Source organism: Copidosoma floridanum, unplaced genomic scaffold, assembly GCF_036245765.1.
Source record: "Copidosoma floridanum isolate Cflo_tuat_1 unplaced genomic scaffold, Cflo_Japanese_pri ptg000004l, whole genome shotgun sequence".
NCBI classification, from domain to species: Eukaryota; Metazoa; Arthropoda; class Insecta; order Hymenoptera; family Encyrtidae; genus Copidosoma; species Copidosoma floridanum.
The window spans coordinates 17,756,138-17,999,930 of record NW_028321881.1 but is presented as its reverse complement, the minus strand read 5'-3'; the positions used below and the strand labels follow the sequence as shown (position 1 = coordinate 17,999,930).

Below are 243,793 nucleotides of genomic sequence, written 5' to 3'. Positions count from 1 at the left end.
TTAATTTGGTTGATAGGGCGATCTTACTTGCCAGTACATTTTTCCACGGTGTGAATATTGCTAGGGTGAAAAACCTATTGATAAAAAACAATTCCCCTTTTAACTTTATTAATAAAAACATAAAGGTCAGATTAAAAAGACACAAATATAGTAATCATAACAGAGGCACTACAAACACCTACCCTCTCTGCAAAATTGGCATACCATATATTGACGATAATTTTGAAAAAATTTCAACCATGTTAAAACCCTACAATATTCACACTTACCCTCTTATCAACAATAAACTGCAGCATATCGTCCGCTTAGGAAAAGATACAACGGATAAACATAAACAGATAAATGTAGTATATAAGTTTTATTGTAAAAATTGTCCTGCGTCATATGTGGGTGAAACAAAGCGAGCAGCGGAGGTCCGCATCAGTGAACATATGAAAAGTAAAAACTCCGATTCCGTTGTTTGTGCACACCAAATCAATTTTGACCATGAATTCGATTGGGATAACTTTAAAATCTTTGACAAAGAATCCAATAATAAAAAAAGAATTATTTCCGAAATGCTTTATATAAAACTCGACAAACACAACATCAATAGAAAGGAGGATGTGCTTTCCTTTAATAGAGCATACCTTCCTTTACTACGAAAGTTTAAATGTCCTGATCGAGTTCATCGCCCTTTACCGTCTACCTTTGTGGCTCCGCCTCTATAAGCGCTGGCTTGTTGTTGTAATTTATTGTCAGTCGACAGCACGACAGGTGACGAGTAAGTCAACCAAACTTACGAATTCTCGCGTACCTGCGGTAACAATTTACATAAAAATTTATTGTATTTTTGTGTTTTAGCCTTCCAGATCCATAGTGCGACTTTTTCGGGCAAGTACCTCTGTGATTTTCACATGTGCTTTTTCACCACGCAATGCTCCTCGAGGAGGGTTTTAGGCAACCTTCTCGCAACAAAAATTGCCTAATTTCCCCCTACCCCCCTCCCAGTAATGTGAGGCCTCCCATCCCTCTTCCTTTCCTTCTCCCAAGTGCTAAGTGCCCATAGTAGTGCCCTTATTAAAGGAGCCGGACGTAGAGCACTATAATATAAAAAAAAAAAAACAACATTACTAAATAATAAAATTAGGTATACATTGGTAGATTGATGAGCTGTGTGTCGTGCGGGTCTCTCGGTTGCTCGTAACGAACTCACTGCTGCTACTCAGATGAGGCTAGGTAAGCCACGGTCGATGTGCGCCGACACTACTCTTTAAAACCATAGACACAACAGTTATTAAATATTTATTTAAATAAATAAAGCATTTTTTTCCAACATATTTCTACAAACTGTTAATTTTTTGTGACTAAATCATCTATTTGTTGTTTTCTATTAAAAATTTTTTTGTAATTCAACAAACATTTTCAAAACTTAAATATGGGGCACTTCATAATGCATGTCCCAGCGTGGCACGCGAACGCCAAATCACTCACTTTTCAGCTCACGATTGCAACCTCATAATGCATTGTAAAAAAATAATGAATATACATAATTGACGTGCTTTTTTTCAGTTTTCCGATAATTTTGTTGGTTCTGCCAAAATATGGCTGCTCAACCTAAAAAAAAAAAACACAAAACCTCTTATATCTCAAAAAAAATATTTTAAAGATTTTTTTTAATAGTTCCAATCGAAAGATGAGGTTTTTTTACGTCGAATATGATGTTTTTTACGGTGTGATAGAGAAATAGTTTAGGAGATATAAAGTGACGAACAAGCGGTGTGCGGCCTAACGAGGTGCTGCGGGGCACCGTACGTTACGCCTCGTTCGCTGGTGGAGCACACCTACTGTTTGACTTCATTGGGCATTTAAAATAAATAATACTAAACGTCAAAACTATTTTCCTACAATAAATTACAACTTTATCACTTATATACATTTATTGTACACAGTTTTCTCCCTTTAACTTTTTTTTCGTAATTATTTTTTTCTTTGGTATTTAAGAAGTAGATGACTGTTTCCTCTGACAAACGTTTCTGCCTTTTTTATTTTCCGTCTCTATATCCAAATTCTTTATTTTGGAAAAAATGTTAGTCTGTGTCGAAAGGGAAAATTATTTTATCAAAAGTCTACCTTCAAGATTGGGTATGAAAGCATCACACTGTTAAGTACCTGGAATTAGCATAGCTTTTGAAAACTTCTCTTTTAATTCTTCTGCAGTTGTATTGTAATTAGATTTAGGGCTTAAAATCACTAACGTTTTTTTGCTGAATTCGTTTGCCCAATTGTACATATCTTCAGCAGTTAGTATTCGAAAATTGTATATTTGCAGGCTTGCGTGCCTTGCTCCTCGTTTTAAATTGACCCTAACTCCATCGCAAGCTTCTTTGCCATGTGTTGCAGCATGGGATTGCTACTCTACAGGAATTTTAAAGTCTTCATAATGATGGAGAAGATGTTTTTGATATTCGTAAATAGCGGCTGTATCGTGAACTAAATTATCCAACATAATTGCTAAGCTCTTATGCTTCAGTTCATTTTTCTCTCTGTAATAAATCACAACTGTAAATACTGTGGCCTGATTGTTGTTCCAATGAAATGATTGCGCTGCATTTTGAACGACAAAAGCATAGTTTTCAGCGAAATCAAAACAAACTAAATATTATTGATCTACAAGAGTTTCTTTCAGGTTTTTTATAAAAGCTGCTTGCTTAGAGGCAATAAAATCGTGGGTTTTTAATTTAATTACTTTATCAGCTAATATTACTCATGAGTGTTCATAGTTCGACTAGCTATTGCACATCGCTCAGCTTGCATCCATGTGTCAAATTTGACCTCATGAATGTTGTTATAATCAAGTGTTTCAAGTGAAAACTCCCTTAGCGGCCTTGTATTTAGACAATCCAAACAATCGCCTAAAAAACACAAATCTGTTGCCGTAGCACAAACAATCAAACGAACACAGTCATGATAATTTTTTAACGGCAAACGTGAATCTTTTGTTAATATTTTAATGTCGATTCCATGCAACATTAATTCTAAATTTTTCTGATAAACACACACGCAAACCACGTGTGTATCGCTACTTTTGGCCAAGACACAACAATATGGTCGTAGCTGAGTAAATTTTGTCAAACCGATTTTGATAGCCTTATTTTCAGATTTAAATATAGCATAACATTTGTTCAAATTACATAACAAAAGTCTCTTCTGCATGTGAACTCGCTTACCATCAATTTGTTTCACAGATAAAAAATCTTTTGTTCCGGGCATCATTCGACTAATATCCTCACGCTTATAAAAATTTGTTACTAATAATTGAGTTTTTACTGACAAAGCATTAAGTGAAGATTTTTTTGGAAATGTGAAAATCCCATTTTCCAAAGCAAATTCCTTAGCTTCTCTTGCTTTACTTTCAGTGCAAGAAAATTCTTTCATTAGTTGTCAATGGCTCCAGTAAGTAGGTGCTAGTGTGAGCAAGCAGATTCTGTCCTGTTTCGAAGTCGATTCATTAAATTTATTTATTATCTGCTTGAGAACCGTGGCCCCTGCCTTTTCAAAATCATTGTCAATCGCAAGATCTTGGCTTTTTTTATATAGATCTGATCCACACGGCTCGCAAATCTTGACATCATGGGGCACTGATGGATATTTTTTTCGAAAAACTGCAGGAAACAACTTCAGGTTTTACCTTATTATGTCGGTTTCTTTTCCTAATGGATTCACACAAGCAACTGTCCATGCTTTTTGCATGGTGTAAACAATGAAATTTTACTTAACCTGTAAAAAAAGGTCTTATGTCTATTTTAATGAAATAATAACGGATGATATCTCATGTTGAATATACTTACGGTATCTCACAAATTGCGTACGAATATCTTAGCCACAAATAAACAGGAATTTTAGCTCACGTAAGTACAAAGTAAAAAATAAAAATATATACTCAAGTTGTTTTTGCGATATCAACACTCGCCTTAGGGTGACTGTACATGGACGTCTTGAAGTCTCAAGACTGCCAGCCAAACTTTGGGCAGGGGATTCAATTCAAACTGACGTTAAACAGATACTGATATAATTTTTTTTAAAAAGAAGAATAGACACTTTATTTGTAATTAAACTTAATGTGTAATTGCAATTTAGCATTCAAAACTGATTCATGAATCAAAATAAACATAATTTATAACTTTCGTTTGGACTAGATTTTTGGTAACAACCTCTCTTTTTGTCGACTAATCATTCACAAAAAAATTTTCACCGTTTGTAGCTGAATTCGTTTTGTATATCAAAATTTGTTTACGCAATGCAGGTTTGTAGCAAATTGAGAGTCTACTTCCCGTCTAAAAGTAAACTATATCAGTATCAGTTAATCGTTAGTATGAATTGAATCGCCTGCCCAAAATTTGGCTGCCAGCTCCAGAGTTCAAGACGTCCATGTAAAAGCATCCTTATGTATGTGTTTCGCGCGGTGCCACGTGCCGCTTGTTCGTCACCTTATATCTCGTAAACTATTGCTCCACCACACTAAGAAAAACATCACATCCGACGTAAAAAAACCTGATCTTTCGATTGGGACTATTGAAAAGAATATTCAAAATACCCTTTTTGAGATATAAGACGATTTGTGTTTTCTTAGGTTAAGCAGCCATGTTTTTGTAAAACCAATAATATGATTGAAAGGCTGAGAAAAAAGCTCGTCGATTAAATATTTACATTATTTTTTTACAATGCATTATGAGGTTGCAATCGTGAGCTGAAAAGTGAGTGTTTTGGCGCTCGCGCGCCACGTTGGGACATCTATCATGAAATGCCCCATACGTAAGTGACATAACTAATTGATTCACACGTTTAAATAAATATCTCATTTAAAAAAGTAACGTTTTACTTGACTAAGCGTTTTGTCAAGTTTTCCAATGAGATTAATCATTATTCTATAATTATTAACTACACAGAACACTAATAAAATGAGGTCTTGGTTCGAAGCTTGTCGTCAAAGGCACTCAAAAAGTATTTCAAATTTTTTATTTTACTAATCCGATTCCGTTTACATTAAACCTGTGTCACATAACTTATTGTAAACAGCCTTTTCATCAAACATAACACTGGTGGAAAGCACTACTTTATTTTGAGAGCACCCCTGTTCTTACCATAAGAAGAAATTATTCTTCGAGCAAAGTTCTTGATAATACCACATTTAGAATAGAGAAATTAGTCAACTTACAGGAGCTCAAGAAACAAACAGTTTAAGAATGTCACCTTAGTAGATTTTCTAAGAATCTTTACTGAGTTTAAAACATGTACACAATGTATTACATATATTCCCTACCAAAAAACTATTTAAAAACAGTGTAGTTAATCTAAATATAATCAGTCATACTGTAACTAAAAAAATCAATGGTAGATATAAATTTTTTAGGAAAATCAAAGGAACTTTTGTCTACAACTTAGATTTTACAATAATCAAAGCTATGTGTTTTGCTAATATTGAACTTCATTTTTTTTATGTTATTGTGTGTCCATTTATTCGTGTTTTAAGAATTACAAGGTTTTCCGTATTCATTACTTGTCATGGTCTGGCTACTAATGATTTTGTTAACTGTCTATAGGATCATAGCTTATATAAACTTTTTTTTAAAATTATTTAGTTTTTCTTGTTGATGTTATAGAAAACTTAGAGTAGCCACTTACAGAAAAAAACCGTTTGATACAAAGTCCGAATTTTTTCAATACAAATTATGATAAAAGAAGTTTTTTGGGAATAGTCTACGTGTCGCATAAGTCATTAATCTTTTTACCAGAAGCTGGGCTTCTTCATGCTGATTTAGTTTGCAAGATATAATAAGTTAATTTATGCCGCATAAGAAAACTGCAGTTGGCAGTCCACTATTATTTATATATTTTCCAGTGAATTGTGGACGCTCATTATTACTATTTAAAGTTAATTATCAACCTTTGGCTTTGCTAATAATCATTAACATATAATCAATTTATAAGCTTTAAAAAAAAGTCAGAGTTGAGTTTTTTTAACGCCATTTTTTAAATTTATTCTTACACTTTTGTCAGTGATGTTTTTGTTACAATGTACCTGATAATTTGTGTTTTTACTGAGACTATTTAAACTTTTACACATCTGTTTTTAATCTAAAATGTATTTTTTAGTATTCAGGTTTAATTGAATCTTGTTTAAGCTTGTATGGTTTTAATCATAGTTTTTTTTATTAGATGCTTGATCTACAGATCTTTTGTAATATTTTTGTACTAATAATTCAGTTTTTAAATCGTTATTGCTGTATACTAAATGTACTATTTCTCTTTGACACAGTTTACGTGTTAGTTTTCTTACTTTGCTTTTAAAATTTGCTTGCTTGACTTTAAATAGTCTACCTTTAGGTTGGTTTCTATCCTTTTAATTTTCACTTTTTTAAGAATTTCCAATATCTACGTATTTCTAGCTCTAAGTGTCTCTCTTCACCCTCCGAATTATACAATAATTTAAGTCTCAATTTTTTTTTGAGTTTTAATACGTATTATTCCACTACATCATAGTTTTTGTATTATTTCCTCTCTCTACACATTATTTAGTTTATTACTTGGTGTCGCAGACATGGTATTAGTTTCTAAAAGCTTGTTGTTATGGCTGCGCTTGAAATCCTCTTTGTATCTACATCATTGTTTCAGCTTTTTTTTGTGCTTCTATAATAGGACAGGAGTACTAGATATTTTGTGGAAATTTTTAACTAATACTGCAAATTTTACTGATAATTATTTATTTCAAGTTATTCTAGCCAAGCTTTGTAAAGGTAAGATATTTTTTTCAAATTAATACGTTTTTTACGGTCTAGCATCATAAAAGTAAATGTTAGCCAAGATATTTTCTGATCCATAATGCGATTCTATAATCATAATTTTTTATTTGCAGGAGCTGTTTTTCACTTTTTAAAGTATTAATAAAAACACAAAACTACTTTTAAGTTCGTCAATAAATACTTTTATAAATGAAAAACAGCTCCTGCAAGGTAAAAAATTATGATTATAGAATTTTTTCATCTTGAATCATGTTTCTGCTTGTGTTACAAGGGTAAGAATTATAATGATGCAAGTATGTTTATTCTGAGGCTTGTTTATTACTGACCATGTTGATAATGCTAAAACTGCGAATTTTTATTGAGGTATCAAAGACATATAGTCTGGATTACATAAAAATATATGCATAAGCATGCATAAAAATTACCTAAAGAAAGAAAAAATTCACTAAGTAACTTAATGTTGTTCAAGATTAACAGTTTCTAAAAGATAGACTACTAAAAACATTAATAGAATAAAATTCGATTAATTAGCTTGAGAGCGCGCCATCATGGAAATTTTCTGAGCTTTTTGCACTATATCTGGGCATCTATGACGGCGGACGAGTCTGCAATCTTGAAAAAATCCTTCATTTCGTGGAAACCCATGAGAACCATCAGTATACGTTATTAAACCTAGAGTCAAATGACAAAGTTACTATTTGTATAAGAAAGTATATTTATGAATAAAATATTGCATTCCTATTTCTGTTACACATTTCTAACAACTAATTTTAGCACACCATAGAGTTAATATTTGCAGACTGTGAGTATAAAACTATTTTCTACAACAACTTTTTTTTGCATAGAACACATAACTTACAAAGGCTTTTTTATATTCCATTCCATGTAAGAGATCTTTACTAAACATTATTAATATTTCAATAATTGATAATATCATTATTTCGTTTACTATTAAATTATTAGTAATAAAACAATTTTTTAGCTTAAATATCAAGCTAAAACTAACACTACTTTTTCAGTTTTGAAAAAGCTGTGGCTACAAGCTAGCCATTTTGCCTTTGGATACAAGTATGTTTTCAGAATTGTTAAATTGGTAAGGAAACTTACGTAGTTCTTAAGTTTTTCAGGATCCCTTCTGATCGTTTTTTCTGATAAAAGGAGTGAATAGACCTCCATGGGATATAGAATAAGAGAACAAGCATATTTTTATAATATTGATAAAAACCTCAGCCTGAAGGTGATACGCATGAGCTCAAAATAATAATAAAAAATATGATCTTATACACCAAAAATAACGTGTCATACTTTTTACTACTGTTGGAAGATGTGCTTAAGACATACTTAAAGATTTTTTTTTACATTGAGCAGTAAAAGAAAATGATTTTGCATAAAAATCTAACTTTAGATATTTTATATATTTGGAAGCGTAAAATAGGCTCATAATTAATGAAAAATGTTAATAACAGTTTTAAAAAGAAGAAATTACTATAGTTTTCATTTTTGAGTATAAAATACGTCATTTTTAGAAGAATTACTACTCTTATAACAAACATTAACTTCAAAGTATTTACAACATTGGTGTAACGTATCTTTGGGCCTAAGCTTGTGCTTAAAAGCCCAGGATCTGCAAAGTCATAAGTAGAGTTGGAGGCACTATGTTCACAAGGGGTTTGCAGTTTGGTGACCTCTAATAAATTTGCATGAATAGTCATTATCCTCACTGCTCCAAGTAAGCGTACACTTTTCACTTTTACGTAGTAGGATAGGACTTAAAACGTCACATTCTTGATGTTATCTGTGCCATGCTGAGCAGCGATAAACTATCTAGGGTTTTTAAAGGAAGGATTCATGGTTACATTTATACCAACGTGGTCTTAGATGCTGCTGTTGTCATATTAAGCAGTGATAGCAGCTCTCTAAGTATAACATAGGATAAATATTTATTTTTGCTCACCTGATTTATATCTTTATATTACCAGAGCGATGGTACGTAAAAAAAAAAAAATCAGAAAATAAGGAAAAATAAAGTGTAATTCACTTACTTTTATTTACAATTCTAGAAAAGAAACCGTGAAACCAGCAAGTTTGCACACATGTTAACGGTTGGGTATCAAAGGGCATACTCTATAGCCTAGAGAAATTACACCGTAAAACTACTGTGCTGGTCGTGACCATGATGTGGCAGGATTGGAATATGTTTATAAGGTCTACTATTTGAGACACAACTGCCTTTTTTGGGAGCTTCAAGTTCCCATTATCATAAGTTGCAGACCTTGACCATACACTGGCTTAAAACGACGTAGAAAAGTTTGTCAAGAAAAAATCTGGAGGAAGAGACAATAATGATTCAATTGGCTAGAGCTACTCTAGTTGAGCCTATCAAAAATTGACACTTCCCACATTTGGTTTTCTCTCCGACGTACATCAAGAGAAGAGAAAGTGATTAATTTATTTATGTTTTTTCGTATTATTCACACCATCCTTTTGATAAAACTAAGCGTCCTGTGCATCGTGTCAGTATAGAGAAAAAATGAAGGTTCATTGACTTTAATGAATAACATTGTACAGAACAGTAGACCTCATTAACAGACTCCATTTCTGGTCATATCATGGTCACGACCAGTACAATAGTTTTACGGTGTAATTTCTCTAGGCTATAGAGTATATCCTTTGATACCCAACCGTTAACATGTGTGCAAACTTTCTGGTTTGATGGTTTCATATCATTGATAAAGCGATCATCAGGGGCGATTTTTGGTAATAGTGGCAGGGGGGAGGGGGGGCACGGAATCCTCATGTTCAATAAAATGCTTGTCAAGCTTAATCAATGAGACTGAAAGCTGACAAGGATGGTCGTTTCTTCCATTGATGCCCAAAGATCTGACAGTTCTCCAGGTTTCAGCAGAGGATGTACACTCGAGGAACTTGCTACGATGGTAATTTTGAGGGGCACCTTAATGAAAATCTTGACTTTGTTACGTAACAGTTCATACGTTGTGTAATACTCCTCAGTTCTGTGGCATGAGTCCTCGAATCTTAGAAGTAAGCCAAGGAGCAGGTTTTTTACTTTTTATTTTAATTGCACGAAAGGATGCATGGCTATTGAACACATAAGTCAAAGTTTGTGTGAGGATATTTGTATCAGACTTAGATGCACTGACTTCTATGGAGTTCTAGCTGGCATCTTTTTTTTATCAGAAACAGAAGCAACTCATTGCTTATAAATCAAGATTGTAGACTTTATTTGTAATTTAGTTTATGAATTTTTCGTGGAGTTCGATCAGTAAGAGTTTACTAAGGATATCAGCCATTTGTTTTTTAGTATTCAGCCATCTAACATTAACCACACCACAAGCCATACGTTCCTTAACATAGTGCTTGTTGATATCTATCATATGCCTTAATTTTTTCATGCCACTTGTCTTTGAATTTAATTTCGCTACTTTATTGTCACAGAACAAATTAACTAGACCAAAGGTTTTGCTTTGTATGATTTCGAGAAAATAATTAACTGCTGTTAATTCTCTACATGCATCACTTGAAGCTATATATATAGCCTGAAATATTAACAAAGACACGTAGGTCTGTCTGTGAGTTCTTTAGACTACATATCTCCAAAGAGTTTAATTACACAGCCACTTGTTGTCAGAGAGCCTTTACAGTCACCAAAACTAGCATCAGACAAGATTTCTATGTTACACTGCAGTTTAAAATATTTGGGACAGACAGACTAAGTTCCTGCCAGATATCAGAATAATCGTTTAATTATATTCCAATCTTCATCAGTTGGACTTATTTGATGTCGACTCAGGAAGTTAACTGCATACCTGCTGTCAGGATTTCCGGTGTTGGCAACGTACAATAAACTGCCTTCAGCCTCATGGTAAGGAACATTTTCTGTTGATTTTGACTCTTTCAAGTCATTCTGTCATTCTTAATCCAAATTTTACCAGGATTTTATCTATATGATAAGTCTGAATTAATGTTAGAACTTGCTTCTCTTCTTCTGTTCTGACGTCGATATCAAGAAAAGATCCTACTTCACTAAGATCAGGTCATTTCAAATTCATGCTGTAGACATTCTTTAACAAACTTTTATCAACGAGGATTATTACTTGCAAGAATCATATCATAGGCATATAAAATTAAAACGAAAATTTTATCTTTCTCGTGATAAGTAAACAAGGATAAGGTTGTGATTCTAGGACATGTGATCTCACACCTATTTTGAGATGCTGCTTTTAAGAACCTTTCAAAAAGTTTTTTAGAAATAACTTTTCGATCATATAAAGCTTTTTGCACCTTGAAGATTTTGTTTTTACGTTCTTGGACGGTACAATCCAAACCTTCTAGTAGATCTATATAAATTTCGTCATCAAAAGTATCACTTAAAAAAGCTGTTTTTTTGTTAAGCTGATAAATTTATAAATTGAATTTATTGTCCAGAGCTAGAATTGCTTGTATCAGAGTCTCGAGTAAAGCCGTGACGGAGGGCCACTAGTTATTTATGTGTATAAAAATCATATGTTCGTACATAAATATTGTATATGTATTCAAATATTTTGTTATTCCTAAGATCTTCTATGGTACACATCAAGAATTAAAAAAAAAATTTTCTGAAGGAATTAAACAAAATAAAATGAGGTATAACGAAAAATTTTCTTTTAACGAAGACAACTAAATCTATTGTGGGGTACAACCACATAGATGTGGTACCTCGTATACGCAGGGCCGCCTAATCAAGAGAGAAATTTCAGGTCGCATGGAAGGAGGAATTGTGTGGTTGGAGAAATGTGCCATGAAAGGGCATTGCAAGGGGGAGATGTATATTGAAAACCTAAAAGGTTTTAGTTTTTCCTTTGATAATCGTGGTGAGACGATCGTCGGTCAAGAAAATCATGCTCAATCTGTTGCCACGTAGCGCAATTTCAAATCCAGGAAGCAGAGTCAGAGCGGCATCTTTTTTTTTCTCTCCCTCTTCAGGTTTTCCATTTGGTCGTAAGTAATACAAAGTCGTCGCATTTTGGACTTGAGATTTTGGCTCGTAGACTGCTTGAAAAAATAGTTCCTTGTCACCGAGGTAGTTAAATCCTTGTGGTGGTCTCAATGACGTGACTTCACCTAAATGATGATGTCTCGCTTTGTTTTTTGTTTGAATACTTTAATATCTTTATTCGCCCCTCACGAATTTTGTGGTCGCCGTACTTCTAAGCACATACGTTATGATTTCTGTTAATACGGCAGCGTTTGCCACCCAGCTCTTTCTCGATTTGAATGCATCAGGGGAGCCATTTTCTTTGTACTCGAAAATTTGCATATCAAGCGTTGCTCAGTTAAGCGAGTAGTCATTATTTTAAGCGATTGTGCATAAAACGTGACATATCTTGATTTTATTTTATTTTATTATTTGTTGAGTATCTAATGAGAAAGATTGTGGTATAGAAAGAATTGTTAAGGAAAAAAGGATCCATTCCTTATTTTTTTTTGCGTACTTGCCTTATGTTGTATTTGAGTAAGAGTCCATGCGAATTCTCAAGATCTTGATAGATCTAAGTTTTCTAATTGACTTATCCTATCAATAATTTTCAATATCAGTTTTAATCTTTTGTTATTTCAGTTTAATGTTATTAACAAACCGTTCATCTCGAATACTAAATAGTGTCATAAAATGAGTAATTAAATCATTCTTCTTTGTTATTTTTGAAGTGTCTGTATATGCGAAATGGATATTGAATTTTCTTTACTTAGTAGTATTTTATGAGATAATAACACAATAGTTTTCGCCTAGTCATAAATGATATTAAGTTATTTATATGTTCAAATTCACGCATAATATAAATTATAATTATACAATGAGTTCGCTTAAAATAGGAAAGGCGAACAATATTTTTGTTGTTTCAGTTATTAAAAGTAAGATGGATCTTCTTTAATCACTTTTGTTACGTTTAATGACTGCTGTATTATTTTTCAATTTATCTGAAGAATACAGACACCTTATCTTATCTTTATTTTCATCATTTGAGGACGTACACCTCCCCCTAAATTTCCACGCAACCTTGCACTATAAAAAAATAGTAGTGAGACCTTTTTAAAATGTATTTAGATTCTGCACATGCAGATAAAACATCATATAAAAATAAATAAGAAGAAAGAAGACAAAATAAATATTATGACATGAAAAAAATTATTCAATCATAAAAAAAATTAGTAAATGAAAATTACAATGTAGATGATGCTGATATGACAGTAGCTAAAGTGCTAATATCTCGTTTCAACATGCAATTAATTCTATTCCTATAGTTCATGAGAAAAATATTTCGCTCAAGGATTAAATTCAAGATATGAAAGAATCTGCTACCCTAGCAAATGCCTTTGATTTTAAGCATTGAGATTAAAGAGTTGAATGAAAGCATTTATAATCTCAGGTATTTGATATCAAGGACTATCTTGCACTGATTTTCATCATTATAATCATCAAGATGGGTATAATAATCGACCATTTCATCATCATAAAATAAAACAAATGAAAAGTCCATGAATAGATAACTCTAATTACAATCATAATTCTAATAGACAGTTTGATTATAATCCAAATTTTTGAGAAAGTTTAAGAAACAATGAAAAAAGTTAATATTATGAAAATCAACAAAACAGTAATAATAATGAGCAATATAATTTTAATCAGTATAACAATAAGAATTCTAATAGTTATCATGCCCAATGAAATTGAAATTTTAATTTAAAAATAACCAGTCCTTACTAGGCAGGACAAGTAATTGTAATAGATGCCCACAAAATAACTATAGTGATTATAATTAATAAAATTTCAGTCGTAAGAATCAAAGACAAAATTTTAAAAATTATCCACAGATAAGAGATCATTATTCACCACGTCATTCAAACTTGCAGGTGCCTTACCCCCAACGTTGCTTGGAGGTAAGCCACCAGGTTTTTAATCAGAACCAAAGCTGAGTACTACAGCTCAAGTGATAAATATTCCAATGAAATTGAAACTGTTTCCATCGGTACATGTCAATGTCTTGGAGTAGATGGTGAGCCAAAAGTATAAAGTTACGCACCCGCGAAAAAAATAATAAGTACATAACTTTGGTATTTGATAATGAAGCCGTGACAAACTTAGTAAAAATAAATCTACTAGATCGGCAACTTCTAGTAGAGTTAAATAATATAGTTACTTTGATGGGCATAATACTCCACTCTGCTGTAGGAGGATTACTCGGGTGAAAATTTGAAAGACCGACAGGACACATTATCATACTATCACAATGCTATTGTGTTAGATGATGGTACAATAAATCCTATTCTTTTTTAAAGGCACCTGAGAAAATAATTTTATTATATAATATTATAAAAAACAAGCTCAAGAAAACCAAATTTTACCCGCTGTATTTGATTTAAATGAAGCGTTTGACAATTGTAAAAATAAATAAAGAAATTCTTATAAGGAATCTATAGCATAGCCACCAGAAAAGTTAGATGTACCAAGATACAAAAAATTTATACCGGTGGAGCTACAGTTCTAAGATAAGTATAATAGATTAGACGGTTATTTTTCGGATATCAAAAGTAATAAAAACAATCAGTGTAAATATAGTAGCTTACTTGACAATAAGTCTCAATGTGAATTTTAAGATAACATATCCTACAGGGATTACAACATAAAACGATACGATTCTAACTTAGAGCAGAAAAAAAAGAAGAAGTCAGTTAAATGTAGTATCAAAGCCCACACACATTAAATTACACAAATTAGCTTGAAAATCACCCAATGAACTGAAGATTACACAGCCCCACAAAAAAAGTTGCAGTACTTTTTAATAGACACTCATCTTCCTATGGATGTTGAGCCACTGATTCTAAATTTAAAGTCAAAACAGCACCATCTTGGATCAGTTATTGAGATAAGTTCAAAAAACCTAATTTTTGAGTATGTGATAGAAATACGTGGTTTTATTTGGATTTTGCACTGCTGGAATAAAAAATAAAGTCACATTTTCAGAAATACTGATAACTTAGCAACATAACTTTTAAAGAAAAGTATCAACTCTTGTTTGTAATTGTTTGAGCACTGTACACTTTTAGATTTTGTGGCGTGAAACCTGGAATGTTCAGACCAAAAAAATGTAAAGTAAAGTTAATTAAGCTTATGTTTTTTTACGTATTCAGAGTCACTGAGTTTGAAACTTAAGAAAAAAATTTTGTTTGTTATGACTAGCTTTTGACATAACCTCAAAAAAATTCATTATTGAATGTGTGATGAATAAGCATGTATTATGAGAATTGCCAGCTACTTAATTGAAAATCTACCTCAGTAAAGTTATATTGGTGAAAATTTAGAGAAAACTGTCAAAAAATTTCTTGACAGTGATTTGTAAAGCAGCATCGTCATTTCGTACATGTATTCCAAATTTCGCAACCTTATTTTTAAGTCAGATCAATATAACAACAAATGAATTCCTGTAGATTCTATAAAATATTTACACTCTTCTCTTAGTATTTTTGTTAAAAACCCTTCTTGTTAATACATTTTACTGAATAAAATTTTCTATTTCCCTTTATAACAGAAGCATGACTTTAAGTTTTGAGCTACGAGTTTCGCACGATTAGCAGGAGCAAGAAATGTCGGCTTTTCAGTGTATTCGATTTACTCGGAAACTTAATCCACGTAACTACTACTGTAGTTGGTAGTAGGGATAATGACAACTGCCCCGAAAGGGGATGTGTAGAATGATTTATCCACCAACCCAGTCAGTAACGAAGCCAGCGAAGTCACGCTGTCCTGCAGGGGGCATTAGGGTGTAAGAATGGAGCTGTAGTGTGTCCTAAGTTGACATTGTCCTCATCAAAGCTAGAAAGCCCTTATATTTAGCCTTGGGGAGGTGTGAGGGTTATCACCCCCAGGATGGTGGACTCGCCTGTGATCGGGCCAGTATCCTTGATGTGCGGAAATTATAACTACCATGGCTTTAAAAATAAAACACATTAAAAAAAAAAAAAAAAAACACACTTGTGCAAGCGATCTAGATCAATTTTGTTTCATTTGTACAAAATATGAAACACCGAAGTATTGGAAAGAAAGAAACGAAATAATTTGGAACATGTATACGAAACACTTTGAAGTCAAATTTGAAGAGCGCAATGAAATCTGGATTCCACATATCATTTGCGCCACTTTTTATGTAATGTTGTATAAATGTGAGGAGAAAGGTAACAATGATAAATTGAAATTCAATGTACCAGCAATTTGGAAAGAACCCCGAGATGAAAAAGATTGTTATTTCTGCATGAACAACGCAAAAAAACAAGGAATTTTTAGCAAAAAACTGAATTCGTATATAAAAGTGTCTTTGGTAGTTCTATCACATATGAAAAAAAATTTCAGATTTTAGTAAACACCTGGCCCCTCTTGTTCAGAAAAAAAGGTCCAAGCGATAGTAAACATTCCAGTACTAAATAGAAAGAAACTGATGATAAATACACTTCATATAACGAAAAAACAAAACGTTCGGGAACGTGGACTCAAGATAAATTAAACGATTTGATTCGAGACTTGGGATTACCTCACGATGGTGCTGAATACCTTGCTGTGAAATTGAAAAAAAGTCAGTTTAGCAAAAGAAACGAGGTCTAGTTTTTATCGGAACAGAGAAGAATGTTTTTCGAAAATACTTACATCTTGATCAAGAACTGTCTCTAGTCTATTGCACGGATGTAATTGAACTGATGGATGAGTTTAAGCCAGGAATTTACAAAGCGCATTAATGAAGGTTGTTCATAGATTCTTCTAAACGTAGCCTGAAAGCGGTCCTATTGCACAAGACGAACGTTTATGCATCAGTCCCAATAACTCATTCAACAAAACTTAAAGAAGATCACAAAAATATAAAAACTATCCTGGAAAAAATAAAGTACGAACAACATCAATGGTAAATTTGCGGAGATTTCAAAGTTCTCACAATGCTTCTGAGGCAGCAATCAGGAAATACGTAGTTCCCATGTTTTTTGTGCTTATAAGGTAGCCGAGATCGTGTAAATCATTATAAGAAAAAAATTTGGCCAAAAAGATTGTTACGGGAACCAGGATCTGAAAACGTCATCAATGACCCATTAAAAAAGCCATCAAAAGTTTTCTTTCCACCTTTTCATATCGAGCTAGGTTTAATGAAACAATTCGCAAAAGCATTAGATAAAGAGGGACAATATTTAAAGTATATAGCGTATCAGTTTCCTCAAGTGTCTGGTGCAAAATTGATGAAAGGTATATTTAATGGTCCTAAAATTTGGCAGCTATTGAATGACAGTATTTTTGTGACTAAAATGACAACTCGTGAGGAAAAAGCATAGCTTGACTTTCAAAATGTTGTTGAACAGTTACTGGGTAATGTGAAAGGTCCGAAATGAAAAAAAAATGTATCGAGAATGGTTGACAGTTTAAAAAAGCTGAATTGTTTGATAAGTTTGAAGTTACATTTCCTTGATTCTTACGTAGAATATTTTCCTGAAAATCTTGGAGACTATAGTGAAGAACTGGGTGAAAGATTCCACCAAGATATCAAAGTGATGGAGCAACGATATCAAGGACGATGGGACGAAAATATGATGGCAGATTACTGTTGGGCATTAAAAAGAGATGTACCTAAGATAAAAAGTGGAAAACGAAGAAATCCACTACTAAGGTCTTTTGAATACAAGAAAGCACGTTATGATAAGAAAAAGTAATTGCTTTATTGAATAGCTGTGAGGTATTAACTCTGATTTAAACTAAGTATTGGATTTATTGTGGCATTTAAAAATTGCTTATCTTTGATTTGATTTGAAATCTTGTACCAAATTTCTCACTCAATGTCTAACCTGGCACTTTTCTCAGTCCCGTACTTTTAAAAACATTTTAAAATTATGCTGTAATATCAGGAACTCAAGCACTTGAACACAAGATTTTTTAAGGTAATGTCTACTAATAATGGTAAAAAATGATATAATTTCTAAGATATTTAAATTTAGTGACTCTAAATACATGAAAAAACCTATGTCCAATTAGGTATACTTTTTTTTGGGTGTAAGAATTTCAGGTTCCACGCCTCAAAATCTATGAGTGTACGGTGCTCAAACAATGACAAACAAAAGTTGATATTTCCCTTTAAAGGTTATGCTTCTAAGTTATCAGTATTTCTGATATTGTAACTTTATTTTTTAATTCGGCAGTGCAAAATCCAAATAAAAACTAGATATTTTCATCACATACTCAAAAATTAGGTTTTTTGAGGTTATCTCAAAAACTGATACTGAAAGGTGCTGTTTTGACTTTAAATTCGAAATTAGCGGCTCAAAATTCATAGGAGGACATGTGTCTTTTAAAAAGTACCGCAATTTTTTTTGTGAGGCTGTCTTATTTACCATGAATAGATAGAGGAAATAAAAAATATATATATCTAGGTAAAGAAACTGTGCAAAACAAGAACAACTAATGTAGAAAGTGAAAATCAAAGTAATGCACCTGACTTTATGCTACTATCTAACTTCTACCCTTTTTAACCAATAAACTGGTACAAAATACAACATGTAAAAGTGCACGTAAGTTTTAGCAATAGTAGCTACAATACTAATGATTTTTAAAGTAGCTGGAAGTTAATACACAACGTGATCACTACAAGACATTGTCTCATGTATAAAAGATAATCATCAAGTACATTTTATTAATAAGGACTGCCAGCTAGCCACGTCTGTCGCAAGGCTTTTGAGAGTGATAAGTGCTCTAGAACTTAACTATTTAAATTGAAAAAAAAGTTAAATTAGTCTTAATACTAGTGATCCCCGTTCAAAGTATACAATATATTATTAATAGTTATTATTGAAACCTCTACTGATCTATGTACAACAGAAAATCTTTGAAAAGCTTTTAAATCTCTTAAGAAGTTAGTAATGACACGAAACTAAAAACGTTTCGTATTTCATGAAGAAAAGACTTCACAGATAAATTAAAATCCGGACAATAAACTGAGACTGCATTCACAACATTTGACAAGTCACTTATGCGAATTACTGTCTCTTACGGTTAGGTTAATTTTCCTAAAATTCAAGAATGTAATAAAATAATAACAATGCTACATAACAGCTCTATTGGAGGACATAAGGGAATTTACCAAACTTATTAAAAAATAAGAAAACGATTTTATAAGCTTCAAATGAGAAATGATGATTTCGAGCATATTCGTAAATTCAGAAAATGTCAAGAGAAAAAAATTGAACGAATAAGAATAAGAGAACCCCTGGTACTTACTGCCACACATTAAGAAGCCTTGGATAAAACTTTCATTGACACCATTTGTAAATTGAGAATGACACTGAATGAAAGTTGCCACTTGCTAATATAGTGTAATTTGACTTAGTACATTGTATTAGTCCCTATTTTAGATTTAGAATGAAGTTCATCAATGCCCTCGTTCAAAATCTATTATTAGTTTAAGGTGCACCTAGATCAATTCTATCAGATGAAATGTTTATACAGCAACAATTTTACGCCCTATTACCTAGTAATTCGAAGAGTAGTTAGACTACCTTTGAAAATACATAAAGATGAAAGATTACGAACTTACCCATCATATTTTAAAGATCTTATTCATTGACTTCAAGCAACGTAAATTGCCTTAGAAAACCAATAACTGAAAACAAAAATGCGAGCAAAAAGAAAATTTGATACAAAAATAAAGCTTTTGAATGTTAAGCAAGGAAGTTGCATGTGTTTGAAAAAGAAAGTGCGTACTTATATTTTTTATCACTGCTAAAATAAAATCCTAAAAGTAAAAACAATTTTAGAAGAAAATTATGTATAACTCAAGATAAACGATGGTCAAAGCATGCAAAAACACGTAAATTAATTTGAAGTAGTTCCTTAATAATGTCCGTTTAGTAATAATATTCTACATTTTTTCTAGAAAAGAAACAGTTATGTTAATGATAATAGAGCCTAAAGATTGTACAGATTTAAACTGTGCCAATCATAAAATTATAATCTCAAACCACTAAAATTGAACCCCGGAATATAATACGAACAGCTCAGTATTACAAAAATTTTAAGATCTGACTGAAAGATAGTTATCTGGCTGGCCATTAGTGAATTAATATTAAAACACATGCCCCCTCAAAGAATAAATTAAACCCGTCGACCTTGTATGGTGAAATTTGGTTATCCTGATTCTGCCATTCTACGGGAAAAGACTGTTAAGTGCAGTCTGAGTAAATCAAAGGCCATAGCAAAAAACTTAAATTATAAAAAAATCATGGTTTTAATATTTTTTAATCAAAAAATATTTATTATAAGGTGATTGTGAAGTGATATTATGAGGTAATTAAGTAATGATCAATTTGTTTTTATGAAAAAAAAATTCAATTTTACAATAAAAACCCCAAATACTGCTCTTATAGTTCTTATTTTGCAAACCTTACAAGCAAAAAGATCGTAATGGGCATTGATCAGTCTTTTGGCTTGTGTAAGTACTTATATCAAGACATAAACTGCTGTTCCAGAGAAAAAGATCATAAAGTGCAGTCCGTGGTAGAAAAAAAAATTATAAAGACCATTCAATTATTCAAAAACTAACAAAAAGACGTACTTTTCCGATCGGAAATGTACGCTTGGCTATCAAGCTCGCAAGATTCAGCTAAGGTAGGCTGCCACGGTCGGACCAACATTAAATTTTTGGAATATGAAACGCGGTGTGAGGTTGGCGCCAGCTAAGGAGCCAAGTTATGTATGTTTTGTCTCACTTTCTCTTATACGTATATACATACATATACTCAAGGCACTTTATATCTGTCGGAATAATATGTCTACACACGTACAATGATGTCCTGTTACCTATAATATAACAAAGACTTACTGTCACTTTACAGGTATCATTTTTCATTGTTCTGACAAATATAGTGACTTAAGTGTACAATCATGATCTTACGAAATAGACGTGTGCATGTATTGGAGCAGTTTGAGTTTGGAGTAGCGTATTTTATAAAACGATATAACCTAATTATGGAAAGTTGTTAAACTTGTAAAAATGGTTTTGTCTGTTTGTAGAACTGTCTTTCTACGTTCCAAGGAGTGGGACGGAAGAAAAGCGGCTAAAGATAGTAACGAACATTTTACTGTACCTGAAATAATTAATTATTTAATAAACTTACAATATTTAATACAATTAAATATTATAATCTGCCCACTATTTAAGTCAAAAAAAGAAAAATTACTTGAGTTTAGCAGTACCATAATTGCGTACTTTTTCACGTATTTACATTTCCTGCACTAATTTCTCTACGTTGGCTTCCAACCTAGATCCGATATAGCCTCGAGTTTCATCGATACATAAGCTCATATTTCCGATCGGGTTACTGAGCCATTCTTTCTAATTAAAACGTCTTTTATTGATTCTTGATTTATTAAGTCGAGGAAGCAAGAGAATGAAAGATTTACAATCACGATAAATATTATTTTTATTCGTTTGATGTGACCGGACTTGTTTAAAGTATGGTCTTAAACGTTTTATTTAAGTGTCATTCATGGGTCTCTCAAGATTCAGCTCGTGAGCTTTATTTGTTTTTTTCAATTTAATAATAATCTTTATTTAAATAATGTGAATAATTTTAATTATAATGTTTCTCTATTAAAGCAATTTATTATAAATTTGTTCTTTTAAATACAATTTACTCAGGTCACTTTAACAAGGTTCGACGTTCATTATATTACTGATAAATAACTTACATCTATCACGAATTGTTGTTACTACTGCTTCGGAGTTCTCTAATGCTTCGTGCGGTAACCTTCAGTATTTCCTTAAACTATACAAATGAGTTCGTGGCCAGTAGGATGTTTCGATTTCTACTTTCTCTGCTATCGCCGAAACCACTTTTTGCATGCCTCCTTTGCTGTACCTCGCTTCTTAGCGTAGTCCGATACTATTGATGTTCTCAATATGCACTCGAGTTGCTTCAGCCAACACGTTATGCCTTACGTGTATAAGGTACTCACGAGTCAAGAGAGTCAAGAGTTAACTAAAACCTTAGAAGACAGGTGACAGACGCAAAAAAAATGATTTTTCATCTTGATGGTGAGTTTTTATAGCGTCAGAGCGAGTAAAAGAGGCCTTTGGTTGAATTAGGTCAACCAATGGCGATGTTCTCGCAGATTGCATTGACAGCGAAACAGTAGGCTTGCACGATGATGTTACATGTTATGATTTCATATATTAGGAAATAACAATACATCAATACCAATTGCATTTTTCTGACAAGTGCGATTGAGTTTTTTGGGTCAGTGATGATGAAAGCTTGCATCAGCAATATAAGAACGTCAAATACAAGTTCAAGTGTGACAATAAGCTCATAAATTTCGAAATTAATCCTTCTGGGGATTTTACAATCAATTTTGAATATAGAGAAATAGTATGTTCATGACAAATTTTAAAACCAGTGTTATTAGAAGTGGACAATCAATGCAAAAGTAAATTATTCATTCATACATAGAATACGATTAATTCATTCATACATATAATACGATTTCAATACATACGTGCATTCGTAAAAAGAGGCTGGCTGTTCCATATGTCAGCTTATTATTGAACATTCACCTTAAGGCTATTACACACACGCATACAAATGACGTGTGAGCTCCTCTCGTCACATGAGCTTGCTTTATATCCACATGACGTCTTGACGAATACTTAGATTCTAGTTATAATATAATTTCGTATTAAGTCGGGATGTAACACCCCCCTTCTTAGATTGTTACTGCCCTTGGCAACTACTGATCGATAATTAATTTACGCGATTTGATGAGAGGAATTATAACAATATTGTTGTCGATGTAAATTCCCCCTTTAAGTTAATTTTATTTTTTTGTAATTCTTAAATTCAACTAATTCTTTTACACTCTTGCTTTTATCCTAAAGCAGTGTTGGTAGTAAGTTGTTAAATAAACATACGTTCGTTAGGTATTAATTATGCTGTTTGTTTTCCCTAATATTTTTGTTTTGTTAGTTTAATGATTGAAGTATTATATTGATGGTGTAGGTAGAATGTTTTTCAATGACATGCAGTGAATATAGTGGTGATAACATTTGCTAATACTGTAGGATTGCGGTTTAGCTCTACCAAAGAGAAGGTAAAGGAAGAGAAGAGGAGCAGTGTAATTAAGCTACCTTTTGCTGGTTTAATTTAGACTTGCTTGGCTTGAGATGAAAGCTTATTTAAAGTAGTTCATGAAATCAAATATAATATTCGTATATTGTAACTATTAAATACATTAGTAAAATATTTTATTATTATAAATTTGTATATGTATACATTTTTTTTTTGGAGATATTTTTATACCGTTTTATTAGTCAGATCTTTAATAAATTGATAGTGACCTTATATTGGCAAGTAATCATATGCTGTTCTGTTGGAAATTGGAGGTGTTGGATTTTTTTTACAATTTTTCGTACTCTTTTTAGAGTATTATGTTGCGTTATACAAATTTAAGGCTCATTTGATCCACTCGATGAAGCTCTGTGTACAAATTGTGGTAAATTAGTGGATTTTTTAAAATATAAGATGCGTCTTAATGAAATTGAAGCAATGACTATTGTAACAATTAAATTTACTATTAGGCTTCCAAAAGTTATTGCTGTATTTCGATAGTTTACTTGTCTTTTTATTGCTATATCTGCTAAGGTTTCCTCCATTCTAGTTAACGCTGTTGCCTCGTTTGATTCTGCCCATTTATTCATATCGATTATTTCTTTCTCTTGCAGATCAAGAATGAAGTTATTAGTGCCAATTTTGATTATTTTAATATTAGTGAGATTTAATAAATTTGCTAAACTGTAGAGAAGCTCTGATCTATAGTAGTAAGTCTCTGTTAATTCTTGTGTTGTGACTCCATACAGGGTATAGCTGGGAGCATGAGCAATACAGTTACTGTTGATCGTTAGTATTTCCGAACCTTGTATTTAAATTTCAGTTGGTTGTGTAATTAAAGGATTATTTCAACACAATACTTGTATTGTGGTAGTATTTTGTGCAGAATATTACCATTGTTTAGTGGTTTTTAGTCTTATCCAACAAATTTCAGTTGACTTATATAATGCTACTTGACAAGTTCTTGATGCTTCTGTGGATAAGTTTATAAGTAAAGGGAATTCGCGAGGACTATTTATATTATCTCCATGAATAGGCATATCTGGTCGGTAATATAAAATATTCTTATCTTTAATGCAATTATTTAAAATTTTTTTGGTGGTAAGGAGAAAATTTTGAAGCTTATTGCTAACGATCAGGTTACTATGTCGGGGCTCAATGCTGACATATCCTTTTAAATCTGAGTGTAAATTCATAGTAACTGAAATCAAGTGCATGGCATTATAACTGAATTGTTCTTTAACTTTTAACGGGAAACTAAGTTTAACTGCTAATCTACTTTTTATTATTACTGCGTTTGTTGTGGACAGTGCGTACAGTTGTTGAAGTGTTACAGTTAAATCGTCCCATGGTAGCGTATGTTTTTTTTTGTATGGATTAATTTCATTACAAATATTTGATAGTTGTTTGTTTCGTATCATTAGCAAATGTAGGTGTCCTTCTGACGTGATTTCCACTGCACTGATAAGCGTTTTGTAAGAACTTAGTATGAAAAATAGGAATTTCATGAAAGAGTAAGTCCGTTCTAATACTTCTATTTTATACTTAATTTTTCTATCTAATCAGTCTGCTTCTTCCATTAAACTTTCAAAATTTTTTATAACTTTCTCATTATGTCTTCCATTTTTCTCTTATTCTATATAAATTTTTTGAAGATTTGAGCGTACAATCTGAGTTTATTTTGCTTCTAAATATGATACTGTTTGTTTAGAGTTGTAAAGATTATTTATATCCGTATTCAATACATCTTGATCATCCACATCCATAGTTTTAAACAATTTTTTCGAAATCCACCCCACAAATTCAGTGGCGCTTGTTCAATTATCATGTGGCTAGGGATAACTTTCACTATACTGTTGGAGTTTCTTTCTTTACTATGTATTTGTATTTCAGGTGCAGAAAATAGTTTTAAATCTTCCTATGTTGATTTTGTTAAATGAATTATATTATTTAACGTGTCACTGGGTATCAGATTTTTGCATTCTTGATTTTCAAGCACTCTAGTATACTATTCAAATACAAAATCTAGCTGTTTATGGTATACTTCAGTTTGGTCTTGAATGCTACGGAAATCTAACGTAATAGAAACGTGCCATCCGGTACGAATTAGTCTGACTTTGTTAGTGTATTCATAATATAAACCTGGATTATTATTATTGTCGTGAGGTTTTACAGGTATATCTTCCTTTCTTTTCATTATAGGAGGCCTCAGTGTTAACAGAAGCAGAAAGGCAATGTTTTTACTCAACATATTGATCGGATCAATCTGCAACAATGAAATGATTAAATTTTTTTTATTTTTCTTACTTTTTTTTTACATAGGTAGCAACGTTTTACTTTGTTGATATGTTTGTTAATTGTTTTTCCATTTCCTGATTCTAATATGACATCATGATTACTGTGTATTTCTTTAATTTTTAAAATTTCATTATAAAATTGAATTAACTTTCTTTTTTAGTGTTCTTTGAGCACATAGACAGTCATTTCAACTTCCAAGTTCTGTGGCTTTAACTTATTATCATAACGTGTTTTTGTATTTTATTTTGATATTTGAAGTCTGTCACGAGCTATTTCTTGTATTATACGTACCCAGCGGGCAAGGTCCCTACCATATGAACTGTATGTTTCTAGTTTGAATTCGTCTGAAATTGGATTTAGAGAACGTGACTGTCTACCAAAGACAAGTTCAAAACGTTTAAAGCCTGTTGCTGAATGAACAGAAGCATTATACTCATGCATTACAAAAGAAACCATTTTATCACAATCATTTTTGTCTTGAACGTTGGTTCTCAAGAAATCGTTTAACATGCCGTGGCTTCTCTCTAAAGAACCATTTGATTGTGGGTGATATGCACTAGAGAGACCTAAACAAAATTCATAAGTTTTTAATACTTCTGTCAATACTTAATAAATAAAACTTTTTGATCTATCACTGAAAATAATTCTAGGAATGTCGAAAGTTTAAATAAAATATCTTGATAACACATCGACAATAGTTATTGCTTGTATATAAGGAACAGGAACTGCAATAAAAAATTTTGTACGTAAGCATTGCATTGTTACAATGTGCTTATTTCCAGATGTTCTTTGTGAAAAAGGGCCTACTGTATCTATTGCGATAGGTTATCTGGTTTTTGTGTGGACTAATTTTTGTTCCTGGTAAATTTTACATTTTTGGATGTATTTGGCAATGTCGTTTCGCATTTCTTTCCAATAATATTTTTTTCTTATTTGTCTATAAGTTTTTACTATTTCTCTGTGGCTTCCTAATAAGCTAGTGTCACATTTAAATAATTTTTCCTTTCTATCTTCTAGGGTTGGATAAGAACGTGCGCCAAAACAAATTTTTATTGTAAGGGGAAAGTGACGTAATTTTTTGTAAAAAATTGATAGCATTTCTTCTCTAGGGAGATTATTGATGAGTTTGCCTTTCCTAGAAATACAAGCGGTGCTAACTTCCTCTACTTATATTGCATATGCAAGATTTTTAAAGCAGGTATGTAAAATGCTAGGTTTAATTTCATCAGTAAAGTTCTTATCTGATAGTAGTTTTTTGTTTACTGATTTTAAATCTACAGTCTCAGAAATGAAATGGATGTAATTATTTTTGGTATAAGTTAAATTTTCACGAATTTTTAAAAATGTTAATTTATTTGTTTTATAAGTTATATTAGATGGATTTCCAACGGGACTTCTTGTTACTTTTTTGCTACGAGCCAAGTTACAATTTTGCTGTATGGGTTCAAACACTCCTGTATGGCTTGCTTGCAGAAAGATATTTTGATTGCAAGTTTTCTTGGTACCGTAATCAGTTTTATTTTCTATGTTTTCCGATTGAGAAGAGTTGTCGTCTCTTTCTTCATTACTATTTTGTTCTATCGGTGATAAACTTCTTCTGTACAGTTCATCATTAGAGTTTTGTAATTTATTTTTGGTACGACTATTTCTGTGGTATTCGATTGGAGATTTTGCTCTTATGAGATTTTTGTTCGCAACAAATGTGTTTATCGATTTATTCGTTTACTATTGTAGGAGAGATTGAACTTTGAGGTGACGATGAAAGTGAATTTATTTGTTCTTGATTTAAGTAACTGCCGTCATGACGTTCTTCAGTAGGGGATGTAGGTAAAGATTGTATTCCTCAAAGAATGTTGGTACTTGGTATTTCATTTTTCTTATCGTAACCATCCCACCATAATGAGTTTTGATTCTATTCTTTAAAAAATCTTTCTTTGTCACAATCTTTATTACTGTAAGTATTATTTTTTGAATCTGAAAACTGCTTTTTATTTTTATCTTTATAATTTACCTGATCTTGTACAGAGCGTCGAAAAGTAGATTGAAATTTTGGTTTTATTGTAGTTAAATTGAAAGTTTCTTTATCAGAACAAGTAGAGTCTTCATCTTGTTAAAATGTTACAGACTTTGGATTAACGTCATTGGCTCGGAATGTACTGGGTTTAATTGGAATATTAGTTTGTCTTGTTGAAAAACCTACATTTTTTAAAATTATTTCTTCAATTTCACTGATTTCCGAATTTTCGTCACTTGATTTTTTCGTTATATTCTGAGGGGTCTCTTCTGCAAGTGAATATATTAAGCTTGGCATAAATGATCGTTTTTTTAATGGTATTGGCACGTCTGATGTGGGTTACTAAACTGTGAAGTCGACGTGGTTTCGGGTTCAGATGACGAGTCTTGTATTTGGGCTCTTAGTGTTTCTTTTCTTCGTCTTACTTTTAATCTTTCCGCTATTGTAGGTGCATTTAATTCACCTTGTCCGCCGTTCTATACCCCAAGGTACTTTTAATAGTGTATCTCTGGGTTTATTTTTTCTTACTTTAGGTTCTGATTGTATGCTTTCAATGGTATCGGGATGAGATTGATGTATTTTTGACATATTTTGGCGAGCTATCGAAGTTTTAGTTTGTTCAGGTTTTTTAGGTAGCAAACAAACTTTTAATGATATTTCTTCATCCGAAAAATTATCCTTATCACTTATGTCTTTATTCTATTCTATTGGATTTCTCGATAAAGCGTCCGCGTTTGTTTTTAGTCTACCTGGTTTGTACTTATAAATATAGCTATAACCTCGAAGTCTTGCTCTCCATCTATTTAGTTTACTTAAAGGATCTTTGATAGACTCAATCCAAGATAGTGGTTCATGATCTTTATAAACTGTAAATTTTCTGCCGTATAAGTAATGTCGAAAATATTGGACTGCTAGAACTACTGCTAAGCACTTTTTTTATGTTGTAGAATAATTTCTTTCAGCTTTATTTAGAGTTTTAGACATATACGCAATTCGGCGGTCTTTTACTGTTTCTTCTTGGCCTAATACTGTCCCAATAGTCATATTAGATGCGTCTGTTGTTAATATGAATGGCTTATTTAAACTGACGCAAGCTAACACAGGTGCTTTGCATAATATTCTTTTTAACTCTTCAAAGCTTGTTTGCTGAGTATCTGTCCACTTAACTTTCTTTCCTTTCCTTAGCAAGGACGTTAAAGGCTCCACAATTTCTGAAAAATTTCTGACAAAATGACGGTAATAGTTTGCTAATTATAAAAATTATCTAACATTCATTTGATATTTTGATTTTGGAAATTTTTCAGCAGCTTCTAATTTTTTTGAATCTGGTTTTACTCCGTAGCTTCTTATATCGTATGCTAAATAAGTGACTGCGGGCATTAATAATTCACATTGGTAAAGTTGTGATTTTAATTTTGATATCAAAAGTTTTCCAAATAAATGAGTAATTTTTGTCACATGATCTTTTAAAGTTTTCAAACATACAATTCTGTCATCAAGCAATATAAATAACTCAATGCCTTGTAGTCCTGATAAAACTATGTCCATTAGTCGTTGAAATGTTGCAGGTGCATTGCATAGTCCAAATGGCATTCCTACATATTCATAATAACCGTTAGGTGTGCTAAAAGTAGTTTTATGTCTATCTGCAGGGTCAACTTCTATTTGATAGTAAAACTTTATTTTGTTATGTGATCGATTTTTTGTTCGAGGGATAATGAAACAATAGGCTTAACAATTTAAGGAAATTACACAATTCTTAAAAATTATAATTAAATTACTACGTATATATAGGTAGAACTACGAATGACAATAACAATAGCATGTATAAGATCGAAACTTTTGTTAAACTCTTGATAATAATTGAATAAGTAAATATAGTCGCATGAGACGTCTAGGCAAATAATTAAATTAATAGATAATTAACTGAATATTAAATCTCATGTCGTAAAGTATATATACCTTTAAGAAACTTAATTAACTTATTTTTTAATTATTTGAACAAATCTAAGTTTATTAATTGATCGCTTATTTCGCGTTTGATATCTTTTAATCAACAATTATACCGAAAATTATATGTGCAACTAAAGACAGATAAACCAACGTAATATCTCTCCCAAACTCACTTAATTAATCAACGTCTCATAAACGAAACGATTAGACATTTCCATCTTAATCATGACCTCAGTAACCCTTATTTATCGCAAAACATTATTAAATTAACAGCAAGATTTTTACATAGATCTAGTCAATATCTATGTAATTAATCACTAATGTGAACAGTAAAAGCGAATTACAAAGAAAAACATTTAAGCGAATAAAAATCAAGCAACTTATAGTTGTATTTAAATAATAAATCAAAATAGACGATCGTAGTTACCGAACACCACTGGAGAGCGAGAGAGACAGACGTCCACGGAGACAGGATACTGCTTCACCGCACACGTAGCGAGACACACAATTTCAAATTTCTTTTCCTTAAGTTTTAAATTTTTTATACATTTTTATATATATACAACAGACGAAAACCCTTCGTTTGAGTCTCGCGAGTTCCAAGTCGCCTTCGGGGGCAATCAATTAAGCCGCCCAAGGACATTATACCTGGATCTATACAGTTGTGATTAACTGCCGCCTGACGTTTTCTTTTTGGGTTTTACCTCTGTTCTCCTCTATACGTATCGAAAGACTACTACTTTGTCGCGACTTTTCGATTCTCCTCATTATTTCTCCCTTCCCATTTTATTACCCCCAACGGTGTGAAAACTGCGCGGCTTCGTTGCGTTGAAAATTAAACACGAAACTGCCCATACGACGTCTTTGTTCTTTCATTCTCTCCCTCTCGCTACCCATAAAAGCAAAGTTATATATATATATATATATATATATATATATCCATCAGACCGTTGCAATAGAATCTACTGGCTAGATCAAAACCGAAGAAATAATTTGAGCCTTCAATTTGCTCTAACATTTCGGTAATGTTTGGTAGTGGATAAGCATCAGGGATGGTTTTGTCGTTTAGTTTACGGTAATCTATTACTAATCTGTATCTTTTTGTTCCATCAGGTCCTCATTTCTTGGGTACTATCCAGAGAGGACTACTGTAAGGGCTGCTTGATTTTATGATTGTACCGTCTGCTAATAATTTTTCTATTTGAGTTTTAATTTCTTAGTGTAACGATAAGGGGTAGTGGTATTGTTCGATATATACAGGACGGTCGTCTGTCATAGGTATTTTATGTGTTATAATAGAAGTACGAGCAGCTGGGTTACCTGGAATGTAAAATAAGTGAGCGTAATTTTCTACAATTTTTCTTATTTCTGATAGACTAACTTTTAAGCGATGAGGTCTTTTTATCTTATCCATTATAAATTCAATGCGATCTTTTACATCGTTCAAATCGTTTTCTTCGAAGTCAGTGTTGGAAAAGTCTTCAGATTCCATGACATCAAAAGGCTCAAGTTCTTATGCGGGTATTTATATTTTTGTTGACTTATCTCTTGTGTTTATAGATATTGTATAACCGTGACCTTCTTTGCAATCTACAACCGCCTTGCCTATCTACACTCCGGGAATGGTAGTAATTCTACGAAGGTAAGTATGGCCGGTGATCTTGTTTCTGGTAGGTAATTAATAGCTGCTCTCGTTCTGGCTAGTGAATTATAACTTCTGTTTTTATTTACTTTAAATCCTTGGGAATAATAATAAATAGTATCGCATGTGGGTGTAGGTATTTTATCTTCATCGTGAAATGGAACAATAACTTTTTCAAAAGTTGATTCAAAATTTTTTTTGGTTTTTAATCTTAAGGGTTTTTCTTGTTCTTTAATGAATTTAATAGAGTTATAATTTAATAGAGTGTTCATTCACTGTGAAGCTATTCCTTTCAATTCAATTGTATTATCACAATTAATTTCTGTGCCGTTCTTTAATGCGTTATAACTGATGACATTTACTTTTGCGCCTGAATCTGATATAACAATTTCCGAATCTTTCCGAAATATTTCGCAACGTAGCTTAACTGCTGACAAATGTCCTATTGATCTTACCCAGAAGGTTCTGTAGATTTCAGTGCCATTATTGATTTTGGACGCATAATCGGATTGGAACTCGCAGTCGCGTCTAACCGGCGAGTCTCCTAGTCCTTTTTTAGAGGGTTAGGGCGAGAGTCTCGGTATCGTTTTTGATTATGAATTTGACATTGTTTTTGGTTATAGTATTGCAATAGAGTTTGTTTATGGTAAGTTTAGCCTTGAGTATGAGGATAGGAATAATACATTTGTGGGTAGTAAGGTGGGTAAAAGAGTGGTGGTTAAAAATATGGAAATTCTTGGAAATTTGGATGGTAATAATAGTGATGAGGCCTCCTTTGCTGTACCTCGCTCCTTAGCGTAGTCCGATACTATTGATGTTCTCGATACGCACTCGAGTTGCATCAGCCAACACGTTGTGCCGTACGTGTATAAGGTACTCACGAGTCGTGAGAGTCAAGAGTTGACTCAAACCTCAGAGGACAGGTGACAGACGTAAAGAGAGCGGTTTTTCCTCTTAATGGTAAGTTTTTATAGCGTCAGAGCGAGTAAAACAGGCCTTTGGTTGAATTAGGTCAACCAATGAGCGATGTTCTTGCAGATTGCGTTGACAGCAAAACAGTAGGCTTGCACGATGATGTTACATGTTATGATTTCATATATTAGGAAATAACAATACAACAGTACCAATCGAATTTTTCTCACAAGTGCAATTGAGATTTTTTGGGTCAGTGATGATGAAAGCTCGCATCAGCAATATAAGAACGCCAAAAACAAGTTCAAGTATGACAGTAAGCTTACAAATTTGGAAATTAATCTTTCAGAAGATTTTACAATTAATTTTGAATATAATAAACTAATGTGTTAGTTACTAATTTTAAAATCAGTGTTATTAGAAGTGGTCAATCACTGCGCAAGTAAATTATTAATTAATACATACAATACGATTTATTTATTCATACATATAATACGACTTTAATTTATACTTGCATTCTCACAAAGAGGTTGGCTGTACCGTATGTCAGCATATTATTGAACATTCACCTTAAGGCTATTACACACACGCATACAAAGGACGTATGAGCTCCTCTCGTCATATGAGCTTGCTTTATATCCACAATACGTCTTGATGGACAGATAGCTTTTAGTTACAACATAATACGTATGAACTCGAGATGTTACAGTTAATCGGTTAATTAATTGGAAACATCAAAAAAGTTATTATTAGTTATGGAATCATCATTCATCGTTTTTTCCAAAAAAATTTGTTTATTAATGCGGAAAACTTCTTTTTATTAAAATATAGAAATTAAAAATAGAATGCAATATAGCATGTCGAGTTCTGTTGTAAAATTCTGTTTTAAATTAAAAAAGTTTTGTTTGTCACATACCTTAAAATGTGTTTAATTCATGGCATGAAGTTCTGGTCAAAAGCAAGCAACCTCTTCGTTCAATCAATCTCTTACCTAGGCATCCTTGGCAGCATAACTTTCTGTCAATCTGAAGAAAAATAATTAATACGATGAAGAACAACATAAAGTATTATGTTTTTTCACACTTAGCTCGTGCCATTATATAGCGAGGATTGCGATCTTCCCATTTTAAACGAATTTCCCATTCTGAATTTAATTTTCCTTTTGTATGATCTGAATTGGATTATCAAAATGACTCCATAGAACTGCCCAATACCATTCATATAAAATTTTTTTGTCATGATATTCCTTTTTGAAATTAGCATGAATTTTCTTTCTTACACTTTTGCTTGGAAAATATCTCTGATTTGAAGCATATGCCAGCCGGTTGTATGATACGCAAGAATTATATTTTTCGATATAATTTTTAATTTTCTCTGAGACACCTCCACTTTTCGGTAAAACTTTTTTCCTTATTTTTCTGGTAGTGATTTTAATGTTATTAAATTTACAGTCCTTATTGCATAATGCAGAGCAGTATCATTTCTTAGTTTATAGCCTAAAGTTGCCGTAAAAATTGTTTTGCAGACTTTGCTTACACCTTTTTTCCCTCGCAAATAATATGTATAATATTTTCTTTGCTTGGCCGTTTCAATTTTTTTACGTTTTTTTTTTTTTTTTTTTTTTTTTGGTGCATTTTCACTAACGCTAGCAATATATCTTGCTAGCAGGTCATCTTTTAAACGGAAACGGTGCTTGCTGCCCCGATGCAGTGGCGAGCGAAGATCTGAATCAGCGTCTACTTATGAAATAATTTGTGCAATCGCCCGAGTATTTGTTGCAGAAAACATTGGCAACACACCAACATTAAGACTTAAAATTTCACAACTAAATAAAAGTGAAGACGCTTTCATCATCGATACAGGAGCTGTCGTCAATGCTATAACATTACTACCAAATATTATTATAAATACTGATACAAAAATTGCTCTTATTGGATTAACTTTTTAAAAAATCTTAAAATTAGGAACGGTAATATTAAACATATTTAATAAAATTCACGTTTTTCACGTCTTATCACAAGAACCACCCCTCGGTGAAATAGGACTATTAGGAAATTTATTTTAAGCTGAAGGAAGGGTCAGGCTTCGTTATAACATAAGAGTCTTGATACTAAAAAGAAGACCTATAAGTTCCATTCCATTTATAGAGAGAATTACAACAGTAAGCGATGGAGAACGTGGGTTGCTTGATACAACGAGTAAATTATAAATAAAGAAAATAATTCTCACGAAATTATAGATAATATTAGAATAAATAAAGAAAACTTGGAATCTCTGCCAACTTCCCAACATTTTAAACTTACAGGAGTAACCTTTGGTCGAAATCGTGAAAAAAAAATACCAGCCAGAATGAAAGTTTGAATAGAAATTTCTGTAACGCAAACTAACAGCCACGGCCAAGCATACCTGCGCTTGATAAAAACCACTACTGGTATATTCATAGATGAAGCAGCCGTAACATACGATAAGGGCCACTGTTTCACTATGGCTGTAAACACTAGAGAAGAGCCAGTATAAATCGAGATCCCTCCGCAAAAACTCATACCTTTTGATTTAGATGATGGAGAAAATTTTCTTGACTTAGATTTTAGTGATGTTGTTCCCAACATAACAACAGACGAAAGAATTAAATATATAACAAAAAACCTTTGCCAGCATCATCATGATAAGACAAGTTATCAAAAACTGCTCAAATTTTCAAAGAGTATTCACATATATTTTATATCAAAAGTGAAGCTGCTCCATGTACATCATCTGTAAAACATAATATACCAACAACTGAGAATAAACCTGTTTTTACTAAACAATACTGATATCCTCCTGCTCTACACAAGAAAGTGAGAGATCAGATCTAAAAATAATTACAAGAAGGAATCATTAGCTACTCTTCTAGCCCATACAATAGTCTTCTGTGGATTGTTCCTAAAAAGCAAGATCCCAACAGATATAAAAGGCACCATCTTGTTATAGATTACAGAAAATTGAACGCTAAAACTATCCCTGATGCTTGCCCATTGCCTAATATAACAGAGATATTAGAGCGAATTGGTGGGTCAAAATTTTTTTCAATATTCGATCTAGCTAACGGATTTCATCAAATTCAAGTATCGCCAGAGAGTTGCCATAAAACAGCTTTCAGTACTCCGTACAAACATTACGAGTATACAGGTATGCCATTTGGATTATGTAATGCACCAGCTACATTCTAAAGACTTATGGATTTTGTATTCTTGGGATAGCAAGGAAAATAACTGTTTATAGTTTTAAATGATATTATAAAACATCTTAAAACTTTAAAAGAACGTGAAATAAAAGTTAGAAAATTATTTGATAGACTGTCAGATGCTAGTTCAAAATTACAGCTAGATGGATGCAAATTTGTAACTCCTGAAGTGATATATTTAGGACATAATATATACGGTTACTAAATAAAATCCAATCCCAAGAATTTTGAAGCAGTTAAAAATTTTCCAATACCAACAAATTATTCGAAAATTCGAGAATTTTTAGGACTCACAGGATATTATAGACTAATTATAAAAGATTATGCTGAAATTGCAGAATTTTTTACCGTATTCTGACGGAAAAGTCAGAAATTCGATTGGACTAAGACACAGAAAGAGAGCTTCAAAAAATTAAAATTAGCCCTGTGTGAGGCCCCAAAGCAAAGTAACTTAATACCGTCTAGTCGTCCTAAAGCCACATTCCAAACGTTAGGAGAGCAATCAAATGTTGAAAGTGATGATCGAGTCACTCGTAAAGAAGGCCATATAATTATACTTTTAATAAGAGGCATGGATTACCTCAAAATATTAAGCACACGAGAATGTTTAACATATACAAAAGACAACAGTGCAACCTTTATTTTGGCCAACTTGACACTTAGTTCTACTAATAATAAATTATTATTAGATTCAAATTATATTTTAAAATACGAATTGAATAAGACGTAACCTTAATACGTAATAACAAACATTTATAAAAATAAATTAGTATTCTGCTTGGTTGTTAAAGAAAGAGAAAAAGATGAAATATTACTTTAAGATCTTCACTCATGTTTAGCGGGCTTAGCAAAAGCAATAGAAAAGAAAAATATAGAAACATTAAGAGTATCTAGAAGGGGCGGAATTATCAACAATTTTCCCAGAGAAACATTGCCCAAAGCAATTCATAAAGAACTCAGTCGTGTGAGCATTAAAATAACTGTATGTTTCGGCGAATGTGCTTATTTATCAAACGAAATGAGACAGCAATAATTAATAGAATGCCACATCAGTCTTTTTGGTTGGAATAAAGGCATTAATAAAATAATACGAGAATTGTATTACTGGGATGAAATGAAAAAAGATATTGAAAATTTAGTACGAAAATGCAAAACTCGCCAAGAACAAAAACTAACAGTTATAAAACAAAAAAACCTATGATAATAACTGCTTCTCCAGCTGAAGTTTTTTCAAAAATAACCATTGATACTGTAGGACCGTTAACAATAACAACGTCTGAAAATAAACATATATTAACAACACAATGTTTATTTTCAAAATACTGTGTAGTAGTAGCTATACCTGACATCCTAGCTACTACAGTTTCAGATGCTCTGGCAAGACACTTTATGGCGTTGTATGGAGTGCCAAAAATAGTACTCAGCTATAATGGAAAAAGTTTTCGAAATAATATACCTACAAATTTAGCCCTAATTTTCGATTTCAACCTTAAAACCACACATCTTACCATCCCCAATTCAACGGTTTATTTGGAACATAGCCATGCCATGCTTGCAAGCTTCTTAAGAACAAAAGCTACAACTAAATAGGACTGGGACAAAATTTTACATTTTGCTACACATAGATATAATGCATCACTGCTTACATCTAACAGGTTTATGCTGTATGAATTAGCATACGACAGAAAAGCACGCTAACCAAATCCATTTCCAACCGAAACTCAAATACAGTCTTACAATAATTATCTAATTGATTTGATCAGTCGTTTGAGAGATATGCATGAAAAAGCTCAGAATGAGCTCATCAAATGTAAACATAATAGTAAACAAAATTATGATAAACATGCTTGATCTCAGAATTTAGAAGTTGTTATGAAAGTTTACGCAATAAAAGAACCTCAGAGAGGAAAATTAGATAAAAATTACCACGGAATTTTCGAAATCACTAATGTAAAATAATATAATAACAACTTATCACCTAAAGCAGAGAATGGAAAAATAATCATCATACATTTAGATAAAGTAAAGTGCTGTTACGAATAAGACTTCCTTAACTAGATTTACCTCAATTCGAGTACGCATGAGGCATAAAAAAAAAAAAATTCTTCCTTTTTACTTTTGCAATTCACAATATAATATAGAATTATTTTCATATAATTGTATTCAATCAACCGCCAAGTCTTGCCAAAACAATTAACAAGCAATTATTACTACAATGTGATCTCCGTTACAAATGTTTGTTTGTTCATAAGTTCATAATACATGACCAATTAGAAATTAAATCAATAATAAGATAAAATCATGTCAATTTTGCATAGGAATAATTTCAGTAGTAAAAATATACATGAATAAATTTCAATTAATCGGCTTCCAAAACTGAAATTCTTTCCACAATAGTAAAATGTTAGAAATGTCCAAAGTTAATTATCAATGATATCAAAATTTTTAATCCCTATTCAAAAAAACAGAAAGGAAAAGAGTTTTTGTAATCAAATACAATTTCACAAAACTTTTTTTCACAAGTTTACGTATACTACTTGTTAAAATTTAATGTACAATGTACCACTTATAAATATAAAATAAATTATACGTTCGTGCGAAACCATCAATGAAAGATTTCACGTTTTGAAGATGTATTTCCAACCACTGACTTTCAACAATGTTCAGTTTAATACTAGTGCAGTGCAAAGTTTTGACGAAAACCTACAGTCAATGTAATGTCTAATGGTTCGCAAAAAGCTTTTCAAACATGTTAAACATCAAAGATAATAAACCTCATACTGTTATAACTCAATTATACGTGGGATCTGCAACGATATAATAAAAGAGTGATAGCAATACTCAGTACCTTCTCTCCCTTCATTTCAATGAAGTATAACGGATCCCGCAAAAATGTTGCATAAAATATCAATGCCATTACGATACTTTGTGAAACGCAAATCATCCACACCTACTGCACAATACTACCAATTAAAACTACAATCAAGGGGTAAAGTAACCTACAACTCTTTAATGACTTTAATCAACATCCCCAGCAACCAATTCATCGCAATTTGCTGCAGATAACAGATATACGTCAATCTTATCATATACTCCAGTTGCAGTATAGGCAAACCGCTATACCATGTAATCTCTTAAGCAAAAAGAAGGAAAAAAAAACTGACCATTAACTTTACATCACTTTATTCATAAATCATGATACAGTAAAGCGTGAACATCATTTCTACCGAACTCAGTAAAAATCGTGACCATCAAGCTGCCATTTACAAATTGTGAAACATTCTACAATCGTTACTGTAGCACAACATCAGCTACAATTAATTTAACACAAAAGACTTGCAACAGCAACACCTTAAAAAATAATAATTCATAATTCAAATTGTATTGATTTATATGTAACTGTAATTTTTATGTCTTATTCTTTTAGCTTAATACTATACATCACTAGGAATATACATAATATAAATATGTTGTATTTCAAGTACTTGATATGGGTTCAGCTGCTTTCGCTCTTATGATTGCCAAAGGCAGCAGTCAGCTAAGAAGGGACATGTGACATCCCATTTCATTTACTTAATATTTTATACTTTGAAACAAAGAGTTTTGTTTTTAAATTATAAAAAGCGAAAGCTCAGCGATCTCGATCCATCGAGCGGTACACTTGCTTCTACAATCGCAAGACATAGAACTTACTTCTTTTGAAACAAGCTACCGCCACAAAACTTAAACTACGCGTGCAACCTCCAACAATCTTATAAAGCACTCATTTTACAACATCAATTTGCAATTATTCATCCAAGACTATGAATGATCAACAGTATCAATATTCTTTACTGCGTATGTCCACAAGAAATATCATACACAATTTCCTTGCACATAACAATTTTTGCCTTTTCTCTTTCATCAAGTGCTCCAAAGTCACTATAGAGGTTGGAAAGTAAGTTCTGTTGCGTCTTTTAAGCGGATGTAAGACTTAGTTCGGTGATTAAGCTACGTGTCAGAAGCGTGCATTTCAAGCAAATGTAAGACTTAGTTTGGTGACTAAGCTGTGTGAGAAAAGCTTGAGCAAACCAGCCCACTGTAAACTTGCCTCAAAAGTGAGTCAAGGAGGAACAAGAAAAAAAGGACCGTTGACTTAGGTTTCGACGTTACAAGCAGCAGCCTAATTATTGTCATCACCACGAGTACTCTTGTGTAGGATTAGGTTCATCATTGTGGTTAACCTAGAAAGATCTTGTGACTACGTGCATGCAAGCAGCGTCTAACCAACGATTATAGAAGTAATTTAAGTTAAGAAAGCTTCAAATTGCATAATCATTGTAAATGCGAGTCTTAATTTTATAATTTATGTTATTTGTAAAATTAACCTTTTTCCAGCTTTTCCAAATTTATTAAATTATCAGATAAGACATAACTTGGTTGTTGATTAAATTTCTTTTCTTAATTCAAATATATTCCAATTATTAAATTATATGAAACACTTCAAGATCCAATATTTCAATTGATTGGCATATAATTTTCCCTTGATTAATACAATGTATTTCAAGGAAAAATTAAATAGGCAACGTATGACAGAGATCTTTACAAGGACGTGAGATAAAAAGACGAATGAGTTACGCTACTCCTGCATTACATAAAATATAAATTCAAGCAGTAGGTCAACACCAGCTTACGTACGACACACTTACACCACTTTATACATATCACTCAGCAAAATCCAGCATCACAACGCTGAGTCAACGATTAAAAAAGAAAAGTATATTGTAAGTAAAAGTAAATAAGGCTTTTGGGCCAATGGCTGGTTCCAGACGAACAAAAATTAGATTGATTTGTTCGTAGAACGAATTTACAAGTTCCGGCCTTCACTTATAGAAGCTTAGACCTAACATTAGTATCATGTCTCTCAGATAAACAAAGTTCACTTGATGAACCGTAAAAGCCATTACTATGTGCATCGGTCCAGATCCTGGTCACTGACTATGAAAGAAATCCTGACATTGGCTGCTCTGGTCAGTTGTAGCTAGTATCGTGTCATTTGGATGACCAATGCTCACTGGAAGAACGGTGAAAGACAGCAGCAGCTTATTTGGTATAGATTCTGGGCACCGAGGATGAGAAAAATTTTGACATGGTTGCTCTGGCCAGCTGTAGCTTTCTTAACTCTCAGATGAGCAATGCTCGCTTGAAGAACCATGTAACAATGCACTGGGTGGATTGAGCCTAATCTTAGGTACCAATGAGTAAGATCATAGCGTTAGCTACTCTGGTAATTCCTAATGGGAAAAAAATTAACATATTCTAATCAAAGCGTTTTGTCAATTTACAAGAATAGCTGATCTTAAGTTACATGTATTGAACAATGATACGACTTTTGTTTTTTAGATGTTTAAAGATATAGTTTTCAAGTCAGAAATTCTGTATGACAGAATTAAAAAACTTTCATTTCGTGCACATGCTACTTACTCCTTGTTTACGAGAGCTGGAAACTTCATGATCAAATGAGCACCAAAAAAATACACACACACTTTGACGAAGTCTGCTTATCGACATCATGATAAGTTGAATATACTGCTTAAGTATCCTAATAGCAGTGATTACAGAAAACAGCCCACATGTCACTAAAGAAATTTTTAATTTCTTTCACTTTTGTTTTTACTCTGGTGAATCAGTTGCTACTAAGTTAATTCATTGACTTTTTCCAAAATTGTCAAGTTATAAGAATTACAAATTTATGAGTCAAACATTCGAAGAAAAATGTAAAAAAATAAGGTTCATTTATATTTGCATATTAAATTCCGAGAGTACCCATGCTTTTTAATTACGATTAACCAGCAAACCAGCAAATATATTATTAAAAATGTAACTATTATAGTTTGATATAACATATTGTATTCGCTTGATATGGTGATACTGTGCGTCAATAATGCAGATAACGGTTTTTTTTTCTGTGGAACGGTAAAATCAACAGAGACGCAACGTGACAATGAGATAATATTGTTGAAACGCAACTTGACATTAGCCATAAATCTAAACGTACACCATTTCTATCAGGTTGTTTTAACCAGAGTCAGTATACATCCACTGACTATTAGTGTGTTGCTTACGTAAGAAAAACGTTGCAACTGGATGTTAGAGTCTTTTGAGATTAGTAAGGTTAATATAAAAAGTTCAACAGTGGATACTGGCAAAGCATAAGATAACAAATATAAAGTAAAATAACATGAATAATCCATGAAAGTTGATTGAATAACAAAATTTGGCATTTGCAGTAAGAAAAATGTATTATTTCTTATGCAATAACTTCTGCAAGACAGAGACAAAGAAACTATGTAAGGTAAAGTTTTTATTCTTTACATCATGCATTTAAATTGTTGAGGCCTTAATGCCGTACAAAGCGCCTGTTTGGAAAAGTTTAATAACTACTTAAATCCATAGTTCCGCAGGTACAAACACTGTCTCAGGTAAAAAACTTTTTTCACATTTGACGTAGATGCGTGAATAGTTGGGTTCATATAATTTTTTAACAATTAATTTAAGGAGTTTGGCTTGTCATATTTGGAGTTTCTTAAAAAAAAGACTCTTATTATTTATTACGACAGCAGGAAAACAATTTTTGCCTTGTAGAAAATAGCATTTAGTTCTCGTAGTAATGTTTACTGCTATGACAGCCCTAACGGATATTATACGAATAATATTATAATAAAAAATTCAATATGTCAAGCAGAAGTGTCTTAGATCCATCACACATAAATAATGAAATCTAGAATTTACCAGGTTTGTGAGAAAACTGGTGCATGGAGTGATCAGAATTGCACAGTTAATTTGTGTAGAAGTTTAAAGAAAATTAAATCATCTGAAACTTTTTAAAATATGCAAACATAAAATTAGTGGTTTTGTAGGAGACAATACCAATAAGTGTATGTCCAAGCTATGGATCGATACTACATTACAGAAAACATGTTTAAAGATATCTTACTTTTTTAGGCTGTAAAAGAAAAGCGATAGGCATAACCATACAAGAATTAAAATTCCTTATTACTTACATAGTACTCACAACAACTTAAAAAACAAACAAAGCCATCTTGACGAAAACATCATGTTGATTTTGAACCCTCAAATATGAATTCCAAAAATGTGCTTGATGACGCTCAGTAATTCATGTCCTCAGCAAGTCGTCAGTTAATTAAAAGCTTAAATAACACAATGTGTAGCAAGATTTTATAGTATTTTACAAGCGCTTATAGTATGTCAAGCGTTTACAGTATTTTACATTAAAGCTGCCGGCTACAGGTTTGCTTCCTTGGTTGCTTAAAAGAATTGTGGCCTGAAGCACGTTCAGCAGGCAAGAGTAAGTTACACTTAAGTAGTGCATTTATTTCTGTGAATTAATTCTATGAACTAAACAAACATATTTTTTAAAACAGAAGGAAATGCCAGAAAATATTATGTAAACTAAAACAACGACTACGATTTTAAGCAAGAAGTAATAATTTAAAAAACAAAAGAGAAGTTAATAAGTCGCGTGTACATACTATGTATGTATGTAATAGTATCAACATATCCCTATTGTTGCGGTCCAATAAAAACCAATAAAAAATTCATTGATTTTACCATAGGATTTTTCTATTGGTTTGTTATCGGTATTTGCACCCGTAAATCCAAATAAAATCCAAAATGGTCAAAAATAGATTTTCTATATCATTTATTATAACTAGGACATGATTGAACAAAAATAAATTGACAAATTTATGTCATACTATCCGGATAATAACACCAAAACGGGGGGACTAAAGTATTTTTTAAAAAATTCTAATAAAAATTAATAACTAACTTTTCTTTCAATTTACATATAAAATACTCTAATCTCCCCGTTTTGATGTTACCATCTGGATGATATGACATAAATTTGTCAATTTATGTTTGTTCAATCATGTCCTAGTAATAATAAATGATATAGAAAATCTATTTTTAACCATTTCGGATTTTATTTGGATTTACGGGTGCAAATACCGATAAGAAACTAATAGAAAAATCCCATTGTAAAGTTTTATTGGTTTTTATTGGACCGCAACAACAGGGATCCTTACTTCAACATTTTAAAATTTTATTGAAAGGATCAGAAGTTCTGAGTATCAATACTAGTGCAATAGCCTACTGTGAATTTAGTGTATGCCCCTTTTTCAATATTAAAACTGCAAGTGGCATTTCAAAATCTTTTAAAAACCTTTTAAAAAGATATCCTTGTTATACTCTGCTGTAAATTTGATGCTACATGTTTAGTCTTAGATATAAAAGACACATGCCTTTTAAAAAAGATTAAAGAAGTTGTCGTAGGATGTATAGACAAACTATTTTTAATTCATAATAATTTTTCTAATCAATCAGGTTAATATGCATTGTAAACTTAAGCTACACAAATCATGTTTTTTTGTGCCAATTCACCTTACTGTACTCTCTTTCATATAATTTTATTTAAAAAGCTGACAATTTATTAAATAAAAGTAGAAAATAAATAGGGTACTGAAAAAAGTCTGTTGACGTAGCAATTCGAAAAATAGAAGAGACAGTAAATACAAAGAAGTTTGGAAAATTATTTTACTTTAGGAAAATAATGGCTTGTAAAAAGTAAAAAAGGTATGCTAAGAAAATTTTTTCTTTTATGTCAGTTACAAACCAGCAGTTAACAATAATAAGGAAGAGAATGAAGACGGAGAACTCAATTTTTCTTACAGGTTGTATGACCAATAAAAATACAAAAAATCACAAATAGTTATGTAAAAAATTTTTACAATCGTCAATTCTTAGAACAATTGCAAAGATATTTATAAATTCCTATTGTAAGTCGTGACGAAAAGTCGTAAAACATTGAGAACATTGGCCAATGTAAAGACAATGTTGGCCGTTGTGTGTATGCAAGTAAGTGTAAAATAATGTTGTAGCTCTCGACGGAGAATGTTCTTGATGTGCATAGATCTCGCGATATAGTAGTGCTAGTCCTTGAATGCTCACTTTTTTTAGTATTATGTTAATTAATTAAATAAAGACATAACTTATTAATTTTTGTTTTTATAAATTACGAGTTAATAGACTACCAAAGTACTTTTGTGCAGAAGATAAAGTTAAACACAAAAAACGTTCATGTACTGTGGGAAATTTTAGTACGTCCATTAAACGTCTTAAAAATAAGTAAATTTTATAATTTTTTCACATTATTTTATGGTACCTTTATTTAAGATGCTAAGTCACTATTAGTTCTGCTTATACAGTGAAAAAGTAAGTACAGTTTTTAATGTCATGGCAAGAACAGAAATTTAAATTATCCTGTAAAATAAGTTCATAACTATTTTTTATTTAAATTGGAGCTTCTAGTAAAAATGTAGGAAAGATATAAACACATTTTTTGGTTATAAATGAGAAAACAAAATTATCTGGTGCACAACTGTCATATTGCATGATAAATGATTAAAAATTATTTGGTTTTGTTTACTGTGTCTTTAAACTTATGATTTATTTAGACCTGTGTATAAATTAAAAATTAAAAGTAAACTCACTGAATATGTTACTTTAAAAATATAGCATCAAAAATAATCTACTGGAGCAGGGCCAAGTAGACATCTTTATTTATTGTTAAGTATTTATCAAAGTAAATTCTCTGCTAGTTTTTATTTTTTCAGAGATGAACGGTTGAAATGTTAGGTGTTTTTCTGTTAAGCATATTAAAATAGTAATATATAATATTTTAAACAGTTTAAATGATAAATGCACATATACGCTCAATGTTAGTCACTAGTTAAAAAATTAAGACTACAAGCATATGACCATGTTTGAAGTTTTACTTCTATATATGAGTATTCTGTGCTACAAAGTGGGCGAATGACTTCAGACTCATGATTTTGAGTGAATATGTAACGTAAGTGAATTTTTCACTTCCTTCTTGTGCCATCATGCCCTGCCCTATCTTTTCCACACTACCACACCGAACTTATAAAACTACTACACTAAACTATTTCGCATCGCGCCAACAACGTCCGTATCTCAAGAAGGTAAACTTTGATTTTTATTGAAACTTATTTACTCATTATTTATTCGATTCTCATGAAAAAAATCCTTTCTACATGAATTAGGCTAGCGATCATCAGCACACAAACTGAGTCCTTACTCACTCTTCCACTCGTGATCCCGATAAATTTCTTGTTTTTCATCATACCGTTGTATATACCTTCCTTCTTATGTAAATGTTTATTTACTATTCATTTATTCAACAAGTATAATTATTTGTTATAAATGATACTAAATTAATTATTAAATAAAATGTATTTTTTAATATTACAAACCTTTTTCATAGTACTAGCTATTCTTCAAATAGATTAATGTGTATGTAATGTTTTTTATGATAAGGGATTTCTTCAATAAGTAAGGTAATTAAAGTACCCAGTAGTTGGACACTTTTGACAGTCGAAATTTTCTTTGCTGATTTATAAAAAACTAACAAAAAATGATGTTCAAAAAAACGTTGCATTAATTATTTAAAATTTTTTTTTATTTATTAGATAAAAAGAAATCAAGTTAATAAACAAAGAAGAAATCAATATCAAAGAAAAATCATCAAGCCCAGTATCTGGACACCAGTGTCCAGGTACTAGGACACACATGAGACTTGGGACCAGTAGTTGCATACCCTATATTAGTTTAATGGATAGGAGGTTAGGGTGGACCTAACTTCAAAATGCTTTCTCACATCTCTCAACTACTCAATGATTGTAATATTTTTCACTACATGGTATAGTTTCTGGTCATCATTCAACTTTATTTTAGTTTTTAACAGTAAAATTAACGTGTTATATTCAGTAATAATCAATAATTTTAGTTTTTTTTACTCTCCAAGTACCAGGTATAGGAAGAATCTTATGTTATCGAATGAAAGCTATTCTTGGACGGAGTTATTTAAATTTTTTGATGTGTTTAAGTCTGATAAACTCAATAAAAATTATAATCATATATATTTCCAAGGTAACTTTGGTGAGAAAATAACTTGAACGTTCCACGTCCAACTATAAATTATAATTTTTAGCGATTTTTTCCGTGTCCAAGTACTGAGTATAGAAACACTCCTATGTTATTAAAGGGATCTATTTTTGGACATCAATCTTACATGCTTCACATTTAAAACATAATTTTTTTACGTAAAAATAAAAAAGAGTTTTAAATATGAGTTTTTTCATCAGAATTTATAATGTATTGATGGATTATAAATAAATTTTTTTTCCTATTCGAAAACGTCTTCTATTTGAAAATGTTAATTATGTTGGACTGTCCAACTACTGGTGCTATTTTTATTTCTATTGAATTACTGGGTACTTTACCTTAGTTGCTTATTTAATAATTTCTGAAATTTTTTAAAGTTTTTATCTTTTTTTTATTAGTTTATTCATAAAAGATTTTACTGATACACTATTACATCTCCATTACATCTTGTTCTTTAAAAATTTTTTTCATTCATGTCAAATAGTAGCGTGCGATACTAGTGAACGGGGAAGATGATGGACGCACGCGTTTCAATTCGCATACGAGCGCCAGCGGGTGTGTGAAGTCACGCGTGTGTCAGTCACATAACCTCTCGGACGTGTGGTGTACATCTTTTTGACACAGCGTGCGCAGGGAAAAAGATTATGAGCCATCTAATGCGGCTTTGCAAAGACATTGAAGTACACACGCACTCGTACGAGTGCGTAGCACGAGCTGTGAGTAGCGTGTGTAAATCGATGTCTTTAGAGCCACAACAGATGGCTCATAATCGAGTCCCCACGTACGGCGTATTGAAAAGTAATTTTTAAGCTTCATTCACTGGCATGTTATACTATTCTATTAAAGATAAAGCAGTACTCACAGATGTTAATTATTCTCGATTGGAATCAAAGGCTAATGTTTCTTACTTCAGTAATATTATAAACCAGAGATAAGTGGAGAGATTGCTAACGCCAATGCTACGATGCAAGACGACTTTTTGGCATTGAACGGGGCGTCCTGCTGCGGCCAGCCATCGAACCAGTCACACATTTTTCGTGAGTGCGTGACTTGTATCGAATAGCGTGCCTCTATGAGAAGAAGAGCGGATTTACGTAGAAATGAGCATATAGGCGAACATTTTGAAAACATGTGGAAGGCATATACCGAATGTGTGTCTATGAGGAGAGGAGTGGAAATGTTGACTATAGCTATACAGCTGAGCGCACAGCCAAAGCAAACAACGATACAAGTTTTTCTCTTTTAACTGTTTTGAATCTCCAATCAGGTATATAACTTAGTTCTAATTTCAGACAGCAAAAAGAATAATAAAACAGAATTTCGATCAATAATTAAATAAAATTATTTGGCAAGTTACCAATGCATAAGGATTAAAAAAAAAATCTTATTAATTTGTAAGTACAAAAAGAAAACTATAACTCACTAAAGTAATGCAGAATAAAGAAATTTTTAAAATAAGGCGTATAAAGTATATTAAAAGATTTGAATGCATATCTCGAAAAAATATTTATAATCCGAAGATTATGGTTATTGTAAAGTCAAGTAAAAATATTATGGAATTGGAACAGCTTAGTTATTTCTTCAAAAAACACACTGTAAATTGATGAAAAATACGTTTCAGCTTGACACTTTTGTTTTTTTTTTAATTCATACTGTAAGTTACAAGTAGTTGTAACTGCAAGGTGTACGATATAAGGAACATAAATACAATTATTTAATAGAATTAGTATTAAAAATAAATTTATTTCGACGTACTTATAGAGCTAAATATAACATGAATGAGATAATGTATGGATAATTTACTGTAACCTAAGTTTTAAAAAAATTAACCCAGAATGATGAATCGCATAAAAAAAAGAAAAAAAAAGTATGCCAACAGTTGGAATCGATCCATAGTTAGCAAAACAATACGAGCAATGGGATAAACCTTAACCATCTTGGCTATTGAAACTTTGGGTGAGAGGGATCTTGAAGTTACACATGTTCATTGACAATCTCCAGAGCTTGTCCTACAATTCATAACAATTATCATATCAAAACCAGGTTTCCAACATTTTCTAAACTATTTTTAGATAACCATTCCAGGTATTTTATGCTCCATTAATTGTAAGAATGAGTGTGTCAGCCTATATTATAGATGCAAGCAAGATGCTAGAGATATTATCAGATTACGTAGTTGTTTTACAATAATCGTAAAATATAATGAAAGCGGGTATTCTCATGCTGGCCACGTTGGGTCATGGCTATACTCTGTACTCTACTTACCTTAGTTTAGTTATTCATGTATTTTTTGTAATTGTTTATTAATTAAGTGTAAAAATATTCATTATCATCACATCTAGTGAACGTCATATACTCATTTTAACTACAATTTTACAACCATCGTACACAATATCGTTTCATAGAAGATATATTTGTTTTTATGTATTGTCTGACATCGAATGCCATGGAAGTATAACTTCATATTTGGGCACCTAAGCCTGTCCACTAGCTTACTCAAGTTAGGCCACAGATTTTTATCCACGTCATCTTTCTCTCTTCAATTTTAGACATATTTCTACTGGTTTGTTGTCGCATACTGTCATTTAATACTACTGCCATGAATACTTGTATTAATATATACTACGGTTTTCTAAACGTTTTGTAAGAAATAACTATCACATTTACTAATACTAATAACTTGAGAATCTAGTTATAATTGTATAACACACAAGTCTCACTTCTTAATGTTTCTCACCGAGTAGTGCTATTGATTGTACTAATTCTTTTTTTTCAAGGTTGTAAAAAAATAACGTTAGAGTCACACTCGTACAATTGACTTTTTTCTTCATATATTATGCCAATTTTTTTAAATCTTTTTTTTCCTAACGATTTAATTACTCTGCATTGATACGTTTCTCCAAACATTACATTAAATTTTATCAAAATTAAGTTTAAGCTTTAGTCTTGTGAGTTGTAACAACAAACATGTATTTGTCTGATGTTAATTAAGAATCTTTATTTTTGGTTGTATTTTTTTCAACTTCCATGGTGCTTCATAATTTCTTTATCTTTTGTATTTTATTTTTGCCTTGTCTCCACAGAATCACTGACTCCAAATTTTGACACTACTAACAATGAAGAATGTAATGTTGAGACGTATAACGAGAATTAGTAAAAACATGAATGATGGAAGTAAGAATGTTTAGTCATGCTTTTGTATAAATATTTACCTACTATATTCTATTGTAATACTGTTTTATATTTCATAATTACACACATATTATATACATCGATTACTGCAAGAAGTGAGTGAATTTCTTGTACATATCTTTCTTTACGATACATTCCAATAGTGACAAGATAAGAAAGGACCTATGTAGAAACGTGTATGTAAATGTAGAATTCTAGAAGTGCAATAGAAGTAGATGGGCAGTAAGACTGGAAGAGTGGTAGTGAAAAAAGTTACAGTGGATCAAACCAACGATAAAATAAGAAAATATTTGAAATCAGACGACTTAAACGAATAATAAGACTCAGAAAAAAGTGTCAGACAGTGTAAGAAATCAACTAACGGTAAAGAGGATAATTAAGGGACTTATGCATTCTCGCAAAAGGAATTAAGATGAATTAAAAAAAAATATCAGCACTGAGGATGCACCGCACAAACGTACAAACAGATAAGGAAAAACAAGCAATTAAAGAAAAAAAATTGATCTCGTTTTGTTTTAAACTATGAGCCGAACTGACAAGTACATCATCCTTGCATGTTTCTATGACTTCGACTGATATATTTTTTTTCGATGACTTCTCCAAAAACACTGTATCAATCGTGCAGATGCATAATTAGTGCACTATACTGATGAGTTAAGGTAGTAGATCAAAACAAAATGAGTTGGATTTCCTCCTTTTTTTTCTAATCTTTCAATTTATCTGCACGATAATATTTCTTAGGATTGATCAACAATTCAATTTCTGCTTTTCCGATTTTTAGTACGAAATTCTTGATGTTGCGTGCTTGGGGGGCTGGAGATTTAAAAACGACAGATTTTCATAAAACGGAAGTCGTTTGCTTGAAGTCTCCTCCTCCTAAAAAAAAAAAAAAAAAAAAAAAAAAAAAAGACACCAGGATATGAACACACGACCTTTTGATGAATAGCCAAGCGTTTTAACCGCAGGGGGAACGAGGTATTACGACTACTGTAATTCTTGATGTATACATTATGTTTGCTACGGGAAACACAATTTTAATTTATTAAATTATTTAATTGACCTTACAAATAATAAATATATTTTCTTAATAATAAATTTTGAAAAAAAAATTTAATTAGCATACATATGGTTATTTAGATAAAACCGGACAAAGCAGGTTATTACACATTAACTATTAGTATTTTATGCATTTGATCCATAAAATACCGACCGATCTTTTTTTTAACCAAAGCTTTTGTTTGCAATAAAATAAGGTTAGTCATTACTGTTATAAATGAATAATTTTATAATAAAAAAAATTATTAAAATAAACATATACAATAGAGTTGCAGAACGTATCAATAGTTTTTGAGGGTGCTTACTTCGAATTGGGTACACAAATTATTTTGAAATATCACATAATTTTATAAGTATGTAATTTATTAAAGTAATTAAAAATAAATTATGTCAGATCCTTATACATGTATGTATCAAGTTACATATCGTTTAAATGGTTTTTAAGGCCGCTTATTTTGAATTTGGTAAAAAAATTATGTCAAAATGTTAAATAATTATATAATCAACTTATTAAATAAATCAATACATTATGAAGGGTCAATATATTTACATTATGTGACATATGATTTTAATGGTTTTTCAGGCTGCTTATTTCAAATTTGATAAGCAAGTCATGGCAAAATTTCATTCAAAAATTATATAAATAACTAATTTATCTACATATTGAATATCTATCAAACATGAGATAAGTTCTGAAAAATAGTTAAACATGAGATGTATGTCAAAAATCGTCATAAAATAAAGAAATATAATTTCTTAGGAGGGGGGGGTTGTGAGACCCATAGAAAAAACGAAGCTCCAATAGAATAAGAACTACATTTATGTAGTTTAGTAAAAAAAAAAAAAAAAAAAAAATTAGTTCAGTACTCACCATGGTTGAACTTTGTGAGTACTGTATTTATGCACGACGTTCTTACAAAGTTTAACCATCGTGAGTACTGAACTAATCTTTTTTTTAAATTTTTTTTATTCGTTTTTCAAGTTTTGGTTTTACTATTACTTGTTTATTAGTTTATTTGGTTATTGGCTTATTTACTATTATTTGGTTTTATTAGGGATACCAAAAATATGGTTTTACTATTACTTGATACAACTTTAGTCCAAATGTAATCAAGAAGTTGAGCAACTTATCTTTTCTTTGGAAAGCATTGACGCTTGACCAACCATAGCTATTATTAATATTTTTTTACCGTGTTAAATAAAATGGTATATTATTTGAATAAACAAATCAATGTTTCTCTATCCTCCAGGAAATCTAAAAAATGGACTGTAATGTTTTTTTTCAGTATTATTAATAGTTACATTATGAGATTAAGATTATATTTAAATATTTATTTAATTTATTTTCTGATGGTGAAGTTTAGTTTATATGTTAGAGACTAAAATTATCCTTATTATTACTATTTAAATCTTCTATAAGCATTTAAACTGTTTACTTCCTATTTATGAACATCACAGTAGATGTTTTTTAAAATAAATAAGTCACGTACAAAATAGTTCGAATTGACAAAGAAGCAAAACAGCCATTGAGTCCGGAAAAAAATCATTGATACATGAATAATTTTCGATGACGATCATTGTAATTGTAGTATTTTGACATGAGGAAGCCCAAAATTCATAATTTTTTTTATGATCTTCCCATGAGCAAACCTTAATTTTTAACGTTAAATGAAAAACATTGTCATAAAAATTTAGTTCCTACGATGAAAAATTTTTTAATAGCAAAATATTTTAAGTATTCATAGTCATCCATAAAAGAAATTTTCTGACTTAAAAATCCATTTTTTACAACTCTATTTTAACATACAAACTAGAACTTTACGTAAGGCTGGTCTTTGAAGTAATCAATAAGGTATGTTTCTAAGGAATTAATATCATACATTTTTTAATGGATATTTGAATTATTAGTTACAATTATTCAATCACAAAATATAAACGTTTAGAGCTGCAAGAACAATATTATAATGAACAAGTCCTGAGTCAATTTAACCTTTGTTATCAAATGTTGTATTATAAATTGGCCTTGAAGTAATTAAAGATTTGATTAGACAAGTCTTTACTAGGAAAAATTAATTTGCATCAAAATTTTTTGTAGTGGACGCATTGTCAGTTGTCAGACTAAAAGTAATGTTAATGAACTTCAATAAATATTGAAAGTTTACATCATTATTTGCATGAATTGTTATAGAGTTAATCAAAAGTCATTTTACCATTTGTTATTTTTCTTGAATTTATTTAATAACCATCAATTTCTTCATGACTTGAAAACTAAAGAGATATTAAAACTGAGCAATATCTGGTTTCATCCCAGAATTCACTCTCGTTGGAGATAGTAAAAGTTCAATTTAAATCTTATTTTTCCCTTAATGACAGAAATACTCGCACCAAGGCAATAAATTTATCTAATTAAGAAAGAATTTTTAAGTAGTCCGTTAAACATTTTTATTGAAGAGTTTTTTAATGCTAGCTTTGCACAGTTGTTTTAATTGTAAAGTTATTAGTTTCATCAAGCTTTTGTTTTAAAATTACAGCATGCCATCGTTAGGTACCTTAAAACACATATTATTTTAACTACATTGATAATACTTATTACGTCATAATGTCGAAGACCTACATTTGATGTCGCTATTATTTTTTTTTCTCCAAAATTTTCCCACATCAATTTGGAAAACGTTAGAAATATTGTCGCTACTACGTTGATCAACTGATAACTTCATAAAAACTTCTTTATACAAAAACATAGATAATTTTTCTAAATCAGACATCTCCGCACTTTGATTAGTAGCGAATCGTATATAATTACTGATTATAGACCCAGGAAGCTTTCTCATTACATCTCTTGACGAATCAGCGCTAAAAAGATAACTTTTGTCATTAAGTTTTTTCATTGCTTGAACTGAATTTCTCAGATTACTCGCAAATTCAATGAAATTGGGCCTGTGAAGTTCAATACGTGGTAATTCCTTAATTTGGCTGATAATTTTTTGCAATATAATCCGCGAACTTCCAAAACGCACTTCTAAAGTATCCATTATCTCTTTAGCGCTGCATGTCACACTATATATATAATATATACAGGTATCGAAATTCATTACCTTTTTTATGGTGTGACATGATTGCTTAACGTTTCACAAATTCTCCTAAATAAAGAATGAGCACCAAGGGTCTCTTACGTAGTTATATCTCTCTCACATGACCTGCTATCTTACGTACAGTCTTAGTTAAGAGCCTCAGTACAACTGCATATAAAGAAGCGACAGGCCTTGAGTTAAGTTAAATGAGACTAAAATCGAGTACCACTACGTGAGCAGAGAAGTATTGAGACTCACAGCACGTTGGCTCTCACCAACATATTCAAATTACGCTTAAGCTCGTTCATTTTGCCTACACTCATTACACGCGTTCTTGTATTTGTCTCTAGATTATCATTCTGTCCCTCCCTTTAAAATTGACATTTCGATCCATTTCGCTTACTTTCAGCATTGCTCACGTCCTGAGGCCTGACTGACATCCAAGGTGAATAACACGTTCACTACCTGGCACGCATCATTAAAAAGGGGAGGGGGGGTTTTGAGGGAGAAAGTGAAGTAACTACTCCTGGAAAAGTTGGGTGGGCCTCACTCAGTCTAATACTTGCCTCTGTACAGAGTGGTTTCCAGTTGTTCTGAGAAATCGTGTAATTAGCTTGTCTTGTTTCTATCTTGTTATATGTTTTTAAAAGTTTTTGTTGTGCCACTGCGCATTAACGTATTTTTGCTTAAATTTTTCTTTTTATTTGTTCGAATCATTAAATGAAAGCCACTTGCTACATCGACGTTTACGTGCTGTGAGTAACGACAGCGATACTTACTCTTGCACTTATACACCTACACATGCGCACCAATTTGAAAAGGTCGTTATTTTTCTTTTACATTTATTCAATCTGTATTGGTCGTTTTTTCTATTAGGGGGGTTTCTTGCAAGAATTTTCCCCTTTAAGCCACGAATTTCATTTTCATAAGTGGCCCATAAATTGGTCATTCTTCTATCTTTTTTTATTAACCCTGGCCCATCCTATTTTTCATTATTTATGGTAAAGTTATCCAAGATCTTCAATCGTTTATTCATAGAAAATGAGTTTCATATTAAGCTGCTAGAGTGTTGTATTGAGACTTAGACTTTGTTTTTTCACGCATTATTGTGTTATTTTTCCTGCGGTTATTTGTATTTACATTGTGGTTCCCTTCATTTATCAGTATTTAATAAATTAGTCGACTTTATCAAGTAGACGCACTCATAAGGGTGAAAAAAGACTCCTGTTGTCTTGCGCTTATTGTTGTATATTAGTTTTAGACCGAAAATTATTTGTCATCTCTAAGTGAATTATTGAGATTAAAAAGCAAAACGTGCTTATTTAATAAATTGAGGGACAGAAGTTTTTTTTAAAGGAAAGGGTGTTAATGTAAAGGAGAGGCATAAGGCCAAGCGTGTAGTGATACGTAGGGTACAAAAAATTTTATTCACATGAGATCAGGCACTGACCTTTGTTAAAATCGATAAAGAATAAATGATTAACATCTTTTGACCTTTTTTTGGATGAGTATGATCTTTTGCGAGAGGGTTGGATATTTGAAAATGCAAAGTTCTCTTTCGATCAAAAACAACAAGTTCGACATGTAGTGCGAAAATGCATGGAGTGCGTGTGAAATCGATCGATACTAATATTTGTGTGCATGGCATCAAAGGCAATACCTATTAATTTTGACTTCCAGGTGCATCGTACACCACACGGCCCACTTAGGTTCATAAGCAGACACATCGTTGTACGTTGGCCTCATCTCCCCTACCGTTAGCCAGTAGGCTAATATACCTAAACTAAAGCAGTTCCCATAGGATCTGCAGAAAGTACATTCCACTCAAAATACACACGCACACACTATCAACAGATCTAGGTAGGTAAGAGGACGTGTGCACTGTCCTCCTTTTTGCCTTCGTACTATGGTTCCCGAAGTGTAGATATTCACCACAAGTACTCACACCACGTAAACATTGACGTAGGATGTGTCTTGATTTGATAATCCGAACAAATAGGAAGAGAAATTTATTAAAAAACACGTGAATGCGTAGTAAGATAACAAAAATTTCTAAAAACTTGAAACAAGTAAGAAACAAAACAAGCTAAGTACACGATTTCTTAGAAAAACTGAAGACCACTTTGTGCAGAGGCAACTATTAAACTGGACGATGCCCACCAAATTTTTCCAGTAACAGTACCTTTACTCTCTAATTCATCTACAGATAAATATAGAAACACGCATGACAGTTATGTATACAATAAAATAATTTTAAGCATGATTTGAATGAGTTGTAGAAAGCAAACGCACTATGAGCCTCAATCCTTGTCAGCTAACTTGGCAGTACTTAATTATAATCGTGTTTGACTTACCATGTCCCTGCCGTTGTGACCATAGTAAGCAAAAATGTGAGTCGGAAGCATAAGGTACTTGATAGTGCAAAAGATCTACCACCTTTGATTAAAACGACTTTATGTTAATACGTGTACATATATTTAAATGTATAATACATGTACCACTCCTTTTTACTACCATCGCTCTGATAAAAATGCGATCGATATTTAAGTTTTTTGCGATGTAGAAATCGTCAGTGGGCATAACTACCTAATTGTTTGCTTCAAATTTCCTTGAGCTCCCTCGCAGAATGAATCCAGTGATGCCATGGGTGCTTAGGTGGATCTTGACGACAGCCTCCAACCACCAGCATATGCATGGTTAACTTCTATTGATGAAAAGAACAACGGAATCAATACCGATATAGTTATTAGACTGATACCGTTTATGTCAACATTGGAGCTCGTGAAATTATTTAAGGTACCACTACTTCCTAAGATTCTGATATGCTCTGTTAATTGTATAATATGGAAGGTTCTGCTCACCTGGCTATAAGCAGCAGGACATAATACATCGGTAACGAGAAAAAGAAGTGTTTATAAATTAGATCGACTCTTAGACTGACAAGTCCATTTGATAGGTGGAACCCAATTCAACAGCCTGATAAGATATCTGGGATCCAACTTGGCAGTCTAATAAAATGTCTGCGATCCTATTGAGAATTTTTTTATCTTGGAACCCAACTTGGCATCAGCCATTTGTATCAGCTGCCCCAAGAGACTGCTTGCTAGTTCAAGGTGCCGGGTGTCTTGAGGCACGACACATTGATGGTGATGTTTTCTTTCGTAGTGCGATGGTCTGCATGCGCCCTGACCATCGAAATTTCAGTCATGAGAATTTCATGGTAGAGCTCACAGGTCTTTACTGGTCTAGGGTTTTTTGATCTCGTGCCGTGGATAAAAAGGCTGAGAATTTCAACTCATACATTGCTGCAGCATACGATGCCACTGCATCGCTAATAGAGTTTTAGACAAAAGGAAAACGAAGCCCTTAGCTCACTCGTGGGATGAAATTGGCGACGAGGGAGCGTAACAAGGCGTATAGACGATGGAAGACGGCGGGCAGAGACAGCGACTGGGATCGGTATCAGATACTAGGAAATAGCATCAAGTGCATGGTCAGAGATGCTCGCTTTGATTACTTTCGTATGAGAATCAGAGAATGTCGCGGCGACCCTAGAGCGCTATTGGGGGGGGGGGCTATCGGAGCAATGGAAACTCGTGTGGAGGCCCCATTAGTCGATAGTCTGCTGATTTTTGTTGATGACCTCGACAGATTTTTTGCAAGAGCCCCGATAACATTTATACCACCTGAGATGAATCAGTCACCTTCAGACTCAGACAAATGCTTTCATTTTTCACATATAAAATGGGAGGAACTTATGCGTGTGGTAGCCTAATCGTGCTCATGCACTGCGAGATGGGACGGCATACCGGCGTCTAATATGAGAGTACATGCGATTAGTGGAGTCGGTTTTGTTGTACATTTTTGATGAGTCACTCTAAAGAGGTATTTTTCCGGAGGTCTGAAAGTGCACTTTAGTCCAGCCCCAGCCTAAAGTAAGATCCCCGTCCTCTCCATTTGATTTTCGCCCGATAAATATCCTCTCTGCTACGGTGAAAATGTTTAAGTTTATTGTGCATAAACAGCTTGTATCGTTCCTCAATGAGTGACAATCACTGAACAATTTTTGTCGGGCTTCAGGCGTGGAGTTCTGAAACGTTGCTACTAAAAATTACAGATGATATTAGGATAAGTATAGACGGGGATAGGGTCACACTAATGATCTCGGTGGACGTCAGCGATGCTTTTGGGAGTGTGAATCTTTGCAGGCTCGTGGAGGATCTCAGGCAACTTGGGTGCTCCAAATCACTTTGTGGTTGGTTTTCAGAGTACCTCGGCAACATGGCACAATGTATCGTGAGGCTGAGGGTGGAACGGTTGGGCCGGTGCCCTAGAAATAGTAAAGTGCCTCAGAAGTTGATCTTAGGCCCATTGATCTCCTCGCTCTACATTGTCTGTCCGTCTGAGTGCCTCCAGCACAGTCAGTACCATGTATATATGGATGTCCTTGTCATTTACATGCATTGTAGTTCTTATGCAATGCTTGATGCAAGTAGATTAATTAATAAAGATTTAGAGCAGCAGTGAACTTCTACTTAGAATGTTTTAACAAATTTTGTTGGTCTTATATTATGATTAATATATCCCACTATATTATGTTTACTATTCCATGCTAACACTCAGGAAATCGTGGCCTCACTTCTTCTAATGTCACATAAACTTAATAGTAGTTGGAACGTTCAACCAAACCTCTGATGCATGAAAAGTTATTTGTCAGTTTATTCTTTTACAAGCGCAATCGTAAGACAATTAAGTACACAATTTTATTAGTAAAATTAAATAAGTCAACTTTAATTAGAAAAGCTTAGTCAACTGATAAAACGTTAGCTATAATGTTTCAGAGTTGAAAAGACCGTGATTAAAATGACGTTATGTTTTTGTATTAATTTTCAAAGATGTTGCGTGAAAATATTCTTTATGAATAACCTTATATGTTCGTTTCTAGATATACGAAATCCTGTACCATAAGCAATTAAACTTCTAACATTAAAAAAAGAATTATCATTATTATAATATTATCTTATACTATTAACACCTCAAGAATTTAAGATAGCCCGCTCATATATAACTACAAAGCCTCTAGTGGTAGGCATATTTAACATTTAGACACGCCTGCATGTGTCAACTTTCTGAAAGAAGCGCACTTATATCTACCCACGACACCTCTTTAAACGACATATCTAACACTCAGATACTCTAACGCTCATTGATGTTCTTGAGACCTTCCTGCAGTGCCAGCTCTAGCAAACTTCTGTTAGACTTAAGAAACATAAACATATTTATCGACGTTTTTGTGGTGGTACACTTATATTTCAGTAAGTCTAGGAACAGTGTGGTGGATAGCTGTCCTATTAAGGCTATTTTACTGATGTATAGCTATAGTGTTTTTGCGTAAAATTAAAGCAATTTATACCACGTACGAAAAAAAATACTTCTGCATACATATACAGTATGCAACATACTTTGCCACAAGTTCACAATGCATAAATTTTTTTGTTTTGGTAGTTCTTATTAAAGCGATTCTAACAATTTTTTCCTTAGAATGAAGGCATAATAATAATTTACTTAATATTGGCTATTCCACATTAGGGTATTTATTAAAACGTTACAGATGGGTACCTTTACCTTCTTCAATACATCTGTGTGAGTGTTTGCCAAAGAATTTTTTGATTTGAGATGAATATATTATTTTTTTGTTTTTTATTACAAAACATTCTGTTAATTTCAATAATGTTTTCGGTTGTTTTGAAGCACATCAACTTTGTTTGACAGTTCAGTATTAGTTAAACTGTATATTATATTTAAAAATACATGTTAATTGGAATTTAAAAACTCATGTCACGTTTCTCTTACTTGTAATGTAAATTATTTTTTTTCAGTGGAATAGTTACGGTTATAATGATGTTTAGCGCTAAGAATAGTTTATTAATGCCTATTATTTTATGCCTTTATGTTACTCCCATGCCCCCATGATTAACTAGAAGAAATCTAATTCAGTCACTGAAAATTTGGCACTTTCCACTTCTGGCTTGCTTTTTTGTTTATTATTAGAAGAAGGAAAGGAGATTTAATCAACAACAACCTCACTTTCCCTGATCCATTTCAGAATTTACAAATATTTGTAATAACCTAATATCTACGTATATATATACAGTTATAAATGCTCAACTTACCAAGCTTACTGCAAAAAAAGCGAAAAAAATCGAGTGGTTCACACTGAAAAAACTGGTACCTAGGAGACAAAAAACACAAAGAACTTACTAATAGGCTCCGATAGCTGCCAAGTGAGAAAATAAGTCAAAATCTCCAAATGCTGTAGGTGCCTGGGATATAGACACATAGCTCAAAGTTGCAATAAGGAGGACCAATCAAAGCTATGCTTTCGATACGGCAGCTGTAAACACCGCAACAAAGATTGCAAGGAGGATGCCGTATGTGTCGTTTCTGGAAAAAGAGGAGCTGCAAGGGTGCATGTTTCAGAATAAATTAATTTTTTATTTAAAATTCAGATTTAATTTATTTAGTTAAAAATGCAATTATTACTGCTAAATTTTACTTTATGCGCTAGTCTGCCAGCGCTCAATGGCACAGAGACATCCACTTAAACTAAAGTTTCATATTAGCAGCAGAGAAGAAAAGAACACGGGCGCTGTCTGCGTATCCTCCTACTTGTTTGGTCTTTTTGACATTCTAGTTATACCTTAATCTGACTTACTAGAGTCTGCTTATATACACACACGTCTAAATTTACTTCACGAAACAATTTTGCTTGATTTTTTGTCTATTGATTAAATAAATGTACAAGTGATTGCTGGATAACACCTTTTATTAGAAAGTTAGAATAAACAAATAAGAACGTTATTGTGAAATAAATAAATGAATATTTATTTTCCTGGAGGGAAAAATTTATCAAGGAAAGATTTGATGTTTGATCAATTAAAAACTTATATTATTCCTCAAAAAAAAGATTAAAATGCTCAAAGGCAAGAGGAGCAACAAACTGCAGCCGTTTATAGCCAAACCGTGGAGAAACCAGATCAGTTACGTTCAAGTTATGGCAACAAAGATGACAAGTGAGAAGATTGTACCAGGAGGAAAGCTGTGTACTACACGTGCAGACGATATGAGAGCCATCTGGCAGCTTTCTGACCATCCACAGATGCCGAGCTAGAATCAATGAAAGTTTAAAAAAGGTACGAAACTAACAAGTCTACTAATTATAATAGGAGTAGTTACAGGGGAGGCATAAAAAGGCCAGGTTTAAGTTCAAGGCATGGGCCACGGTAAAAACATGCACAACCAAGATCAAGAAAAACTGACCAATGAAAAGCAAACTAATGAATCAGGTAATAAAGGTGAGTCGATGACCCTTTTCACAAGTAATACGCAGCTTGACTCATGTGCTCAAGATAAAAATACAGAATTAATGAGATTCATAGCCAACCCTGTTGTGACAGAACATATGACTTATAACAGACTGATTTTCAGAACGTTTTCAGAAGAATAGATCAGACAAAAACCTTTGATATCAGGTATGCAAATAATAATAATAATGATGAGGCAAAGATAAAATTGGAGGAAGTAAGTAATGGTTATGGATACACGCTAAAAGAGAAAATGTTAATGTCAAAGTATGTAATATTTAGAGCCACTAGCTGAAAATTCACTATCACTATGAGAAAGTTCGTTGATAGGGCTTCAGCATTTACTTGGACAAAGAAACGTAAAATCTCGGATCTAGCATCAAATTAACTTTTTTTGTCCGGACTATATGAATCCTCGTGTAAGACTGTAGTTATAAACAAAAGAGCTAAAAAACAAAATAGTAAGTCATCAGATAAATAAAATTATTCAAGGGATTTGGATAATAAAGACAGTAAATAAAAACTCAATGCCATAAATTTAAATTCGTTTTTCTATGATACTAAAACAATGCTTTACCTTTGATTGGGATATGCATACTTAGAATATTCAGTGACCGATTAGTTTAATGACCGATTTTCCACGATAAAAGCCTTTTAAGATGCAAAATTAATTAGCTCTTTTCTAAAATTTAGAGTTTGCTTTGTCTCAAAGTTCGATAAACGATTTTTAAATAAGTTGGACACAGAACAGTTAGACCACTCCACATAGTTTATCTGGACCTGGTTGGCCCCATCAGTCCATCAAGCAACTTCAAAGGTTATAAGTTCATCTTAGTGTTCTTAGATAATTTCTTAAGTGTAGATACTACTTGTCTAATGAAGAGTTAAACTAAAACGAGTCACTTTTTGGAGTCTTTTGTAAAAAGCGTTAGAAATCTAATAAAGAGAGAAGAGAAAGTCTGCTTTTGAAGTTGTGATCAGGGCACAAAATTCAGAGAAGGACATGCACTAGAAGTATTAAAAAAGTTAGGAGCAGAACTACAGCTAGGAAATCTCAACACACCAGAGCACAATGACATTGCCAAAAGATGGAATCAAAGTATTTAAAAAAAAATAAGATCACTAACATATGACACCCAACTAATACATAAACATACATTTAAATTTTCTCAATTAAATTTGACGTTCTTAAATTAGTTTTCTTACAAGCGTAAAAAAAATTAATTTTGGATTAGTTTAAGCACGTGGAAAAAAATACGTTTCATGAATGATTTCAAAACTTTATTTGTAAGCAAATTTTTCCATGGTCCAATACTAAAGTTTAACGGGCACTTGACTGGAATGCGTACGAAGCTGCAAACAATATGAGTCGTAGTGAATATGAACTCAGGTTATACAGCTACGTAAAAGTATTAACGGCACCACCAGGTGTCAGGCAGAAGCTGTTAGAAAGTTTGCAAATCATTTTAATAAAGTTATTTAACAATTTATAACTTTTTGGGGAATTAGCAAAAATGACGATCTTGTTAAGCTTTCACACTCTATGGATATGGTGGGAGCATTTAATAGTTGTATAACTATTAAAGAAAATTTACCTGTAACATACGGGAGACTGAAAAATCATAGCTCCACTTGAAATTATAATAACTATCTATCGTTTATAAACACTAAACTCACAAAGTATTAACTAGCATAACCACGGAAACAATACTATTCATCATAAAACAACCAGTCACTCAACTTATCACTCAAACTTAGGACAAAATAAGGACACCGATCCTTCAAATCGACTGTATGTAGAAAAGCCGCAAAATAATGTATTCAATTATGGTAGTCATGATTTCCCTCAAACAAATCAAGTAAGCCTCATCGAAGAACTTACCAACTTAAGAAACGAACAAACATTGTATCACAATACCTATTCCCTTCCAGAAATTCTACGAATAAAAATTTACGAAATACAACGACATATCAATGGGACAAGAAATACGTTACGTTTATAGATGCAGCAGTAACGAAAAGACATCCTAAGAAGAACAAATTATCGTTTAGTATTTAATATCTAAATTGATAAATTCTTTAGCTATATTTGTTAAGGAACTTATTGAATTCTTCTCAGTAACTACCAAATTCCAAAGTAAACCGGCAGAAATTATTGAGAATAAAATAACATTTATTTTGAAATCAGTTGTTCTTCAACATAGTAAAAACATAAATAAATACGGGTTTTGTAGAATAACTAAATACATTACTCCATGTTAAATCAACTACTAAATAAGAAACTGTTATTATTAATATGACACTTTAATATCCCATTTCTGATATGAAAATCGAAGCTGTTCAAATTAAGGGTGTAATGGATATTAGGAGTAAATTAACATGTATCTCAGAACTGTTAGAAATAATATAAAAATAAATAAATTGACATGGATAAAATTTCTCACTTTGTCCATCGTGGTTTTACAAGCATGCTTATTTACGGGTAAAAAATTGTCTAGGGTAGAACAACAATTTAAAGTAAATGGAAGAATTAAAAACTGAAAAGTAGGGATCGATTTTTTCATCATACCAAAACAGAGCATATCAGAATTTTTGGAAGTAGTAGCACCTAAAATAATTTTATAAGCTCCAATGTTGACAAAAATGGTCTTAGTCTAATAACTATATCAGTATCGATTTGATTGTTCTTTTTATCAATAGAAATCAACCATGCATATGCTGGTGGTTGGAAGTTGTCGTCAAGATCCACCTAAGCACTATGGCATCACTGGATGTTACACTTTTTTCATGCTTTAGACTTGCAGTATAGAAAAACATACTTTTTGTAAATTGTTTTTTTAAATTTCGTCATAAATTGTAAAAATGTTCTTTTAACACCCGTCATGAATTGCTTTTTTATTTGCTGTTGTGATACAGGTAAATATTTTTTTTAAAGGCATATTGAAGATGAAAATCGTGCTCAAAGAGGCAGGCGAATCGGGTGTAATATAGTTCTCTAGTACGTAATCATAGAATTCTTTCACTTGTTTATTCTTGGAAATATTTTTCTTTATCAATTTCACTAACACAAAACTTAAGCATCGTATTGTTCCATTTTATTGCAAGCAAAGTGCCAGGACCAAGTCTATGACTGACAAGAAAGTTACAAAACTGACAATATATTTAAGTAGCGAACCTTCGTACTTTAAATTTTACGAAATCTCCTCTCGTGATTAAGATAAAATGACGTCTAGATGAAGAGCTCAAATGCCAATATCTGAGGTGTTAATAAAGTATATTTGTAGTGTTCATAAACTAGCTTAATCAGAAACTAATGAGTCAGACGTCCATTTAAGACGGGGAACCAAATCGGCAGTCTGATAAAATGCTAGGGACCTAATTTGGCTATAGAATCACATCACCAATTTTTCAGAACCCAACTTGGCTACTCCCATACAAATAAAAATTAGTCGTGGTCACAGAATTAAACGTGTTATGTATAGGGCCAAGTGGCACAATAATTAGGTCAAAAGTAAACAGCGAGTCTCGAAGAGTGCATCATGAAGATGAGCTTTCCGCCCAGTTGATATTTAAATCACCCATTCACACAATTCCGTCATAGCTTTCACTGCAGTTCAGTAAGGCATCGTCAACTTCCGAGCAGTATCCCGCTTTTGGTGCGTTATAGACCACAATAAACAATAGTCTAGCAGCATTACATAAGATCTTGACACTCATAAGCTCTGGCCTCTTAACGTAAGCAGAGCTGCAATATGATGCAAATACAACACGCGCACAGATGTATGATTCTACGTTCAGTGTAACCTTACTGCCTTGTTTACATATGTTATTTCTATATAGAGAGTACCCTGTTATTAAAAATCGAGCGCTCGGTGAGAGAAAGAGAGAGAGAGAGAGAGATATGAAATCTTGGAAACGTGGAGAGAGAGAGAGCATTCACTTTATTATATTTAAGATAAAAGATTAAAATGATTAAGATATAATTACCTTATTTACAGCTGCTGCTAATTATAATATGTCATAATACAGTTGGGGCATATCCAGCCACTTATACTCTTATGCAATTGCCACTTAAGGTTCTTACAGTTGGCTTTTTTACAATAAACTACACCACAAAGTTTGCACTAATTATGCAGCCAGACTTTCCTTATAACCACTTTATTAATTGAAAGAACCAGAGCGCTATCTCTTGACAGACATAGATGGCAGAGTCGTGGCTGCTGCTATGAACCACAGTTCTCAAAAGTTTATCGTTCTCGTCAATAGAAAAATCTATGAATTTTTTACAATCACAATCATTAACACTATAATCGTTAAAATAATTTACTACAGAGATGTCACTATTTATGTCCCTGTTTTTACTGCTGTGTTTAAGATTCGTCGCATAAATGTCACTACGATCACTTGACACATTATTGATATATTTAACGTAGTGAAAATCACTATTCACATTATTATTTTTCACATAATTGTTTATGAAACTAGTTTCGTACATAATAGATTTATTCTTTTAACCTTGACAGCTACGCGTTGAAAAAACACTTAACTTCTTAAATGGTAAGCTTTTTTCGCTGACAGATCGAATTACTATCAGCTGTCTTTCATCTGCTGGTATGAGTTGCAGTTCTTCGGAAGCGTTAGTTATGTCCGAATATGTCACGTAAAGTTTTATGTTTTTAAATGGTAATAAGTACTGTACGTCACTAGTCATTTTGAAATCAACAACAAATTTTTAAGTGTCTTCAAAAAAAAATAAAAAATAAATACATGATATTTTTTACCACTGTTATATATAACTAAGGTTTGATACCCACTACCCAGGGTGACAGTGACACATACATTCTTCATCTCTGTCCTAATCTTCCTCATCATAATTGTTGATAAAACGCATTTCACTTTAAAACACGAGTCGTCATCGTAGTCGAAGTCATAGTTGTCCTCTTTCATTATCATTACAATATACACTGATACACGAAAAAATTCACCATGAGTACACTTCTATTTTTTCTTAGAGACGAGCAGCTAGATTCCGATTTAAAAATGATGCTTTATGGATACGTCTGTCGCGCTCAATAGCATCGCAAAAACTGAATGTACACATGAATATTAAATTGTAACACAAAGTTATATTTCCAAGATGGAATGCTGTGAGAAATTTCCTTCACTATCTCTTGTTATTATTTGAAACATAAATTCTTTACGGTAGTTATAACAAAGAAAACTTAAGATCTTATACTAGACCACTTATCAGCGTAAAATAAAAAATCTAGAAATACTGCATAATTGTTTCTTTCTCAACAACCTACATCTTATCTTCATTCGTAAGTAATCTGATATACACGGTGTTCTTCTCATGTTACATATGACTGAATTGGACTGCAGTCATACAATCATATCAAGTCACATTCAGTGACGTTACTCTGATATCAAGCATGTAATCAAAGTATTTTTTTTCCTAATGCCTACTGTTATAACAATGTGTTAATATGTTTGTTACCTAGACTCTTTTCTCTCTTGTGTCTTGGGTTTCAATTTCATGAGATCGGCCCACTGCCTCTACCCCAACCAATATTATCTTTTCTCTTTTGCTGACCGTATTTTTTCTCAACATTCTTAGAAATTTTCAATGTAGTAACCCCTCATCACTTGCTTCTTTATCTTACTAAGTATAAATTACTCATAGAAAAACACTAGGTTGTTGCAGCATGACTATTTATTAAGCAAAAACTTTTATAAATTATTATTTCGCCATTCCGCAGATGGCCTCTTCAGGATAATAAATATAATAATTATATGTATTGTTTACAATTTGCACATGGTGTTTTGATGACTGTTTTAATACCGTTTGCACATGGTGGTCTGAGACGGTGGTTTAAAAAGATTTTCGTACTGTTGTTTTCATATAGTTTTTAAAAATAAAGTCTTAATACTACTTTATATTTTAAAATTTATTTAAAATGTATAAACTATAGGAAATAAATTAACTGTCAGATCAACGTGCTATCCTAGCACCTACATGATATTGGTTATCTTAAAGGGGCCATCTGCGGAATGGCGAAATATTAATTTATAAAAATTTTTGCTTCATAAATAGTCATGCCTAAACAACCTAGTGTTTTTCTGTGAGTAATTTATATTCTTAGAAATTGTTGTAAAATTCTTACGTGTAATAAAATAGTCACAACTATCGTCGTATTACCTTACAATATGAAAACTGTTTTTTTCTCGTCTCTTTTATTTTTAACGTGTAAATTGTACGAGAGTGTCCTAAGGGAATTTTAATTTTTTTTTGCTGACAAAATCTCTGTCCATCATTCTCAGAAATTGGAAACAAAATATTATTACAAAAATTTTTGCGTCTACTTAAATAATCACAACAATCATTAAATTAGATTATCTTATAACTTGAAAATTCTTTTCGCTGATTAATACTGCTGTAATGTTTTGTCAAAACTTCTGCCTAATTTGTCATCACAATCTCTACTACAAAATGTAGGGTAAAAAATTGACCCATCACAACATCTTGCAAAAATGTTATATTAAAAGCACGAGAAAAACGTTTACCCCGAAATATCGTTTCAACATTAACAATGAAATTGTTATGTTGCCATCTATGCATATGCACCTCTTGATACAAATGTTTTAGATGAATCAACATTCGCTTGTATACTATTGGTCGTATTAATTTTTAATTTACCGACAAGCATAAGAGTCACATAACAGTTATATCAAGCTAAGGTAAAAGACAGCTCTAAAAATTAAGAATGAAAAACTTGTCTAAACTTACGGTGCGAGTGTATGTACAGCTCTTCGATAGCTCAAGTGGTAGAGCAACTGTCTAGTAAACAGGAGGTTGTGTATTCGATCCGCACCCGGGGAGGATATTTTTCTTATTCTCATTTATTTCTTAAGAAATTTTCTTGAAAAAGAAACTATGTGGTTTAGTATTATGAGTCTTAAGTATATTGGATATTGAGAATAGGGCATGAATAGAGGATATAGAGTATTTGTATTGAAAGTGCTGCCATCTATGCATATGCACCTCTTGATACAATGATTTGGATGTGTAAACATTCGCTTGTATACTGCTGGTCGTATTAATTTCCAATTAACAATGAAACTTATTACGAAAGCTCATTTGATAAGCGTGCTTAGATGTTTGCTACACGTTGCAGTAGTTCGTGAACCACACATTTGTACTACCCTAACGGAAAAAGTTAGTGTGAAAAAACGTAGCAAACCATAACTTTCTGTGATGTAATGTACAGTTTGATTGGATTTCGGGCCACAGTTACAGTTTGTTACGTTTTGTTACGTTTGATTATAGTCAACTACAACCCAACACATTGTCTTACGATTCGTTACATTTTATTATAATTCTAAAAAGACCCTTGAATCTCGTGAAAAAGCAACTGTAGTAAACTCTAATAAACTGTAAGGAAGTGTTGTCATCTGTAATGTTTTATAACAGCTTACAGTTTTTTGCAGTTTATTACACTTTTTCATATTTTATTATCATTGACAACTTTTAGACATATTTCCTTACATTTTTGAATAAAATTTGCCTTCAATGAAAAAAACTTTAGTAACTATTATGAAAAAGTATAAGTGTAACAGCATGTGGTAAAGCATATTAAAATGTAAGAAAATGTAAAAAAATGTAACACAACATAATAAAGTGTAAGAAACGTCCAAAATCCATGAGACTATTACAGTTCCTTCCATTTTCTTACATTTTCTTGCGGGTTATGGCATATTATTAAACATGTTCACTTTTTCTAACATTTTGTTACGTTTTCAAATTTCCGCTGGGGTATGTGCGGTAGCACCTTGAGTAGTAATTTTTAATTATTATCGATCAATACACTACTCAAAAAATTGTATTATCTTGTTTCACATTTTAAAGAAAAGACCGTGAGTGATATGTTGAAACACGGCCTTTTTAAGAGTACAGTCGTTCATGAAACCGTTGTAAAAGCTGTTCAAAAATTTGTTTTGCGTTGTAACCATAAGTATACCTTGGTCATTATTATTTTTTGTTTACTTTTAATTTTGTTATACCTAATGATAAGGCAAATGCATGATGATAATTTTGGGAACGAATGACTTTTCGATGCTAATACAACTATGGAATGTACACTGACTACTATACGTGGTAAGCAGATTGTATCACTACATTTATTAACAAGGTATAATTTTTACATTTTTACTTGCAAAGTAAAATCCATAACTATGGACTAGTAGTAACAATAGATTGATATACAAAGATGTTACTGTAGATGATGAAAAACATTCGGATACGGAAGAAGCAAGCGGAAAAGAAAATTGTAATAACGTAAAATATACGAGTAGTAGCAGTAGCAGTAGCAGTATGAGGAACAGAAGCAGTAGCAGTATCAGGAACAGAAACAGTAGCAGTAGCAGTAGAAATTGTAGTAGCAGTAGCAGTAATAGAAGCAGTAGCAGAAGTAGTAGCAGTAGTGGTAGCAGCCGCAGCACTAGCAGTTTTTTTTTGTGGGTGGAAAAATGCACTAAGGCACACTACAGGAACAGTGGTAGTGTGGAATTCAGTAGATTTTGTTTAATAGTCAGCTAGCTTGTCATCATTGCTAGAGGTGTTGATTTTCTCGAGTCCTGAGTAAGACCTTAGGTCCCTGAGGATCAGCACCCATGTGTAGCACTCCATTGTAGGCGATGTTCTTATAAGCACCACTTAATACTTAATGCTTTGTCTAGCTGATAAGTAAGTGTACTAAGCGCAACGTGGGTCTACATTATCTCACACTCCTTTAGAGAAAAAAATTGCCGGCCTTTTTACTTTTGCACCACTTGGGCTTTCCTTCTGCCTTCTTCTAATGCTTGTATAAGGACTGGACAGCTTTCACTGCCAGCTTTGTGTTTCGTGTCCCCTGCCTTGCATTGGAAATACCATGCTGTGCTACTGCACTTTTTTTCTGCGTACAGTTGCAGCTTCCGCATTTAAAGCACAGCTTTCATTGATGATTCTGTTTACAGTCGTGGGAAATGTGACCATACCCTAGACATTAAAAATACTTGATTACATCCAGCCTTTTCTTAACACGGTAGGAAACGAAACCAACCTTGACCTGGTTTGCCTGTTCAACTTCCTTGACGACTGTTTTATCAAGGATAACAAGCTCCATTATTTGTCCCTTAGCGTTTGCTTTGAGAAGGTAAACCCTTACGTCTTGTCTATAATTTTTGATAATCTTCCCAATGGATTCCTTGATTTCTCCTTCTTTGACGATACTATTCAAATCTCAAATCAAGCGTCACTATTCGTGATGAGGAAGCCTCTTTTCTTGGTGGCGAAAGCACTCCATACAACTGCTCTTGTCCTTTTAGGGTTGAAGCCTGTCTTCATTATCTTCAGTACCCGGCACAGGTTTGTCCTTCTCCAACCCTTACCAGAACTTTTGTCATCGCGTCATGGCCTTTTATTTGGCCCTTCCTTTATAAAAGAGACCTCTTTTCTCTAGTCATCGCTAATTTTCTTCTCTTTTGTGGACACTGCTCTTTCCCATTTTTCAGGGCTTTCTGAGAAAATTGTTTTTCGCTTTGTTTGTGCTATGTACTTAAAAGCAGTGTTTAGAGATCTTTTCTGCACCTGCTTACGCAAATCATCTCTTCTCTTTTCCTTGTACCTCAGAATTAAAAAACTCTCTTTCCACTGTGTACTGTAGTACTCTTTTTTAACACTTAGTTGTTCTCTTAAAGCAACGGCTGATTATAGATGCTTTAGAATATTTTTAAGGTCATTCTTGACAATGTTTGCTGTGTTCCCATACTTTTCTTGTAATGCTTCGAGTGTCTATTTAATTTCTCTTGTTGCAGATCAAACTTGCTAGATCTCTTGGTTTTACCTTGCTCTTAGATCTATAATATCCTTTTACATACAGTCAAGCTCTTCTTCTGCTTAATTGCTGAAGACAGCAATGTTGAATTTTTCACTTACGTCACTGCCAATAATTGAGAGACTTGTTCGTCGTCTCTTATCCAATGAAGTCCATGGGACATCTAACAATCCTTGCTGGCCAGAAATAGAATCGTTGTGCTCCCCCTTCCCCCAGAGTTCGTATAGCCTGCGATAGTCACCCAGGTTTCCACCAGATCAGAACTCCCTGAGAACTTTTCCTAAGAGGTGATCGCCTAGGGTACTTATTTTTTCTTGAAGTTCTTTATTTTGGCATCTTTTCTTATGACAAAATGGCTAATAAAGGCCACCATTACCCTTTTCTCTTAGAATAAATATTTGGAGAGGGTAACAATCAAGGCAGCAGCCCTCTCTGTGTTCAGAGAAAAGTACAACTTGCTTGGGCAGGCTGGAAGTCACCACTCTTCCTCACTCCCATTCATCAAGACAGCCCTGGCGTTGAGTAGAAAGCATGGGAGCAGTGAGTGTGTGTAGTAAATGTTTATGTGGACAAAACAACAAGTGCCCCAGCGCAACGAGTAACAAGCATACAATCTCACTACAGGAGCAAAGAACCCACCAAAACGGTTTAGCACTAACAATGCACTACAAGTGCTGCCATGTAGCCTCCTCAGTGGTAGTAAGCCTAGATAAGTTAGCCCACCACGTCTTTTTTGTAAACAAAGCGTGCAGCTAGTGCAGCAGCAGGAGTAAAAGTAGCAGTAGCAGAAGCAGTAGTAATAGCAGTAGCAGTAGCAGTAGCAGTTGAAGTAGTAGTAATAGTAGGAGTAGTAGTAGTCTTTTTTTTCTTATTGTGGAGGAAGGGGAAATGCATTAAGGCACAATCCATGGACAGCGGTAGTGTGGGACTCGGTGGATATTTTTTATTAAACCACACATATCAATTGAGCCCCCCCCCCAATGCCAGGTGACGTTTGTTCCACCCTGGAGCTGCGTTAGCATTACTTCAGGGTGGAGCGACCAGGAAGACCATCGCTTCTCACAGCATTAACGAGAAAGCTCGCAACCAATTGCTTAAGATATCAATCCTCTCGAGTCCTGAAAAGGACTCAGGATCCCTGAGGACCTGCACCCTGTCTAGCGCTCCACAGTAGGCTACTAACTGAGCAAGCACCACTATAAGCTTGATGCTTACCATTGCTGATAGGTACAAGTACTTAGAGCAGCGTGGGTCCACATTAGCCTTCCTTCTAACTCAAGGCCTTCTAGTCTAATTTGAGTCCTGTTTGGGCCTTTTCCTTTGCTTCTTCTAGCGCTCTTCTAAATAGAGGTCAGCTCCCACTGCTAGCTGCGTGGGTGTTGTCCGACGTTGGAAAGAGAAAACACCGTGCTGGGCCTGAACACTTTTTCTTCCGGTAGTTGCAGCTTCTACACCGGAAGCAAAGCTTAAACCTATTTTCTTCTTCACAGCTGCCTGAGACATGTCCATATCTTAGGCATTGGTAATATCTTGTTACTTCAACTCTTTGTCAGATTTGGCAGCTTTCGAAGCCAACTCTTAACCTATTTTTACTTTCTGCTTATCTAGTAGTTCCTCCGGCCACCGTCATGAACGCCAGCCTCTGTCCTCTAGTGTTTGGTTTTTATAGGGCTACTTCAGGCTCCTGGCTCCTTAGTCCTAAAATCTTGAAAAAAGCCTCTTTAAGCTCGTCTTCCTTAACAATAGCGTCTAGGTCTTGGAGCTCAAGCATCACTTTTTTCGTGCTCATTTTGACAGTTCCTCTACACCTTTGGCTTTTATCAGTATGTCTCCTTTTCTTGTGGTTACAACACTTTTAACTGCGGCTTTGGTTTTGTCAGAGTTAAAATTTGCCTTCATTGTCTTCAGCACATTAGCAAAGGTCTGCCCTTGTGCCATCTTTGCCAGTACTGTTGTCGTCGGGTATACTCTTTTTTTTCCTGAATTTTTTTGTCGTTCAGGAGAACCTCTTTTCATTGATCTTTGCCTGTTTTTCTTTTTTCAGAAGACATAGCTTGTTGGCATTTTTCAGGACTGTATGATGGACTCCTGTAACTTTTAACACGTTCTATTTTTTTAAGGGCAATAATTAGGGTTTTTTTTCTGAATATGCCATCGAAAATTTTCTTGCCTTTGTTCCAGGTACTTAAAAGATTCAAAGGACTTCTTCCAACTGTTTGTTAACATTTTTTTTTAGAACCATCAGCCTTGTCTAATCAACTATGCTTTTTCAAGGTGTTTAAGTGTATTCTTAAGACCATTTTTGACAGCGTTAGCCATGTTCCCATACTTATTATTAATTGCTTTCAGCGTCTCTTGAATCACTTTTATTTGCCGAATGAACTCGCTTAATTTGCTGCCGTCACTTTACTCTAAGCTCAGCACCAATGTTTTCCAAAAAGGTGACGTCCTTCTGGGTCCAACTGCTGAAAACTGTCATGTTGCTGCCCTCACTGACACTTTTGCCTATGTTCGAAAGGCTTCCTATTCGTCCTCTATCTGTAAGAACAGGCCATGGAATATTCAACAGTCCTGGTTGGCTGTAATACACATCTTTATACCCCCTACCCCCCCAGAATCCGCAGGTCCAGCGGCAGTCACCCAGGCTTGCACTGGATTGGAACTGCTGGCAGATTCCTTTTAAGAGGTTGTCACCTCTGGTACTAGTTTAATATTAACGTTCTTCATTTTTTGCTTTTCTTATGATCGTATTGACCAGTGAAAGTCAACACTCCTATTTTTTCCAAAAATTAACATCTGGAAAGGGTGAAAACCAGCGCAGCAGCCAATTTCATTGCCAAAGATAGGCGATACTTTCCCGGGCCAGCCAGGAGTTGCCACTGTTCCTTAGTCTCACCCCGCGAAGACGGCCCTGGCGTTATGTAGAAAGTGTGGAAGTAGTGATTATGTTTAGTGTATCTATATGTTGGTCCACTACCGTCATCCCAGCGAAGCAGGTGGCAGGCATACAATCCCATAACTAGCACAGAGAATCCGACAAAATAAGCTGGGGTATAAAGACACAAGTGCTGCTATGTAGCTTCCTCAGTGGTAGTAAGCCTAGGTTAGTCAGCCCACCACGTATTTTTTGATAATGAGGCGTGCAGCCGTATCAGATGCGGTTACCTAGACTTACCTAGGCGTTATCACGTGGCTTCATTCACTGCCAGGCCCCCCCCCGCCAGCAAAAGAGAGACCCTGCAGCACGCAAACCGAAACAACCAGTGAGAAAACCTGTGTTTGCTTAGTGAGGATCCGATGCATGTATCTGAGAAGAGTTTTATACCCACCGTTTACTTTTATACACGACGGGGTGCTAGTTTTTGTAGGCCCGCATTAAGCATTAAGGTATCACCCACGGTAGCAGCAGAAAGCAAAAAGCAAAAAGCCCAAGCAACGCCGGCCCATGCATCCACATTAATGAAGACAGAGAGCAAAAGGCTCATAGCAACAAAAATACAGATACACACGCCAACGCCGCCCACGTTCACTAATTAACGCCCCCCACTGCCACTGCAAATAACCGCCCCAACTACCCTCGTCGTCACCTAAGATCGTAAGAGCATGCCCCTATCCACCACCTGGGAAAGCGCCCAGTGTATAGAAACTAGCAAAACCCCTACCGTAAGTAGTAATAGTAATAGTAGAAGTAGTAGTAGTAATAGTTTTTTTTTTTTTTTTTTTTTTTTTTTTTGTGGAGAGAGGGGAAATGCATTAAGGCACACCACAGGGACAGCGGTCCACTGCCCTCCATCTCTCTTCAGTGCGAAGCATCTCAGAGATGATGTTCTCAGGAGTGGGTGTCACGCCGAGCTTGTTCACTAGTTGCTGGCGCTCACGGTGCCATCTCTCACACACGAAAAACGTGTGTTCGACTGTATCAACCACCGCGGGGCAGTAAGCACATCTGGGGGATGCTTTTACCACCACGCGATGGAGATAGGCATCGAACTGATCATGCCCAGAGAGAAACTGAGTGAGGTTATAATTCACCTCTCTGCGCCCTCTCTCTACCCATGGTCGCAAGTTCGGGATCAGCCGGTACATCTATCTACCCACACTAGCCTGGTCCCACTCGTGTGGCCACGTCGTCAACGTTTCCGACCGACTATCGCCATCACTTTCGTCACCAGAGCCCAGAAATTTTCTTCGCTGCTTCAGCGCAAGCAACATGACAGGAATCGTTCGTGCTTTCACCATAACAGCAGCAGAGGAAACCATGTGGTAGGAGGAAGCGATCCTTAGAGATCCGATGCGCTGCACCAAAATGAGGCGCTCTTGGACGTCCCGTCTTGCAACCACATCTGCCCATACCTCCACGCCGTACAGCAGTATCGAGTTAAAAACCAACGCCAGAAGCCATCTTTTGGCTTCTCGCGGGCCCCTACCGTTCAGCATTAACCGTGATAGCGCTCCCGCAACCTTAGCGGCTTTGTCAGCTGCTCTATTAATGTGTTCCCAGAAGGTGAGCCGTGAGTCAACCCACACCCCCAGGTAGCACACAACTGGGCTTGCGTAGATTTCCTCACCCGCAACGTTCAGGCAGAAGTCCCCCCCGAACCACCGTTGCCTGGTGAGGACGACCATCTCCGTCTTGTCGATGGCAAGTTAAAAACCGTGATCCCGCAGCCACGCCGACACTATAGTGGTCGCCCACCGAATGTTGCGCTCGGCCTTCTCTCGGGATCTCGTTGTGACGTAAAGTGCTATGTTATCAGCAAAACCCATCAGCTTAACTCCCGGAGTCATTCCGAGGCGCAAACGTTCATCGTAGACCAGGTTCCATAAGTCAGGGCCAAGGGCAGAGCCCTGTATGACTCCCAATGTCAGGTGCATCTCTCTTGGAGTAGCAGTAGTAGTAGTAGTTTTTTTTTTTTTTTTTTTTTTGTGGAGGGAGGGGAAATGCATTGAGGCACACCACAGGGACAGTGGTAGTGTGGGACTCAGTGGATTTTTTTTATTAGACCACCCATACCCACTAAACCCCCTCCATGCCGCGTAGCTTTTGATCCACCCCGGAACCGCGTTAGCATTACTTCAGGGTGGAGCCACCAGGGAGAACATCGCGTCTCACAGCATTAGCGAGCAAGCTCACCACCAGTTGCTAGAGGTGCCAGTCCTCTCAAGTCCTGAAAAGGACTCGGGGTCCCTGAGGACCAGCACCCGTCTTCTAGCGCTTCAATGATGCTTCAACCTGCTGATGAGTATAAATACTCATCGCAGCCTGAGTCCACATCCTTTACTCAGGGGCCCCCGCTACCTGCACGGCGGCTCCCTCCTCTTCTTTCTTCTGCCGGAGGACTGACCCGACGAAGCCATCCACTGCCGTCCACCCCTCCTCGCTGCCGAGCATCTCAGGGATGATGGCTCTTCACCATGCCCTCTCTCCACCCATGGCCGCAGGTCCGGAATCAGGCGGTGCGTCCATCTACCCACTACAGCCCGATCCCACTCCTGTTGCCACATCGTCAACGTTTCCTCCCGCCTGTCGCTATCGCTTTCGTCGCTGGAGCCCACGAATTTCCTTCACCGCTCCCGCGCAAGCAACACGACGGGTATCGTTCGTGCTATCACCATAGCGGCAGCGGAGGAGACCGTGCGGTAGGCACACGCGATTCTTAAGGATCCGATGCGCTACACCGAAGTTAGGCGCTCTTGGAGATCCTCCCTCGCGAGTGCGTTCGCCTACACCTCCACACCGTACAGTAGGATCGAGTTGGAGACCGATGCAAGGAGCCATCTTCTGGCTTCCCGTGGGCCCCCAACATTCTGGTACATTCTGGCGCTTCAGGGCCCTCATTATGTTAGACCATTTCGCCGAGTTAAAGGCATTCTTCACATCAAGAGTCGCCAGGTTTGCCCTTGTCCAGAAGAACGAGCCTTTGGATCTTCCAACGCCCGCTGAACAGTCCAACGCGCAGGCACGCATTGAACATGTCCAACAAAACGTGTGGATTTTCCGCAGCTATTATCTTGAGGACTTCGGACAGCACCCCGTCCGAACCAGGGGCCTTTCGCCCCGGCGTCTCCGATGCCACCGACCTCAATTCCTCGAGAGTAAAGAGAGGTACCCGTCCTACACTTATGTCCTCCCCCCTTCTAGCGGGATGCTCCGAAAAGAGGCAAGAGACACTCTCTCCAAAAAGGAAATTTCCATCGGCAACGCCGGGTCCGAACCGCAAAGTCTTTTTAACACGATCCTGTGTCGCGAGTTCTGTGTCGCTGTGCAAGACGCCGTAGATGCTGCGCCTCTCTGCGCAAGTCAGCAATGTCCTGGATCCACCAGTAGCACGAACGTCGACCCCTCCTGGTAGACCTTTTGGGTAGTAGTAGTAGTAGTAGTAGTAGTAGTAGTAGTAGTAGTTTTTTTTTTTTTTTTTTTTGTGGAGGGAGGGGAAATGCATTGAGGCACACCGCAGGGACAGCGGTAGTGTGGGACTCGGTGAATTTTTTTTTATTAGACCACCCATACCCACTAAAACCCCCCCCATGCCGCGTGGCTTTTGATCCACCCCGGAACCGCGTTAGCATTACTTCGGGGTGGAGCCACCAGGGAGACCATCGCGTCTCACAGCATTAACGAGCTAACTCGCCACCATTTGCTAGAGGTGCTGATGCTCTCGAGTCCTGAAAAGGACTCGGGGTCCCTGAGGACCAGCACCCTGTCTAGCGCTTCATAGTAGGCCGCCTACTCAGCCAGCACCACTATAAGCTTAATGCTTTTCCTTGCTGATAGGTAAAAAGTACCCAGCGCAGCGTGGGTCCACATAAGCCTGTCTTTCCACTGAAGGCCTTTCTGCCTTATTTTGACCCTGCTTGGGCCTTATCCCTGGCCTCTTTCAGGGCTCTTCTAAATAAAGGGCAGCTTCCGCTGCCTGCTTCGTGCTTGTTGTCCGTTGTTGGGCAAAGGAAGCACCGTGCTGGACCTAGGCACTCTTTCTTCCGGTGGTTTGAGCTTCCACACCGGAAGCAAAGCTTGGAACTGTTTTCTTCCCTACAGTTGCCCGAGACGTGTCCATATCCCAGGCATTTAAAACATCTTGTTACTTCGATTCTTCTTCGAATTCGGCAGCTTTCAAAGCCAACTCGTAACCTGCCTTCCTTTTCTACTTGTCTGGCAGTTGTTTCGTCCACCTTGATTAAAGCCAGCCTCTGTCCTCTGGCATTTGGCTTTAAGAGAGCAACTTCTAGCTCCTGGCTCTGATGTCCAAAAGTCTTAGCGAAAGCCTCTTTGACCTCATCTTCCTCTACAATGGCATCCAGGTCTCGGACCTCTAATGTCACTTTTCTGTCGCTCATTTTCACGGTACCCTGTCCGGCTACCGACTTTTCAATTTGCTGTGAGAATGCAGTAGCATTCTCTACACCTTTGGCTTTAATAAGTATGTCTCCTTTTTTTGTAGTGACAACACTTTGGACTGCCACTTTAGCCTTATCGGGGTCGAAGTTTGCCTTCATAGTCTTCAGCACCGTTGCAAAGGTCTGCCCTTCAGCCATCTTTACTACTACTGTTGTTGTGGGGTCCACTTTCTTCTTCTGGCTTGTTTTGTCATTCAGGGAAATTTCCTTTTGTTTGCCACTACCTGTCTTCTTTTTCTTTAAAGACATAGTATGCTGGCGTTTTTCAGGGCTGTCCGATGGGCTCCTGTTTCTCTTACTTCGTTCTATTTCCTTTAAGGCAGTGTTCAGGGTTCGTTTCTGTACATGCCGACGGAAATTATCTCGCCTTTTTTTCCTCCACTGCAGGGATTCAAATGACGACTTCCAAGCGTTCATGTACAAATCTTCTTCAGTAAGACAGCGTTCTCTTAGCACCTTTGCCTCTTGAAGATGCTTAAGCGCCGCTTTAAGCCCATTTTTAACAGCGTTCGCTGTGTTGCCGTACTTATCATTAATCAGTTTTAGCGTCTCTGTAATGTCATTCGTTGCTGATTGGACTTTATCAGCAACTTTCTGTCGCTTTTTTCCGAGCCTAGTGGCACTTTCTTCTAAAGAGGCTCTTCCTGGGTCTGGTTGCTAAATACCGACACCTTGCTAACCTCGGTGTCGTTAGTGCCTATACTCGACAGGCTTCCTCGTCGTCCTTTGACTGAAAAGAAAGGCCATGAAACATTTAGCAGTCTCTGTTGGCCATGAGACACGTCTTTGTGGCCCCCCTCAGAATCCGTGGGGCCTGCGTCAGTCACCCGGGCTTTCACCGGATCGGAACTGACGGCGGATTCCCTCAGAGAGGTTACCGCCTGGGGTACCTGTTTTACATCGACGTTTTTCATTTTGGCATCTTTTTAGTTTCGTACTGACCCGCGAAGGCCAGCACTACCCTTTTTTTCCTAGAAATAAGCATTTGGAAAGGGTTAAAACCAGGGCAGCAGCCCTCTCTGTTACCAGAGAGAGATGCTACTTGCTCGGGCCGGCCGGGAGTCGCCACTCTCCCTCAGTCCTACCCGCGGAGACTGCCCTGGCGTTGAGTAACAAGTGTAATAAGGGTGTTCGTGTGTAATGTATGTATTTGTTGGTACACAACGGTCATCCCAGCGAGACGAGCAGCAGGCGTACAGTCCCGAGACCACGCAGACAACCCAACAAAACGGGCTGGCGTAAGGCACTAAGGTGCCGCCATATAGCCTCCTCAGTGGTAGTAAGCTTAGATTAGTCGGCCCACCACGTCTTTTTTGTTCATGAGGCGTACAGCCATATCAGATGTGGTTACCCAGACTTACCCGGGCCTCATCATCCGGCTTCACCCGTGGCCGGGCCCCCAACGCAAGCCCGGAAAAGGACCCGCCACACGCAACCCAGAACAATTCGTAAGTGTCCCTGTTTTTGTTTGGTAAGAGTGTGTGATGCATGTATCTGAGAAAAATATTTTAACCGCCGCTTACTTCTATACACGACGGGTGCTAGTTTTTGTTGGCCCGCATCAAGCAATGGAGTGCCACCCACGGAAGCAGCAAAAAGCGAAGAACAAGGAGCACAAGCAGAGCCAGCCCATACATCCACACCGATGGAGGCATGGGGCACTAGTCCCCCGTCCACACCGCCGCAGATACACACGCCAGCGCCACACACGCCCCCCGATCCACGCCCCCGACCACCACCATAGAGAGCCACCCCAGCTGCCCATCGTCACCTCTTATTTCAAGAGGATGCCCCTATCCGCCACCCGGGGAAGCGCCCGGTATGGAGAAACTAGCGAAAACCCCACCCGGGAGTAGTAGTAGTAGTAGTAGTAGTAGTAGTAGTAGTAGTAGTAGTAGTAGTAGTAGTAGTAGTAGTAGTAGTAGTAGTAGTAGTAGTAGTAGTAGTAGTAGTAGTAGTAGTAGTAGTAGTGGTGATAGTAATAGTAGAAGTAGTAGTAAAAGTAGTATGAGTAGTAGTAGTGCTAGTAGCTGTAGTAGTTTTTTTTTTTTTTTTTTTTGTGAAAAAAAAACTACTCAGCGCAGCGTGGGTCTACATTAACCTGCCTTTTAACTCAAGGCCTTTTTGCCCTATTTTCGTTCCGCTTGGGCCTTACACTTTTTTGAATAAAGAGCAGCTCCCACGGCCTGCTTCGTGCTTGTTGTCCGTCGTTGGGCAAAGGAAGCACTGTGCTGGGCCTGGACACTCTTTTTTCCGGTTGTTTAAGCTTCCACACTGGAAGCAAAACTTTGATCTGTTTTCTTCTGTACAGTTGCCTGAGATGTGTGCATATCCCAGGCATTTTTAACATCTTGTGACTTGACTTTTTTTTCTTCGTATTTAGCAGCTTACGAAGCCAACTCGTAACCTGTCTTTCTCTTCTACTTGTCTGGAAGTTGCTTCGTCCACCTTTATTAACGCCAGCCTCTGTCCTCTGGCATTTGGCTTTAAGAGAGCTATTTCTGGCTCCTGGCTCTTAAGTCCAATAAAAATCTCAGCGAAAGCCTCTTTGACCTCATCTTTTTCCACAATAGCATCCAGGTCTCAGACCTCTAATGTCACTTTTTTGTTGCTCATTTTTGACAATACCCTGTCTGGCTACCGACTTTTTAATTTGCTGTGAGAATTTAATAGCATTCTCTACACTTTTGGCCTTAATAAGCATGTCTCCTTTTTTTGTAGTGACAACACTTTTGACTGCCATATTAGCCTTATCAGGGTCAAAGTTCACCTTCATCGTCCTCAGCACCTTTGCAAAGGTCTGCTATTTGGCCATCTTCGCTACTACTGTTGTTGTCGCATCCGCTTTTTTCTTCTGGCTTGTTTTTCATTCAGGAGAATTTCTCCTTGTTTGCCACTTCCTGTTTTCTTTTTCTTTGAAGGCATGGTTTGCTGGCGTTTCTTAGGGCTGTCTGATGGGCTCCTGTTTCTTTTACTTCGTTCTATTTCCTTTAGGGCAGTGTTAAGGGTTCTTCTCTGTACATGCTGTTGGAAATCATCCTGCCCTTGTTCCCTCCACTGCAAGGATTTAAATGACGCCTTTCAAGCGTTTGTATACACTTTTTTTTTATGAAGAAAGCCTTTTCTTAGCACCTCTGCCTCTTAAAGGTGTTCAAGCGCGGCGTTGAGCCCATTTTTAACAGCGATTGCTGTGTTGCCGTACTTATCGTTGATGAATTGTAGCGTCTCTGCAATATCTTTTGTTGCTGATTAGACTTTATCAGCCTCTTGCTGTCGCTTTACTCTGAGCTTAGCACCACTTTCTTCTGAAGAGGCCAGCTTCTTCAGGGTCTGATGGCTAAATACTGACACGTTGCTGTCCTCGGTGTCGTTGGTGCCTATGCTCGACAGGCTTTCTCTTCGTCCTTTGTCCGTTAGAAAGGGCCATGAAACATTAAGCAGTCCCTGATAACCATGAGACACGTCTTTATGCCCCCCTCCTCCAGAATCCGTGGGGCCTGCGACAGTTACCCAGGCTTTCACCAATTTGAAACTGCCAGTGGATTTTCTCAGAGAGGTAACCACCTGGGGTACAAGTTTTGCATCGACGTTTTTTATATTGGCATCTTTCTTAATGTCGTACTGATCCGCAAAGGCTAGCGTACCATTTTTTTTTGAAATGAGTATTTTGAAAGGGTTAAAACCAGGGCAGCAGCCGTCTCTGTTACCAGAGAAAACCACTACTAGCTCGGGCTCGGGCTGGCCGGGAATCGCCACTTTCTCTCAGTCCTACCTGCGGAGACTGCCCTGGCGTTGAGTAACAAGTCTACGAATGGTGTTTGTGAGTAATGTATGTATATGTTGGTACACTACGGTTATCTCAGCGAGATGAGCAGCAAAGTGCAGTCCCATGGCCACGCAGACAACCCAACAAAACGAGCAGGTCACTTAGACTTACCTGGGCCTCATCGTCTGGCTTTACCTGCCACTAGGCGTCTAACGCAAGCCCAAAAAAGGATCCACCACTCGCAACTCGGAATAATTCGTCAGTATCCCTGTGTTTGTTTAGTGAGAGTGTGATGCATGTATCTGAGAAGAATGTTGAAACCGGCGCTTACTTCTATACACGACAGGTTGGATATTGGCTAAGACCTGTCAAGGTTGCCACCACACTCAGACAGCAGGCTGATTCTTAGTGGCTAGGACGGGGGGTCAGCCCCTGCCAACCCTCCAAGTCGGCTGGTTTTTATTTGGGGATCCAGACAGCTCTTTTCAAGCTCTAGTCCCTACACGCATACACCACTTATACTCTTATTTATTTTTTAAAGTTTTCCCTTTTTTGTTTTTTCTTTTGTTTTCGGAGAAATCCAGTCCCTCACACATTCAGACAAATAATCACCTATTTTCTAAGAGCCTACCCCATCCCAAGCCAGGTACCCCCACTAGTGACAAGGTCTGGCAACCCCTAGAGGGTGAGTAGTAGTAGTAGTGGTAGTAGTAGTAGTAGAAGTAGTAGTAGTAGTAGTAGTAGTAGTAGTAGTAGTAGTAGTAGTAGAAATTGTCGTTTGATCGTTTAAAAATTTTGGTCGTGGTCTTAGTTTCCTGTACGATGGGACTCGCTTAGTTTCAGTGACTCAAGGCCAAATGATTCCTACGTTACAATTAATGTACTATGAATTCGCTGAGTATTACGACCCTATACTGAATTCGATTGGTGCAAGCGTTAGTTGTAAATACTTTGTACCATGCAATAAGAGTTGATAGCGTACTAAGGATCACAGATGCTCAAACAAATGCTATAAGTGTATGCAATCTCCTCTTTACGATGTGACCAGTCTATTAAAAAAGTGTGATTCATGACACAGATTATTTTTTGACGTGGAGTGTTTTTTAAATTATTTAAAAAAACTTTTTATAATAAATTTCTTATTATTTGCGAAAAAATAAAAACATACCCGTTATGTGGCAAAACTGTGTGAATATTTAACAAGACACATAAACATGAATGCGGTGTTTTTTTGTTGCAATTGTAAAGAGTATGTACCAGTAAATCATCAATTTAACCACTAATTGTTAAAATTGAACAGCAAAAAACCTTATTCTTTAATATTCTTTTACAGTTCTTAAACGCAACAGACGACATCCATTGTAGGTGATGAGAAATGAAAATCAATGTGAAGTAAATCTGTGTGTCGTTTAACAAGTATAAAATGCTTGTAGCAATGTACAAGTTATTCTGATAAGCTGCAATCATTGTGGCATTTGGAGATATATTTTTCAAATAAATCCAATTGAACAGTTGATGGATCTTACTTTGTACAACAAAAAATATTTTTACAAAGTGATTTACATAGCTCACAATACACAAGAATTCAATGCTTAATTTATGTTTGAGTTTATAGTTGATTAACAGGGTGAACGCGTAGCCCCATCCGTTATCATGAACGGATCAAAAGTAATATTAATAGAATTCATGAAAATAAAGTTTATCGATAGTCTTAATTACTTTCATATGCCTTTAAGCAGCTTACTTAAGCCGTATGGTCTGATGGAGATTGAAAAAGGTATTCTTTTACCTTTTTTTAACAAACCCGAAAATCAATCGTGCATAGATCCTCTAACGACTCTTAACGTATATTCGCCCGTTAATATGCAAATGAAAGATCAAGATCAGATTTTAAAATAGTGTAATGAACAAGTAGAAAATAAATATATATTTGACTTTGAAAATAAAATTAATCAATACTATTAACAAGATATAAAAATTTTAAGATTAACTTGCTTAGCTTTTTGAAAAACCTTTGAAAAATTCGAGGTGGACCTTTTTGCAAAATGTACAAGAATGTATAGAAGAAAATTTCTGTAAAAAAAACTCAATTCGTATAATATTACAAGTACTTACTGAATGGTGAACAATCAATCTGAAATAGCTTTAAAATGGCTTCATTAAATGGAAAAATGTGTTATCTAGCGAGTCATCGTACACGTTGGACACTGTCAAGAGAGACGCTCACCAGAAAGTATTCTCGTCAAAAGATACTGTACTCCACTAGATGGTGTGTATCCATAGGAACCGTATTACAGTCCATTGAATCCACGTGATGTTTTTTTTGTGTTTAAACAGAAAACACTGAAAAAATGTATCATTTTTGGGACGGAGAAAAAGTTAAATACATTGACGTAAGCTCTTGGTATCCATGTATTAGCAAACGAGGTATATTTTCCGTTGGTTATCCAATGTTGTAGTCTAATGAAGCGGAATGTAAAAAATAGTAGGTAAAAATAATGATATATCTAAAATAGACGGCTTGATTATATGTAATGTGCTCTCACCTAGAAATTTGTATCATTCTGTATTACAGATGAAAAGGCACGATAAGCTAATTTTTTCTTTGTGTCGTACGTATTGAGATAAGATAATGCAAAACTGCTTCTCCTGCCTCTCTTATGGGTAAGGTACATCGTGCTGAGAGCGCTAAAGTTATGGTCCTCTTCCCTAGAACTTGTGAAGCCTGCGATAGCCACCCTGGCTTGCACTAGATCAAAACTACCGGTGGATTTCCTCAGAGAGATTATTGTTTCTCTCTGACGTTTATTATTGTAAGGTCTTTTTTGTGTGTTGTACCAACTAGCAGAGGTCAGCACTATTTTTTTTTCTTAAAATTAAGTGTCTCCTTTAGGTGTCAACCAGAGCAGCCGCTTTTTTTTATTGCCCCAGAAGGGTGCTACTTAATCAGGCTGATCGAAAGTCACCACTCTCCCTTAGTCTTACCTGCACATGCTGCCCTGGCGTTGTGTACGAAGTGTTACAGTGGTGATTGTGTGTAGTAAGTGCTTATGTGGGCATACAACAATAGCCCAAAAGACGCGAGAAACAGGCATACAATTTTATGACCAGAGCAGAGATCCCGCCAAAATGGGCTGGCATAAGGAATTCACCGAAAAGTGCCACCATGTAACCTTCTCAGTAAAAGTAAGCCTAAATTAGTCAGCCCACCACATCTTTTTTGTTTATAAGGTGTGCAGCCGTATAAAATAAGGTAACTCAGCATTATCTGAGCCTCATCGTCCAGCTTTACTTACTGCCAGGCCCCCCACGCCACGCCAGCACGGAAGAGATTTCCCCTCCTGACAAATCTCACCCAAGATCTCATGCCAAATTCTCATCTGAGATCTTAGGTGAGAATTCTAAAAGAAAAATTTTAAAAAAAATTTTGTGCAACGATTATAATTCATACATCAATATAATGATTACCTAAAATATCAACAGTTACAGGGAAAAAAAAAAAAAAAATTCAGCTAATGTGGGACACGAACTTGAGCCCCCAGTTAATCAGGCAAGCATCTTACCGCTTGGCCAGAGTGGATGAGATACCAGTCCAACAATTAACGTCTATATAAAGTGTTAGTACCATGTGTTATTGTTTTTCTTATTCATAACTGAATTATACAATTATTAATGTATATAATTTTTCCCAATCCAATCTTAATTCTGATAATTAGCCAACTAGATAATATTCAGGAACATTAGTTTCTTCACAAACAATATTTTATGTCTTAAAATTACTCTTGAGGGGGCCTTATATCCAACTTAGGCACAAGTTTTTAATAATTATTATGAATGTTTATTTAAATGTAATAATAAAGAAAAACTACAATATAAAACAGGGGGACTGGATGTGTTGTAAATAAATTATTTTAAAAATACAAAATGCTTGGGTGTATATTACCTTATTTTGAAAAAACACATTTGGATTGGCGCAATTTGGATTTTTTAAGAATAATTTATTCACAACACATCAAGTTGCCCTGTTTTATATTGTAGTTTTTCTTTACTATTACATTTAAATGAACATTTATAATAATTATTAAAAACTTATGCCTAAGTTGGATATAAGGCCCCCTCAAGAGTAATTTTAAGACATAAAATATTGTTTGTGAAGAAACTAATGTTCCTGAATATTATCTAGTTGGCTAATTATCAGAATTAAGATTGGGAAATATTATATCTATTAATAATTGTGTGATTCAGTTGTGAATAAGAAAAACAATAACACATGGTGCTTACACTTTATACAGACATAAATTGTCGGACTAGTATCTTATCCACTCTGGCCAAGTAGTAAGATGCTTGTCTGATAAACTGGGGGCTCGAGTTCGTGTCCCATATTAGCCAAATTTTTTTTTTTTTTTTCCTGTAACTGTTGATATTTTAGGTAATAATTCTATTGATGTATAAATTGTAATCGTTGCACGAATTTTTTTATTCATTTTTCTTTCAGAAATCTCACCTGAGATCTTAAATAAGAATTTGGCATGTGATCTCACCTGAGATATCAGATGAAATCTCGTGTGAGATTTGTCAGGAGGGTCACCACCTGAGAGTATGGCAGTGTTAGTATAGTGTAAGCGCAATCCCTATATCTGGGAAGAATGTTATAACCACTGCTTACTTACTAGGGCAGTCAGAGGTGATAAGGGCTTAAAGGGAAGACTGCAGCCTACAACGAAGCACTAGACATGCGTGCCAGTCCTCAGGGATCCCGAGTCCTTTAAAGGATAAGATGATTGGTACCTCTAGTAACTGGTGGCAAGCTTGCTTGCTAATGCTGTGGGATACAATGTTTTTTCTGGTGGCTCCACCCAGTCGTAATGCTAACGTGGTTTCAGGGTGAGATTAAAGCTGCGCAGCATGGGGGGGTTATCGTGGGTATGGGTGATTTAAAAAAAAAAAAAACCAGGCGTGTATCTCGGGACCCACGACAGATTTAAAAAATTAAAAATTATGTTATTAAACTCGGTAGTATTTGAATGTCTATGATAAAAATAGTAGTTTTCGTCAGGTAAGTGCCGTTGTCTTCAGGGCTATTTCGTGGCCCGAGGGATCTGAGAAACAGAGCCCAAGGGACGTAAGGCAGCCACGGAGCAATGTCACGTATGTGGCAAATACTATTTTTACTACTGAGCGCACACCAGTCCCTCATTCTAGTGCGAGATAGAAAAAGTTATTATTTATTTTACTCTTAATAATTTTTATTTCATATTTTTATGTTAAAAAGACAGTTTATTTATAAATATGTATTTTTATCAGTAAATTTTATGGATTAGGAAGAAGCAAATTATGTTTTTATTTTTTTTGTTCATTGACATATAAACATAAAAAACAAGAAAGAATAATAATACACGGCAAAGAGTGTATCTATATTATCTACTTATATATGGGTACATACATTAGTTTAACAAACGATTAGGTGTATTGCTTTATTTGTCTCTCTTTCTCTTTTGATACCTGTTTACTGTGCGTAGTTGCGCACGCTCGTAAATTTCGTTGGCTATTTATTAAAAATGAGTTAAAATGGAGTTTGAATAAACACAATTGGAAGACCACGGGAAAACTTTGCATTATGGTGAAATATTGATGTTTTAGAACAATCCTGTTTACGAAGAAGAAATTTTTTTTTAATGATGGAAAAATGATACTAATGCTAATATTTATTAAATATTTTCTACATGCGCAAATTATTAAAAACAGCCATTAAAAAGGCCTACCTGTATGAGTGCAATAGAAAGAGAGAGAGTTTAAGTTTGAGTTTATTTATGAGAAAGAGAGAGAGAGAGAGAGAAAGAGAAAGAGATAAAGAGAGAGAGATAAAGAGAGAGAGATCAAGCGCAACAGCACACGATCAATGGCTCCCCCTATCTTACTAACTTTTATTACAGGTACTGCCAAAATGCCTTTTCATTTTTTTCTCAACATTTCGCACTAATCGAAACAAAATTAAAAGTGCTTATTCATAGGAAATTTTTCGCCCTACATGCTGGTATTTTCAATTTTTCTATATATATTAAACTGTTAAAAGATATGAGCAAAACGAATTTTAGAATACAATTTTACATAATTTTGATAGCATAATACCACTCAAAGACAATCATTACTACTTCTTTTGAAATCGGTAGGCTCAATTGTGCATAATATAAAAATGCCCCATTATATATTAATTTTCTAGATCAGAAGATTCTCAGTTGGTATCCATTAGTAATAAAAACACATATCAGATCGGTATGCTGCGTAGCACAATCAAAAAGGTCCCTGACTACCAGTCCACGCAATTTGGGTTCGATTCTCGGAGTCCATAAAATTTGAAGAATTTTTTTAAACATATATAATATAATATATACATGTGTGTATGCATGTGTATGCTATATGAACGATACATATATAATATTTACTTATTGTATACTCTTCTATGTAGCTATATACACGGGTTGTACTCGTTACAAACGAGAAAGGGGTGGCAAGAAACGCGTGAAGGAAGAGATAGAGAGCCGAGCCGAGTTAAGCCGGAGATCGTGTCATCCCATAGGTCACTTCATAACGTCGGTAGAACCTCTAAGCACACTAATAGATATTTCGCGTAAATATTCACGGAGTCCCACACTACCGCTGTCCCTGTGGTGTGCCATAATGCATTTCCCTCTCTCTACAAAAAACTACTACTACAAAAACTACTACTACTACTACTACTACTACTACTACTACTACTACTACTACTACTACTACTACTACTACTGCTACTACTACTACTACTACTACTACTTCTACTACAACTACTATTACTCCCGGGTGGGGTTTTTGCTGGTTTCACGATACCAGGCGCTTCCCCAGGTGGCGGATAGGGGTATCCTCATAAGATATGAAGTAACAATGGGTAGCTCAAGAGCTGGAGTGGCTTTCTGTGGTGGTGGTCGGGGGCGTGGATTAGAAGGCGTGTGCGGCGTGTGTATCTGTGGCGGTGTGGACGGGAGACTCGTGCCCTGTGTCTTCTTCGGTGTAGATGCATGGCCGGCCCTGCTTGTGCTCCTTGTTCTTCGCTTTCTTCTGCCACCGTGGGTGGCGCTCTGATGCTTGATGCGGGCAAACAAAAACTAGCACTCGTCGTGTATAGAAGTAAGCAGCGGTTATAACATTCTTTTCAGATACATGCATCACACTATCACTAAACAAACACAGAGATACTGATAGATTGTTCCGAGATGCCGGTGGTGGGTCCTTTTCCGGGCTTGCGTTGGCCGCGTCGGGTAAAGCCAGACGATGAGTCCCAGGTAAGTGTGGGTAACTACATTTGATATGACTGTACGCCTAATAGACAAAAAAGACGTGGTGGGCCGACTAATCTAGGCTTACTACCACTGAGTAGGCTATTTGGCTGCACCTGAGTGCCTTGCGCAAGCTCCTTTTGTTTGGTTGTCTGTGCGGCCGTAGGACTGTACGTTGCTACTCGTCTCACTGAAATGACCGTAGTGTACCAACATATACATACATTACTCACAAACACCATTCTTAGACTTGTTACTCAACGCCAGGGCAGTCTCCGCGGGTGGGACTAAGGGAGAGTGGTAACTTCCGGCTGGCCCGAGCTAGTAGTGGTTCTCTCTGGTAACAGAGACGGCTGCTGCCCTGGTTTTAACACTTTCTAAATACTCATTTCTAGAAAAAAGGGTACGCTAGCCTTTGCGGATCAGTACGACATTAAAAAAGATGCCAATATGAAAAACGTCGATGCAAAACTTGTACCCCAGGTGGTTACCTCTCTGAGGGAATCCACTGGCAGTTCCGATTTGGTGGAAGCCTGGGTGACTGTCGCAGGCCCCACGGATTCTGGGGGGGGGGGCATAAAGACGTGTCTCATGATTATTAGGGACTGCTTAATGTTCTATGGCCCTTTCTAACGGACAAAGGCTGAAGTGAAAGCCTGTCGAGCATAGGCACCAACGACACCGAGGACAGCAACGTGTCAGTATTTAGCCACCAGACCCAGTAGAAGCTTGCCTTTTTAAAAGAAAGTGGTGCTGAGCTCAGAGTTAAGTGACAACAAATGGCTGATAAAGTCTAATCAACAACAAAAGATATTGCAGAGACGCTACAATTAATTAACGATAAGTATTGCAACACAGCAAAAGCTGTTAAAAATGGGCTCAAAGCCACGCTTAAACACCTTCAAGAGGCAGAGGTGCTAAGAAAAGGCTTTCTTCATGAAAAAGAAGTGTATATAAACGCTTGAAAGTCGTTATTTGAATCCCTGCAGTGGAGGGAACAAAGTGACATTAGAGGTCCGAGACCTGGATGCCATTGTAGAGGAAGATGAGGTCAAAGAGGCTTTCGCTAAGACTTTTGGACATCAGAGCCAGGAGCTAGAAGTTGCTCTCTTAAAGCCAAATGCCAGAGGACAGAGGCTGGCTTTAATCAAGGTGGACGAAACAACTGCCAGACAAGTAGAAAAGGAAGGCAGGTTACGAGTTGGCTTTGAAAGCTGCCGAATTCGAAGAAGAGGTAAAGTAACAAGATGTTACAAATACCTGGGATATGAACACGTCTCAGGCAATTGTAGCGAAGAAAGCAGATTAAAGCGTTGATTTCGGTGTGAAGGCTCATACCACTGAAAAAAAGAGTTTCCAGGCCCAGCACGGTGCTTTCTTGGCCCAAAGAAGGACAACCAGCACGAAGTAGGCAGTAGAAGCTGCCCTTCATTTTAAAAAGCACTAGAAGAGGCCAGGGGTTTGGCCCAAGCAGGACGAAAATAAGGCAAAAAGGCCCAGAGTTAAGAGGTAGGCTAATGTGGACCCACGCTGCACTGGGTACTTTTTACCTATCAGGAAGGGAAAGCATCAAGCTCATAGTGGTGCTTGCTAGGTTAGCGGCCTACTACGGAGCGTTTGAAGGGGTGCTGGTCCTTAGGGACCCCAAATTCTTCTCAGGACTCAAGAGCATTAGCACCTCTAGCAAACGGTGGTGAGTTAGCTTGTTACTGTTGTTAGACTCGGTGGTTTCCCTAGTGGCTCCACTCGAAAGTAATGCTAACATGGTTTCGGGGTGAATCAAAAGCCATGCAGCATGGGGGGGGGGTTCAGTGGGTATGGGTGGTCTTATAAAAAAAATTCACCGAGTCTCATACTACTGCAGTCCCTGCCGTGTCCTAATGCAATTCTCCTCACTCCACAAAAAAAAAAAGAAAAAAACTACTACTACTAATATACTACTATTACTATTTATAGTTTTCCCAAGTGTGTTTTTTCTAGTTTCTTCATACTAGGCTCTTCCCTAGGTGTCCGATACAGGCATCCACTTAAGATATGAGGTGGCGATGGCCAGTTGAAGTGGCTGTCTGTGGTGGTGATTGTAGGCGTCGATTGGGTGGCGTGTGCAGCATTGACGTGTGTATCTGTAGCGGTGTGGACGGGAGACTTGTGCCATTTGTTTTCATCAATGTTGATGCATGGGCCGAACCTACTTGTGCTTCATGTTCTTGGTTTTTTGCTGCCACCACAAGTGACGCTACAGTGCTTAATGTGGGCCAACAAAAACTAGCACCTGTCGTGTATAGAAGTAAGCGGTGGTTATAACATTCTTCGCAAAAAGATGCACCACATTCTCATCAAAGAAACATAGGGATACTTACGGATTGTTGCAGATTGCGGTTGGCGGAAGACAGGGTTCTGGTCCTCAGGGACCCCGAGTCCTTTTCAGGACTTGAGAGGATTTGCTCCTCTAGCAAATGGTAGCGAATTAACACATTAATGCTGTGAGACGCGATGGTCTCCCTAGTCGCTCCACTCTGAAGTAATGCTAACGCAGTTCTGGGATGGATCAAAAGCCACGTGGCATGGGTGGGTTTTAGTGGGTATGGGTGGTCTAATAAAAAAAGTTCAGTGCTACACTTCTACTATTTCTGTGGTGTGACTTAATGCATTTCTCTTCAGTCTAAAAAAAAAAAAAAAAAAAAAAACTACTACTACTATTCCTCCTACTCACCACACTCAAGATCTGAGTCCCATACCTAGGCTGAGCTTTAGGATTTAGTGGAGGACTTTTAGAGTGTCGGAGTGGCTGGGGGATCATGGCGTCGAGCTGGCTGGCCAAAAAACGGTGATGGTTGTCCTCACTAGACAGTGATGGTTTGGTGACAATTTTTGTGTGATAGTCGCGAGTGTGGCGATCTGCGAGAGCCCCGTGGTCAGGTACCATGGAGTGTGAATTGATTATCGACTCACATTTGGGAAACACGTTAGATGAACCTTGAAAAAGGCCCTCAAGGTAACAGGAACTTTGTCGCCACTGATGCTAAACATCGGTGGGCCGCGAGAATCTTAAAGAAGGCTTCTCGCGTCAGTGGCGAACTCTATCATGTTCTACGGTTTGGAGGCCTGGCCAGATGCGCTGTTAATGGCATAGCTTTGGTACCACCTCACATCTGTGCAGCGGGTCGGGGCCTTGTGGGTCACCTTTGCGTACTGCACAGTGTGTTCGGCCGCAGTGATAATTATCGCAAGAACTGTACCCATCGTTTTTTTGGCGCAGGAGCGCAGAGCCGGGCTTATGGTAGGTGGGATGGAGTCAGATCACGACAGGAGGGAGAAAAGCACGCGACGCTAGCAACAGAAGTGGGATAAGGCTGCTGTAAGCAGGTACGCACCTACTTATACTGATCCTGTGGCCATGGCTCAGACGTTGCCACGGTGATGTTAATTATTACCTCACCAGCTTCTCTCGGAACATGGACAGTTTAAAGCATATGCTTACCACATGGCGTCAAGACCAACATCTATTTGTAATAACTACCCTGGGATGAACGATATAGTGGAGCACACTTTCTTTCAGTGTAAGAGGTAGCGAGAGCAGCGGCAGTGGCTGGAAGGCCGTTTGGGTAGGGTTGTCACGCCTGAAAATATCATCGGCGTCATGTTAAGCGACACCGATGCATGAAGGGCTGTTGATAGATTTGATCGAAGGGTTCTCAAAGAGAAAAAGAGAGAGGAAGTGACTTCTTGGCAGTATTGTGTGAGCTTGTGCTGCTCTAAGTTGTTCTACTTATTAGCAAGGGAAAGCATCAAGCATTTAGTGGTGCTTGCAAAGACTACAGCCTACAAAGAAGCGCTAGACACGGGTGCTGGTCCTTAGAGACCCCGAGTCCTTTTCAGGACTTGAAAGGATTGGCACCACTAGTAACTGGTGGCGAGCTTGCTCACTAATGCTATGAGACGCGGTGGTCTCCCTGTTGGCTACACCTTGAAATAAGGCTACTGTGGTGCCAGGGTGGAACTAAAATTTTGTGACATGGAGGGGGGGAGGGTTTAGTTGGTAATAGTGGTCTATTAAAAAAATCCACTAAGTCCCACACAACCACTATCTTTATGGTGTGCATTAAGGCATTTCTCCTTCCTACAAAAAAAAAATCTGTACTTCTACTCCTAGTGGATTTTTTTTAGTTTTTTTATACCAGGCATTTCTCAGGTGATGGATAGGGGCTCTCCTTGATTCTGGGGGGGGGGGTGCTTCTTGTTTTAGGGGTTACTTATAAGTTTTGGGGGGGCATGGAGCAGGTTGGACCAATGTGGTGGGGGTGAGTGGTGGGAAGCAGGGCATGCGGTAGGTATTGGCTTATATACCTGTGTCTATAGAGGTAAAAGCTCTAAGTTTTTTGCTTCTATTGATGTGCATGAGCGGGTTGGAGCTTCTTATGTCTTGTGTTTTTTATTTTTTACTTCCACTGTTGGTTTTGATTTCAATGCTTAAGGTGGTTTAACAAAAACTAGCATTCCGTCATATACATAGTACTACACTAATACAGGTACACTAGCAGGAACCCTCGTGTGTCGGGTCGTGGGATCTTTCTCTTGCTAAAGTGGGGGCTTGACAGTAGTAGAGACCTGATTATGAGGCCTTGATAATGCTGGATAACTACATTACGATACATGTCCTAAACATTTACACTTTATTACTTATTTAATCACCATTGGACATTATTTTAATTATGAGCCAACTGTCATTGGACGTCTTATATTATTATTTGTGGACGCAAGTGAAAGTTGTACGTCCTTTATATTTAAATCGGCATCTACACTGTGCTGCTATGGAGAACACCAGATTGCAACAACAACTTACCATCTTTACCAGTAGGAAGTTTGAATCGCTTTCAAGGGTGCTTGACTCCATACGTGAATGCTTCGGTAGAAATGTAAGTTTTAGTTTTATAAGCTTTGTTGCATTCAGAAAGAAGTGAAAAGCGGTGAATTAAAGCAAAAATTTTTAATTAAATGCAGGACTTGTAACGTTTTTCCAAGACGTATCACACAATGTACCAATAAGCTTAATTTTGTTACCATTTATAGTTTCCGATCAAATATGAAACATAAATTAGCTATTTGTAAATAACACAAATTAATTTTAAATAATGAAATTTTGGACTCGTACATGAAAACTAATTTTTAAAGAAATAAAACAGAATTAATTAAAGAAAAAATATTAAGTGATAGCTGTGAATCGAATATGATAAATTTATTCTCTGATAACGACGAATTAAAATTGAATAGCATCTTTCGCGAATATCATTATGAATTAGAAAAAAAAGTTCAATGCCCTTTTCTCTAAGAAGAATCCAAGCACGAAGGTATACACGATACACTTCCAACTAAAAGTGTCAGTAACCCTGGCTCGGTTGGGTGCCCTGCATTTGTCAACATTGAAGGCATAAGCGAAATAAAAGAAAACTGGCTATGCAACTTTTCTAACACACTGCTACCGGATTGTGTCTCAAGCATATTAGAGTTGGGAGTTAAATTGAATTTTGTTTCTAATGTTAATAAATGTGTTTATTTTCAACTTTTCAAGAATGTCGAACATTCATTAAAATATTCGGGAAAACTTGAGACTGTCAGAAAAGAACTACTTAACATTATTGGTAACAAAAGACACAATGTATCTACTCGTCTTTCTGTAAATGATGGAATTCTCCAAGACAATTTAAAGAAAACACGAGTATTTCTTAAAAATAATAAACACATTTTAATTACTAAAGCAGACAAAGGTTATATAACTGTTGTCATTGACGAAGAAACTTACATTAATAACGTAGAAGAATTATTAAGTGATAATAAATATTATTTACAGTAAGAAAATAATCCTTTAAGGCAACTATTTAAAGATACACAAAATTTTGTAAGCAAGTGGGACTAATACGGTATTTTTTATCAATTAAATGTGTTTGATAAAAATATTCATAAAAAAAACTTATCTAAATGCTACGGACTAATAAAAATATACAGAAAAGACTTTCAGCCGTATCTTTGTCTCGACAATGATTTCACCTATACTTAAACTTTTTCAAAATTTCTTTCTGATTTTTTGATTAAGAATATTTCACTAGCAAAATCACACGTAAAAAATAGTTATCAGTTCAAAAATAATTTAAAAGATGTTATTATTTTACCTGGTTACACTCTTATTAGTATAGATGTTGTTAGTTTGTTTGCTTATACTAGTAAAAAATTAATCATAAATGCATTAAGACATTTTTGGAAATTCTTGAATGGTAAAATCAATGTTTTTCTCAATGAATTTTGCACAGGTGTACCTTTGATTTTGAATTCAAACTTTTTCCGTTTCAACAACAAATTTTATAAACGAATTTTTGGCTCTCTAATGGGCAGTCCCTGTAGTCCAGTTTTGTGTGATGTTGTAATGCGTTTACTTAAAATGTCATGCTTAGAGAAGTTGTTTTGATGTTCCACTGTATGTACGGTATGTGGATGATATTCTCATACGTGTGCCTACTAAATATATTAACTATACTAAAAACATTTTCAATAGCTATTGTCCGGAATTACAATTCACTGTTAAAACATGCAACAACAACAGCATTAGTTTCTTAGATTTAAAAATTATTATTCAACAAAATAACACAGTGCTAACTAATTAGTACCAAAACCCACACTTTCAGGCCAATACTTTAATTTTTTCTCCCACGATCCAATTTAACATAAAATGGATATCATTTACACATTAGTAGACTTTTCCATTTAGTTTGCAGACACCCAATTCCACAACAATAATTTAAAATTAATCAATAAATTTTTACTAGCTAACAACTATGCTCAAAAATTTATTGATAAATTTTTAAACAAAAGAATAAGTACCTTAAAAAATGTAAGTATGATTGGAAATCGCATAGGAATGATAACGATTACAAACTAATCTTATCATTACCGTATATTCCCCACTTGCACGGTCCTATGAAATTTTTTTGTAAGAAGCTTCACATTGGTCTTGTATACAGTTTAAGTAATAAATTGGATTCGATCTTTTTACTTGGAAAATATGTAACAGAGCCATTCGATAAAAATAATGTCGTTTACCACATACCATGTGTGAATTGCAACTGCTGTTACGTCAGTCAAACATCGAGAGCTTTAAAATTAAGAATGGCAGAACATAAAAGAGACATAGAGAAAAAAGCATACATCTGTATTATCACAACGTAGCATTGAATTTCCACACAACTTTAATTTTGATAAAATAAAAATTTTAGACACAGAACAAAATTATAAAAAGCGCCTGTTTTCCGAAATGTTAAATATGCATTATTGCAATAATAATACTAATATACAACAAGATACAGAAAAATTGAAAAATTGTTACAAGTCTTTCGTTACGTCAATTAATAAAGAAGGCTAACTCTATGTACATGATTCGAGGGCCTCTGTCATTTATAGTATTAGGAAAACATGATCTGTTTACGTACGTCTTACAAGGAACTGCTTGCGATTCTTATTTGATTGTATTGTGTGCGTATATTGTGTCATTTATATATGTGCAGGGTATAAAAGCAACTGAACTTGAAACTCTGACTACATTACAATTTCACATCCCTTTCGTTAGGGTCAGAGGTATGTTGTACACTATACTTAATTCGCGTTTATTGTATTTATCAAAATTTGTATTGTAAAGAATTTTTTATTACTCATAGATTTTTGTACCTGATGAGGGCCGGGACTTTGTCCAAACGGCCAAAACGTCATTTTGTTTTTTAATAAATACAAAATTTGACAGTATTACGATTAGACGTTATTTTACTAATTCAACGTATTTATTGTATACGTAATACATATGTATAACAAGAATGTGTAATCCATGCCCATTCTTGCAATCGTATGCTCCATTGATTCTTTACATATATTATTGAGAATAAATCAAGATTCCATAGTTCGCTTGAACGACATTATCTGTACGTGCAGTTACATTCAAGATATAACAGTATTTGACTCACCATACATTCAAAAGGGTAAATAAAAAGTAACTGTTCATATTTTCAATGAGTGATGGTCATTCTTACACTTAATCCAGCATACTCATATCCACAATCAGACTTTTAGAGTTTAACTGAGTAATTTGATATTTGATCAAGAACAAAAGTAACTATTACATGTTTGCTAGGATGTAATGACAAATTCATAAAATCTTTAGCTTTGCCTCGCCTTAATGCACTTGATTTGCACTGATTTTCTAGATATCACAAGGTCAGAGACAGACATCTATTTTCACGTCTGCGTACTGTAAAACAAGCGTTATCTTCACGTTGATATTTTCTCTCACTGAAAGCTTATACATAGTTTTTATTATTATACCATTGCACAAAGTAAAAATATAGACGTCTCAAGTAATCCTATTTACTAAGGGAGCTACACAAACAATATCCCTTATGAAATGTATTTATTATTGTAGAGACATTTATGATTAAAACGTAAATTTTTTATTTAAAACATACATTTTCTGACTATGTGGTTCAAAATGTCAGAGTCCAATGAGTAGCAGAGCTTCAAAATAAGAAGATTTGTTAAATTCAGATTAGATCTTATATCATGCAATTGAAATGAAGTATATATCAAAAAGTGATCGAGAATTCTTCAAAACCGTTACCATACGACCAAGAAACTCTAGTTTGTAGTTATTTTTCTAAATCCCACTGTTAATAATCTGCTAGAAGAACTTTGGAGTATATTTTAATAATAAATACGTACGTATACTTAGTTGTTGTCATGTTTGTTTTTTTTGTTGTAATCTAAATGTACAATAAATATAACCATTATACAATTGGTAGAAAAATTGGTTCTACTAAAATAAGTACAGTTTCTGAAAGTTGAAAAAAACTGTTGCATTTCATAACATTTTGAGCAAATAAGTATTTTATTTAACTATGTTTTATATATTACAAGCAGCACCCTCATCTTGGCTTCGCACGAGACTCACTAAATGGAACACCGTAATGTGTTGACTTGAAAGGTGAATTATTTTTAGTGAAAAATTTTACATCTATTTCTGACACTTCTCAAAACAAAAATCTTCTTATTGAAAACATATTTGTTCGGAATCCATACAGTTTATTTGGTCAAGTAAAAAGCTGTGAAAAGTGAGAAAAATACAATAATGCTGAAAAGTACCGTGCACTCCTTATAATATAAAATAATCGTTGGCCCTAAAAAGCCGTTGATTTGTAGTTTTTCCCGTATAATCTAAGAACAGGGCTGTTTTTTAAGATGTAAGGATTTAAAAGTCACAAAAAATATGCCATTAAAAAAAGTTTTTTTCTTTTATTTCACAACTTTATTACCACACCAACAAAGTCCTGAAGCTTAATTTCTACGTTTTTTATCGCCACAAAAAAACAAATACATATTCTACAATTTTTAAAAACTAGGAGATGCAAGAAATTACTTTGAGGGTTATAGCAAAAAGCTTATCTTTCACTTAAATTCTTTATTTATCGATTTTGATGTTGCATTAATCTCGATGAATGTTCAGCGTCATTTTCTTGACGCCTAAAATTGTATTCATTAGATGCATTTGAAGTCTTCCTTCCAATTCGACTTCTTGCGTATAGTTAAGACTTTCATAAGCCCTAAAGGCTATTTTTTTTAACCTTATAAAGTTGTAGTATACATGTTGATAAGGTAGTTCAACGTCCGATGACCCTGAAAAGGACCAGTGAGCTTTTAAAGTAAACTCTTTCTTGACTGAAATTTCCAGTAAACGTGACTACCTGGATTCCTCAGGGTGATATTCTCTGGCCTGCTATTCTGGCACCAGACTGATCGTGAGGAAAACTACAACATTTAAAGCTTTGGAGCTAGTTGTAGAGATCTTTCCCAACGTTTCTTGGTATAACCTTGAAGACGCTGGTGTCTAAGGCACCTTCTTTTTTTACAGACTTGGAAGATTGGTTCATGACGCTTGCCCATTGGAGACTGTCCCGTTGGCTCAAGTTTACTTGTCCTTCATAGCTGTTAGGTTCTCTCAGCACAGACCTTGAAGAGGATCGGTGATTTCTGGTTAAATGCTTAGAGTCGAGAGGGTCATGTAGGGCTGTCGATCACCGGGATTCCCAGGTTTGCAACGAACAACTTCGCTCGGAACGTCTGCCAGACTGACTTGGTTTAATAGTGGCTCGCTTGACATAGTCTTTCAGGCGACGAATCGCTTCTGGAAATGGTAGTAAAAATGTATTTGTCAGCAAGATAGTTTAAACTTAGGTGGCCCTCAAAAAAACCGATGAGATTGATGGTTAAGTAGGGAACGTAAATATTTACAATAGTCCTGAAAAGGGCCAGTGGTGAAATTTCCAGTTACTCCTTATTATTATTCTTGATGATGAAAAGCCAGCTCCGGGTAGATTGACTCTTATCCATGGAGTCTCTGTGTACGGAGACCGTACTGGAGGGAGGTACGCCGCTAACCAGAGAATATCTCGTTTTCAGGTTGTTCCCCGGATAACCAACTGCTCATCGTTAGTCGGGAAAGTGGGCCTGGAGAATACTTTTTTTGTAGGTATACTGTTGGGACGACCACTAAGAAGGAGGCCGTTGTGGTTGACCGTACTCCTTAGGACTGTTTTCCCTGGCTTGCCTTTGAAGTAGAACATTCTCTGACGGTACTACCTAGACCGAATGGTTGAACAGCTAGGAAACTCTAAAGTGTTGAAGCAGGTTTAACTCTGGCTTAACACGTCTCCTAGTATTTTTCCGGAGACGATAACGTTCCAAACGCTTATTTCGCCGTGGCACTCGGTTGTCTCGGGTATCTGGGATGACAACCGACTTATTTCTCTTGTCCATCAAAGAAGAGTGTCATCGGTAGCGGGGATACCCAACTGCACAAATTACATCTTTTTTCTTGGTGTACTTTCGATGGACGACTACGATAATTGACATTTGGATGGGGCGTCTTATGACCACTGTGCACTATGTTTGATTGCGGGTGGCTTTAATTTTTCTTCAACGTCACCTAGTGGATCCTAAATTAAAGCGCAAAACTAGCTAATTTTAGCAAAACTTTAAGCTTATTCATTGCTTTTATTATTAACTTTTTCAAGAAAAAAAACTATGTAAAAACCATCTCGAAATCATCAAGAATCAGTATGCAAAATTTCAGCAAAATTGGTTCCGTAGTTTTAGTAGTTAGCAATTGCAGTGATCTTAGTGACTTTGCTTTACATAGTAGTGAGATGTAACACGGCAATATTTAATTGGCTGTAGATAAAATGGAAATCACCATGGGGTGTAAGACAAGTCGGCAGAAGCTGAGGATATACATGAGGAGACTGAATGAGGATATAGATTTATTATTATGAGGCCATGAATTTGACAGTAAGACTGAATCCCAGGATTTTCTAGTGCTTGCCAAAGAATAGGAGAATACTTTGTCAAAAAGTACTTGAGAACGTAGATGTAAGTAATTAAAATGTATACTTTACTTAAAACGAGGCTCCAGAGTCGTAGGTTAGTAAGTATGTGTATACTAACCACAATAACTTTTAAGTGTCATTTTTATCCGTTCTTAACACATGGATTGCTCTTATTTGATTTTAAATTTTAAGGTTGTAGTAGTAAACTTAAAATAGGTGTAGGTTTTAGTTACCAAAGTTTCAACTCGCAAGTATGTATTCAATAAAAAAGTGTCATATAGATGTAGCGTTTTGAACAAAATTCATATCGAACCGTATGGATTTTTTTATAGAGCTTAATGTTTTTTAAGAGAAGAAATTTTTAATATTTGATTTCTGATTTGAAAAAAACAATTTTAGCTTAACTTCTTACTAATGAAAGTCTTAATTCATAAGGAATAGTAGCTTTATTATAGTGTTCTTAATAGTAGGGTTTTATAACTATAAATTTAAGCCACTTTTGAATGCAGTATTATACATCTACAGTTAATTTCAGTTAATATCTGCGTTTCACTGATATGATTTTGTTTATGAAATAGTAGTATTTTCCATATAAATCTAAATTTTGAGTATAAAGATTGTACAGGTAAGAAGTTGTACAGTCAAAATTTAAGTATATTTTAATGTATACGTAATTAAAGTTTTGTAGTATAATGTAAGTTTGTAGTATAGTAATTTTTATATTGCAGACGGTCAGCTGATCTGTAACTCAGTTTTGCGAAGTACTATCCGATGTTTTATGAATGCATAGATCCTTAGAGAATTTTATTTACTAGAAGCAATTTTTTTTTGGCGAAAGAATGTTATTCTAAACTAACGAATTTGTTTGGACTCTAGCGTTTAAGCAACCAGCAAACAATGTTTTCCAGAATTTCCTGAAAAATTATTTTACACCTTTAGTCTATGTAATGTACTATAAAACTAAAATCATAATGTTGGATGTAAATTAAGTGATCTCAAGGAACCCTTAATGATAGACTTTTCTACATTTTTACGATGTTTTAGTTTTTTAAGCCTCCTTATTGTATACACCGTTTTGAATTTCATAATTCTGATTTTAGATTCTGTTTAGTCACCTCAAAAGCCTCTGTTCCCTTATTGTTGTTAATTTTTACCACGTTTTAACTTTTTTGGCTACCATATTAAACGTGTCATTTTGAATTTCAAAATTTTGACGTCATATCCGTCATCAGTGACCTCAGAAATCTCTGTAGCCAAATTTAAGTTATTTCTTTTCGAGTTTCCCTTTTTTGGCTACCATAATGGGTCCACCGTTTTAAAGTTCAAAAAAATAATAATACATTCGTATTCAGTGACCCTTATTATTTAATGATCCTATTTTATTTTTTATTTCAAATGTACTCTTTGTCTTTTCGATAAAAAAATATTTTTATAAAATATTGTTGTAAAGGGTACATTTAGGAGCTGTTTTGACCCATTTTACCTTATCTTTGACTTCAGACCACTTTTTTTCAATTTTAAGATGTTAGACCTTAAAGATTCAAAAAAAGCATCCCAATATGTACATCATAGCCACTGTAATTTCATTGCGACCGAAAAAAAGCGTTGGGATCGACTGTGTGCCATATGTAATGCTGCCTTTAGTACTTAAAATGCTTTTTCTGGAAACTTTGTTTAATAAAATTTTTTATTAACTTTGAGAAATTTACTAAAATATTAGCCTTCTTGGCCAAGTCCTTCATGAAATGCCTAAAACATCGTGTGAATCCTACCGATCGCTTGCCGATTTTTATGTTTCTGGGATAAAAGTATAACATTACTACTTTGCTTTTTTAGGGTCAGGGCTTAGCTTTTACTTATAATAATGTGATCTAAATAATATAATTCTCTTTTTATTAGCTTGTATTAACTAGGTCTTACTTCCAATTTTCCCGTTTTTTTTTTTTTTTTTTTTTTTTTTTTTTTTTTTTTTTTTTTTTTTTTTTTTTTTTTTGTATAAAAAGATTAAAGAGTCGCTCATGTTTTTTCAGTGTTTTTGCATTAATGACATCTCGTCCATATACAACAAAGTTTTCTTGAGTTGAGTGTCCTCCATCAAGTGTTCATGACAAGAGCCGATTTATACTTAATGGTAGCATTTATTGAGCAACAAGATATTTTAACAAATTGATGATTTCCATTCAAAATATAACACACTATTATATGAACATCATTAGGGTGTACTAAGCCTTGATAAAAGTCTGATTTTTATCCTATGACTGTGTTGTATTTAGAGTTTTATACTTGATTCTATACATTAGTTAAAATTGTAAGTAAAAGGCTCATCGGTATTATTTTTTTAGTAAATGGTTCAAAATAGAAAACTACATGCAATATAGACTTGAATCAATTCGGGAATATATTAATGAAATTTTTATCTGGACTTTTCTTTGGAACAGTCAAATAAAAAGTATTGCCATCAGATAATGACCGCCACATAATACCATTTTTGAGCAGTTCCTATACGTGACACTTAACTTTATCTGTTAAGGCAAGAGGAAGTTAGTAACGCTCGAAAATTATTGGACGAACTTTGATTGTTGGCATATGATGTGAAGCGATGTCAATAGTAGTGATTTTGTTACTTTCTAAATAAAATCTCTTATTTTATCGATAAGACAATTCATTGATTTTTTTCCTCTCTTGTTGATTCGAACAACATAAATCCATTGTTCTTATAAAAAAGAGCCAATTTTGACTCAGATCTTGAGTGTAGTGAGTAGAAGGAATAGTAGTAGTAAATTTTTTTTTTTTTTTTTTTTAGACTGAAGAGAAATGCATTGAGTCACACCACAGAAACAGTAGTAGTGTAGGACTGAACTTTTTTTATTAGACCACCCATACCCACTAAAACCCACCCATGCCACGTGGCTTTTGATCCATCCCAGAACTGCATTAGTATTACTTCAGAGAGGAGCCACCAGGAAGACCATCGCGTCTCACAGCATTAATGTGCTAATTCGCCACCATTTGCTAGAGGAGAAAATCCTCTCGAGTCCTGAAAAGGACTTAGGGTCCCTGAGGACCAGCACCCTGTCTCCCACCACCCACAACCTGAAACAATCCGTAAGTATCCATACGTTTCTTTGATGAGAATGTGGTGCATCTTCTTGGGAAGAATGTTATAACCACCGCTTACTTCTATACACGACAGGTGCTAGTTTTTGTTGGCCCGCAGTAAGCACTGCAGCGTCAATTGCGGCGGCAGCAAAAAACCAAGAACATGAAGCACAAGTAGATTCGGCCCATGCATCTACATTGATGGAAACAAAGGGAACAGGTCACCTGTCCACACCGCTACAGCTACACACGTCAATGCTGCACATGCCACCCAATTGACCCCTACGATCACCACCACAGACAGCCACTCCAACTGCCCATCGTCACCTCATATCTCAAGGGGATGCCCGTATCAGACACCTAGGGAAGAGCCTAGTAGGGAGAAACTAGCAAAACTCCACTTGGGGAAAGTATTAGTAGTAATAGTAGTATATTAGTATTAGTGGTTTTTTTCTTTTTTTTTGTGGAGCGAGGAGAAATGCATTAAGACACGGCAGGGACAGCGCTAGTATGAAACTCGGTGGATTTTTTTTATAAGACCACCCATACCCACTTAACCCCCCCCCCCCCATGCCGCATGGCTTTTGATTCACCCTGGAACCGCGTTAGTATTACTTTATAGTAAAGCCACCAGGGAGACCACCGCGTTTCACAACAGTAAAAAGATAACTCACCACCATTTGCTAGACGTGCTGATGCTCTTGAGTCCTGAGAAGGACTTGGGGTCCCTAAGGACCAGCACCCTTTCAAACGTTTCGTAGTAGGCCGCTAATCTAGCAAGCACCTTTATAAGCTTGATGCTTTCCCTTCCTGATAGGTAAAAAGTACCTAGCGCAGCATGGATCCACATTTGCCTGCCTCTTAACTCTAGGCCTTTTTGCCATATTTTTGTTCTGCTAAGGCCAAACCGCTGGCCTCTTCTAGCGCTTTTTAAATGAAGGGCAGCTTCTACTGCCTGCTTCGTGCTGGTTGTCCGTCTTTGGGCGAAGAAAGCATCGTGATGGGCCTGGACACTCTATTTGTCAGTGGTTGAGGCTTCCACACTGAAAGCAAAGCTGCGATCTGTTTTCTTCTTTACAGTTGCCTTAGACATGTCCATATCTCAGGCATTTGTAACATCTTGTTACCTTAATCCTTCAGATTTAGCAGCTTACAAAGCCAACTCGTAACCTGCCTTCCTCCTCTGCTTGTCTGGCAGTTGTTTCGTCCATCATTATCAACACCAGCCTCTGTCCTCTAGCATTTGGTTTTAAAAAAGCTTCTTCTGGCTCCTGGCTTCCAAGTTTAAAAGTCCTAGTAGAAGCCTATTTTACCTTATCTTTCTTTATAATAGCATCCAGATCTCGGACCTCTAGTGTCACTTTTTTGTTACTCATTTTTACAGTACCCTCTCCGGCTACCGACTTTTTAATTTGCTGTAAAAATGCAATAGCATTCTCTACACCTTTGGCCTTAATAAGTAAGTCTCCTTTTTTTTGTAGTGACAACACTTCAGACTGCCACATTAGCCTTATCAAGGTCAAAGTTCGCCTATATCGTCTCCATCACCTTTGCAAAGGTCTGCCGTTCAGCCATCTAAACTACTACTGTTGTTGTCACGTCCACTTTTTTCTTCTGGCTTGTTTTGTCATTGAAAAGAATCTCTTCTTGTTTTTTACTGCCTATTTTTTTTTTCTTGGAAGAGATGGTTTTCTCTGGTTTCTCAGGGCTGTCCAATAGGCTCCTGTTTCTTTTACTTCGTTCTATTTCCTTTAGGGCAGTGTTCAGGGTTCTTCTCTGTACGTGCCGTCGGAAAATATCTCGCCTTTGTTTCCTTCTCTTCAGGGATCCAAATTACGCTTTCCAAAAGTTTTCAAACACTTCTTCTATAGAAAAAAACCTTTTCTTATCACCTCTGCCTCTTCAAGGTGTTTAAGAGCAGCTTTGAGCCTATTCTTAACATTGTTCGCTGTGTTACCAAATATATCATTAATTGCTTTTAGCGCCTCTGTAATATCTTTCGTTGCTGTTTAGACTTTATTAGTCACTTTCTGTCGCTGTAGTCTAAGCTTAGAACCATTTTCTTCTAAAAAGGCAAGCTTTTCCTGGGTCTGCTTGTTAAATACTGGCACGTTGCTGTCCTCAGTCTCGTTGGCGCTTATGCTCGAGAGGCTTTTTCTTCGTCCTTTGTCTGTGAAAAAAGGCCATGGAACATTAAGCAGTCCCTGTTTGCAATAAGACACGTTTTTGTGGCCTCCCGCAAAATCTGTGAAGTCTGCAACAATCACCCGGGCTTTCACCGGATCGAAACTGCCAGTGGATTACCTTAGAGAGGTTACCGCCTGGGGTATAAGTTTTGCATTAACGTTTTTTATACTGGCATTTTTTTTATGTCATACTAACCCGCGAAGGCCAGCACTTTTTTTTTTTTTTTTAAACGAATATTTGAAGAGGGTTAAAACCAGGGCTGCAGCCCTCTCTGTTACCAGAGAGGACCGCTACTTGCTCGGACTGGCCAGAAATTACCACTCTACCTCAGTCTTGCCCACGGAGACTGCCTTGGCGTTAAGTAACAAGTCTAAGAATGGTGTTTGTGTGTAATGTTTGTATAGGTTATGTGATGCATCGTGTCTTGCTCACCTTTCAGTCAGCAGCAAGACACGGCACATATAAGATTATTTTTTATTATGACTTACTATAGGGCTAAGCGGATAGGAGAAATAGCTGGCAATCAGTATACGTACATGGGCGAGATTAACATTAAAGCATTTATTTTTATTTATTAATAGCTCAAAACTTATTATTATGTCTATAAAATGTTTACTCTGCCCGACTATCCGACTTGGCCAGACTCTATACAACCTTAACCCTGCAGGTGCAGGTCCATCAGTTGCTGGTTGGCACAATGCTTGTCTATAGTAGGGACGGGATAAATAGGAAATAGGCCTACCGTTTTTTTGCTACAGCGGGTGTCTCTCTGTTGCACTATCCTCGGGCACTGGGAGGCCCGACGGGCAGGGGTTGGCACTTGAACCCAGTAGTCCTTGACAACGTGTGTGTGAAGGTCGTTGTGGCAGTCTGGATAGCCAACAGGTAGCCGTTATTGTGCGCCTCCGGTGGCCGCTCAGTACAGCACACAGTCGTATCTAGCACACACACCCGTAGGACTTAATAATGCTGCAAAGCCCTCGGATAATACGTCCCGGCGGGAAACAGACAAGATGGAGAGTGCCTTTCTTGTCACCCTGCCAATTCGTGCCCCCTTTTACTGTAGCTACCTGCCTGTGTATGCGTTGGTGCGCACACACACTCGCCGCTGCACACAGTCAAGGGCTGGGAGTACTGCCTTTAGTAGGGATAAGTGAAGGGATAGGTCGGTACAAGGGCCGTGTGTGGGGGGTAGTATTGGTGTGCATAGTGCCGCCGCTCCTCTTGTCTGCTACTTTGACATACCTTCCTACCGTGATGTCGGCTTACCACGTCATAAACCCCCCTTTACAAACCTTGGCTTCACCCTGATTTTTCCGCTAGTCCTAAGGGGTGAGCAATTGTTGACGCTAAATACCCTATAAAAACGGGTGTGCAAATTGGTGTAGAGTATCTGTTGCGTATTAGTATCGCAGGTCGTCTACTTCTTCAGAATTCAGCAGGAAATAATGTTCGGCCTACATTGGCAGCCTTATCAGTGTAATAAGTGGTGTATTGTCGCGGTGTTATGTGTGGTGTCAGTGTAAAGCACTAGTTATGACCGCTTTCCTACTGTTGGATAGTCTTATACGCAGGTGCACTCGCTTGTGCTTACAATAAACTTAAAATTAAAATACGATGCTCGATATTGAGGGATGTCGTATTATCGGACACAAAAAAAATGGACTGTGGCAATGAATTAAAAGTTGCATAACTTAAACAAAAAGACTCTTTTTTTTCAGAAATAGCAAATTACGTAAATACGTAAATTTTCAATGTTACGAAACGACAAAAAAAAATGACTTCGTTCTTTTTGATTGGTCAGAGCCGTAAGGGCTGTTCCCTGCTTTCCCCACAAATGCCATTGTGCTATTCGCACTTTACAATTTTACTTACCTGCCCTCCGGTACCTCCCCGTGCTTAAACTAAGCCTACACCTTGGCTGGTATCAAGACGAAGGAAATCACCAAGCTGCAGTAAGAAATTGGGATAGGGAATAAATGGGATAAAAGGAAACAGTAAAATGCTTTATTGACGTGTATGGGAAAAAAACGTATGCCGCCGTCCCACTCTAATTAGAATAAATATATAGATCTGTCTGATGCGCTTGTTGATTATCTGCTCGTTTTTAGTTAGTAATTGATTTCTTTACTTTTTTCTTTCTGTGGGTAAAAAAATTGTAAAGCCTTTAACTTCAGGTCAAAGGACTATATTTACTACAAAATATTATACAATATCAAGAATGAAAGAAAAAATACACAATAATTAAAAATGACAGAAGTTTGTAGAAATAATAAAAAATAAATCCTCCATTTGAAATTGGTAAGAGAAAGCAAAAAGAATAAGAAAATTATGAAGAGAAATAAAGGGGTAGAAGAAAAGAAAAAAAAAAAAAATTTAACTGTAGGGATAGCCACTGTACGGGTCTCAGCGTGGCTTGTTGGTGCCCACCTGTCTAGCCAAATAGGCTTGCCTTTGTGCCACAAAGAGGTCACAACAATGTGGAGAGTTCGTAATGCTCACGCCTTTTTTTTCCACATTTGTGGCAAAACCTTTTCGCTGGGACGCGCGTCGGACACTGTACGTACCGATGCCCCAGATCCCCACACTCCCAACATCCCAAATTAGGAGCCAACATAGCTTCTGGAATCTGCACTGGCTCCTCTGCCAGGAGGTCAGCTTCTGGGATAAACAGTGGGGGTCCAGGCATTCCCCTTGGCCAAGCTACCTGCAAGTCCATGAGCCGTGGAATCCCCACCGTTTTTGGAATTACCTGAAGGGATGGTGGTACTGCTCGTCGGAATGGGCAGGACGGTGCCGATGCCGTCAGGGGCACGTATCTTCGCTGTGCCAGGTTGATCTGCCTGAGCACCAACTGGATCCTCTCGATGTCATCCACTGACAGGGGCTCCTCTGCCGGGGTGCTGGCGATCTCCAAGAGCTGGTCCAGCATCTCAGGGTTCAGTTGGCCCACCGGCTCCGGGTCGGGACGGATGTGGCGTGCCGTAGTTCTTGTGGGCGCCTAGGTCAGAATTAGTGGTGGCAAGTTATACTCTGGGGGGGGGGGGGAACCACATCCGCCTCCCTCACTGGTGCCAGTGGCTCACTGATCTCCCTGGGTAAGGGTGACCTCTTAGCCCCGAGACCTTGTAACTGGCCGTCGGCTTGGGTCGGTACCCTGGGCTGTAGTCTCCTCTCTGCTGGTGGCCTTGATTTGATGGCCAATCGTGCTTGGTGGGTGATCACGCCTGCTCGTCTCCGCTTCTTTTCGCTTGGCTCGCGATATAGGTCGTCGAGCCGGGGATCCCGTCCTCGCCTCAACGCGTCTGCTTAGGCCTTGTGCCCGGTTGGTTGGCGCACGATTCTTTGCCCTCTCTTGATTGGTATCTGCAGGGATATAGCACACTTTAGATTTATTGTCAGCCAACTGGCGTGGGGGAGTGTACCATTTAAGGTCATTAATGAGAGTTTTTATTAATTTTCCTGTCGTGTTGTCCCTCACTTCCACTACTACGTCCGAGAGCAATTGAGTTACTATACAGGGACCTACAAATTTGGTTGCGATTTTCGCGGCAAACCCTTGGGTTGCCGAGGATAGTACGTGATTTCTCCGCATCACACTGTCTCCCAACACAAATGGTTCTGCCTTTCACCCCTGATTGTAATATTTCGCTTGCTTCTTTCGCGCTGATTCAAAGTGCTTCACTACCAAATCCCTAATCATGTCTAGGTGGCTTTTCCTATCTACCCACAATGTTGTATCCGTCAGATTCAACGGCACCGCCGGTGTGTCACGGTTTGGAAGTGCTATTGGTGGTGGATTCCGACTGAAGTTTAGGAACGCCGGAGTGAGTTTTGTGGATTCTACTAGTTTATCTACTGCTTTTCAGATGCTTTTACCGTCTGCTTTTTGGAGTGCTTTTAACTCGACGTACTTAGTTAATAGGTTTTGAATAATCAGTAGGTATTTGTGTCCATTTTTCGATGGAGGTTTTGGCCCTGCAATACCCATTGCTATGGCCATCCATGGTTGTTCAATAATTCGTTCCCCCATAAAAACTGGCAGGAGCTTTCTGTAGGACTTTTTGCAGTTGGCAATCTTGACATTTCTGGAAATACTGGACTACATCTTGGAAATACCTGGGCCAATAATAATAATTGGCGAGGCGAGCATAAGTTTTCTCCACACTTAGGTTACCTGCCTGGGGAGCGTCGTGGGCATCAAGTAGTGCCTTGACTCGGTGTTCTTTTGGTAGGACGATTTTCCATTTAACTGGATATTTCATCGTTTAGCTAACGATAGGGTTTGGTTTGTGGAAGAAAAGGGCTCGGTTCTCATTTTTTTAATTTGCAAATTTCCGTGGAACCGCCTGCTACCTCTTAACTCGCTTTAAGAACCATTCATCGCGTACTTGCTCAATATCGAGCGTAATTACTGTGACTAAATTTTCTTGGGCACGGGATAGGGCATCTGGAACTTGATGTAGTTTTCCTCTCCTATAGACAAACTCCAAGTCGTATGCCTGCAACGCAGTGTTTCACCGAGCCAATCTTTCTACTGGGTCCTTCAATCTATTGAGCCATAACAGGCTGCCGTTGTCAGTAATTACTGTCACCCGTTTCTCCTGCAGATATCCCCTAAATCGATCTACAGCCCACAGCACAGCCAAACATTCCTTCTCAGTCACGGTGTAATTACGCTCCGACTTGCTTAGTGTGCGGCTGACATAACATATCGGGTGTTGTTCACCTTCAAGGGTTTGGGTTACACTGCAGCCACAGCATAGTCACTGGCGTCTGTTTGTAGGACGAACGGTTGCGTAAAATCAGGCCTCGATAGGACCGGGGCTTCGGTCAGGGCTTGCTTGAGGCTTTCAAAGGCTGACTGCTGCTCCTCAGTCCATTACCATTTCATGTCTTTGGACATGAGCTTCGTTAGGGGCGATTTCTTTTCGGCGAGATCGGGGATAAACCTGGAATACCATCCAATCATTCCGATATATCTCTTAAGTTGATTGAGGGTGGTGGGTGCGGGGTATTCTAAGATTGACCGGACTTTGTCAACATCTCTCCTAAGTCCGTTCCCGTCTACCACGTACCCAAGGTATTTAACTTCTCCACATCCGAATTCTGACTTTTCGCGGTTAATCACGAGGTTTGCCTCCTAAAGTGCCCTCACAACAATCTTCAACCGCTTATAAGGTCTTCTTTGAACGTTTCGGTGACAATTATTATATCGTCCATATACGTGTCAACGTAGGTTTTCCACTCTGGTTTAATAATCTAATCCATGATGGTCTGGAATGTTCCTGGGGCGTGGGTCAGTCCGTAGGGCATGCACATATATTGATACAACTCTCTACCAGGTACAGCAAAGGCTGTGTATTTCTTGCTGTTTTCATCTAAAAGGATTTGATGATAGGCCTCACTAAGGTCGATTTTTGATATGTACCTGGCTCGGCACAGTTTGTTTAAAATATCGTCCATGAGTCGCATGGAATGAGCGTTTTTCGCGTAATTTCGTTCAATTTTCGGTAATCTATACAAAATCGAAATTCTCCGTTGGCTTTTGGTGCTAGAAGTGGACATCTACTCCACGCGCTTTCGGATTCCTCGATGATTTTCTCATGCAACAGTAGATCTATCTCATCGTATGCAATCTGTAGGACTTTAGGCACGTACCGTCGGGGACGTTGTTTAATTGGAGGGTGGCCTCGGAGGTCCATGCTATGTTTGGCTACGGTGGTAATGCCAAGCTTTTTCGGGCGAGGAACGATCAGTTCATCGAGGATTCTTACTAACTCTTGTTTCTCGGAAGAAGTCATCGTTATCAATCCTTCCGTAGCAGCGACCTCTGTTGAGCGTTCCTGATCGCTCTTCTTGCCCTTGAACGTATGCCATGGACTTGTGGGAGTACACCATACATCCTTACCGTAATCTACAATAACTTGGAACCTTTTCAGGAAATCTATCCCAAAAATGGCTTCGTACTCCAACTCGTCCACTAATCCCAATGTCAGTGTCTTGGTCGTTTGCCCGATGGTTAACGGAACATCTTTGGTTCCTGAAACGGGCAGTATCTTTTCGTTGGCAACAGAAATCGTAGCACGACAGGGTTGGAAATTTTTCAGCTGCCTAGTTATTATTTTTTCTTGAATAAAAATGAACTGCACCGCTATCCACAAGTGCCTGTGTTCTAATACCTGCGACATCAAGTGGTAAATAGTGACGTGGGTCTTTGGCCAACGCCAAAACCTCTATCACTTTTCCAGTATCATGTGTCCCCCACCCAAGTCCTTGACCGGTGGCGGACTCTACGTCCTCGGTGGACGGTAGAAAACTCGGCTCCAGATGTTTTTTCCGTCCGTTGCTTCGGCAATAGGTGCTTGTTTTTCCTTCCCCAGTACCTAGGCCCTTACTGTGCACATGATCGGTTATGGAACTGGTTTTTTTAATCACTTCGGTTGTCCAGCTTATTAAGGCAGTGGTAGTACCTATCCAATGATTTCGGAAGTTTTACGGAGCTACTTGTAACAAATTTCCCAGCCAACATACTTGCCGTCTACTACATATTTGTGCCTCGCCTAGTGTACTTGCTAGCCATGATAAATATGTCAGTGATGCAAGTTTTATTGCTGAACCAATTTTAAAAAGTTCTTGTCGTTCCCTGTTTTCCTCGTTGCTTATTACTGTAGTTACTGGTATGTATGGAGTCTTGGCTTGCTCTGGTGAGGTGGCACCATCTCCTATTGCCTCCCTCCTCTGGCATTTCCCAGACACTCCGTATCACATTTAGGGTTTTTTATAACGCTTGTCCCCTATCTTGCTGCATTTGGTACAATATGTCCGGTAGGGGCAATCATTACGCCAGTGTCCAACATTTCGGCAAATAAAACATGAACAGTCTTTATTTTCTGTAGCTGCATTTTCACCCATATTTTTCGTGTTATAGACGGCTGATTTTTTTTCTTTGGAGGCTGATGCTTGTGCATTTTGGTGCCTTTCTGCTAGCATCATATCTTTCAACGGAGCTAGCATTTCTTTAAGCTGCTGCTGCACAGTTTTATCCTGCTTCGCTGTTTTATCCTCTTCGACTACTGTAGTGGCCGTTGTGGTGGTTAACGCTTTTACCAGCTGCAGTTCTGCACTACCCCCAGCGCTAGGGGTGGATTCCACTGCAGCAACTCTCTTTAACGTCGATTGTTTTCGGGAAACAAATGATGTCGCTGGAAACAAACAGTCCTTTGGTGGTGGAGGTGGCTGATATTCTCTGTCTTCCTGTTGGGTTAATTCCACATTCTTGCCTAACAGCAGAAAGTCATTAAAGCTGCCTATTTGCGCTCTGGGGATCCTCCCACGATAGTATGGGTAAAGGTTCCTGTATGCCCGTTTAATTTGTTCGTAGAGTGGCAGGGGTGAGTAAATCTTATCCATTAGGGTTTGCAGATTTCACAGATAACTGGCGATCTTCATGCGGTGCCTGTGTGCGTTTCTCATCTTCTTTGTGTTCCCTACCCTGCAAGTCGTATATTTCATACTGCAACTGGAAAGCAGTTATAAATTCGCCTATCGTGCGCCAGTGGTATTTTTCTCGCCGGAACCAATTATTAGTTTCCGCGTCCAACATTGCTCGTAACACTCTTAACAACTCTTTTAACGATAGGTTGTTTGTTGTCACGCATTCCCACAACCACGTCAAAAAATTTTCCGGGTCATCTTTAGCGTGTCCACAAAATTCCACATTCCAGCGAGCCAAAAGGCCTAGCGTGTATCTTTCGCACCTAATTTGTGATTCGCGTTGGTGTGTTGACACTTGTGCGTTGGTTCCTGGCGACCCTTTGTGATCCATGTATAGCATTTGTATAGAAACCCCCTTCTTCCCTTTGTATGAAATCGCTACTCGGGGCTGAACGGTAAGTATTTTGGGTTCCTGGGTTGGAATGTTGTTCGTACGCAGGGAAGTTACGCGTGTTGTGGCTGTGTATATCCACCCGTGGTTGGCTAATGCTATCTGCTGTTGGTAGTTGTATACTCGCGTGATGTCTTAGCGAGTGCAGGGCTGCGTTTTGTTGCGGTGAAATGCCAGGATTATACGAAAAATTAGTTGAGTGCGCTTGGGATATTTTCGAACTGTATTGGGGTATGTTAGGCATTTGGGATGCCCCCGCGGGATTATGACCGCCTCAATATTGTTACCGGGAACCAAAGTTGCCCCGTCACCCCATCCTACTTCTGCCCCTATATTTTCTTCAGAAGCCCCACTTGCGCCATCGCGGGTGCCAAGTTAGCCCTAGAGTTAAGTAACAGATTTGCTGCCAATATGTCGGACGGTCTATTCGTGAGATTTCGAATTGCATTTCCTTTAGGCCATTTGTATGACCTTCTGTAGGATTGCGATTACTCGTATGTGTGCATCAACCTTTGTGCATTGCGCACTACCGATTCCATTTAATCTCGATTATCTACTGCTTTTGCGTTATCGAGAACACGACGCACTTGCTCGCTTACAACTTCACGGAATTGCCGAGGGGCAGCTATCGAGGTGTTGGCGTAATCGCCATCAGCCACGCTATTGTTCGTCGTCGATGATTCGTTAGGTACGAATCTGGTTTCGTGGCGTTTCGGCCTCTCCGCTGCGCCCGAAAGCTCTATGGCCGAATTATTTCGATCTATTTGCGTAATTTCGTCTATGTCTTTGTTTCATGAATTAACTGTTGGTCCGATGTATTTTCTTTTTAAAAAACGCTGCAACTGATCCCTAGCTTCTATTATGGTCCCATAACTTCTCAATCCTAATAATATTAAATATTGAAATATTTCCCTGTCCGTAAACTGTTCAAAAATATCTGCCATTACTCTTGTTATCGTCTCATGGCTTAATGCCTGCAGTTCGTCCTCCCTGGTCACGCTTGCACTAAAGGAAAATTCCAAGTTCTCTAGTGGAACCGTCATGTTTATGTGTACGTTGTACTAGAGGTTACCCAAAACAAAGCTGGACGATAGAGAGTATACTGTGCGTTTGTAGCACTTTGTTTACACTGTGTGCCGTTTGCCTTAGTGAGTAGCTTGAAATATTTGTTATGCTACTGTAGGGCTCATTTTATTTCGAACAAGTTTTTCAAAATACCGTATATTAGTACTAGCAATCTGCTATACGAAGGTAAACACTTTGTTTATCCTACTATCGAACTTTCACTTTGTGTCTTTAGAAATTATATTCTATTTACACTGTACGATGACCCTTAATGTTGTGCAAGGTCATGCCTTAAAATACAAGGGAGACACTTTGTTATTTTTTTATTGCACGCAAGCAAGGGCAAAACATTAGTGCAAAAATGAATGACCAACAGACAATAAAATTTTCAAACACAATGGATACTTAAATATGACACACTGTGCACCATAATTGCATATTTATTATTTTATATTATAAACACAGCTTGCCATCAGAATTCATATAACGATACAGCAGGTGTTCATATCCTCTATACATACATGTAAAATAATCACAGAGGCCAGGCAGTGTACGTAAGCTAACCTACCTATCTAGGCATACGGCACGCACACAAAATGGCCGCTTAAAGCCATGCGCCGAGCAATTGCCTGTACAACTAGTCGAGCGCCATGTGATGCGTCATGTCTTGCTCACCTTGCAGTCAGCAGTAAGACACGGCACATATAAAATTATTTTTTATCATGACTTACTATAGAGCTAAGCGGATAGGAGAGATAGCTGGCAATCAGTATACGTACATGGGCGGGATTAACATTTAAGCATTTATTTTCATTTATTAATAACTCAAGACTTATTATTATGTCTATAAAATGTTTACTCTGCCCGACTATCCAACTTTACATTGACGTTCTCCATTTTTAGTTTTTCTTAAAATCGTATTAACTGGTGACAGCCAACACTCCTCTTTTTTCTGAAAACTAGTGTCTGGAAAGGGTGTAAGCAAGCGTTGCAGCCCAGTTCGTTGCTGAAGATAGGTGTTACTTGCTTGCAATGGCCGGGAGTCGCCACTCTTCCTCAGTCTCAATAGCAAAGACTGCCCTGGTGTTGTGTAGAGGAAATGTGGAGGTGGTGTATGTGTGTATTGTATGTATATGTTGGTACACTGCAGTCATCCCAGCGAGACGGGCTCCAGGCATACAATTCCATGAGCGGTTTGGTCTCGTGGAAATTCAATAGTTTCAAAAATTCTAGTTTAGTCACAAGACAGAAATTGTCGTTTGATCGTTAAAAAATTTTGGGCGTGGTCTTAGTTCTCTGTACGTTGGTCCTCACTCAGTTTCAGTGACTCAAGGACAAATAATTCATAAGTTACAACTAATGTACCATGAAAACGCTGATCATTACGAGCCTATACTAAACATGATCAGTGCAAGCGTTAGTTGTGAATACTTTATACCATGCAATAAGAGTTAATAGCGTACCAAGGATCACAGATGCTCAAACAAATACTCCAAGTGTATGCAATCTTCTCTCTGTGATGTGCAGTATATCAAAAAAGTGTGATTCATGTCACAGTTTATTTTTTAACGTGGCGAGTTTCGAAAATCATTTTAAAAAAGAGTCTTATAATAAATCTCTCATTATTTGCGAGAAAAAATAAAAAATTCACTTGTATGTAGTAGTAGTAGTAGCAGTAGGAGTATCAGTAGCAGAAGCAGAAGCAGTGGCAGTAGTAGTCGTAGTAGTAGTAATTGCAGTAGAAGCGGTAGTAGTTTCCTCTGAAGCCTACTTTTGTGCCGTGTGGCTTTAACGGAACCGAGTTACTGATTTTAGAGGATAGAGCTGCTAGAGAAATCATCGTATTTTAAATTTTACTTAAGAAGCTTGCCAACAGTGGCTAAAGGTGCGAGTCCTTTCGAGTTCTGAAAAAAACTTGCATTACCATGTGCTTGATCAATATCCTAGCTGATCCGTTAATGTTCGCAGTGGATCGTGGATTTATATTTAACTCTTTGTCCTTCTAGATGCCTTGCTGCTTCGCCTGTGCACCGTGTGAACCTTTCGTCTGACCTCTTCTGACGCTTGGCTTAATATGTAGACTGATAGAATTAGACTTTTCAAAAAATTAATTCCTATAAGTGAACAAAAATTAAGATTGGTGAGATGAAAAAGGTAGAAATTGCTGCAACCTTAAACGAACCTCTGAATTTGTCAGCAAAGTGCCCAAAAAAAATGGTAAAAGTGCCAAAATCACCTAAATCACGAATAAATCGAGAACAGTGATAGATGGACAAAAAAGTTGAACACAAAAAAGATGCACCTATCCAAGCCGCACAAAAGTAGCCTTATTTAAATTAATTTTATTAAAAATTTTTTTTGCAAATTGCAAAAAACCGCAAATTTGGCCGTTTTTTGAAAAATTCATAACTCAGTCCCATTTGGATATACAGAGCTGAAAATTTAATACAATGCTCCTTACGTAGTCCTTAACATATGCTCTAAATTTCAAGATGATACAATTAATAGTATTTGCAAACCGTCGTGTTGAACAAAAAATGGTCCCTTCGAAAAATGGCTCTAAAAAATTTTTGACACCACTTACGGCCATTTTTCAAACGCGCTACTGTTCATCAAGAGTTAGTGTTTAACATGCCTAAATTTTATAATCCCATCTTGTTTAGAAGTACTGTTAAAATTGCATCGAAAAACAGTGATTCTCGCAGGAGGCCGTCAGCGGCGCGTATTGGGCGAGCCGCCGAATTAGGCCACGCCCACTTCCTCGCTGAGCGCTCAGCGCACTTTCGAGCGTGTAGGTTTAAAATGACTACGCGTTGTAAAACCAACGATATTTCTGGAACTAATCCTCAGAAATTGATGTTTTTTTTTAATCTGGGGTAGCTTTCAATAATATTGAGATTGCGCGTATCGACATATTAATAAAAATAATAATAGTCATGAAAAAACGGTACTTCTGAAAATTATTTTACTAGTTTTTGCAAATTTTAGTACTTTTGTAATGGATATTACATATTTCCATTTCCTGACTGTATGTATGTCATAATTACTGTCAGCATTGCAATAAATAACAATTATTATTATTATTTTTTTTATAATAGATATTACATATTTTTATTTCCTGACTGTATGTATGTCACATTTACTGTCGGCATTGCAATAAATAACAATTATTATTATTATTATTTTTATTATTATTATTATCATTATTATGAAACTTATGAAAATATTAATTTGTACATACAGGAATTAAGTTTCATAATGCGTTCTTAGACACGTACGTCACCAAATGGTTTAGTACCGACGTACTCGCAGGATGAATTGATTCCAGCAGATGTCGTTAAGAATATTTCGTGCCGTTGCGTCAGTGGTTGCCGATCGAACGTCTGTGGCTGCAAAAAGCATGGCCTGTACTGTACGCATCCCTGTTATTCCTGCCATGAAGAGACTTGTTCTAACGGAAAATCACAAATCATAAATGCTACAAATGACGCAACAGCAGTGGAAGTTAATGAGTCGTTTGAAGAAAATCTGGCTTTTGCGGTGTCACAATGTATGAATTAAAATTATGCAACAGGTGATAGCGAAAATAAAAATTAATCGGAGGGAAATGAGGTGGATAAAGATGTTGAGATGATTGGGGAAGTAGGATCAACAGGTGATGACAGTAGAGATAGTTCAGTAGAATGTAAAAAACGCAAAATTATGTAAATGACAAATATAAAAATGTTTCGTGAACTAGTATGTAAATTAATATTTATGATGTATATTTTCTCAGTAAAATGTGATTTAAGATATAAAGTATTTGTGTAGGATGTTATGTAATTATTTCATAAGCCCTTCGGCGAAATATATCAATTTTATCATATGTCTTTTCAACATTTAACGAAACATTAGTCATCATAAGTGGGAAGCTATTAACGTACGTGTCTTAATACGCATTATAAAACGTATTTCCTGTATGTACAAATAAATATTTTCATAAGTTTTAAAATAATGATGATAATAATAATAATTATTATTATTGTTATTTATTGCAATGCTGACAGTAATTATGACATACATACAGTCAGGAAATGGAAATATGTAATATCCATTACAAAAGTACTAAAATTTGCAACAACTAGTAGAATAATTTTCAGAAGTACCATTTTTTCCTGACTATTATTATTTTTATTAATATGTTGATACGTGCAATATTAATATTATTGAAAGCTACCCCAGATTTAAAAAAAACATCAATTTCTGATGCTTAGTTCCAGAAATATCGTTGTATCGTGTAAGACTGAGTTATGAATTTTTTTAAAAATGGCCAAATTTGCGGTTTTTTGCAATTTGAAAAAAAACTATTTAATAAAATTAATGTTAACAAGGCTTCTTTTGTGTGGCTTAGATAGGCGCATCTTTTTTGTATTCAATTTTTTCTTCCATCTATTACTGTTTTCGATTTATTCGGATTTAGGTGATTTTGGCACTTTTGCCATTTTTTTAGGCACTTTGCTAACAAATTTAGAGGTTCGTTTTTGGTTGCAGCAATTTCTACTATTTTCATCTTGCAAATCCAATTTCTTATTTGCTTATAGGAATTAATTTTTTTTTCAATGGTGTGAAATCTAATTCTATTAGTCAAATGAGGAAATTCTTGTTACTGACTTTGTAATTTGAGTCCCCTGTCTAAGAGAAAAAATGATGTGTTGTTATATTGCAATCTTCTTTGTGATGATTTGATCTTTCACATCAAAAACACAGCTTACATGTACCATCTTTTTTGTAGTCGTAGAATATATCTCTATACTCTAGGTACCAGAAGCATATTGTTACGGTGAGTCTCCTCTTGTCATGGCAGGGGAGGAACCTAATTTTGTCTCTGCCTTTGTGTTTTACTTACTTAGCAACTATTTCATTAAGCGTTGATTAAGCCAATCTCTGTAAGTTAGTGTATGCTTTGAGGAGTTGATCCTTCAAATCTTGATTTCTGCATTTTATAACCTTCTTACATGAGTCATACATCTTTTTTCTTTAAGTGAAAGATCAGGTTTTTGTTTACTCTATGCTTGTATTGTTGGTGGCTTTAGCCTGATTGGCTGAAAAATTTTTGCTGTGGAAAATTTTACAGAGGGTATTCTGTCCCTTACTGAGGAGTGTTACTCTGTAACTTTACTAATCACACTATCCTATCAGATCTAAAATTCAGCTTCACGTAAAATAAATAGGCAAAGAGCCATTTAGTTGAGGAGTTGAATTAAATACATGGTTAAAAACATTACTCTAGTAGTTGATAGTGCAATATCCATCTTAGGCGTGATTTTATGACATTAATTTTCTTCTAAAAAACAATTTATTGATTAAAAAAATAGAGGAGGCATTAATAATTTATACTTCTATGAGCACATTTTGCTTCACAGAGTGAGCCAATAATTTCAGATTAAAGACTTTGAGAAAATATGTAACGGAAGGTAATCTTGCATTTTATTTCGCTCTCTACCCAGACGTGCTCTGTCATGTGCCAATTTGTTTATTCCACCTTGATGACCCTTCCATGCTGTATATTATTTATACTACACTACACCACAGTGTTAAAATGCATATGCAACAACAGTTAATTTATATTTCTGTTGAATTATAATTTTTTATTGTATAACTAATTCAATTAAAAAAAAAATTCTTTCCTCGAAAATTCACTCAGTGATCTTCTGCGCACTAGCCAAGTACTCTACCTATTTTGCTACGAGCAATCCTTACTCTTAAAGACCTGTTTTTTTGTTTTTATAGTATGGTTTACAAGTTTTCCGAAATTGAAACATTTAACTACTATTTATCAATTTATTCGACTTTATCATATATTTTTATAATTTAAAAATCATGTACTGAATTGAATTATCACTTTATTTTAGATCAGATAATTATTCCTTACATTAAGTAAGGATAATTTCCTAATAAATGCTTTTCTATACACTAACAAATGCTTATTTTATTTTTAATAATTTGTTAGTTTATTTAATACATGGTTTTTAACACAATTATTATATTTTTTTTTATTCTTAAAAACTTTTTACCTACTTTTACGTTTATTTCCACTTTTTTGAAATAATTGGGTATTAATTTAAATGTCTATAATGCCCTTATAAATTCTTTTTTTTTTTTTTATTTTACCACATTTTTTTTAGATGTAACTAGATAATTTTTTCACTTAATTATGTTTATCACAGCTAGTGGGGTAAAGGTACAGAAAGATGAGAGGAGGGAAAATATGCAAAACCACCAGTGATTACTTTGCTAATATGGATTTGTTTATATATATATTCAAATATCTATTTAACAATAGTATAATTCTTTCTAACCGATGCCAATTAGGTCACTTTTCTGATTAAGGCCATATGTGATCTTTTTACTTTATTTAACTGTGCATCATTGTATTTATTGTTCAGCAATTTATTGCATTCAAAAAATCAAACGTAATTGTTGAATAAAAATGAAATGATGTTACTACCTCAAGATCAATACGAAAAAGGCATTAGGCAGCTGTTATAATGTGTTAAAAACTTTCAATCGATGATAAGGTCTTATAATTTGTTATATTACTTCCTTTACTTAAAAGATTTGGAGTAATAAATATCCTACAAAGCGTCCATAAAATATTTCTGAGAATATAACATCCATTTAAGAAACATTATTACTAAACAAAAGATCAATTTGAAATTACGTTAAAATTTTAAAACTTATTTTAAGAAAAAATTCGATGGAAAAAAATCATACATAATTTTTGCAAGTTATGGCTGCATATTAACCACTGAGTTAAAAAACTTATTCTCTACTTACAAAGGTTACAAAAAAACAGATAAAAAAAATGTATCGCATAAAAAGTGTATATAACTCTAAGATATTTAAATAGTGTGCCAAACATTATCTTAAATAAAACACACTTTAAAAAGCCATCATGATTTGTAGATCCAATTATATTCCTCTAATTTATTGCATTGTAACATCTAGGTTAGACCACAAATGATTAAAAAAGTGCGATTATCATTCTTTAATTTACACTCATTGTAACAATTACGTTTGTTGTTGAAAGTTAAACGGAATCCATTCTATTGAAACAGTTTTACATAGATTTATCAAGCATATAGAAGTACAAAAAATTTTTATGTCCCATACGTTACTACTTTATGTGGTTAATTGAAAGACTCTAATTTTGAGTAAGTATAGTAAAGAGTTTGTTATATACTAGTAGAGCTTAACCTTTTTTCACACGAGTGCCAACCCCCCAATGCTTTATCTTTAAAAAATAGTTGTGTAATTTAATATAACTACTTTAGTTTTAGTCTTAAGTCGTAATTTAAGTGGTTTTATACTTTAGAAAGTAACGTATATTGCATATAAATATTTCATATTACAATATAGTATATCAATCGTTATATTTATTGCTTTGGAAAAGTTGATATTGCTAAAACATCTGTGCGTGGATCAATATTTTTACTTGATCTATCTCAGATGTGATACATCAAGTATGGATCTGAAATAGATCCTATACTGATGATTCTTTCCATTCAGGATAGTATAAGAACCAAATATAGATAATTCACTCAAAGATTCAATTAAACTACTTTAATGAATATCAAATACAATAGAGAAACACAGTTAAAAGTTTTAATGCACAGTTATTAGGTCATGTATCTTCACTGTAATTAACTGAAAAAATGAAATTCATCTCTTCACTGATCCAAGATAATTTTCTCTCATCCTTTATAAGTTAATCATTACTAGTGCATATGGGTTTATTTATTGCGTAATAAAGGCTTTCATTTTATGTATGAATAGTTGTACATATACCAGATGGCAAAATCATGCCAAAAATACTACCAAATGTCTTGCACTGAATATACTTTCATCCAGCATATTCTGTCCATCATCATCATATGCAATTACTTTCAAAATCTAAATATGATAAATAATTGGAGAAATTAAACATTGGATTTAGAAAAAAATTAGACAAAGAATAAAAAATTATCATGTAATGGATGATAATCATATCAGTCTAACAAACAATGATGAATCCTAAGCAGAACCTCTTTGCCATGGTGAAATAAGTTACAAATATAGAAATATCATTGTTGTCACAGTTGCAAAATTTGTTTGAATTCTTGAAATAAGTATGACAAAAAATCGGAAAACCTTCTTTTATATGATAAAATTTTAAGAATATTAATCTAATATAACAATAACATTCATTAATTTTCGTATTTATTAAGTAACAAAAAGAATCAAAATAGTAACTCTATTAACAATATAAAAATTCAAGGACAAATTTACCCCTTTGTATTTCATACTCCCAAATTTGACGAGGGCAAACTAACTAAACATGGTTAATTATATACATTGTGAGGAACTATAGGTGTATGTACAAGTGTCTATCGCCAATTTGAGTTTAATCTGATACCCCTTAACACCGTCTATCCGATTTACTGGAACGTGAATACATAAAATAAATGTAATAGCGCCTGTAACATGACGATATGAAATACTTATGTGTATACTGAAACACAAAATAGCTGCGAATTGCGGCGAAATATGTAAGTCATCCGAGACACCTAATCAAAGCCGCCGATGCCGCTGCTTCTCTGAGGGTATAAAAGGCCCATGCAAGACCATGGTAATCACTTTTGCCATCAGCAACGAGTCCAGTGCTTTGACTAGGGAGCTCTGCTCTTCAAAGCACTGTTGTAATTTCATATAGCGCAATAAATAGCAACTTGATATATGTATTTGTCTACTTCTTCTTATATTATACTAGCGGCCTCCCCGTCTCGGCTTCGCCCGAGACTCACTAAATAGAACACCGTAGTGTGTTGACATGTACTGTGAAACGTTTTAAGTCGAAAATTATACATCTAGTTCTGACACTTCTCACAACAAAAATCTTCTTACTAAAAATATTTTGGTTCAGAATCCATACAATTAATTTGGCAAAACAATAAGCTGTAAAAGTTAAAAAAAAATATAATTATTATAAAAAGTACCGTGCGTTCCTTATGCCATAAAATAATCATTGGCCATAAGGTGCCGTTGATTTGCAATTTTTCCCGTATAATTTACGAAAAGGGCTATTAAGCTGTAGAGATTCAAAGATCATAAAAAGTTTATTATTAAAAAATTTGTTTCTCTTTTCTTATAACTTTATAACTAGAGCAACAAAGTCCTGGATCTTAATCTCTACGTTTTTTATCGCAATAAGAATACAAATACATGTTCTACTTATTTGAAAATCTAAAAGATGCAAGATATTACTATGACGGTTATAGTGAAAAGCTGATTTCTCACTTAATTAAAACTTTGGCATTTTCTTGACACCTAAAATTGTATTTATAAGATGCATTTAAAGTTTTCTTTCTAATTCGATTTCTTGTGACTTTTGGCATAGTTGAGACTTTTGAGAGCCCTAAAGGCTATTTTTTTTAACTTTATTAGGTTGTAATATATTTGTTGGCAACGTAGTCCGACGTCCGATGAACCTGAAAAGGACCGGTGAGCTTCTCCAGTAAGGTTTTTCTTAACTGAAGTTTCCAGCAAACGTGACTATCTGGATACCTCAGGGTTTAAAGCTTTGGAGCTAGTTTTAGAGCTCTTTCCCAACGTCTCCTGGTATAACGTCAAAGACGGTGTCTAAAGCACGTTTTTTTTCAGACTGAGTTGTTTTGGTGATCTAAAGTTGAAAGGTTGGTTCATGATGCTTGCCCGTTGGTAACTGTCCGTTGGCCCATGGTTATTATTTTTTCTTTATAGCTGTTAGGTTTTCGCAGCACAGACCTTGGAGAAGATCGGTGATTCCTGGTTGAATGCTTAAAATTGAGAGGGTAATGTAGGGTTGTCAGTTCCGGGGTTCTCAACCTTGCTACGAACAGTGAATGAGTGACTTGTTTTAATAGTGGCTGGCTTTACATAGTCTCATACACTTAGGTGACCCTCAAAAGAACCGATGAGATTGATTGTTAGGTAGGGAACGTAAAAACTTATAACGGCCCTGAAAAGGGCCGGTGGTGAAACTTGTAGCTATTCCTTATTATTATTCTTGATGATGAAGAGCCAGCTGCGGGTAGCTTGGCACTTATTCTTTGAGTCTCTGTGTATGGAGACCATACAGAAAGAGAAGTACGCCACTGACCAAATAATACCTCATCTTCAGGTGGTTCCTCGGACAACCAACCATTTATCGGTAGTCAGAAAAGTGGGCATGGAGAATACCTTCTCTGTAGATATCCCGTTGGGACGACCACTAACGAGGCCGGGCTTTCCGTACTCTTCAGGGCTGTCTTCCCTGGCTTGCATTTGAAACGTTTCCTGGTATTCCACTGGAGATGTTGACCTTCCGAACTCCTGTTTTTCCGTGGCACTCGTTTATTTTGGGGATCCGGGATGAATACCGATTTATTTTGCTTGCCCATAAAAGAAGATTGTCATTGGTAGTCGGGATGTCCAGCTGCACGACGGACTTCTCTGTTCTTGGGGTAGTGCCGATGATCGACTGCGATGATTGTCTACTTGATGGGGCTTCTTATAACTACTCTTCACTATCTTTGGTGGAGGGTGGCCTCAATTTTACCTTCACGCCACCTAGTGGATCCTACTGAACCAAAGTGCAAAGTTAGCTTATTTTAGCAAATATTTGAGCTTATTTATCGCTATTGTTATTCACTTTTTCAAGAAAAATAACTATGCGAAAAACATCCTGGAATCATGAAGAATCAGTATGCAAAATTTCAGCAAAATCGGTTCAGTAGTTTTCACGGTTCGCGATTACAACGGTTTTAGCAACTTTGTCTAATATATTAGTAAGATTATTCTTTTTGCATATTTCTCTGGCTACACAGGCAATGAAGAGGCTATTACAGTCTCCAAGTTTTTCCCGTACACCAGTGAATCCTCCCTTGTGTTCTTTAGGTAAGGAGCGGATCTCTGGGGCAGTACGAACAAGAGCTATCCTCTAGATAAAGGAGTTGATGTACCCGCGAATCTTCAGGGCAATACGAACTGGAGAGACCCCGGGGCATCAGCGACTTACCGCACCCAACATGAGCAAAAGAGTGTCAATAAATTTTTGTTAAGTAGTATCGTAATACTACGGGGTGTTGTGTACCACGAGTCAGGGGCATTACGAACCTGATTACGTCCCTACACACTCCCTCTGAGGTATCTCGTAATACGAATTAGGGGCAATACGAATCCAACTTCGTACCTACGGGTCCTCATTGTTTCCCGTCCCTCTTAAATGTGAATCCATAAATACTAACACACATGCATATATGACGTCACGTGCAAGAACTGGAAAAAAATATTGATTTAATTAACAGTAAAAAAATCTCTATATAATTACGACCCTTACAACATATGACGATCAAATAGCAATGGAACAAAGATTAAATTAGAGTAAAAACAGTAACCAGATTTGAAATCACAGAAAAATGCTGACTTTTATGATTTAAAAAAAACCCAATTGCTAAAAACTATAGATATTTCAATCAAATTGCTTACGTTAAAAAAATTCCTGATTACAAAATGGTTTGTTTAAAGAAAGGGAAAAAAGCATACCTAAAATGAATCATCAACTGCTGAACGTAAAGCAATAATTTGTATATGTTTTAGACTCAGGATTACCAGAAAGTTTTAATCTGTTTGTCTATCTTAAGGATTTAACAAAAAACCGTCTAAAAGAAATAATCAAAATAAACCCTCCCATTTTGTTAATCCAATGGTATTTGTATTAATGTTTCAATTGGGTATTTAGGATAAAGTACTGATTACTGTTAATATTGTTTCGATAGTCATTGTGAAAATAACAATAATAATAATAATAATTATTATCATCATCATACTATGTAATAATATTTTTTATCTAAATTATCGTACAGATTAAATATTGACTTGAGGGTCAGTGCCTAAGCACACGATCAGTTGGAGCTAATTTCGGGAGTACGAATGAAAACTCTAAAAAATCAAGTGTTAGTTTGAGCAATGTTTCGTTGGTCTTAACGCCAACCTCATCAGGCTCAGTCAATATCGTTAAGACGATCGTTACAGACCTTAGGTTAAGCTTTGATTGGTCGTTCGGGTTCCCAACTTGACACGTCCTCCTTAAACGCAAGAGTATAAAAACTTCTCGCACATAACAATATTTACCGTTTGTCTTTCATCAAGTGCTCTAATGTAACTATAAGGGTTAGAGAGTGAGTTCTGTTGCGCCTTTTAAGCGGATGTAAGACTGAGTTCAGAAATTAAGGTAAGTGTTAAAAGCGTGCATTTCAAGCAAATGTAAGACTTAGTTCAGTGACTAAGTTGTATGAGAAAATCTCGAGCAAATCAGGCCACTGCAAACTCACCTAAAATGTGAATCAAGGCGAAACAAGAAAGAAAGGACCGTTGATTTGGATTCCGTCGTTAAAAGCAGCAGCCTAATTATTGTCATCGCCACGAGTTTTCTCATGTAGGATTAGAATCATCGTTGCAGTCAATCTAATAAGACTTGTGACTGCTTGCGCACAAGCAGCGTTTATCCAAAATCACAGAAGTAAGCTTAATTAAAGATATTAATAAATTGTATAAACATTGTAAATGTAAATCTAAAACTTTCTTATTTATACTTCTTGTAAAAATAACTTTTTCGGGCTTTTTTAAATTCATTAAACCATAAGACATTACTTGGTTGTTGATTAGATCTACTTTCTAAATTAAAAAATATTCCAACTACTAAATTATATAAAACACTAGCAAACCCCCGTCTTGGCTTCGCCTGAGACTTACTAAATGGAACACCGTAGTGTGTTGACATGTAATGTGAAACGTTTTCAGTTATAAATTTTTCTTCTATTCCTGACACTTCTTAGAACAAAAATCTTCTTATTAAAAACATATTTGTTCGCAATCAATACAGTTTATTTGGTCAAATAATAAGCTGTTAAAAGTGAAAAAAATATTATTATGCTGAAACGTACCATGCGTTCCTTATGCCATCAAAAAAAAGTTGGTTATAAGGTGCCGTTGATTTGCAGTTTCTTCCATATAGTTTACGAAATGGGCTATTCTTTCAGGCTGTTAGGATTTAAGAGTCCCAAAAAATATGTCATTAAAAAAAATTTTTTTCTTCTATTTCACAACTTTATTACCACACCAACAAAGTCCTGAAGCTCAATTTCTACATTTTTTTATCGCCACAAAAAAAAAATACGTATTCTAAAATTTTTAAGAACTAAAAGATTCAAGAAATTACTATGAGGGTTATAGCAAAAAGCTTATCTTTCACTTAAATTCTTTATTTATCGATTTTGATGTTGCATTAATCTCGATGAATGTTCAGTGTCATTTTCTTGACGCCTAAAATTGTATTCATTAGATGCATTTAAAGTCTTCCTTCCAATTCGACTTCTTGCAACTTTTGGCATAGTTAAGACTTTTGTAAGCCCTAAAGGCTATTTTTTTCAACTTCATAAGGTTGTAATATACATGTTGATAAGGTAGTTCGACGTCCGATGACCCTGAAAAGGACCAGTGAGCTTTTAAAGTAAGTTTTTTCTTGACTACAGTTTTCAGCAAACGTGATGGCCTGTATATCTCAGGGTGATTTTCTCTGGCCTGTTATTATAGCACTACACTGATCGGAAGAAAAACTACGACGTTTGAAGCTTTGGAGCTAGTTGTAGAGATCTTTTCAACAGCTCCTGGTATAACGGCGAAGACGTTGGTGTCTAAAATACGTTATTTTTTTATAAAAATAGTGGTTATATACGGTCATCGGTCACAGGGGTTCCCAGCCTTGCGACGAACAACTCCACTCGTGACGTCTGCCAGTGAATGACTGACTTGGTTTAATAGTGACCAGCTTTACATAGTCTTTTCATCGACGAATAATGTTTCCGAAAATGGTAGTAAAAGTATATTTGAAAAGGGCCAGTGGTGAAATTTCCAGTTATTCGTTATTATTATTTTTGATGATGGAGAGCCAGCTGTGGGTAGCTTGGAGTCTCTGTGTAAGGAGACCGTACATGAGGGAGGTACGCTGCTGATCAAAAAATACCTCGTCTTCAAGTCATTCCCCGGATAATCAACTGCTCATAGTTAGTCGGGATAGTGGGCCTAGAGAATACCTCCTCTGTAGGTATGTTGTTGGAACGACCACTAAAAAGTTGGCCGTTGTTGCTGCCCGTACTCTTTAGGGCTATCTTTCCTGGCATACATACGTAGTGAGACATTCTCTGACGGCACCAGACCAGATTGAAGTACGGCCACATAACTCAGAAGTGTTGGAGTAGGTTGTGCTCTGGCTAGACACGTCTCCTGGTATTCTGCCGGAGATTTTATCGGTTAGAATAAATTTTTTATTGGTGGCACTCGCCACTCCTGGAGTTTAGGATGAAAGTTGACCTAGGTCACTTGCCCATTAGAGAAGCGTGTCGTCGGTAACCAGGATATTCAGCTGCACAACTATCATTCACATTGCCGATGCAACTTAATAAACTGTCAGCGAACGAATAAAGAAATTTCCGAGACTCTCTGGCGTATTATAACCACACTTATTTAATTTTGTTGCAGGTATCTTCGATTGTATGTCAATGCCACCTAGCGGATTCTAGTGAACTAAAGTGAAAAGCTGCCGTATTTTTGCAAAACTTTGAGCTTATTTATTGCTATTTTTACTAAATTTTTCAAGGTAAAAACGATACTAAAACCATCTAGGAAGTGTCAAGAATCGGTATGCAAAATTTCAGCAAAACTGTTAACGATTGCAACAAAACCTTTGTAATCGCTACAACAGTTTTAGTGACTGCTTTATATATTAATAAGATTTAAAGATTGAATATTCTAATTGATTGACACATAATTCTTACTTTAATGAACAAATTAAATATTAAGAAATATTTAAATACACAACGTATGAGAAAGACTTCTACAAGGACACGAGATAAAAAGACAAATAAGATACGCTATTACCGTATGACGTAAGACATAAGCTCAAACAGTAGGTCAACGCCAGTTTGTTTTACACCACTTCATACATATCGCTCAATGAAACCTAACACCACAACGCCGCATCAAAGAAAAGTAACAGCAAATAAGGCCTTTAGGCCAAAAGCTGGTTCCTGACGAAAAAAAATTAAACTTATATGTTTTTAAATCGAATCTACGAGTTTTGCCCTTTACGTATAGAAGTTAAGACGTAAAAATAACTTTCTGATGATAAAATGATCACTTTTCAAGATATAAATAATACAATATTTGTTTGGATTAACTCAAATTGCAAAGTTATTACAAAGTTGATAATTAAAAATGTACTACATATTTAATTTATATTTAATAATGCAATGAATTAACTTTTTTGAAAATTAAAAAAAAATTTAGTGCACCTTGAAGGTGGTATAAAAATGTGCTAATAAATGTACATATATAAAAAAATCATTAAGAGAGTGGTGAGATGTGTTTGAAAAGGGCTAGAACAAATTTTGGAGTGTTCCAAGATAATCGACTTACAATTTGTGAGGGGACTAAGAAGCCCCCTTAAAACTATGGGGAGGGCGAAAAGTAATATAACTGTAAATGACATAGAAACCAATCGGAATCTTCCATGTTTATTTTATCTCAGGGACATGGCTAAAAGGTGGCTGGAGGGAGATCTTTCAGATTGTATTGGGATGTACTGTTATTGGGTTATAAAATTAGATGGGGGTGGAGGCAATGGAGCGGGGCTGAACAAAGTAATATTGGGTTGTACTGTTCATGGGTGATAAAGTTAAGAGTGGGTAGAGAGGGTTGTGAAGGAAGATTAAACAGAAATTTAACCCATTTAAAATAAGGTAAGAACTGATTATTTGGAGGGGTGGCTAAGGGGATGATGAGGGGCTGAGAAGGGCTTTTTTAGGTAGTTGTTTTCCAATAAATAGGTCAATCTCACATATAAATATACAATATACATATATCACTCCGTATTCGAAATATCAGAGTGAAATGTGAATGCCTAAGCGTACACTTATACATACATAAACATATACATCTATCTATTTGTATTCATTGATAATACGACGTTACTACATACTTATTTTATGAGTGATCTGCCAAAATTAAACAAATAGCACTTTTTTGATGACTATTACATTAAAATTACGTGGTAAAAAATTCTCAAAAAAATGTTTGTGTTTTTTACTGTCTAAGGTAGTTTTTAGTAGTTTTTTTATTATTCATACATATGCGGTAGGTTTACACTTTTTAAAATAATGGTGCAGTGTTTGCACCATTGCTCCAATGTTAAAAGAGTGATGTTTTGACGAGGATATTTTAATAACGAAGTAGAAAATTGGTCTCAAATTTTTTACACATATTTCTCGACACTTATATTAGTTTTGCTGACAATTTCGTATTGTGTTAGATACTTTTGATTTAGGAAACAACTAGCTTAAAACCAGATAGGGGGGGGGCTGAGAAAGATGAAGAAAGAATGCTGGAGGGGCTCAACAAAAATTTAACTTAATTAAAACAACGTAAAAACTGATAGAATGTTACCTTATTTAAAGGGGGCTGAGTAGTGGCTAAGGGGGTTGAGAAAGGGTTGAGAGAGTAGTGTGAAGCAACCCTCAAAAACCACTATATATTATAGTAAGATATATGTATATAAGTATAAGTGTCAATATATGCTACTAAGGATTGCTAATCAACGGCATAGAACTTAGAAGTACGACACAGGTAGTGCAGTTATTATGTGCTTTGTTGTTAAGAAAGAATAAAGAAGAAAAAAAAGGTATTAGTAAGGTGTGTTCGCATGGTGAAAAGTATTCCAACATTGCCCTTACATTCATGCAATGTATGTAAGCAAGGCAGAGAATTTGTTGTAAGATAGTGTGATGTCCGTAAACTACAATTAATAACATTTTATTTCCGCTCATTCTGTCTGAATCTTCCATGTTTATTTGAAGGTAGATAAAGCAGTGGCCAACGTGCATCTGAAAAGAAGTGAAACACTTGCAAATTTGCTCGTAGCTGCAGCACAATGACCAGCTAAGATTCATGCACATGCACGCTGGCTTATACTGACTGAGAATAAAAAGCAAAGGAAATACTTTTTAATGCAGAGAAATAAAATAACTGTAAGAACCAACAAATACAAAAGTTTACCTGGAAGCAGCTGCACTAAGATGTGATATTGAAAACTACTTAGAAAACTAACAGTTGATACATATAGATTAAGATCAAGAGAAAATAACATTAAGTGCTAGAATTGTTACATAAAGTTGAGACACAAGACAACCCACACATGATTCACTGGTAGCAAGCAACAGCATAACGTAACCAATAGAAGTATTAACTACGGTAAACCCAGCAGAACATCTTAATAAGCTTTCAAATGAATGTGCAATTTTTCCCGTTGATGCTCGCAGTCAGATGATTTACCAAGTAACCCTTTTTTATAGCATTAAAAATTTTATAAATGATCTGCAATAAGCCCTAATGATAGCCCTTTTATTTTTTTCTGACTCAGAAATAACAAGAAAGAGAGTCTGTACACCTGCCTCCAATACGGGTAACGGAACTTCTGATTCCCCAGGACACTATAAGCCGACATCCTCTCCAACGACTAGCAGCGAAAAACAAGTTGACCAAACGCTACTAACATTTTGAAGTACAGTTGCGACTAACAATTAATTAAAAATACCGGTAAATTGAATTAAGTAAATAATCAATAGCTTGTGACAAGCACCTCACCACTGTTACTGTAGATGAATGTGTTTCGACCCCAGACACCGCTGTTGGTAAAAAAATTTTCATGTATATTCACTCGTCTTACTAATGGATATGGCAAATCTAGAAACTATGAGAGTAATTACTGTCTAGAAGTTACTACTACTTGAACTTTTGTTAATACTACAATGCACTAAACGATTATTCAATCAAAGCTGAAACGAAATATCAAGCGATTTTCACAGCTCTTTTGGCTACAAGTTAAATTGAATAAATTGATTAATAAAATTTGATGATATTCTCTAATATATTTTAATAATAATACCAGGCCACAATAAGAGTCTGTAATATTCTTATGTAAACGAGAAAAAAAGGCATGAGTAAGTGAATTACCTTTCTTTTTCTTTACGCACAGAGAAGAGTGAGCCAGATGGCGAGTCCACTTCTGCCATCATTTGGGCTCCCACGAGCGTGGTTTAAATCTCGATTGAAGACATCTTGTGCTGATTTGTCACGTGTACAACTGTTTTGAAAAATTGAATAACAGTAAGTGATTAAAATTTATCAAATCTTTCTACTTTCGTTTTCTTCTTTTATTTCCGGCACGGGCACAGCATCAAATGTGTGCACACCATTACTCGTGATATTATTGGTACCCTGTTAACCACGGGAATAAATAATCGATTGTTCTACTCGTAAAATTAATAGCAATTACCATTACTCATGATGGCATTGGTGGCTTCTACACTGGTTCTAGATCGCGCACGGGACGTCTTCGATACGCCACTCTGGATAATATTGACAACTCTTAGGCACGCCACGAATGAGTGCATCGGGATACATCGGGATACATTGGGATGTATTGGGATACATTGGGCACAACAACTGCTTCGAGTCATTGCAACTTGATTTCCTTCACTCGAAAACATTCGTACCCTCTTTTCGAATACCCTACCACTTGATTCAACTATCTTCTATCCCCACATTCCACCTATGCGCCCAACGTGAGTCTTGAGTTATTAAGCATAAGCTTAGACTTATATTTTCGTATAACTTTTGGTAAGAAATCACACGAACACTGTAGTTTAATAATGCAACCTCACTTTTAACGTGTTAGTTACATCAAAGTGTTAGTGAATTATTCTTAGGAAGTTGTGTAGGTTACACTATCTATAAATTTATAGGAAAAAAGCAGTTGATGCGTGTACGTTAACCTTTAATTCATATTCCTGTTATTATAGATTAGACCCTCTATAACTAAGACAGGATCAATAACAGGGTCATCTTTTCCATACTGAGCAAAAGATTTTGATACCACTTACTGGATTTAAGCTGGATTTCATTCACATGAAACATCAGACTTAAGTAATAGCTATATTTGTATAATTTTAAATGCAGGCTGATAGTGCATTTACGTAATAGGAACGAAGTCACAAATAGTCGGTGGTACAATTTCTCGATCTGGATAAGTCTCCTATTCAGAAGTATCTGCCCCCTGGAAACTCTGAGTGTCAATCCTTTTGTAACTAAACCTCCTTTTGAGGAGAGGCGAGGGAGAACACAAAAATGTGAGGAATGAGGAGAGAAAAGCAAATGAATGTAATTATTGCTCTTTGAGGTGAACAGGTAACACAAAAATTTAAGTGAAGTCGTTAAATAATGAGTGGAGCAAAGGTAAGAGATGGCTAGGGGGGCTGAGGAAAGTGAAAGAAAAATGTGACTGAGGGGCCAACGGGAGTAAAATACTAATGGGAGAAGAGGTCAAGGAGGAAAAAATAAGTAAGTAAGGCCTTATGTAAAATATATTTGAGTTGTTTTAAAGAGAAGTAAAATAAATTTTGCCTTACTTAAAGGGTTGGTTGAGAGTCGAAAAGGAGTGGGGATAGGGTTAATAGAGTGGAGTATGGATAGCTTCTCTTATAAAACTGCTACACACACACACATACACTCACACACACACAACAATGATCAGCGTGAAGTATTCCTAAGTGAGGGCTTTGTATAGATGCAGTGAAGAATTTAATAAATCCTGTTATAGGGTTAATAATATCATACAGAATATATAACTGTATTATAAGGGTATGTTTTTAATTTGTGGAAACATTGTATAAGACTTTATTAGGACTTAAAAAGGCATCATTAAGATCCTCAAAAGGATTACCCTTCCATTGCATTTAGGGTGGTTGGTGAGCCTATCAATCTGGGAGGTGAGCCCCTTCCGCAGTAATATAGAGAGATAACAGACTACTTGGGTGACTCAGGTGGCTGACCTTAAGAATTTTTATCTTAGTGTGGGGGCGTAGAATAAATGCATGGATGGGCTTGCTCTTGTACATAAGAGCAGTGTTAAAATTAACTAAGTACGTTTAGAAAGCTATTCAGTTGACTTCGGCCAACCGTGGAAAGTGTGAGGGCATAGGGGGCATAACAAATGAATATACATGGACCCCCCTGTACCTCCTTCACTTTCCACCCCCGCAAAGTGTCGGTTTATGTACACAGTGGTGGCGGTGGTGGTGACAAAATCACTTTGCAATGCGGAGAAATTCCATATTATGAATCAAAATATAATATAAAAGATTTATATATCGCTGTTCTGGACTAAGGGTATGCCCTTATCACAAAAACTATGCCTTTTTGACCTCCCAGGTAAAGATTATGCCCTTTTTTCTACTTTCGTCCGGGCTAGACAAAAGGGCATAGACATTGTTGAAACTCTGGAAAAGGGCATAGTTTTTATCCGGACACGAGAAAAAAGCATAGTTTTCGTTTGAACTTCGGAAAAGGGTATAGTCTTGGTCTCAAATCTCAAAAGGGCATAGCTTTGATTCGGACTAGAGTAAAGGCATAGTTTTCGTCCAGACTTAGGAAAAGGGCACAGTTTTTGTGCAGGCTTTGAAGCATGGGTGTCGATACATCAAAGAATTTTTCGATTACATCTTTCAGAATTACATTTGAACTATAAACTAGTTAATGAAAAAATTTGAACTTCATATTTGATTATAAACTAGTAAAGTAATATGTATTGCGATTCTACATCTACCTTCTTGAAGAACTTTTTGGTTTAATACATCCCTGACCTTTACTATTCTTGTTTTTTTTTTCTTGTTACTGTCTTCTTTCATCAAATATGCGAGTCCCATGTGTGCACCACTTGCAATGATCGTCTCTGACGACTCAGTTATTCATAGTACTAGGTAATATTCAAAGTGTGCAGCAATTGTCTTAAAAATACCCTAGCTATTATCAAGTTTAATGGAAAGATATCTGCTAATGAACCATTTAACTTGTTGAGCTAACCTTTCAAAAACTAATAGTGACTTTACCGATAAACTTGTCTGATCATGATTCGCTTCCCTTAAGAAAGCCCGTAGATGTTCAGACATCACCAGGATAATACAATATTTCTTTCTAAAAACAGATTAGTGTTTTTTTGGCAACCTTGAAACCTGTGCTACCAAATATATCTGCGAAAAAAAATTCTTCGCCTAGAAAGTTAGCTCAATACTCACTAAATTATTTAAACAGTTTTGTTCTAAATTGTTTTGTGATGCAACTTAAAATGTAGGAAATTCTTTTAATTTCTAAGATACAATGGATATTTGTAAGGCTATTGGGGACACAGTAATATAATCTTTGCAATTTAAATTATTATACACACAAAAAAGAGGCATTGTGATAAAAGGTATTACTTAAGAATTTCTTACTATTACAAATTATGCTCAATTTTGAAAGATAGTTAAATATTCTATACTGTAAGAGAAAAATGATGATGTCAATATATAAAAACAATACGTACCTAATCCCCATATTCGACCTCCCCGGAATTCACCCTCATACTTCATACCATCGGATCTCCAAAACACTCCATGCCCATGAAACCAACCTTGCATAAATTCTCCTTCATACCTGTTAAGAAAATTTTAAGAGTTATTAAACGAAATTTTCTTTTTCATTCCGTTATATATATGTTGAAAACAGGTATTTTGGTTTTAAAGTAATTGTGCTAAAGATAAGTAGACAAGGTAACTTATTCATCTTATATTACTGCCCGGTACTTTTATACTCAACTTTATATTGTAATACATTTTGTGTTCCCCCAAAAAAGTTTTACAGCTAGATCTTATAAAAAATTAATAATTTATGTTTTTTGTAAGAATCATAATTATTTTATTTTAGAACTGTGTAGAAAAGAGATAAAACTTTTCTTTGAAAAGTAAAGGAATAAAATAATAAAATAAATTTTTCCTTCCTACTTTGGACATTTTTTCATCCTTCGGACGTTTACCATACCGCATATCCTCAGTACCTGAAATAGTCAGGTTTGCACCTGGTAAGCATCCAAGCAAAGCAAATACAAGGAGTATATTGCTTGCCCTAAGGATATATACCACGAGTTACCGAAGCTTATATTTAAACTGTTTTTTTTTATATAACAAAATTGATAATAATTAAAAGTTATTTAATGCAGTTCACCTAACCAAAAAGGCCAAAAACTTAAACTATAACAAGACTGCCCGTGAGATTATGTCTATTTTAATGTTTAGACTACCGTATACCTTGTTTTTAAAGCTTAGAGCTTTTTTTTCAATTCTAATTGTTTTAATAACAAAATCTTCTACCGAAAATTCCATCAAGTGGTGCTTTTTACTGTTAGAATAGAAGTTTTAATTGATTTCTAAGTATAGTAACATCTGCATACTCAACAAAAGTGTATATAAAATGAATTTAGTACGAAGCCATATTTTTAGTTACTATTGCTCTCTCACAATGCAAGGAGTTTTAAGTTTGATTCAATACTATGTCTAAATTTTAATACAGAGATATTGAATTTTTCTTAGACATAAGATTTATTTTCTCAAATTTTACAGAAAATGCTTTTATAAATTTGGTTTGCAACAAAATTAAATACAAGTACTGATTTAAAATGATAAATTTAAATTAATATCATAGTATTAAAAAATAAGAAATCGTAATGATTAATTTTTTTTTTTGTAAGAACGAAACATACATATAAATGGTAAAATAGAAATCATTAATAAAAAATTTATTAAAAAAAATTATCTTTCAAACCTTAGTTAGTAGTATATAGTTTTTTTATAGATATTGAAATTGAAATTCTATTACTTGTGCATAATAAGTAGGTCAATAATCTTTTGCTTTATTACAGCAGGAGCAAAAAAAGCTTGAGCAGGGATGAGATATTTGAATTGTGATGTTATAATGCATATCAAAAGTATGCCTTTCTTTAACTAGTTGTGTTTTTTGTATTACTATAAAATTATGAGAAAAAAATGTATTTAATACAGCAAATGACGTTTTCATTTTTTGAAGCGTTATGATGAGAAGCCACTTTCATTGGAATGTTCTCCTTTATTTCTGGACTCATGAAATAAACTCGATATCTTTATTTTAAGTCAAGTTAAAAAATAAATAAAAAGCACACGGAAAGTTGGTGATAATTAAAATTTTAACAATTTTATTGTTTCCATGAAAACTACTTAATTGGGAACCAACACGTAGTCAATGTCTGCGATTATATGTTGGATGGTGTGCTGATTGCCCAGTACAAGAGAGAAAATTTGCTTGTGTCACTAATTCGATTAGATAAATACCAAAAATCAAAGATATCAAGGGGGATTTATTTTTTTTGCTTTGTTGAATAATTTACTAATCCGTGTAATGTTTACAACAATTATTTTTAGATTTTTATTTCATTGATTTCTGAACAAAAAAAAAAAAAAAAAAAAAAACAGAATTTTTTTACCCTTTAGTACTTGTTCTCTGTATATAAAATAAAAATATTTGTAAAAAGGTCAATAAAATAAACGAGCACACTTACGTTTTATAATAATTTCTTCTTCCGATTCGTTTAACTTTGCATTCACTTATGCACTAAGGAAATGTTTTGTTCAATCGCAACACGGGTTGATTATATCCATCAAGGTCCTTTACGCAACCGTGAAATAGTTATCAATTCTTTTTCTTCTCTTTAAAAGGAACAAGATATCAGATACTTTATCACTAAGCTGAAATTTAAGTGTAAGTATTAAAAATAAATTTCAAGAGCTTACAAAATTCGCATGTGGTTCGAATACTTCAGAAGCTCTATACCTATGAAAAAGAGGTCGCGTTGGGTTAGATCGCTCTCAAATTTCTTAGGGGTCTCAGGCACTACTCAAGTGATTGACGTAGGTGCTTCGCCTAAGGAACGGTGTCTTTGTTTCTAGTGCCATAAATACTTATGAGTGCGTCATTCCCATTTTTAAAGGGGTCGATTACCGGAAGTCCAAGTATACACTGGTTAGTGATCAAGTGTACATATTTGCACTTACTTCAACTTTGTTGGCCTCCTCACCCCATTCTCAGCCCTCTTGACTTCACAGTTTGTACCGGTGTACTGCAGAGCTCTGGTCTGGATTAGCAGCAGATTACTGTGTTCCAGTCTCACTGGAAAAAGATGCTTTTTCTTACCTGTGAGTTCCTTTCATAGGCGATTGACACTTAATTTTCCATCACAATCAACGTTTTCTATCCTTGCAATATCATCCCTATATATTTTCTAATAATCCTTGCAAGGATGTTATCTAGTATCCTGCACTTGATTCATAGCACATATTGCTTGATTTATCCTTATTTCTTTTATATTTAACTAGGTATATTTTATACAGAACTGCTTCGACACACCCTTTCATATGCACTTAATAAAAAAGATTTTTCTAATTTGTCGTTTCATCAAGTACGATTCTTTGCTTTAAATTTTATTTTTAGGGGTATCTTCTTAGCTTTTTACTTTGAACTACAAAATTTTTTCTTTGATCATTTGCTTAAAAGAACGCGAGAATAAGGTAGCTATTCTGGATAATGCTTGAAGGCACAATCAAATACTCCAAAAGAAGAAGATGAGACGCACGCATCTGAGAAGTGACAAAAATCTTGGCCCAGCTTGGATTATATGTCATCTGAAATGCGTGCTTAGGATGTGTTGGAATATATATGTGTGTATGCAATAATTTTATTTGTTTGTATTGATATATGTATGAGACTGATGAACAAGTCACGGTCTAGATGCGCAATAGGTTAGTTAAGCTAACAACGTCAAAAGGAGATGGTTGACTACGCAGGAGCTCGTAGAGGCAGGGCGAGGGGCAGACGTGTCGGACGCCATGTGCTTTGTGCCTCTACGTGCAAAATTCGCTTATTGTATGATTACAAAAGTGCCAATATATAAGTCTTCGTATTTATCCTTGTTTTCTGCCGTTGATAATTTTTTGCATCCCTGCTACCTGATACTGCACTAGCACCTGCTGTGTGTTGTTCTGCTGAATTGGCTTGGTGGAGCCGATTTTTAAAATATCAGGATGACTTTAGTATTTAAAGACGGAGCCGGACAGCTATATTGTGCCGGTCAGACATTGTTCCTAACATTTTTTTAATTATTTGGACATTTGTATGAAAGGTAAGTTAAAATCTATGCTCTTTAGTGTAGTATGTTAACTATTAAATCGGTGTGACAATTTTAAGATTTAGTGCCATGATTATCTTACAAAAACTTGTTCAACTTTCAAGTATACGTGATTTATAGGAAATAATAAGATACATGATAATAAAAGTATTTTTATGTTTTTCAAACCGATAAATATATATAAAAAAAGAATCTGTAATACTTAGTGTTTTGTTGACGACTGTTTTTGCTATACAGCCAAAATTCCATAACTTATGTCTTAAGATCAGTACACTTTTACAATCATGACGTCCATTTTTACATTAGGTTAAATTTTCTACTCAGCTCTACCCCTTTATGCTTTTTAATACCCTCTTGGCCTCTTATAGGTCACCTTTAATATTAGGTATAACTATCACAGTTTGTTTGTTATTTAATGAGATTAGAATCTCTATTTAATCTCCTAAGCCCCAGAAATCTCCCTACACTTTTGTTTTAATAAAACACAAGATACAATTATTTTGTTTTCTCGCTTTGTTAAATGGGTATAATTTTTTATCTTTTCATCTTCCTAAAAAAAAAAAAATGATACTATTTTCTTAGCTGCACTACTTCGATAATGTTGTATTATTATAATAAATTATTATGATTATAAGATGGTAGGTACATATTATTATATTATTTTCTGTAAAAGTTGTTAGATGATGTTTACACTACTATTAGGGTGTTGTAATGGCATGCAAATTAAATATCAGTTTTTCTAGTCAGTTAAATATACAAACAATAAATTAACTTATAAGTTTGTATTATTCAATTATTTGTTTATATTATTATTTGGAGTTAACATCAGCAATAAAACACCACTTAGTTTTCTTAAGCAAAAATTTTTTATTTATGTAAGTCAATATTTCGTCTTATCATGGAGACCTCTGTTATATCATTGATTAGAATGATTTGTTGACTTATAATACTTTTCATTGTTTTGAAAAATGAAAAATATTCTAGTTAGGTCGATCAGAGTCAAAAAAGTAGTAAGACACACACATCAAACTTTCTTTAATAGTGATTTGGAGACTGATGTGTACTAGCTATCCCTAGCTAGGCATTGCTTTACAATGCATAGTTTTCAAAATGAAATAAGGAGTCTTATACAATAATTTAAAGTAACTTTTAACATTGCCTGACGACATTTGACAGAAATCGGATTAGATAATTGAATAAAAATTTATGTGAAGATGATAGCCTCATTTTAATTTCTATGAAGATGGTAAAGGGCTTCTTAAAAAAAATTATGAATCTTTCCACATTATATGTCACAAGTATTGTAAATATCTGATAGTTATTGTAATTTTATTAATTGCATAACAATATTAATAATCTTATAACGCATTTTAAATAATAATCAACTAAAATTACCTATTTATGGTGTAAAGAATTGTCAAACAACTAAACAAAAATTTTTCTTTCACAAAACAGAGAAATATACTACTTTTTAAGACTTAGTAAAGCAAAAATAAAAAGTCTTATAAGATTTGTTAAATTCCCATCTAATAGAAAGAGGTTATTGTGGAGCACACAAGGATAGGAATGTCAACTCATTAACGTATATATTAATGTACATACAGGCCCCACCCTTCTGTGTTTTTCGTGCTCTAAGCCCTTTAATTATGCGTTATTTTATAGTTCTTTAGGTCATAACAAATACACTAATGTCAAACATTTATTTGTTCAATATGAGACAGTTCTTGCTCGAAATAAATGCAGTAATAAAGAACTATTTGATGGTATCTCCCACTTTCAGAACTTTTTCAGATTTTGATATTCCTGCCTGGATAGTATATAGAGTATTCTTTTATCAAATTCTTATCCCACATTTATTGATACATTTTGTTCGGAGAATTCTCTTCCTTTGATAAAACTTCGATGGGGATGATCGCTTTTCAAATAATCCTACTACTTTGAGCTTTATATACATAATTTTGGTTTTTCAACCTTTAAACAAAGAGACTTCTTTAATTGTATTATATTTCTTTTGAAATAAAAAAAAAAACCGAAGCTTACCAAGAACATCTATACATTTAACAGCGCAATGAATCTTGATTGAATAAATTGACTTTTTCTGTAAGTTTACTCAGAACACTATAAACCTTCTTAATAGGGCAACACTTCCATGGTTTGTACTACTGTATAACTACGTGTTATTGAAATTTATGTATGTATTTATATTATGTTATTTAAATGCAAATTAAAAATTGAAAATTTCTAAACTGTTCATGCACAAATAACACTAGAAAGAAGCTTAATACTCTAAAAACATAATACTTACTTAAAAATTAAAAACTAATTTGTAAAAATTTATTAGTAATTTAACTGTTAATTATGTAAATGATTTAGGAATTTTAAGTATACATATGTATAAGGTCTATCTAATTATTTTAGAATATATGGGATCAATTATGGGTAGTGGGATGTCTTAATGAAAAATAATCCAAGTTAAAATAACAGAAGTGACGTTTAACGTACATTCACCACGTTTTCAATATATATAACAAGTCAATCATGTTTACTAACATATATACATGTATGTATTGCTTCATTTTAAAAGCTCATGTCTTATCGTTATTTGCAAATGAAATACTTTTAAAAAGTAAAATAATATGTATACATATATACAGTAGGCTTTGAGATCCAAGATGGTTAGTAAGGTGTCAGTAAGATTGCCTAAAAATGGTTTAAGGGTGCTGTGGGTAGTGGTAGGAGTCACAAAATATCTTGCGGTGGACTCTATGAGACACTGTTATGTTGTAGAAGGTTTGAGTAAAATGCCTCTTACAAACATCTATAATATAAATACATAAGTGGGGCTACGTCTCTCTGTGCACTCTATGCTAACCCTTCATTTCCAGTTTAAAATTAATTAGTGACATTAGAAAATCTCTCATTTTTTCAATTTACAATTTCTTACTAAAAAGTAATGAATTATCTTATAAAAATATTAACGCGTTATATTTCAAGATAAAATATTAACACATCATAGTTTTTATAATTTTAGCAATACTTTTAACAAATCAATCATTTATTATAAGCTGGTCTTTGCGCCATCAACATCGACAAAGAGTTGTGTAAAGTAAATTAAAAATACTATATTTACAACAAAAAAACTTTAAACGTAATTTTATGCAATATATTATTCAAACTTACTATCTCCTTAACTACCTTTGATTGGAAAGTTTTCATATGTAATGAAATTTATTGTTACTGAGGAGAAACTAATGAAATAGAAGAAACTACAATTGAAGTAATTTTTCAGTGTAGGTGAGGTGTCTTTAAATATAAAAATAGAAGATATCTAAGAAAAATTCTAATTTTTTTATTGAAGGAGGTAGAAAATTGGATCCCCTGGTCCTTCATAAAGTAATCTTACAAAAAATTGTACGTTAATTAAAGAGCTGTGGAGGGGCTGTGGGAGTCAGTATTTCATAATAACCCTTTTATAAACTATCTTAACAATATAGTTTGGGTTTGTGTACGGGGATGTGGGAGAGGATTGTGGGATGAAAAATTCACCCCATGTGTATCCATCTGTAACATCTTCTTTATTAAAACAGGATTATTATAACATTTTCCTAAAATATTCTCAGATTCTGTGGGGACAATCACAATATGACTTTTGTCGCATTATTACGTCACACTTAATATAATATAAATGTATAACAAATTATTACACCATGTTTATATTGTTTTTATTAATCATTAAAATTTTTTTTTCTATAGCTCTCATAACCATCACGTTAAACACCTTCACATTTTTTATTGATAAAATATTTATTTTAATGTCACACTTTCACATATAAACGGTGCGTGTGATTATGCTAGAAGATCTTGACATCACAACATAATTGTAGGAACCATGGTCATCATCATCAGTAGCTCTCTACGTCTACGAAGAGATGGATTTCTCTTGTACTCACCATAAACAGAAACATATAAAAAAAATTCTTGTAAAAATATTATAATTAATTTAACTACCACCTTTTTGTCTCTTACCTATACGTTCTTATATCAAATTATTTAATATAAAGTATGAATGTTCAGATTGTATAGTTAATAAGATATAAATTTCAAAATATACAAATACACATGAAAAAAATGTGTGATGCACACATAAAGTTATACAATAGCTTCTTAATGCAGATGAGAAGACAATAAATAAGAACCAGTAATGTAGTCAATACATATTGAAAATTTTCGTGCAAAATAAATCAAACAACATTCTTGAATTGTATTTGATTGTTTAAAAATTTTAGTAATGACAATAAATAGTAATGATATAATGAAACATTGTGTCATGTCATACTTAACATTGTTATAGTTATGTATCTTATGACTTTCATGTAGTAAATTTTGGGATGAATCCAAACGATGTAAGTCCAGTAAAAACTTTGGTACTTTCACATCTTTTTTTTTTTTAATCTAGAATTTACTTTTTAAAAGAAATTCCCTATAGCTTATCATTTCAACGTTAAATTTGTATAGAAACAGAATTTTTAGTTTTGCAACTTTATTTGTAATTTTTTTTTAAGTATCTTTTTCCTGTGAAAAATTTCTTCTGAAACTATGTTATCTGTGTCCAAATAGTTCTTACGTTTCACTTGTGTAAGAATTCAAAGAATGACAAGAATCGAATTTTGACTGAAAAATTTATTAAGTATTATAGCAAATGCGAAAAAGAAGGGAAATTGCTTTCTGTACAAGATAAGCGTTAATAAAGATGTGTTTTCAAAAGACAATGTTATTTTTGATACACTAACTCTATCACTGATTTTACCTGCAGTCATTCATTTCGCTTCCATATTATACTCTAATAACATAATTATTTTAAACTTCGTGCCATTAAATAAATCGACAGTTTTGCTTAAATTTCTGATAAACATAATCATTGCTCTTACTTATTAATGATTTTCATGGGTTGGTAAAACTTTATTAATATTACTTCATATCTCAGATAAAAATACAGTATAAGTTATACCATAGGATTCACTAAGACTTCTATAGGTAATCTATGTTAAATAAATTTTTTCATATACTTTTTCATTTGATTGAGGATTTCATTATTAAAACAGTAAGTATATTCATTCTAAAACATCAGTATGTCAATGGTTTTGGTCAATCACATTTTTTATTGACGTTTTTCATGTTTTATTTTCACAGGAATATTAAGTGTCTTAATTCTTCTGTCTTTACAGTTCAATAATAATTTTTATAATTTCTTATTACTTGATTGAATTTTGTAAACAACATTTTTTAGTATACTGAAATAAGACCAAAGAAACTATGATGTTCTTGCATTAGCGTGACAGACTACTTGAGTTAAAGCTTTCTCTTAATAACTCGGGACACATGCTGGGCACGTAAATGGGCAATTAAAATGATTAGAAATTAAAATGCGATGCGAAAAGGGTTACTCAGTAAATCATGAGCTTGCAAACTTGAATGGTAAAAATCGGATTATCCCTTGAAAGTTAAGAATGTTGTTTACCAGGCTTGTCAGAGTGAACATGTAATCTAGTTGTTTGCTAGTGGCGTAGTGTGTACTGGTTGTTTGTGATGATTCTAGATTTTACTAATATTTTCGCTTATTTCTATGTATTAATTCTAAGCTATCCTAATATTTAACTTTATGTTATTTGATCTTAATCTAAAATTACATTTGCTTTTAATATTTCAGTTGAACTGTTCTCAGTCTGACTTTTGCATCTACGGTTATCGAAAAATATTTTGTTTTTCATTTTTGGTCACATAGGCCAGCGTGCATGTAACATCATAAATCATCATTGTACTGCAGGTACGAGGAACTTGCAGGTGATTCACCTCTTTTCAGATGGACGTTGGTCTTTGCTCAAGTGCTTTCAAAACAACATTTCTAGGGAATGGGCAGGGAACAAAAAATTTGTTTGTAATTTTAGTCTACCAACATAACACCTCCCTCCTAAAACTGGTACTAGGGCTGTTGAGGAAAAAAAAGGTCTGGGAACAATTTGCTGTGTGTTAACAACTTATTAACCTTGTTAAGAGTATGGTAAATTCAATTAAGGTTCTAAGGTAAGCAGTTTTTTATTCTTTGATTATTCATTGGCCCTGGATTTGCCCAGGGTGCCTTAAGGTACGGACAAAACAATGGAAGATCCTGTGGTGAGGGAAAAACAGTGATCAAAATTTCACCAGAACGAATACTATAATTGGGGTTAGCAAAGCTTATACATGTCGTCGTAAAAGAAATTTGATTTTTATGCATAAATGGGGCTGTGCCTCCCGCGCTACTCTTTCGTGGCTTATCATGAAATGGCATAAAGTGGGCCCACTTTTAAGTTGGGATCTTGGGTATGGAAAGTGGTTATGTTCTTTTTCTGCATGTATTCTGGTATGTTAATTTGATACTGCATTTCAGCTTCTTCTTGCGGTTCGTGGTTTCTATTTCTTCGGTAATTTGGATGATCTTGTCCTATGAAAAGCAACAGTTTAGTAAGTGTATTTCAGACTGCGCAAAGCATATGCACTGATTACCCGTAAGTTAGGTTCAATAGGTAGCTATGGATCAATCTTTTCGCTACAGTTTTGATTATGTGGATAATTAGATAGATAGCTACAAATCCTGCACTAGTGTTGCCAAAAGTGGTCAGTTATCCCGACACGCCCATCCAAACATTGTCAGCTAGCTTCTCCAGTGATGCTTCGTTGAGATGCCTGAAAATGGAGCTCCAATGGTTGATTGATGGTTACCAGTGCATATCTTGAGCGATATCATTAGGAAGCGCTGGCTGCTCGATTGGAAACATTGTTCGGTCTCTCAGTCCCTCAAGATCACTGGGGGTGTATATGTCGCTTGTTGCCAGGTTTGATGGTTCGGCATACGGCCAAGTGGTCTTTGTCATCGGCCTTAAAGCTTTGGGGGTCTTCACTTCTGTTATCGTGTCCAATACATCATACCATCTGCTGTTTATGTTGTACGGTTGATGGAATACAGGATTGCATGTGATTCTTGTTTGATACTTCTTGAGTACTCTTGTTTTAGGTGTCAAAAACATGGTGGTACTGCTCCTTTTTACTGGTAGCTTGGCGTAACAGTTTTTTTCTTTCGCCAGAGTCACTTCGACGGGTATACACTCGATGATTCGAATGGTTTCTCCAGTGACGGTAGCCATGTAGCCAGGCCCTTCATCTATATGCCCAGGCGATTTATCAGCTATGGCAAGAGCGTTCTCTAATGCCATGCATTCAACTCTTCACCGCTATACCATAATATCATGGTACAACGATTTTACTTGTGATCTGACATGTCTCTCAACATAAACGAATTTTGAGTTGATGTACACGGAGCGATCCATATTTTCGAGGTTTCCGGATCCTTTAGCTACAAATGTCTGTCGCTTTCGCGTCTCAAAGATGAAGATCTTATGGTGTTCGATCCAAATTACGCTGTGCTCGCAGATTTGATCCATCTTCTTCTTTGCTAAAGCAAATGTTGTATTCTCTGATTTAAAAGAGTAGATGATTTCCCCTTGTGGGTCAGTAGGGTCTTCGGTATAATCAGCTAGTCCTTCAAAGAGAACGTTGTATATCTCAAAGTTGCAGTTAGTTTGAGAAAGGACTTTCCAGTAGGTACTACTCCCGTTTTGATCTGGACATTGGCCTGTACTAAAAGAGCAGCTTGTACTAGAATTTAATATAATTCTATCTTTAAGCAAGTGGACTCTGGCATAATACTCCTGGACGTTTAATTGAAGCTTGCCTTGTACTTTTACGTCACTTTAAGAGCCGTAGCGATCTGCATAATAGGCTCCCTTGCAACCTCCATCAGACGTAAGTGATCCTGCAAAAGTGGTGAGAGTACTAATAGTTTTGCTAATTCCGACTCCTTGCAGAACTGGCAGATCCTTCCTGGATAGCCCTAAGTAGTATATTATCATGCAATTCTCTCGGTCTATCTCGTTTATGAAGTTTACATCTCCATTATGCACTGCAGAGCTACGAAAATGCATAACACAGTGACGAATGTGACGTTTAATTACCACTTTATATTGTACGACGTGCATCTCCATATAATGGTTTACTTGTAACAGCTGCATGTAACGCTTCATGGACTTAACTGTGTCCATTGGAATATCACAAGGATCTAATTCTAGCAATTTTAGGGTGGTAACGCTCACAGTTTGTGCACCACAGTTGTTTCCCACTAATTCTGGTGCTACTGGAGCGATGAAAAATATCAACACGCAGAGTAGCTTTATCTTTTTGGCTGTACTCACGAAGGGTAAGGTTACGCATTATTGAGGTTCATTGGATAAAGAGAGAGAAAGAAGAAAGAGAAGAAAAAAAAGGCAAGAATTGAAAAGGCGAGCCTTGTCATGCTCACTAACCCGCAGACTCAGAGCTTTCGCTATTGGATTCGCTGGGTTTATTTTGCTTAAAGTCTGTTTTCGACAGTCATTACCTATTTGCATGCTCTACTCTATGTTCACTACCTACAAGGATTTTCACATTTTGTTTACTTAATATTTCTAAAACCTTATGGGGTCCTGGAAAATGGTCTCTGAATTTACCCTTTTTGACCCCTTTTAACAAAAAGACATAATAGTGTACCTTAAATATTTTTTCATTTATTTTTCTATCGTAATACTCTTCAGATTAAAGTTTTAAGTTTACTAAATTTGTATTTACTACTTTCCTTATACTAGTTAGCTTATTTACTAAATTTGTAATGTAATCGTTATATGTAGGTAGGTGATCCTCTTTTCTCAGTGGCGTGGACAATTCTAGTTTGGCTAATCTTCTAAATACGACTTCATAAGGAGTGTACTTGGTAGATTTTTTTATACAAGTATTGTAATTAAGGACGGCCAACTCTACCCATTGGTCCCAATCGTTGTCGCTATCAGCATATTGCTTAAGAAATTCACCAAGTGCATGATGCGATCTTTTCAGACATCCACTGAACTGCGGGGGAAAGGCTGTAGTCCTTGTTTTTTTAATTTTGAAGCGTTTGGCGACTTCTTGCATCAGATTACTCAGGGAATTCCTCTCCTGATCTGTGAGAATGACCTTAGGTGCTCTAAAAATGCAAAAAAAACGTTTCACAAAGGCATCGGTGATTGTTGCTGAAGTGGCGTCTTTTAACGGTACTACTAGGCAAAACTTGGAAAGTTGGTCCTGCACTGTCAGTATATATTCGTTTCCGTTTTTGTTTTTGGGTAACCGGACAACAATGTCCAGAGCTACTTTATCGAATACATTTCTAGGTGTTTCAGTTATTAGCATAGGTTGTTTGGTCTTTACCCGTACTAATTTTCTTAGTTGACATTGTAAGCTCTATTGGATGCGTCTTTGAATGTTATTTTTTAGTCCTTCTCAGTCATATTCCTGCCGTATACGTCCGAATATCTTGGACACACCTCGGTGGTCTCCGATAGGAGACTTGTGGGCTTCGAAAAATATTCTGTCTCTATCATTATTGTCAGCATGTACTCAGGTATTTTTACGAATTATAACCTTAACATCACAGTCTGAGAACTTGTCCTTCAATAAGTTGATTACTACTGACCAATTCAAGTTGTATATGGTCTGGCTCTTGGCTATACTGACCATGCTTATTTGTTTTTCAATCAGTTTCGTCTTAAGCATTCCATATAGCGTCTTTAATCTGTTTTTAATTATTAACTATAATTTTTCTCCCTGTTCCGTTCTTCCGTGAGGTCCAGCTCGATTTGATATCTCTTGTTAGTCCTTTTTCTCATACTGACATTTTCTAACTCTGGAACGAAGTGCGGCTATTTTATTGGCTTTAATGAGCCTGCGAGCACCTTCGTTGAGAGGTTTACCACCTGTGTCTGAGAAGGACACCACATTATCACGTCAACATTCTAATAGTTCTTTTGTTTCGATGAAACGGCAACGTCGTAAGCTAATGCCTAGTTCCTGATTCGTGTCAGTGTTCCTGTTCTGCAAGAACGTTTCATTGCTGTTAAGTGAGGGATCATTATCTCCATTTTCTGACTGAGTTTCAATAAAGGATCACTCAAGTTGGGATGCAAAAGGGGTGGGACTTTTTTAGGGCACCCTCATTTTTTCTTCACCTTACCTTGCTCTATTGTTTGTTGGTCTGAGGCCTTTACTTGATCGGTAGTGGGTTTTTCAGTAATTGTAGTTTTCTTAGGGCACTCTCGCTTTTTATAGATTCGTCTGCAGGCTTCTTTCTTATCAGGTGGTATTATTGATTGATTAGGGTCATCGACTATCACGGCACTGCTATTATTATCTTGTTGAGTAGCTTGTCACCTAGTTACAACGTTAAATTAAGCGAAGGGTACAGGGTTCCTTGATAACTCGTCTGCGTGTGCGTTTCACCAACCGGGGCAATGGATTATTTTATAGTCATACTCAGAGAGTTTTAACCTTCACTTTTGCACTTTTGTATTAAGATCTGTGGCTTGAAACCATACGAAGGGTTGATAACCTGTTACTATCATGAATCTGCGGCAATATACATAGGGACGGAAGGTCTGCACCGAATGTAATACCACAAGAGTTTCTTTTTCATAGGTGTCATCCCAGAGTTCCAGCCTTCGTAAGACACGCAAAGTGTAGGTGATCGATCGATCACTGTCAAGTTTTTTTTGGGAAAAGAAATCACCTATGGCATAACCAGATGCATGTCATGTTATTATAAATGGCTGATTGAAGTCTGGATATTGCAAAAGGAGGGCAGTGCACAAAGCGTCTTTGAGTCTCTGCAAAGCATTTTCTTCTCCATCATTCCCATGGAAGCTTTCATTGCTTTAAAGAAGCTTGCTTAATGGTTTGGCGTGCCTCGCAAAATTTTAAATAAAGCGTCTGTTATATCCGGCAAATCCTAAAAATTATCTAACGTTCTTGAGATTTTTCGGGGTAGGGTATGATTTTACTGCTTCTATTTTCTTGGGGTCAGGGTTTAATCCTTTTTTGCTCAATATGTAGCGTAAGTATACTACTTCTTTTTTCATTAGTTTGCATTTGCTGGGTTCCAATTTCCAGTTGGCTTTGCTTAGTCTTTCCATTACTAGGTCAAAGAGACGTTCGTGGTCTTCAAGGATTTTCACGTAAATGACTGTGTTATCCATGTATACGAATACACCCTTGCTGATTAATCCATCAAGAGTTCTCGTAATAGCGGCCTGATACTCCACTGCTTCATTACGTAAGCCGAAGGGTATCTGGACGAACTCATAATGCCCATTGAGGGTCGAGAACGTGGTTTTCTTGGCATCCTCTGGGTACAGCGGGATTTGATGGAAGCCTGACTTACAATCAATAATTGTATAATATTCAGAGTCCCTGTCTTGGTCGAATACATCCGTTATATTGGAGAGTGGAAAGCTCATTGGTATGGTTTTTTATCAAGCGGTCTAAAATCGAGTACTACTCTCCATTTAGGGGCGCCATCCATGCTCTTTTTGGATACAATCCATAGAGCTGTTCTGTAATCTGATCGAGATCGTCTTACTATGCCATTTTCAAGTAATTCCTACACTTGATGCTCTACTTCTGCCTTTAATGGATGAGGTAGCCTTTATTTCTTCGTAACCATCGGTACGTCGTCAACCGTGGATATACGGTGGGTCACTATGTTAGTTACCGTCAGTTCGTCTGCTTCAAGGTGAAAATTTCTGTGATGTCGTTCTATCAGTTCCTTAGCTTGAGCCATTTCACTGGCTTTAAGCGATGTTAGATTTATTAGACTTTCTAGCTGTTTAACCTTGTACTGGTAGTTGTTGGTATTACTGTTGGTGGTTTCTTGAAATAGCTAGATACCATCTTCGCTGCCACCCATATTAGAGATATCTAATTCGTAATACAGCTCGTCAGTTGACTTGAGGAATGTCTCTCTTTCCCCGAAGCTGTAAAATTCATCGTCTAGATTTTCACAACTAAGGGAGTCATCAATCTCCGCATCATTGGGCGTAGCATCATCCAACATTGTTTTACTGTCAGTGGGTAATTGTATCTTTTCGTATCTTATACTAAGGGGAACTCTATCACCTTGTGAGGTCAACAATTTATCGCAAGAATTAATTCTAACCGTACTGCGAGTAGACAACTCCGCGCCTAAGACTTATTATCCTGGTGGACGAGATCGTGTTGCCACCTATGCCATGAAATTTTATTATTTCATTTGTGTTGATACAGATATCAGCTAGGATTCTCTCGCATTTTATCAAATTTTCATTCTTATGATCAATCAATCATTAAACTTATAGACATGGTGCCTGACAGAAAATCTAGGTAGGGCACATACTTTGGCTTAGGGATAACTCGAGATAATTAATTCTTGAAGATTTTGATTCGTATCTGCCGAGTGCGTTAATGCTTCGGGGCCGCTCAGAGCCGCACTCATTACCCGAGCGCCAGAGAGGTTTTTCTGTTTCATTCATTCATTATATTGTCGTTTTCTGCATTCCAATATAGTGTGGCCACGGCAGGAGCAGTAGGCACCGGTTTTACGGTCTGCTGCTAGGTGTCCTTTGTTGTGGCATTGCGTACAATGTGGTTGAGCGTTGGATGGCGGCTGGTGCTGTCTGCAGTTAATAGCAGCGTGCCCAACTAGGTTACATAATTTGGAAACTACGTTACTCATTGGGCAGTTATTTGTTATGTGGGCGTCCTTTACAAATAAAGCAAGCTATCTAATTTCCGCTTGTTCTTACGCATCTTAAAGTGGTGTGACCTACAGTGTTGCATAACTGGCATGTTACCAGCAGCGCACCAATTTAGCTAACATTTTTTCGATTTAGCCAAGTATTCAAAGCACTTGGTGGATATGTAGCCTCGTTTTCCGCATACTTGACAAGTGATAGGGGTTTCTTTTGGCCGCTGTTTGGAAAGATTGGGGGTATTGTTACTACTAAGTGTTGTAGGGGGTGGTTTGCACTTATCAGTGGTGTGACCTTTCTGCTTGCATTACTTGTAAATGGTTCAAGATTCGCAATCAGCGTCAATAGGATCATTAGATTGGCATAGTCGACAGTATAGGGCGTAGCGCCGTTTTTCTGATTGTAAATTTACCCTTACCTGGCCTTTTAATACTTTCCTTGTTTGTAGTGCCTTTTCTATCTAACTGGCTATTTTAATTAGTTTGTGCCGGATTTCATTGTCTAGTGTGTTTAATTTGACTTCAGTCCGTTCTTGAAACACTCTATCACTCCAGACTGTAAGGACGTTACGTATATAACTGGAACTATTCCATCATCCTTCAGCCTTTTTACTTCCAGTATTTGTTGTTGTAAATCGCATATTCTGTTGGCATAGTTAAGCACTGTTTCTTCGGGTTTTTGGAACTCATTACCCATCTCATCAAGGAGTCGATGTATTGTTATGGTGGGAGCGTAAATGGCCTTGATATGGTTTTTTAATTCTTCGATGTTTTCGAAGATTACACTCCTTATGGAAATTGTTGCTTCTCCTATTAATTTACATCTACTCAGTTTCGTAAGATTAGCTTCATCGGTCGCGTTTACCATGTTCTTTGCTTCGTCGCAGCTTTCTAAAAACATACTTAACGGTACATTGTTGCCGCTAAACTCTTGGACTACTTTAATGGCATCTCTTAAAGCGATTGCTTGCGCCATTACTACTGGCTCATTTGCAGATGGGTCGCGCCGAAGTAAATTTTCTGTACCGTCTTGATTCAGGTTACCGGCACTGGGGGTAGGGGGCCTAGGCCAGTGTAGTTCGATTAGGTCTTTCTGCTAATTTGTGCTTTCTCAAGCAGTATTTATTGTATTCTCAGTACCCGCTGTAGCCATATCCTCGGGTTCGGCAAGATTGTTTAAGGGTGGCTCGTCGTCAGAAAGGTGATCCACCAGATTCGCTGGTTCATTCTCAGCATCATCTCCTTGGTTTTCTTCGCTTTCTATTTGTGTCCTTGGAAGATTCCGTCGAGATGAGAAAGGGTTGAGTAATCCTAATTGTGCGTGGGGCGTGCTTGGGCTTTGTGAGGCTGCGTGCCTGTGGACTTTCTCTCTTAACTCGCCTTTACATTGAGCCTGTTCGCGAGTAATGCGCCTACCGCTCACAGGGTGGGTAAAATGTAATTCCTCATCGCGCAAGCTTAGATTTACGTTTAACTCATCTATGTTCACATTATTTTTAATCCAGAGGCGCTCAATGACTTTGTGCTTGGTCGCACAGTGATGCGACTGTTGCTCAGCGGTCTTCGTTGAACAGCTCTAAAGCATTAAGTCTTTCGTTAACTCTAGAAAATGTTAGGGTGTGTTGACGTAGTGTAGCTAAATTATGCCGCGTTTTGGCTTTGACTTGCTCTATACGTATTTCTACCTCATGGATGTCATCTATTTTGAACATGGTTGCAACTTGAACGTTCGAGAGTGTTACTGCTTGGTTTTCTAACGCAGTTTCAGGACCTCAACATGTTCTCTGACTACTTTAAAAGAATACTTACTGTTCTTTGACACCAATAACATAGCATTTATCTAGTTGTTTCTCGCATTCTTGCTAAGTCCGTAAAAGGGGTTGAGCAGTATTACTTCTGGTACGTTGAGTATGTACTGGTCAATTTGTTCTATGTTAAGGTAGTAACCGTAAGATTTTACAAGGGGAAGGGCCACATAAACTCTAAGCCATATGCTGCTGCTCTAAATCTTCTTCCAAAGACCTTGGGGATGGCGTTGACAGTTACCGGAGTGATGCAGTCGCAATCTAGTTCGAAGTACCTTATTGTTCAGTCGCAAAAATCAATCAATTTCTCTACTTTATTGGACTCCTTATGCCAAAAGTATACCTTAGTACTGCCACTTCGTAGCTTCAGTGCTCTTGAGATTCAACTGGCTGATGCAAAGTGTAAATTTCATACTGCCTTTTCAAACTCGTTAAATTTTGGGGGGCCACGTTTTGGCATGGCGTGTACTTGGGCTTTAAAAAATAGTATTAAATATTTTATTTATAGGTAAAACAATTTATTATCTAAAATTTTAATAAATCAATCAATTAATTGAATTAACTGAATTAATTTTGAAATTTACTATCGTTTATTTATTGTTTATCAATATAAATATGTCTGGTATCATTTATTCGTTAAACTTCACCCTAGTCTGATCTATAGGGGTCACCATGATCCCATAAGGCGTCTCTTAGCTTTCGTTCTCACTGGAACAATGCCTTGATTTCTCCCATCAAGATTTTTAGGCGGTCGCGTATATCCGCCCTTGCTGCTCTTATTTGCTAAACTGAGGCTGCTGTTCCTGCCGACAGTTCCAGGTGAATTCCAGAATTCTGAAAGGCTGCTTCTTCTGGTGGCGCAGATACCTGCTCCACTGCCGCAGGCACTGCAGAAACTTCCGGGGCCTTCTTCTGGCTTCCTTATCGTCTTTGATTTTGGTTCACCCGCTGAAGTTCTTGTTGACCTCTTTCCTTTGAGATCACGGGCTTAATGCTTCGCTTTTTCACTAAGAATAACAAAGGTTGTGTGCTTGGCTTATGAACTTTTAAATTAATTCTAAATTATTGCCTTATTTATTAACTTCTATAATATATATATATATATATATATATATATATATATATATCTTCCTATATAATATAGTCGTAAAAGTTAGAGTGAGGTTTTGCTCCCCCTGCCTCCCCACCTCCCCTTACCACCCCCCAAGTCCCCCCCAAATAAGGTAGTTATTCTTTTATTTTCTTGAATTTTTTGAGTAAACCTACTTTGTTGCTAGCTACCCCCCGCTCCCCCCGCTCCCCCCAGCTCCCTTCCCGACTCCCCCCCAGCTTCCCCATATATAATGCAAATATATTCGTAAAGCCTTATATATTAACTGTTACAAGTGGTCTAATTTTCACATATAATTTTATTTGACCATAACAAAAAATTTTGTTACGATTTATCTTACTTACGATGTTTTTTTTGATTACATACTCTAAAATGTCTTTCAAGGTGCTCTGCTCTTACATAACCTTTCCCACAATTTTGACATATATTTTTTTGAAGGTTTTTTTCATGACTTTTCAAATATCTCTGTAAGTGACAATTTGTCTTAAAACATTTTTTGCATTTAATACACTTAAATTTTTTTTCAATGTTTTGGCATTCCTTTGTATGACGCAAATAGTTTTTCTTGTCTAATATTATAATGCTACACAGATCACGTACAAAAAATTTTTTTTCGTGAATTTTTTCGTGCGATAATAGACACTCTTGATTTGAAAATTTTGAGTTACATTTGTCACACTAATAAAATTTTGCATCCATGATGGTGCCCTTTTGCACATTTTATCTAACTAAAACAATTTCCATGAATTTTTCGTGAAAAAAAAATTTTCTTTTACCGTCAGGTAAAGATTTGAATTTGAGTACTCGCATTTAAGTGAAGAATAATGACTGGAGAGGATAAGATAATTTTTAAGCCTCATCTTTGTACTTTTAGTGCGTATTATCATGTGCTGCTGAACTGTCAAAACCGAGCGTAGCTAATAGACACAAATTTTTCTTATCATTCTCTTCGAACGCTCCTTTAACAAAAGGTAATAGTCTTTCCGATGTCTTATTCAATATGTTTTGTAATGAAACACTAACTTTTACCTCCGTTTTAATGAGATAATCTGATGTAAGACAATTTTTCTATTTTCAGAGATAGCGAAGTACGAGCTATGCAACGAACAACCTCTTAAACGACTATCCTCAACCAGAGCTTTATAAGCTCTAACGCTGTCATTGTAATCAAGAAAGAACGATAGAGCAGTTTTATTTGAATTTTCTTCATGAACCAACAACTAACAGAATGGATCTGATTGATTTTTCCTTTGTGATTTTTTAAGAGAATCATTATCATACGTCACAGATGCAGAATTACTGCCTAAATTAAGATTTTTTGTACCATTTCAATTTTCATTACTTTGTGGCAAAATACTGTCAGCATGAGCAGTCACTTTATTGTGATATTGTTCATCTGAATTTAAGGACGTTCGGTAGTGTTAGCGGGGGGAAACATTTGCGCGGTGAGGGGAAACCAGCGATGAATGAAGATTTGGCAACGTCGTACGGGTCTTAAATGTGTGAGTGTTCATGTACACGCATCAGGTGTCTCTGCACACTCTACACTGTCTGCTCGTCTGCTGCGTGCTGCGTCGGTTACGTTTTGTTTTGGGATTTGTAGACACTTTACCTCTTTTTAGAAAACATTTTCCGAATAGGAAAAATCATAAGCTTTCAGATCTTGGAAAAGACTTATTGACATTGTCTGTTGAAAACGCTCATAATGCAATAGTTGATATTGATTTATTAGAAAAATTAACCGCTACATATCTTTCATGGGATGATATTTCAACGAACGTGTTTTCCGTAAAAGATGTTCTTGCGAAAATTCAAAGAATTTCTGATGAAAAAATGTGTTCGCCAACTTTTTCCCCCATGTCGTCTATCATTCCCAAAACAGTGATTAAAAATCTAAGTCAAAATAAAGTAGATTTTAATATTATTGTTGATAAATTTATGGAAGGTAATGATGGTTTAAGATCGTTTCTAATAAATGGGCAAAGCCCTTTAATCAAAAGAGCTACCAGTGTAAATAAAATACTTGAATTTTTAAATGACTTGACAAGTCTCATACAGCATGGGATGTCAGATAAGTAGGATGATTTCTAAGATGAGTGATTCAAACTATGAGCATGTGATTTTGTAATGTGCAAAAAAATTGTATCTTAAGAAGAAATAATAAATTTGAAATTAAAAAAAAAAATAAATAGCGTGTTATTAACATTTATTGTTTTTTATGGGAAGGGGTGGGCGTTCTGTACATACACTCACGCACACACGTAAGCTTGTATTTTATGCGTGAATGCATAAATATCTACAATAATATTGAGATATTTACTGATCAACATCCTGGAACATTTTGAATTTCCCGCCACTTGCGACGTTGCCGTTGCGTTTCGGTCGAGCTTTTATTTAATTTTTTATTTATAAACGAATCAGACGATCGTCACAAAACTTGGTATACATCAAATTCATAACATTATCTGTAACATATAAAAAAATTGGCCAAATTCACTGGCCCAATTTGCTTAAAACTGTGATTTAGTCAGTTCTCCCATAAGCGACAGTGTTAAAATGACTTAACTTTGAAATTCAATATCTCGAAAACGAAACAGAGGAACCTCTTTAAATTTTGACTGGTTTATTGTAACAACAATAAAAACGTCTGGTCAAAATTTCAGAAAAATTCGTTGGAAAATTCAATCACTACCGAACGTCCTTAAATCATAATTTTGATTATTTCATTGTACTCATGAGAAAATGTATACTTAGAATAACTGCGTACGTTTCCTTATATTAATTGTTGTAACAGCTAAATTAAATCTTAAGTTAACAAATAATATCTAAAAAAATTTCGTAAGTACACCTCCCAAGACAGTGAACTAGATATATATTATAATTATATATTAAGGATAAGTATAAAGTAATTTCTTAAATTACGAAAGTAAAAGATAATTATAAAATTTGTGTGTTTTTGTAGAATTTTATTCTCTACTATAAAAGTTTTTCAGTTAAAATATCATTCAAATATAAAAATCAATTTAATTTTGATGTTATCAACAACGTGATTGTGAATATCAGTGTAAAGTAAATAAAAAACATAAAAATAAAAGTAACCTTTCATTCGAGCCTTTTCGCACAACTTAACTACTAACTTCAGAACATTTATATCATGCTTTGCTATGATAATTAGTTCGTGAGCTCTTTTATACAGGGTTCCAGAGGTAGCTGAACTTACTTCTAACCTTTTTCTTCCACCTGATATACTGTCTCTTCCCTTCTTATGCAGTCTCTGTTACGACTTCCAGATCTATTCTTTTTTTTTGTCAGAACCAGGCATGATATATTTGATGAATGGAATTGAAAACTTTTTTTTGTATTTAATGTAGAAACTGTATCATGACAATTTAACCTTTATTTAAGCGGTGATACTATAATCATAACATATAAAACAAAGGTTTGTTTTCATTTCATACCGTTAGAATTTATAAATAAATCCAATATATAGAATGCTTATATGAATATTACGTGGGGCCATATTTTTCATTCACCAGAAATTTAATATAATAGCTCATTTAAACGCAGTTAAAAAAAAAGAACAAAAATTATATTTGTGATAGTAAAAAAGAATTACTATAATTCATGTATAACAGATACATATATGCAATTAACTTAGTCCGCAAGATAAAATGGCTGGATTTCGATACGATATCGGATTTTTACTTGTTTACAGACTTGTTAACTGTTTACAAAAAAGCTCAAACTTGGCGGAAATATGCAGACATGTAAATAAATTAGGGGAATACTTGTACTAACCCTTATGTCAATTACCAAATTCATTTTTAATGTTAACACTTTTCTTATAGTTAGGGAATTAATATTATAAAATAACATATTTACCTTAATAAAACTCCAATAATTTACGGTGATACCAGAAATTGTTTGAAGTAAATAGCGTTTGATAAATAATAACCAAACAGCTATTGAGGACGATTGATTATAGTAAACAAATAAAGACTTATACATGCCCTGTTGTTGCGGTCCAATAAAAACCAATAAAATTTTACAATGGGATTTTTCTATTAGTTTCTTATCGGTATTTGCACCCGTAAATCCAAATAAAATCCGAAATGGTTAAAAATAGATTTTCTATATCATTTATTATAACTAGGACATGATTGAACAAAAATAAATCGACAAATTTATGTCATACCATCCAGATGGTAACATCAAAACGGGGGGATTAGAGTATTTTATATGTAAATTGAAAGAAAAGTTAGTTATTAATTTTTATTAGAATTTCGTAAAAAATACTTTAGTCCCCCCGTTTTGGTGTTACTATCCGGATGGTATGACATAAATTTGTCAATTTATTTTTGTTCAATCATGTCCTAGTTATAATAAATAATATAGAAAATCTATTTTTGACCATTTCAGATTTTATTTGTATTTACGGGTGCAAATACCGATAACAAACCAATAGAAAAATCCTATGGTAAAATCAATGAACTTTTTATTGGTTTTTATTGGACCGCAACAATAGGGTGGAGCCCTTGCAGCCACAGCTCAAAGCAAGAATAAAGGTACATTTCAGAGCAAGGGTGTGTTTACATGCAGTTACTAGCATTTGTTTACATTTGCACGAGTCAGCCACTCTGTGAACTGGTGTACTCAAAGCATTGGTGGTAAGGTACCATGCAGATGTCTACAACACATGTACTTTCATGGAAAGGTGTAATTTGTTAGGCAAGTACATCTTGCAATATTCTCATGTTTGCTAGTGATTTATAGAGAATACATTGTATTGATATCTAAAAAACAAAGAACTCGAACGATACCAACGTACAACCCTAATATAGCCTATGTAGCAATATCCAATGAGATACTCGATGATAGGGGAAATTAGAAAGTGATACAACCAAATCACTTCTTGCAATGCTATTTAACTAACCAACTATGTACTTCAAGCGGCTTAAGCCCAAATGGCTATAAGCTAATGATCAATAGGACAGCAACTTAACGAATTATAATATTTAATTATAAATAACAAACTGATCCCACCCTCTGGGAATCATGTCAAACTCCCGTGAAAATCCCAAAATAATCTGCGATTTTCAGATGATAATTTCGACTTGATTACGTGATGTTTATGTGGTTCTCTCGTGATTTTTAAGAAAAGAGAGCAAAGAAATTGAATTCCATTTTACACTTATCATTTATTAGTTTGTTGAAATCCATCGATAGAAAGAATTTGTCAGTTCACTATTATGGTGATAGTGTTGAATATTTTAACCCATAAATATTTCACTATACAAATACAAAAAAAAGTAATTTCCGTGGAACTAGTTTTATGTGGGACGAATAAATGATACAATTCATTACATATTTAGAATTTCTATTCATCTTCAAAATCTTTTGTTAGATATAATATTTGCATGTACAGTAAAAAAAATTGTATGTGCACTCAAAGTTGATTTGTTAACAGACTTTAACAAGTTTCACACAAATTTTTTTACAACTTCTGAATTTTAATATCAATCCAATTATTTGTTATTGTTAATCCATTTTTCATTGATACTAATTAAAACCCAACCACTTGACAAATATTTGATTTCCTCGTCGACAAAAAATTTTTTAAATAAGATAAGAATCAAGACACTGAGTTTTTTGCAGTTCCTGTTTGTAGAAACCTACAAGAATAAAATGATTTTGGTTATTCTTTTAATGCCTTTAAATAATAAGTTAGTGGATTGGTTGAAGCTACTTGTGCTATAGTGAATGCTTTAGCCAAACAGTTAGGTGTGTATCCTCTTTTAAGTAATTGCTTAGCATTACTTATTCGCACTTTATCTCCCACTCTGAATTTCGGTTGCATTTTCATCTCCATTGTTCTTGATAAGAATTTTATCGAAATTGGATTTTCATTAGCAGCTGACACATGTTCTGGTTTTATAGCTATCATCCGTTGCTTTCGATTATTATAAGCCGTCAGTAACTTAGGTAAAATGTTAATACTTTTGAATCTGTGATGTTAGCTGAAATTTCCCCACATATTATGCTTTAGTGTATTATCAAATCGCTCACATATAAATGCTTTAATTACTGAATGTTGAGTACAAGCTACTTTTGTTCTTTTGCATGAGAATTTGTAAATATGCATTGTAAAACTCTTTGCCACGATCTGTTTGCAAATTAGCTGGTACTTTTCCTTCTGGTCATATCAACTACAAACCTCTCACATCTTCAATAGTTTTATTCTTTACTGGTACAGTTCATGCATACTTCAAGAATTCATCTACAAGATTAGCGTCCTATGATTCATCCAAGCCTTGAACATCAAACTTTCGGTGGAGGTAGTTAAAAGCAGGTTAACAAAGCTTTTTTTCAAATGCTTTATCTCTTCTATCTTCTAAAGTTATGTTAGATATGTGTGCTACAATCTCTTTAACTGTTTTTATTTAACTCCGCAAATTTGGTCTTTTTTCAAAGAGTACATCACTTGAATTGCTCAGTAGCACGTTTATTTTTTCCTGTTCATCTAAAATGAAACTTTTTTCTTTCTGTAAGGTAGAAAGATATACAGCATCGTGAGATTAAATAGCTGATGCAATATTGCACAATCTTTTATTTTCCAAGTTAAATTGACTATCTGTGGTGAGCTTATATTCGATTCATCGAGGACCTTGACTGTTACGTTCCGACTTAGCCGATCGACGTCCAATTACGTCGATATTCATTCAACATGAAAGTTAAATATAATACGTAGCTAAATATATAATATAATCTTATCAAAGCTTCTGAACTATTAAATTAATGCCATTAATGTGACTAGGGTTATCAAATGGTTTTTCTGCCACTAATGATCCTACTAGAATTCATCGCTATTGCATGGACAAATTGTTTTATATGTGTCAAATTTTCTCCCATGCACGTTTGACATTCCTTCGATTTATTTATATTTCTCTAAATTATCTGTTGTCATGTGCTTTGTATCAGGATACTTTTTTATAAGTTACTACATAAATCCATTGATCATTGGATGTCTTAAATCCAATCACCAAGTTTTAAAGCGAATCACCAAGTATGCTTTGTCCTTTTTTTCCCTTTTTTTAAAATCATACGTTTGATCCAGTTCTGGCTCATTTCTATCATGTATTTGTAAGTATTGATAATTAGGTACATTTTTATCAATATCATGGATCATTTTCACTATTTTCAACAACGGTATCATAGACTTTCATGGAATCATTCGATGAAAAAGCATCGTCTTCATTATCACTGTTACTATTAGCTAATTGAAACATTGATGTGTCGATTTTCTTAATTTTTGGCTTTAAAAGCTTAAAAGAATCTTTAGGTTCAAACTCAAAGCTAAGTGGAACTTTTTTTTACTTTCTTTGAGTGATTGATAATTTTACGAAGCTGATAAGATAGTAGTAGATAGTAGTAGGCTTAAAAGGGTTTGCAATTTGCTTTTCAAAAAATTTTTCCTCTGACTTTCACTATCGATTTTTCGATTTTTCCGTCTAACAGCTTCTCTAGCTTTTTTAACTTGCCAAATAACGTCTTTTTTTTACAAAAAGTTTTCATGTTCACCGCTTGATGGTAAGCAAAAGACTAATACACGCTTAATGAGTATGAGTAATATTTATATTAAAAAAATTAAACTGTTCCCTATATCTACCATTATCGCCATTTCTTTCCTGATCTGTTACGAAAAATCTATGTTTCCTAATCCTCCAATAGTTGACACATAATTTTTTGAATTCATTATACGTTATATTAGTCTTAAAATAATCTTTATTTACATGTTTCAAATTTATATCATGTTGTCAAAATAGTACCAAGAGGTTTAAATTAGTTCTGACTAAATGCTTTGGAACTTGAGCATAGGATTGACATAGATAGAAGCAGTCAACGCTTTGAAGATGTCCCATGCAGAAAAAGGCCCTCACGTTATCTTGTTTTTTACAAGCAATGTCATCGAATATCATTATGGAGTTTAGCAGTGCCTTGTCTGGATATTAAACTGGTAACTGCTAAATAAAAAATACCTTACACCATTTATAGGCCTTACTAGTTGTTCTGGAAACTTGTACTTAAGCTAATTCAACGACTTTAAGTATAGACAAACATTCTCAAACCTCGGTCCGTTGGGGTGAGTAATTAAAGCCAACAAGCTGTTTACTTTTCTACATTTTGACGGACATCAATGGACAGCTCTTATCGTATCAAGCAGCAGATTACCATTGCGTTTAATGTACATATCTTGCTTGACGATTCAATTAAAATCCATAACAAGAAGTCTTGTATTCTGTTCTACAAAGCTCATGTTTATTGTATGCTGACTCAAATAAGACTAAAACATGATACTGTAAATTGTTTGCCTTGATATTTTCAAACTCATGTCACCGTATTTTCTGAGCTTGTTTATCGATATTTTGTTAAGATAACGATGAAAAACTTGGTATTATGTTCCACAAATCTCATGCTTACTGCGTGCTTACTCAGCTGAGACTGAAACATGATACTGGCAATAGTATGCGTCTATTCATTCAAGCTCATTCATCATCTTATTCCCTCATATTCCTTATCAGTTTGTTAAAATTTATGACAGAAAGTTTAATATTATGTTCTTGGAGCTCAATATGCCTGTATGCTAAAATATGAAACTATGAATAGTACTCTACTTATATTTTTGAGCTCATTTATCGTTAAGCACCTGAAAAGTAATCATTTATTGTCACAAAGGTTGTGGACTCATTAACACACTTATTAATAAACTGCCTTCAGAACTGCACGTACTAGGATATCAAAATTGTTGACCAGGTACAAAACTAGCCAAGAGGTTAGCTCGTGGAGATCCAGGTACCAATCCGTTGTATCAGGCTTGCAAATAACACGATATAGTCTAATCTTAAAATCGAGAAAACATTGTGGCAAGAAACGCCACTGACAAGATTCTCGATAACAAGGCGAGGCAAAAATACAAGGCCACAGACGCTAGTTTAGAGGAAAAAGCTGCTTCTTTCACCATTACCAGTGCCATAAAATTAAAATCCAAGCTTGGTATGAGACCATTCCCTAGTATGAATTCTAGTAAGGTAATTGAAAAAAAAAAAAAATTAAGCCAAAGAAGACTACGTTAAAATGTTCAATTCAATGTACCTTAAAGTATGTGATTACTTGCAGTAGTGCTCGAGATGTTATAAGTTCAACTTTTAAAGGAGCAAAAGATGATGTAAAAAAAGCTGGTGGCAAAAAAAAATATTGTAATGTCTTGAGTATTGCCTATCCAACAAAAAACTGGAGGATTTTAACGATACGTTATTCCTGCGTTTGCTGGATTAAGTGCTCTGGGCGCTATGACTAATGGTGTAACTGGAGTTGTCAAGGCTATCAATGATGCTACAGTTGCTCGAAAACATCTAAAGGGGAGTGAGAGGAACAATAGAGAAGTATGAGCATTCTTACTTGCAAAGGAGCTGTTGTTAAAACCATGTAAGAACAGCTTAGGTTCACGTTTAAGGCCTAGAAAAGGCTCACATGATGGGGAAAAAAAAATTTCCTACGTAAAACTACCTCACCAAGCCCTCATAGACTATGATCTCATCAAGTATGCAGTTTTGGAAATACCGCATTTCCGTGGAGGTTTCATGAGAAATGTTTTGCCAGCTAATAGCCTATGTTTCTCCGAATAAGCAATAGTTAATCTTAATAATAAGGATGATCCTGGTACTAACTAGGTTGTGTATTAAAAGCGAGGCAGTAACGTGACATATTTCAACAGTTTTTGAAACCTACAGCCACCAACTGGCTTAATGCTGTATCTTGGTGTTAATTATGTCAGGTATAATTATAAAAAATTTCACGATTTTGGTACGTATAATTGCGGCCATGTTTGCTTAAGCTGTCTTTGTAAAAAACTTCATTATCAGTCTATGTAAATGTATTTCAATACCCAAATAGCATTAGTCGTTGATGAACCGTCATGAAAGAGTTGTTAGCATTAAGTTTATTAGAAACATCATCTGTTCTCGAAGCACAATATTTTTACCTATTAAGTTGTTTTATTTCTGTTGCTATTCTTAAGACTAACACTTTGAGAGTTGAGTGTAATATCACTATCGGAGCCTACGTAAATGAAGAGAAAGCTCACACCATCAAGGAGTTTTCCCCTGCTGTACCACCAGTGTACAAAATTGTCAAATTATTGTAGAGATTATTCATCCATAAGGTAACAAAATTAGACAGAGCTATAAGAATGAATTAAAATGGATGACACGGATCAGTCATCAACGAACGTCCAAAGCTCTTTTGTAGCTTTTTTGTAAACTTTTTTGTAAATTGCACGTGTTGACATGTTGTCAACTTGTGCAGTTTACAAAAAAGTTAGACCTAAAAGTAAAAGCTCTTGGTGGAAAACAACTTATGCCTTCTTTTACTGCCTGCAAACGAGAAAAAGTCATGATTATTGAGATTTTCGGGACTCAGTCAGGTGTCGTCTCGCACTACAAAATTCTTGCACATTGACCTCACATTGCATCAGCATTAAATACCAGTGATAAAATTTTCATCTTAATTTGACATCAAGATTTAGGTATTTTACCCTTTGAAGGTTTTCTACATGTTTCTGGACGCTTAACAACTAAAAATAATGGTTCTTGAGAGAACAAAACTAGTTAACAACGCTTTCTGCCATCTGTTTGAAGAAATATGATATGAACTAAATAGTATAGAAATTGCTAGTGTAAATATGTTTGATTGAAGACTTTAATAAAAGAACGGATATCTTTTTTTTACTGTCAGAATTTCATGCTTTAAAATTTTGGTTGGATAAACTTTGCAGAGAAAAATTCTATTATCAACGATTACGTCCATTTTTAGATGTATACCTTTGAGTTTGATATTTAGCTTCGTTATAGGACTATGACAAAGTTGTATCTAATGCAATACACGAATTAATTCTTACAAGATAGAGAGATAATGTGACCGCCGTCATGCAAGTAGCTAACAATCAAAATTTTGAAAAGTATAAGCTTACATTGACTTGGATTAAGGTGGTTCTTCACCTAACCCATTGACTTAAACTTACAGAGAAACTTGGAGGGATTGTTATTAAAGTTATAAGACATCTTCTCTTAAAATTTTAAGTCCCTTTATCAGGCAAATTTTTGAAAACAAATCAGTCAAAAAATGCACTTTTAACATGTATTCTAATGTAGGTTACTTTTCCATACTATGATATCATGTAATATCTCGTAAAGTAGACTTAAGATCGTAATAGAAAAAAATTGTAGTGAAAGAAGAACTTTTCAGCTTTCTAATAATATAACAAAAGTATGGGCTAATCAGGGAAATAGTATACGATATTTAATCGTAAATGTAATCAATCATCGATCATGCAGAAATCGGCGGCAACGTCTGCTTGAGTAGGAGTGTACATGCCATTTTCAGAACCTTGCGTCAAAAAAAATTTTTTTCATAACTCTTACTCTGACTTTATTAGCTTGTTTATTTGTATGTAAATGCAATGATATTACAGTCAAGTGCCAGTACAACATATTTTATGTTGCAAATAATACGCTAATCGAAAATTAGAAAACCACAGGGTCCCGTGTCGCTTTGATACGGCACCATCGTGAAGAACCACCTTAAGTAGCTTGTGCCTCATATAACTGCATCAGACAGACGAAAAATTCGTTTTCTTGATATTCTTGCAAAAGACAAGCCTATTTCTATGATTTTTAGCAGTCCGGAGTTGTATGAATATTATCTTTTGCCAAAAACTTCTAGGCATGTGTGAACTACCAGATCTTCTAATCAGTTGAAATAGCCTTGTTTTGAGATTTTAGGCTTTGAGAAAAAGCGAAAAATGATCCTACTTCGAATAACAGTCTCTTTGATCTTTGTTGTACCAGCAATGTAAAGATTTTCTTGAATTCACACCACCATCCTGCTGGAAATCTTGATCTTGATATTTATAAAAATCAGTGTTCAATACTAAACGATATGTATAAGAATTTCCAATTACGAGAAGGAACCAAAACCTATGTTAAAACAAAAAGATTTTATCACACACATGCCTCTTATTGTAATCATCTGCTCTAATCAAAATAAAAATTTAAAAAGCACGTCGCCAGTAGACATACGCTTGGAGTTTGAAGCACGAGAAAATTTCCTAAGAAATAAATCTGCTTACTGTCTCATTCTATATGATCGTATCGTTGAGCACAATCCTATCAGTAGTAACGTGAGAAATTTTGTTTAAGCACTTATTAAAAATTACAAAAAAAGAAAATAAAAAAAAAAATACAAGCAATTAAGTCAGTCTCTATCCTTATGAAGTACATGGTGGACATGCGGGACTTTAAGAAGCTTGGCAACGATTATGAACTTAAATAGTAAGCGATTCTTTCACTCCACGAAGATGATGAGCCTTGACTATTTTTTTTCAAACCACTATTTTCTTGGAACAAACTAATTGACAAATAGACATGTGAAAATTTATGGCTTGAGCTACCCTATCTTAGATTAGATTGGCAATCAGGTGATATTGACTACACAGAAATTAGTAATATTGTTCGGAAAAATCTCAAAAATGCTAATAAGATTTATGTAATTAGAGAATTAAAGAAAAAGTGGCTGAAAAGGTTTAATTTTTAAGTTAATTATATGGTTTATTATCCCGATGTATGCCACTCACAATGTCGAACGGATGAAAAAATTCTACTTCCGTACGAAATGAGAAGATGTCGTTAATTCTGAAGAAGATGTACAATAAAAAAATTGATAAAACTATATTATTACAATTATGTAATAAGTAAATGTATTAGACTATGTTGTTCTTATAACTTATTTAGTCTTTCCCTCAAAGCAAGCGTAAGATTAAAAAATTAGGAATCAATAATTCATTCTCAAAAAACACACACATGCACAAACTTGCACAGTGTAGGACGTATAAAAACGAATTTCAGCAAGAGTGCTGCTTAGCTTACGACGCAGTATCAAACGTGATGTATATGTGATCAACAAAGCCGTTAACATGTGGTAATCGTGAGGCACAAAAAAGTTTAATTAGGAAGAAATTTTTTGCACTTAATAAAGATCATAAAATTAAAATGTTTTTGTGCTCTTAGGTGGAAAGCAGTATTGAACCAGATTTGAAATATTTCATAAGCACACTTTATAGTTATAAGAACAAAATTTCTAAAATGTTTCCCAGTTCTGATATTCTTAATGAACCTAATACTGCAAATACTGATACTGACTCTGAAACTAATGACAATGTTGATGCCAAAAACGATAACCGTGTATAGGCAAAAAAAAAAAGCACAAAATTTTAGCCAAAAAGTAGTTAAGTACATCTTGCAGTGTAAAGTAAAAAAAAAATTAGTGCCTCTCATAAGCTAGTGAAAATTTGTGTATAGCTTCAGTTATACTGTGATAATTGAGCAGTCAACAAAAAAAATATGGGCCCGTACTTTGGCAAATAAAAATACGAAAGCTTTTGTAAGGAGAAGGAGGATGATAAAAATAGCTTGAAACCTCTTATGAAAAAGCACGTTACGGTACCTTAATTAAAAATCAAGGATAATTATTTTTCTGAAAGTATTAGCTCTCTTTAAGATACAGATGGATATGATATATATTGAAAAAAAAATCAATGATTGGTCCTTGCTCAGACTATCAAAAATTTCTTTGTATTTTTTTAAGCTACTGCAAATACATGTATAAAATTTAAATTGTTGTTAACATTCAAACCTATTCTCATACTGTCCTAACAAACTTCAACTTAAATTAATTGGCTGGCTGCATTCCTCAGTAAAGTACTGCATCGAGCGAGCCAGTGTTAGTCAGTTGAAAGAGGAATACACGGTCCGCTTTTCGCAATGGAAGAGTTAGCATTTTTTTCCCCATAACTCGACACGTCCACTCTAAAAAAAAATAAATGATTTAGCTGAGATGCCTAAATAAGAAGTGAAAAAAAATATCCACTGACAAGAAATACTACAGCAACCCAATCATGCTATAGGTTGAACCTCTCCCCCAACCAGTGCTGGCCACCCATCACACGATCAGCCTCTCCCCTTACCACCACTCCAGGGGGATCGGGGGGTGCCAGAGCTGGCACATTTCACCTACTGACAACAAAAGTACCTTCTTTCAGCGCAGTATGGTAAAAATTTTTGTTTCGCTCTGCATTACATGTTCAAAAAATCGTACATCTTCTTATTCATATATCGTAGGAAACATGAAAGTACGTAGAATGGGTAAATCACGTAAAACATAAGTAGTATATTAAAGTCTATATAGCCTATGCATGCGCAAGCTCAAATATGTAATAATATTAAAGTTCTCACTATTTTAATATCTGATTCTTAAGGACCTATTAAAGTAAGGTGTACTCTAAGTTTTTAGTTTCTCTTATACCGAGTTTAACAGCATACGAGCTGGAAGTTTCACTTCTGCCAAGCGTTCTGATACCCACTGCTAGTTTGTTTTTAAACTAATACGTATATTGTTATCTTGATTTGCTTCAACCGTAATTATAATTAATTTCAGCTTAGTTTTGAGCAATGGCATGAATTTCTGCTAGACATCCGCATGATCAGTGCCTGATGAGATAAGCATAAAAAAATTGACCAGGGCCTGATAAGGCCCTGATTTGAAATTAGGATGCCCTTATTCCATTCTTGCTTACGAGGTTTTCGTAACAGTTATCGTGAAAAAATATTTGTATAAAGTAAGCTTGAAAATTTCGTTGTTATAAAGAGCACTTATGCAAGTAGTGACACATAAAAAAATTGCTCTTCAAAAGAGTTTTCTTGTCATATTACATATAACTCAGATGTTTTTAAAAAACAATTAAAATCCTACATAGCATTATATAAAATAATAAATGACGTATTGAATTTTATGGTGAGAGACGATGGACTGACATGCTTGACGGAAATAGAAATTGAAGAAAATGAAAATGATTTTTTGCAGAAAAGTGATGGTTCAAGCGATTCGGATTATGTAAATGAAGTTGATTGAAAATATGTTACGTAAGAAGATCAATTATTTTATGTTCGAAATTTTGTAAGAATATTCCTCCTTTCAATTGAAATAATTATTTAGACAATTCTGTATTTATAATAAAATGAAAAGTAACTTGTAATTGTTTTAAAGGAAAGGCTAAATTAGACTGTACTTGAAGATACACTTAAGTATTAAAAACATGGTACCTCAAAATTTTTTTATAAGGCAGTTGATTCAGAGGAACTGTTTTCAACTTTTGTGTTGCAGCTACACTGTTTACGAGCTGGCTATATTTTGGAAAAAGTTTTTGGCTTTCTTGTTGGAGGAGTCTTGTAGTGGTTAAAAAAAATAATTTCTCTTATAAACATGTTGAAAATATATTTTGTAAGTAGTGTATGGTAGCAAAGTACAATATTTTTACCAAACATTTGTCCCAGTGTTATCGCGTGCGGTCGAAATCAGTCGAATGTCAGAAACTAATTACTCTACTATAATCATTCAAAAAGTAAGTTTTTCTTTTTACACCCTTGAAAAACAAGCAATTAGTTTTTTAACTTATTTCATTAACACTGGTTATGAAAAATTCAACTTTCTGAAATCTGTTTTTTCGCTACTTTTAATGTAAAACCTCTAAATTTTCTAAGTAATTACTTTGTGTAGAGCCTATAAACATACTTCCTATTTTTAATAATCGTTATCAGATGTTAAATTTTTTAAACAAAAATCTATTAATGTGTATGCAAATATAATACTGAGTCTTAACTTGGAATTCCATTAAGTAACTACAATTATTCAGGACTTAAAATATTTTTTTTTGTGTATTTTACTAGAGTTTCCGGAAAGATTAATACTTCTTTAATCTATTTTCAGAGAGAAATAATTCATATTTTATTTTCAAAGTAATTGCATCTTATACAGTTTTAGAATATCTTTATTTTCATTCAGGATCATGCTGATATCAGTTGTGCCATCTTTTATGTATCAACAAAAATTATAATTCTTTTTCGGACATCCAGACACGAAACGTACATGTTCAAATTTAATAAAATTCTTACGAGATATTTGTTGTATTAATAACTATTAATGATTGTATGAATTTTAAGTTGTTTTGGAATAATATCTTTCGCAGACGACTTTGTACCATGTTAAGGTTCTTCCGATTTATCCGTTGACAAAAATACTTTTTCTAAACTTTTTAAATCGACAAATTTTTATTAAATTTTCAAAACAAATTGACGATCACAAGTATAGGAATATCCATCTCAAACATAAAGTAATTGTAGATATAGGCAAGATTAACAATTAATCATATGAATGAGAAAGATTTATATTAATTAATTAATAGAAGATTTTTCTAATTAATTACTTACAAAAAAAATTATAGAAGGCGACTCCTTGATTATTTTGTAACAGGTTCATATTGTATTATTCATAGTTGTAAATTTTTATTGACCAGATTGTAACAGGATGCGAGCGTGAATTTATTTGTAGAAATTTAGAAATAAAAAAAACTTAAATTATTGCAGTTATAATGTTGGTTAGCTATCGTTAATACATTTACAAATAATTTTTTTTCCCTTTATGCCTTTGGAGCTTCCTATGTTGATTCAAAAGCACTTTTAAGGACCAACGTGCATCTGAAAAAAGGTGAATCACCTGCAAGTTTGCTTGTAGATGTAGCACGACGACAAACTATGATTCATGCACATGCACACTAGTTTATACTGAGTGGAAATAGAAAGTAGATAAACAAGGGCGACTCTAGCACACCTGTGCTACAATCGCCATGGCGACTTTGGCACATTTCCCCTTTCCTGCAGACTTCTCTGCGCGCGGCGCTTGGTATATTGGCGCGCTGCTTGAGTTTTGGTTTGCGGGAGATGGAGCTCTCTTGCACGGCTTTATTTTATCTGCGCGCGCCACTTAGTATATTGGCGCGCTGCTTGAGTCTTGGTTTGCGGGAGATGGAGCTCTCTTGCACGGCTTTATTTTATCTGCGCGCGCCACTTGGTATATTGGCGCGCTGCTTGAGTCTTGGTTTGCGGGAGATGGAGCTCTCTTGCACGGCTTTATTTTATCTGCGCGCGCCACTTGGTATATTGGCGCGCTGCTTGAGTTTTGTGGGTTATTGGTATGATCGGCGCGCTGCTTGAGTTTTTGTGGGAGATGGAGCTTATCTCTTTCACAGCTGCATTATTTTGATACCACTAGCAACTTGAACGTGGAGCTCTCTCTGTTTGCGATGCTTCATTAGTTACAGGAAGTTTTTGTATAAGTGTATGTTAGGGATCTGTTAAGGAAACTAAAAAGTAGTCATTATTTAATATTTTTTAAAATAAATTTATTTGAAAAAATCATGGAAATCTTACAATTATAATTTTATTTCAGTTGTACATATTTACATTTTTTTTAGAATTCTGTTACATTTTTTTGTTTAGAATTCTGAAAATGATAGTCTACGGCATACTTTTTTCTTCCTCGGACTATCTATCGTAGATACTTTTCTTTTTTTAATTGTCGACATTGTGCAAAATGTCTCTAGCGATATATTGCGATAGGGTGACGATCCCATGATGTTGACTGTTGCTATAGACCTATTAACTTCAGGTGAGATAGTAAGGTCTACCTCAGGAATGAAAAAATCAGCTGCAGGTGATTCCGATATATCAATCACCGATATCACCCTTTGAACTGGTGATGCCAGATCTATTACCTCAGTGATCTGCGGCGTCAAACTCCTCGCTGATTCCTGATTGATGTGTGGTACCGGCGGTTCTTCCGGCGTAGAAGCTAATTGAACAGAAAAAATGCATAAGAATAACATTCCAAAAAAACAAAAACAGAAAAAAATTACTCACCAAAAATGGAGGTTATTAACGAAGGCGATAGTATCTCGTCCTCCTGCGGCGCTGTCACTTGGTTGGCCATTTCAACTTCTCGGACATCAGAAAAAATTGCCAATTCAAGAGATGTTGGTACCCCTCCTCCAATTGAGTCTATTGACCATGGAAAGCAATTGGAAAAATCCCTTTCATAGTCTAAAAAAATTTTTTAAAAATGTATGAAGAAAAATTTTTTTTTATTTTTTATTTAAAAAAAAAAATACACTTACCAAACAAAGCGATCTCATCCATCGGCAATGGTGATCCGACTGCTAGTGGAGGAGGTGACGGTGCAGGAGAGTATGACAACGAAATGTCTTGAAAGTCTGAAAAATTTTTTCGGATTCAACAATAACTCTGATTTTATAAAGAACCTAATACTTTAAATTTTCATAAAAAAATGACACTACAAATTTATACAATTATTTCAACATCTGCTAACAAATTGTGAATCAACTTAAAACAAACTTACCACAGACAGTTGTATTGTCCAACGCTAATGATGTGACTGCTGATGACGATGGAGATGATTCTTCTTCAAGACTTGCAAAGTAAGCTCGCAGATCTAACTCTTCCTCCTCGTATATCCGCGGAATAGAAGGGGTCAGATCATCAACCACCACCACAAGATCTACCTCATCCTCATCCTCAGAGTCCTGGATTGTTGTTGCCTCTCTTATCACAGACTCCAAGTCTTCCCATTCGAAAGCAGGAATTTCGTCTAGATACGAAGGTGCCATTTTTAATAAAAACACACACACAAAGATAGTCACTGTAAGATTCACAATGTTAATCTTGTTTCAACTGTCTATTTTCAAACACGTCCCTTCCTTATATACACCTTGGCATTGCTGCTCCGAAAATAATAGTAAAAGACACAACTATACCCCTCCTCCACTTTACTTGTTCTCAATATGAATCATTTCAACTCTTGAGAAGTAGAAATTTGAGAAACGAAAAGAAAAATTGTAAAATTTTAGTTGTAAAAGTTACTCATCTCTTCTAAGGCACGTACGAAATACCCCCCCCCCCCCCCCCTACACTTTATCCTACGCCAATACGTTGAAGGAAGGAGCCCTTGACCTATGCTAAGTAGCTCAGTTACATCTCTCACATAAGCAGCAGTAACTTTCGCTGAGTGAAGAAGTTCAACTTTAGAAGAGTTCAACGCATCGGTTTTCTACAAGTTTTCTACAAATCAAGGTAAACTGAGAAAAATTATTTTAATTTTGCATTTTTACAAACTGTTTTTTAAATTGCATTTTTTCAAAATATTTTTTTTTAAATTATTTTTGACACAGCAATGATGTTAAAAATAATTAGTATTGGATTATTCTTTGCGCAGCAATGATGCTAAGAATAATTTTCCTTTTTATTATTGATTATCTTTGGCGCAGCAATGATGCTAAGAAAAATCATACTCTCTTTATTCTGCAGAAATGTGATTTTTTTAAATGTTCAACTCGAAATGCAACAATGATATCGAGAAAAAAAAAAAATCAGTTTTTACGATGTACAATGTAAAAATTTTTTTTATTAGATGGTCGAGAAAAAAACTGTTGGGGATAAACGCAGATACGAGCAACGAAAGATACTTCGGGCTCTAGTACGCGACATCAACGAATGGGAAAGGCAACATGTTGAAGAACCCATAGGAGCAGTACTTGAGGAGCAACCGCCACTCGAACCCATAATTCCAGAAGCAGTGGTAGTTGCAGATCATTCCCAGACTTTATTCGGCATGGAAACAACAGGAGCAGTAGGAGCAACAGAAGCAGTAGGAGCAACAAAAGCAGGTAATTGTAAAATTTTTTTCGCTTTTTTCATAGATCCCAATAATTTGAATAATTTTTTAATGTTGCTAACTTTTTTATTCTGCTATTTTTTAGATATATTAATACCAACGGAGTTGCATTCAACACTTCCTCAGTCATCAACATGGTGGCTTTCTCAACAAGATTGGAGCGGATTATTGGAAGAAGAAGAAGAAGAACCTGAAACAACAACAACAATTGAAAATGACCGTGCTGAATTTCAACCGCTTTCACTTGAATTCGTTCAACCGCCACCACCACCACCACCACTTGCAGAGACTCCATCACTTTCACCACAAGTAGCAGATACAGCAAAGCAAAATACATCAATTGAAGTGATGCAACCATCTCCACCTCAACACCAGTTAATGTCAACACTACCGGCTTTGTATCAACCATTGTCCGAAAATTATGAGGAGTGGAATAGTGATGATAAAAATTTGCTGATGCTGAGAGTGCAGATTTCACTAAAAAAAGAAGAGATAAAAATAATTGATCGAGAGAGACAAAAAATGATCAATGAGCGTAAAAGGACACTTAAAAAATTTTGTAAGCAAGAGGAATTAAAAAAAAAAAAAGAACTGATGACAATCAAAAAAAAAAAAATTGCAGAACAGAAAAAAAAAGAAAAGAAAATGAAAGCTTCATGTCAACGATTGTCGCTTCTCTAAAATAATAAAATGTAAAATATGTAAAATATGTAAATATGTATTTTAAATTATGTAGTACTAGACAGATTAGGTACGCTTCGCGCACTCAATAATTTGTTCTAATGATGAATATTTTAATAATTTAATAAGTTGTAATTTCAATTACGTTTCGTAAAACAAAAAAAACGATTGTAATAATGATTTACAATATATTTTACAACCCGGGAATGTCATTCGAATAATAACCATGTAATTTCAGCTTGAACCAATCACAAAACGAATAAAAGGCTTCTTTTGAAAGTATTCTCCTTGTCAAGATGGGATAAATCATGTATTAAATATATTTCCTTTTATTTTTTAGAACAAAAGTTGTCTTGTTTTATTATAACCAAAACCAAATAGAAAAAAAAAAAAAAAAAAAAAAAAAAAAAAAAAAAAAAAAATTTCATCGCTTAAACTAACTTCTCACATATTGAGAGAGTATGTCATATACTACCCCCCCCCCTAATTTTCAAAGACTATTTGAGAAGGTAGAAATCACTAGAACAACTCATTTTTGCACAGTTGTTTGAATAGTGAACTTCTTTTGAAAATCAGTCATGGCCTCGATTCAATATTTTAAAGATGCAGCTCATTGCATATGGCAATCGTATCAACAAATAATTAATACCGAAGTTGACGTGTTTGATATTCAAAGACTAGTTGATACATGTCTTACAACAATTAGTGATTGTCATAGTTTTACTTCGCGAAATAATTTAACAACATCAGAAAAACAAATATTCCAATCTTCAGTGGTTTTATTAAAAACTGTTTTACAGCTACTTTATGATTATTTAGAGATAGCCGAAGCAAAAAAAATATTTAGCATTGAACCAAAAGTTTTTGTGTCCGATAGTGAACTTGAACTGGAGGCAGCAGTTAGTGCATTTGAAAATGAACCTGAAGATTTTGTACATGACAGTGTTCAAGAAGTTGCAATGAAAGTCAAGACACGGAGAAATGCGCATACCACATGCGTTCAAGGTGAAGGTATATCAACTATAGCTCCAAATGTTGAGAATGATATACTGGTAGGTCTTAGTGATATAAATAGTGCATTTAAAAGTCGTATCACTACAGCTTTAATTGTAAATTTTAAGCATCTAGATCTAAAAAAATTTCTTAAGGATGCTGAACAAAAATTTGTTCAACGAATTAAAAGATCTCTCGAGGAACACTCAGCATTAAAAGTAAACACCATGTTGACGGCTGAATATGTAATAGTTAAAGATAATGTCGAGGATATAGATTTAAAATATTTTAATACAAAATCGCAAACTATTTATCTCTCTACTGACTTAAATGAGTGGTTTGATGTAAACGTGAGACAGTCAATTGAAAAAAGTATGGATGATTTTCAAGATAAAGAATCTGGCTGGTCTCTACACTCAATTTTAAACTTGGTTGTGAACATTAACAAACTAAACCCTATGCGAGGCAGTTCCTTTATAGACTTACCAGACTACATAAAAAAAAAAAAGCTTGCGTGAATGTATCAAACAAAGACGATCAATGCTTTAAATGGGCTATTTTATCAGCGTTATATCCAGTGCAAAAAAATCCAAATCGTCTCTCTAACTATATCCAATACGAAAATGAATTAAACTTTGATGGTATCGAGTTTCCTATGAACCCTAAAAAAATTTCAAAATTTGAAAATCAAAACGAGGTTTCAGTTAATTTATATTTTTTAAAAAAGAAGGGCAATACTTATGCTACTTTTCCTAGTCATTTGACTGCAAACAAAAAAGATAAGCATGTAAATCTTTTATTTGTTGAAAGCTTCTACATTGATGATGATGATTATGACAAAGATAATAATGATGATGACTCTAACGTACAGTATAAATATCACTATGTTTGGATAAAAAATTTATCCCGCTTAGTACGCAAACAGTTAACGCAACATCAACATTCAGTAAATATATGTGATCGCTGCTTTCACTATTTTTGGTCAAAACAAAAGTTAGAAGCTCATGAAATTGATTGTAAGAGTTTGAACAAGAGTAAAATTACATTACCAAACAGGAACAATAATGAGCATATACTTGAATTTAAAAATTTTACACACAAGAACCGTGTACCTTTCGTTGTATATGCAGACTTTGAATGTTTACTGGAACCTATTGAGAGTGCCCGTGCTTATCAATGCCACAAAGCATATAGTATTGGTTATTTTATCAAATGTTGTTATGATGATAATAAATCAGAATATAAAAGCTACAGACAATATGAAGAAAATGATGAAACGCCTGCTCAGCGGTTTGTTCAAGCTCTTCATCTCCTCGTTCTGAAACTGGAAGAACTGTATAAAAATCCCATCAAAATGATTGATTTGACACTTGAAGAACAAATAAAATTCGACAAAGCATTTTCATGTCACATATGTAACCAACCTTTCAGCTTGGATGACGTAAAAGTTCGAGATCACTGTCATCTCACTGGAAAGTAAGTATAATTTTTGTAGTAATAATTCGTTTTTAAACTCAGTCTTGTACAATTTTTTTTTTACAATGTCTTAGGTATCGAGGCCCCGCTCATAGTAAATGCAATATTAGTTATCAAGACTCAAGAACGATACCAGTAATATTCCATAACCTTAGCGGTTATGATTCACATTTATTTATAAAAGAACTCGTCAAATGTTTTCCAGGAAGAGTTCAGCTTTTACCACAGACAAAAGAAAAATATATTTCATTTACAAAATTCGTAGAAGGTACCAATATTAATATTAGATTTATAGATTCCTTCAAATTTATGGCCTCATCTCTCGATAAATTATCATCATACTTAAACGAACTCAAAATACTAGAAAACGTATTTTTCAATGATGATCATTATACAATAGCTCAGATAGACTTATTAAAAAGAAAAGGCATATACCCATATGATTATACTTCTTCTTTTGAAAGATTGAAAGAAAATAAACTTCCATCAAAACAAAATTTTTACAACAGCTTATACGAAACCCATATAACTGATGAAGAGTACGAGCATGCAAAAAATATCTGGAACACTTTTCATATTCATACTCTTGGGCAGTATTCTGACTTGTATTTAAAGACTAATGTATTACTGCTCGCGGAAGTATTTGAAAACTTTCGAAATAACTGTATCGAAACATACGAACTAGACCCAGCTCATTATTACACAACACCCGGCCTAACTTGGGATGCTATGCTAAAATATACAAAGGTTGGTAATGAATTCTTATTAAGTAATTAATTCTAACAAAAGTTAAATATATACTTAAACAAAATGTACCATTTCAATTTTAGGTAAAACTTGAATTGCTGACAGACATAGATCAAGTTTTATTTATAGAGCGTGGCATACGAGGTGGAATAAGCCAATGTTGTAATCGATATGCCAAAGCCAACAACCCTTATGTGAAAGAAGGTTATGAAGCAAACAGGGATGAAAAATACTTGATGTATTATGATGTTAACAATTTGTATGGTTGGGCTATGACTCAACCACTACCTTATGCAGGATTTAAATGGGTGCAAAATATTAACCCCTTGGGAATTTTAAACGTGGCAGATGATGCTGAAATTGGTTATATACTAGAAGTTGATCTCGAATATCCGAAAACTCTTCACAATGCTCATAAGGACTTACCTTTCTGTGCTGAGCATATGGTACCCCCAGGTTCCAAACAAAAAAAATTAATGACTACGCTGTATGATAAAAAACGTTATGTGATACATTATCGCGCACTTAAGCAAGCTGTGAGTCACGGGCTCTGAATAACAAAAATTCATAGAGCAATACAGTTTAATCAAAGCTTATGGTTGAAAAAATACATAGATTTAAACAGTAAAAAGCGTCAAAATGCGAAGAATGAGTTTGAAAAGATGCTGTTTAAGTTATTCAACAATGCTGTGTATGGGAAAACGATGGAAAATGAACGCAAACGCATTGATGTTAAACTTGTTAATAAGTGGAATGGTAGATATGGTGCCGAGGCTTACATTGCACGACCAAATTTTCATAGTTGTGACATATTTGACGCGGAGTTGGTAGCTATACAATTGTTGCGTACTGATGTATGCATTAAAAAACCAATATATGTGGGATTGAGTGTGTTGGATCTATCAAAGACGCTTGTTTATAAATTTCATTATGATTTTATGAGAAATAAAATGAATGATCATTGCAAACTCTTATACACAGACACCGATAGTCTTGTGTACGAAATAACTAACCAGAATATTTATAATCTTATGCGAGAAAATATTGGAGAATTCGATACTTCAGACTACAGTTCTGATAATGAATTCAATATACCTAGTGTCAATAAAAAAATTGTTGGGTTGATGAAGGATGAATGTAATGGAAAGATTATGTTGGAATTTGTGGGATTAAGGAGCAAAATGTATAGTATAAAGATACAAGATCAAAATACGCTGAAGAAAGCTAAAGGTGTTAAAAATTCTGTTGTGAAAGCTACGATAACTTTCGATGACTATATTACATGTTTGTGTGAAAATACTAGTATAACACGTGAGCAAAAAAATATTAAATCACGCCATCATCAGCTTTTAACGAAAAAAGAAACTAAAATTGCTTTAAGTGCACATGACGACAAACGTTATTTGCGACCGGGCCACACAGATACTCTACCATGGGGTCATTTTAGCATAATAGCAATGGAAGCAGCCAATAGGGAAGAGCCGATAGAGGGAGGAGCCAATCAGATGGAGGAAGAAGAAGCTGGACGGGTATGCGCAGATGAACAGCTGAGAGTGGAGGGAGAAGCCGCTGCAGATGAGTCGCCGAAAGTGAAGGAGGTAGCATCACAATTAGAGGTGTTGCAGCAGCAAGCAGAGCTCATTCTTCTCGCAAGCGGAGGTGTGAATAGATCTCAAGTTGAACCCCAGAAGCTTTTCAACGAGCCATCGTCTTCCTTGGTACGTGTCTCTACAAGTGAACCATTGAGCAAAAAACGTCGATATTTCTAAAGGTTAGTTAACAGACATTACTTGAATAATTTTTACTTACATCAATGTATTTTAAATATTTTTTCCTTCTGTGATTGTGTTACAGATGGATCTCGCAGCGTTAAACAAAATTGCTAGCAATAATTTTCTACCAACAAAAAAAGTTACCGATATGGTTCCAAATCAAAATTATATGGTAACTAAGTTAAAAAAAGTGAAAACCAAGTATGGAATGAAGATAGTTGCTGAGTTGGCAGATGAGTTCCAAGTTTTTCTGCCAAACAAAATATGTACCGCACTCTTAGAGAATGAAGAATTTTTCAATGAATTATTAGAAGCAGTGAATAAATTTAAATTATTTGTAGTGTACAATGGTGAACATATAATATTCTCTTATGCATAAGTTTGTAAATATTAGGGAAAAAAATAAATTATTTTATTTTTTATAATTGAAGTGTTTATTCATTTGTTCAAATACATCCCATTTCTTGCTCTTGAAAAAAAAAAAAAAAAAAAATATTTGAAAAAAAACTTTTCAAACTTAGCAGATATTTTTTTACAATTTATTCTTGTCGATCCAGCTGTTGTGAACGTTGTCAAAGCCCAACCATTTCACTAAAATTTGATTTCCACGTCTTCGAAGGACCTTCTCTACGAGGTAAACATCAGGATGCTTTGTTTTCTGCAATTCTTGGTCGTAAAACCCTCCAGAAATGGGTTGATTTCGGTAATCATTGAGATAATACATTGTTGGATTTGTTGCTGCTACTCTTGTGATTGTAAATATTTCAGTCGACCAATTTGGTGTATACCCTTTTTCAAATGCTTGTTTGATTTTGCTCACTCGTACTTTATCACCAATTTTGAATTTAGATTTGAACTTACTATTTTTATATATTTCTTTAAACTTCTCCAAAACTTGAACTTCATTTTCAGCAACAACGTCTTTTGGTTTCAAACCAATTGTTCGGTGTTTTCTATTATTATAAAATTTAATTAATGTTTGTAACATGTTCAGCCATTTATAATTGCCTTGCAAACTAAATTTTTTCCACATCAAATCTTTTAAGCTACGATTAAATCGTTCGCATATAGAAGCTTTGAGATTGCTATAAGTTGAGTATAAATTGATTTTATATTTTTGCATGAGATTTTGAAAGTTTGCATTATAGAATTCTTTACCGCGATCAGTTTGCATGTTTATGGGTACTCGTCCTTTTTTCAATATTGAATCCATTGCTGCAGTTACTTCTTCACCAGTTTTTTTCTTGATAGGTACAGCCCACGCGTACTTGGAGAAATTATCTATTACAGTGAGCATATACCGATACCCTTTGTTTTCGCGAGCGTAAGGCTGCATCTCTACAAGGTCTGCTTGCCAAGTCTCATCTAAACCACGTATGTTGAATTTTCGACGGGGATAATTACGCCTTGCTGTCTTATGAAGTTCCTCAACAACTTGCTCCATGTATTAGTTGTCTAGGTTTAAGTTTTTTGAATTAGCTTGAATAAATGGAAATTTTTTTTGTAAGTTGTATATAAAAATTCTAAAGCTATCTATTTCTTTTTCAAGTTTTTTAACCACTCCAACGAAGTAAGCATGATTTACTGCATCTTGAGGCTGTTCTGGTGTTCCAACATTGCACAGTCTTTTATTATTTAAGTCATACTGTCCATCTGCGGTAAGTTTATATCCAATACCAGGAGGACCTCGGCCACCACTTTCGGTCCTACCCAATTTTCGACCGAATACATCGACACTCATTTTGAGACTGAAGAAATATTTACACACATACGTTAATATATATATCCTCCCTCGCGAAGCTCTTCAATGATCGATATAATTTCATTGTCATGACTTGTATTTCCTGCGGACTTTTCAGCTATTAATAAGCGTAAACGATCTACTAATTCATTGGGATCATCCCAGTGTGTATAATCTACTTGTTGCATTATTCGAGCAGTTTTATAATGAGGTAGCAACGATCCACCTTTTTTACGAACCGTGAGATCGAACATTGGAGCAATAATTTTATTAAACTTATTACTATTATGGGTTCGTATAGCTCCGTTTTTTTTAAACCCTTTTCTGTGAACATTTGAAATTTTTAATAATATGTAGTATTTTTAAAAATCCTCCTGCGTCAACAGAGATTCATTAGGATGCTTTTTGATGAGTAGCTCCATTAATCCCGGAGTCATTGGATACTTAAAATCATCTATTTTGATATGATTATTTTCAAATTCTATTCGCGAATCGCCAAGTTTGTACAACTCATTTTCTTTTCGCACTCCATACTTTAAATCTAATAAATCTTTTCGATTCTGATCAAGTATTTGTAAATAAAAATTATTTAATGAATTCTTACTGACTTGAACAGAATCAATAGATTGGGTTAGAATAGTATTATTTAAATCATCATCACTTTCACTAATGGCAGACTCAAATGTTGTATCACCTTCTCTGATTCTTTCTCTATGTTTTTGTTGACTCACTTTATCAACTTTATTATTTTCTTCAGCGTTTTTACTATAAACATTATTGTAAGTAACAGGATTATTACTATTATTTTTGTTTTGTTTTTTTGTTTCGGCAACGATTTCCATTAGAGGGTCTGTAATTGGTTTGAAAGTTTCAGTAAGCACTTTTTCAGCCTCATTTTTCCCAAACTTCAACAGTCTGTACTTTTCTTTAACTGCCTCTCGCGCCTTCACTAACTGACGTAGAACGTCTTTCTCTTGTTGATACATGATGATGATGCTCCAATGTCTTGTAACAGACTGTAATGATTGTGCTAGGTATGCCCTAAATGTACAGCAAAATTATCAAAGCCTTTTCTATAGCGACCATTATTTATTTGCCTATCTTTATTTATAACAACGAATCCATGTTTATCGTCATTCCAGCAATTAGAGCATAAATTTTTAAATTGAATGTATGGCATGTCTGAGTTTACATGATCATCATACACATGCTTCAAATTAACTTCATCTTGACGAAATAAGACTAGAAAATTGACATTATCTCTTACAAGATGCTTTGGTACTTGAGCATATGACTGGCAAAGATAGAAACAGTCTACATTTTTGTGTCTACCCATGCAGAAAAAAGCCTTTACATTATCTTGTTTTTCACAAGCTATATCATCAAAAATCATTATAGAATTTGGTAAAGCATCATCTGGTGAGACTACGGTTTCGTGCTCGCTGAAAGGTAAGTATTTCACACCTTCTATAGGCTCCAATAGTTCTTTTAAAAACTTGTATTTTGGTTGATGTAGAGATTTTGAATACACGTACACATTTTCGAACTTAACTCCATTAGGATGCACAATTAAAGCTAATAAGCTATTAGTTTTACCACAATTAGATGGACCGCAAAATACCGCACGAATACTGTCAGGGAGCAGTTCACCATGTCGATTCGAACGCTTTTCTTGTTTTACTATAGCGTCAAAATTAGGAACTTGTAATTTTATGGATTGCTCTTTAAACTCCATGTCTATGCTGCATGAATAATCAGTTACAACTAATCTTTTAGTGAAATAGTACAACGGTTATATAGTTTAAGCTCTTTATTTGTCAACGAATTTTTTCTACTATAAATACATTATTTATTTTCTCGAACACTTAGTCATGATTCAACCTCTGAAGACTAATCATCGTCATGCATCGTAAGAGAGGGCACGGTCTCGTAAATAAAATCATAAATTCTTTACCAGTAGAGCTTCATTTGCCAGGATATCAGTACTGTGGTCCAGGTACTAAGCTTGCTAAGCGTCTTGCTAGAGGGGACCCCGGAGTAAATCCGCTAGACGCGGCATGCAAAGAGCATGATATAGCGTACTCAAAAAATCGACAAGATTTAAAAGCTAGACACGAAGCAGATAAAATTTTAGCTGAGAAGGCGTGGCAAAGAGTAAAGGCTTTAGATTCTAGTATTGGCGAAAGAGCCGCAGCTGCCCTGGTGACCGGCGCTATGAAGGTTAAAAGTAAATTTGGTATGGGGTTGAATCAGGAGAAGAAGAAACAGGGTATTAACAAAAGGAAAAGAAGGATGGGTAGGTCAAAGAAAAAACAATGCAGTGCTTTAAGTGCAGTTATTAAGGCTGCCTCGCAAGACATGAATACTAAAAGCAAAAGGGCTCGAGATGTCATTAGTAGTGCTTTGAAAGGTGCTCGTAGTGCAGTTAAAAAATCGGGAGGTAAAAAGTATGTTACGATTCCACGCATCTTACGCCTTCCTACACAGATTGGTGGAGCTTTACCTTTAATTCCCTTGTTTGCTGGTTTGAGTGCAACCGGTGCTATAGCCAATGGAATAGCTGGAATTATGAAAAGCATTAATGCTGCTAAGTCAGCCAAAAAGCAGCTAGCAGAAAGTCAGAGACATAATCAAACCATGGAAGCTATTGCCCTTGGAAAAGGTCTTTATCTCAAACCGCATAAAACTGGATTAGGAGTCTATTTAAAGCCTTACGCTAGAAGAGCTTTAAAAAAAAAAAAAGCCCCTCAAAAAAGTTAAAAGAAATAACATTACCTGATCGAGTTCTTACGAACATAGATTTGATGAAATATTCTAAAATCTTAAAAATTCCCCATTTTCGGGGAGTTTTCATGAGAAACAATTTACCTGCTGATGGTCCATGGTTTTGTGAAACAGCTATAGTAAATCTTGATGATAAGAATGGATCTGGAACTCATTGGGTGGCTTATCGAAAACGTGGTAATAATGTTGTGTACTTTGACAGTTTTGGAGATCTGCAGCCACCGACTGATTTAATGTTGTATCTAAAAGTTAGTAAGGTGAAATATAATCATAAGCGATATCAAAAATTTAACTCCTACATCTGCGGTCATTTATGCTTAAAGTTTCTTCTAAAACAAATATAACTCTCTTACATAGGGAGAAACCGCTTAGTTACACTTTGACAAGCATGGAAGAAACATTAACACTTAGCCTCTCTGGTACTTCTTCTATTTTGGAAGCACAGTATTTTCCACCGATTGAGTTATCGCCAGAACACAGCTACGTTCTTGGCTTAGTAGAACTTTTGTCATTCAACTCAATCCCAAATATCGATGAAAATTGTAATAAATTTTATGTCGGCAATCAAGTTATTGTATTACCAACAGGCAGTTATGAGATTGAAGATATTAGGTCATTTTTGATTGAAGTATTACAAACTCACAACATAACTCTCGATATTAAGCCAAACAATAATACGCTTCGAAGTATTATCAAGTGTAGTCATAGTATTGATTTTAGACCTAAAGATTCTATAGGCAGTCTATTAGGTTTCACTCAGAGAGTTCTAAAAAATAATACTACTCATGTTTCAGACTTACCTGTAGCTATTCTAAAGATAAACGCATTAAGAGTTAAATGTAATATTACGAGTGGAGCTTACATAAACAGTCGCAAAGTACACACGATTCATGAATTTTTTCCTGCTGTACCACCGGGATATAAAATTATTGAAGTTCCTTCACAAATAATTTATTTACCGATTATTGGACGTATTATTGATCATATTCAAGTACGTATAGTAGATCAGGACGGTAATTTAGTTAATTTTCGTGGTGAAGTCATAACTATAAGATTGCATATAAAACCCTCTCCATAATGGGTATTATTTATAATCAGACAAATCATATAGGCAGCTCAATATGCACTCCAGCACTCAGTCAACAACGAGCTCTCAAAGCGTTGAGACGTCAGAGAAGAAAGTCCATCAAAGCATCGAGACATTCAAGAAAACGATTGACACGACAAAAACTAACTCATCAAAACATTCAGTTTATAAAAAGTCTCGGTCTAAAAATAAAAAGCCCTGGTGTAAATTAAATTGGAAATTTTTTTGTTGTATACAAAATGGACGAGATTCTAAGTATTCAGTCTCCAGTCACATTTGACGAATCTATTGCGCACTATGAGATTCATGCTCATCAGCCGTATGCATCATCAACATATGGCAACAGTGATGAAATTCGCATTTCAATTCAACATCAAGACTTGTGTCTTTTACCATCCAGAAGTTCTCTACATGTTTACGGAAGATTGGTCAAAGCAGATGAAAATACGGCAGTAACAAACACCACATTGATAAACAACGCCATCTGTCACTTATTTGAAGAAATAAGATATGAGATAAATGCTATAGAGGTAGATAAGTGCAAAAATGTTGGACTAACAACCCTGATGAAAAATTGGTTATCACTTGGTCCAGATCAAAATAAATCTGTGATAAATGCTGGTTGGCTTGGCGTTGGAGAAGAAGATGATAGTCTTACTAATAACAACGGCTACTTTGATATAATTCTTCCACTGAATATGATTTTAGGTTTTGCTGAAGACTATCGTAAGATAGTTGTTAATGTAAAACATGAGCTTATACTTACAAGATCAAGAAACGATTTGAATGCTGTGTTGCAAACTCCGCTTAATGCCAATGCTGCTGATCCTGCGGCCGCAGCAACTTGGGAAGACTTTAAAATAGTAATATTGAAGCTTGAGTGGCTTGTGCCCTATGTGGTGATGTCAGATTCTCATAAAATTCGTTTATTAAATTATCTGCAAAAAGATAAGTTTATATCTATGAGTTTTCGAACTTGGGAATTATATGAGTATCCCCTGTTACCTAGCACATCAAAGCATATCTGGACGGTTAAGACATCCAATCAGTTGGAAAAGCCACGTTATGTTATTTTAGCCTTTCAAACTAACCGAAAAAATCAGAAAAACGTAAGCGCTAGCATGTTTGATCACTGCAATATAAGGAATGTGAAACTTTATTTAAATTCACAATATTATCCTTATGGTGATCTTAATCTCGATATAACACGTAATCAGTATGCATTGTTATATAATATTTATGCTAATTTTCAAAATTCATATTATGGCAAAAATTGTACACCTTCATTAGGCAAACATCACTTTATCAATCGGATACCTTTAATTGTCCTCGATTGTTCCAAACAAAACGAGTCATTGAAAAATGCTCCAGTAGATGTAAGGTTAGAATTTGAGTCGCATAACAATTTCCCTACGAATACATCAGCTTATTGCTTAATTTTACATGATCGTATCGTTCAGTATAGTCCAATGAGTGGGGATGTCAAGAAACTCATGTAAAAGATATATATAAAGCCAATTCATGGCTGTGCTAGCGTCAGTTCAGTTTCAACCGTTCTGAATAAAAGCCGATTCACGGCTCTGCTAGTCTCAGTTCAGTTTCAACCATTATGAATAAAAGTCGGAGCAACAGCTGGAGTAAAGAAGAAGCAGAAAATAAGCGACTACAAGAAGAGTGGGAAAAATTTATGAAGAGAAACGAAGAGAAAAAGTTAGAGAAAAGTGTTGAAAAAAAAATTATACAAAAATCAAAAGATAAGAATAATGATTGTGTAATTGTTTAAGAAAGCTCTACATTACTCAATATGTCGCATAAGCCGAGTCAAAGCAATTTTACAACTAACGTTAAGTATCAAAAAATTTCGACTAAGGATGACGATGACAGAAGCAAGAAATCTTGGTTGAAAAACCTCGTCGATAAGTATTCAACCAACAAAGGGTCTTCTCCTCAAAGTCAAGGGTATGAAAAGCTGAACAAAAATTAAAAAAATTGTAATAGAGTAAAATGGAATATTTTGTGGATATGCAAGGTTTTAAGAAACCAGGTAATGATTACGTGCTCAAAGAATTAGCTATCCTTCCTCTCAATGCTAATGATACGGAGGCACAAGTATTTCTTTTTAAAGCACCTTTTACCTGGCGTAAATTACCGCAAAAGTATAAACATAAAAATTTATACCTTGAACTTTGCTATCACGGACTAACATGGAACTCAGGAAAAATTGAGTATACAGAGATTGGAAACATTTTACGGGAAAATCTTGAAAATGCTGTAAAAATATTTGTTATTGAAGAACTGAAACAAAAGTGGCTTGAAAGATTTGGCTTTGAAGTCACTAATATGACAGACTATCCACCGTTTGAACTCCCAAGATTGGTCACCGCTTGTTCTCATCACAACGGAGCCTATAAATCAATGTGTGCTCTTCATAATGTTAAGCGTATGAAAAAGTTCTATTTAAATATGGAATGGATTGACGTTGATGATGATGATGTTGACGAGGAGTTGTAAGCATTAATATACTGCAGCTGTAGAATAAGGTGTATATATCTTGCGAATACAGTTTTGTACATTTATGTAATAATTTTTTTTATGTCAAATAAACTATTTGTAAAAAATGAAACTCAAAATGTGTCAAGATTAATTTTTTTCATATCCCATAATGATCTTTATACTTAAATTACTACCTAACCTAAAACCTTATAATTTAGTACATGGGAAAAATGCAGTCTTGCTGTGAGTTAAATCTCCTACAAGCTTAAACAGAGTACCTAAACCAGCCAGATGCATTCGAATATGAGAGTTTTTTTAAACTGATGCTGAGTGCGCACAAAATTTAGAGCATAATATTTAGGAGGGGGGGGGTGTATATATTTCAGCTAACCTTGCTATGGAATTCATTCCTTAAATTATCCTCGACTGCGAAGCAAATCGTTCAAACTTCAAAGGATGGAATACATTGTAGACGTTCAGGGTTTCAAAACCTGTGACAACAAATTTATTTTTAAAGAAATTTCGTATGTTGAACTTGGGAAAAAAAATTCCATGCCTATTGTAATTGTACTCAAGCCACCTTTTGCGTGGGAAAATTTATCATTTCGGGACAGAAGGCAAAATCACTGGTTGATAACCAATTTCCATGGCATAAGCTGGAATTATGGCAATGTTCCTTATGAAGGAGGACTGAAAGTTTTTAAAAACGAGCTGGTTGACGCTGTAAAGGTGTACGTTAAGGGCTTCGAGAAAAAAAAATATCTTCAAGAGATAATACCATGCAGGTAATATTATTTTTTAATATAAAATATATAATAAGCGAGTTGGTTACTTATCTTTCCTACCATTTAGAGTCATTAATATCGAGGAGTATGAATGTCCAGCCCTAGAAAAACTTACCAAGGACTATTTGCCATGTCGATTCCACAGCTTCAGTAGTAACTCTTCATGTGCCATAAGAAATATCCAGGCAATAAAAGATTGGATGCTGCAGGATAATGTGTTAAATATTATGTACAAAGCAGTTTTTTGCAATTAAAATATACTAATATTTTAGAAAAAACTTTCTATATCGACTGTATTTTCAATAAACAATTTTTCATTTTAATTTTCTACTGAAAATTTCTTTATCCTAAAAACCTTGTCTACAGCATAAGCATAAGCATAAACAACTTAAACAAAAACTTCCTGTAACTAATAAAGCATCGCAAACAGAGAGAGCTCAGCGTTCAAGTTGCTTGTGGTATCAAAATAATGCAGCGCGCACTGATAAAAGCGGCTGTGAAAGAGATAAGCTCCATCTCCCACAAAAACTCAAGCAGCGCGCCGATCATACCAATAACCCACAAAACTCAAGCAGCGCGCCAATATACCAAGTGGCGCGCGCAGATAAAATAAAGCCGTGCAAGAGAGCTCCATCTCCCGCAAACCAAAACTCAAGCAGCGCGCCAATATACCAAGCGCCGCGCGCAGAGAAGTCTGCAGGAAAGGGGAAATGTGCCAAAGTCGCCATGGCGATTGTAGCACAGGTGTGCTAGAGTCCCCTTGTTTATCTACTATAGAAAGCTAACGAAATACTTTCCAGAGCAGAAAAATGAAATATCTGTAAGAACCAATCGATGCAAAATTTTCAATGGGAACAGCTGCACTGAGATGTAATACTAAATGCTAGAATACTTTTAATAGATTTACATTAATATCAAGCGAAAAAAACAATAAATACTAGAAATGTTACATATAATTAAGACATAAAACAACCCATGGGTATGCATCCATGCTACACTGGTAGCAAGCAACAACATGACATAACTACGGTAGTAGTAAGTATTAACTACGGCAAACCTGACACAGCAACTTTATTAACTTTTAAAGAACTATCTGATTTTTATCGTTCATATTCACAGGCACATGATGTACCAAGAAACTTTTTTTTATTGCATTAACGATTTTATAAATTATTTGCCATAGCTTGATTGGTAATGTGGTCAAATTCTATTACGTTTTTAAATGCAAAAGAAAACGGGTAAGTCATAGCCTTTTCCCCTTTTCCTGACTTAGAGATGTCAAGAGAGGAAATCTGTACTCCTGCCTTCAACATGAGTAACGGAACTTCCGACTCCCCAGGGCACCGTAAGCCGACTTTTTCTCCAAAGAATAGCAGTTAAAAATATGTTGACTAAAATTCTATCAAAAAATATTAATTGTTTTTGCAACATTACAATCCACCAAAACTACCAGTAAAACTAACCATGATAACAGGTGGTAGGCGCAGTTTTATTATCGTCATAATTATCGTTACTATTATAACTATTATCTTTATTAATATTATAATTATTATTATTATCATCATTATTACTGTTATTACTATCACTAGTATTATGATTATAAATAGCAATGGCTATCGTTACTACTGTTCAAGTATTAGTACGAATTAATACATCGTAACACACTGACCGTTTATTCACCCAAGCATTACTTTGAAACGTCAAGCGATTTCCACTGCTTTTTTTGCAACAAGTTCGATTGAAAAAACGAACAGTGTTTAGCATTAGTAAATAATAATAATAATCTTTTTTAATGTTCATACAAAGTTACAATAAAACTCTGTAAAATTTTGACGAAAAGAATAAAGAAAGCTAGGGCAAGCGCAAGTGAATCACCTTCCTTTCTCTTGATGCATGTAGGAGAGCAAGCTGGATTAGGGAAGTGCGAATTTGTAAGTGGCTGAACTAGAGGAGTTCTTGACAATTAAATTTTTGGATATTGTCTTTTCTTTAAAAGTTTTCCTTGGCAAGCTTTTCTGCGTCCTTTCCGAGTGAGCACGTGATCACTACTACTCGCTATAAAAAGGCCCGGAGGCCCTGGAAACGCTTACTTAATTCTTACCCCTAACGGTGGACTAAGTAGTTAGAGTCCGCCTCTGCTACCTCCTAGTCTACCACGAGGTGAGGAAACAGTTTGTTTTTGCCCTCGAACAGCTTACTGGATATCTAGAGTCCGCCTTTGCTACTTGGTCTTTCAAAAGCGTGGCTTAAATTTCAATTTTGGACATCCCATTCTGGTTTGCTACGTGTACAATTGCTTTTTTTTTAAATTGAATAAAACTGAGTCTTAAAAATTTATAAAATTTATTGATTTTTTTTTTTTTTTCGTTGTGGGCATAGAGTCAAACGTGCACACCATTACTCGCAATAGTATTGGTACCCTCTGAACTCCAGAAAATAAACAATCAATCGTTCTACTCGTAAAATCTAGAACAAACACCATTTCTCGTGACGGTATAGGTGGCTTCTAGAATTTAACCATAATTTACCCCTCTACGTAAAATCTAAAACGACATCTTTACTTGTGTCAATACTGGTAGTTACCAGATTGCAAACGTGACATGTTCAATACGCCATTTTGGGTATTATTGACCACTCTTAGGCGCACTGCGAGTGAGTGCATCGAGATACAGTACAACAACTGCTTCGAGTCATTGCAACTTAAGTCCCTATACTCAAAAGCATCTGTACCCCAGTTTTTAACACCCTATTGTGTTATTCAACTATCCTGTAGCCCCACGTTCCACCTACGCACCCAATGTGATTCCTGAGTTATTAAGTGCAAGTTTAGACTCGAATGATTTGTTGCGCCGACGTAACACAGTATAAAATTATGTTTACACTTGACTTTGACATATTTTATATTATTTTTTTTTAAAGTTAAACCTACAACTAACTTTGGTTTCGTTATAATTTTTCCTATATTGCAAGTACAATAACATGGTTGACTCAAACATAAATAACAAATTTTCCAGAGTTAACTGCTTATTCAATTTAAGTTATTCAAACAACAGTTTTAAATCTTTTTTTTTAATACAGTTATTACATGGAAAATAATTTTGAGCATAAGGGGATCAAGTACGTGTGCTAATAAAGTTCAAATTGTTTTAAATTCCTACTACACAAGTACTTGGACTACCTAAGATCAAAGATTGTGTCACACTAGTTCAAATGTGCATTGAACTCGTAAAGCACAAGCAAGAGAGCCATGCTGCATATAGTTAGTGCGCGCACAGTACGATGCAGCATTGAACTGTAGAAGCTTGTGGACGGGAGCCCCTGGAGCTCAGCGATCGTGCCCTCACAGCACAAAGTCTGGGCTCTGCGCGTTCAAAGCTTCGTTGAGCCCTGCAATGCGGTATTTTAGGCTGAGAAAGCTAAATCGTGCGTATACCTCCTCAGCCCTAAACATCATCGAACTGCATGAGCCCAATAATTGGGCTTAAATTAATATACTAAAGGCTTACGGCTAATGACCACAGTGAGGATACGTATATATACAACGGAAATAGTTTTTTAACAAAGATATGAAAACTATTTTATTTCAATAAAATAGTTATCCATTCAGATTACATCTCGTAAGTTCTTACAATATTTGAAAATACTTGAGTACAACAATAACGGGTCTTTGATATATGTTTAAAAATCATCAGAAGATTGACTACATTTAGTTATTAAAGCGCATTTTCATTAGAATTATTTTAACTATAATATCAATAAATTTTATCAAAAAACTTTCGTGAAACTACGTTTTCCAAACGTAGCTTGTAGATGAAACTTAGTATAGAACAAAAAGGAGTATTCGAAATTTAAGTACTTTTGTATGTACAAACAGATTTATAATTCTGTTTTTCAAAAAATTGTTGAAACAAATTTTAATCATATTGTATTTATTTATACAAAACATACCTTAGGCCACAATTTATGTAAGTTGAAAGAGCTGTGATGGGCAAAACAAGATCGAATGAGTTTAACCAAAGTTGCTCGAACCAAACAGCTACCAATATGAATTTTGTTACTCATTACAGTAGTATAGTAAATGGATCTAATAGATATTAGTCTTAGGGTCTTGGATCTTTTTTAACAGCTAGTTCAGTAAATAATTCATAAACGTGATATTTTATTAAATGGTGACACGAATAAAAAAATTGGAGGGGGGTGGGGGCAAAATAATGTTTTCTTGTGTAATAAATAATTTTTTTTTAAATCCAGTTAAAGTTGCTTTTTTGCAATTTAAATATCGTATCTGGTCGCTACAAAATGATCACTTTTCATCATTCACCGTAGTGGACTGTTTTACTACATTACAAATTAATGTAAACACAAAAGTGACAAAAGGCTTGCACTGCAAAAGCACGTTAATATACACTCGTTAGTATACACCTATACTATCCACATAAGATGAGCCCAGACTTTGTGCTGTGAGAGCACGATCACTGAACTCCAGGGGCTCCCCTCCACAAGCTTCTACAGTTCAATTCTGCGCCATACTGTGCGCGCACAAACTATAGGCAGCGTGGCTCTCATGATTCTGCTTTACGAGTTCCATGCACATTTGAACCAGTGTGACACAATATTCGATCTTAGGTAGTCCAAATACTTGTGTAGTAGGAATTTAAAATAATTTGAACTCTATATAAGCACATGCACTTGATCCCCTTATGCTCAAAATTATTTTCTGTGTAGTTAGCTCTTACTTATCTGCAATTCAATTCATTTAGAATAGTGATTAATAATAGTATAAGTTATGTTTATTTTTTTTAAATGTACAATAGTAAATTTGATTGAATCATTAACAGAAATTTACTAAAAAATTTAATGTGATATTAGAGGTGCCTTAATTTAAAGTGTTCTAAAATATTGTTTCAAATGTTCATGCAAATTTAACGTCAATTTAGTAAGCAAATCAAACAAAAATAATAGTAATTTCAAAATATCAACACGTTTTTTCTACACTGTCATCGCAGGTGGTTACTATTAACAAGAAATGATATATCTTTACCATTTTTACTAGACGGATTGCCCATCAGATGATAACATCGTCCTAACGGATGCATCAGAAGATGACGGAGAAAGATACATAATTGGTCACAGGTATGCAGCAAGTAGCAGAAGTATACTGAATAGTAGTCTGGATCCCGGAACAGTCGTAGAAAACTTTAAAGGTATATTATATATATTTTTTTCTTTAAAATAATGTACTTTCTTATTATTTATAAGTAAATATAGCAGTATCAGAAGTACTTTGTGAGTAGATTTAATTTGCTACTGGCTTATCCTAAAAATAAACGTGGATAAAACCATATCTGTTGAGAAGGCTACCTTGTGTAGGAGTGCCAACCCAAATTGAGACAGATAAAAAACTGAAGTAGTCGATGGGGATACTTACCAACATAAATAGCTATGTTGTTTATTCAAAAATGTAACAATTTGTAAAATTAAATAAAGCTGACTTTGTAAACTTAAGTATCTTACTTTATTTTTGTAGGCATTAAATGTCTCGCAAATGTTTTTATAATATATCAACATAATGGTGTTAATAAGGTTTAAAATGTAAGCCATCATTTAACTTTCTTTAGCATCTAAATTTGAATTGCGTCTGCTTCTGACAAGCAATATGGTGGCTCCACTGACTTTCTCGTAGCAAAAAAAATAAGTTAACTCATGCCTTTTGCTGCAATTATTTCAATTTTTAGTCCGTTCACCCATATTTATTACGACGGCATTTGAAAGATGAAATTAAAATCTACAATACGTGTAAATTCATGACACGTATTCACACTTTCGATTGATGTTGTGAATCGTTGTTTTTAGTAAGTGTACCACGACCGCTCTGATTAAAGGAGTAAACTTCAAGCGTTGGTTCCTCCAGATTTTGTTCAATGAAGAGTTTAAATAAAGGCACCGTTAGATTCGGCGCAATCAAAACTATTTCATGACATACATCTCATTTGGTGACATTACGGCAAGGGAGCCTTCTTAAGAAGGTTTGGATGGTTTTTATTAGAATGATGAAAATCTCTGAGACTAAGATATTATATTTATAAATTATGCAAAATTTTTTGCAATAAAAAAATTCTGTGGTTCACCACTTTCGTAGCAACAACGTCAGATGTGATAAGTACTGACAGTCTCAGGCTCAAAACTCTACAACACTTAAGCATTAATATAGTTATTAAGGTATCTTGAATGTTAAAAGTTACATTCTGTTCGGAAAATTTTATACTAGCAACGATTTAGTACTAATAGAAATAGAAAAAAATTAATTAATTGTGCAAGTAGAACACTAAAATTACTTTATAGTTACATTTTTAAAAAGAACAAACAGTTTCCTTACTGCGTCGTAAAATCATGCAAAACAATAATAACAATGATATGAGAGTGAATTAAAAAGAATATTCCAAATTTGTGTCTACTTTTTAAATAATAGTTTTGAGACACACCCTCGCAAACAATTTTTTTCTTTTCGTGTTGTTATGCAGCGTACGAGAAAAGTCTAAAACTCAAGGTTTAATCGTTTTTAAGATTGATGTAATATTCAAAGTTAAGTTGTAAAACATGAAACAATAAAACACTTTTTGTTTAATTACTAAAAATTTTTATTTTTCATAAATTACGTGTACAAGTAAAAAACAAATCAAAGGCATTAAAGTGAGTTTTAAGTTTAGATTCGTTGCCTCCAATTTGGCCATTTTGATAAAAAGTTACAAGTAAAAAAAGTTACATTACAAAACAATTTCTCAATTTTCTCTCAAATAGTAATTTAAGTACTTGGTGGTACATATATCTCCAAAGTACGTACCAGGCCCGAGGGACCTACGAAACAGGGCCCGAGGGACTCCTTGTGCTCGCCCTGGTACGATGTACACTAGGTGCGAAATTTATCTTTCTTACTGAGGGTGCAGTCAACGTTCAAAGATAAAAGATGCTCACGCAGAATAACTATTTAGCACAACAGGTAACGCAATTTTTTTCCTAGAGCGTACTTTATACAATGTAATAACTTTGTACCAACGGACGAAAATAAAGATTCTGCCTTTCCAGGTCTTTAGTTTATTACCACTCAAAGTAATTCGCAGGCACAAAGTTGCACTACGTTGCAAAAAATTTTGTTCAGAACTTGAGCTCAAACATAAAACAATTGTCCTTTAGGCACATAATTTGGACTTTCCACTGTAAGTATGAAATATACTTTTTTTAATTTCAATCTAGATAAATTTTTTTGAAAGTAATTTTCAGAAATAATTTTTTTTTAGTCATCCTCCTCCTACTAAATTAGACAGGCTCTTAGAAACAGCGTTTCGGACCACGATAGAATTTTGGTTTCCTTTGACTCAAATGTCAAATATTAAAGTGCATTTTTTGAGCCTCTCCACTATTGTTATTACATAGTTTAAAAAAAGGTTGTATAAAAACATTTCAACGCTTAAAAGAAGTAGCTAAAATAACTTGTAAAGTCACAAATGTCAAAAAATAAGTTTATTTTCGAGTTAAATTAGCCTGTAATTAGTAATGCTTACTACTGCTTTGTACCTTTCAAAAACTTTGGTGAAGCTTATGTCAATCACTACACTTTGAGCTATGAAGCAAATATCTGCAAAAAAGAAATTTACTTTTACCTGATTTATTGTAACTTATAAAATATCGTAGTATCTCAAATTTAATAAATAAAAAATAAAAAATTGTAAACTTCAATATATAAATGCGGTGAATTTAAAGATTCTTAACTTTTCTGAATCTTCAAATAGTAACTGATTGTTGTGAGACCTAGCTAAACATTTTTGTATCTGTATGTATATGATTGTAATCTTACATATTACATATCTACTTATATTTTTATCTTAATACTTATTCATAGAGAAAATGAGAATTATACAGTTTTTTTTTTGTTCTTTGAAAGAAGAAAAAATTATAAAAAATAGCGTACATTCAAATTCTTACATCTTCATTGTACGAAACAGTGGATTTGTATATCATTTCTTACCATTTTTAAGTAATTTTTGTTTTTACATAGGATCAACCTGCCCATGAGTTTCAAGTAGTCACTAGATGACAGAAGCCCAAAAAGAATAAAGATGATCCGTATTATTAGATTCGATTATATTGTTCATATACGTTCTAAGCTTGCAATAAGAGTGTATGAAAAATGTAGATACACTTTTACGTAGCAGTATTTGTTATTCTCGTAAGCTTGAGATTTAGGACCATGTAAGCTAAAGTTTCTCGGTAGAAAAATTATCGTAGTAGTTGTGTAATTAATTTTACAATTTCCACTCTTTCATCGTAAAGTTTTAAAATGTACACTGTGTTTCTGTTAAGTTGTGACTTGAAAAGTGAACTTAAGTTTCTAAAGCGTAATGTGTAAAATAAATCAATGATTGCACTGTAGTTATGAGCTATAATTTTAATAAAGTACTATACAAGAACGTAATTACTTTTTTGTATGAATACTTAAAGCTGTTGTAATTTACTATTTTTGGATTTACATTTATTTTTAGTATAAGAAATAAAAAGAACGATTAATAAGAGTTCCTTAACTGCCGGAAAAAAATTTGATCCATATCTCTTCAAGTCAGTGCTTAAATAGTACGTAAGGGACTCAATACATTTTTACGATTAAATAAAATTCAGGATTTAAAAAAAGTTCATTTGAAGGTGTAGTTAGAAGATGACAAATATCAAACTGTATGACTCACAGTGAATATGCAGTAATTACACTTTTACTCTTGTATACTGTCATCCAGCGGTGGGAAAAGTGCCAATGAAAATGTCAATGACTTATTTTTACACATAGGTCAGTATCATAGCAGGTATAACATAACTATGGTCAGAGTTTGATTTAGTGGAAAGATTTACATCTGACTCTTAGATTTGACTCTGAATTAGGAAGCAAAGAAACAAAATTTGTTCTCATAAGCAAATTTCTTGCATCGTTAACGAAGAACTCTTGATACTACAGAAATAATATTTATATTCTTCTGCTTATTAAATACTTGTGCACAAATTTTGTTACACTTAATTAATTTCCATTTTTAGATTTGTTCTAACTCCTTCTGGTCTTTAGTCATTTCGAATGTGTCAAAAATGTATTTCTTAACATTTTTAGGTAAGAATATTAAAAAATCTGACTTGATAGGGCAATTAAGTAGAAATAAAGCGTAACTCCACGTTACTCCAAATACTAATATTATTATAAAAAGTCGATACAAGCCCGAGTATCAATTAATAAATTTATACAAACATAAGCTTTTAAAAATCACTCATGTCTTTCAAGTAACTGATATAAATAATTTTTTTTAAAAAGAAAACTCTAAACTTTGTGGGTGTATGTTAAGGTTCTAAAAAGTTTTATTTTTATGCCTAAACTTTAATTCTCGTCAATACTCAGAATTTAAAAAAAAAAATGTTCAAATTAACTGATTGTAAGCTCGTTTTTAATAGATTTTGTACATCTAAAGTAAATCTAATGAGTAGATACTAAATTATTTTGTCCTAAACTTCATGCAATGAATAACCTATAAATTATTTATTTTTCAATTTAACTTACTTTGCACCATCTGGGAAAATAAAAACTCCTAATCCAGAACATAAGCCATTCTGAAACGATCCATCATACCGCGTCTTATCAGGTAATAGTAAAGATCCAGCACCAGTTTTCAATCCTCTTGGATTCCAATCACCTATATACCGTGTTCCATCTTCATACTTATACATTCCAACTTTTGAAATACCTGAATCCATGTATAAACAGTAATAACGTTGTAAAATTATAACCACAAATTATTTTCATATCAAACACATCTCTGATACATGCACTTGGCATTACTTACCTCCTTCCATGATAAAAGTGTAAGAACCTAAGGCAGATAATAAATTTAATTATGTCGGTAAAATTGTGTTAGCATAAATCGATAATAATTATAAGACTACAGGTAAGTTTATCTTTTTTGTACATCAAAGAGAATAAGACATTTACAATGTTAACCGTGTAAAATATACAGTCTACGTTGGCTAAAAAGTCTTATTAGATTAAGTGAAAAAGAATGTTGTATAGTGTTAAAAGTGAGTTTATTATATGTATCTGGATTATAAAAATACCATTATTTTTTGGAAAACAGAAGAAGCTTGTTTTACTAGTATCCCTTTTGCGATTAACACGTATCGTAAACAGATTCTAATTTCAAGTAAAAATGTATCATCTTATTTTCTGCTCAGTAGGTCAAGTATCTTATCTACTTGGTTACAGTAGATTCGATACGGTCTCAAAAATTTTGATTCCTATAACTCACACTTATAACAAGTGATGTTTTCTGAAATATTTTTTTTTTAACGGATAAGTGATAAATAATAATAAATTTTATCTACAACAGTTTTGTTTTCTTGACAAGAATAAATATGGCGATGAGTCTTCTGTATAGTCTTTGTAGCATTAGCCTGTACTAAGATTTGGCACACGCATTTGTTTCTGAAGATAATAATGTTTTAGGTAGTCAATATTACAGTAAATCTTATATTGTGGCTACTATTGAACAGAGGATTACACTTTTTCTTTAATGTCAGCGCATTTCCAAAACAAAAGCTACTTAATCGTATGACGGTGTTTGTGTTGGGTCTGGAAAGCATTCAGACTTACAAGTAATTATAAAGAAATTCAATGGTTATGCTATTTATATACATAGCTAAGCGCACATACTAAATATGGCAGTAGTAGACTCTTGCAAAAACATACCACTGGTAAATAATTTTTGTAATATTACAAAATGGTATCGAATTGCTGTTTGGCAATTTTCACCACTAGTGAATATGACAGTATTCAAAAGGTGCAAAAAATTCTTGAAATAGATACTAAACGTGTAATAAGAGGTGTAATTAAAACTAGATGGAGCTGTCATGTCAAAGACTGCAAAGCAGTTATTAAGGGGGCTCCTTCGCGAAAGTCCCCAAACAGAGATATATTATTTCTTGTAAATAAAAGTCTACTGAATTTAATGGTGATCTAAATTATACTTCGAAGGGGTCAAAATTTTGAGAAATCCGAGCTCAAAGTTGTAACTATTAGCACGTGTTCCTATGGGGCAGCATGAAAAACAATTTGTTTTCGTTTGTAATAAACCTAAATTAAAAGTCCTAGCAGACTGAATATATACGTTTTGTAGATGAAATCTTCCTCTGTAATATGCTGTATTAAAAATTGTGGATAAAGGACCATTTTAGCAAGATATTTGTGATGGAAATAAATAAATAGTGTCCGGGAGGTCAGGAGGTCACGTGGGTAGCAGACGTTCACGACATATATATACCATATACCTATATATTACATCGCTATACACTACACCAACACAGGTGGTCTGGTCTGGTGGTGTACCCTCGTATGCACTAGACTGGTCAAAACAATAATTAATTTTTCGTACAAAGTTAAACTGCACACATAAATATCATTTTTCCCACTTCATACGTTATTAAAAATATCATAATGATTTTCAGACACATTTGTTTATTGAAAAACAAAACTTTATTTTTTGTTTGTCTTTGACCTCAGCAGTACTCGTAGGAGCCCCCTTAAAGAGGTGTGAAGCTGTCAATCAAGCTTTGGATCAGGGATGGGTAAATAGTGCGACATTGAATTTACGACACGTCGTATGTATAAAAATATCGTACATGTCGTAAATTACATAATATGTCATATACGACACCAACTTTCGAACCAAAATAATTAGCGCGCTAAATTTAAATGAGCAAACAATTAACTAATCCCACTGAACCCAGACAAGCCAGTCAATCATGTGATTAATTCGTTAATCAAATACATCAACTAATTATGCGGCTAAACAGGTAATACTGCTGAATCCAGTCTGATAACGTCAATTAATTCATCCATCTTAAAGTATCAGCTCATTAGCTCACTTGCAGACTTATGGGACTTAGGACCCTTGAGAGGGCTCATACTCATATGAAATAAAGTAAGTACCCAGATGCATAACCTATATTTAGCTAGTAAATCGTGAATTACTTTTAGTTTCTCATACATAAAAACATTTATTTTTCATCAAACTTACATGGTTTAAATTTTATTAATACACTGTAGTTACATTTTAATATTGGAATACAACTATTACACTCAAGTATTGTAATGATTTCATTTTATATTTCGAGTTAGAAAATAGACGCTGAGAGGTAAAAAAAAATTTTCCCGTATTTTTATTTTAAATTTAAAAAAGTTGTTTATTGTTTACATGATAAGCACATAACTTTACAAACATAATTTATAAAAACATTATTATGATTAGGAAAAAGTTTATTGATGAAGCTCTTGCTGCGTACTTTTTCGCCAGCAATATTTCTTTTATAAGCGTGGAATCTGAGTTTTTCATTAATTTTGTCAGAGCATTAAATCCAGATTATACTTCTCCAAGTAGGAAGATCTTAGCAGGTCCTATTTTGAATAAAATGTAAAATGATTATCGTAATTTGATTTGATCAGAAAAAAGAAAAGATATAATCCTAATGATCGATGGCTGGAAAAATAAAGTGGCAAACACTAAAAACGTTGTTGCAATTGTAAGGACAACAAATGGACACAATAAGTTTCTTAATTCTTACAATTTTAGCAAGCTTAGAGAAACAGGAGAAGAACTCAGTGAAGTTGTAAATGACTGTATTAACATTGCTTTAAATCAATTTAACATTAAAATTCAAGTTGTAATCACTGATAATGCTTCGAACATGATAAACATGGGAAGAAAAGTAAACATCTGGCATTTAACATGCAATAGTCACTCTGGGAAGTTGCTTTTTCAGTCTATGACTAATATTGATTTTGATGAAGCAGTATTTCAAATCATCAAAGACTTTAAAAATGAAAATTTCCAATCACAATTTTTAAATTTAGGATGCCGTCAAATGGTCCTGCCTAGAACTACACGTTGGTGCAGTAAAAGAGATGCATATAGAAGGTGTTTACGAAATATTTATACTATGAGAGAAATAATTAGAAAAAACCAATTGAAAGAGCGTGAGGATCAACATACTTTTTAAGAAGGAGTTATAGAAACAGTTTTAGATGATGAATTTGGAGCAAAACGAACTGAAGCTTTAATAAATTATGATCCAGTTTGTCATCTAGTTAATTCCTGTCAAAAAAGTAATTGTAGTATTGCCTATGCTATGGAATTATGGTTGAATCTCAATTTGCCTTACAATGAAGATGGCCATTTTTATCAAGTGTTAAGAGATTGTTTAAAAAGGGTTGTTAATAAATTCGGTCTTGCAGATAATTATCTAAATCCTCATTTTAAAGGCCGAATATTTAGAAATAATAATGCTTATGTTTTTATGTGCAATCAATTTTTTACTTAAAATTAAGATGACAACGGTTGAATGCAGTTATAAGAGTATACTAAGCAAATAGGAATTTTTTAAAAAGATTGTTCAAACGTCGATTCAAGACGTGGAAGGATTTCTAGCGCACTGCACGATGCTTTTATCCTGAACTTTCGAACTTGGCTGAAAAATTGCTTACCATTCTAGCATCCACAGGTGATTTAGAAAGATTGTTCAATGAATGGTCACTTGTCCAAAACAAAGTTAGAAATAGGCTTAAAGAAGAAAGTTCCAAGAAATTAATTGCACTTTATTATAAGTTTAGACTAAGATATGCAAACTTGTTAGATCTTTATCATGAAACTAACAACGATGATAATGATAGTGAGAATGACGATTAATAAAAAATTTTATAATTCATTTGCAAATGTTTTTTATAAAAATAATGAACACGTACAACCCTTATAGAAGTACTTATTTATTTTTTACAAAATATATTACAAATACTTTTGTATTAACACGAGATATCTTACAATTACGATAAATTTTTTTTTGCCACAAGTAATCTTATAAATTTTCCATTTGTACTATAGTGTAGTCAGTCATCTTATATCATAATTTAATTTTTGCAGACTAGTCATTGGATAATGTATAAAAAGTTTCAATCATTCATTTTTAAAGAGTAAATTAATTCTTTGAACTTGTCATTTGGAAAATTAATTTTTTCAATGTCAATTTGAGTGGTAAATGATAAAGCTAGTACTTTTAAAATTCTTAAAGCTAAATTATTCAGATTTTTATGGTGAGCTTCTGCTAAACATCAAAATATGTCTGGATCTTTCACTTTTATTTTAAATATATTTTTAAATATACCTGCTTTGTCTTGATAATCAAAAAAACTAGCGAGAAAAGCATTATCAGATGTAACATCAAGCATGAAAGTCATAACTTTTCGAACAAGTTTTATGTTATCAGCAAATAAAAAACCTCAATAACGTGGATGCAAATATTTAGCTGTGAGAGATGCAGGATTACAAATCGACAAAGTATATTCATTTAAAATTTGTTTAAATGATTGATCTTCAGTAGACAATACTAAAAGCAATAAATCTTGTGCTAAGTCAGTTTGATAAGAAATTGTATTTTTTTTAGCAACAAATTGTTTAGTTTTTTCAAACAAATTAACTTTGTTTTGAATTTTGCATTTAATTAATCTTCAAATAGTAAAGGAATGTGCTTTGTGTTACAAGAATAAATTTTTTTACCTGTAATTTTACAAAAAGTGGGTAGATTACGTAAACAAGTTTCTACTCCTTCATAATACGTTTTTAAATCTTTGTCGTCAATGTACAAAGTTCAAAATTATATTTCTCTTTTAAAGCATAAAGATCAAATTCTCTTTGAAATTCATTGATTAGTTTAATCAATTCTGAAGGTATGGCAGATTTAACTATATTTTTTAATCTTAGCTCAAAGCAAACATAATAAAAAAAAAATAATTTGATACGATTGAAAAACATTTAGAATTGTACTTATTTTGAAAATTTTTAATGGATCTTTTGACAAAGATTTCAAAACTTATAGTTGTTTTTATTACTTAAAAACTTATACTTTTCATTTTGTCGATAGTTACGCACAGTTCTGTATTCAGATTATTGATGGTAATTATAAAAACTACCTCAATTGGTTGAAAATCATTTAGTTTACTTATGTGTTCTTGATAAGCGTTGTCAAAAATTTGATTTTGCAACAAATTTGTGTCTGGTAAAAACTGTAGGTATGCAGGTCTTAAATATTGTATGAGCTTAGAGAAATATTTGGACTTTACGGAGTTAAAATCAATATTATTTGCTATCATATACTTAAGTAAGCATTCATTGATTTTATTAGCTTTGTCTTCAGTGATTTGGTCAACATAAGATTTGATCTTATTTTTTGGTTTTGAAGCTTTTACAATCAAAGGTTTTTTTGTTGATTTGCAAGATGAAGGTTTTTCCCTAATAGCAATCTAAAAATTAAATACTTTTTACTCAAACAGATTTAAGAATTTTTTTGCATAAAAATTATGGTAAAGTGACAATTACCTCTTTCAAAGGCTTGAGCTTGAGCAAGACTTAAATTTTTTTCATTGTCAAGCATTTCATTTTCCATGCTGAAATCTTGATCAAAACTACTTTGTGAACAATCATCTGAGGATGTCACTATAGTGCTTAAGCTTTCACGAGCTTTACGCTTGACTGTACTTGGATTTGAAGATTCTCGAAAAAGTGTTTCTTGCGTTTTTATTTTGTTGAGATCTAATTTACAAACGTGTCTGTAAACATGTCAAAAAAAAATAATATTTATTATTAAACTGTAGCTACTCTAAGGATGTTTAACAATATAATAATAAGAGAACAATAAATATAAACGAAATAAATTTTGTTTTGAGGTTATGAGACTTGAATATAAAAAAAATTACTTGACTAAATTTTTTTTTACCTGTGGCTTTCTACTCTTTCAACAGCTGTGTTATTCACTGTGTTTTTACATTGCCAACACACTGCAACATTAGTTGATTTTCCGTCTTTATTTTTGACTTTTTTAAGAGTGAATCCTAAAGTTTTGTAAGCGTCATGGCGAGGTCTTTCTACTCAATCCCCTATCATCAATTTATGTAGACTTTTCTACAATTAACTGCTAGTCCGAAACAATACTTTATTTATCATCTTAAGTTTCATTAATCAAAGTCAAATAAGATACTAACAGAACTTACCTACTTGAAAACGTTGGTGCTTGCAGTAAGCTCCGTTAGTTGTGGATGAAGTTTCTCTGTAATGTGGTGAATAAAATTATGGCTTAGAGCAATTATGCTACAAAATCACTTTTCACATATGTCTTTGTTGCATATAGAGAATGAAACTGTGAAAAGAACGGCTTCCGATGCAGTTTCAAACTGTTTTATTAAAAAAATAGACAATTGCAACGTATTGAGGAATTTTACTAGCCAGATACACGAATAACTTATAAAATATATACACGTTTCCATTTAATTCACTTTAATTAAACAGTTTTGTGTGATTAATTCATCATAATTAATTTTATAACTTTTCTGATAGAATAACGCCTTAAACTACCGAAAGTGATTGCAATTTTTATAAATAAAAAAAATACATAAAAAAATGTACTGCTTAATTTCTTTATTTAACTCGTATAAATCATATACATGCAAACGTACGTACAAATTTATACCCATGAATGCAAGGATGCACACACACACACACACGGCATTTGATATATATATATATATATATATATATATATATATATATATATATATATATATATGCATGTGTGTGTGCGTGTGTGTTGGGAGATGACTTTGTTCTTTTTGTTTTGTCTTCGTACTTTTGGACTGGATACTGTATTGAGAGAAACTCAAGTGGGGGTCTTTGCTATGGGCGTGTTCTGTTGCTAGGAGACGATGCGCGTGTGAAAAATTGGAAACATGAGTGTGAACCGCCCATAGAGATACTATAGATAGAGTAGGTAAGCCACCGATTCTTCTGTAAGTGGAAACGTTAACATGATAAAAAGAGATGCAACATCGAGCTACCATTTCCATCGCTCTCTGTGGTCGCTACTGATTGCCTATGCCTACATATATGTAAAACATCTGTAGCCACTTAGCAGCAAGCGCTGAAAGAGGTAGATAGGTAGCTCGATATTGCATCTCTATTTAACGTGTTAACGCTTTCATTTACAGGCTTGCCTACTCTATCTATAATATCTCTATGGTACCGCCGCCGGGGGAATAGAGGGGCTCCAGCGCTGAAAACAGGGAAAGCGACAAGGGCTGCAAAGGGCGAATGGATCGAGCAGACTTGGTCGTGAGGTGCTCCAGATAACAGAGTGGACGGAACATCAAGAGAGCAAGTGAGTACTTTACCCATAGTCCTTCGTGGTAGCTCTCATTAACGGGAAAAAATTAGAAAAGAGCAAAAGTCCTTTTGTCATCAAACGATTGAATTGGCAAACCTTGACTCAACCTGCAAAGGTATTGGGAGTGATTAACCCGAGGTTAAAGTTATTACTGTTTCTTCTGCGTATTTGTGACACTAGTGCTCGTTATTCTCTAATGGTTCCTAAAGGTCACTCTATTTCCTTAAATTGAAAAATCGCATGTCATCCATGCCGTTTATTTACCTTTTATATCTAACGTAACTGCATATTTGTCCATATTATCGGGAAGAGAAGAATGTCACTGCACTGAAAATACTTCTGGTGTTTATCAATTTAAAGTTCCATGTATTAAATGACTTACACATGTTCTCTTGCATATTTTGGTTCTAATGTTACACAATTTATGGATAACTAGAACTTTTTTTTTTACTGCCTACTAAAAAATACATTACGGTATTTTTATTTTTATATCCTTCTTTTAATATCTGTGTAAAGGTGGTTTAAGTGACCAGTGTGTTTTCTGTTACGATTATATATGGCCACCAAACAAGATCTTGGGATAGTTTTATTATTGACAAAACTTAAAATATATACATTCAAAAAATTTAAGTGTAATTAAATATTTACAAATAAGCACATGAATTGATCTTTAGGTTTGTTTTTGACAAGTAAGTAGGAAAAAAATTAATATAGATGCACTGATGTTGGAACGCGTCCTAATTGTAGAACAAATTTTGCAAACTGATCCGATACAAATAACTTAAAGTATATCTGGCTGTATAAATGTTGACCTTTAAATTGTAATCGTTAATTGTGAACATAATTTTTTTTTATTATAAAATAGTGTACCAAAAATGTCTTATAAAATGCCTACAATAAGTGATGAAAGATGTGGTTAAATTTGTATGCTCACCCTTGGGATATTCCTGTCTTTTGGTTATTAATTACAGTATTTGATAAACTTACGTTTTTCAAATATAGCTCATAACAAACAAAATAAAAAATTTTCTAGCGCAGTCAGAATGAATCGGAGACAAAAGCAAAAGGCTATTAATAAAGACCATTAAATTTTTTAGGAATCAATAAAAATACGTACTTTACTCATCTCTGCTTTCTAATTCTATTATCTTTCATTGATTCTTGATTCATTATGGCAAGGGAGCGAGAGAATGGGGGATCAACAATTATGATGAAGATCGTTTTTTTATTCGTTAAACGATTAGTGAATTGAAAACTATTAAAAAATTATTGTTAATTATAAGAACATAATTTATTATTTTTCTCAAAAAAAATAGACTTTTAATGTATCGAATATTGTGTTTTATTGAAATATTTAGTTGAGGGATGAAGTTTTCTATAATATATCAAGTTTTGTCAAAATATTTCATATTACATAAAAAAAAGCATTATTTGACACATACTTTAAAAAGTGTTAAATACAACATAATTATTACTGATCGTGTCACATGAAAATTAACCACGTACTCACTTACATCTTATTTCTTAGTAAAACACTTCCTTGTTTGTAAAAGATAAGTTAAAAATAATATAACGACCTTACAAAATTAAAAAGGTCTTTAAATATTAACTGCAACATATGTTAAAAAAAGATCATTCATTGTATTAATTGCGGTGGTTTTCTTCATTATCCTAAGGGGCCTAAAGGTCCTTTATATTATTAGATGTTGGTAAATTTTTTCCAAAATTCACATTAACTGCAAGGTATTAAAGGTAATAATTTTTAAATTAATCTGTTTTCTTTATTTCAAGAATCTTACGATAAGCTGTTTGTTGTACAACAGGTATGATACCTTTTTAATTGTTGCTACTGATAAAAACTGAATATTGTATAATTTATGGTTATAAAAACAGTTTAATTTTGTGGTGAAACTGTCACATTGAAATCTTATTCTTAATATCTTCAAGGTTGGGACTATAAGAATTTTCTTTCAGTTTATGATTTGAACACTTGTCAGACTTAACGCTTAAATCATTCAGTTCTACGGTCCTTATTAAGACTTTTCAAGAATTTGATTTCTCTGCAGCAAACTTAAAGTCTTAAGAATCATAAATACTTTTTTTTTTTGACATTTATTTTTCTACCTAGTGGTAAAAGTTATCAGCAAACATAAATGTATGGTTTGATTAAAAATAGAAAAATTAATTGTATTGGTTTAAACTTCGACGTCAGAGCTTATGAGATAACTTAAAAAAGAATGAGCCATCGGATTCTTGTTTTGTGCTGAACAGTTATCAAGCCACAAATATATTTATTTTTTTTAATCTCCGTTATATAATGCAGAGCAGTATCGTTTCTTAGCTTATAGTCTTAAGTTACCATAAAAACTGTTCTGCAGACTTTCTTTCACATCATAGTTTTCTCATGGATAATATTTACAATTCCTTCTTTATTTTGTAGTATCAACTTTTTGACGTTTTATTGGTGTATTTTCAATGTAGTGTGCAAGTCATATGCTTGAATTATTCGTGGGTAGTAAAAAAAAGCTCCATTAATTTTTAATCTAAGATCTTGACAAATATTTGCAACACACTTTAGTTCCCATTTTTTGGAACAAGAAGGTAGCCAAGTGTTCTTATTACATTCAACGCCACTGTCATGCAAAATTTCCCTTTTACTACCAAAGAAAACCAGTATATTTTAATCTCACTATTCGTAATCGTGAGCTTTTGACAAATTTTTAGCACATACAGCCACATCATTAAGTTATTTGAACATAGAAATTTGTTTTTAATGAGCTCAGATCTCATTATATCTCTTGAAGGTAATAAATTTTCAATAAGGACATCGATACAAGGAGAATTTTTTGACGAGCTCAAAACTGATGGTGCAGTCGACTTCCTACCTTCCATTTGATTAAATAAAGAATAATCACTTGAGTACTTGGAAGACCCAGTACCGGGTGGATTGAAACAGATCCTTGGCACCAACGATGATTGAGAAATCGACGTTGGCTGCTCTGGCCAGCTGTAGCTAGTATTATGTCTCTTGGATAAGCAATGCTCGATTAAAAAACTGTAAAATCCAGCACCAGGTGGATTGGTACAGATCCCGGGGATCGATAATGTGAGAAATCCCAACGTTGGCTGCTCTGATAGTTTTTCATGCGAAAAAAAAACTATATTACTTTATTTATCGTATGATGCTGAGAGAGTTATAAAGTTCTGACACTAAGTAACAAGAGTTTGGATACAAAACAAAATTTCTGTGGTACGAATCACCTCAAATTATACGCATTTTTATCAAAGCATTTTTTCTGTCTACAAGAGTAGCTAATCTTAAGCTATATGTATTTTACAATAATACGTATTATTATGTTAATGCTTGTGTGGATTATAAATTGGACTATAATTTTTTTTATTTAAAGTTTTAGTTCTTAAGTTAGGATTTGTACATGACAGAATTGTGACTAAGTAGATATGGCCTCCACGTCCCAAAATGCTCTCGCTGATGAAACGTATATACAAAATGCATTAATTTGACGCTTCTTCGAACTGTTTGTTTTTCGGGAGCTGTATATACGCTGAGATAAGGGAAAGAGGACGCCAATGGATAAACAGTTGACTGCGAAGGGAGATATGTGGCAGTAGCAGTGGTGGCGGCCATTGCTCTAGCGTGCGTAAGTCTAGCAGCTGCTGTGTTCTCCCAGGACGACGAGATCTCCAAGTCGAGGACTACGAAAACCACTAAAACAAGAAAAAAAGAGTAAGAGAGAGGAAGAAGAGAAAGAGTAAGGCCGTAGGACGAACGACCCACTCGAGGACCCCAGACGAAATTGCGCTGGGTTGGACTCGCAGACGTTTGACCAGGAGGTGAGACTAGAGAGACAGAGAGAGAAAGAGAGAGAGGGAAAAAGAGTAGTGTGTGGGTTGACGATACGAGGTGTGTGAGAGACCACGAGGTACATGCTTGGGAGTATCACCATTGTTCGTGCGTTTTGTCGTGTGTGAGGATAGACAGCAGAATTGAGAGAGAGAAAGAGAGAGAGAGAGTGAGTGAGAGAGAGAAGCATCGTTGAGCAGAGAGGGAGAGAGAGAAAGAGAGAGAGAGTATAGTAGTGTGTAAAATTGGGGACAGAGTGTGAGTGTGTGCATAGTAGCGTGGGTCTAGGACGGGCGAAAGCCCCTCCTGGTCCAGGACAAGCAGGACGTGGTGGACATGCGCTCGTGGCTCGCGTGGTGCCAGGTGGAGTCGCTGCACTGCAGTCCAGTGGATGAGGTGAAGAGTTGTGGTGTAGATGATGGTGTAAAGAGAGACTGTGTATTAATGTTAAGTGATTTGAATAAAGGAATAGTGAACGGTATTTGTTTGTGTGTTAATTAATAGCTTTCCCCGTAGAATGAAAAAACTCCCGCACCAATCCCCCTTTTTCAAGAGAAGAAACCCAAGAGGTAAGAGGAACAAAGGTGATGAACGTGATTGAGATTTGTTAATGCTGCGTCAGCACCTCTTTTTGTTTTCAGGTCAAGAAGCAGTGTTACAGAATCAAAAAACTTGTTATTACGCACATGCTATTTACGCAGTGCTTACAAGAGCACGCAACTTTATGATCAGACGAGCACCAAAAAATATATACACACTTATAAAACGTCTTTTTATCGTCTTTTTGATAAGTTAAAATTTTGCTCAAAGTATCCTAACAGCAGTGATTGCAGAAAACAGCTAATGTGTCACCGGTAAAATTTTTAATTTTTTTCATCTTCATTGTTACTCTGATAAATCAGCTGCCACAGATTTGAGGTATTGGACATTTCGAAAACTGTTGAATTCAATATTATTTAAACAATTTTTTCATTTTTTTTTTTGATTCTTGAAAATTTTTCAAAAATCATATTGTATTCTATAAATACATGAATGGATTTTAGTTGTGATTCTTTTACAATTTCGCATTTGTAATTAAGTTGATTTTTTGACTTAAGAACGTTCATCACAGTTAGTAGAGCAAAAGCTTGGAGGGGTAAGGGGAGCAAATATATATGCCACAACGCTGGAAATTATTTTTTTCATATGGATGTACTAACATACGCGATTTTACGCATACTCACACCCTTCTTTGGTCGTTCAGCAAAAAAAAAAAAAATATTCAAACTAAATATCATAGCACATTTTTGATAAATATTAATACAAAATATCTGAGAGAAACTGAGTCTTAAAAAACGAGCTTAGCTTCTGACATGAGTCTTTTATAAAATTTTATCTCTTTTAATGCAAGTAACCTTTAAATCCCAAAAAGTGTAAGCAATAAAATCACAATTTATTGTATCCGTGACTAGTAGTTGCTATGGTAACCAAAACATATATTTATGATTTGGTTTTAAAGCTCATTGGTTGCCATGAGCTTGATGTAGAAAAGGCATAGTTGTTGTGTTCATCAACTCAGTTGTTATCGTGTTAGTGCATTTAACTACAATTAATGTACATAAGTCAAGTATTTGATCTGGAGATGAACCTAAGAATGGGTAGGTTTCCATTATGTTACATCGATATTTTTATGCTTGCAGCTTCCCGCTATATGCTATCATAAGTTTTTCTACAGCCACATATTCTCTTGCAAAATACCATGATCAGTTGCTTCGGTTCTGAATGACAAATGATTCAACAGCTTTAAAGCTGTGTTTCTTTTTCATGTCATTTTCAGCTGTGCACACTCCACAAAAACTACTAGCTAATATTTTGTTTTTTCTTTACGCATGCCAGTTTAGATTGCTTGACTATCTTCTAGTAACATAGTCTTTAGTAAGACATCAATTTCTGAGACATTAAATAATTTAAAATCTCTCAAACAACTTGTATTTAATAAACTGAAGAATAGTTGTGGTGTCAGTCTATGCCATACTTTTGATGATGGCGTTAAAGGTGCACAGCTTGGTCTTCTGGGACACTGCTTTGTTGTTTAAGAAGGGTTTCAGTTACACAAAGGCTCCGTATGCCTTACCACGTATGCTGTTGATGTGCCGAACGTACGTGAGTCGACGGTCTAGCGTGACGCTGAGATACTTGGTGGAGTAGCTCCAGCCGATTTCGACTCCGTTAACCTTCATCTTCTGTAGTTTCTTCCTAGGATCTCCCAGGAGACGAGAAGGGCTATAACCTTTGTCTCATTGACGAGCAGTTTCTAAAGAGTATACCAGCTATGGAGAATGATGATATGCTCGTTTAGAAAGGTGGTGCACCAAGAGTGTTGTTTTGATGTGCAGTTGACCGCGACGTCGTCTGCATAAGCGTACGCGTTAATGTTTTCACGCTGGGGCCAGTCACGGAAAAATATATTCAAAAGGGTGCGTGAGAGTTTGGAGCCTTAGGAGACTCTAGAGGTAATTGGACAGGTGTTGGAGAGGGAGTCGACTACTTTAACGCGGATGAATTTGTCTGAGAGGTAGGATTTGACGGTACCGATGAGGTAGTGCAGATAACTTAACTGAATAAGCTTGTACAGAAGGCCCTCGTGACAAACTCTACTAAAGGCCTACTGTACATCTAGAAAAGCTATCGTGGTGAAGGTTTTGTGGATGAGGCTATCGGTGAGGTCTTCGGTGAATTTCAGAAGCTGGTGTACAGCCGAGTGTCTGGCTCTTAATCCGTACTATACGTCTGAGAGGATGTTGTTTTCCGTGGCATGCTTGTTTAGGCAAGTGAGAATGACGCTTTTGGTGATTTTACTGGGCGACGAGAGTAAGCTAATGGGTCTGTGGCTCGAGGGGTTGCTGAGGAGTTTTCCCGGCTTCAGGCGGCAGATGACCGTAGCCACTTTTCACGCAATGGAGAAATAACAAAGGATCATCACGGCGTTGGCGATGTTGCAAATCGCCGTAATAAATTTATGAGGAAGGATTTTCATGACGCTATTAAAAATACTGTCTCTGCCCAAGGCTTTCTGAGTTTTAGGTCGAGGATGATGCCTCTGATTTCAAAGGGTGTGCAGTGTTCGAAATTTGGATTGTCAAGGACCTGTTGTTGCACCATGTGGCTTATTCTCGCGTGTTCTTGCAATAGTTTTTCAGCGCTAATGTTTGGGGAGCATTAATTTTGCAGCGAATCTGCAAAGATCTCTGCTTTGTCCGAATCTAACGAGTAGAGTTTGCTCCCTTGTTGAAGAGGAGGAGGGAAGGCCGTTTGTTACGGAGTTTTTTGACGACTTTCCAAGCGTTTCTTGGGTAGGGCTCTGCCTGGCTATGAATTCGTTAAATTCCTTGTTTTGGAATTCGAAAACTTGGGATTTGACTTCCCATTCAAGGGAGTTAAGGTGAATTATTAGTTAAGAGGTTCTCCACTTCTGCCAGAGTTTCTGAACTCTTTTCTTCTCTTTGATGAGACCAATAAGATCGTGGGGGAGCTTGAGTGTGTGTTGGGGAGCTGTAGTTGTTGTAGTGGTGTCTTGTGTGCACCTGTTAAGTTCGTCTGTTAATTTGTCAACTGCTATGTCTAGTTCCGTTTGAGATCTGATGGGATGACATTTAAATGGAGAGAATTTGAAGTTATACGCGAAGTAGACCCAGTCTATGCGGCTGGTGGTAATGGGTATGTTTTGATTTGTGCTTGGCGTATAAGTCACCAGCAACGATCGTAGGGATGTTGGAGCCAAACAGCGAGGTTATTCATTGGAAGTTTTGATCATCCATTGAAGGAGAATAGAGGAAGATGATTCTGATGGAGGCCGATAGAGTGGTGTGTACTTCGACTCTGACTGCTTCGCAGTTGGCGGCGTCCGTACTTATGACTCGATGGTGGATGCCCTTGCGAACGAGGATAGCCACTCCGTAATGGAATTTTTTGCGTCTGTCAAGTCTGTGAAGCGTGTAATTTGGTATATAGAGTGTTTTTGTGTTGTCCAAGTGCGTTTCTGTAATGCATGCAATGTCAATGTTTTTCGTCTAAAGTATGTGTGTGAGTTCGGTTATTTTGTGTGTAATACTGTTTGCATTTCAGTTGAGTGGTGTAAAGTTTCTGTCTAACATGCTGCTGTTCTGTTGCCCTCAAAACCGGACACTCTTCGGTCCAGGCATGTCAGCAGGGTCATTATAGAGTGGAGGATCGTCTCGGTAGTGGGGAGTGTGTTGAGCAGAAGAGTTAGGGTTCGAGCTCTTATCTGGTGTTGTTAAGAGAATGCCAAACTCGCTTATGACATCACCGGGCGAATGGTGTTTGAGCTTTGGGCTGTTGTACGAAGGGTGGATTTCATAAAAGGGGTAGGAGGGGAAGTAACTTTCTTGAGAGCGTGAGCTCCTTTTTGGAGGATTTTCGGGTATCCCTGGTAAAAAGCGCGGTGCTCGCCGTTGCAGTTTGCACAACGAGGGGTGACTTGTTCTTTTTAGGACAGGTTGTGGTGGCGTGCTTTAAGGTACAGAAATTACAAACAAAAGCAGCACGGTAGTAGGCTACCATGTGATTAAATTATTGGCAACGGTAACATTGGGGAATGTCGTTCAATTTTCGCTTCTATTCCACTCTGACAGAAGTGCCTCCGAGGGACCTGAGGTTATAGATGTTGTGGGGTTTAGTATCTGATGCATCCAGATACACCGTGACCAATGACCAGGTTTGGTCACTTTTGGTCATGCGATATACACGAAGGGCTGAGGAAACTTTTTTCTGAACATGTACAGGATTTCAGCTTCCGTGTGGCCAATAGTAACGCCACGGATGACGACTATCATTTAACGGTCCTCGTGAAGCTGATAAGTAGTGAACTTGACCGTTTTCTCGTCAAGGTCGTGAACGAGTCGTCGAAAACTGTCGACGTTGTCGGGGTATATGCGTGTACCTTCGGATGTCGTAATGACATGGCAGACAGGAATGTTCTCCACTACGAGGGCTTTGTTAATCTTAGGCCATAATTTTTGTTCCAAGATTGTGATCAGTGGAGGTGCCTTTTTGGAGGGGCACTGTTGACTTCTTCCATGTCATATTGGGCTTGGTCCTCAAGATGACCGTCAAAAGGGTTTTTTTTCTGCTTGGGAAAAGCTGAAGAGTGAAACTTAGGTTGGGGATTTTTCTGTTTCCATGTCAGAGATATTTTCTGCGGAATTTTCCGCGTCGAGATCACGCGTGTGCCATTTTTTTTGGTGTGGCTCTACATTTGGGAATTTCGCAGAGGTGTTGTTTACCATTTCTGGTAGGGGAAGGGGGAATTTCTAAGCTTCTAGGGAGGAAGTATATAAAAGATTCAAGGGGTCACGATTTTGAGGTGATGGTTCAACAGCAAGTCCCAGCCCTTTTAGAAGCGGAATTTTCGCTGTAAGGGGGGAATTTGCAGAGAGTGCTGCAATGGCCACATATTTCTACACGTTGGAGCGCTTTAGCGCGTTAAGTTGCTGGATGAAATTTTTTAGCTGAACAAAGTACTTACTTACTATTTTCTCCAAGTAATTCATCCATCTTTTCTATGCGTCAAGTTCCTTGGCGATTTCAGGAGGCACAACTGTGTCCCAGAAGAGTGGGCTGCGTTCCCGCTGAGAGTTGTGTCAGATGACGCAGGGGTCTCGGGTATTCAGCTTAAAGGATTACTGGTCCCTTGGCTAGCTGTCTGTCATGTTAGACATTGAGAAGAACTGTGCACTGTTATCACCTGCACTAGCACTATCACTTACACTATTTAGCACTAACATCCTGGAAGATGAGGAGTCCGTTTCTTCCAACAGTGCGTCGAAAGAATTTGTCATAACGACTTTAAATTGTGTATAACCTACAGTGTTGACTGTTTGGCTGTGCCTCAGTGAAGGGCTAGCCATTTGGGACACCTCTGAGGGTGGCATGTACGTGGGTGTAGGATTTAGCAGAAACATAGTCGTGCGGCGCGACTAAATCGCGGTTACGGAAAGAGAAATAGAGGTAGCCCTGAGAAGGGCCGTGTAGAGAGAACTCAAGTCTGAGTAAGAGCGATGCGTAATGGGCGTGTGCAGAAAGCATGCGTTCGATACGAGCGCTCGAGCAAGACTGATCTTGAACATTACAGTCCCATCATCGTCGAGTTTATCAAACTAATTTCAAGCCCCATTGCTAAGGAGTAAGAATAACACCGTCCAGTCACTCACCAGCGAGCTAGACACATCTACGAATACCAACTATTGGACGAAGCGAGACATGACGCCTTCCCTAAGGATTCACCCAGCAGCCGAGCTAAGGAATTTTTCTCTGCCTACTTTGCACGGCTAACTCTGTCAACAGATACTATGGACGAGAAATCACTCTCTGCCAAAAAAACACGTTTCAGTGTTATTGTGCTCTTTGCACGCTTCATCTAGTGGGCTTATACCTGGATCACCTCTGGCAAGAAGTTTCATAAGCTTAGTATCTGGACCGCAGTACTGATAACCGTGTACGTGAAGTTCAACAGGTAAGAAGTTTATAACTTTATCAGGAGACCACGTCCTCTCTTAGAATGTATAACCATAAGTCTTCGAAGGTTGGATCACAAAGTTTATATACGATAATCACGTCAATCCTGATACGTCGTAAAGTCACTTTAAAGATCCATGCTCAAGCTACTGGAATGATAATATGTTATCGACATGGATAGGCAGATGAATAACGGTCGATACCGTAAGGTTATCGTAAGGCGTAAACTAATGAGTCTACTCTAAAAAGTCAAAGCGTTAACATGTACAAGAAAAAAAAAGATCAGCTGATGAAGGCGAAAGAAGCCGTCAAAAACAAAAATATAGATTATTTACATTTGAAGAAGATTATGTTAAAAGAGTACTTAATTAGACTTTTAAACCAATTATCGATTCCTTGCAACAAATCGTGACGCAAACAAAGAAAGAGAATAAAAGGAGTCGTTCAGTGATAAATAATTATTTTGATAATACTCCTAAACTAAAGCTGCCCATCAAACAAATAAAAAAAGAAGCAAAATACAGAAATGATGAAGATATGATGTTTGAGTTTGCTGTGAGTAAAAGTGACAATAATGATCACGTCAATGATGATTACGATGGCATAAATGTCACTATTGAAAACTAGACAGATAATAATAATAAAAACACTAACATTAATTTATACTGACAAATCGTTAACGAAAACCAGAAAGATTTGTTAGATTGAGTGTATGAGCTTAGGAAAGAAGACGGAAAGTACAAGTTTGGAAATTCACTAATAAATTAAAATAACAATGAATTTAGAATGAATAAGATAAGATTTTCTATGACTGCTGGGTTACTGGGGAAAACATTCTAAAATAGCTCGCATCACTAAAGATGATTTCGGTAAATATTATGTACTTCTGGAACTTCAAGTGCACATTTAAAGGGTTTGAGCAATAATGGACCTATTCAAACACATAATAGTGATACATTAATAAAAATAATAGCTTTGATATTCGATCTTTTCAGCAGTAAAAAGAAAGGATCATTATCACCCCACTATAATATTGCTAAGCGAATGCATCAGCAGCAACCAGTGAACTGTGTACACAAGGACGATTTAATTTAGGTGGCTCCAGTGGCCTCAATGTTAAAATTATAAATAACCCAACCGAGGTTAATACAATAGAATTTTATTCTTTGAATTCCCATCTTTCTATTCGTATAGAAAAAAATTAAGGTTGACGATGAAAATTGTAAGAAATCATGCTTACAAAATCGTAGTTTTGAGACGGGTTTGATAGGAAATGCAAGCTTACGCGATATACAACCTACTACTGCACTTATATAAATAACCCGTTAGGTGTAAAAAACATACTATCTTGTATTTATCATTATGGAATTTTGGATGACATGAGAAAAGTGTCTTGTTATCGAACAAAATCTTTAAATAATCAGAGAATAAGTATACAGTTGCAAGTGCAAGTCAGCTCTCAGCTGTCTGCATTCTGCAGAGTACATATATATAGGTATAACTACTCTTGAACTTAGGAGCGTACCGTAACAGTTCATCAATTAGGGCACCATAAAACTTTTTTTTTTTTTTATATTAACTCACTAAAGTAACAGATAAAATGTAGAATATGGCTTACAACAGTCTCTACGATAATTTTATAGCATATTTTAAAGAAAAAAATGATTAATTTTTAGTCTCCCCATTTTGATACGGCACTAGGCGCTGGAGCCACCTTAAGCTGGTGGATTGCTTCTGCTTACTTGTAGCTGAAAAACCAACAGGAAATCCAAGCCATTATAATAAGATATTATCGATTATGGAAGAGTTACGGGAAGGAGAGTTTATTTACTGAGTCAAAGGTGAATTTAAGTCAGTATCGTAATGAGCATCGACGTATTTGGACGTAAGCTGAGTAAGACTGAAAACAAGCCGAGATCCTCCTGGTATTAAATGTAAATTCACTGCTGATGGTCAGTATGATTCACAATATATAAGATTGTGCAATGTTGTAGCAGCAATTAACTCAAACAATGCCATAAATCTTAGTAGTTTACAGAAAGGGACGAAAGTTATTGTTGACGATCGAGATAAGCTAAAAGCAATTTTGAGTTATTTGAATAATTCATTGACTCGGAAAGTAGCGAATTTAGAGCAGAAACTAGGAAGTTCAAAAGAAATGTTATCTCAGACTTCTCATGCTACTTCAGAAGTTAATAAAAGTAGATGAATGGACTTTTTGTATGTACGTGTGATATTTTCCTCGTATTCACTTACAAGACGTCAACGAAGATGGATCACAAAAAAAAAGTTGTGATGAAGGAGCTTCAGAAATCAGCTTGTCGTAACTATCCACGTCAAAAGTATAATATACGAGGATTGGATGAAACATGGCAAGCTTATCTCATTAAAAGGATACCTTGTGCTAGAGAAAATAAAGGGTATAGACATTGCTTACTGTGATTGACATATTTTTAAAGTATGCATGGGCTGTGTCAGTGAGACAATAAACAAAGAATGACAAGCTTATATAACAAATCCACAAATTTAAACTTATTATCGCCATGAGAAACTATGAACAAAGCATACTCTTAAACTTTTTCCCTCAGTTTATTATACAAGTCTTCATTTTTTTTCATGGCTTTGAAGATGCCATCTGGAGCGAAAACTTGAAACTTGTTATCGACGGTGATGATGACCTTGTACCTAAAAAGGGTAATAATCTTTCTGTTCTGTCACCATATATCTCCTATCTCTCTCCAACTCTGATGACTTCCTTTCTGGGAAGTAAATGTTTTTGGCGGTACGGTTTAACCTGGCGAAGTTCATTTTCCAAAAAAAATCCAAAATTCAGCCATTGTATCCTTTATTTGACAGTATATTAGGTAAAAGTAGCTACTCACTTTAAAGTCCAACTTAATTTTTTAACAGATAAGAAGAGTCAAGATCTTTGTATATTGTTTGAGAAGGACTCGATGTACTCTCTGGCTATTTTGACGTTGGAATGACTTTCACAAGCTGGTATACTCCTTTCTGTAGGGCTAGATTCTGTCTCTTACTTGCAGAAAGACCTGGTATGATATCCGACTTAGCCAGCGTTAAAATGAGCTACGTAGCCTGAGGTAACTCCTGATATAAGGATATTTCCTCTTCTGAAGCTTTCCCTACCCCAACATCTTCCACTGGCTGTCACTCTCTGTCTTTTTCTTTTACTTTCTCGTTTTGCTGCAGTAGAATTTGAAGGAATGCTTAATCCTCCAGATTTATTATGAGTTTACTCCTCCAAGAAAGTGTATCTGTACAGTTCAGCAGTGAATAGTGCTTGTCATCTTTCGGACTCAGAGCTATTTTTTCTGTTCTTTAGTAATAACATCATGGTGCTTAAATCGAATGATATTTTGCACACACGAGATTTTACATTTCTTAAATAAACAATGTTCGTAGTCTTCAAATTTTGTTTTTGTCATGACAACATATAATTTCACACCTTTTGCTTTTTTAATCAACTTATAGTCTTGCACACGAATACAATACATTTTACTATAAAGACTAATACATTCGAGCATCATTTTACACAATACTCGTCCTTCATGAGCCCAATCACTTTCTTATTTTTTCAAGGTAAATTGAAATGATTATCGTCTGCATAATCTGATAAATCGAACTTATCGTTATCTTTACCCACCACTTTATAAATATCTTTATCTTGAATTTCATTACTCAAACTATCAGTATCTACGTATAATAACTTGCACATACCTGCAAAGCGCTGCTTCATATATGAACAAAGAAGGCCATATACTAGTGTTTTTAATGCATCGAGTATACTTACAAGTAAACCTACCCAAGTATCACTCACCGATTTTGATGAAACTTTGCAGAGTGGTAAAGAATTTAAAAAAATGTCACGTATTTTTTTTTATCGGTGGAGAACGGTTCCTAGAGAGTAAAATCCACCCTGAAGTTTTTACCCTTAAAAATTAATTTGTGTGATATTTTCTTTAAACTCAATATTAAAAAAAAAAAATTTATGTAAATTGCTCCTATCAAAAAGCACTTTTAATTAAAAAAAATTCAATAGTCAGGGTTGCATTCACTATCTTTAAGGGATTAAAACTATTTTTTTATAGTGAGTTTTTTCTGAAAATTCTGAAAGTCGTTGAAAATTAACCAAAAAGATGTTATTGTATTTCTCTTAAAACAACCGCAGGGGGTAAATTACTCCTATTTAAAATAAACTTCTAGAGCAGTTTAAGACAACAAGTTAAGCAGAAAAATCGATATACGGGGGTTTGTCGAGTCGCTGATTGCGTACTTGTTGTCAGATTTTGAAAATTAATAATGATAAATCCAATATGGTGGAGCAAGGATAGGAATTCAACACATCAAGGACAGTGAGGGATCAAAAATTTCAATTTTCAACTGATTTTTATACTGTTTGATGATTAATTCATAAATTCTCTTGGTATATGCAAAATAGATAAGAAATCTTTTTTATAAATACATCATTTGTTTCTTTGTGGTTTATTAAACAATATGTTTCTTCAAAGTGTCTTCCCTACTTTTTAAATTCTATTTTATTAATTAACTTACAATTAGAAACGTATGGAAGCTCTTCTTTTATACAATTCTAAAATGAATAACTTTACATAATTGTGTAATGAGTCAATCAAACCAGAATTTCTAAAATTTTTTTTTAAAAAGAGATTTTCATAATCAAAAACGACTCAAATGTATATACTGTCACTCAAGTGTGTACTGATATCGTATAAAATTATTTCTTGCTGAAAAATAACTACATATCAAATTCTAATCTTATATTTTATTGATGAAACTAATGTACGCTAAGAGAATCATTGGCTCATAAATCGTCTAAGTGCTAAAGTCGATCCCATTGCCAAAGTAACTCCAAAAATTGAACATATTTTATCTGTATAATTTGGCTTTGCAAACACAAATAACAACGGTGTTCTTTCTTAATCATGTAACGTACGATATGCAAGGTATATCATACTGACTCTCCGTAGTAACAGCGAGGCTACTTAATCAAGAGTGCATCAACAGGTGGGGAACAAGCTAATATAAGGCCCAGCGAGCCTTAAATCGCGACAGTCGGGTATTCGCGCATTTGAGAATTGATTCGCGATCGCGGCCTTCAGCAGTCGATCGCTATCAAGAGGGTCGGGCGTTACCAAGGAACTCGAGCGTTACCGAATCAAGACGCCGAGAAATAACTACAGAAGGACTTAACGAGCCTAGAACGGAACCACACGTGCGACTTTGGCTTACATAGGGGTATTTCTAATAAAAATGTTTAAGAGAGTATATATACTGGTCATTCTTGCGTCGTATCTCCATACCAATATCTTACCTACGTGACAGCTTTGGTGCTAAGTATGGGGTCTGGTAACATTCAGAATTTTTTTTCTTTCATTGCACGCGTTTCAAAAAAAAATTTTGACAAGAAGCACACATAGTGCAGTGCCGTGAGAATATGACGATTGAAAATCGGGAAGCCAAGGAGCCGATCAAAGACAACAGTTCCGGTCATATTCGATAAGCAGAGGTGACAACAGCCTGGAAGCCAACAGGACCAGGATACCAATTGCAGATAATCCCAGAATAAAGGAAACAAGTGGCAAGCGCTGAAGGAAAATGGTTGCTAAAATTTTATTTAAATAGGCGTATATTTCTACAAGCACGTAAGTATATTTATAATAAAATTAATTTCATTTCTCACCCACAAGGCAAGATAGGAAAGGCATTAACTAGGCAAAGATTAGGTCGTGGGAAATTTTTATTATTAATATATATATTTGTCATTTCGTTTACTTCTTTTTATAGTTCGTTTTTTTTTTTTTTTAAACCCGAAACAATAATTACGCGAAATATTCGACTTAAACAAGCAGTAGACTAGAGTAGGGATTTATTAGTAGGCTTGGTAAGACACAGGAAAAATCTAGAAATTACAACTCACATCTATTTCTGCTGAAAACTCAAGTATTATTTTTATCATTATTTTTTTTAACGACAATGGACAACAGATTTTTCAAAATTTTTTTTCCTTTTTTACCACTAAACGAGATTACAGGGTAACTTAAAAAAAACTAAGTGAGAGACGAATACCGCTCTTGTACTTTCACACCTCACATTCTACAATTTTTTTTTTATCTCGTCCAATTATTTTTAAATTGCGACATAGTTTATTGAAAGCAGCCCCGTAACTGTAAAAGAATACATTAGATCTAGTATAATCAAAAAGGAAGATATGACTCACGATATGTATGTACAAAAAAGGTAGAAAAGAAAAATGATTTATTTTAGCGATATGACCCATACGTTGGAAAGCGATAACGAGAGCCTGGATGATAATATGATAACCGAAATGAGCAGGCCAGGGCCTAGTAAAGAGCAGCTAAGAGAAAGTATGTCAGAACAAATGTTAGAATTAGAGCTCGAACCAGAGGGGTGTAAAAAACTAGATGCCCTAGACGAAAAGACTAAAGCAATAGTGATGGGCTTATTTTCAAAAATTAGAGCGAAGCTAAAGAAAGCAGAGGAGGTAAATGTCCCTTATAAAGTGGTCACAGAGACCATTCGAAATTCGCCACCAATAAGTAGAGATCACAAGGATATATCTGGTGACACAGACATAAACATAGGACGCATGAACAAAGAAACGGGTCTTCTTTCTGGCAGACGAGTCAGTGAGCAAAATGCGAGGAGAGCTGAAGAGATATGTGGAGCTCGAACAGACAAAACAAGCATGCTGTTGACGCAATGGGGCATGCCACGGAAGCTGGAATGGCCGACTTCCGTTGCATCCTGTTACGAATATAAGGGCTCACGAAACCCTGGGGTAGGAGACGTACATAATCTGCAGCTATGGGACAGAATAAAAGATATGAGAGAGGAACTCGGAAAAATAAAAGAAGCCGCGTTTAGGGTAACGGTACCATCATTTACTGATAGTTACACAAATTGGGCTGACTCAGATACGAATTGGTATAGACTACGAAGTGACATGGCACCTACCGTGCTCCAATGTACAGATGATACACACGCTACACACAATCATAACCATCCATGCAGATCGCAAAACGCGTAACTAAACATTCTGCCCACGCTCAGTCATATGGCAAGCAACATTTCGTTCTTTGATGAAGATCCAATCAACATGCCACTATTCGAAAGAATGGTAAGGCTGACTGTGAAAAGGGTGGGCCCAGAAAATAAATTTTTTTTTTTCGGCACACTTGCGAGCAGACTAAAAGAAAAAGTGGCTAAACATTTCGCGCCCAGACTGGCCCAATTTGCGACAGTTCAGAAATTTCTTCGGGAACTTGGGAAAAGATGTGTAAGCATTAATAATTCGAACACGCTGATGGCACAGTTGAACATAATTGGACAGCAAAACCAGGAATCGATAGAAGACTACGTCAGAAGAGTACAAGGATTGTATAACAGGCTGACGATGCTGCACGATTCAAATTCAAGCCTACTTTCTATTCAGAAGCAGATTCTGAAAGAAAGCGCAGAAGCAGAGGCAGTAAAGCAATTCACATATGGCTTGCACCCAACATATAGATGTAAAATAACATTTTTAATCCAAGGACCATCTGCGAAGCAATTATAGAAACGCTGAAAATAGAGAGCGACCTTAGGTTACGGCTTGCAATACCAGTAAGGGCACTGCCTGCACACAATAAAGCAACAACCAAGTGGGAGCCAATAGTAAACCTGGCAAATACAGAAGAAGGAACGATAAAAATTACCAATGGGGCACAAGGAGCAGCAGCAGCAAACGTAAAACGCTGTATAAACTGTAACGGCTCACCCGGGCATTCAGTCAAGAAAAGCCAAAAACTGATAGCGGTAATGAACAACAAAAAAATGCCAAGAGATAACGGGAGGGAACCGAAGGAAAACTGCAATTATTGTCAGAGACCAGGACACAATTCGAAAGACTGCAGCTCACGTAAGCAAGACAGGGAGGAAGAGGAGGGACAGCGAAACGAGGGGTACAACCAACCCATAAATAACACTAATACCAACAGAAACGCCTATAATTACGGGAACGAAAATAATAATCCTCACAACTATATAGATGATAATTATAACAGGAACTATAACAATGGTCCAACAGAGCCTAATAACAGAAATAATAACTACAACAACAGAAATAACAACTATAATAACAAAAAAAACAATTACAACAATGAAAATAACAGAAGTAACAATTACAAAGAAAGAAATAACAATTATGATAATAGGAATGATAACAATAACAGGTACAATAACTACAATCCCACAGGCAGTAATAATTACTCCAACCGTAACTACGGTGATCCGTATGACAATAACAAGGGGGAAACATTCAACCGTTATGGAAAAAGAAGGAATCAAGACAGCAGGAATGGCTATGACAAGAACCCAATTAGGAATGGGCCACCATAAGATAAGGGCTCACAGCAGCAAGAAAACAGCACATGTAGCCCTGACAACAGGAGATATGCCCCTATAGCTTTAAACTCGAAAGATATTCGGCGTGCTCCTAAACGTTGAAGATGAATTAGAAAAAAAAACAAAAAAAAGCGTGAACGGCAAGAGAAACGGTGTAAGAAATAGGCCACAAGAGGCAGAGCAAAAAATAATAAAGGCAGACTCGCGCATCAACAGCCTGAGTACTTGCACGCCTATATGAATAAAATTTTAGCAACCATTTTCCTTCAGCGCTTGCCACTTGTTTCCTTCATTCTGGGATTATCTGCAATTGGTATCCTGGTCCTGTTGGCTTCCAGGCTGTTGTCACCTCTGCTTATCGAATATGACCGGAACTGTTGTCTTTGATCGGCTCCTTGGCTTCCCGATTTTCAATCGTCATATTCTCACGGCACTGCACTATGTGTGCTTCTTGTCAAAATTTTTTTTTGAAACGCGTGCAATGAAAGAAAAAAAATTCTGAATGTTACCAGACCCCATACTTAGCACCAAAGCTGTCACGTAGGTAAGATATTGGTAAGGAGATACGACGCAAGAATGACCAGTATATATACTCTCTTAAACATTTTTATTAGAAATACCCCTATGTAAGCCAAAGTCGCACGTGTGGTTCCGTTCTAGGCTCGTTAAGTCCTTCTGTAGTTATTTCTCGGCGTCTTGATTCGGTAACGCTCGAGTTCCTTGGTAACGCCCGACCCTCTTGATAGCGATCGACTGCTGAAGGCCGCGATCGCGAATCAATTCTCAAATGCGCGAATACCCGACTGTCGCGATTTAAGGCTCGCTGGGCCTTATATTAGCTTGTTCCCCACCTGTTGATGCACTCTTGATTAAGTAGCCTCGCTGTTACTACGGAGAGTCAGTATGATATACCTTGCATATCGTACGTTACATGATTAAGAAAGAACACCGTTGTTATTTGTGTTTGCAAAGCCAAATTATACAGATAAAATATGTTCAATTTTTGGAGTTACTTTGGCAATGGGATCGACTTTAGCACTTAGACGATTTATGAGCCAATGATTCTCTTAGCGTACATTAGTTTCATCAATAAAATATAAGATTAGAATTTGATATGTAGTTATTTTTCAGCAAGAAATAATTTTATACGATATCAGTACACACTTGAGTGACAGTATATACATTTGAGTCGTTTTTGATTATGAAAATCTCTTTTTAAAAAAAAATTTTAGAAATTCTGGTTTGATTGACTCATTACACAATTATGTAAAGTTATTCATTTTAGAATTGTATAAAAGAAGAGCTTCCATACGTTTCTAATTGTAAGTTAATTAATAAAATAGAATTTAAAAAGTAGGGAAGACACTTTGAAGAAACATATTGTTTAATAAACCACAAAGAAACAAATGATGTATTTATAAAAAAGATTTCTTATCTATTTTGCATATACCAAGAGAATTTATGAATTAATCATCAAACAGTATAAAAATCAGTTGAAAATTGAAATTTTTGATCCCTCACTGTCCTTGATGTGTTGAATTCCTATCCTTGCTCCACCATATTGGATTTATCATTATTAATTTTCAAAATCTGACAACAAGTACGCAATCAGCGACTCGACAAACCCCCGTATATCGATTTTTCTGCTTAACTTGTTGTCTTAAACTGCTCTAGAAGTTTATTTTAAATAGGAGTAATTTACCCCCTGCGGTTGTTTTAAGAGAAATACAATAACATCTTTTTGGTTAATTTTCAACGACTTTCAGAATTTTCAGAAAAAACTCACTATAAAAAAATAGTTTTAATCCCTTAAAGATAGTGAATGCAACCCTGACTATTGAATTTTTTTTAATTAAAAGTGCTTTTTGATAGGAGCAATTTACATAAATTTTTTTTTTTTAATATTGAGTTTAAAGAAAATATCACACAAATTAATTTTTAAGGGTAAAAACTTCAGGGTGGATTTTACTCTCTAGGAACCGTTCTCCACCGATAAAAAAAAATACGTGACATTTTTTTAAATTCTTTACCACTCTGCAAAGTTTCATCAAAATCGGTGAGTGATACTTGGGTAGGTTTACTTGTAAGTATACTCGATGCATTAAAAACACTAGTATATGGCCTTCTTTGTTCATATATGAAGCAGCGCTTTGCAGGTATGTGCAAGTTATTATACGTAGATACTGATAGTTTGAGTAATGAAATTCAAGATAAAGATATTTATAAAGTGGTGGGTAAAGATAACGATAAGTTCGATTTATCAGATTATGCAGACGATAATCATTTCAATTTACCTTGAAAAAATAAGAAAGTGATTGGGCTCATGAAGGACGAGTATTGTGTAAAATGATGCTCGAATGTATTAGTCTTTATAGTAAAATGTATTGTATTCGTGTGCAAGACTATAAGTTGATTAAAAAAGCAAAAGGTGTGAAATTATATGTTGTCATGACAAAAACAAAATTTGAAGACTACGAACATTGTTTATTTAAGAAATGTAAAATCTCGTGTGTGCAAAATATCATTCGATTTAAGCACCATGATGTTATTACTAAAGAACAGAAAAAATAGCTCTGAGTCCGAAAGATGACAAGCACTATTCACTGCTGAACTGTACAGATACACTTTCTTGGAGGAGTAAACTCATAATAAATCTGGAGGATTAAGCATTCCTTCAAATTCTACTGCAGCAAAACGAGAAAGTAAAAGAAAAAGACAGAGAGTGACAGCCAGTGGAAGATGTTGGGGTAGGGAAAGCTTCAGAAGAGGAAATATCCTTATATCAGGAGTTACCTCAGGCTACGTAGCTCATTTTAACGCTGGCTAAGTCGGATATCATACCAGGTCTTTCTGCAAGTAAGAGACAGAATCTAGCCCTACAGAAAGGAGTATACCAGCTTGTGAAAGTCATTCCAACGTCAAAATAGCCAGAGAGTACATCGAGTCCTTCTCAAACAATATACAAAGATCTTGACTCTTCTTATCTGTTAAAAAATTAAGTTGGACTTTAAAGTGAGTAGCTACTTTTACCTAATATACTGTCAAATAAAGGATACAATGGCTGAATTTTGGATTTTTTTTGGAAAATGAACTTCGCCAGGTTAAACCGTACCGCCAAAAACATTTACTTCCCAGAAAGGAAGTCATCAGAGTTGGAGAGAGATAGGAGATATATGGTGACAGAACAGAAAGATTATTACCCTTTTTAGGTACAAGGTCATCATCACCGTCGATAACAAGTTTCAAGTTTTCGCTCCAGATGGCATCTTCAAAGCCATGAAAAAAAATGAAGACTTGTATAATAAACTGAGGGAAAAAGTTTAAGAGTATGCTTTGTTCATAGTTTCTCATGGCGATAATAAGTTTAAATTTGTGGATTTGTTATATAAGCTTGTCATTCTTTGTTTATTGTCTCACTGACACAGCCCATGCATACTTTAAAAATATGTCAATCACAGTAAGCAATGTCTATACCCTTTATTTTCTCTAGCACAAGGTATCCTTTTAATGAGATAAGCTTGCCATGTTTCATCCAATCCTCGTATATTATACTTTTGACGTGGATAGTTACGACAAGCTGATTTCTGAAGCTCCTTCATCACAACTTTTTTTTTGTGATCCATCTTCGTTGACGTCTTGTAAGTGAATACGAGGAAAATATCACACGTACATACAAAAAGTCCATTCATTTACTTTTATTAACTTCTGAAGTAGCATGAGAAGTCTGAGATAACATTTCTTTTGAACTTCCTAGTTTCTGCTCTAAATTCGCTACTTTCCGAGTCAATGAATTATTCAAATAACTCAAAATTGCTTTTAGCTTATCTCGATCGTCAACAATAACTTTCGTCCCTTTCTGTAAACTACTAAGATTTATGGCATTGTTTGAGTTAATTGCTGCTACAACATTGCACAATCTTATATATTGTGAATCATACTGACCATCAGCAGTGAATTTACATTTAATACCAGGAGGATCTCGGCTTGTTTTCAGTCTTACTCAGCTTACGTCCAAATACGTCGATGCTCATTACGATACTGACTTAAATTCACCTTTGACTCAGTAAATAAACTCTCCTTCCCGTAACTCTTCCATAATCGATAATATCTTATTATAATGGCTTGGATTTCCTGTTGGTTTTTTAGCTACAAGTAAGCAGAAGCAATCCACCAGCTTAAGGTGGCTCCAGCGCCTAGTGCCGTATCAAAATGGGGAGACTAAAAATTAATCATTATTTTCTTTAAAATATGCTATAAAATTATCGTAGAGACTGTTGTAAGCCATATTCTACATTTTATCTGTTACTTTAGTGAGTTAATATAAAAAAAAAAAAAGTTTTATGGTGCCCTAATTGATGAACTGTTACGGTACGCTCCTAAGTTCAAGAGTAGTTATACCTATATATATGTACTCTGCAGAATGCAGACAGCTGAGAGCTGACTTGCACTTGCAACTGTATACTTATTCTCTGATTATTTAAAGATTTTGTTCGATAACAAGACACTTTTCTCATGTCATCGAAAATTCCATAATGATAAATACAAGATAGTATGTTTTTTACACCTAACGGGTTATTTATATAAGTGCAGTAGTAGGTTGTATATCGCGTAAGCTTGCATTTCCTATCAAACCCGTCTCAAAACTACGATTTTGTAAGCATGATTTCTTACAATTTTCATCGTCAACCTTAATTTTTTTCTATACGAATAGAAAGATGGGAATTCAAAGAATAAAATTCTATTGTATTAACCTCGGTTGGGTTATTTATAATTTTAACATTGAGGCCACTGGAGCCACCTAAATTAAATCGTCCTTGTGTACACAGTTCACTGGTTGCTGCTGATGCATTCGCTTAGCAATATTATAGTGGGGTGATAATGATCCTTTCTTTTTACTGCTGAAAAGATCGAATATCAAAGCTATTATTTTTATTAATGTATCACTATTATGTGTTTGAATAGGTCCATTATTGCTCAAACCCTTTAAATGTGCACTTGAAGTTCCAGAAGTACATAATATTTACCGAAATCATCTTTAGTGATGCGAGCTATTTTAGAATGTTTTCCCCAGTAACCCAGCAGTCATAGAAAATCTTATCTTATTCATTCTAAATTCATTGTTATTTTAATTTATTAGTGAATTTCCAAACTTGTACTTTCCGTCTTCTTTCCTAAGCTCATACACTCAATCTAACAAATCTTTCTGGTTTTCGTTAACGATTTGTCAGTATAAATTAATGTTAGTGTTTTTATTATTATTATCTGTCTAGTTTTCAATAGTGACATTTATGCCATCGTAATCATCATTGACGTGATCATTATTGTCACTTTTACTCACAGCAAACTCAAACATCATATCTTCATCATTTCTGTATTTTGCTTCTTTTTTTATTTGTTTGATGGGCAGCTTTAGTTTAGGAGTATTATCAAAATAATTATTTATCACTGAACGACTCCTTTTATTCTCTTTCTTTGTTTGCGTCACGATTTGTTGCAAGGAATCGATAATTGGTTTAAAAGTCTAATTAAGTACTCTTTTAACATAATCTTCTTCAAATGTAAATAATCTATATTTTTGTTTTTGACGGCTTCTTTCGCCTTCATCAGCTGATCTTTTTTTTTCTTGTACATGTTAACGCTTTGACTTTTTAGAGTAGACTCATTAGTTTACGCCTTACGATAACCTTACGGTATGGACCGTTATTCATCTGCCTATCCATGTCGATAACATATTATCATTCCAGTAGCTTGAGCATGGATCTTTAAAGTGACTTTACGACGTATCAGGATTGACGTGATTATCGTATATAAACTTTGTGATCCAACCTTCGAAGACTTATGGTTATACATTCTAAGAGAGGACGTGGTCTCCTGATAAAGTTATAAACTTCTTACCTGTTGAACTTCACGTACACGGTTATCAGTACTGCGGTCCAGATACTAAGCTTATGAAACTTCTTGCCAGAGGTGATCCAGGTATAAGCCCACTAGATGAAGCGTGCAAAGAGCACAATAACACTGAAACGTGTTTTTTTGGCAGAGAGTGATTTCTCGTCCATAGTATCTGTTGACAGAGTTAGCCGTGCAAAGTAGGCAGAGAAAAATTCCTTAGCTCGGCTGCTGGGTGAATCCTTAGGGAAGGCGTCATGTCTCGCTTCGTCCAATAGTTGGTATTCGTAGATGTGTCTAGCTCGCTGGTGAGTGACTGGACGGTGTTATTCTTACTCCTTAGCAATGGGGCTTGAAATTAGTTTGATAAACTCGACGATGATGGGACTGTAATGTTCAAGATCAGTCTTGCTCGAGCGCTCGTATCGAACGCATGCTTTCTGCACACGCCCATTACGCATCGCTCTTACTCAGACTTGAGTTCTCTCTACACGGCCCTTCTCAGGGCTACCTCTATTTCTCTTTCCGTAACCGCGATTTAGTCGCGCCGCACGACTATGTTTCTGCTAAATCCTACACCCACGTACATGCCACCCTCAGAGGTGTCCCAAATGGCTAGCCCTTCACTGAGGCACAGCCAAACAGTCAACACTGTAGGTTATACACAATTTAAAGTCGTTATGACAAATTCTTTCGACGCACTGTTGGAAGAAACGGACTCCTCATCTTCCAGGATGTTAGTGCTAAATAGTGTAAGTGATAGTGCTAGTGCAGGTGATAACAGTGCACAGTTCTTCTCAATGTCTAACATGACAGACAGCTAGCCAAGGGACCAGTAATCCTTTAAGCTGAATACCCGAGACCCCTGCGTCATCTGACACAACTCTCAGCGGGAACGCAGCCCACTCTTCTGGGACACAGTTGTGCCTCCTGAAATCGCCAAGGAACTTGACGCATAGAAAAGATGGATGAATTACTTGGAAAAAATAGTAAGTAAGTACTTTGTTCAGCTAAAAAATTTCATCCAGCAACTTAACGCGCTAAAGCGCTCCAACGTGTAGAAATATGTGGCCATTGCAGCACTCTCTGCAAATTCCCCCCTTACAGCGAAAATTCCGCTTCTAAAAGGGCTGGGACTTGCTGTTGAACCATCACCTCAAAATCGTGACCCCTTGAATCTTTTATATACTTCCTCCCTAGAAGCTTAGAAATTCCCCCTTCCCCTACCAGAAATGGTAAACAACACCTCTGCGAAATTCCCAAATGTAGAGCCACACCAAAAAAAATGGCACACGCGTGATCTCGACGCGGAAAATTCCGCAGAAAATATCTCTGACATGGAAACAGAAAAATCCCCAACCTAAGTTTCACTCTTCAGCTTTTCCCAAGCAGAAAAAAAACCCTTTTGACGGTCATCTTGAGGACCAAGCCCAATATGACATGGAAGAAGTCAACAGTGCCCCTCCAAAAAGGCACCTCCACTGATCACAATCTTGGAACAAAAATTATGGCCTAAGATTAACAAAGCCCTCGTAGTGGAGAACATTCCTGTCTGCCATGTCATTACGACATCCGAAGGTACACGCATATACCCCGACAACGTCGACAGTTTTCGACGACTCGTTCACGACCTTGACGAGAAAACGGTCAAGTTCACTACTTATCAGCTTCACGAGGACCGTTAAATGATAGTCGTCATCCGTGGCGTTACTATTGGCCACACGGAAGCTGAAATCCTGTACATGTTCAGAAAAAAGTTTCCTCAGCCCTTCGTGTATATCGCATGACCAAAAGTGACCAAACCTGGTCATTGGTCACGGTGTATCTGGATGCATCAGATACTAAACCCCACAACATCTATAACCTCAGGTCCCTCGGAGGCACTTCTGTCAGAGTGGAATAGAAGCGAAAATTGAACGACATTCCCCAATGTTACCGTTGCCAATAATTTAATCACATGGTAGCCTACTACCGTGCTGCTTTTGTTTGTAATTTCTGTACCTTAAAGCACGCCACCACAACCTGTCCTAAAAAGAACAAGTCACCCCTCGTTGTGCAAACTGCAACGGCGAGCACCGCGCTTTTTACCAGGGATACCCGAAAATCCTCCAAAAAGGAGCTCACGCTCTCAAGAAAGTTACTTCCCCTCCTACCCCTTTTATGAAATCCACCCTTCGTACAACAGCCCAAAGCTCAAACACCATTCGCCCGGTGATGTCATAAGCGAGTTTGGCATTCTCTTAACAACACCAGATAAGAGCTCGAACCCTAACTCTTCTGCTCAACACACTCCCCACTACCGAGACGATCCTCCACTCTATAATGACCCTGCTGACATGCCTGGACCGAAGAGTGTCCGGTTTTGAGGGCAACAGAACAGCAGCATGTTAGACAGAAACTTTACACCACTCAACTGAAATGCAAACAGTATTACACACAAAATAACCGAACTCACACACATACTTTAGACGAAAAACATTGACATTGCATGCATTACAGAAACGCACTTGGACAACACAAAAACACTCTATATACCAAATTACACGCTTCACAGACTTGACAGACGCAAAAAATTCCATTACGGAGTGGCTATCCTCGTTCGCAAGGGCATCCACCATCGAGTCATAAGTACGGACGCCGCCAACTGCGAAGCAGTCAGAGTCGAAGTACACACCACTCTATCGGCCTCCATCAGAATCATCTTCCTCTATTCTCCTTCAATGGATGATCAAAACTTCCAATGAATAACCTCGCTGTTTGGCTCCAACATCCCTACGATCGTTGCTGGTGACTTATACGCCAAGCACAAATCAAAACATACCCATTACCACCAGCCGCATAGACTGGGTCTACTTCGCGTATAACTTCAAATTCTCTCCATTTAAATGTCATCCCATCAGATCTCAAACGGAACTAGACATAGCAGTTGACAAATTAACAGACGAACTTAACAGGTGCACACAAGACACCACTACAACAACTACAGCTCCCCAACACACACTCAAGCTCCCCCACGATCTTATTGGTCTCATCAAAGAGAAGAAAAGAGTTCAGAAACTCTGGCAGAAGTGGAGAACCTCTTAACTAATAATTCACCTTAACTCCCTTGAATGGGAAGTCAAATCCCAAGTTTTCGAATTCCAAAACAAGGAATTTAACGAATTCATAGCCAGGCAGAGCCCTACCCAAGAAACGCTTGGAAAGTCGTCAAAAAACTCCGTAACAAACGGCCTTCCCTCCTCCTCTTCAACAAGGGAGCAAACTCTACTCGTTAGATTCGGACAAAGCAGAGATCTTTGCAGATTCGCTGCAAAATTAATGCTCCCCAAACATTAGCGCTGAAAAACTATTGCAAGAACACGCGAGAATAAGCCACATGGTGCAACAACAGGTCCTTGACAATCCAAATTTCGAACACTGCACACCCTTTGAAATCAGAGGCATCATCCTCGACCTAAAACTCAGAAAGCCTTGGGCAGAGACAGTATTTTTAATAGCGTCATGAAAATCCTTCCTCATAAATTTATTACGGCGATTTGCAACATCGCCAACGCCGTGATGATCCTTTGTTATTTCTCCATTGCGTGAAAAGTGGCTACGGTCATCTGCCGCCTGAAGCCGGGAAAACTCCTCAGCAACCCCTCGAGCCACAGACCCATTAGCTTACTCTCGTCGCCCAGTAAAATCACCAAAAGCGTCATTCTCACTTGCCTAAACAAGCATGCCACGGAAAACAACATCCTCTCAGACGTATAGTACGGATTAAGAGCCAGACACTCGGCTGTACACCAGCTTCTGAAATTCACCGAAGACCTCACCGATAGCCTCATCCACAAAACCTTCACCACGATAGCTTTTCTAGATGTACAGTAGGCCTTTAGTAGAGTTTGTCACGAGGGCCTTCTGTACAAGCTTATTCAGTTAAGTTATCTGCACTACCTCATCGGTACCGTCAAATCCTACCTCTCAGACAAATTCATCCGCGTTAAAGTAGTCGACTCCCTCTCCAACACCTGTCCAATTACCTCTAGAGTCTCCTAAGGCTCCAAACTCTCACGCACCCTTTTGAATATATTTTTCCGTGACTGGCCCCAGCGTGAAAACATTAACGCGTACGCTTATGCAGACGACGTCGCGGTCAACTGCACATCAAAACAACACTCTTGGTGCACCACCTTTCTAAACGAGCATATCATCATTCTCCATAGCTGGTATACTCTTTAGAAACTGCTCGTCAATGAGACAAAGGTTATAGCCCTTCTCGTCTCCTGGGAGATCCTAGGAAGAAACTACAGAAGATGAAGGTTAACGGAGTCGAAATCGGCTGGAGCTACTCCACCAAGTATCTCAGCGTCACGCTAGACCGTCGACTCACGTACGTTCGGCACATCAACAGCATACGTGGTAAGGCATACGGAGCCTTTGTGTAACTGAAACCCTTCTTAAACAACAAAGCAGTGTCCCAGAAGACCAAGCTGTGCACCTTTAACGCCATCATCAAAAGTATGGCATAGACTGACACCACAACTATTCTTCAGTTTATTAAATACAAGTTGTTTGAGAGATTTTAAATTATTTAATGTCTCAGAAATTGATGTCTTACTAAAGACTATGTTACTAGAAGATAGTCAAGCAATCTAAACTGGCATGCGTAAAGAAAAAACAAAATATTAGCTAGTAGTTTTTGTGGAGTGTGCACAGCTGAAAATGACATGAAAAAGAAACACAGCTTTAAAGCTGTTGAATCATTTGTCATTCAGAACCGAAGCAACTGATCATGGTATTTTGCAAGAGAATATGTGGCTGTAGAAAAACTTATGATAGCATATAGCGGGAAGCTGCAAGCATAAAAATATCGATGTAACATAATGGAAACCTACCCATTCTTAGGTTCATCTCCAGATCAAATACTTGACTTATGTACATTAATTGTAGTTAAATGCACTAACACGATAACAACTGAGTTGATGAACACAACAACTATGCCTTTTCTACATCAAGCTCATGGCAACCAATGAGCTTTAAAACCAAATCATAAATATATGTTTTGGTTACCATAGCAACTACTAGTCACGGATACAATAAATTGTGATTTTATTGCTTACACTTTTTGGGATTTAAAGGTTACTTGCATTAAAAGAGATAAAATTTTATAAAAGACTCATGTCAGAAGCTAAGCTCGTCTTTTAAGACTCAGTTTCTCTCAGATATTTTGTATTAATATTTATCAAAAATGTGCTATGATATTTAGTTTGAATATTTTTTTTTTTTTTGCTGAACGACCAAAGAAGGGTGTGAGTATGCGTAAAATCGCGTATGTTAGTACATCCATATGAAAAAAATAATTTCCAGCGTTGTGGCATATATATTTGCTCCCCTTACCCCTCCAAGCTTTTGCTCTACTAACTGTGATGAACGTTCTTAAGTCAAAAAATCAACTTAATTACAAATGCGAAATTGTAAAAGAATCACAACTAAAATCCATTCATGTATTTATAGAATACAATATGATTTTTGAAAAATTTTCAAGAATCAAAAAAAAAAATGAAAAAATTGTTTAAATAATATTGAATTCAACAGTTTTCGAAATGTCCAATACCTCAAATCTGTGGCAGCTGATTTATCAGAGTAACAATGAAGATGAAAAAAATTAAAAATTTTACCGGTGACACATTAGCTGTTTTCTGCAATCACTGCTGTTAGGATACTTTGAGCAAAATTTTAACTTATCAAAAAGACGATAAAAAGACGTTTTATAAGTGTGTATATATTTTTTGGTGCTCGTCTGATCATAAAGTTGCGTGCTCTTGTAAGCACTGCGTAAATAGCATGTGCGTAATAACAAGTTTTTTGATTCTGTAACACTGCTTCTTGACCTGAAAACAAAAAGAGGTGCTGACGCAGCATTAACAAATCTCAATCACGTTCATCACCTTTGTTCCTCTTACCTCTTGGGTTTCTTCTCTTGAAAAAGGGGGATTGGTGCGGGAGTTTTTTCATTCTACGGGGAAAGCTATTAATTAACACACAAACAAATACCGTTCACTATTCCTTTATTCAAATCACTTAACATTAATACACAGTCTCTCTTTACACCATCATCTACACCACAACTCTTCACCTCATCCACTGGACTGCAGTGCAGCGACTCCACCTGGCACCACGCGAGCCACGAGCGCATGTCCACCACGTCCTGCTTGTCCTGGACCAGGAGGGGCTTTCGCCCGTCCTAGACCCACACTACTATGCACACACTCACACTCTGTCCCCAATTTTACACACTACTATACTCTCTCTCTCTTTCTCTCTCTCCCTCTCTGCTCAACGATGCTTCTCTCTCTCACTCACTCTCTCTCTCTCTTTCTCTCTCTCAATTCTGCTGTCTATCCTCACACACGACAAAACGCACGAACAATGGTGATACTCCCAAGCATGTACCTCGTGGTCTCTCACACACCTCGTATCGTCAACCCACACACTACTCTTTTTCCCTCTCTCTCTTTCTCTCTCTGTCTCTCTAGTCTCACCTCCTGGTCAAACGTCTGCGAGTCCAACCCAGCGCAATTTCGTCTGGGGTCCTCGAGTGGGTCGTTCGTCCTACGGCCTTACTCTTTCTCTTCTTCCTCTCTCTTACTCTTTTTTTCTTGTTTTAGTGGTTTTCGTAGTCCTCGACTTGGAGATCTCGTCGTCCTGGGAGAACACAGCAGCTGCTAGACTTACGCACGCTAGAGCAATGGCCGCCACCACTGCTACTGCCACATATCTCCCTTCGCAGTCAACTGTTTATCCATTGGCGTCCTCTTTCCCTTATCTCAGCGTATATACAGCTCCCGAAAAACAAACAGTTCGAAGAAGCGTCAAATTAATGCATTTTGTATATACGTTTCATCAGCGAGAGCATTTTGGGACGTGGAGGCCATATCTACTTAGTCACAATTCTGTCATGTACAAATCCTAACTTAAGAACTAAAACTTTAAATAAAAAAAATTATAGTCCAATTTATAATCCACACAAGCATTAACATAATAATACGTATTATTGTAAAATACATATAGCTTAAGATTAGCTACTCTTGTAGACAGAAAAAATGCTTTGATAAAAATGCGTATAATTTGAGGTGATTCGTACCACAGAAATTTTGTTTTGTATCCAAACTCTTGTTACTTAGTGTCAGAACTTTATAACTCTCTCAGCATCATACGATAAATAAAGTAATATAGTTTTTTTTTCGCATGAAAAACTATCAGAGCAGCCAACGTTGGGATTTCTCACATTATCGATCCCCGGGATCTGTACCAATCCACCTGGTGCTGGATTTTACAGTTTTTTAATCGAGCATTGCTTATCCAAGAGACATAATACTAGCTACAGCTGGCCAGAGCAGCCAACGTCGATTTCTCAATCATCGTTGGTGCCAAGGATCTGTTTCAATCCACCCGGTACTGGGTCTTCCAAGTACTCAAGTGATTATTCTTTATTTAATCAAATGGAAGGTAGGAAGTCGACTGCACCATCAGTTTTGAGCTCGTCAAAAAATTCTCCTTGTATCGATGTCCTTATTGAAAATTTATTACCTTCAAGAGATATAATGAGATCTGAGCTCATTAAAAACAAATTTCTATGTTCAAATAACTTAATGATGTGGCTGTATGTGCTAAAAATTTGTCAAAAGCTCACGATTACGAATAGTGAGATTAAAATATACTGGTTTTCTTTGGTAGTAAAAGGGAAATTTTGCATGACAGTGGCGTTGAATGTAATAAGAACACTTGGCTACCTTCTTGTTCCAAAAAATGGGAACTAAAGTGTGTTGCAAATATTTGTCAAGATCTTAGATTAAAAATTAATGGAGCTTTTTTTTACTACCCACGAATAATTCAAGCATATGACTTGCACACTACATTGAAAATACACCAATAAAACGTCAAAAAGTTGATACTACAAAATAAAGAAGGAATTGTAAATATTATCCATGAGAAAACTATGATGTGAAAGAAAGTCTGCAGAACAGTTTTTATGGTAACTTAAGACTATAAGCTAAGAAACGATACTGCTCTGCATTATATAACGGAGATTAAAAAAAATAAATATATTTGTGGCTTGATAACTGTTCAGCACAAAACAAGAATCCGATGGCTCATTCTTTTTTAAGTTATCTCATAAGCTCTGACGTCGAAGTTTAAACCAATACAATTAATTTTTCTATTTTTAATCAAACCATACATTTATGTTTGCTGATAACTTTTACCACTAGGTAGAAAAATAAATGTCAAAAAAAAAAAGTATTTATGATTCTTAAGACTTTAAGTTTGCTGCAGAGAAATCAAATTCTTGAAAAGTCTTAATAAGGACCGTAGAACTGAATGATTTAAGCGTTAAGTCTGACAAGTGTTCAAATCATAAACTGAAAGAAAATTCTTATAGTCCCAACCTTGAAGATATTAAGAATAAGATTTCAATGTGACAGTTTCACCACAAAATTAAACTGTTTTTATAACCATAAATTATACAATATTCAGTTTTTATCAGTAGCAACAATTAAAAAGGTATCATACCTGTTGTACAACAAACAGCTTATCGTAAGATTCTTGAAATAAAGAAAACAGATTAATTTAAAAATTATTACCTTTAATACCTTGCAGTTAATGTGAATTTTGGAAAAAATTTACCAACATCTAATAATATAAAGGACCTTTAGGCCCCTTAGGATAATGAAGAAAACCACCGCAATTAATACAATGAATGATCTTTTTTTAACATATGTTGCAGTTAATATTTAAAGACCTTTTTAATTTTGTAAGGTCGTTATATTATTTTTAACTTATCTTTTACAAACAAGGAAGTGTTTTACTAAGAAATAAGATGTAAGTGAGTACGTGGTTAATTTTCATGTGACACGATCAGTAATAATTATGTTGTATTTAACACTTTTTAAAGTATGTGTCAAATAATGCTTTTTTTTATGTAATATGAAATATTTTGACAAAACTTGATATATTATAGAAAACTTCATCCCTCAACTAAATATTTCAATAAAACACAATATTCGATACATTAAAAGTCTATTTTTTTTGAGAAAAATAATAAATTATGTTCTTATAATTAACAATAATTTTTTAATAGTTTTCAATTCACTAATCGTTTAACGAATAAAAAAACGATCTTCATCATAATTGTTGATCCCCCATTCTCTCGCTCCCTTGCCATAATGAATCAAGAATCAATGAAAGATAATAGAATTAGAAAGCAGAGATGAGTAAAGTACGTATTTTTATTGATTCCTAAAAAATTTAATGGTCTTTATTAATAGCCTTTTGCTTTTGTCTCCGATTCATTCTGACTGCGCTAGAAAATTTTTTATTTTGTTTGTTATGAGCTATATTTGAAAAACGTAAGTTTATCAAATACTGTAATTAATAACCAAAAGACAGGAATATCCCAAGGGTGAGCATACAAATTTAACCACATCTTTCATCACTTATTGTAGGCATTTTATAAGACATTTTTGGTACACTATTTTATAATAAAAAAAAATTATGTTCACAATTAACGATTACAATTTAAAGGTCAACATTTATACAGCCAGATATACTTTAAGTTATTTGTATCGGATCAGTTTGCAAAATTTGTTCTACAATTAGGACGCGTTCCAACATCAGTGCATCTATATTAATTTTTTTCCTACTTACTTGTCAAAAACAAACCTAAAGATCAATTCATGTGCTTATTTGTAAATATTTAATTACACTTAAATTTTTTGAATGTATATATTTTAAGTTTTGTCAATAATAAAACTATCCCAAGATCTTGTTTGGTGGCCATATATAATCGTAACAGAAAACACACTGGTCACTTAAACCACCTTTACACAGATATTAAAAGAAGGATATAAAAATAAAAATACCGTAATGTATTTTTTAGTAGGCAGTAAAAAAAAAAGTTCTAGTTATCCATAAATTGTGTAACATTAGAACCAAAATATGCAAGAGAACATGTGTAAGTCATTTAATACATGGAACTTTAAATTGATAAACACCAGAAGTATTTTCAGTGCAGTGACATTCTTCTCTTCCCGATAATATGGAAAAATATGCAGTTACGTTAGATATAAAAGGTAAATAAACGGCATGGATGACATGCGATTTTTCAATTTAAGGAAACAGAGTGACCTTCAGGAACCATTAGAGAATAACGAGTACCAGTGCGATTGCAATCATTATAGCTCAAGATAAACTTGATTCATAATGAACAATACATTGGTCGAGGAGTGTGTCTCGTTAATTTTTTGTGTACAGGACTTAATTTTATCATTGACATTTATTTAGTTGTCTTCTCAATTTCCTGTATACAGACCGTAATGTTATCATTTAGAATGCATTTGAGTTAAATTTAATAACTAGTGTTTCAGATGATTTGAGTCTTAGCTTCTCTACATCTGACTTTGAGAATAATTTTATACAGAAATGTGTATTTATTAAGAACCATAATTTCTCATCATATGAGAGTTGATCTTATGGGCTCCTAAAATACAATACAAAAGTATTTAAAGCTAACCTGTTAACATGTAAACATATTAATTATACTACTTATAAGTATTAACTATAAATACAGGTACAATAATCCTGGCATTTAAACTTACTCTTTGTTGCCAGATCTGTCCATTTATAGAAAAGGCTTAAATTCACATAATCGACGTACATTTGGGTGCAAGAACCCATCAAAATTAATTGCTGTTCCTAGCAATAAACGTGAGCTCCTTTTAATGAATTATAAGATCTTTGTTGAGCCTAATGCCCGATAGTGGGTTTAGAGATGTAATGGACTTTTTAAAAAATGAAAGAAAGCTTAGAGCATATATTCCTGGAACAAGAGAACACGATATGTATGAAGCTAATCTAGCCAGGTTTGTTACCAAGGTGCAATGGATAATTGAGTAAGTATTTGGGCGACTAAAAAAAAATTAAGTGTCTTGCTGTATCATTTCATAATACCACACTGTCCTATGACTTTGATTACCTGTTAATTCCTTGCGCGTTACTTAATTTATTCTACAAAACAATTCTATCTGATGATGAATATGAAAATGTTGGGGAAACTATGAAATTAAGATTGAATGTACCGAATAAATTGAAAGTAGTTGTCACTGATCTTAATCTTTGTCAACAAAGAGTTCCATTCGATGACTGCTTTTACTTCTTTGGATAATAACGAAAATAATTCGCTAATGCAGTTTCCTCAGCTTTCATTAGACGATTTGTTTGAAGTTTGCCTAGGCCCTTATCAATTAAAAAATGCCATGCCATACTACGCCAAACATGTGGCGGAAGATATATTTTGAGTACAGAAATTCAATCCTAATTCAAGGCATAGAACCGTAGGCTTGGAATTTTCTAAGTATGGCATTAAGGTTATCGATCGATCCACTGCTCGTGAAAGCACACATGAAATCTCGCTACAGAAGTGGAAAAAGCCATTATATTTTTGTACTTGTTGATCGAGCTAAGAGAGGTAGACTGGCTATCGTCGAATATTTTTGCACATGTGAGAGTGGTTTACGGACAGTTGGACACTGCAGCCACATTGCTAGTATTATATGGTACTTAGGATACGGTCAATATAATGTCATAAGGGTTCCTAACCCAGATATACTTAATGTCTCTATTACTATAGAAAAATAAAGCTTAATAGTTTATGACGTTAAAACAATATTTTATTCTGATTATTTCCAAATAAAATTATTGATTAGGCACATTGAATTTTGCACACCTGACTTCAGCTGCGTGATCAGCGATTATAAAAACTTATCTGGAGGTGATTTCATAGTTTTTTTACGATTCAGTCAGATTGCGAAAGTTGCAGCCATGAGAATCAGTGTTGGAATCTAATGTATTTTAGATTTGGGAATTTCATTCACATTCGACCTTCAAATGACCTTAAACCATCCATTAAGAAGGTCATCTGAACTCGGGTTCGGAATCAGCAACCCAAAAAACATAATAATATAGTGGTTTGGTAAGCTACGCGAAAACACTTTTTATTTCGTAAGACTAACTGTAAACCTGATTTATACGGTCATTAGTAATATTTA

The 243,793-nt window shown here is 35.1% G+C and overlaps 1 protein-coding gene across 2 annotated transcripts; it reads right to left on the bottom strand.

The window, feature by feature from the left end:
• Nucleotides 1-7,080: 7,080 nt before the first annotated feature.
• rtp (MORN repeat-containing protein retinophilin) lies at nt 7,081-199,614 on the bottom strand. Of its 2 annotated transcripts, XM_089597876.1 has the most exons (4): nt 199,588-199,614; nt 199,305-199,488; nt 136,225-136,334; nt 7,081-7,454 (listed from the first exon to the last, which is right to left on the bottom strand). In XM_089597876.1, exons 1-4 carry the CDS (start codon nt 199,595-199,597, stop codon nt 7,306-7,308), a joined length of 453 nt encoding a protein of 150 aa, XP_089454002.1. In that variant the 5' UTR covers nt 199,598-199,614; the 3' UTR covers nt 7,081-7,305. The 2 variants fall into 2 exon arrangements, with proteins under 2 accessions (XP_089454002.1, XP_023248175.1); XM_023392407.2 differs by lacking the exon at nt 199,588-199,614 and having other exon boundaries at nt 199,305-199,498.
• Nucleotides 199,615-243,793: the final 44,179 nt, after the last annotated feature.

Coding starts and splice junctions, on each gene's coding strand:
- rtp (XM_089597876.1), bottom strand. Junction 136,335..199,304: donor ATTTTCCCAGATGGTGCAAA/GTAAGTTAAATT, acceptor TTTTCTTAACAG/GTATGAAGGAGAATTTATGC. Junction 7,455..136,224: donor AGGTCGAATATGGGGATTAG/GTACGTATTGTT, acceptor ATTTGACTCTAG/GTTTAATAACGTATACTGAT.